The 288,358-nt window shown below is 36.6% G+C and overlaps 5 protein-coding genes across 7 annotated transcripts; 1 reads left to right on the forward strand and 4 right to left on the reverse strand.

The window, feature by feature from the left end:
- Window positions 1-1,262: 1,262 nt before the first annotated feature.
- On the reverse strand, window positions 1,263-9,286 carry cahz (carbonic anhydrase). The gene is made up of 7 exons (XM_041247171.1): window positions 9,057-9,286; window positions 8,450-8,647; window positions 5,205-5,323; window positions 4,748-4,843; window positions 4,442-4,504; window positions 4,029-4,184; window positions 1,263-2,020 (listed from the first exon to the last, which is right to left on the reverse strand). Exons 1-7 carry the CDS (start codon window positions 9,088-9,090, stop codon window positions 1,901-1,903), a joined length of 786 nt encoding a protein of 261 aa, XP_041103105.1. The 5' UTR covers window positions 9,091-9,286; the 3' UTR covers window positions 1,263-1,900.
- Window positions 9,287-16,415: 7,129 nt separating this feature from the next.
- Window positions 16,416-20,247, forward strand: rbis (ribosomal biogenesis factor). The gene is made up of 3 exons (XM_041247173.1): window positions 16,416-16,532; window positions 18,459-18,575; window positions 20,052-20,247. The coding sequence occupies exons 1-3, from the start codon at window positions 16,422-16,424 to the stop codon at window positions 20,118-20,120; spliced, it is 297 nt and encodes a 98-aa protein (XP_041103107.1). The 5' UTR covers window positions 16,416-16,421; the 3' UTR covers window positions 20,121-20,247.
- On the reverse strand, window positions 20,156-27,392 carry LOC121314169 (transcription factor E2F5-like). Its single transcript, XM_041247170.1, has 9 exons — window positions 27,077-27,392; window positions 25,258-25,367; window positions 24,923-25,084; window positions 24,514-24,557; window positions 24,134-24,198; window positions 23,516-23,777; window positions 22,351-22,551; window positions 22,129-22,173; window positions 20,156-20,971 (listed from the first exon to the last, which is right to left on the reverse strand). The coding sequence occupies exons 1-9, from the start codon at window positions 27,215-27,217 to the stop codon at window positions 20,862-20,864; spliced, it is 1,140 nt and encodes a 379-aa protein (XP_041103104.1). The 5' UTR covers window positions 27,218-27,392; the 3' UTR covers window positions 20,156-20,861.
- Window positions 27,393-29,510: 2,118 nt separating this feature from the next.
- Window positions 29,511-54,427, reverse strand: lrrcc1 (leucine rich repeat and coiled-coil centrosomal protein 1). The gene is made up of 20 exons (XM_041247169.1): window positions 54,230-54,427; window positions 53,468-53,552; window positions 53,137-53,342; window positions 51,844-51,909; window positions 51,294-51,461; window positions 50,975-51,144; window positions 50,310-50,513; window positions 48,650-48,852; window positions 46,898-47,090; window positions 45,412-45,560; window positions 42,114-42,318; window positions 41,316-41,455; window positions 39,985-40,186; window positions 39,616-39,801; window positions 35,649-35,823; window positions 32,778-32,941; window positions 31,941-32,149; window positions 31,713-31,850; window positions 31,304-31,439; window positions 29,511-30,522 (listed from the first exon to the last, which is right to left on the reverse strand). The coding sequence occupies exons 2-20, from the start codon at window positions 53,524-53,526 to the stop codon at window positions 30,409-30,411; spliced, it is 3,087 nt and encodes a 1,028-aa protein (XP_041103103.1). The 5' UTR covers window positions 53,527-53,552; window positions 54,230-54,427; the 3' UTR covers window positions 29,511-30,408.
- Window positions 54,428-61,608: 7,181 nt separating this feature from the next.
- Window positions 61,609-222,412, reverse strand: LOC121314172 (RNA-binding Raly-like protein). 3 transcript variants are annotated; one of them, XM_041247174.1, is made up of 10 exons: window positions 222,129-222,412; window positions 154,006-154,279; window positions 141,769-141,834; window positions 83,781-83,856; window positions 81,269-81,316; window positions 77,880-78,040; window positions 67,526-67,639; window positions 66,262-66,431; window positions 65,805-65,857; window positions 61,609-64,498 (listed from the first exon to the last, which is right to left on the reverse strand). In XM_041247174.1, the coding sequence occupies exons 2-9, from the start codon at window positions 154,259-154,261 to the stop codon at window positions 65,816-65,818; spliced, it is 933 nt and encodes a 310-aa protein (XP_041103108.1). In that variant the 5' UTR covers window positions 154,262-154,279; window positions 222,129-222,412; the 3' UTR covers window positions 61,609-64,498; window positions 65,805-65,815. The 3 variants fall into 3 exon arrangements, with proteins under 3 accessions (XP_041103108.1, XP_041103109.1, XP_041103110.1); XM_041247175.1 differs by having other exon boundaries at window positions 221,441-222,412; XM_041247176.1 differs by lacking the exons at window positions 141,769-141,834; window positions 154,006-154,279; window positions 222,129-222,412 and adding an exon at window positions 97,052-97,167 and having other exon boundaries at window positions 61,610-64,498.
- Between the last annotated feature and the right edge of the window lie 65,946 nt (window positions 222,413-288,358).

Below are 288,358 nucleotides of genomic sequence, written 5' to 3' on the forward strand. Positions count from 1 at the left end.
CAGAAATTTGAGATCTGTTAAAATGAACTATTTGCTGTCACTCTTCCTATTTTTTGACGGTATACTGTATATAAAGAAACAGATGTATTCACATTTTCAATTTTATTTTTTATATATATATATATATATATATATATATATATATATATATATATATATATATATATATAAAGAGAGGCCCTGTAATAGGCTAAGGCCCCTATTAAAAATAGATGAAAAAAAGGAAATTACTAAATGTTTTTAGTTTTAGTGAAATATTTATAATTTTTGGTGAAATTGTGATGACCACAATATCATCACAGATCTTTTTTAATCAATGTGAACTGCTGTGCTGACTGTAAACAATTCATCTAGTTTAATTACATTTTATGTGCAGGTAAGCAGGCTGTATTATTTAACCACAAGGACAACTGCAGTGTAATTAAATTGCAACTAACACCACGTGATATACTGTTACCAGATATTGATATTGTTATGCCACTCATTGCTTTATACTGAAGTTTTTTAGTTAAAAATCATATCCAATGGAAAAGAACAAGAACCATGTCATAAAACTCTAAGCTCACTATGATAATTATTTTAATGTTATACATTTTTTCAATTTACACTAAAAAGAAAAACACCAGTGGATGTAATCTTTGAATAGCATGTGCTTCTTTTGAGGCCCCTCATCAATGAGAAAACACTGGCAGTGCTACAGTATAGGTATTCATGCCAGTTTATAAAAAAATTAACCAAATTAAATGAGTTTACATATATAAACTGGGGCTGCTGATTAACTGCTATTACTAGGTACAGTGTTGATCTAATGTGCACAGGCTTCACTTGACATATCCTATAGTGCTTGTATGAGATGGATTTCATTCTTTCCTGTGACACATTTTCTTTGGCAAAATTCTCACTGGAAGTATTAGCCTTTCATTGTATTTAAGTATATATTAGATCTTGGACCCAATATTAACATAGATTACTTTTCTGTATTCTATGATATTACTTGAATATAATTTGGCTAAGAAAAAAACAAAACTCATAACAAAAACAACAAAAATCACTCATAAAAAACAAAAAAATAACTTGCTTTAAATATCTAATTTAGTAGGCCTGGTCTAGCATGGAAGCAATGAAGACACTGAAAGTTCTCCTTCTTCCACCTTCTATTGGAATCAGCAAGTGTCACAAAAACTGTACATTAGTAACTAAATAATTTATCATTCTATAGCTGAAGCACACATGTGTGCACAAAATAAAACTCAAAGCAGAAATATAATATATCATTTTTTATTGATAATAATTAAGCATTATTTTGTATTCTTTCTAACATTATTGCTCAACAAGATTTCATTTTAACAACCAAGACACAATCTTATAAAACAATTCATAATCCACTTAATGGCTGAACTTCATTAACACTTTGCAATATTGAAACATTCTTCTTTAATTTATGTGCTCAACATTGAAAAAGAAAACATGTTGTGCTGGTCTGTATTAGCTTGTTTCCCCAATAGTATGACATTATTTATATTCTGGAATGAAGTAAGAGAGCTTACCATGAGCTTGTTACCTAAGAATGTTGTACCCATTTTCTTCTAGCCAGCAATAAAAAAAACCCTCAATATTGTATTAAAACGACAGAATGCCTATAAATACAAATGAATCAATCACTTGCATACGTGCAAATATATAGATATCCAAAGTGATGATGAAATTCAGTGCATAAAAGGCTCAGCTGTAGCTTCATATGTGGGTAAGACTGAGCCTGAAGTACTTTCAAAGAAAGGGAAAAAGGGATTATGGATTGCCTGGATAAACTATTCTCTTCTACACAGATGTTCCAGTTTCATTTGTGCTGGCTACAATACTTTCTTCAAACAGCCAGCCTGGAATACTAGCGGCGAGCTGTTCATTTGAAAGAGGCTCGGACCTTCCTCTGCTTCAGAGGCTGTGGTGGGCGGAAGTTGTTCATCATGTGGCAGGGTGCTTCACCATCCCCTGTAAACAGCAGGCTACGGAACCTGGCCATCTGCAAAGACAAAGACGTTCAATAACAGTGATCAGCTTCCTGGGCACCTGGGTACACTATAGACTGCTCAGGATCTTTCAGCCAATCGGAGCGCACGTTTCACCTTCTGCATTCCACGACACATCCCGGAGAAACCCTATTCATGACAACAACCGTGCCACATTCAGTTTTTACTGTGCTGTTTTCTCCATATCAGCACAGTTGACATCACCTGTTTTAAAGAAATCATTCCAAATCATATAGCAGACTGTCTGGGCCAACGGTTAAAGAAAAGGGCTTGTAACTGGAAGGCCCGCGGTTCAAATTCTGGCTCATTCACGGACTCACTGCGTTACCCTGAGCAAGTCACTTAACCTACTTGTGCTCCGTCTTTCAGGTGAGACGTTGTTGTAAGTGACTCTGCAGCTGATGCATAGTTCACACACCCTAGTCTCTGTAAGTTACCTTAGATAAAGGCATATGCTAAATAAACAAATAATAATAATAATAATACCAACACCTGAGGCACCTCTTGGAATTCCACTCAACTGCAAAGTATTCTCTTCATTAACCATTTCTCTCTCTTTTCAATTGACTAAATAATAGTTGGCATAATTAGAGAATAAATATAGCTGGGTTTTGAACTGTGAAAAAGTGCTGTGAAAAAGTATTTGCCCCCTGTCTGGCAAATGCTTTTTCACGGCACTGTATGTTAATAATGAAGCAGTATATAATAGATTTATAGGACTGCAGGTTCCTGTGTGGGTTATATTAGCACACACAACCCATAAACAGAGCTTAGCTCCAGCCTCAGTGTGTTCACTTCTACTCGTGTTGATATTAGCCACATACACAGACATTCACCTTCCTCTAACCCTGTATTCGATTCCTCTTTTAAACTCAGGTGGTAAAGGCTGGATTTCACTTCCTTAAGTGTTTCATTTAAAAATTAAAAACTTCAAATTAAAAATAGACTTTAAAGCAACCAAACAAGGTAAATGCAATGATTTAAAGCAGCTAAAATTAACTACATATTTTATGAAGACATAAAACTTTTAATATTGATTAGTTATACATGCATTATTTGAATTCTCCTACAGTTTAACATATAAAAGAATAAAAATCTGAGAAGTACCATTTCTTTTTTTATGTATTAATTTGTTTCTTTGACTTAAGTGCATCCCAGAATTGCCTATTTATCTGGTAGCACGAAACTACATTTAAAGGCCACTTCATTGCACACACTTATCAGAAGTGACCTCTTGTGTCTCATATCCTTCAAATACTGTCAACAAGTACACTTGTCCTTGAAATTCTACTTTGAGCTGCAGCAGCCAAGTAGGCCTAATAAACTATTATTCCCTTTACTGAGTCGCTTCTGTAGCAACTAGGAAATACAGGATTAGCATAGCAATTACTGTAGCTACTAATAAAAGCAAGTGTATTGTAAATGATCAGCTGATTTATTTACATTATAAAGTTGGCATCGTTTGACGATGTGGCCCCTCAAAACTGATACATTGTGCAGTCCTTTGTGCTGCTGCTGGTTGACCTTGCCTCACAGATACCTGCTGTAACACACAGAGTTCTGAAATGATTAATTTAAACAGCTACGTATTATTATGGGCTTATAACTCAAGCTCCACCTTATGACGAAAGGCAATCCTGAGAACTGCAATTACAGTAAAACTGAAGTATGGGAGGGTACATGTAATTAAATGTTAAACATGATCCCAGCATTATAGTGCAACTGTATCATTACGTGACCAAAAATGTCTAGGTTTACATGCTGACTCCGGTGAAGTAACCAATAAAAAAAGCATAACTACTATTCTGTTGTTGTTACTATGGAAATATTCTCTGCCATACCAATTGTGTTTTGATGATATTTACCTGCAAGCCTCTTTTTCTGTCCCAGTGTTTGGTAAAAATGGGGGAGGACTGCAAATTATAAAGCTCAAGCAAGAAAACAAAGTGCCACAGGTGACATTCTGGTAGCAGTGCAATATATCAGATTCCACCCACTAACCTGCTGAGCACTGACAGAAATAGTCTCCTTGAGGACAATCCAGGTCACACTCTCAAGCAGAGGGGGTGTGGTCAGTGAGCCATCATAGGTCCAGAAATCCAAGGAGCCCGGGAGCAGAGTTGCTGGATTGAAGTCAGAGAAAGAAGTCTGCTTCCCCTAAAAGAACACATCAGTGCCACAGTTAACATCACAAGAATATGTGTTTACATAATAATAATTATAATATTAATATGTTTGTAATACAGTTCTTGAAACACACTTTCTGTTTTATGGTTTTGCTACTGTAAAGTAATGCCGTAATCAAGTAGTGACCCTCCACCTGTAGAGTCTTTGTAAAATATAACTGGGATAGATTTGGTCATAACTTGCAAAGAATTATGTACATTATTGCATGATAACTAGTTGTTTCTTACCTTTTCTTTAATTGCATCAAAAGCATCAATGATTTTCTGCAAATGTGGATTGGCATTACCGATCTGCAAAAGAAAAAGTGAATTAATAGTTAACCTAGAGGTAAACACTCCACTATACATATAATTATGTGATGAGTCACATAAAGACTGACCCATTGTGGTACAATTCCAACCCTGTAAAATGATGAATTGCTATGTAGTTCTTGGTAAAACCGAGAATGCCTTTGTATCTAGGCAATGACCAAGGACTGGGTAATTTAAAGTAGCTTATTTTCTTTTTTCAATTAACTTGACATTACAACCGACCTTCAGAAATACACCAACAACTGCCAAACCATCAGGCTGTGCTGCAGATTCACCAAAACTTGGATACTTTCCAGAATTCCAGTGAACCAAGTGTAGCTGAAGGGAATATAAATAAGGGTCTTTTATGATCCATTGTTAAACAGAGGACACACATCAAAAATTTAAATCCGCACCACAGAACAAAGCAAACATGACAATATGGTAATGTGACACCCATAATATCATTGTTATCAGTGAATTTAAAAGTATAAGCAAAATCAAAATCATCATAAGGACTTTTTATAAATATCTAAATGTTAAATGATTAACTATAATTAATTATATATATATATATATATATATATATATATATATATATATATATATATATATATATATATATATATATATATATATAAAATATACATATACATACACACACACACACACAAGCACTCTTACACCCATGAGAGCTCACCTCTGCAGGGTACTTCTTCCCTTCTACAGTGTGCTCTGAGCCATGTTCATCTGAGGATCCCCAGTGAAAGTGAAACTGACGCAGTCGGTAGGTTCCAGAGACTGGTCCTCCTTTAAGCACTGAAAGTGAAGAAAGAAAAAAAAGGAAAAAGGAAAAAAAAAGGAATCAAGTTAAAAGAAACACCTTTTTTTACGCATTAGAGCATTTTTTATTGGACATCTGGAAAAGCCATAAAAGGTCAAGTAAAAGAAGCCTACACTCGGACTTTGAGAACTACTCTGGGTTTTAGTTCTAGTTCTTAGATACTGCATATTAGGTAGCAAACATCTTCAGTGACATGACCTCCTATTCTAAGTGCATATGCCTTTAGGTCAGGACATCTGCTAAGCATAGCAGTACCCTACCTTTGAATCATCATAGCTTTGTGTGTCTGTCAGCTGGTGGTGTCTACACCTAATGCTTATCCACAGCTGAAATTTGTTTGAGAAAATGAAGACAACAAGAAGCTCTTGCACCAAAGTTCTGCCCTGCATAGGTTTATTTTATATAGCTAATGTCTGTTTCTGTTTTTTTTTTCTTGTATTGCTAAATGATCCTCGTAATATTGTTATACTGAACAGAAATACTTACAGCAGGAGCAGCCCCACAAATATTGCATATGGTACACAACTGAACCAAATGAATATCCCATCTCATGCAGATAACGACTCTATCACCATGCATTCAGAACAGGACAGACACACGACAAAATGTCTAAGGTACTGCACGCAGGCAATAACAATGTGCATTATAAACATCTTATGGAAGATACTGAAATTGAAGAAGGTATCTATGAAAAAGATCTAGGAGTTTATGTTGACTCAGAAATGTCTACACCTAGAAAATGTTGGGAAGCTATAAAAAAGGCCAGCAAAATGCTGGGATATATAATGAGAAGTGTTGAATTTAAATCAAGGGAAGTAGTGTTAAAACTTTACAATGCATTAGTAAGACCTCATCTAGAATATTGTGTTCAGTTCTGGTCACCTCCCTACAAAAAGGATATTGCTGCTCTAGAAAGAGTGCAAAGATGATCTAACAGAATTATTCTAGGTTTAAAAGGCATGTCATATGCAGATTGGCTTAAAGAACTTAATCTTTTCAGTCTTGAACAAAGAAAACTATGTGGCGATCTGATTCAAGCATTCAAAATTCTAAAAGGTACTGACAATATTGACTGAAGGCACTTTTTTCAACTTGAAAAGAGAAACAAGGACCAGGGGTCACAAATGGAGATTAGATAAAGGGGTGTTCAGAACAGAAAATAGGAGGCACTTTTTTTACACAGAGAGAATCTGGAATCAACTTCCCAGTAATTTGTTGAAGCTGACACCCTGGGATCTTTCAAGAAGCTGCTTGATGACATTCTGGGATCAATAAGCTACTAACAACCAAACGAGCAAGATGGGCCGAACGGCCTCCTCTCGTTTGTAAATTTTCTTATGTTCTTCTGCTGTAAAGTGTTTGAACCAATCAAAGGGCTACATTTTTGTTTCACAGCACCTACACTGTAAGTTTAGAAAACTGCAATCAAACTAAATCACTGTTTCCTTTCTAAAAATGAATAAACACAGTGTCCATCGAGACAGAACAGCAACTACAGTGACAACAATAAAAGCTATAACTAAACTTACTTGAAATGCAGACTTAAACTAGGAGAGGAAAAAACCTCTCAAATCTTTTACGCTGGTTCCATTTCTAATCATTTTACTCACAATCACTACAACTAATCATTACTCATCCACTAAGCAGGGCGTATAAACAAACTTTTGTCACATGTAAAAAAAAAAAAAAAAACAGGCAGTTAAAATAAAACAATAATAATAATAATAATAATAGGTATGCCAGTGTGTACGTTGTAGTTAAGTCAGATAAGATACACACACTACCTGTACAAAATAAATCTTATAATCTTACAGTTTCACTACAAAATAAGACTAAACTCCAGGAGTTCTAATATAATCTACAATGCATAAATAGCTTCTACTGATAACAACAACAACAACAATAATAATAATAATACTGGACAATTATGATCAGGAAAATTAATTCTTAAATGTAATATACAACACTGACAAAATTAAAATACAAATGAAACTTTAAAATGTGCACTTTCCGTGCTCAAGCCTGGAAGAGCAGCAGAATTCAGATCATGCAATAGTACTGTACTAAAATTCAATGCCGCCAACGTATTTGCCAGAAACAGACAATTTGGTGCATTTACTGATTTTTTTTTCCCTCTGACATTCTGGATCATCAGAAGGGAGATTTTTGCTCTTTTAGAAAACTGCTTCTGTTTGCTCATTGCTACCACTAAAAAAACAGTACACTTCTATAAGCTTAAAAATGTCTGTTTCGCATCAACTGATTACAAAATTACATGCGAGTCTGCACTTGTGAAGACAACATTTTTCAAACCAAAGGTACGCACAGTGCGTAACGTGCGTACAGTTGCGGGTGTCAATGCATACAATTCCATCAAGGTGAAAATAATGCATCTGAATGAAAAATATATATAACAGCGCTGTGTATATATGTTAGCAAGTGACACATTAACATGAGTTTATTATTAACTTCAGGACCTGATTCTTCATGGAATAAATTACCTTTACAAACAATTTTTTACAACGTCAGAAGTAGTTATGTCTGTATGCCAAAAACCCATCTCTTTGTGAGCTGTCATGCTACTGAACATTAACTAATGTATGCATCATCAAAAAGTATTGCAATATATTTATTTTACAGATGTGTGTCATCTCTTCCTTGCTTCCATGCAAGTTCATGAATCACTAATCTTTAAATAGACACCCTGTGGAAAATATTGTAGTTCTCTATAAATTGCATGGTTATTGTGTTATTGAATAATAGAAGAAGAATTATATATAAAACAGTTAAACGCCATGAAACTACAAACATAGACAGTATACTTCTTAAAATTCCCTAAAAGGATCATTGCTAAATTCAACAGCCACTTGATGATGAGATCCATCAGTATATTCAAACAAATGTTGTTTCAATTGTTGTTTGTCATAGTAATAATGAACTGTATAACACCCACACCTGATACTTGCATGTTGTTTGAGGATGATATGGATATTTTTCATTAACTTAACAATGTTACATATTTTTTTGTTTGTTGTTATTTGTTTGTCTAGCAACCCAGAACCTGTATTGGTGCATTTATACACATTATAAAACCTGCTAACCTGAGCGATCATCACTGTCAACGAAGTCAACCTGGAAGGAATGTCCATTGTTCAGAATGCTTTTAGCAGTGGCAGCATCGTACTGAATGCTGAGGGGTTTAAGAGATGCATCATAATGTGCTTGTGACGGGATTACATTGATGGGAGACTGCCTGGGTCCATTGGCAATTGGAAAATGATCACCCCATTTATGAGGCCCTGAAAAAAAAAAAAAAAAAAAAAAAAAAAAAAAAAATCACAATATTGTTAGATATCGTTTTACTAATTTAAAAAAAAGAGGACTAAATTGGGATACTTTTGCAATTAGCTAAATAAGAATAGCCTATTGTATTTAAAAAGAATGATACATTTTTGTAAAGGTCAGTTTGTCATTTTATTAAGTAGCTAAGGAAAATAAAGAACATTCCAATTTTAATCATAAGACTGTTTTATTAACACAACAATATGTAGCCTACAAAGCAGTGCTACAGACAGTGGGGAATGAATATGTCAATTGTATTCACTTGCAACACATTCCTCATTCATTCATTCATCACATGTGCGCTTTTTGGCTTTAAAAATGAACAGACATTCTTACAAATACATATATATATATATAGGTCCTCACCGTTATTGGCATCATATCCCCACGAATGTGCCATTTCTGTCAAAGCTGACGTGTGCGTCTGTGGAGTGAAATTTCTTTAATTGTTCAAACCTGGATGGAACAGCCAGTTTCTGAAATCCCAGCTGAGACGCAACAAGGCTTTTATAGATGTAATACTCGTACGCGGTATGTCTCTGAAGCAAGTGGGTTCGCCTATATGATCTCAGCACGTTCATAGGAGGAGTTTAGCAGCCAAATGCATTATATAACTGTAGGTCCTGCTGTGCTTTCAATAGGCAGAGCGCTCCCTTTTTTTTTTTTTTTTTTTTTTTTTGCCCACCCTCTTCTTTGGTTAAATATTAATTTAATAATTAATCATTTCAAAGCGCAGGATACTGAATTTAACACACATAAACGACAACGCTTCTGTTCCAAGCAATGACTTTCCCTGTAGCATACATGTACGAATCCGTATGACTTGAGACCTCGAGGGGTTTGATTGCTTCACTATTCCAATCTGAAAACAGCCAGACTTTAATCTGTTTTCAAACAATATCAGGCAACACTTTCACATCGGGTATGGTCAGGAGTTCCACGGGCTTTCAGAAATCTATTCCGTCGTAAAAATGTGGAATGTATCAAGTTACATGCAGCCTACCTCCAGTGACTTACTCACTGCACCGGAAAAACTAAAAACTAAAAACTGGGCGTTTGCGAAAAAAATGTATATTGAAAAGAGACCGACCATCTCAGCAAGGGTAGATCTTACTGTGTTTTGGCTCATTCAGCTGGTTAAAGGGACGGTAGCGGTTCAAATTGCAGACGAATCTAAAAGTGTAGTTTTTCTTTTTGTTGATAACAAATGTAAGTAGCATAAATGTTTCATTTAACCTTGTCTGTTAAGATATATATTTTTTGTATTTTATATTGTGTTGTGTCAGGGTAAGATAAATACATAAATAAATAAATATTTTAAGGAAAAAAAAAAAAAACGATTGTACTAACTGTGTTTTAGTATTAGAAGTTATGTTCATTCTAACCATGGGCTAGGGCAAATATATCGCAGTACTTCAGTTGTATACATTGTTTCATAGAATGCAGCCACTTAAAAAACAAACCAACAACGAAACACAAAATGGTATCGACTACAAACCCAGGGAATGCAGTGTTTATATATATATATATATATATATATATATATATATATCTATAGTATATATATATATATATATATATATAATATATATATGTGTGTGTGAAGCTTCGATTTTCTTCAAAATGTATAAATCAAAATGTAATAAAATTTAGATGATACTACTGTTGACAAAGGTTAGATCATAGACTATTATATCAGACGGATTTCTTTTTATTATGGGTGTGCCTGGTTGTTTGATTATGCAATGAATAAAGCTAGTTCCCAGTTTCTCTTGAGTTTTCATAGCGACTGTTTTGAAGACAAACTAATCTTGTTAAAAAGTTGCTGAGCAGCAGTCAGTGTGACATAGTATGAAGAGACTATGGTTTCTGTTCCTTATACAAAACTGTTATAGACATGTGAAAAGTAACTGACATTTTGTTTGAACAATTTGACCCCTCAAAAAGCAACTCAACATATTTCCTGTGGGAAATGTCAGTAGGCCAACATATTAGTGGCATTTTGACCGCATTAATGCATGGAATTTAATGTGTTATTTATTTATTTATTTTTAAACCTTTTATATAGATATTGTTTAGATTGTGACAATATCGTTCACGGAGGTGGGTGTAAACATGTTGTTTTGGCTGTACTGTTCACCACTCTCAGACATTAAGATAATATCAGGTACCTTAAGTTTTGTTGATGCAGGCAACCCTTCTCCACAATAAATGATGTTTACTTTCATAACTAAGGTTAACAGGGGTTCTTTTGAACAATGTATTATTTAATGGAATCAATACATTTGATGCTGATACTCATTGGGGCTTTATTACAAAAGACACAGATATATAGCACAGTATAATGCAATGTATTTTAGATTTTTAAAAAATGAACGTGTGTGTGCAGCAAAATAATTGCATCAATTTCATTTTACTGTGCCTGGAAATGTGATGAAAAATAAAGTGGGAAAGAGTGAGAACTAATAGTTATTATATATGTGCAAGTCATACACTCTTTATAATGAATTCTGTAATTTATGCAATTGTTTCTTTTTAGAGCTACAACCAGTAATGAAAAAGCAAAGCGTTGTGTGTGTGTGTGTGTGTGTGTGAGAGAGAGAGAGAGAGAGAGAGAGAGAGAGAGAGAGAGAGAGAGAGAGAGAGAGAGAGAGAGAGATGACAACATCTGCTGAAAAATAGCTATGAAATAAACAGAAACAGCACCCTCTTGGCTTGTCTAAATGCACTGCAGTCCAGGTCAATACATAATTACCACATGATCATTTGTTTCATTACCCCCCAGAACAATATAAAAAACCCTGGCAAGTTGTTGAAACAGTACTGACACCATACTGAGTGGGTTATTGCAGATGTTTGCATAGGATTATACTATTTTTGCTCCATGACATAGGAACTCTGGATTATTAAGGATTATAGTGTTTAAAATCTGGTAGTTTTAAACTGAAATTACTGCAGTTGTGTTAATATGTTATGACAGACATTTTACAATCAAACATTTTAGTACTATATTTAACATACACCAAAAACACAACCATTGTGTTTTAAGTGAAAACACAACAGGGAGTAAATCACATAATAGTGTTAGTTTTGTCACAGTGTGGTATTTGCTGTCACCGTGTGGGCAAGAATTGTAATAACAGTCAAAATGTTAATTAGAATGCCTGTAAATCAGCTTCGAAGACTGTATTTTAACAATTCAGAAAATATTCAGTACTGGAAAAAAAACAAACAAACAAAAAAAACAAAACAACAACTGTACTTTCTACTGGTTATTTTGGAATATTAAGCATTTCCATAAATGCAGATAATATAAGTAAAGCGATAGCCGTAGAATTATTTGTTTATTATACAATTGATAGAATAGATGTGAGCCAAGATCTTGAAAGGAGCCATCCTCCTTATGATGTGGGAGTGCAGTTCATCCAAGACCAGGTCATTGAAGAAAGGACAGCTAAAAAAGAGGGGAGGAATTCAGTTTTCAATATACCCCGGAGGTCTTAAAAAAAAAAAAAATTGAAATGTTGCTCAACCCACACCAGTATCAACTTTGCTGATTCCTTTTGTGTAGCTGTTGGCAAGAGCTACCATATTCCATATTTTCAAATAGCAAGATAAAAACAACAGTTGTCTCATGGATATTAATCTAGCAGTCATTCCAGCAATGTGATGTTAAAATGCAAGAAAGCAGAGCTTTATTCATTTATTCATGCAACAGATGTGCATTTAAACCGTGCTTATATTTCTTGTGCAATGCTTAATACAATACATTACAGCTACAGTCTACTTTAGGACAGCTAACATTGAACATTAAAAACACATTTCATTCACAGAATATACTTCCGGGGTTACAGTTGGTGCACGTGATAATGTCACCAAAATTTAATCGTGACAAAAAAAAAAAAAACCTAAAATGTCATTTTAGAAACATGTTAAACTCGTGGTGGTGATACTAACATGTGACTACAACCTTACTGTATCAAGGATCAAGGAAGAGTATTCCAGTCGCACATTGAAGACGTCAGCTCATGCGGTGTAGTTTCTTCTCTTCTCGGTCCACCAGAAAGTGAGTATGCTTCTCAGCCTGTGTTCATTTTTCTGTTTAAAGAAGTTATTTAAAAAAAAAAAATAAACATGATTTTTTAACTACTGGTAAAACATGGGGACTTAGTGTTAGTTTGGGCCTGTGCTAGCATTCCATTGTTTAAAAAAAAAAATAAATACGCAGTGTCGTACTATACTGTAATCATAATATGTGTAATACATACGACGATTTTGTTTACGAAATAGTGTAAGAGGGCAAGTGTTGATTTGTTGTAACAAAGTTACACACGACCCACTGTTGTTCTATAAAGGGGTGGTATTTGTCTAGATGTAAACACCAGCTAACCTGGTTTAGATTAGACTGCAGTGTTGTACAGTACTGTATTGTAGTAGCGCTTCGCCCTTAGTAAGGGTGGCCAAACTTCCTGACCCTACGAGCTGAATACAAACATTTCCACATGTGCGAGAGCCGCGACACGTACTGTAAAACATGCGATGTTTGCGACGAAGACATTTTAAATACTAGCATTGTTGTGCAGTACAGTAGGTTTTATGTTTTCTCCTAATGGAAGCAAAATACACAAGAAGGGATAGAACGCTGCCAACAGTTTGTGTGTAATTTGTATGGTAGTGTAGATCTGCAGTGCATTCATCTTTAAATGTAACACATGGTGTTTTTCCATTATTTCAGTTTATACTGTATGTATTGCGCACTTAAAATCTATTCAGTTATTATGAAGCAAAATGCAATAATTGACCTGATTCACCACAAACACTATACTGAAGTACACATTCTTTGTAAGGATTCTTTTTGGCAAGCTCTTCACTTGAAGATCTGAATGCTGGGTTAAAAAAAACACACACACACAAAACGTGTTTTTTTTTTTTTTTTTTTTTTTTTTTTTTAATGACTGCAGCGTTTATTAAATACTGTTGCGAGCTTTGTGGATGACAAATGCACTGTATTTATTTTGAAAGGGATTACAGTACCAGCTCATGACGAGACGTAACACGTGTAAATATACTCTATATTCATTTTAGACCTGCAATATAACATGTAACCATGCATTCTCTAGTCTAACACTCCTATTGTACAAAAAGATTACTTCATCTGAATCAGTCCACACCACATCATATGAAACTTAGACCTAACCCCTAAACCTTACCCCTGCCCCTAAACCTAACCCAATCTGTCACTGTCAAACTCTGTTACTATTATTTCAACACTAACTCTGTTACTCTTATTTCAACACCATTTCTTTTGCAGCCTCTGATTTGTTGCAGGTGACAGGTTTACCACTGTTTTCAGTGAAAGCAAACTCTTTCTCCCAGTCAGGTTTAAAGCCGCATACTCATAAGGGTTTGCACCATTGTCTCCATGAAATGAACCAGCACTTAATTCAAAATTATGAAATTTATTTTCAACGGCACATCTGGCTTTCATTCGATGATCGCCAGCGAGCTGTGGTGAAAGTCAACAAGTGACGAAATATCCTAGCAGTGAACATGCAGGCTCAAAGAAACAGATAAGAAAGAATACATAACACAAATGAATAGAGAACACAAATAATAAAGTTGTTGTGCTTATTTTTACTTTTTCTCTTTTCGTCTTTGTTATAATTTCTTCAGTTCAATCATGCCACAAAGTGTGCGGCACCCAGCTTTTCACCGGGAGCCGCATGTGGGTTTGGCCTCCTCTGCCCTCTAGCATGGAGTTGCTTGCTGCACCACAGTCCCGTGTCTGCTATCACAGATGTTTGTAATTTAATTAATTTTCTTTTGTGTATGAAGTAAATACTTGTAAAGATAATAAGAAGTAATACTGCACCCCGTTTTGCTATGTTGCATACATCAGTCTATCATACTGTAACGTTTGTCAGGTTGAGTGAAGACTTGGGAGATAAAGTGGGATTACGAATACTACCGGTTTGTTATTCTGGTTGAAACCGATCAAAACAATAAAGCCGGGATTCACGCCAAAGTAAAAGTAAAAGGAATCTAATCTAGCTATCTCACTCTCTTAAATCCTTTCCATACCCTATCATTCAACTCTCATACTCTCCAGACTCGCCTCAGGATCCTCCCAACTTGCTTCACAACACAGGCCCATTTCTTTCAGCCTGTCACTCTGTCTCTCACAGTCTCATCATCCCCTCAAGTGCAATTATTTGCACTGTGTCTCCTTGCAGAGGCATGCCCCCCCTATATAGCCTTGGTTGGGGTCCCGCCTACCACCCAGATCAAACAGTGAGATCCATTTCCCGTGACTCTCCGGGTCTCGCCAATTCTGGAGTGAGGCAAAGAATGACTGGCTAATGCATCCCTCATCAGCAGACGAGACCCCACAACACAATTGCCAAGATTGGGCTTTTTTTTGAGAGTTGCAGTTGGAGTCGCGGGTTGGAATTTGCATAAACACCCATACTCTTAATGTGGATTGGACTTGTTTTGAAAGGCAGTTACGCTTTTTTTTCCCTTGTGAGACTTGGCAACACTGCCCCACAGACAGGATAAGACAAATAAACGAGACAGAATCCAGCAACTATGCCCTTGCCCGGGTCGTTATAATACTGTATATTTGATCAGAACAAGACAAACCATTAACTTATTTTTTTAAACATTTTTAATACTTCCTCTAGTTATGTAGTCTGATCACTTGAAATAAATTATTCGTTTTTATAAAAAAAATAAATACAGCAAATTCATTAAGTTAAATAAGAACAACGCATAATAAATGATACACAACGTTCTGGCTGAGATTCAGATGATATCATCATACATTTGGTAATACACAGCTCTTACTTTGTTTTTTGTTTTTTTTGTTTTTTTTTTTATTGATAGTACCAGGAGATTAGTATGTCCTGTTTACTAATGTTAGGTACTATACCAAAATGTTAAAATTAAGTGTCAATAAGCAGACATGTTTTGTACGAATGTTTAAAAGACAGTGTTTGGTACAAAGTCTTCAAGATATCCTAATATGCTCGAAGTTACAGGACCAAGTAAAAAAATTAAAACAATACAATTTAATTTGTGTTTTTGTGGTAAAAAAAAAGAATAAGGAGCGTACCATCAATAATATAGACATCATTTTTAAACACTCCTTGAGAAAAGAAAAACAAGTAAAAACTTTTCAGCAATTTTCTTTTTGGAGATCCATAATTTCACAAGTGAACAACCATCACCCTAACCAAAGATTACAACCTATTTTATACTGTGACTAACTGATAATGTCATTCTTTTCTTGGGTAATATCCACATTGTACAGTAAAAACCAAAATCCTCAGACAAAGAAAGCAATAACACACAAAAGGGTGTTGAAATATAGTCCAATGTCTGCACGCCTAGGGGTGTAGTTTTACACGAGAAGAAGCCAAATACTAAACAGCCATGGTCTTTAGATTCTGGACCACATTTAAACACTCTGGTGTTTGTTATTGCTCTTATATGATTGTGTGTATACATTTATCAAGACTTTGTGTACCATAGTTTACACTTTAACATAGCAATATAGAGCAATATTAATTTTCACGAAATATATTTATAATAGTTTATGTAATTGTATATGTGTGACTGTACTTTATGCAATAAGCCAATATAAACAACAGTAATGGCAGTGCAATAAATAGCCTACTGTTTGGAAGTGACCATTTTGACTTTTCAATAACTTTCCTCAATCAGGTAAAGATGGCTAAAAACAAATCAAAAGGACAGAAGCAGAAAAATGTCTTTCAAGTAGCCAATAAAAACGCCAAACCAAAAAATAAAACAAAGCCTGTTGCAACAAGCCTTAAAAGGGTGAGTACTGATTGATTTTAATGTAGAGAATCCTTTTCTTACCTGTCATTAACATACCAACTTTCTCACACATCTCTTATTGCTTTGTTGTTGACTTTAATCAAATACTATACTTGGTTTCATCTATATAAGTAACTTGACACCACATAGTTTCCATTGTGCAATATCGAAAGCGATTGTATGGCTCAGCTATGGTCCTGTTACCTTCAACAAATGAAGTCAACTGCGACAGGAAAAATCAGATTGAGTTTTTCAACAATTAAAAAGGTTATTGCAAACTTGTTAAAAATGCATTTAGACATGTCACTATTTTGTGGTAATATTTAAATAAAGCATCTCTTTCACCAAAAAAGTATTTAATAATATATCAAAGTAGATTACTGGTGTATGTTAATGCTTAAAATGTCATGCATACAATCACTGTTGACAGTGTTTCTCCAGTATTGCAAAAATGCAACAGGCTCTACTTGTTTGATTCTTTTTTTAAATTTTGCAACAGGAAAGAGCCCAGTTGTTTTAAACAAATCTATTTTGGCTATTTCCCCAAATCTTGCAACTACATTAATTCATTTAAACATCTTTTTCAATGATATCAGCAAAATGTGGTTTAAGATGTCTGGGAATTTAAAGCATGATATTGTTTTGTCTTTAACCAAATGATCGTTTTTATTTTCGAGTGAATTCATTTGTTGCAGTTTGGTTTTTTTTTTGCCAGCAAGTCTTTGGAACTCCTAATGCCATTAACAAAACACACTTTTAGTTTAGTTTTACTCTTCACTGGATCACAATTACAGCTCTAATGTATTTGCCAAATTTGAACAAAAAACAACTGTTTTGGGCTAGTGGACCATTCTGAATTCACACGGAGTTCGGCTTTGTCTATTTTCCAAAGCTACAATTTAGGAAGAACTGAATTATTGTACTTTAAGCCAAGCACATACTAAATACACTTTTGGGACTGAAAATAGTGCAGAATAGATTTATTTAATTCTAATTCAAAGTTTTATTCAGTCATGAAAGTCTTCTAAAATGTATTTAAGGAACTTAAATTGTGCTGTGCATCTGTACACCATAAAGTATACGGTTGTGTCTGTTGTAGTGGATTGCATTGTTTGTATGCTCCACTTCTGACTAATGCTACATCCTTAATGTGTCACTCATTAATCATTTTATAATAACTGTTTCAAGGTCCTGTGCGGATGTGGGAACTCTTAAGGACTGAATGGATGGTTGTCTGAATGAATCTACTGGTGTGTGCCAAAAATCTTTGTGACCAACCTAGATCGCTGAGCTCTTTGTAGTCATATGAAGCTTGGTTTAATTAGTAAATTTTCATGAAATGAGCATCTGAGATTTTTGGCACATACTAAGCCAGTCAAATATGCTCTTTAAAAATAGGAACTTCAGACCCCATTACATAAAGCTTTTTAGATTGAAGGAAAACATATTTAATGAAAAACAGAGAACGTATGAATCAATCAATTGGATTGAGTTAGCACGCACACAAATAGGTAACATTTCTTCCTGTGTACTTTTATAATTTAATTCAGTGTCTTAAACATTCACCATGTACTGCAGGCTAATAATTAGTGTGCTGCTGGTTTGAATACTCTAAATAGACCTACTGTATAAGGGATTTAAGTAAATGTATCAAGTATGTACAAGGTCCCATGTTAGACCGCACAAAAAATATACTTGCCATACAGCATGTACATTTTTTTTTATTGTTTAAACATGAAAAGCTCGACACGGAAAATAAACAGAAATAGCAAATTAGGATTACAGCAGTGCTACTTTCTTATAAAAAGGCTGTTTTGTTTTCTTTAATTTTGCATTGTAAGCTTTCTATAGTGTATTTTGTTGCTTTTTAAAATGAATGTACACCTAATGTAGGCTGGTAACAATGAGTGTTTGTTCTTTATTAAGATAAAAGTTGGCAATAGTGACAAGGTCGACAACATGAATAAAGTATTTACAGAAGTACAAAGGGAAGTCAAGAGCATATCGAAATGCACAGCCCAGGAACCAAGACAGCAGCTTCAGGTAAACCCCTACCTCCTTTCAGAAAATAATCCAAAATGTCAAAATAATCCACAACAGAGACATTACCTTTTTTGGTTAAAACCCAGAAAACCACTAACTTTTAAAAAATGTTTTATTGAATATAATTTTAAAAAGCAGACTAAATTGAAGCAAAACAAAACAAAAAAAGTTTTACTGCTTCAATATTTGTTTATTTTTCATTTAAGAAGTCTTCTAATTTGTCCTGTAGTCTTTTTGAACCCAGAGCCTAAGATTGGATACTTAACTAAATCAAGAGACACATTATTTTAGAGCTCAACGTGCCACATGTTTGGACAGCTCTGACCTAGGAGATTATTCTCTAGTGGGCAGTAGGACAGAGAGGCTGGACCGATACCAAATTACATGGATTTGTTGGTTCAGCCACTGTTGATCCTATCTCATTATTTAAGGAGGCCATCTCAAAAACTGAGAAAAACTAGTTGTATCTCAATGAACATAACCCACATATGCAAGTCTTAAAGCAGAAAAACTATTTGTTTGATTCCACATTATACTGAGATTATTCTCTCAGGATCCTGTTTTTGTATCAGGTTATGATTTGCTTAAAGCGCTATTAATAAATAAATTACACCGTGTAACAAATTATTATAATTTTTTTTATTCCTGGGTAGTAAGTGTTATTTCCTAATTGCTTATGCCTTAAAAGTATAGAAAATGGCTATTATTCCCCACAAAATTTAAAATCTAAAAAGTAAATTTACAGTATAATCGTAAATATCGAAAAACTACACACTTCTAAATCTTTTGTAGTCATTTTTGTATTACTTTAGTATAAATACATGTTAATTTGGATTCATATGTTGTTTTTTATGTGAATGAAAAGACACACATTTGCCCATTTTCCCATTGGAAATAGTGATATTTTGAAATATCACTGTCCTGGTCACAAAAGCAAAGTTTGTGGGGAATAATAGCCATTTTCTATACTTTTGAGGCATAAGCAATTAGGAAATAACACTTACTACCCAGGAACAAAAATTGTGTTACATAGCGTTATCAATCACTGAACTCCAGTTTATAGAATAGTTTGGTAAAAGCACAGATGAAAATGAGAACTGGATCACTGCAACTCACAAAGATGGCACTGTTGAAATGTTATTGTACTAATTGGAGAATATGTCTTTTTGAAAAATATTTTTTAGCCAAAATAAAGTCATGTTGTGACAGACAGTCAAATTACTGGACTATACCCAATGAATCATAGAATGCCACCAAGTACCACATTTGAAGTAAATTCTTTATGATGGTAATCTTCCTCAAGCCAAAAATACTTCCAGCCAAAGCACAAACATAACATTATACCAACATGTACTGTATCCTATAGGGGCACCAATACATAAACTAGCAGTAACCCCATGGAGAACTTCCTTCCATGGTAAGCCACTTTGTTAGTTTCTTTAATTTTTGACATTTCGTTCTTTCTCTCCCTTCAAGGTCACAAAACCAGCACCTGTCGAAATCCTCAACATGGATGCAACTGCACAACTGTTTTCTCATTTATAGAAATCTTAGAATAATACATTGACGAGTGTTGATTCTCAGAGACATAGGATTTATTTTATGCACATTTGTTCCAAACTTTGGTCCAATTAAAAAAAAAATTAAAACAAATGTGCAAAAAAGAGTCAGTTTTCAGTCTGTACAAAAAAAGCAACCTGTAACTACAAATAAAGTCTTTGTAAGCTTTTCTGCCAATCCAGGAAAGTTTTTTTAAAAACCAAAGTTCTGTGACAAAAGTCACTACACTAAAATGTTATTATATATACACAAAGAAAAAAAACACTTTAGGGAATGGCAGTAACAAAAACTACATTCAACAAGAACCTGAAACACTAAAATGTTGTTCCTTGGCAGTAACTTTCGTTTTTTTTTTGTTCCAATAAAGAACGTGCATGTAACTTCATATACAAAATAATTTGAACAAAATATCCATTCATGTTATTCTGGTATAATGCCTATTTAAAAAATAACCATTTCTGTACTTTGGAGTGAGCACCACCAACTATGAACATAATGCATCACTGAAAAGTATTTAACTGAAATAATTTCAATATAAATCTGTTAACTAAATGAGATTACTCTTAAGTTTCATGTCTGGCAAAAACAAAACACGCCATAAACATAGCAATTACAACTGAAAAACATAAATATCATCCTTACATTACAGATTAGTTTAGTATAGTTAAGACTCAAGGTATGATTGCAGGAGGTAGTCATGATCATTCAAACATGTTGCAACATCAACTAATAATTTAGAATTTGTACATCGAAGAGATCACAGACTCCTTCATTGTCATCCAGATTAAAGTTGTAATCAACACCAGGTGTTGGGGACAGTCGAAGCAAGGGGAAAACTGTAAAAGGAGGTACATGGTTTACATTTCATAGACAGAAAATGCATTAATATATATATATATTTATTATATATATATATATATATATATATATATATATATATATATATATATATATATATATATATATATATATAGACACACACACACACACACACACACTTCACTTATATTTGAGCATCAGAAGAAACTTATCACTTATATTTGGATAAACTTCACTAGATCAATAAATGATGAACTCTGTTTTAGAGCAGGTACAGTGACTTTTTATTGTGCTAATTAACAATTGACATCACGAAGATGCTGCAAAATGATCTGTCGATCTTGGGCAGGTGTTGTGACTCTTGGACTCTCAGTTCGTGGCTTGTCATTGACAGAGTGTGTCTGGTTATACCGTCTCACTAGGTTTGAAATTGCTGGCTTGAGCACCCAAGACGGCGAGCCACAGTATGCTGTCCTAGTCCAGGCTCCAACGTGCCGATTGCATGAAAGCACTGCTCTTGCCAGACGTGGCATTTTTTTTTTTTTTTTTTTTTAAACTGTGATTGTCTTTATTGCTTTTATTCAAGCTCATTCCATATCCAGTGTCCAAAAAACTGTCTCACTAATTAGGTGATTAAGTGCATATGCTTCATTCATTGTCACTCAAGCTTGTCATGAGCAAGGATGAATGAGCGATTAAAAAGAAACCAAAAACATTTTGTCAATGTCCATCATTTATATACCTTATTTGTGTTATAATAGTGAAATTCTCTTGATGCTCAATTATTGATATAACTTTGACACACACGTTTTCAAAAACACTAGAATTAAATTTTATGGTCATGAAGAATTCTTAAGATTCTGGCATGACGTGACTAATCGGTGTTACCAATATCCATGCCAACATACAAAAGCTTTAACTTTAGTTTTGCTCAGTGTTGCAGTTTTCGTGATGACAATTCAAATTGCAGTATTTACAGTAACATCATGATCGTGGCAAGATTGAAGTAACTAACCCATAAAATGTTTTAGTTAAGTAGATACAAATGTTACAGTAATTTTAGGATAAAAGAAATACTCTACATGAAGATACAGTACGATGAAACAAGACAATGTATATCTTGGATGTTCACAATGTCTTTAAATGTTAGATCCCCCCTTCCTCCCAAACTTACCATCAGAAGACATCAATTCATCCATCAAATCTGCAACAATAGGTCCTAAAATAAGACGACAAAAAAAATCTATGTCAGTGATTTACTGGTCATGCTATGCAACTTTTACAAGCTGAATACACAATACATTTTAAATGAGGAGTTTGAGAATGTTCTATGTTCACACCCAGTCTATTAAAAAAACAGACCAACGCAGATAAATTCACCACATTTTATCCTTACCTTCAGATTCTTCCTTTATCTGATCAGCAGTGTTCAGTTTAAGAATGCTGTTAACATCCAGGGGAAGCAGAGACTGAAAACCATTGGCATTGTTGATTGAGTGATTATTATTTTCCATTTCAATGCCTGTGCCAGACAAGAGGTCAGGGTCTTCTGAATATTGGGTAGTTTGAAGAGTACTGGACTGTAATAAGCCACAGTCTAAAAAAAATAAATAATAATAATAATAATAATTGGATAAATATTTAATAAAAAAAATAAAAACATAATAGCTAATGTCACACACTCGAACTTTAGAAATGTATTATACCTGCTTATCTACAAATGAACCTCTTAACATTATAAACCAGAATGCTAGTGACATTCAAAAATAAATAACCACTGCCTACATCCACAGAATGCATATATAACAACAGTGCAAGTGTGACACACACAGACAGACACAAACGGACTGCGTTATAAGCCTTAGGATATGTATTAGTTCACCCATTTTGTACATAAACCTTAGCTGCTGAGTGTAGGGTGATTGAAGAAATGCAGAGTAAACCAGAGAAGGAGTTGCTGCTTCATTTAGCACTGGTATTACAATCAAATGGCTAAATATTATATTTAGTAAATTAGAACAAATAACAATATTCTAAAAAAAAAAAAAAAAAAAAAAACTGTTAAATAAAAGCACTGCAAGTATCATGTAGGCGAAGAACAGTAGCAATGAACGTGCGTTTAATCCTCTTCATGCTCATCAGTTGCACTTAACCCCAAGTCCACAGCATTTCCTTCCTTCTGAAACTTTCTACAAGTCAGATCACAGTTCCACAACACTGGTGTCCCAAGAGAAAGATAAAACATGCCTAGGAATGCTGTAGCAAGTCTTCACTGCTGCTCTGTTATTCTTAAAAGAGAACCACGGATATGCCTTTAAAAACCTAACAAACATAAGCTGTTGCCTTAGCCTTGAGTACAGTGGTGTGCAAATTTATTAGGATGCCCCTTGCTTCTGTCAATTGTCAATTAAACTGCAATACTGGGCCTCAATTTAACAGTTTACAATATTCATTATTTAAAAAAAATGGTAAGGCATCAGTGTGGGTGTACATAAGTTTAATTATGAACTAATGTAAAAGGTATAAATGTGCAAAATGGATTTGCCTTTAGTAGTACATACCAGACTGCATCTCTGCTGTGGATGTATGTGGTATGTGTGATTCCAACAAGGAGGCCTGTTCTGGCAGATGCCGAGCTGGAGGTGACTTCTGGGGAGTTGCAGGGGTGGCTGGTGGAGTAGGCATTACCGACAGGTCATCAGGTGGCGGAACTGAGAATACCACCGGCTTCGATAAACTGGACTCTCTGTTCATTAAAATCACTTGGATAGGTCCAGAGTGGCTTCTTAAATTCACCTGATATTTCTTATGTCCATTTTGCCCCTTTCAGCAGGAAAAAAATCCAGTGAGACGTATGATACCATAAAAATGACAACGTAAGACAAATGTTATTACAGTAAACTACCTGTATACACAACTTTATCCTTTCGCTTAACTTTTAAGCCAAAAGATGCTTATACAACACAAGGCCATTTTTGTCCATAGCCAAGTCATGCAGAATAGAAAGTAACTGCAGGTATAAATCTTGAAATATAGTGTTAGGCTACGTACAGGTAAATCCATGCAAATGTCTTCATGGATCCTACAGTGTTACTTCTGAGAATTATTTGTCAGGTCTAAGTTTTGGTGCAAATGCATTCATTAAAAAAAAAAAACACAGAAACACAGTCTTTACATACCAATTCAGGTACTGGTACCTCCAACTGTGTACCTGAAGGAGCCAGAATTGCCAGGAGTGTATCACCTATGGGAAAACCAATTCAGAAAAGTTCAAACAAAATGCATAAACATTCAAGACCACCTATATCTATAACTATCTATAACTACTTAAACAGCATCAGTGTCTTAGTGGCCATAATTATACAAGGGCAAACCCATGACCAGGCCTGGTTAATTGGTCAGTTTAATAGAGTATTGATGCCTAATACACCTCTTTACACATCAGCAGTGTTGAAAAAGTTAATACGATTTTACTGCAATCAGTTTATTTTCTCTTGCAAAATATTTTGAAACGTTCTAACAATTCAAGTGCTTAAAAAGGAAGAAAAAATATACATACCACTGAAACAATTGCAAATATCATCATGTGTAACATATGCAAACGTAATAAAAAGTTGAGGAAATATTGTAAAATAAAAAGCAGACATTTTAAAAATTATTCCATTTCATGGCATGACAGTGAAACTCAATATTAGGGTTGACCTACTAGAAATTGTTTACTTTGAAAGTAGTAATATCAAAATATCTATTGTAACTTATGTTGGAGTTGATCAACAAAATAAATAAAATACATACAGGATTGAACAGTTTTAGCTAATTCATCCTGCAGTAAAGAGTCATGAGGGAACAGCTGAATTATGTGGATTTGGCATCTGGTCCGAGGGGCAACATTTTTTTTTTTTGTGTAGTTTAATCCTCCCATACTGTATATTGCAACAAGACACCTCTTATTTATTTATAAAGGATATCTGCTGTTTGTTGGGTCATCAGACACGTTCTTTATACTTTGCTGAAGCCAGATTTTCTGCTGATCCAGATCTTTCTCCTTCACCTCCAATTCTTCAATCTGTGCCTTTAAATGTTGGAGTTGGTCTAAAACTTCTTTGGTATTGCAGCCTACACTCACACCACTGAAAAATAAATAAATAAATAAATAAATATATATATATATATCAGAAACTCACACCTGTTGACATCTTGAAGCAAACACAATATAACAATAAGCCTGCAAACTTTAAAATGAATAAAGGGAGGCAATGACATACAAGTACCGCTAAACAATCCCTTCAATGCCACCACTTACTTCCATTGAATGCTGTTCTTCGTTTTCTTCTCAATTAAGCCGATTCCCTCAAGCACATTGGTAATGTCATATATTCTTCTTTTCTGTCTGACAGCAAGACTGTCAGCTGCCTGTTAAAAGGATAAGAACTCTCATCACCAGTCTGAATTTAGCAGAGAGAAAAAAAAAAAAGTGTTACTCTGAATTGTCCTTGAAAATCTGTCTCAGTTTGCTGTTTGAACATTAAAAAATGTTTACAGTATGTGTGGTCTTGAACAACAAATTAGAGCCAACACAAGTGGAAAGCTGAAGCCATTTACAGTTCAGTAGTGAATTACACAGACAACTGTGTACTGTGCAGTGATAATGATGTGTACTTTGTATTAAGAACTCCCACGATAAAAAGAAGCACCTGTTCAAACATGAATGCACACATGTGGTTAACTGGGCTGTAAAACATACCCTACTGTACTGTAATTATTAACCGAATCAAAACTAAATCTGTTAAGTATATTAATACCATTTACAGACCACATATCAGTAAAATCTGCTAACTGAAGACGTTGACCAGTAGCCTTTACTTTGTGGGTGTAAGGTGAAGCCATGAAAAGAAGATAAACAGCAATGCTACAAGCTTGCCAGTAATTGAATAGAACAAATAGCAACACTACTGTGCCAGGAAGCTTTGGCGGGAAAGAAAGGAGGGAGATGGGTCTATGAATAATTATCTTGTGACAAATATTGTTAATAAAAGGTGTTTAGTCTTAGTTTCAGTAAAAAGAAACACCATTGTTCTTTTTTGTATGTTATTGGATGGACGTTTCTTTTGGGAAAAGTTAAAAGGTAAAACAACAACACATTCATGGAGTAGTACATTTTATTACACGTGATGATGGCCTAATGCCAAAAACACAGATTGAAATCTGGCCATACTGTACTGTACGTTAAAAGTTTACTATGTATGCAGTACAAAAAAAATTAAAAAATCAACACGTTCAGCAAACACCTATGGGCATTTGTTATGCATCAACTTAAATTCAATTAAAAAAATAAATTTTAATAATGCAACAATAATGCTAGATAATGTTTTTACACCTTACTAAGTTGTTAGTTACGTGTTTACGTAAAAGGCAAATGTCAACATACAAAAAAAAAAAAAAAAAAAAACGCAGAAATGTGTGTACATATATTAGTACATTGAACTATTCATTCTACACACTGGTCGAAGTTAAAATGACAATATCTACGCTGTAGTTGGCTTGTCAAGGAGGTGTGTCCAACATTGCTACAATTGTAATAAGATTAAATTAAAAAAAAAAAAAAACAAACAAACAAAAAAAAAAACAGTATGTTATTAGTACAGTGTATGTAGGAGAACGATACTTAATTATCACATGTAATCACTGACATTTTTAATAATGCAAAAATAAAACTTGAGATGTGTTGTCATAACCATACACCTGCCGAGAGAGGCTTTGGTCTGCCGTATTGACACGAAGATGAAGAAATACAGCAGGCCATGGTCTACTACGACTGTCCTGGCAGTAGTGTGGGAATGGACTCAGGTGTACCAAAACAATACACACTACAGTTTACTAAGCATGTCCATAAAAAGGACACATAATGATGGTCGGGGAAAAAAAAAAGTTTAAAACTGTATCTACAATCATGTTAAACTACAAATTGTACGGAAAAAAATACTTCTGATAAGTAATTAACTGGACTTTTGAAGTTAAATGTGTGCGATGAAAATCACGTTTTCTTTTGTTTAGCTTTGCAATGCAAGACCATACTGACTTAGCATGGTCTGTTAACTACTGTAAAATACATCAAAACTGACCAGTTTAAGATCGAGCACTCCATCCTTTGCCTCTTGCAATAATGTTACAAACTTGGTCGTGAGGAGCCCCAAACTTTTCTCGTGGCGACTCGGGGTACTCGGGGTACAGTTCTGCTGGCTCGAGCTCACCGACTCAGCCATGACCTCCAGGCAGTGTTGTGTCCAAGATCACACTACACGCGTAAAAGCCAAATAAAAACCTGTATCGCAGCGAGACTGTAATCCAAGACGTTCCAGTTTGTTTTGTTAGTTGTTTATAACATGCAGATAACATCTCGCACGCTTCACCGTTAAGGAACAGGGTCAGTTTTAAACTGGAGGAACTGACGTCAGCTCACTGTTCCCTCGGCAACTGGAACAAAAAAATTACCCGACCCCTCCTTTTCAGTAAGGAAGTGGACAAAATTAAAGACAGACAATAGTTTTGCAGCAGGAGTCAGATTTTTCAAGAACGTTGTTTTTGTCACACTTCCAGTTTCTAACTTTAATTACATTTTATTTGGACAATGCTTTTATAAGTTTACTCATGAATTTTGTATTTTTCGGAGGAAAATGTTGGACTGAATAGACAACCCTCGACGTCATAAATATACCAGCTTTGCAGTTACCCCCCCCCCCCAACTCATGCTCACTACTGTAACTAACTACCCAAGTACAAGGATTTTACAGTGACTGCGCGTGGTGGGGGTGAACATTGAGATTGTTTTTCTATTTAATACAACCTGCAATGACTCCATATCTGCTAAGACAGTGACGGTTCTGGGAGTCCTGGACTGGTGGTCATTTTTTTCTGACACCTTGCCAGGGAGAGCTTATTGAAGAACTTTTTATAAATTCGGCCTGAACTGGAATGATCTGGGAACCAGTTACAATGAGTGTAGGCTGTGGAGAATGAGATCTGCTCCAGCCCTACCCCTTGAAAGGCGGATCTAGCCTTGTAGCTCGACTGGTTCACTGCATTCTTGTGATCCCTCCCCACCTCAACACATCTGTAACATACTTTGACGAAATGTTTGGAGCACATTTGCAAGCAAACTTAAGTAACATACCAAGAGTATAACTATAATAAGCAATACTTGGAGAAATTGTGAAAATAGTTTTAGGAAATGCAAAAGCTTCGGCCTGTTTTTTTCTCTATAAACTTAATCAACTGCTGATGTACAGGTGTTTTAGTTTGTAGCATCACAGATACCAAATAATTGCCAAATATTACAAGAATAAATAATAAATTCAATTTTTTTCTTGATATTCTTTCAGTTTTGTAAATGCTGAACACCAGATTTTTAAAAAACTTGCATATAGCCTGTCAAGTTTATCTTTTGTAATATTGTAACTTGGTAGAAATTAACAGAATATAATCATACATAGCTAGTGTTGGGAGAAATATACAAATATTGGAACAAATATTTTTTGGATACAAAAATCAGATATTCATATTCACTAGAAATGACAAAAATACCTTACACTTATTTTATTTATCACCTCACCACAAGTTGCGCAACAGTTTCAAAAATGCCAAATGACAAAGAGCTCTGTGTGATATGTGAGATTTCATATATATATATATATATATATCATATATATATAGATATATATATATATAATATATGATGAGGGGGGGGGAATTCACTCGTCTATTACATTCCACATAAAAGAAAGTCTGTTTAAGCGAGGCACTTCAGAATGATGCGCTTGCCTGTTTTTCTGTGTCCCATGAGATTCTGACTTGTTCTAAAGCAGCACGTGTTTTGAACCCAGATGGCCTTCCATAGAGATCACTATACGTGCACACAGAGTGCACGTCTTGATTTCTGAGCAATATAATGGCTTTTATTTCTTTTTGAAAATGAACTAATATTTAAATTATGAGCGGTTATCCGAACATGAAAATCCTGTATTCGTCCCAGCACTGTACAGAGCTGTACAGTACATACTGGGTGATGTACAGTACTTCAACCTTTCCTGTAAAACCTATTTTCAACATGTAATTTGCTTCAATTGAAGACGCTCTTTCTACCACGAACTGCTTTTGTTGTTATGGACATACGCCTAAGGTAACCCAGCCTCCCGATACCTCTTCATTGGGAATTATATGGTGGTTGTTGAAATAAACCATTAAATCAAATGGAGTCTTGACTTTTTCTGTTGTCCAGTTGTGAAAGTTACCATTTTACATCCATTTTAATCGTGTGACCTGTTTATTAACATTTCCGATTTATAAAGAGCTGTGATGATTAAAATGTCAGGTACCAAAGCAGGATCTGCTGCTTAGAAATTACTGTGGAGCTTGCTTGAACCTCCACAAAGTCAGTGCACGGGAGCTTCATGAATATACATACCAATACAAATATGTTCACTAGCTTGCTCCTTTAAAAAAAGTTTATTAAAAAAAAAAAAATCAACACACATTTACAAGAGCTGTACATTTTTTTAAATAAACGTATAGTATATTTATATTTTATTAAAATCTGCAATCTACAACATCTACATTATTAATGTAATAAAGGCAACACTGTTCTGTTATAAATATAGTACATAAGGATACATAATGGAGCTCAGCAATGCACCTGATTTTCCATCAAGTGAGAGAATGCTCAATACCTAGAACACCTATTACTGGGTCATTAAAGGGTGTGAGGCAGGCATGTATGCACATTTGGGGATATAAATTATTTTTTCTCTTTTAAAAAAAAGTAACTTGACAAGTTGAGCCTATATAAATTAAGGGCAGAGCTGTGTAAAAATGCTTTACAATGTCAATTGAAATGTGAATTATAAAATAATATAACAGTCAATTAAAGAACAACTAGGCTAAATGTTGCCACATCACTGGCTGTATGAGGTCACATGACTTCACACACTGCTAGCAATATCACTGTCTAGCTGAATTCTCAGCACAGCATTCAATTTGTTAAAAGCATGCAAAAATATATTTAACATAATTGCACTCTGCCCTAAACACAATCAATCATGCATTAGTGTATAAACAGAACACTGAATGGTTTGATGACAGTTATCAGGTTCTACTTTTGGACCACTTAGGCCCATTATGTATCCTCAGTACATCTTCTCACAGCACAGGCGCATAAATAATAAGATATTCAGGCAGATAGTATACAAACAAAATATCTTAAAGTACACTCTTAAAACACAATTTATAAGGGGTGATTAACATGACCTGGTTGTGTGTACATACAGTCTGTAAACACTGCAGTAATATGGTTCTGCCGCAGTGTGGCAAAGTTACAAGTTTGATCCCATGCCTTTACTTAATCTATTTTAAGAGAAGATACATGTAGCCTTCTCATTTTCACCCAGTACATTTTTTTCAGCTACTGAAATTCTTTCAGGACACTAGTGAGTCTTCTAATCTTTTCTTCCATCATCTTTTTACTGCTTGCTGTTTCTTGCAGAAGTTGCCTCATTTCTTCTTCAACCTGATACACCTGAAACAAGATTTCAGGACAAAATCTTTGATTTAACTTATGCAAATGTATGTTTTCAGAATGCACTTAAACTGAGAAATGCTTTCTAATTCTAATCATTTTTCCAAATGAAGTTTTAAATACACAAGCAAACAGCTGATATGTGACCCACCCGTACAAAATCAGTTACAAATTAGCATAATAGACATCACTGGAGATAACTATTTATCTGTGTTAAAACAATAAAAGATCAAAACTGTAACTGGTTATAAAGAAAAAAACAAAACAAAACCTATGTTGTGAATATCTGCATTAAAACAATAAAAGATCAAAACTAATTGGTTATAAAGAAAAAACAAAACAAAAACAATGTTGTGAAAATAATAATATAAACTGTAACCAGCAGTGTTTCACATATCACTCACTGTCATACAGTAAAATAATGATCTGTCCAACATCTGATCAGAAAACATCAATGATAGATCAGCTGTTCCCAGGGCTAACAGTTTCATCTTAGGACTCTGGATGAGTGACAGGCAACATCATTATTTTTTTTAAAACTCTCTCTCTCTCCCTCTCTCTCTCTCCTCTCTCTCTCTCTCTCTCTCTCTCTCTCTCTCTCTCTCTCTCTCTCTCTCTCTCTCTCTCTCTCTCTCTCTCTCTCTCTCTCTCTCTCTCTCTCTCTCTCTCTCTCTCTCTCTCTCTCTCTCTCTCTCTCTCTCCACACACACACAATGCATTAAAAATGAGTCAAGGACATCTGACTAAGAAGTATGAAAGAAATGTTTAACACCATGCTTACCTTTTCATTCGCTGCTTCTATTTGCTTTTGCTTTTCTGTTGCAAGTTGAAGTAGATCAGCTTGATGGGCTGCTTGCACTGAATCAAGCTGCCTCCTAAATGCATCATCAAGCGAGTGAAGCTTCTCCACTGCAGCTCTGAAATTGTTTAAAAAATAAAAAAAGGACTTGTATTTATTTACTTCTACATCATAACATCAACTACAGCGCTCCTTCAAATTCTGCTATTTGACTTACACCTCAAAAGATATTAGTGAAACAGTGAATACCAAGAAAAAGAGTATTTACCAAGATTTTGTTTAAATTCCAACTGGAAACTGAAAGCTTTATGATTATTTCAATCTAGTATTTCACCCCAGGACCAGAATTAGACAATACATTACGGATCAGCTGATATTCAGTTATTCTTACTTTTGGCTTTGAAGGGACTTCTCTTTCTCTTCCACAAGTTTCTTTTCCTTAGCATCAAAAATGTCTTTCATATGTTTGACCTGGGCTTCCAGTTGTGTCAGGAGTTCTGCTTTGTCTTGCCATTTGTTATTCATAGCACTGGATTTGATTAAAAAATAAAGAAATAAAAGTAAAACAAATTGATGGATTTATTCATTTATTCAATGTATAAGTTAAAATGTTATGCACCTGTAGGCTTTCTTTACACCCTCCAGCTCAGTCTCTTTCTCCTCCAGCTGCTGTTTTAATTCTTCTTTTCTCTCAGCGAGTCTTTCAACCTTCTCTCTTAGCTCATGCAATGGTGCAGTTTCATATTCAAGCTTCTCTTGAAAGGATTTTTGAATCTGAAGGTTTTCCTCTCGCAGTTTTCTTATCTGTTCATCCCTTTCTTGTAGGCCCTTTAAAAAAAAAAAAAAAAAAATCAAAGGATGGGGGTAATTAGGGCCATTGCAAACATGTTATATTATATAGCAGCTATTAAATTGAGTATTCAAGTTATGTATGAATAACAAAAACTAGTAATGGTTATTTTTAAGTGAAACAATTAAAAAGAGAGACATGGTTCATTGTTTAGAAAGAGGGGAACAAATTGGTAAAGACTTTTCTCAAACACTGCTTCTGTAATACTTAGATGGGACAATTGCGAATTGCAATGATATTTTTTTTTTTGTATTTCAGCAACAATATCCCAATAGAGACTAAAGATGAAAAGCAGCCAATTTCAACAACCTGAGCTCACCCTTCTTTCTGACCTTAACATAACATGCTTCTCCACAAATAAAAGGCCTCTCGGACATGCATAACAACAAGTGACAATGACTCATTAAGGATTTGTAAAATATTAAAAACTATTTGGCTATTAAATATAAAAGCAAGCTAAAAACTTTAGTGCTGTGCCATTTATTTGGTATGCATAACCCTTTTGTGTTTACTCAGCTGAATGCTAAGTGCTCAGGGTGAAGTTATCCCTAGTAGCAGAGGATACAGTTTTCCCCATAACCCACTATTAAGGATGTGTTAGCTTACCTCCTTAAGCTTCCTTATCGTTTCTGTTTGGTCATCTACAATTTTAGCTTTAATCTTCAGAGCATCAACGTCCCGTTCATTCTGCTTCTTTATCGTTTCAATTTCAGTTGTAAGTACATCAATCCTGGCCTCCAATCTTCCTCTATCCTGTGCCAAGGAAGCTCCTATATGAAGGAAGTTGCCACTGTTACCATATATAGATCATCCTGTTTATACTGTATATAGTATCTGATAGTCTGCAATGAATCAATTCGAGTATACTCTTAGAAAATAAATAACTGAACAACAGCTCTTTACTGTGAAGATGAGTCCGACAGTTTGTTCTCCATCTTCCCAATAATTCCACACATGTTTGCACTTCGATTAGCCACATACATGTATAGAGAATTTTGAATTTAGAAATCTGAGTAGACGGACAACGACTATGCTGATCATACTAGCGCCAAGTCTCAGCTCAAGCCTCTTATTTAGACTGAATTTGTTCTTCAGCACGGCCACGGCGGGGTCTGCGGGTGCGAGTGTCACGTCGGCATGGTAATGTGCTGCTAGGCAGTCTATTTCAGAACTGAACCACTCCACATCAGACGCTCAGTTTCCACACTTGGAAGAATACAGCCAGATTTGTCAAAGGTAAAAATTACATCACATTTTAGTACAGATGAGTTGTAGTGCTGGGGATTCAAAAAATGGCCAAATACTAGCCTGTCGTAGAAAAAAATGTTTTTTGGAAAATGGAATGTAAGCTGGCAAATCACAAGTGGTAATAAGAGGAATACACTCAACCAACAGTACACATTGTGTACCTATTTTCTGGTTATACCAAGTGAAATTCACATCACATGCCAACTCTACAGATTCAGGAGGTATAGTAGGCTACCGATTTTCAGTAATGAAGCTCTACGACCATTCACTTCACACACTGCCACATCCCCACAATATGTATTTTGAAAAGAATATTCAAATGTTTACACATCATGCTGGCAAAGCAATTGGCATTCCTAGGTTGTTGCCCTCCTGTAGTATTTGTGCACTTGGGTAAGAGATAAAAGTAGTCAGGACAGTGCAACCAAGCACAGGGTTAAGGAAACAAGGCATGCTCTTCAGCATAATAGCAACTGGGAGTGAGATTTTGTGTGACTTGGTGAAAAATAGCCAGTTGTTTTGTGGTATCTAAATGTAAAAATGTGCTTTCTAGGTTGTATCTATTTTCACCTATCAAATGTTGGAGCGCATGCATCTTGTACTACTTTAGGTTAAAGAAAACCATCCGTTTCTATGTCTTACTCTGGTTATCTGTTTGCACTTGTACTCCATGGGTCATTTCACCTCAGCAGTGTTTTCTGGGTCAAGGCGTGTTACTGGTTGAAAGCCTGTCAATTAATAGGTGAAGTAGCTGATTGGTTATTAATAGGAAAGAAGCCAGTGAAGGGGTGGGTACAATTTCACTCTCCAGGTGAATGACCCAGGAAGTACAAGAGTCAAGGAGCATGGCTTCCAAACTGTTTCTTGAACCTAGTGTAGTAGCAGAGATCATGTTTTGAAGTTAAAATTAATAAAAATACATGTTTACTATAATGTGTTTTTATTTATTTATTTTTAATACCACACATTTGAGACCTATAAAATGTGCAAGGTGGATACATGTTATGCAACTTTTTTGTTAGCTACAATTACTTTAAGCAAAACAGGACTTGTATCTAAATTGTAATTGTTAGTTAAAAATAAAGCTAATTGTAATAAAGCTATAGGTAGTACAATATGCTATAACCCAGAATGCCACAAGGTGATGCTCAAGTTAAATTTGCATGACAACATAACCCACACTATCTTGGCTTAGTACAAGCGGCTACAAGAAGTTAAGGATGGAGTTATAAAAAACAAAACAGTTCAGTTAAAATGTCTTTCTATTCTATTTTGAGATCAAATTAAAATAATGATTAGTGGGTTTTTCAAAGCCAAAAAATTAAACAAAATTGCATGTTTAATGCAATGAAAAAATGGGTTACCATGACCTACATCAACCAAATTACATTTCATAACACCCACAGTTTCACCAATGTAGTCAAATTGTAGAGGGTGTATTAAATAACTGCTCAAGGTGATGATTTTCAGCAAGCACCTGTTAGAAATTGACGGCTCTTCTTGCTAATGCATTAGTCACCTTGATTGACGACTGGGTTGCTGTTTGCTGGATGGCAAGCATCTCTCACAGGGTCTGGGATGACCCACTTGCAAAGAAATATAATTAACTGCACATGTTTGTTTCACCTGAGAGTGGATGATTCTGATTGTACCTGGAATGTAGATCACCAGTAATGCAATTTCACTTTATGAAAATGGACAACCCTCTAGACGAGGAAACTGTAGTTTAAATCCGCATAGTACAAATGAAAGGTTCAGGTGTTCTATCCCTCAACATGCACAACACTAACATTTTAAAGAAACTACATTCCACTGTTTACTCTATTACAGAATTTGTGTAAACTTGACAACTGAAGGTTTCTCATGCACAATGGTTAAAATTACTCTGAATAGTTTGGTGTCAGTGTTCAAACATTTAGTTTTACTGGTGACCTGGAAGGGTTCTTTGGACTATTTTGGGAAGCCTAACTCATTTTTAATATTAATGAGAAAGCGCAAGACAAGTTATCTTTCTGTAGTTACTGTTTCCCAGAAATGCAGCCACTGCATTTTTATTTGCGTCTAAGTAGCACTTAGAAGCCCCGTTTGTTAACATAACAAAATTGTTACGTGTTTGTTCAGGCCATTGTCCAAAACAAGAACATTTCCACCGCACCCCCTGGCTCCTTCAATTGTACAGCTTTCATAGTTATTATAATCACTGCAATCCAATCAAATAGCAGTTTCTACCTTGGTGTGCTAGCTCTTGTCCCCATATCCTCCTTTCTGTTCTGAGACCATCAATTACAGACTCCTGGGCAGTTAGCTGTGAAATAAGCTTTGATTTATCCTGCTTCAGCAACTCAATCTGAACATGTCTTCTTTTGTCCTCTTCCACCACTGCTTCCAGTGACCTGATTCGACTCTGAAAACAAACAAACACATAAAATTAATAAGGATAAGCCCTGTATTTAATTTGATGACAGTAACTTTGCATTGTGTGGTGCAAAATCATTGAGCTATTAGGAATAGGATGAGCACAGACGGACCAATGGTCCTCCTCTTGTTCGCAGCTTTTCTTATGTTCTTAAAAACAAACAGTAAATAGGGTTCTGGCAGGACAATCTTAATAGACATCAAAAGTAGAGAACATAACTTAACTTAAATATTGCTTTCTGGGTAATACTGCTGGGTGTTTAATATGTTGTATGAATCTGTAATTTACAAAAGCATTTTTAAAAGAAATATTTATTTTGTGGATTTCTTTTGAATTTCTTCTGATTATTAGGGTGGCTGAAGCACTTGGAGAGGACTGCTCATGAACTTTGCAGTGGTATAATTGAATACTTAATTACGGTTTGGTACTTTGTCCTAAACCAGCAGTTTGTCAGTCTCAAACAGTGCCTTCAATTTTATATTAAATAAACAGTGTGAGAGAGAGCGGTGTACCTCACTGAAAAAAATAAATGCTGTACAACTGCACTGTAATAATGAAACCAACTTACCTATTGTCTGTAAGGAGCATCCATTTAACCGGATATAAGCGGTAAACAAAAGTTAATGCTGCTACATAATATGTTGGTCAAAGAAAGGTCAAATTTCTTGGGTGATGCGCAGATGACAATGGCTTAGCAGCGATTGTAACAAACACACACAAAATACAGAACCGAAACTAACAGTGGTGATTATAATAACTATAAAAGAAAATGCAAATGTTATCATAAGTGCTCGAGCTTCAGATAAAGTAATACTTACCTGAGCCAGAGCGGCTGTGCTGGATTGTTTGTTCAAGGGAAGCAATTTTGGGCCCAAGCCCTTAATATCTACTTTTGGATCAGTCATGCCTGGCAGTCTACCTAAATAGCGATTTCGTAGAAATCGAGAAATTGTCGAGTCACCGCGAAAATCACCTGTTTTAAGAGCAAATGCATACCAGACTAGTATGGAGAGGAAAAAAAAAAAAAAAAAAAAAACTTGTGTAAATGAACTATTGCACAATGAAAGCGACACAAACTATGTATCTTCCTTCTGTAGATAGTTATTGTTATTCATTCGCTGTCCTGTGTGCAGTGCACTTAGGCAAAAAAAAAAAATCCTTGGACAAATAAGACAAATACTCCAAAGCGGTTAACTTTCTTTTTTACTGTTCAAATGACAACAGTGTTTTAAATCAGCCCATCAGTGTGTATGTACTGGCTTTTCTGTGACCAGTAACGTACAGACAGTTGGAGGTGGGACAAAGTCAGTGCTGCATTGTTTTGATTTAGGTTGCTAAAATCTGGTTTTCAGCACTGGAGGTAAAATACCAAAAATGGACGACAAAGCAAAAAAAAAAAAAAAAAAAAAAAAAAAGCAAAGTATATTTCGGCAGAGGATCATGTCAAGACATTTCCCAAAGAAACTGTACATGCAGATGGAGGTAATTGTTTTGCACATCTTGTAGTGTGGCTTTCAGGAAAATATGATCTATCGCTATTTAGCATCAGATTCACACATTAAACGGAAGACTACTACAGAGGCTGCTAAACACAATGTAAAACAAACAATAGCTTTCAGAAAACAAACCTGAAAGGCGGTGCAGACAATAAGTATTCCTGTCGGTAGCCAAGTTAAATCAGTACTACAGGTACGATCCAGCACAGCCACCTCGGTTCAAACAACCTGCTGCTTACTTTTTAAAACGCAGTTAGAATTTTAGACCTGAATAGGCACGTTTTCTTTGTTTTGACTCGGTACTAACAAAATAAATTATTGGATTGGACAAATAACATGACAACAAACGTGCTGCATATATTGCCTTTCATAAAGTATGTCAGATGGCCTTGGGTAACTGAGTTTTGGGACTGTTTTTAATCAATTTCCACATTTGTATAACTTGGCAAAGCTTTGCCTTACACTTCCAACCAATTCAGTGGATGCAGACGTGCAGTCTCAATGTATGGGCAAGTCCACACCAGAAAGAGAATGTCAGCAGCAACTGCTTGGGGATGTTGCATGCTTGTCCTTCAAATGACAGCACTCCGTTTTAGTAAGGAAGCAAGTACCACTATTTTTAAGCTTTTACAGTGCTCCGAAATATTATCTACTTAGGTTTATTTAATATTTAAACAGGTCCACAAAATCCAAATTTTATTCCATAACCTACCAGCGAAAAATATGTAAATTTACTGTGATTTAAGTAAACACCTAGTCATGCTTATTGGAATGTACCATATATTGTAGGCTGAGTAACAGGGGGATTTTTTGACTGATGGTATTGCTTGCTGTAAGGTAAACTAAAAATGTAAAGAATGTTTATACATATATAAAAGACTTGGTAATACGAGGAATGTAAATCTATTTATTGAATTATAAGCACAGTGTAAAAATGCTTGGATTTTAAATTCCTCAGTTAGTCAGGAGGTGGAGTTACGTGTTGGGTATAAATAAGGCACTTTCCGTCCGAGTCAGGGATGTTACTGACTTGAATGTGGTGAGAGTAGGCTGAGGGATAGCATTTATGGCCTGTGTAAGCCTGCTAAAAATAAACTAACAAGCATAGACCTGTATTTAGGATTTCTGTTTATTTTGTTTTGTTTGTTTGATTGATTTATTTTGATGTCCTGTACAAAGTTAAACCTGTTCCAGTATGTGCAGTTCTTGTTCGCTTGGTTCTGAAAAACACATTCTTGTGGTTGTGAACCTCAAACCTCCTGCCTTTGCCTGTTTTCCTGTCAGAACAACATTGCAGACCACTTGACCACTCTCACATGTGGGAAAAAAAGAATTTGTCAGGTCAGGTTATGTTGCCTTTTATTGCAACAATGGTACCACTTAGTAGAGTGGAAATCGTAAAGCGGTACTTGAGGTGAAACCTCCAGGCAGAAGGGGTACAGTTTAAAAAAAAAAAAAAAAAAAAAGGTTGAAAACCACTGTTCTAGCCTAATTAACATTTTATATCTGCTTTAATGTCTAAATTCCACAAATATTTGAGCAATGACGGAAATATTGAATACATCTGATGATCAATTCATGCAGTACTTGTTTCACTCCAATATATTTAATCTAAAAATGACATGGCGTGACTCAGTTTGCCATGCATGATGAAATAACAGGATTTTTCCTGAGGGAGATGAAAATTAGTTTTCCTTACAGCCTCAGTATAATTTATCTACTTTTGCAGAGATGTCTGAAAGCTATGAAGACATTAGGGACTTGCAAGTGAAGCCAACTACATCCTCTTCAACTGCAGAGTTTTTAGGGCATGGGATAACAAATAAGGTCCTCTTAATTTCTAAAGCCAAATGATAATCAAGCCTTTGGTTACAAACCAGTGATAGTGCTGTAGGATATTTAACTGGAAAAAGCAAACTGAATATTACCAATAGGCCAGATGCATTTTAGGTGAGACCTCATTAGAAATTCCATATTTTCCTATCGACTTTTTTTCACCATCTATAGAGAATCTGTATATAAAATTAAGGTCTTCCAAAAAAAAGTAGTAAGTGGAAGAGATACCAAAGTATTTTGTGTTAAAATTAGATACGTTTTGTTTTTGCTGATTGTTTTTACTCATCTGTCTGGTAACACAGTGACTTACTGGCAGGTTTTTTCTCACTGATGCCAGGAGGTACAGGTGTAACAACCAACAGATCACTTTTACAGTAAGAGATCTGGTATTTTACTGGGATCAGGACATGATTTGGTGTATATAATTTCAGTAGCAGTAAACCCATACCTTCAGTTCTGAGGTTGACCCTTGTTTTGACTTTATTAATTCAGCTATTCTTGCCTTCTGCTCTTTCACCATGGCTGTAAGCTCCTGAATCAAGCTTGCAGACTGGTTCTCCTTTTGCTGAGATTTAGCCAGAGCTTTCTTATGTTCCATTAACTCTGATGTAATCTGTTCAAACCCATCTTTCACCTTGAAAAAAAGAAAGCTTATATTCAAATACAATGAAAATGATTTTACTCAAAAGATTTTGAACAAAAAATTAGTATTAATTAGTATTAAAAAGTATTAATAAAATAAACACCCACCCACACACATACAAAAGATTAGAGACTGAGAAAAATACAGTTCTGATTTCTACTATTTTTAAATTACCTCTTTAAATCGTGTTGCTTCAATGGTCAGAGCCATACGAAATTCATCCTCCAACTCCATATACTGCTGCTTCATAATATTAATTTTCTCCTGAGATTCCTTTGCTTGTTGTAAATGTCTCTGCTCTGTTGCAGCCATCTCTTTAGCAAAAGCATTTTGAAATTCTGGTCCTGTCAGTTTTACTCTGGATTCCAATTCTGTCCTTAAACCAAAACACCCACACTAATTTCACATGTGCCCAGATTTAAAATCACAAATAGAACATATATTTAGAAGTTCATTTTTTAAAAATATTATATTAAAGTGAAAGTTTACTATCAGCCTATAAATACTATACACTTTGAAATAATTGCAAGTCAAGGTCTCTACTAGAAAGATCAAAACATCTAGCCTAGTTAGAAGTTTCTTTTTAGATTATAGTATTTCAACAAATGGAATGGAAAACAAAAGACACAATGAACACATGAGCATGAATAAAATGATGAGAACTATAACTGCATGTGTATGTCATTAAATATTAGTGGTAATGAAGCCAAGACCCCGCTGTTCAATGCAGTGTGTCATTATTTATTTGAATTTCTCCGCAATCTTAGATTTTTGTTAACATTTCAGTTATTGCCACAAACATATTAGAAACAGACACTTTATTAAAATGCTATGAACCAACACACTTGCCTACGATTGCGGATGGGATATATATATCTATCTTGCTCATACCAATGATTAATTTGAACAGCACTGATTGTAACACAGTATCCAATTACCTACTTCTTGCTACATTTCACGCTACATTTTATGGATAATATGTATTAGCATTACTCAAAGAATAAATTGCATTATCCAATATGCAAGTATCTTGAACAACAAACCTATTAAGGAATATTGTAAACCCTCTGTCCTCCATAAAGCATTTTAAACACCATCAAGTACCACCATGCTTTTTATTTTAGGTTTTACTTTTTTAGTTTGTTCGTCCTTTGCAATTTCACATTCCTTTATAGACTCCATGCCATCAGAATTAATTCTCCACCTGCCAGATTAAGTGCCTGGAGACTGGCCCTATAAACTATCACCTGGATCAGCAGTCTTTCCTAAAGCACTGGAAATGTCAGTAGTTACCAAGGGTAATACACTGAATATTTAACACCGCTTGCTCTATTCAGTAACCCAATGTTAAAGGAAAATGTAAAACGTTTTTTGTTTTGATAAATGACCTTTTCAAAAGAAGTAGGTCAGATACTGTTTTTAAAACACGGAGCACAATCTTTTCAAGATTTACTGCACTATTTGTTTTACAAAATAGAAAAATAACAACATGTTGCTGCTGTTACCTGTGTACTTGCTCCCTGGAAGCTAGAAGCTCATGCAGCTGTTGCACTTTCTCCTTCTGCTGTCGGAGAGACACTCTCAGTATTTCCACTTCCCTTTGGGATGCTGCAACCCTTAGCTCCATTTCTTGTATTCTTTTCATCTGTAAATAATAATGATAATAATAATAATAATAATAAATAATAATAATAATAATAATAATAATAATACACATGTTTTTTTCAGGAATTGGAAAGTAACCAACAGATATTTACCAATTCTTTATAACAATAAAAGCAAGGTAGTGGCCCCTACATATTGACACTGTCACCCCTACTGAAATGATGGCATATGTCCATATGATCTATGTTTGAAAAAGCTCAAGTTTTAAGGATGGAGATAACGGTTTATTACAAAAATAATTGTTTATTGAAGTCACACATTACTGCCATGGGTATTCTTTAGCGCAAATTATCAATCTTTCATAATTCAATTCATGGCAACATATTTTTGCGTAGATTTTGGATTTCGACTGAATAAATGAAGGTAGACTTTTGTTACAATTCCAACTCCAATTCCTTTGAAAGTGCGTGCTCCTGACACCCGATTGACAGTTATTGATGGTTAGATTGCTGGTAGCCTCCCAGGGATTTTGGCTAAACTATGCACAACAACCTTTGTTATAACATCCTAATTTACATGCTGTGTCTATCACAATGAGCTACTTTTTACACAGCACTGACACCTGTTGTGTGTTCTTTAAGGCATTCATCATGTTTACTAAACACTTCATTACAAGTCCTACAAATCCAACACTGTACCTCTGCAGCCTGCTGATGTAATCTTTGGGTTTCTATCTGTGACATGTTTTCTTCCAAGCACTTTAATGCCCTCCGCTGATGTTCCTCAGCACTCCTTGCATGTCTCAACTCATTAGAAAGAGACTCTGTGTTTTCTTTTAACTCATGAACACTGGCCTGGAGCTTACTTTTCTCAGCTTTCTGTTTTAAAAGCAATTCCTTTAACCTGAAGAAATAAATAACATGGATTTATGGGGTAATGTTTCTGGCAACGTGAATGAAACATTACAACATGTAAACAGCCCACTGCATAAGCATTTTCAGAAACACTGCCCCAGTGGAATCCTTCCATTTTTGGCCCTGCAGATCCTTTTTTGGATACACTTCTTGAAACAGGAGAATCTAAGAAGGATTCATAAAACTCTCGCTCTGTTTTTGTTAATTCTCCATGATCGCTTTGATGGAATCATACAAAGCAATACACTCCCTGACTTTTTCTCTCTATATAACACCTAGCATTAAAGTCATTGTAGCTAACAAAACAACAGCATACATATTAACCACTTTGCACATCCATTAGCTACACGTGTCTTAAATGTGCAGTTTTACATTTTTTAAACATGATATAGGGTAGGGAAATTCTCAATTTCTACTGAGTAAAAGCATGTCAGTCAATTGGGGCGGTAGCTGATTGGTTGTTGGCAGGAATGAAGCGAATGAAGGAGAGGGGACAATTTCACTCTCCAGGTGAAATGACCCAGTAAGTACAAGACCGTCTAAAATCATGACATTTCTTGTGTCCTAGTGTAGTACCATATATCATGTTTTGCTAGACCTTCTTTCAAAACTGCACATTTGAGACCTATAAAATGAATATGTAAAGTAAATGTATAGAAATATAGAAATATATATATATATATATATATATATATATATATATATATATATATATATATATATATATATATATATATATATATTATTATTTGAATATAACACTCTAAAAATCTTTGATAGATTTCATTACTAAACTCACTAGTTTAGTTATTCATTATCCGTTCCTAATGTATTTACAGATTGTAATGTGTCGCAGAAATTGTTACGTCGTATTAACATTTCTTTTATATTGACCCGTAAATGACTGGGTGAGGTGACTGAGTCTGAATGTGGAGTACTACTCATGTGTCACAAAAGAGTGGCACAAAGACGGCCGAAGTGGGCGGCATCAGAACCAGGAAAAGGAATATACACAGACAGGACAGATGATGTGAAATGATGATGGCACTTGCTTGCGCCAGTTTATTGTAAAATAAAAGGGTTTAAACAAACAGAAAACAGGACACGGCACTCTGCGCCAAAATAAAAGAGACAAACAAAAACGGACTATACTTAACAAAACGGTGCACGGACAGACACACTGACAAACACGTGAGTTTACATAAACAAGTATCGTGCTGGTCCCACCAGCACGCAATAGCAATTGTTGTAAATAATTTCTTCTCTCTCTCCCGTTCTCCACTCACCGAACACCCAACCCCAAGTGGGTGAAAACATGCTGTTTTTATGCAGCTGTACCAAAACTCTATTGTTAATCAATCATTCAACTGGAGTCTCGGTACAACTGCACGTGAATTAATAAAAGTGCAATTCCCCGTGCTCACATATTACTTTTTACTTGCACGTGAAGTGCTGTGCAATCCTCGTGCCTAAATACAAATATACATTTTAAACACTTGTGTTACACAAACCCGTTTATATCCCATGTACCAATGACTATACACCAACATTTAACACACCACATGCAACATATAACTGATAATATACACAGGGGCGGGCACTTTGTCACAGTATGTCACACTTTACATCTAACTGTGATTAAACTTGGTATTGACACTTGCTATTAAAATCTTTCACATTTCAACAATACATATTTACAGTGCATATAGTAAGTATTCCCACCCCTTGGGCGTTTTCAGTTTGTTGTGTTACAACCTGAAATTTTGATGCATTTAAATTTGATTTTTTTCCCTTTGATTTACAGAACCTATCCAACAGTTTGAAGAGGCAAAATTATTGTTATTGTGAAACAACAGTTAATGAAAGAAAAAACAAAAAACAAAACTGAAATGTCTTGGTTCGATAAGTATTCACCCCTGGGTCAATACTTGGTAGAACCACCTTTGACAGCAATTACAGCTGTGAGTCTTTTGGGGTAAGTCTCTACCAGGTTTGCACATCTGGAATGTGCAATATTCCCCCATTCTTCTTGCAAAATTGTTCAAGCTCTGTCAAGCTGGATGGCGATCGTTGGTGGACATCAATCTTCAAGTTTTGCCACAATCGGATTCAAGTCCAGGCTTTGACTGGGCCACTCTAGGACTTCACTTTCTTGTTTTTAAGCCACTGCAGTGTGCTTGGGGTCATTGTCCTGCTGGAAGGTGAATCTCCGCCCCAGTTTTAGGTCTTTTGCAGACTGAAGCAGGTTTTACTCAAAGATTTGCCTGTATTTAGCTCCATCCATTTTGCTCTCTACCCAGACAAGCTTTCCAGTCCCTGCCAATGAAAAGCATCCTCATAGCATGATGCTGCCATCACCATGCTTCGCAGTAGGGATGGTGTTACCTGGGTGATGTGCTGTGTTGGGTTTGCGCCAGACATAACACTTTGCATTTAGGCCAAATAGTTTCTTTGGACCACAGAATTTTTTGCCACATCTTTTCAGAGTCTCCCACATGCCTTTTTGCAAATTCCAAGCAGGGTTTTACATGTTTTTTTTTCCCAGAAATGGCTTCCTTCTTGCCACTCTTCCATACAGGCCAGATTTGTGGAGTACCTGAGCTATTGTTGACACATGGACAGTTTCTCCCACCTCAGCCATGGAACGCTGTAGGTCTTTCACAGTTGTCAGCCTCTTGGTGGCTTCTCTGACCAATGCCCTTCTTACCGGGCTGCTCAGTTTGGGAGGACGGCCCTCTCTAAGCAGATTCTGTACACCTTCCACTTATTAAACGATCGAATTGACTGTGCTCCAAGGGTAAATTCAATGCCTTTGAAATCTTTTTATACCCCTCCCCTGATCTGTGCCTTTCCACAACTTTATCCCAGAGTTGTTTTGAAAGCACCTTGGTCTTCATGGTAGTATCTCTGCTTTGAATGCACTATGGTCAATAATTAGTGCCAAAAGCAATACTGCATTTCCATTAACTGTGCTATATAAAATAAGAATACATTTTTTTTGTTGAAGCAACATGAAGATTCCTATATATGTGTAGGTTTCGACAGGTTCTGGTATTTACTTTTCTAAATTAAGTATTATTACCTGTCTGTTGTATGAATGGCCATGGTTTGGATATCCTTCTCCTCAATGGCCCGGGTTTGCAAGCCTTTCATTTGTTCAGTTAATATTTTCACAGCCTGTTCAGCTTTCCATCTTCTCTCCCTTTCCTGGTCGAGTTCCTCAATTATTGCCTGCGTACATTTTTTTTATTTTACAAAAGATACAGGTTATATTTGTCATGTTACATTCTATAAATAATTTATTTTATATGTTTAGAATGCTGTTTTTCTATTACAGCATTATGGTACATTCCCATTGGTGACTGAAGAAAAACATATTTTATTGACTTGTTTTAATATATAAAAATGTTTTACCAAGCAAGTGTTTTTGTAAAAAACACCTAATTTATAACCCTATTTGGTGCAAGAAGTTCATAAAAATGTAAAATACCCTGACATTTTTAAGATTTTTCTAATAAAAAATAAATAAAAATAGGTGTGTGTTTAGGTGGAGACTTTTTATCCAGGTGCTTCCTCTCCCTGACAATATTTTCATGACTTATTTAGCGGAATAGTCTACAAAAAGCTATGAATAATTCAGCAAGGGTTCAAATCCCAGTATCACGTTAATTAAGGCATGTTTACACTGAAGCAATTTGCCGTGTCTGTGGCGACACTGATGCGGTATCAGTAAGTGTAAATGGGAAATGCTGGTAAAATGCAGCCACACTTTATTCCGCCACTGACCCATCTCTCGAGGTGGTTCAGGGCGGCACAGTGCAGGTACTGAAGCGCATTACTTTCAGTGTAAACTACAATGCCGTCACAGCCACCACATTTGGCATTCAAGGTGGATTTATTTTTCCCAGTAAACATAATTTCCAGTTCCACCACATGTTGATTGAAGAAATAAATCCAACAAATTGGCAAGTGACCCAGACAGTAAATGGTCTGAAAAAGAAGTAAGGGAGCTTTTGACCATCACAGTAAAAGAGATCAATGCATAACGTGATGGAACTGTGCGAGATGCTAATGTGTATTCCACAATAGTAGAAAAGTTAATGATATGCGTTGTTGTGCATAATAAATAGCAAGTGAGGGCTAAATTCTCTTTGTATGTCTTCCAATCTTTTCATTAGTCTATTGTGATATTCAGAAAGTAGTGAAAAATATCACGAATACCATGACAGGTACCAAAGGTATCATTGTTTTTATCATGGTGCTGAACACTAGCTAATTATGCTAATGCGAGAATATCCGCCTTCTGTGCAAATGGGGGCAAGTCGCCAAATTGGCTATATTGTTGTGTGTAAAAGGTGTATTTATAAAACAACATGCAGAATCAGTGCAGGTACTGATCCTGCATTTTCTGTGGGAATACGGCTTTAGACTAACTTACCCTTCCTCACTTTTTTTTTGTTTCACATCGATAACTAGTTTCTGTTCTATATCACATATTGCAGGGCAGATCCCTTTATGCTATTTTGGCTGTATGTTTGGTCAGATGTTATTAAAGTAACCTGCATTACTCTGTATGTAGATTCTTCATTTGTGTTTGTTTGCTTGGTTCCGGTGGAATCCTTCTTCGTTCTTGGTCCTGCAGATGCTTTTTTGGACAGACTTCTTGGAACATCCAACTCAGTAGACCATGTATTACTGGTGGACTCCTCTCCTTGACATGGAGAAATCAAATGCTTTTTTGCAGTAGGCATCGCTTGGTCACTAGAAAAATAGAAATGTATATTAGGTAACTGACACAGATTAAATAAGAAAATGAAAAACATTTTAAAAATTAATTTCTGAAAACTGAAAATATATATTTTTTATAAATGAAACAAGCAATAGGTCATGTTTGAGAATACTTTGTTTTATTTTTGTATTCTATCATGACATAACTTATTCCATGTTGACATCACTGTATTAAAAGGGAAAACCGAACAATCTGGATGGCAGCATATATGAAGAACTATAAAAAATAACAAAAAAAGTACTCTTAGCAGTAAGGCCTTCCCTCACAGGAGAACTCAACTAACAGAGGCCTGCATCATTAGCTTAAGCTGATGTGGAAAAAATCTGGTCCCTGAAATCCTGTGGAAATGTCATTTTAAAAGTACACCTAGCCAAATTCTTCAGTCCAACTATCTGATTGGGATTATTGATTAGGTCCTCTGTGACTGTAATAAATGGCTCTTGCAGGTGGAAAACAAAAAACTATTTCAAAGTGCCTGTGGCTAATCTTGAGATCAGAAATGAAATATGGGCTGATGACAAGAGGGATTATTATCCACCAAATGCAGACTTACCTTCTAGACAAGTTCATGGGAATCAATAACCAATTGTGCAAAAATTCTAAAAGAACCCAGAATTATTATTATTTGTTTTATTGTCAAAAGGAAAATTTTGGCTCAGGGTTTGTGGAAGGGTAGAAAGACACATAAAACATTCTGGACTGCAATAAACCATCACTTATTTTAGAGAAATCATACATTCCATTATCAAAACATGTCTTCACTGCAGGCTACTACTGTATTTCGTCCACCAGTATGCTCATCTAAGTATGGTCACTTTTCAAGACAAATTATACCTTTTGAATAGACGCTAAAATAACAATTTATTATCCAAATATTTCTCATAAACAAAGGGACTATAACTAAAACTACCATGAATTTTACAATGTATGTAACAGTTTTTACATTTGTAAGCCCTCTTACTGTACCGATAAACAGGAAGTTTTTCACCATACAAGGGTAAACAATAGTAATTGTTATCTGGGCCCCTGTAGTCTGAAATTACCTATAATTTGAACCATGCTACAATCATAATGTAATGCATGCTAAAAGCAGTATTGGAAAATGAATTTCCACACATTAAGCTAATTATAAAGAACAGGTTATTATGAGAAATACAAATTCCCCCACAAACAACACACAAGACATTTTAAAATGAGTGACACAGTGGAATAGTTTCAAGGATAGCCTTTATTAGTCCAACTAATCACAAGCCAGAATGCAGTAAATCACCAAGACCTACAGTCTCGTACTTTCTGTAACTTCTGCAAATGACCGTCCACATCGGTTCATCACAGATGACACACTGTACAAGTGCGTCCTCTGTATCACTGTTAGATATGTATGCCTGTGGGTGATGTTTAGTTAAAATAAGTTAAAAAAAAAAAAAAAAAACTAAAAATGTTTGTACTGTTCATTGTTTGTGAACAACACATGAAAGATGAGCTCTTTTATAATCCAAGTTTTGTAAGGGGGCTTTCACCAAACTCATACCTGTCAGACATTTTTCCTTTAGCTTCCTTGATGGTACGCTGTCTGGTGACTGCAGAGGTTCGTCTATAACTGGGAATTTTGGATCTTCTTGAACCCTTTTTGCGATTCTCTTTGCCACTTTCACAGTCACTTTCAGATGTATGATCTATGTCTCTTTTTGCTTTCTGCATGATTGATGGAGCTGAACTTGAACACGCAGGAGTCTAAATTAATAACAAACAAGCATGTGAGGAATAGACATCCACGGCCATGGCTGTCAGTTCTTATGCCAAAATACGTGTGTGACATACAGATAACCAAATTTAGACAGCAGAAGCTAATACTCACAATAACATAGGCTTAGTAATGTTAATATCAAGTTTAATTAAAACCGGTTTAATTAATACACAGTTTTCCATATATTGTAAACAAGTGTGTCATATATATATATATATATATATATATATATATATATATATATATAATATATATATATATATATATATATCCCGGTCACCTTAGATTTTATCCCAAAGTCTGAAGCATGGAGAAAAGAATGGATGGGATGCTTCAAGGATTAATCGAATTCTGTATGATCTTTAAGAGTGAATGAATAAGTATAATGACAACCTGCTGGTTGGAGAATGTTATCTGTTTAATAGCGTATGCATGTTCTCTAGCATTCTCTATAAAAACTTACCATGCTTGCTAAGTACTCCAGGAAAAAGTTAGTAGGCACAGCAAATAATTAACAAAGCAAAAGGCACTATAAAGAATATAATAGTGAGCACACACATACGATACTAAACAGGTGAGAAGTGATATTAACTGCTTTTACAGCAAAGCAGTTATAGTATAGTAAACATCCTAATTGTTTTTCACACAATGATGATGAGCCATTTACTTAATTACCAACAGTTTTTTATGCAGCGATTACACCGTGTAACAATTTTTTATTTTTTTTTGGTTCCTGGGTAGTAAGTGTTATTTCCTAATTGCTTATGCCTCAAAAGTATAGAAAATGGCTATTATTCCCCACAAAATTTAAAATCTAAAAAGTAAATTTACAGTATAATTGTAAATATCGAAAAACTACACACTTCTAAATCTTTTGTAGTCATTTTTGTATTACTTTAGTATAAATACATGTTCATTTGGATTCATATGTTGTTTTTTTTTCTGACTATGTGAACGAAAACACTTTTCTCATTGGAAATAGGTAAATTTCAAAACATCACTGTCCTGGTCACAAAAGCAAAGTTTGTGGGGAATAATAGCCATTTTCTATACTTTTGAGGCATAAGCAATTAGGAAATAACACTTACTACCCAGGAACAAAAATTTGTGTTACATAGTGTTATTCCTCAACGCTACAAAAGTATGTAATATCCAATTTTGTTTTAAATGTCATAAAGTTTTCTTTTGTACTGAAAACAAAGTAAAGCATCTCTATAAAGCATGTTTAACTAAAAATCTTTCCTAAACAAGCCCATTTCATATTTGTTAAAACTCTTTAGTGTATAGTTGCAGTTACTGACTATGTCTTACTATTCTGCAGCCTCCAATTATCAGGTTGTAACAGCAGACTTCACACAATATAAAAGCCATCTATTTGAAAACAAAAAAATGATAAGGATTGAATGAAATTCTTCAGAATAAAGTTGTTACAAACAAAACTTACCTGTTCAAACAGCTGAGTAATTTGACGCTCAAGTTTTTTTATTCTAAGTTCGTTATTCAGATTTTTACTGGTCAAGCTATTTTTCTCCACTTCTGAAGAAGAGCTATCCTGTGTGCCCAAGGCTCCCCTGATTTCTGTACGTTGACGAAACTTAGTGAGCACTTCATCAATTCTAGGAGTAACTAATGGCAGCCCAGCATTACCCTAGAAAGCAAAATGTCAGCCACATCTACCATATGTACAAAAACAAACCATTTAAACCTGCTTGAACATAGCATTTATATTTGTCAAAGGGTTAATAGCAATATGGTCTTAAACAGGATTATATATAATATTGATCAAAGAAAATCTCAAACATTTTACAAAAGATAACCAGGATGGAGCTGACCCCAGAACAGACTAGAAGTGTTCCACTCAAGAAACACAGTGTTCCAGGTTCAGCAGATAGATTAACATTTCATTTTATACCATCATGATCATGTAATATATTGGTGACGTAATATCCCTAATATGGTGTTTTGGACCAATCTGCAAGAGATTTCATTTCCCAAGTTGCCCTTATTGTACCTTGTAAGTCATAAATTCAAATGTTCAATACATTTCCTCCAATGCCAAGTGGAAATATACTTTACAAAATGCAAAAGAGAAATGATTTACAAACACACCTTTTCTACATTCACGCTAGTGTCCGAAGAAACCAAGTATTCCATAAATTCTTCCAAACCAGGTAAATCTACTGGACTCTCTTCAACTGAGTTGATACGTTCACCATAACGATTCATACCATCCAAAGCAATTAACTGAGGTATAGACTGCATGATTATTTCTCTATATCCTTTAAAAGAATTAGAATGAAAGAATATCAATATCTGGTTAAGCCATGATTTACGCAATACTGAGAATCATGGCAATTAATTTATTTTTTAACCGCTATATATATATATATAGTAAATCCGTTGCTTAAAATCATTACATTTTAAATACCTGGCACCATACAGACTGGGTTGCCTTTGCCATCTTTATCCAAAGTTAGATCAGTCAAGCACTGCAATCCCAATAGGCACTGCAATACATGGTTTACACTGCCAACACAGTTACTATGGAGATAAATGCATCTCAATTTGTGGCTGGTTCCATGAAGTTGCAAAAATCCTGCAGATTTCAAAACAGAGTATTGGTTAAAAAAAAGAATAAACATATTTTACAAATACATTTGTGTCAATCATGACTTTTAAATACCATCAGTGTTGTTACTATATATCTGTAATTTTTTTTTTTACTAAATAAATACCTAGCGGTGAATAACGTTTGATGGCGAAAAGTATTTCTACATTGTTCGGAGCACTGACTATAAACTGAATGTTATTAATTTCACTGTAATACCACTTAAGATATACCATAAAATAAATTCAAATGACATAGATCTTCAATCTCATTCAAGAAATACTAAGGGTATACTGAAGAAAAGTCAGTATAGTGTGTATTTCAAGAGGTTTGACTTACTTTGTATAAATTCCCTAAAAAATACACTTACCAGATAGATCACTTATTTGGTTATAAGACAAATTCAGTCTTATAAGGTTCCCAAGTCCATGAAGTCCTAAAAGCAAAATCAAACTTGTTTTACACTGTAAATATATTATGTAAAGACGTTTCTGTACAGTAAAACCATGTAGTGCATTTGTTAAGGTTAAAAATAACTTACTACAAATTGAGTGGCTTCCAATGGTTTTTCCATATAGCAAGGCCACAATAATAAACCTGGCACTAACATTACCTGGCATTAACAATATGAATGCCAGTGGCAGCAACGCTTCAGGACCACACACAGGTGGATCCACATGAATGTTAAGGGATCTGTATGTACCATTAGATGCACTGTTCTTCCTAGCTACAAAGAAGAAATATATGATAATTTGGCTGGAACTACTTATACTGACTCTGATACTAGCAAGAATTCATAATGCACAGCAGTTGAATACATAGCAATATTAAGCAATAATATAGTAGTCGGATTCATTGCCATAGTTAAACAGTTGGCTGGTCTGATTTTAGTCCTATATAATTTTAAACATTGAACTCACAAGTTAGCCTATATGTTGAAACAGTGATAACAAATTGTGACTATCGTAGCAAAAACAGCTAGTACCTGAGTCTAAATGGTACCCTTCAAAATTTTTGGTAGTGATTAAAAACTGTTATTCTAGCAGTAGTAACAGAGTAGATTTTTTTTTTTTGTCTCAAAGCTAGTTATACCTCCAGCTATTAAAATGCTTAGTCTAGCCTTTTTTTAAACACATAAGGCAATTAACCTACAGACTAAATTAGCTGGTTTATAGAACAAGGGTAACGTTTATTGCTGATGAAAATTAAGGGGCAAAAAAACAAGCTAATCGGACCTGATGCAAAGGGAGGGATGCAGGGATATAAGACTCCTATTGCACATCAGTATGTTACCTATACACTGTAAATAATCAAGCTTGTAGTAAAACCTGAAATGGGTGAAACTGCTATGCAATAAGAGTCTTATTTCCATCCTTGCGATGCCTGCTTCCTCACAAGGCTGTGCAATATATCTCACTCCTAACCTACAGTCCTTGCCACAATCCACGACCTTTCTCAAACACATATTGAAATGTGTATTAAATGTGTATTTAATGTGTGGTGGTTTTGTGATACAGGCAACTGGCTAGTCCACCAAGAGAACTTCAGATCACCCAACTTATGAATAAAGCCAGATTCAAAACCAGGGACTCCATTCCACCAGCGTCTTCTATTACATAAGAATTGTTACCAAAACACAGAAATATGTAAACAAAATACCAACCTTCTACTTTAGTTATCAAGTTACAAGATAAATTAAGTGTCAGTAGAGAAGCCAGTGACCCCACTCCCTCAATGCAAGTGATGCGATTAGATGAGAGGTCCAAGTGTCGCAAATGCCATGCTCGGCCAAGGCCTTCAATCTTGGAGATTCTGTTGCAGTGGAGATTCAGGGACTTAAGCTTTTCGTTTAAAGGTATTTCTGAAAAACTGGATAAAGGCAGAAAATTATGAATGAACCCTTTTTTACAACCCAATAAAACGGGTCTATAAAGTGATGCTATAATGAAAGTATAAATAATTTTAAGATTGTTCAATATACTGATGTTACTTACCTTGTAATGTGTTTATCAATCAGACAGAGCTCCCCATGTAATTGTTTATTTTCTGCCATTGTTTAAACTGTATTATATGTAGGATCTTCACGGTGAAAAAAACAAAAATTAAAATGCAATACAATAATAATAATAATAATAATAATAAATAATAATAATAATACCAAAAAGTATGGGGAGGATGAGTGTCACATGTTATTTTCTGTTTCGACAGAACTTCTGTTCACACAAATCATATCAATAAATATACGTGGCGTTTGTAAGAAGTGCATAGCTACTACAGACCTACATAAGTAGTGGTAACGAGCCTGGCCTTTTTAATGCAAATTGACTGGAGATTTCAGTATGATCGTTATAGCCTCTCTTCCACAATGTAATTAATAATTGGGAGGAAACAGCAGGCTACTGACATCTCTTATCAGTGATACCAAACCAATTAAGAATCTAAGTGAAAAGGAAGATATACCGATCTCTCCTGAAAGCATGATCTTCTGTAACTTGAAATAAGGTTGTTTTGCTAATGAGAGGTAAAAGACGTTTTGTTATTACCACGGGTACCACATTTACAATAATAATCATGAGCCTGTATTATATAAACATAGATTACATACAGATACACATTTAGTCACCCCACCGTACACCGCTCGTGTGAACTACATTTTAATTGATGCAAACATAAATAAATCATTGTAGAATTATAACTCGTATTGCCGAACATAAGAAATACAAATGTAACGTTGAATGGTTAAGACATTAACTTACCCCATGTTTTACAGTTGGAAAAAAATACACTTGACATTTCCACACAATTACAAGGTTAACTGTGTTGTTGCTAAGAAACAGCTTGTCTTACTAAAGTCTGACTCACGAATGGGGGAAAAAAGTAAGAGGCACTACAAAAAGTATGACCATCACTCTGATTGTTTTAAAATAGTAAATTCTGAAACTTAAAAAAAAAAAAAACACATATATATTATATGTATGTCCAGCTTTTTGCTTTTCTTTTCCCTGCTTGTTTTGTGTCTGTGATTAACCGTTGAAACCCTTAAACTCGCCGCTCTGAAGGTATACTTCCTGTTTACGTCATATTTGATCTGACTGCTTCCTTTAACCAAGTTAGGGAGGGATTTGCGGCGTGCTGCTGCTTTCCGATTGTGAAATGGATCATGGTAGTGGAGAATTGATAACTCTTTCTTCATGTTTAAAGTTAAAAATAAGTTAGTGATGTAAATGGTGTGCAGGCATTTACACACCGGCGGAGGGCAGGAAAAAAGGAGATTGATTTAGAAAAGAAGCACAAATATTATTTGGGAAAAGGCAAAGAGTAGCCCAGTTAAATATAAATATAAAATATAAATAAGTATGGTCAGTTTATATGTTCTTTTCTTGTGTATTGTATATATTCACGATACAGGCGTCGTTCTTCAGAATATTTTTATTTAATAAAGTTGTCACTTCCTGAGCTGTTGTGAGGCTCAATTGTCTCAAATATCAGTGGTGCAATTGTGGTATAAAACCTCAACTCTTTTACAAATACACACGGCTTCTATGCTGCTGATGATGGATGTTGTTTTAGTTGCTATTTTGTATCTGTTGTATCAGCAACCAACCTGCCAACATAAATCTTACACAGACAACATCTAAATTGATAGCAATGTCATAATCACGGGGACACTCATCTGTCTCCTAATGGGGAACGTTTTTTCTAACTTACATTGAGGTGTTAAAAGCAGGTCGGACAGTATTAGTAAAATACAAATGAGATTATTGGTGTTTCGGGTAATACAATGATTAGAATGTGTGTACAACAAACATACTGATCCAATACAGAGATTGAAATGTGTGCAAAATTACATCAGAATGCTATCGGTACTTTAAAAAAAAAAAAACTGGGGTTGGACATTGTTATGGTAGTTTAGGGGTTAATAACATTTTAACCAGCTGGCTCCTATGGTGTGCTGAACTACTCCATTTATTATCATATAGTGGACAGATAGTGCTGATTACTACCTGAGAACTATGCAGCAGTAGTGTTTCGATCTGCCACTGTTAAGATGCATGGTGTATACAATGTAATAGATAAGTGCACAATGGTGTTTTTTTTTTTTTTTGCATTGGTAACACTAGGAACAAGGAAAGACATAAAAACAGCGACAGTCCCAAGTTGTTTTATGTCTTTACTCAGAAATTGATTTTTTGAGTTGCTCATGAAGAACTTTAATGTTTTCTTTTTATACCACACATAATTTAATATTTACTTACTATGATGGATTTAACTAAGTCATTTATATTTGTTATAATGATTAACACTGCTTTGAGAGGCTCTGAATTCAAAGCTTGGTCAAGCCGCTATTATGATGTCAGTGCTCACCAATGAAATACGGAAAATACTCTTTGAAACGCCAACACGTGTAGTAGAAATTACCCTCACTCTCCAACATAGGATCTGTTGAGTTGCCCTGTCAAGAATCTGTGAAACAGGAATTTAAAAGAAAAATGAATGACCTCCATTATCTTGGACACACTTTTATGTTAATGGCTGTCCCACACAACTATCAGACAGAAAACCTTTTTAAAAAGTTGTGTTTGACACTGTACAGCAGTGTTATAATTACTGTATTGACTGCTGGTGCTTTGGATATATGGTGTTCTTTTACTTGAAACAAGAAGTTGTTTGATTGCATTTTCCACTCTGAATAAAGGGATAGATTCCCAAAGCTATTTACTCTGAATTGTTATAAACCAAACCTACCAGTTACAATCCTATAACATAAGGAATAAGGAACAAATTAAGAGTACTTCCAAGTTCCTAAATTAAAAGTCAGATTTGTTTATTTGTGCTTTGTAAAGAGCTTTGGAAATGAAACCTAAAGTTATTTTGTTTTCTTTTTTAAAACAAGGTTCCACAGGAAAACATGGAGTGCTTTCGGTATATAACTACAAAATCCACCTCAGCACTGCAGCACTTATTTGATAGGTTTTGAACTAGATGTTTATATATGTGGACACCATTAAATAAGATTCCTAAAGCACTGATGTGGTTGTTTTGTATTCACATTTATTTGGATTGATGGATACCTGTCGAAAGAGGTGCATTTCAAGACTAGATCAGAATACTTTGAGCTTCTGCCTACATCCTTGGTTCAGAGTCAGTTTAACATTTCCACCCTTGCTATCGAGAAAGAGCCGTTTTGATTACCCTTAGGTATCCTGTAAAATCCATTTGTCTCAGACTAAGGTTCACATGGAAGCAGCGAGTTTCTGCTAGACTAGTTGTTGCGTTAACATGTCTTTTTTTAACTGGTGTTATACAGAACACATTTTCACTCAGTCTTTCAGGAGCCTTCTGTCTACTATATATCTCCATTGATATGGGTTTGAAAGGTACCAGTGACCCAATAGCAAAGGCTTTATATGCCACTGTTATTGCGCTGATGCACATGGCCTGGAGAGTAACATAATTCAGTACCTGTGCTCATCATGATATCAGAAGGACACGTAGAGGATTAAGAACATTTTTTAAACCTACTGTATTTGAAGGGCGTTCATACCATCTACATTTTCTGAATATTGAATTTTGTACCTGATGAATATACTATATTGAGTAAGTTGCTATTTTACCAGGATTACTACTGTATATAATGCCCCTTTTCAACTATGAAGGCTATGATGCTGATGTGAGGTTGTTTTAGAAGTGACCACAAGGGGCACTAGGGATATGCAACTGTAATTACAACCTCTTGTAGCATTGAGTATAGAAATGGCAGCTCTCGATACAAAAACAGTTGGAGGACAGAAATTACCATCATTATTTGTCATACCACCTCCAATAGGAAATTCAGCATGTCTTTTTAAAGCAGCAGTAGATTTATAAGTCCCCATTGGAAGAAATTCACATTATCAACATAAAAACAAGTGACAAAAATTCATTGTAATGATATTGTATTTAACCAGTGATGTTATCTGTTCACAAGTTGATCATCTTTCATTGTGTACATTGTAATTGTAAATACAGGACTTTTCATAGATGATTTGGTATACAAAAATGTATGGATTTATGTTGTTAAGTATCAATTTCTAATACTACTACTACTGGCAAATAGTCATGTGCAAAGTATTAGTTAAATTTTTTACACCAATCTGCATTCTATCTGACAGATGTTGCCCAATGTATGCAACTAGGAACATATTACATTCTGATTGCCATGGCTCTGCTCAACAAACAATAGTGTGAAAATTTTCGATGCTTGATATGCAGGAGGCTTAATTGTATTTTTTTTTTTTTTTTCTCCCTTTTGCCTCTGGAGGCCTGGGATCAAATCAAATTAGTATTCTAACAGAGCTACCCCTGGTTTGTTTTCAATATTGTTTTTCTTTCTGAATGACATACATGCTGAGAGAGAGAGAGAAATGGAAAATGTTCATATATTTTAAAAATGATATATCTGTTAATGTAAGATGGATGTTATTGCAGAGCGAAGTGGCACGTAATATAACTTTGGTGGATACTAGGACAAAAGTACTCATGGCATCCTTGAATCAAATCTCTTATGACATGACTTGTCAAGGAATCATTTTCACTGAACTACCCTTTTATAATGAAAGATCATTGTCTTTCTCTTACACCCTACTTCGAAATGTGAAGATTGCTTCACAAAGTCTAAGTTTTTTACAGACTGTATATACAATTTAAAAGTTTAAAATGGTGTTGATCACATGTATAAGGCATGTATTCATTGTGAGAAGTGAGGTGCGAGGTGTTAATTAATGCATTATAGATGTGATCAACGCCATTGTGTTGCCGGTCAACAAACGTTTTCTTGTACCTTCACACAATCATAAGGATATATATATATATATATATATATATATATATATATATATATATATATATATATATATATATAATATATAACCAGATATTTAAAAGTCAAATTGATGACAATCAGCATTAGCGAGAGTTTGCGTTAATAAATGACATAAAAATTTCAGAGTAAACATAAACGAGAACGATGACTAAAATATACATAAAACATAACACCTATAAATATAACACTATGAACATTGTTGACATTCAGTTCCTAGACGATTTTTCAATTATTAGTTATTATTATGTATTATATTATTTTATTGATTATCAATAATAATAATAATAATAATAAAATAAAATCCACATGAATTAATAGGGCTTATGATATTCAGGTGTTATTCCTGTGGAATTCAGCTGGAAAATCCATTTGAATTTGCAAACATTATTTTAAAATGTTACGTTTTTTAGCTTTTTGTGTGTTCATTTTTATTTCAATAATAATAATCAGAAATCCTTTTGTTTTACTGTAAGAAATTAAGTAAACAAACAATCCATCCTTGTCTTCAATGAAAGTGCTACTTACAGGAGTGGTGGAGAACTGGAGACTAGGAAGAGAATGGTGGGGAGAGGGGGTATTAGGAAGATTTTAGGTAAATGTAATGTTGTTGTTGAAGCTCTACATCATTATACAGAAGGCTGGGGGTCAACAAGAGCTACTTCCTTGTAGTGATCCCTGGGTAACATCTCTGATGGCAAAAAACTCTTCAAATCGAACTTACCATGCAATGCTTAAGCAAAGCAATGTTGGCCTTGGTTAGTACTTGGATGGGAGACCACCTGGGAATACTGAGTGCTGTAGGCTGCATGTTAAGCTCATACAAATATATACAGAAGGCTGGAATTACATTCTTGCATTGTTAAAATTAACTTTTAGTTGTCTGATCTCAATAGGAATGTTTGCCTTATTTATTTATTTATTTATCTATCTATTTATTTATTTATTTTATTTACCCCTCCTGTTTTTCTCCTCTGTTTAGAATTTCAGTAACTACAGCAGCTCAGGAGAACAAAGCCTGGTCCTCTGATCCAACTCCAACCCAATCAGCTCTTTAACAAACAACCTAACAGATGAATATTGAGGGGCTGCCATGTAGGTGTCTGTTCATGGTCACAGGTACCGGAGCTGCTGTTTCAATGTGAGGCAAAGCAATGAATTATCCCTCCACTACCGGAGAGATGCACTCCCTTATCTCCTGTAACCCCGATAGAAGTATTTTGTTAATAAATGCTTATCGCACAACTTCAGAACAAAGAATGCAAGAGCCAGTGAAACTCCAACGAAAGAGCACAGAGCTGCATCAGTGTAATTCTTCAATTACAGTATTGTTGTGAATTTCTATGAATAATCCCAAAGCAGGTTAAACTATTGCTACTGTACATTTTTTATACATATAAATCATGATTATAAATGCAATAAGTAGATTCTTACAGTAGCCGTGCCTTTGTTCTTATTGAAAACTTAAGTGATTTAAGTAATTTAAGTGATTAACTTGTAATTTTAAGTAATGATCTCATGAATGCAATCTTCAAGTTGTTTTCCACCATCCTAATGATTTCTCACCTTTTAGTTTTGGAACACAGCAACGCTTAAGAACATTGCATTTTAATCTGTATTATAAATACAATAGAAATACAATAAAACTAGTAAGTCACAGCCTAAGAGTCCTGCATCCCATTTCAACAGTTAATTATGAGTGTTAACACAAGTGATACAATGCTGATTAAATAAGATCAAACCTCAAACACACAGCATGTAACCATGTTCATTAACTTTGTGATATGCACAGCGCATATATATTTTGCATCATTGTGTTCCCCATGGCTTTGTGTATTTTACCAGTACCAACATCTAACGCTCAGCATGTATGGATATACACCTACTCCAATACAAACAACTTTATTCCAGCCTTGTATTACCAGCAGGGGCTAGAGTACTGAAGAAATCTGGTCTTGGCTTTCGTTAAATAGACCGATTACAAAAAAAAAAAAAAAAAAAGTATTACACAGAGAAGGCTGTGTATGACCGTATCCGTTTTGAAAATGAAACACAAACTAATACTGATTAGATATTTCTGCAGCTTTAAGGAAATACATTGGTATAAATCAGGAATTTTACAATTGTTTTGTTTAAAAAAAATCCTGCCCAGAATTGATGAATGGAAATGGCATTGAACAACACATGGATTGAAACCTCTGAACAGTGAAACAAACGGGAGCTTTAATATTTACAAAAATAACCCTTTACTTGGCACTAAGCACTACACCAGAGGTGGCCAAAGTTGGCCCTTCCACTCCTGGTCTTTGTTCCAACCTTTGGAAATTGTTTAATTGTGGTAATTAAACCTCCATCCACAATCTGAAGTAGTTCATTATTTCATTTTACTTGTTAAACCTGCAGTGGGCCGCGGTTGACCACCCTTGCACTACAGTTATTTGAATTAATTTATATATTTATTGGATCGATTTTTCCACACGTCATATACAGTATTATTACCTTACATAAGGGAATATTAGGTAATCCAAGATTGTTGCTACTGAAACTATCCATTAACATTTGCCAAACATTATCCTTACATCAGGAATGTACTTCAGATTTAATTTAAACAGACAGATACTAAACACAAAACAATATAAAGACATTAGGTCATCAGATAAAACATTTATTTACATACATGTAAAAATTATGTTACATCATTAAAAATAAATTTTACGACAGACTTGCAAGAACATCAAAACAGATAAGGATGGGAATTAGCTGTTCATTACCGAATTCTGTCTGACTCACAGGTTAATGATAAAGTAAGCCACTTTAGCGTGTTAAAGTAGCTAACGTATTGATCATGTGAAGACTCAACTTGTAAGATACATACATCCATTATCATTAACCGCTTAATCCTTTACAGGGTCGCGGTGAGCCGGAGCCTAACCATGCAGACACAGGGCGCAAGGCAGGACTACACCCTGGATGGGGCACCAGTCCATCACAGGGTACCACACACACAGAGGGCAATTTAGAATGACCAATCAACCTGAACAGCATGTCTTTAGATTGTGAGAATTAACTGGAGTACCTAGAGGAAACTCACACAGACACATGGAGAACATGTAAACTCCACACAGACAGACCCCTAGGCAGGAATCAAACCCAGGACCCTGGCGCTGTGAGGCAGCAGCGCTAACCACCACGCCACCGTGCCACCCTTGCAAGATACAATAAAAACAAATAAGTGAAATCCCATAGGTGGCCATCGGGGGCGCCAAAGTTCGTGTCAGGATAGAATGGTCCCCATTCTGACGATGGAAGACTGGAATGTAAAGAATGCCACATAATTTTGGCAACATCCCATTGATGATTCCTGTTGACTCTACTGCAGCATGCTATGAATTTCTGCTACCTCTTGCACTAGTGGACCGAAACTTCCACATTAGAAATTCTTCCCATCCTGGTCATGGGATGTTCTGCTGTGTAGGTGGCACCAGCTATGGGGTTTCACTTCCTGAAAGTCCTACGATCACATGATTCAATATTGGCAGTGACATGTGAAAGTATCCTGCAGCTAACAAAATAGTCCCATGTTTATCTCTTCATTATATACTGAGATGTGCAGCTATGAAAGAAATCGGCAGACACCTTTTAATGGCACATTTTAAAATACGAACTCATGTTTGTAATATTGCATGTTTCTATTGAAACTGCACACCGGAGACCCATACAGTGAATAGAAGTGCAGCTCCAACCACTTTAATAAATCAGCCAGGACATTCGGAGGAGTCGTGTGTGTTTCACACAAAACACAACAAATATTTTCCTTTTTTTTTTGTTTAGTTTATTTTAAATATACACAGAACAAGAGGCTAACAAATAAAATATTTAGGAACCAGAGTAAGCAGTCACCTCCTAATACCCCCGATATTAAAGTATGATAGTTCATGCAATGAAGGGCAACAGATATTGAAAGCTCAGGTTATATCCGGTGACACTGTATTGATTTACATATGCTCTGTTACTGAGGTAGATCTGAACACTGTATATTTCTTACCTGCTGTTTGTATTCTTCTAACAACAGTCTCTTTTACCGCCATTAAAATCAAACATTTTATTTCCCAACCCTGTACACAGGCTTAACGTTGTTTTAATCAGTCATCCCTTCTAACTGAGCAGTAAAATGTTGTGTAATTGAATAAACAAACAAGACATTTGGGGTATCTTTTTTATTTTTTTAGAATCCTTTTGAGTATTCACTAGTGCTGGTGAGATAGAACTGGGGTGCCAAGCCTTCCTGCTGCTGACACACAACGAACAAACAGGGCTGCTTTTATGTGGTGACAAAGTGAGTTATCTAACCTCACTTGATTTGAAACTAAATGTGTTATTAAAGGTTTTGACATAAGGATTAACAGTTTATTAGAATAGCTTTTTATGGAACAAAGTAATTAAAATGTTTCTTTTAATTCCTTATGTACATGTCATTATAGCACTGTATTGCTATAACCTGTTAGTAATAACTGCCTAATTTTATAAAACAACCCTTGCATTATTATTATTTAAACGTGTTACCAGTCATATTTCAGTATGTGAACTTATGCTATTGGATTGTTACTATACTGTAAAGATATGTCTGGATAATAACCGTTGCTAAAATATATATTTATACACAAATTATGAAGCATAATGAAAACTATTTTGTTAACCTTCACATATTTGCTCCATACACTATTTTAAAACCCTCAATAATACAATCTGAGTAAAAGTATAACTTCTTAGTGGGGTGACATTTGAAACAATCCACATTACCCAGGTCTCCAAAGGAAAAATGGTCTGAATCATTCTTTTTGTTAAATGAAATGCTATGAAAACCAACTGATTAGTTAAAACAAGAGGCATTTTCTAGACATCTCATGGAAAACTAATTAATTCAGGTTCTCTATACTGTTTTTTTTTTTTTTTTGGGGGGGGGGGGGGGTGGCAAATCAATAAAGCAAATCACAAACAACAAGGAAAAACCAAACTATTGTGCAATTTAATATGTAATGTATAATGTCTGTGAGTATTATACCAAATCTATCTCTCAACATAACAGTGAAAGACCACTTTTCGCACATGAAGTATATGGTGTTTTACAAAAGAGAAGTTTCTTGAACCTTCTGGGGGTCCCCTGGTCAACCTTTTGAGAACCCCAGTGACCTGAATGAACTTTTTTGACAACAAGACCTAAGTGGAAGTTTCACTTTTTGATTCAATATACATTACACCACTTTCTATTAAAAATATTGTATACATTCATTTTTATGCCAGGGAATCAGCTGGTACTTTTTGTTGTCAGTGTTCCATGGTTTATATTGGATAGTACTCTTGATAACATGTAACACACTGCACCCAATACACTAGTAACACGAATTCTACTGAATGCAGTATTAAACTGCTTTGTGAATCTGTTCTGTGTTACTCAACAAAAGCAGAAGCCACACAATCATCAATCTGAAATAAAGATCAATGACAAAACATGCCAGTCATAAAAATAGCTTTACAATTATTTTACATTTCTATAAAATACTGTCAGGATTTCAATATAAATCACCATATCCTTTCATTGGACTTTTACCGGCCCAGGTGTTTTACAAACGTACTATTACATAACAACCTCTTAAAACATCACAGGATAGGCAACAGAAGAAAAAAACCAAGGATTGATAAATGTGGTATTATCTTCCAACTGCATTTTTAATTCTCCGTGCTAATTGTCATATTTCTTACCTTTCTTGTGTACAGTATTATACAGAAATAACTAACAAAACCAATTATAGCTTTCTACTGACTACTATACGGAAAATGAAGACAAACATTTTGGTGTCCAGTAATCCAGGACAAAGAAACAGTAGTGACAATATCAGATGTAGATCACGTCCAAGCGACTGTATTAGTGGTAATTCCAAATTCTGAATTTGATTATTCACATTTAATCTGCTATTTGAAGAAGCTCTTTTTAGGTGGATATTATTTGGGTGAACGAATTACCACATCTTTCAGAATACTGGTATTAGATCTGCAGCAGTCGTCCTCATTTCTCGCGTAGGAAGTTGGGTCCCTTTTCATCGTGCACATTCTCATTGTTTTCTCTGCAGATGATTCTGGGCTGTTTGGCATCTTCTGCTTGTTTTACCTGAACACGAACAAGGAAAAGTTAACTCCACACAATCTACAATCCATCTCCTGTTTTTTTCGGCTAATATAGTTTTGAAACTTTAGTATTTCGACATTTTGAATATAAATAGGGTCCAAAAATGAAAGTGTTTTTATTCTTTACATTTCTTCAATAAGAAAATATAATGCTTAAAAACTGTACTTTAAGTTCTTTAACCTTGTAAAAAGGCATGGAATAGTTTAAACGTACAGGACTGCATTGACTGCACATAACAACATATGAAACAGGTTTAGTTCCTCACTGATAGTCTACCATGCTTTCACTATGCTTTATTACACTCTACTATACTTTTACTATGATAAACCTTTCTTTAAATATAAATATAAATAGCACAAATCTCAAGTTGTGCTTAGAGTGCCTCTCTATTTAGCACCTTGAAAAGAAATCAGCATTTGGTAAAGTTCACCCGCCATTAAATTCTCTGTTGCCATAAGGAAAGTATCGCATACTGAATATTTAAAAACACACTGCTACTTTTTGAGATTTGTTTTAGCTGACACATGAAAGGTAAGGTACAATAACCAAGCTTACAAAGAATACACACATTAAGTGTACTGAGTATCAAGTCACATGACCCTAATACAGTCAAGGAGCGAGTGTTAAACATTTCAACGGTGTAGAATATTTTTATTTACAATATTTACAAACAGTTAGCAGGTGTTTTGTCACTAACAATTTCCAAAAAAACCCCACAAATAAACACATATTTATAAGGGTCATAGACTCACTTATTAAACACAGTTAATAAACTGAATTCCCCTATTTAACAGGTATAGGCTACTCCTGTTTACCCCGACAAGGCAAAAGTCCTTGCTTTCATTAGTGGTGCTTGTTTGTTTGTTTGTTTGTTTTTTTTGTTTAGTTTTTTACGTTCATGTTTCTGTGACACACACACACACAAAACCCTCTAACTTTAGAAGACTGAAGTCATTTTACATGCCTTGTAGAACCAGGTGCCGCTGATTAATATTCAAAATCAAGGCGAGAAAGGCTAATTAATTCAAGTTAAATCACCTGTTGCCTTACCCTCACTTGGAATAGCACCCTATGGCTACACTTGCCCTTACCAAAGATGGAGTGCCTGTTCACTCTTCCCTAGGTCCTGGTGCCTCCAAATAGAAAACATGCACTCCGTCACAATATATATTACAGAAATTGCAGATGGCAACAACAGATGACAGATATTACAGATGGATACATTGTTTTTACTGGAAATGTTTTAGTAATTGTACAGCAGACAGTTAATAAAGGAAAAACAACTTACCGTACTTTGTATCAATTGCTGGTGTCATCTATGACTGATAAATGGTTCTCTATCTAAATAAACAAAACATGTTTAGTAGATTCTAAAACTACTAGTTTAAAAATACTCTTACTGTTTTACTGTTTATTAAAATACAGTTTAAAAGGAGCGAGCATTATACAAGGAGTGAGTGTTATACAGGGAGTGAGTGTTATCACTACTATTTAACACAGGTGGAGGCCACTTGGTGTGTGATTTTGAAGACGATTGGTTACACCTGAGCTAATTTAGGATTGCTATTACAAGGGGGTGGACACTTATCCAACCAAGCTATTTCATTTTTTATTTTTTATTAATTTTCTACAAATTTCTATAATATTTCACTTGGAAGTTATGGGGTATCATTTCATTTCCTTTGTAATTTGTGCATTTAGTAATGTTAATAATTCATATTACAATGTACAGTCTAGCAACCTACCAGATCATTACTGCCTTCTTCATCATAATCCTCCTCTATCCCATCAGTCATTTCATCCCCGTCAGCATCAAGACCTCCTTCATCTGGCTCCTCTGTAGAGTTGTCTGCATTCTCAGATATGGATTCTTCATGAAGAGACCCTGTGGTAACTTCATATTTTCTTTGAACATCTTTGAGAATAAGATGAAATATTAAACATAAATGGATTAAGCAGTCCAACAATTAGCATTATAAAAGAGCAAAATGCTTTTGACCAGTCTTGACAAAAGTAAATCATGGAGTGGATATCAGCTTTGTATTGTACAGCAACCCTATATAACATTCTCTCTCTCTTTCTTTTACTATGCACAGTGGTGTTCAATATTTTGGAAACAATAATTGATTTACAGCAGACTCCCCATTTACAACACACTACCCACCCTCAGCTATACTGCTTTCCTAGAAAAAACATTTCAGGGTACCATTCTACTTTTTAGAGGCTCATTCAAATATTTAGCATACTTCTTAAAGAGGAGAGGATTATCTATTGAGAGATACGAGTGCATTTAGAAAATAATGGGTCTGAGTGAAAATGGGCACAATCGCCACCCGTCATCTTTGTGTATATTGTGTGTTCTTTCCCAGCTTTTGAACATTCGACATATATATTATATTTATAATATAGTATATATATATATATATATATATATATATAGAGAGAGAGAGAGAGAGAGAGAGAGAGAGAGAGGAGAGAGAGAGAGAGAGAGAGATAATTTCATATAGGGTTATGTATGACATGCTTGATATCCTCTCAGCTGAATCATACACAGCACTGTACTATATTTTTTATAATATATAGTAAAAATAAACAATTAAACCGTAATTTTAATGTAACTTCATTTCTATATGATTGAAGGCATTTTATGACAAAACAATATGTTTAATACTTTGTCATAATGGAGCACGAAAGCTGCACTGCATAGATATCTATAAGTAACATCCGAGGTCACAGAAGTGATTATAATGCCTAAAATCAATATAGTAAAAGAGAGACGGCTGGAAACGCAGTTTTTCTGCTAAACACTATGTATTGAAGTACAATTACTTTTTTTATGAGTAATGTCTACTGATGTCTCTTTATACCCTCCACATTAGTCTGGATTACCATTAACATACATTAACGATCAAGTATTCCTGTTGCCTATCTTGTCAAAATGACAGATAACTGCATTGTTTTAATTTACTTCCTAATGGGTTGTCTCCGATTAAATATAATTTTACCCACCAGTTTCTGCTCTCTGCTGCTTCTCAATCTTATCCAGTCTGCCCAGCAGGGAATCAATTTTTGTTTTAATTTGCGTCAGTTCCTTTTTGATTGTCTGCAGCTCATCTGATTTTACTGTTGAGACAAAGGAAAAGGGTTCAAAGGGTTCTTCTTAACAAAAGCACCCAGCCCCCCCCCACCCCCCGCGACAACATAATTAATGCTGTTTTTTTTAAAAACATAAATCCAGTTTATGCTCTGCTGATCGTTTATCCTGAAGTTCCTTGTTTACTGTAAGAGGGTTTTTCTATCATAAGTAGGGCTGCATTTGTTTCCCGATTAAAAGAAAATTGATTATGTCGCGACACTTCACGACATAACGATTCTTAGCAGAAATATTTCTGATCTTTAATGCAGCTGGTGTCTTTTTTGTTGAAGACATTTTAAAGCAATCATGCAGCTCATTGCTATGTGTTCAATAATTTACAGGAAGCAAACTAAACTGGCTGCCAGGTTCCTAAATGCAGTGTAACAGATCAATAAGGCAAAAGTTTGCTGTATTTATTTTTAAGTGATTAAAAAATATTTACAATGGGAATGACATATTACATATGTATCCCATTTGGTAAAAGACAGGTCATATTCTTGAGAATGTTTTGAACCAGTTAACAAGACAAAACATTACACTGACGTGAAATTTCACTTTCATTCAGTTTTGTGATGCCTTTTCTGTGTGTTTTTAATTTCCATATCTTGTACTTTCCATCTCTCTTTCAACTTCACATTGCATTTAATCAGAGGTTTTGTTTTTAGGATGGCTTCTGAAACTATGTTTCTATGGTTACTGGGAGACACCCCACTGTTCTGATCCAAGTACCTTCATTCTTATTTTATTCTGGTTGTTAGGAAAAAAAAAAAAAAAAACAAAAAACATTAAATTGCCAGGGACTAAAACAAGGGAATGCTTGATGCGACTGCCATGAAAATTACAGCAAGTGTGCTGTAATCGGTTGCATTTTTACATATTTAGAAATACATTTTGAAAAGCTTTTCTTTGTAGAGAGTCTATGTCAAAACATGTACTTTTTATAACAATCATATTTTTCTTTTCTTTTTTCATTAATAAGAAGCAGTTTAAATCTAACATCATTTCCATTCAAAGTATTTTTAAAAATAACCTTTACTATCCTTTAAAAGCTCTGACTCATACAGATAATACCATCTGCATGGAAATGGAAATGAGTTGCAAATGTAAATCAAGATCATTTATCTAAAAAACAATATCTACATGTTTACTGTACAGTACATGTGTTTTAAAGGACACCAGCACAGCTGAAGAGTAGCTTATTAGAGCTGTTTTCTGGAATGATAGGAGATTTTAAAGGTATTTAGAAAATAACTCAATCAACCAAAAAATCAAAAATGAGTTGAGGCCAGTTAGTGACATTTACATTATGTAAAAATGCAATCATCTTTTTCTATCAATATTCCTAACATGAGTTCAGTTTCTTCCAGTAATATGCATGCAACTGTGAAATTTATAGAGACTATCTTTGGCACCTGAAGTGGTACATGATACACATATATATATATATATATATATATATATATATATATATATATATATATATATATATATATATATATATATATATATATATATATATATATATATAGAAAGTCTACACCCCCTTTCAAATTTTTCACCTTTTGTTGCCTTATGTAGAAAATTAATGAAAAATAAAAACTGAAATAGCTTGATTGGATAAGTATCCAACCCCCTTGTAATAGCAATCCTAAATTAGCTCAGGTGTAACCAACAGTCTTCAAAATCACACATCAAGTTAAGTGGCCTCCATATGTGTTAAATTGAATTGATTCACATGATTTCAGGATAAATTCAGTATTTCCTGTAGGTTCCCTCTGCTGGGTAGTGCATTTCAAAACAAAGACTCAACCATGAGCACCAAGGTGCTTTCAAAAGAACTCTGGGACAAAGTTGTTGAAAGGCACAGATCAGGGGATGGGTATAAAAAGACAAATATCAAAGGCCTTGAATATCCCTTGAAGCATGATCAAGATGATTATTAAGAAGTGGAAGGTGTATAGCACCACCAAGACCCTGCCTAGATCAGGCCGTCCTTCCAAACTGGATGACCAAGCAAGAAGTAGACTGATCAGAGAGGCTACCAAGAGGCCCATGGCAACTTTACAAGAGCTACAGGCTTTTATGGCTAAGATTGGTCAAAGTGTGCATGTGACAACAATATCCCAAGCACTCCACAAATCTGGCTTGTATGGTAGGGTGCATGGAGCAAAGTACAGAGAAGTCCTTGAGGAAAACCTGCTGCCCTCTGCAAGAAAGCTGAAAGTGGGACGGAAGTTCACCTTTCAGCATGACAACGACCCAAAGCACACAGCCAAAGCTACACTGGAGTGGCTAAGGAACAAAAAGGTAAATGTCCTCCCAGTTCGTACCGATGAAAGAAATTGCCCTAACAAGGACACAGTTTCCTTACCATTGGCCTTCAACTGTGAACCATTAAAGTTGATGTCACATTTTCTGGATAAAAACCCCACTGTTGAAGGATAATTGGTAAGGCTGTGAATCTGAAGGAAAATGAAGACCAAAGAGCATTCTATAGAAGTTAGAGATAAAGTAATACAAATGCATAGATTAGGGAAAGGGTACAAAATAATATCCAAGTGTTTGGATATCCCAGTGAGCACAGTTGGATCAATAATCAGGAAGTGGAATCTGCATCACAACACCCAGGCACTGCCAAGAAAAGGCCGTCCCTCAAAACTCAGCCACAGAGAGGCCAACAATCACTTTGAAGGAGCTACAGAGTTCAATGGCTGGGAATGGAGTAATGGTGCACCAGTCAACCATATCAAGAGCTTTGCATAACACTGGCCTGTATGGGAGGGTGGCAAGAAAGAGGCCGTTACTCAAAAACTACCATCTGAAAGCACGTCTGGAGTTTGCCAGAAAGCATGGGAGTGACCCAGCAGCGATGAGGGAAAAGGTTTTGTGGTCAGAAAACCTTTTGTGGTGCAAACCTAACACTGCCCATGCTTCAAGACACACCATCCTTACAGTGAAGTATGGTGGTGGCAGCATCATGCTGTGGGGATGTTTCTCATCAGCAGCAGGGACTGGGCATCTTGTTACAATTGAAGGAAGAATGGATGGAGCAAAATACAGTAAAATACTGCAAGAGAATCTGCTTCAGTCCGCTTAAAACTGAAGCTTGGGAGGAAATTTACCTTTCAGCAGGACAATCATCCCAAGCACAAGGCCAAAGCAACATCAGAGTGGCTCAAGAATAAAAAGGTGAATGTCCTACAGTTGCCCAGTCAAAGTCCTGATCTCAATCCCATTGAGAATCTGTGGCATTATTTGAAAATTGAGGTCGACAAGCATCGTCCAACCAACCTGAACAACCTGGAGCAAATCTGCCAAGAAGAATGGGCCAAAATCACTCCGACATTGTGTGCAAAGCTGGTACATACTTACCCCAAAAAACTTAAAGCTGTTATTGCTGTGTGTGGCAGAGCAAAGCTCTGCCCTTTTAAATTGGCAGGGATGGGGTTAACTTCCCCTGCCTGCCTGGGTTTATTATGTTCAGGTGGCTGGGGTTGATTAGTTGATTAGGTTGATTAACGATCAATCAGCGCCCAGCCACCTGATATAAAAGGAGGCCTCAGCTTCTCATTTGGGAGAAGGGAGCTGAGGAAGCAGGTTGGTGTTTGTTTTGTGGGTTTTTGAATTTTCTTAATCCAGTGAAGGCATTGCCCAGCCTGGAAACTTTATTTTTGTGAGTTTTATTTTTGCTTTATTTGTGTTTGAGTATCTGTTATTTTGCCCTTGTGCACTTTATTTTTGTTTATTTATAATAAAACAGTTATTTTTTTGAACTGCAGTCTGTCTCTGGGCCTCTATCCACTCGCCAGCCTGCCACATTTGGTGTCAGAAGTGGGATAGCGCCACCTAGAGGCTCAGAGCAGTATTTTTGTTTTGTTTGGTGGAATTTTTGGGATAATTATTATTTTTTTTTTTTTTTTTTTTTTTTTTTTTTGAAAAAAAAAAAAAAAAAAAAAAAAAAAAAAAAAAAAAAATGGGAAAGAAGAGCAGACAGCGGCAAAGGCAGGAAAAGCAGCAGCTGAAGAAATGTAAGCTGCTGCAGCCACCGCTGGAGGACCCGGCCAGCCTCTTCCCCTGGTGTTCCTGGTGCGGGAAGGAGGACCATCGTTGGCGGTCCTGCCCAGACGTGCCACCGGCAAACTGGTGTGGCCGGTGTGAGGAGGACGGCCACAACTGGGCAGGATGCCCCTACAACCAGGCCCAGGAAGAGGTGCCTTGTTCACCCCGGGCATCAGGGGCCACCCCACTACCTCCAGCACCACCACCTTCACCACCGTCCCAGGAGATCTGGGACTGGTTGATGCACCCTGAGGCAGACCTCGTCCACGATCTCCCCATAGTTATCAACACGCTGTGGCGTCGAGATGGGGAGAGGTGGGAACAGTGGGAGGAACAACACCACCCAATGAGGTTGCCCTCATGGTGGTTAATTACCTGGCGGTAGACATGGGAGATCCACCAGTCACTCCAATAAAGAGAGGGTGAGCCGCCTTCCCGAGAGCCAGAGAGGGGTGAGCCGCCTTCCCGGGAGCCAGAGAGGGGCGAGGAGCTGCCGTCGCTCCCAGAGCCAGAGAGGGGTGAGGAGCCTCCGTCGCTCCCAGAGCCAGAGAGGGGTGAGGAGCTGCCGTCGCTCCCAGAGCCAGAGAGGGGTGAGGAGCTTCACTTTCAGAGCCAGAGAGGGGTGAGGAGCTGCCGTCGCTCCCAGAGCCAGAGAGGGGTGAGGAGCTGCCGTCGCTCCCAGAGCCAGAGAGGGGTGAGGAGCTGCCGTCGCTCCCAGAGCCAGAGAGGGAGGAGGATCTGCCGTCGCTCCCAGAGCCAGAGAGGGAGGAGGATCTGCCGTCGCTCCCAGAGCCAGAGAGGGAGGAGGATCTGCCGTCGCTCCCAGAGCGAGAGAGGGAGGAGGATCTGCCGTCGCTCCCAGAGCCAGAGAGGGATGAGGATCTGCCGTCGCTCCCAGAGCCAGAGAGGGAGGAGGATCTGCCGTCGCTCCCAGAGCCAGAGAGGGGAGGAGGAGCTGCCGTCGCTCCCAGAGCCAGAGAGGGGTGAGGAGCTGCCGTCGCTCCCAGAGCCAGAGAGGGGTGAGGAGCTGCCGTCGCTCCCAGAGCCAGAGAGGGGTGAGGAGCTGCCGTCGCTCCCAGAGCCAGAGAGGGGTGAGGAGCTGCCGTCGCTCCCAGAGCCAGAGAGGGGTGAGGAGCTGCCGTCGCTCCCAGAGCCAGAGAGGGGTGAGGAGCAGCAAATAGGGAGGAGGATCTGCTGTCGCTCCCAGAGCCAGAGAGGGAGGAGGATCTGCTGTCGCTCCCAGAGCCAGAGAGGGAGGAGGATCTGCTGTCGCTCCCAGAGCCAGAGAGGGAGGATCTGCCGTCGCTCCCAGAGCCAGAGAGGGAGGAGGATCTGCCGTCGCTCCCAGAGCCAGAGAGGGGAGGAGGATCCGCCGTCGCTCCCAGAGCCAGAGAGGGAGGAGGATCTGCTGTCGCTCCCAGAGCCAGAGAGGGAGGAGGATCCGCCGTCGCTCCCAGAGCCAGAGAGGGAGGAGGATCTGCCGTCGCTCCCAGAGCCAGAGAGGGAGGAGGATCTGCCGTCGCTCCCAGAGCCAGAGAGGGAGGAGGAGCCTCCGTCACTCCCAGAGCCAGAGAGGAGTGAGGAGCCGCCGTCGCTCCCAGAGCCAAAGAGGGGTGAGGAGCTGCCGTCGCTCCCAGAGCCAGAGAGGGAGGAGGATCTGCCGTCGTCCCAGAGCCCGAGAGGGAGGAGGAGCCGCCGCCGCTCTCAGAGCCAGAGGGAGCCGGGCCGCCGCCGCCGCCTCCGCCACCAGAGGGAGCCGGGCCGCCGCCGCCGCCTCCGCCACCAGAGGGAGCCGGGCCGCCGCCGCCGCCTCCGCCACCAGAGGGAGCCGGGCCGCCGTCGCCGCCTCCGCCACCAGAGGGAGCCGGGCCGCCGTCGCCGCCTCCGCCACCAGAGGGAGCCGGGCCGCCGTCGCCGCCTCCGCCACCAGAGGGAGCCGGGCCGCCGTCGCCGCCTCCGCCACCAGAGGGAGCCGGGCCGCCGTCGCCATGCTACCTTGGAGATTCGGGGCCCCCTCAACCAAAGAAGGCTTGGGGGCTCCGACATCAACCCCGCCCACCACCACCCACCATAACAGCCCACCCAAGGGACATAATTGGACTCTTGGGGGGAGGAGGGTGGGGGGGGGGGGGGGGGGGAAGGGGGGGAGTTGGACGATTGGCGGCCGGTGTACGTTGTACATGGGGGGAGGTGTGTGGCAGAGCAAAGCTCTGCCCTTTTTAAATTGGCAGGGATGGGGTTAACTTCCCCTGCCTGCCTGGGTTTATTATGTTCAGGTGGCTGGGGTTGATTAGTTGATTAGGTTAATTAACGATCAATCAGCGCCCAGCCACCTGACATAAAAGGAGGCCTCAGCTTCTCATTTGGGAGGAGGGAGCTGAGGAAGCAGGTTGGTGTTTGTTTTGTGGTTTTTTGAATTTTCTATCCAGTGAAGGCATTGCCCAGCCTCACTTTATTTTTGTTTATTTATAATAAAACAGTTATTTTTTTGAACTGCAGTCTGTCTCTGGGCCTCTATCCACTCGCCAGCCTGCCACACTGTGTCTGAACTCGGCACCGGCGCCAAGACCCTGTATACTACACACAAAAAAGTGGCTCTACCATCTTAAGGTGGGGGTTTGAAATTTCAATGTACCATTTGTAATTCAGTAATATGATAGAATTGGTCTTTTGAAAGGCACTGTATATATTAGCTCAAAGAGCTAGCTGCTATATCAGTGGGATACAGCTAGTAGCCATGTCATCGAAGACAAAAAAAGTACTGACTGCAAAGGCCTTACAAGAATTAAACACGTCTATCACTTTAAACAAGTCCATACTGACAACAAAATGTATACTTAAAATGAATTTTATAGTAAAAAATTAAAAATAAAAATATATAATATATTAAGTACAATCCACGAACATTCATGGAGTACTGTATCCACTTCTGAGGATGTAAATGTAACTAGTTTTGTTCTAGTGCTGAATAAATTTTTATATAGTGCTTCTGTTTATTTGAGTCATTTGTGGTATAACTACAATAACTACAATACATGATCACCCTCAGTACATGAAGTACCCATCATATATATATATATACGTTATATATGTTATCGTATATATATATTGATATATAATAATATAATATATATCCTATCGATATAATATATATCTATACATAGATGTGGCAGGGCTAAATAGGGCTAAGTTTGGAAGGGATGGGGTTGAATCTGCTCCTCTCAACTATCACCAGTGTGGCCCTTTCCCAATTAGGTAATTGAGTGCTAACTGAGGAATGGCCATCTATATAAAAGGGGAGAACGCCTTTGTTTGTGTGGGTGTGGGTGTGAGCGTGAGTGAGTGTGAGTGTGAGTCTCAGTGTGAGCGTGACCTGTGTTTTGACAAACCTCTATTGAAGGGGAATGCCCAGCCTCAAAGGTTCAATCATTTCTTTGAATCTTTATTTTGGCTCTCATGCCCTGTTTATTTGCTGTTTATGTTTACTAAATGTGCACTTTAAACTGCAGCTTCTGTCTCTGAGTCTCGCCTTCCTGCCGCTGACAGCTTGGGCAGTGATGCTATCCAGCCGGTAACAGTATATTACATTCCTGTCACATATATTAAATACAATTGCTTGATTTCTGTTTGTGGCTACCGTAATGAGGACTATATATTCCAACACACCAGCTTTCATCCTTTTCTATAGATATGATATGAAAATATAATTTATGTAGGAGGATCATGGCCTCCTAAATAAACTGAAAATAGGCTTTTCCCACTTGTATTGAAGCAACATCATCCTGCCTTCAGAATATGGGTTGCTAAGGCACATACCAGTATAGCAACTCCAGTACCACTAATAGCTTTTTGGCCTGGAAAAATATTGTTGAAAAACAGGCTACAGCAAAATACAGAGAGAAGAACTATATTAGAAGTATTATGTATTAGGTTATTAAAAGCAAGATACATTAAAATAAAGGTTATGTAGCAAATCAGTTATGCTTTTATGTTGTGCCAAGCATCAATTCATTGGAGGCAATGCAACTCAAAATGGTACCATAGTTCTTTTTGAAGGCTAGCAATCAATTACAATTGAACAGAACAACTAACACATAAAGACGCTTTTCAGTTCATCTCAGTATACAATGGATTATCAAAATAGACTCATTATTATTTCTTTGTTATATGTTCTTTTGCTAATTAACATGCTGCCACTCTTAATTTATAGGAGATATTTAAATGCTGGTTTGCATGTGATGTCTCTGTCTGCTCAGATACATCTAAAATCTAGATAATGACATTCCAACATTTGGAATAGTTCTGGAAATACTTTCCCAAAAGTTTGGTCCAACCCACACTTCCTGTGTCACATGAAAAGCTGAAAAGTGCAAGTGTAACAGACTACCTGGAAGAAAGAAATCATTTTTTAAATGAAAATACGTGTTTGCTACAACTTGGAATGGAAGAGAACGACGGGTAAGATTTATAATATCATTTCACAAACATTTTTTTTTCAGAAACTCTTCAGTTTTGTATAGGAGCAACTTTACAAATGTGTTTTTATTCCCCCTGTATTTAAAATGGGTTGAATAAACTCTGGCTGTGACACTCCTCTCTTTTGACAATGGTGTCAGTCCTCAGGAGGAGCCTCATATATCTGTTCTTCACACACTTCTTTTAGCTTTAATCTCATTTCATTTCAACCACGGTCAACAGCAGCTCATATCAGCTGCCTTATGATGGGGTTCCACACCAATCCCTCTGCCGAGACCAAAACAAGAAAAGTAATTGCAGGGGGATGTCAAGCATGAAAATGCTTCACCTCAGTGCTTTCACACCTTTATTTTCTCCTTATATCCAGTATATAAATAGAGGATTTACTGTTACAACTCAATTCTGGCCCAAGAAAAGATACATATGCTTTATAATATTAATAATAAAAAAAGTTTGATATGCCTGTTCAATAATGATTTTGATTTTATATGAGTACAGAAGCCAGCATCTATGTTACAACACTTTACACATGATGTGTCTCTGAACCTAAAATACAACCTGAATATTTGAGTTAAAATATATCAGTTCCAGTCACTGTTACAGAACGTTTTTGGTGGTCAAATGAAAAACGCAGCCATTCTTCTGCATTGGTAGTAAATGAAAAGCATTGCTGTGCCACTGCATTTAAGAAATGTCTTGTTTATTAAAATGTTTTACCTACTTTCGAAGCAGGGAGATCATCTATTCAGGTATACCAAGACCATTATATACATTGTTCAGTTTTACTAGGAGACTGATCAAGACCCATACATGTTAGTTAGTACATTTGAATAGACATCCCTACAGTTCTGCAAATAAAGCTGTAACATAAATGTAAAGCCAGATTCTGCCATGCAATTTGTCAACCTTAATATACTGTATTGCTGTTTGTGATGAACTTTAGCAAACATAGAATAAAAAACACATATTAATCAACTGGCTTGTTTTAGCACTTTCGCTGTCTAATTTTCCACTACTTGAGATGTTAATCTTTGTAAACTGACAAGAAAATTATACGCAGTGTGGTTTTGAGATAGGAGTAATTTTGTAAAGACTGTTTAATCTTTTTCAATTGGACTTTCTAAATACATTAGAGAACAATGATGTGACTATTGAGAACTGTAAGTGTCTCATTTAAACAGGTCTGCTATTATTCTTAATCAATAATTTATCACATTTGAAACATAAAGAATAAAACAGGTCTGCTCTGTATTGATTAGCTGAAAAACTGTGTTGGCATTGGTTTCTCATCTCAATAGTGATTACAAAATAACCATAAAGCTGACAATGTCATTCATTTAAGTTGATTCATTGATTCCAATGTCAGTCAGCCCTTAATGCCAATATTCCAGTATACAGGAACTGTTAATCAGTCATATCACACAAGAAACATGGAGAACGCCTTGGTTTTCCATGACATGAAAAGCTCACTTTATGTTTGAGTAATGATGAATACCGATATATAAAAGCCCCTTTGCAATGCAACTCAAATTAATCAAATCTACACTAAAGTAAGTCAATTAGATGCCACAGATATATTGCTCTCGTGGAATTATTTGGAAACAGGTTTGTAAATATTTAATTTCCCCTCCTTTTTTAAAGGTATTATGTGAATGAAGATATTACATTGGCATTCCTGGTTGTAAAACCTACATTTGGGTCCTGACGACGAGGAGCCTGTCATTGATCTTGATGCCCCTTTTATGGGGAAGGTGCTTTTGCCTCTGCGTGTGGAGGGCACTGTCATCCGAGCCCGCTTCAATGGGATCACCGCTCGGGGAGGAGCCGGTACACGGCCGTGGTAATCAAATAGCCTGAAGGAAAAAAAATGGAAAGAATTTTTTTAAATTTTTTTTTTATTCTTTTAAACCCTTGCTGTGTTCCAAAAACTTAGTGGCATTAATTACAGTATAATTAGAAACAAAAACTGTAACCACATTTAGCAGGTCATGGTCAAGTACGAACCAGCAACCTCCAAGCAAGAGATTTTAGCTAACAAAATGATTTAACAATGATTTAACAAACACAGGTTTTCACTTTAAGACATGACCTCTACTAGTATTAAACTATGTTAGGAAATATGTGTCTACAAGGCAGCTCGTGTTCATTTCCTTGGTCATCTCACTTGGAGAAATAATTTCTTCCCAACCTTTCAATGCCTTTCCTGTCATTAACCAACCAGATGATTGCCCTATTAACTGACATGCTTTGCAGCCAGTAGCAAGCTTTCACCCAGAAGCCACTACCGAGGTGAAATGACTCAGAATTCTTCTTAGTGAGGCAGGGAAACTGAAAATAGTCTTCAACCAAATTTACTATCATATATCACATTTTAAAATAAAAATACAGTACTTCTGCAACTGAACATTTGAGACCAAGGTAGCAAAATGAATGGCAGTTAAAGTTTATGGAATTGTTTTGTTAGCCTCAATCACTTTAACCTATACATAATAACCCATACTCAAAAAGACAAGGCCATGAGACAATAGATAAGTACAACAATTAAACACCTGTGTGGGAGCTTTTGGGACAGAAATACATAGCTCAAAATTGGTAGAACAGTAATAAAAAAATAAATAAGAAAATCCATGTATTAGAAGTCTTGCTGCTTTAAATCCAAACAATATTTAGCATGATCAATTATATGTATGTTTATACATCTTATGTATCTCGTTCATTTATACAAAAAGATTAATACTGTGACAAATGATTGCATTGCAAGAGAAGACATAGGCATTGTGTAATATTCCCCACTGTTATTGAATATTCAGATATATAAAATTGGCTGAACTCAGCAATGTTGTCAGCAATATTTTCCAAATGTCATATGAGATAGATGTAGACTGTGTATTTTAGTGTCACATATTACAAAATCATCCGTTTTTCATTTACTCAGAATCATACGCAACAAAAAGCAAAGCAGGCAATATCATACATTTTGATAAATGTAATTTCAAAAGCAATAAGCTAAAGGCAGATGCATTCTACATGACAGCTACAGCTCATCATGTTTGCAAATCATTCTAGAAGTTAGACAGCTATTATACAGAAATGTTCACAGCTATAATATGCTCTCAATTTGCTTCCAGGCGATCGGTGACATCTGTTGACAGGAGCTGAATGGAATTAAATGTTTGGCAATTTATTAAAAAAAAATAGTCCAGGCAATTGTGGAAGAGTGACCTCTACAGTCATCATTATATCGAATTGAGAGTCTCAACCATCCAGCCTGCCAGGATCACTGACACAAACAACTTCAGGTGGATCTGGCCCTTGAAAAGAAGGCCACTGAATCTGTAGATGTGAGTCCAGGGATACATGGGTCACATTTTCAGTCACAGTGTGTTCTGGGAGCTGAATTTATAACCTGTTCTAAAGCGCCAGGATTCAGAGCGATAGACTAGACACACCAATTTTCACTGATATTACTCATGATTGACCACCTTGAATTACACAGCCAATATTGAGGGATGCAGAATCTAAAAAAGATTTTCATTTTCCATGCTACAGAGTGGAATACATTTTTCAATTGCACTCTTTCTAACTCAATGACAAACTGTCCTTGTGAATTGAATAGTTCCAAATTACACTGTGTCGCGAAGCTCCATCTAAGGAAAGTATGCAAGCTTTTACTATACATTTACACATAACATTGCCCTGGACTGAAGCAAGTTCTGGACAAGTAAGTACCACAGGAATAGTTGACATGATTATGTGTTGCTTGAAAAATATGCATGAATCTTCAATTGTACCTACAAACATAAGGAACTTTTAATTAATTAGCAATTACTTTATTATTTCTACATATATAACATTTAGGTGTTTTAGATTAAGCTTTTACAGAGAGCACCTATTCCTTTGTTTTTTATTAAATGTGTATATTTTATCTCCAATAACCATAGAACTGCTGATAATAGCACTATTCTATTACTACTGGTTCTTTTAACAGGCAACCTTCTCCTTGCTGTTCCCAGGGACTCATTATAATATCCAGAAAGTAGGCTCAAAGGAATGGTAAAGCCTTACAGTACAAAATCCTTATGTAACAGAGGCCCTTCACAAAAAATATGATTTGGCGTTTTTTAAAACAGTAAGTACCTCTTGTCATTTAGTTTGATATGTGCTTGTTATAACCTTAATATCACAGCCATGATGCATCCCCAGTCTCAGTGGAAAACTAGGTTATAAAGGGCAAGTTTTAGAAATATAGATTTGTCATCACTTTCCCTTCCTGCAACCAAGACACAGTGTGAAACTAAACAAAGCAAATGAAATATTTAATAAGAAACTAGTTTAAAGCCTGCACTATGAGGATTGAACCCCCAAAAAGTGCCTAACAAACACACACTCTCAAAAAAAACATTGTACGTTATGCTGTTTCTGCAATACTAGAACTTCTCGTCACTCAAATTAGCTTTCCAGCACTGGATGTGAAATGATGAAAAGTATTTTTTTTAAAGCAGGTGAAACTGATTTAAGGCAGTTTTCATTGCCATTTCTTTGTCTCCTGTCTGCTCGTGTTGTTTACAGTAAAGTCAGCTCTATTAATATTGGCTGTAACCTTCTAAAAGTTTATCATGGGAGGTGTCTGACTGCTATCAAATCAGTAGGTGACTTGTAAAACAATACAAAAATTAACCAGAGCAATTATTTCACAATTAACCGCTGCTCAATATTAGTTTATTGTTGATCAATTTTAGGACTATATTACCAATATTACCTTTACACATTATACATGCGAATTGACATGAAAACCCAGTGAAAACAATAAAAATAAACCATACCATAAATATTTTGATACAATCAGTTCAATACATGTAGCAATTTTAACATACAGTAATTCAGTTTGAGTGATCGTTCTTCCAAAAAAACAAAAAACAATTGTGTCGATGTACAGTTATATATTTAGTTTCCAAATATAGGTATATAATACACACACACACACACACACACACACACACACACACACACACACACACACACACACACACACACAAAAGCAGTATGTTAAGATAAAAATGTAGATAAAAGATAATACTTACCGATTGTAGAAATCATCTCTGTAGTAGTCATAATCAAATTCATAACCACTGTAGAAATAAGAGGAAAAAAAAGACTCAATTAGTTATTTTTATAACTATGACTGAATTATATACCAAATCAACTTTGCTTTACTTTCTCTTTAAACCCTTTAGAGGAGATTCCTGGAATACCAACCAGAGCTCATATCACTTTATGTGTCTTTTGGTGATTAATAGGTGAGAAAATAGGCACAGCACTGCTGTCATAGAAACGGGCACTTATTCTAGACATCACAGAAGGGATAGTGTGTCATTACATGCAAGTCGTGTATTCACATAGCACAGTCAACATTTTAAGAACTACATAAAAATTACACAGCTGGGTAATTTTCTTCCAAAATGCACTATGCCTATGCTACCCTGCAGGCTAACTGATGCCTTACCCATAATACACATTGAATAATAATGTGGCAACACAATTTCAGAGCCGTTTAGAAAGTTAAAGCCCCAATTCCAGTGGACTCATTATAATATTGTGCAGAAAGAGTAACAGTAGTCTCAAAAAGGATGGCAACAACTCCAGCTGGCTCTTTGAGCTAATATCTATCTATCTATCTATCTATCTATCTATATATATATATATAAAAGATATCAGATACAGTACATCCTAATTATTCTCTTTTTGCTAAAATAATGCTATTTAGTAATTTTATATTTTATCTTTCTTTTTGAAAGACTTATATATTCCTCTTCTGTCCCTGAACACTATATAACACTGCTGACGTCTTGAGATGTTTATTTCTGTTATGTAAAATAATCTGATTTTAAAATAACAGTTCCTAAAGAAGACAATACTTTTCCCTTATAACATTCCTATCACGTTTTTGGAAAACATACTTTAATTTTGGTGGACTGAAATAATCATAAAAAACATAGTTGCAATAAGCGTTTTAAAAATGTTAAGTGGAAAGCCCAATCTTAGCAAGCAGAGTCTTTAACATTCACTGGTGATGGATGATCCTTTTAACAGCTAATACAACCGGTGGAAATAATCTGCAGATTAAGTGGATATGTCACAAATTCTGATCACTGTGCTGCAATGCACTTTGCAGTAAAAAGCTTGCTGTAAGCGTATTCATGCAGCTACTGATGTTCATTTTGAGAAAAGTTGCATTAAAATTTCTAACTGGAATGCATGCATTTTTCAAACAAATTATAGTACAACAATTGCCTAAAGTCCTTTGTATATATTGTTGCTGATGAAAATTCTAGGTAGGTTGGTATAACCTCATTTATCATAGACTGTCAAGATAAAATATACATTACAGAACTACCTTTTCCCATAGACAGAAACATAGAATTCAAAGTGAAACATACAGAAGGCCTCCAATTCAGAATCACATCATTAACACATGCCTGTTGTTTCCCATACCAGTACCTCCGATTTCAGATCGTAGTTTTAGTTTGCATTTTATTATAAGAAAGCCATTTTGAATTGATGTCTGTAACCAATCACTCATGCACACACAGTAAGTGTACTCTTCTGTCCTGTTTAATTACTGTACATGCAGATGACTCATAGATCTGGAACTGGAAGATAAATTCAGCAAATTTATGGTGTTATATAAGAGTGGTTTTGAGATGATCTGCATTACTATTGCATTGCATATTTAATAAAGTACATTTCTCTGAAGCCATTTATAACATGGCAAAACCATTCATTAGTAGACAGATAATCAGTACGGGAGTAAAAAACAAACAGGTGGGTGTATTTATATTCTGCTGTCTTGCACACACCCTGGCATATTGAAATGTGTCAATATTTACAGGATAATTTGCCTGTAGTAATGGTTCACCTCAACAGTGAACAAAGAAGAGAAGTACTGAATGCACACTAACATTCAATTTCAATTTGATTTGAAATTTCAATTTAAATGTCGCCTCGTTGCTGCATGCCACTTACAGAAGCAGAGGACTGGAGATCAATGTGCGATCAATGTGTTCAGCCAATGATTTCATTTCATCCACCGAAGAAAAGCATCCAATGTTACCAAACTACAAGGACCCAGCCTGGGAGATTTCCATTTGAAATGATTGGGCACTTGACCAGTAGTAAACCAGCTCCCTCCAAGCCTGTGCAAGCAGATTACCCAATGCATTGACCCCTGCGCCCTGCCAAGACCGCCAGCTTGGTGCTAGCAGCCAGTCCTTTACGAGGCCATCCACTAGAGGCGCCTGTGCTTGTTAACACTTTCAGATTTGAAGCTATTCTTTAGATTAACTGTGATAAGATCTTAAACATTCCTCAATCTGACTGGCAGAACAAAAAAAATCATTCAACAGAAACCATCTCATTTGATGTGGTGCATGAAATTAGATTATCCTCAGTAGACAGTGACAGATTAAAGTATTTGCAGCAATCGCGCATTTTGGCATTTTCGCATGTGGCGCATTTGTGGCTGCATTTGTCTAAGTTCAGCCGGATGCTTGGACACATTTGAAACAAGTTTGGTTATGTGTAACTACATCTCACCTATAAAGGGCAGAGAGAGGTCTCTTGGATCCAGCTTTTGGTCTGTAGGGTTTTGGTTCACCAGCCATATTGATATCTGTGGGAGAAAGATACAAATACAATGTAATGATTTACATTACTACGTAATAATATTTCTGTTTTCAAGAGATAACTATTATGTTAAAATATTATTATTATTATTATTATTATATTTCTGTTTTGTGTAGTGGGAAACTCGTGAGTAGGGTAGCCTGATTTACTATACTTAACATTTTGAATGGATATTTTATACAATTAACCTGCTGATATTTTAGCTCTGTTCGTAGACTGTAAGGATCAGAATTGCTGATTTTATATATGTACATGTGTTATCCTTCGGATGTGTAATCAATCAATAATTATTTTATAATTTCATAGTGGACCATAGTCACAAAGCGCTTTACAAGATGCAATTCAATCCTTATTTTATATAGTCACTTTGAATACAGTGCGGCTAAAGATGCAATTCACCCTATTTTCATGCCTATTAATATATAATAATAATAATAATAATAATAAATAAATAATAATAATAATAATAATAATAATAATAATAAATATGAATGTATTTATACAAAATGTATTTTTGTTTTTTTTGTGCTTTTAATTTGAAAAACTATGGTGGGGAGGTCCAAATAAAACAAGGAGAGTACACAGAGCTTTCTTACGGAATTTAGCTTTTTGTGCAATGCTTTTATTTCTTTTTTTTTGTGCTTTTTTATTTGAAAAACCATGGTGGGGAGGTCCCAAGTGACGCATCCAGTAAAGGCACTCCACATGCATGAGTGCAGGATGAGCCCTATAGACCTGGATGTTCCCAAGTAAAGGCACTCCACATGCAGTAAAGGCCCTAACCTGGAAGTGACTGGTTCGAGTCCAGGCTATTTCACTGCTGACTGTGGATGGGAGTTCCCAGGAGGCAGCGCCCAATTGGCTGAGTGTGCTTTAACACATCTTAAAAAGCTTGTGGAAACTCAGTTTAAGAAAGCTGCATGAGATCAGTTGTCACACAAGGCCACTTTTAAAGAAACATTTAAATATACCCTTCTTTATTTTAATATTAATTAGGTTATTTGCATTGGAAGGAGAACTTCTCTAGCTAAAAGAAAACTACATGGAAACCTACACTACCCAAAAGTACTACCAAAATAGAGTGAGAAAAAGGTGAGACTTATTTTACTTTTTCCATGGAAATAGTTTGGTAATATGCAATCCTGTAGAGGCTTGTTCAGGGATTATAAACTCCTGAAGTAAAACAGCAGCTGCCTTTGTTAAGAGTGATTTGCTGCACTCCTGAGTGAGTAGGGTAGCCTGATTTACTACCAAGATTGAATGTATCTGCTCCTGCTTTCCTTTTTACATCCTCTGTGCTAATCTTTGAACAGTTTGCAAGGTCACTCTTTTGTCCTCTGTTACTATAGCCAGCATACAGGCAGATATTTACTGTATCTACAGTTCAATAATTCTGTTCCATATCTATGTGGTCGCAGGACTGCATTTACGTGCACATTAAGTAGCAAGCCTAACATACACCATCAATCTACATTTACAGTCCCATTTACTAACTGTGAACGCATTAATTTACATGCACTGATTGGCTAATTTACAAACCATCACCGTGATAAAAAAAAGCCCAAACAGTCCATGCGCATGTTTTGTTCAGTGGCTTATTGTGAAAAGTGGAGGTGGCTTACATTGACTGAAAATGAGCGATCAACAGACGCAGCCCTCCTCAGGGGACAGGCAGAGTCAATGCAAACTAAAACTACATGCAGAGGAGTTACACATTCTAGTGGAGGGTGGTTGTTTTCAATTATAAGAACAATAGGTAAGGACTCACCTGTGAGGGAAGGATAAAGAGTGACCTGCTGTTTGTTTTTTATTTTGACTGTGTGGAGAGAGAGCCTGAGTGTCTGATGTTCAGGGGTGAGTAACTCTCTCTATAAACTGTTACTATTAAAATAAACAATATAAAATTACTAGAAGTTTAACATTGTGAAAGTTGGTCATTGTTGTCCTGTATTATTTATTTGTTTAGGAGTTGGCGTGGACACAGGAGGGAGTACTACTGTTGTATTTAAACAGACACAAGTGGGACGATAATTTCTTTTCTAATAGGATGCTATGTTTCAGATAGGTATGGGCATTGTTTTAAACATGTGAAATAAAGATTTGGTTTTAAAATGGTGGATGGAATATCATTACTTTTCTGCACTTTATGAAGCAAGGCCTAATTCATTAAAAATAGACACTGAGGCTACTCTCAAAGTGTTTTCATTTCAGTAAACTGAGATGTAAAGTAATACACAGTATCCTCCATGATGGTGTTCCACTAAGAAAGGTGCTATATAAAATAAAGATTGATTGATTGATTGATTGATAGCTATAGTTCAACTATTTTAAATATGAGACTATCTGACATTTCATGTCTGAAGCTGGAAGAGACAAATTGAGTCTGACTGGCTTGTCCAGCTTTGTTTGGTACATGGTTACACTGACTTTTATCTGTCTTAAAATCCAGCAGTACCAGCTGCGAATACCATCAATTCAAAAACTCTTGTTAACTTAGCCAATGCATATTACATTTTATGTTCAGGTTTCTGACAGAACCTAGGATAATGTATGTTATGTTATATTTTTCAGATGTTTAATTTTATTAATTAAACTATCTTGGATACAGTATTTCCTCACTTTGGATCACAAATAATACAGATACATTCAAAATCTTAACAAATGTCCAGATTTTTAACTAAGTCACAAATGCAGTATACAGTCAAGACCACACATCTTCATACTGGACTTTGAGGACTCCCTAGTCTCTGTCCGGACCGGGATACTGTCGGTTCCCGCCCTTCGGAACAGCCAACCCCTACCTCTCTCTGCTCCACCACCACCATCAGTCCCGGGACCCAGACCACCACCCCAATGGGCCCCCTTGCCTCCTCTCTGTGGAGACTAAGGTTGGCCCCCAGCTGGGTGGAGCTGCTGCCCCTGCCCTGTTGCCATACCAGCAACGGGACAGATACCTAATCATTGTTCCATCTGTCCCCTCAATTTGTTTTAGGTGTAACAAATTGGGACATCTGGCCAGGTCATGCCCAGCTGCCATGGAGTGTGACGTGGCCGCATGTAATTGGGCATCTGAGATAGGTAAGCACTGTGAAAATGGTCGGGAGGGGCCTTGTATGATTGATGTGGCTTTAGGTAATGTGAAAACCCATGCATTAGTGGACACGGGATGTGAGCAAGCCTTAATTAAAACAACTCTCTTAGGCGATGTGTTATGGCAGCCATGAAGTCAGGTGGCCATCTCCTGTATCCATGGAGACACAGTGGCATACCACACCCTAAAAGTATATTTATTGATAAAACGTCACTTGGTAGCAGGGGTGGCGGAAAGGTTGCCACACCCAGTTATTCTGGGCCGAGACTGACCAAAATTCAAAGAATTAATGCAAATAATGGCAGTCTCAGCCGCACACGCAGAAAAAAAGAAAAGGGAACAAATTGCCGATGTGTTTCCTTTTCAAGTTCAAATGATTTCTCCTGTTTTCCATCCTAGAAAAATGAATAAAGAGAGAAAGACCACAAAATGGGAGGGAGCATCACTGAGACAAGGCTAGGGTCTGATGGTAGAATGCTTGAATGGTAACAAATGCCAGTCAAAGGGAGTTGGAACGCAGTGTAACCGAGAGGGTGAGGTTACTGGGCCATCCAGAGAAGATGCTACTATGACAAAACAAGCGAATGGATATTGGCTTGATTCTATTGGGTAGGTCTTCATACTGATGTGTTGAGATATGTAGCCACATGCCTAGACTGACAGCGAGTAGCACCCGGTTGAGTGCGCCCCACCTCTTTGGTTCACTGCCGATTATTTCCACTCATTTTGAACGCATTGCAATGGACGTGATACCCGGAGGCAGTTCCATTGAGATCCACTAGTGCTGCTGCAATAGCCACCGAGTTAGTGCAGATTATGGAAAGAGTAGGGATCCCCAGGAGATCTTGACGAGATCATGGAAGCAACACGTTACAGCAGGTATATAAAATATAAAAAATACGTCCCATCAGGAGTCTGTTTATCATCCACAGACAGACGTTTTTCCTTTTTAGTGAGAGAGGTGCTAGATAGTTCAACAAGATTCTCCCCATTTGAGCTCATGTACTGCCGACAGCCTCGTGGCATCCTCGATCTATTAAAAGAGGGGTAGGAGGAGCACAAAGGCTTATCAAAAAATGTAGTGAAGCATCTGCTCCTACTAAGGGATCGTCTAGATTTGGTTGGTCATTTGGTCCAGGACAACCTCAAATCGTCTCAGCATTGACAACATCAGCATTACAATAAAAATGCACTAATTCAAACCTTTCAACCAGGAGAGAAGGTAATGCTGCTACTTCAGAATCGAAATTATTTGCTAAATGGCAGGGGCCATATAAAGTGATTAGGGAAAGTGAATTATGAAATTAGACAGCCCGATTGGTAATGAGCGTGAAATTTACCACGTAAATTTATTAAAGCCCTGACAGGCAAGATAGGTCTTATTTATAGCCCCAAGCAATACAAAGGATGATTTAAGCCCCTGTCCAGAGACTCCTAGCACAAAAATAATTTCGATGGAGGAACAGTTGGTTCCAGATTGGCAACGGGAACTGCGTAAGTTTATTTAGGAGTTCAGCGATGTTTTTTCTGATGTGCCCGGCAGAACTAACTTAGTTGCATATGACATTATCTCTCCCTCAGGTGTCACAGTAGGAGATAGACCTTACTGGATCCCAGAAAATAGACAAAGTGGCGTTCGCAAAGAGGTATGGGACATGCTTGAACTTGGGGTGATTGAGCCATCCAGGAGCAAGTGGTGCAGTACAATTGTCATAGTGGCCAAGAAAGACGGCACCAATCGCTTCTGTGTAGACTTCTGGAAGGTAAACGCTATTGCCAAGTTCGATGCGCACCCTATGCCTTGGTTCAATAGACAGACTGGGAAAAGCAAAGTTTATCTCGACTCTGGACCTGACAAAGGGATACTGGCATATCCCTTTAACCAGCAGTTCTAGAGAGAAAACTACATCTTCAACACCAGAGGGGATGTTTCATTTCAAAACCATGCCGTTTGAGCTACATGGTGTGCCTGCTGCCTTTCAGAGACTGATGGACCAGGTTTTACGCCAACATTATGAATATGCAGCAGCGTATATTGATGATGCAGTGATTTACAGCTCCATCTGGTGAGAGCATTTAGCTAGGATTACAGCCGTCCTTCAGTCTCTAAGGGCAGCCCAGCTAACAACCAACTTGAGAAAATGTGTGTTTGCCTAAACAAAGACTCAATATTTGGGATTTTTAATGGGAAATGGAAGGGTGAGACTTTGGTTGACCTTTGCGATCCCCAAGACCGAGACTCAGATGAGATCACTACTTGGATTAGCTGGTGAATCCCGCTGCTTTATCCCCAAGTATGCCACAGTGGTTAACCCTTTAGTCGAACTCACCAAAAAGAGTGTTCCAAATTTGATTAAATGGTCAGCTGAATGTCAGCGGGCATTTGATACTATTAAGTGTAAACTGTGCCAAGCCCCCACTCTTATCACACCTGATTTCGCCAAGAGATTCATCCTCCACACCGATGCATCCGACGTGGGTTTGGGTGCAGTCTTGTCCCAAAAGGTGGGTGGAGTAGAGTACCCGATACTGTATCTCAGTAAAAAGATGCTACTTCGGGAGCGCAACTACTCCGTACTTGAAAAGGAGTGTTTGGCCATTAAATGGGCTAATCACTCTTTGTGATACTACCTGCTGGGGCATTCATTTGATCTTGTCACAGACCACGCCCCACTCAAGTGGTTAAGCTTAATGAAGGATAGCAATGCCTGGATAACTCGGTGGTGTCTGGCATTGCAACCCTTTATGTACCACATGGTAAACTGTGCGGGGAAAGTCTATCAAAAAGCGGATTATTTTTCCTGGGAGGGGGGAGTAATGGGAACGATATATTCATCCGAGTGTTCCTTCGGCTCCACTCTGAGTGGTGGGATACGTGACAGAAATATAATGAACCTTGGTTGTAAATCTTCCTCCCAACCTGTGAGGGAGCTAAGCAGTGAAAGTAGAGCACTTTGGACGAGCTGGCCTGACAGTTCTTTCCCAGGGTCGGGAAGTCGCTCAGTGGGGAAGGCGGCGAGACTCTGTTACAAGAACGTATTGACCTGGAAGGGAAACGATGTAGCAGCTGCAGATTGTAGAGACAGCTGCACTCGTTTACCAAGGGGTCATGCGTGTTGGCATGAAAGGGGCTGGAGAATCATAATCTACTGCTTTGCTTGGTTCGCACTTGAACTTGAAGGACCGTGAGAGACACAGTAACCACTGTTTAAAGAGAGAATATTTGTGAGTGTTTTGTTTGTTTGTGCTTGTTAGTAATTGTCTTTGTTTGTAAACCACCAGACGGCTAAAATGTATCGGGAGCTGTCGCCTTGGGCCAGCACAAAGCCGGAAGAGCACTACACCACAGTCACAACCTGTTATCAACCTCCACGTGCACTACTGCACACACCCAGGACTGGTGATCATATTTTAGTATTATTGTAGATCAGATAAAGTGTTTATTGTTTGGGCTGCAACCTGTTGTTATTAATAGCTCTGTGCATTACACATTGGTGTGTATTTCCCGGGCTTATTCTTTTGGTCACCAGACCCGGATTAAAAATATAAATATCGCCCTTTTCCCAAAACAGATTACCATTGTCTGTCTGTGATTATTCCTGCACTGCATCACCTCTGCACCTGTTCATAATCAGCAGCCACTTTGCCACAATGATACGCTTGAGACATATATTTTAAAACAAAATGTAATTATTTTGAAAATAACTTTGCTAAATACATGTTGCTAATACATACAGATTTTGTTTTGAAGGGCAGCCAGAAAATCTATTGGCTGCTTGTTCAAAACTAAAATGGATAATGTTTTATTTTGTTTAAATAATTAACAATTCACAATCAATACATGTAAACAACTACTAATTCTAAGTTCATACTTGATTTATTTCAAATGAACTAAGCATCCATTAACATTACGCTCAACACTATCATCATATAAAAATGTAATGGTAATGTTTCCACTCTTGCTAAATTGATGTCAGGTAATAACAGAACAAACATTAATTGCACAAGAAAGCAACTATTTCTATTGTGAGAGATAGTAATACTTTGCATATGCGTAAGCTTGCAAGTTAAAATATGAATATTGCAGGGTGGTCTGGGATGTCTGTTTTCCACAGAATTCTCATTTCATGAATTTTTCCTATGGGTCGACCATCTCCCATCAGTATTCACCCTGCAGGCTCTCAAGCATCTTCTTATAAAGGGTGAACATTGACCTAAGTTCTCTTCATAATAAAACAATCTGCACTGGAAAATCCAATCAATCCTCCAAATGTCAGAAGCAGCTGAACACAATGGGCTAAGAGCCATTCGGGTCCCACGACTTTCACATCAAGAAAAACATCTCTGTGGATCCCTGCAGGATTGGGGGGCATTTGTCTTGAGCTCCCCTAGGTATTACTTGGAGCTTGTCACAGTTTTCTATTCCTATGCATGGCATCACATTGAGTATAACCTCTAATTCTCTGGAAGGAGGTGGAGCATCACATCAGAATAGAAAAAAAAGAAAAAAAGAGGTTTTATAATTACACAAATTCCTCCAGCTGTAAATCTAGATTTGACTTTTTGCTCTGCCCAGGCTCTAGCTCCAGCTTCACTGCACAAGGCAGTTAATTCCTGTTCACTACATGCACTTCTAAAAATGAGAAGAAAATAAATCTTATCTTGTATGTGCTAGCTTGATAAAAACCTATTACATGAATGAACTAGCTGTGTGAACGGTAAGCTCCAAAGCATCATTCAGATGAGCTGACACAAGAAACTTGTGCTATCTGACTACAGAGCCGGTTTCAAAAAGCAACCCGTAATTTCAAAATAAGGTCAGTTCCTAACATTACCTCCATACAAAAGTGCATATTTTTTTTTTTCAGACCAGAAAGTGTAAGCATTGTTCCAGTGTTAGAATGCATATTTTTTGGTATTAGTTTGAATAATTAAATGTGTATACACATGATCTGAGTAAATGTATCTTTATTAACACTGTCATGGTCTTCCTAACTGATTCAGTGGTGCAGTATGGACGTAAATGTGTGGCAATGCTATATTTCTGATAGTTTTGATATATTTTTTATTCAAACACGATAGGTAAATACTTTTTTTCCACTTTCACTTCGGATTGTTTGCCTGGAGAAAGAAATAATTTTTTTCTAGACATCGCAGTGCATCCAGTTCATGCGGCCTCCTGGAACAATGCTGGTGCTCAAATTGAAATGACTGGAGTAGAAACCCAGAAAATCAGAAAACCAGCACTACTGCAGGAGGGAGCATGATCGAGATACACTGTGATCCTTAGAAGCATTTTATTCCCTGGTGAACTCTAACTCGAGTAAATGCTTGAAAAATATACTCCCTGGTTGATTTAAAACCCTTGGTGTGCGATTAAAAATGTAAAAAGAGTTGTCAATAAGTTCCAAAATACAATGTTGCAAAGATGATGTGATGCACTTCTTGTAAACTTCAGAAGGTGTTCTGTAACACTTTTATAATCGATTTGTGATGCTCTTCACTGTTGTCTGCAGGGTGAATCAACAGTGTCTGTACTCAGTTGAGGTAAGGGTTTCGCTACAGCATGTATCATAATATAACCTAGAGGCTGAACTTGACCCCCTCCCTACCACATTTATCTGACTGATAGCATGAGGATGAATTTCTTGTAAAAAAAAAAAAAAAAAAAAAAAACCTAATTCTGGACAAATCAAATCAAGCATAAATTATAGACAGGTTAGTACAGTAAATGGCATAAGGCTTGCCATTGTTGTAGGGGTTAGGCTACAGCCTCTTAAGCTTATAGTATTGTTAGTTTGAAACCATTTTTTAGATACGGCGCTTGCCTTTCTTAAAATGTCTTGACATATTTTTCTTCTTCATCACCCTGCAACTTTATCTACCATTGGATCACTGAATCTTGTTTGATCTTTGACCACTGTCAGTCTCACGCATTCAAGGGAAGATCCCACTGGAAGAAGAGGAACCTTACCTGCAGTGTTTGTCTCAAAATACTAGAATACTAGGTAAAACCTACATACATTTATATATAATATATATCTATATATATATATATATATATATATATATATATATATATATATATATATATATATATATATATATATATATATATAGAATATTGTATATTATCTAAATATATATACATACATACACTGAGTGTTTAAAACATTAGTAACACCTGCTCTTTCCATGAAATAGACTGACGAGGTGAATCCAGGTGAAAGCTATAATCCTTTATTGACGTAACCTGTTAAATCCACTTCAATCAGTGTAGAGGAAGGGGAGACAAATTAAAGAAGGATTTTTAAGCCTTGACACAATTGAGACATGGATTGTGTATGTGTACCTTGACACGAATGGGGTATGGCAGCCGAAGACCTAACAGAGTTCCAGAGTTCCACTTAGCCTCGTTCCTTAGCCCACTTGCAACAGACGGAACTGCAAATTGTGGTAAAATGTACAAAAATGCCGAAACCCCTCAAAACCCTGGAACAATATTCCTGCGACCATAAGGATGTTGTTGTGAAAGACAGCAAAGGAAAGAAGGTACAATTGAAGTACTGTTGAGTTACTATACAGTTTTAATGGGATGAAGAGGGGGAAAACTGCCCAAGAATTTTTCAAAGTAACCGAAAACAATAATTTCATACAGTATATAAAAAGCGAAAGCACCAAAAAAAATTGATTTACATAAAACTCAAAAATACCTAAAATAAGCAACAAAAAATGAAATTAATAAAAACTTAAAAACAGAAGCCCTAATTATATTTAAGTTGAAATACAGAAGCTAAGTAAGTTTATGCCTTGAAAATGTTAAAACTCAGTAACGTAATTTTGACAACTACTGCCTAAATGTTCATTTTATTTATGCATTGTTTTCCTATTCACATAAAACAGCCCTTAAAACCAACCTCTGAGACTTTAAATGGTGTGTAGCTGCTATGATTATGATGATGATGATAAATTGATTGCAACAGAACTTGGATTGTGAAGGATATTTTGGAAAGGCAATACCTGGGTTATTCATTGTGTTTACAATACAATATAATATAGTATAATATAATATAGTACAATATAATACAACATAAAGAAGTCTTTTCAAAGTCTAAACCTAGGAAATATCCGCCAGGACAATGGAACTAAGCACAGCCATTTTGTTCCTCCCCAACCTGCGAACGCCTCATCGTAACAAGGATTGGAACCAGCAATTTCCTGATCGTGTGACTCACCCTGCACTCATGCAGTAGTGCATGTACTCGTTGGGCCACTGAAGACCTGAATGTTTTCTGATAGCATTTCAACACTTATTGTAATATGTACAACATGAATGTTGTTCAATATCCCTAGATATCATTACTGAATCTGTCTGGCCACTGAAAAAGGCGTCAGTGAAGCCTAGAACCTGGGTTGAGAGAAGCTTGTGCTGGACAAACAAACAGAAAACGTTTGGTTATTAGAGCAAGATTAACTTATTCAAGGAAAGAAATTGTAATTTAAAAACATCAATATGTATTATAAACCTATAATATACATGGAACAGGGTGAACCGCCCTGTAGAGTATTTATTTTTAGAACGAGGTCTCCCCCTCTGCCCCTGTGTTATTTTGTATTTGTTTATTTGTTTTTCGTATTGTGTATTATATTTGTTTATATATAGATGACGGCAAACCGTCATATTTTGTTTAAATATTTTATTTATTTTTGTGTTAAAAATAAAAGGGCGCAAGCGCCATTGCACCGTACCTTTGTTTTTGTGTGTGCTTCCTTCTGGTCTGACGTCACTGCAACGCCATTTCCTGCCTCAATACACCAGTGTAGTTTCATACAAACACATTTGCTTCTGCTTACTTAATACAGTAAATGTGAATTTTATCAAATTCAGACAAGCTGCTTTGAAGATATTGTCTTCATTATGTAAGCTAATCAGAGGCTAAACAACACATCTCCATGACCTAGATTCTGATACTCAAGAAAAGCTAAAAAATGTTTGTAGCAAGTTCCATCGCGGGTAGATAAGCAGCACTTGCATGCAAAAATGTGTGACATACTGTACATAAGTACACATGCCAAAGCCATTGCAGGGGATATGCATTTCTCATGGGGAATAACAGGAATCAGGAGACTTATGCATTAGTGCTGTTCATCTGTTGAATTCCCTGAAATAAATGGATGCTGTTGGAGTCATTTGGCACAGTTGCACAGTCATGTAATCGTAGCCTACAGCCTCTAAATCCTCTTAATGAAAGTTTTATTATTTTATTCAGATGAATAGAATAATAGAAGCTCCATTTTTAACTCACAATTTCCTCAGTCTTTACAGTAATGTCACATCTGCTGCTACTCCCAGACCACCCTTACCACAGCCCTGAAGCAAACTTCTCCTCACTTCTCAAATAAAACATAACCCTGACAAAGCCCATTTTTGATGTAAAGGTATTTACAATATAGATATTGTGTGCTAACATGGCAGATTTATTACTATTTCAAGCAGTCCTTGGCATCTTTTTCCATTATTTGATGGGAGAAAAAAAGAAATCCTAAAAGCAAATGTGTATTTTTTATTATTCTTCCACTGATGGAAAGCTGTAGCATTCACCTTGAAGAGCATCTCTGTTTTTCACGTTTTATTTATTTATTTATTTAGTAGAACCATGTGCAATATTTGTAGTTATTAAATTCAAATAAATCAAATAAACCAAAACGCTAAAAGTATTTTTAGGCAGAGTATACAAGCTTGTATACAGTTGGTCATGTCTGTCCTGTTTCCTCCCTAGGGCTATGCTGTAGGGTCCCTTGATTTTCAACAAGAGGGCTGGGTGGGGTCATATTTGAAAATAACCTGGGATGTTACAAAAGGGAGAGTGGAAAAATTGTTCCCCAAGTTCATACATTTTATTTTTAATAATTAAACAGCTGTCCCAGTAAAAGCACACATTGTGTCTGTGTGTGCAAAGTAACACACGTTTTCCCATCAATATGAGAAGCCCAAGAGTTAACAGCACAACTCAAGTATCCATTTGAAAATAATAATCAGTGTAAAAAAAATTAATTAAAAAAAACGTATGTAGACAATACACTCTCGCTTTTTCTAGCATTAATTCTAAACAAAGCTGATGTGTATTAAATAAGTCCAAAACATACACGCACAGAATACCTTGTTCTCATTGGAAAAAAAAAAAAAATGTAATTGACATTGGTGTCCCTAGCTGAGGAGATCCAACAAAAGACAAGGTCAATTATCTTGCGGGAATAGCCTTGCAGAGTATTCTAATTCTAAAGCTCTGTAAGATCATGACTACTATACTGAAATCATAATTGGCTGGTCTGGGAGGTTTATAATACATTTGAAATGTATCACACTGAATACTGAAGACTAAAAACACACACGCATAAAGTTATAACCACAGAGACAATACGTACATACATCATTTACAATTCACTGTTTTGTTTGTGCCATCTAAACTATTTCAATATGTAACCTTTGCATGCTAAAAGCAACAGTATATGCCAGCCAGACTAGCTCTTGCCAGAAAAATGTTTTTCGCTGACAGCTGTTTCTAAACTCTACAGTACATACTTATTTAAAAAAAAAAAAAAAAAAAAAAACTTTTGATAGAGGCTTGATAAATGATGCATATTAAATAAAGAGCCCATGCATTTCATCACAGTAGGGTTTTTTTTTTTTTTTTTTTTTTTTGGCAAGCACTATAATAATTGAGTGCCCCTAATAGCATGTCCCTTTTACAGTAGGCTGATACTACAAATTCTAGGATTATATTATTGTCACTAAAGACTTTAGCCATAACAGTGTGTGCATATTTTTCAGCACATAAATGAACATATTAACACGTACAGATAAAACAGCTTACATTAGAATCAATTAGTTTGCTTTCATTTTTCCAAATAATGCTACAATGCTTAAAATAAAAGACTTCTTTATTTGTATACCTAAATCTTTAAGGTCTAATAAAAACTAAAAATAAGTTTATCAAGAGTACTTTTATCAACAAAACTGCTTATCATGTCTCAGTAATAGGATAAACTAGATTTCAATTGGCTTTTTGCACCTTATAAATCTACTTACACCTTTGGTTTCGGCGTTTTCCCTTGTACATGGTCATTGTAGATGTTCCCTGTGAAAATAGATGTCTTCACACATCAACAAAAAAAGCAAATGATGTGGCCTCTTGCTTTGCAGAGAGGCAGATTCTCAGCGACAAAAGGTAAGCAGCAGACTCCCTTTGGTAGCTGGGGTTATACCATTCACAACAGAAGGGGGGTTACTATTTGCTGTGACACCAGCACAGTATTATTATGTACAGCAATTCTTATTCTACAGTTATCTAGTGTAGACTTAGCTAAACCAGCAGCCTGTGCTTGAACCGCAACAGAGAGGTCTGTTGTTCAGTAGATTCAACTCAAACATGATACTAATAGTACTGTGATTGGGGGTTAGAGTTAGGGTTAGTGTTAGGGTTAAGAAGATAATGAACTTTATGGACATTTAAATGTAACTGCTTGACTGTAAATGAGGGGCGTCCATGTTCTAACTGCTTTATAAGCGCACAAAGGTTTTTATGGAAGGAGGAGAAGGCTTAGGTGTAGAAGTGTTAGAATTTTCACCTGTCAGCAAAGCAATACAATAGTAACACTTTACAGTATATTGCTGTGGCGTTTTAAAAACAGTTTATTAACTGAAAGTATTCAACAAAACATAATATACGGTAATACAAAAAAACATTATTAATACAAGAGCATGTAACCAATTACATAATCTATTAAAATATATAGTTTATACAGCAAATTATTTAGATACAGTATACTGCATGCTCACCTAACAGCATGCACACTACGGTCCTATCTCTACTCCCCACCCACCCCCCCACTGTTTTCAATTAGGTTTTACTTTCTTGCACCACAGCTACTGCAGTACAGGGCAGGTGAGAAGAAAAATGCCCAGCAGGCACTGGAAAATGGCAGCAGTCTACAGAATACAAATGAAGCATAACCCTACAGTATACTGTCAAACATGGGCTTCAGGGTCCATGCTATTACAGTATGTTACTGTGCCCAGTATGCTGGTTTCTGAATCTAATGGTCAGATGTAACTGCAGAGTAATCTGTGTTTATGTTTATATTTGTAAAAATTACAAATTGTAATTTGCATTCAGATATCAGTGTCACTCATTTTACCAGAACTTAAACTTGTCGCTGTGTTGCTACAGGAAACGAGTCTCTGACCTGATACTTTCCAGTTGATGCCTCATTTACTGTTCAGTCATTATTTTATTTCAGTTTTACAGTATTAACCTTGCAGGCGTCCACATCTCGGCAGGATCCAGCAATGACGTTTGTGCTGGACACTGTCATTTTGTGAGCTAGTACAGTATTTCAATCTTGTCTCCCACTTGTCTCCCTTTTTCAGAGAAGCAGGATGTCGTAACAAATGTGAAGTTCAAACTGAAAAGGAATTCTGTCTGTCCAGTAACAGATGCTTGTAGGTGCGATGGAAGAATGGGTGTTTTTTAGTGGTGCTATCGGCAACCGAATTTCTTATTCGATTATCGTATAGGCATTTATCAACATTTTATTTTTCAAAATAAAGAACAAACATGAGTTTTTTTTTTTTTTTTTTTAACAGAAGATCCAATAACTAAAAACTGTTGAGCGTGATAGTTAAACAAAAAAGGCACAACTTGCATTCAAATTAGAACGATTAGAAAAAAGAAAAATTCAAAGGACTTTTTAACAACGAAAAGAATATGCGTGCGTCCGCGTCTCTTTAACATTGTAATAATAATAAAAAATGCTATTTTTAACAAAAGTAATTTCTATCTAAACTATGATTGTTCATTACTGTTAATATTTTATGTGCAAAGCAAACAGAATTAAAACATTATAATTAATCTGACAAATTGTACTAAATTCAGCTTACACACACACACACACACACACACACACACACACACACACACACACACACACACACACACACACACACACAACACAGCTTGGTGAAATAACCTCTGATTGGTTAAACAGCATCACATGACCATATATATATATATATATATATATATATATATATATATATATATATATATATATATATATATATATATAGCTTATACGGTGAGCCGCTTCACACTGAATACCAATCGGCGAAGTGTGACTGCACCAGTGAACATTGGTAAATTCCATGACAAAGGTACTGTCAGTATCTAAATTTGCCTAAAAAAAGGAAATTATATTAAACCCCTACTTTGTACTATTGCACCATGCTTGTGGTTGAACACCCCACTTTGTCGTAGGGTGCACTGCCCAGTACAATTTTATATGTTTATCGCGTGGTCATTTAAAATAAGACTGAAAAAACACTAAAAAAAACAACAGCATTGTCTGTAAATGTACTTAAAGACTGGGTTAAAGAAAGAAATATGGGCATTCATTTTAAGGAATTAAGTCCAAAAATGTCAACAACACTAAAGGGGATTTTATGCCAATGCAAGAAGTTCAACTCAGGACCAGTATTCAGTCTCCAGTTTTCTAACGCTGAGCTGGACTAAATAGATGTTTTAACAGTAGAAGTGTTAACATCTCTGCTGACAGCGAGCTTAACACCAGCAATAATGTACTCCTGTCCATCATGAAAACTAACAAAAACATCTTTTGAGATCCGAAAGGATGAAAACAGAATTCAATATGTGTGCATCGCTTAGAACAAGCTTACAAACTCACCTCAAGATCAAGCTTCAGCATCCATCGCAGCTGCTCTCCTGCCTTCCTCAGTGTTATTTGAAACTTTGCTCAGACCATCAACATTATTAGCTTGTGCTTAGTCCTGTAGTTTCAAGATGCCACTTAAGATGCATAAATTCACAATAAACAGAGACATGCATTTTATTTTTAATAAGTTAACTATAAATTAAATTAAATTAAATTAAATGTGGGACTATATTACACTGCGGATGTATACACAATATAAGTTTTTGGTTTGGTCTGAATTCAAAATGTGTCTTAATTATTTTAATTATTTTAATTCCCCAAAATGACAGGTAGCTGTATTTTAAAGGCTATAACCTATTATGAGCCTTCGTGGTTCCGATGAGATATACCACTTCTGGGGTGGTATATATCATGGGAAGCGCACAACCCGCAATGGTTTATACCTTACTGTGACAGAGATCGAATGATTCTTGGTGTTAGATCTCACCCCCGATGTGCGAGGGCGATGTGTAAAGAGAACAGAGTTCCTTGGACTAGATGGCCAACTCGGTGGAAGTCGGCCATCTTGAAAGGGGGCAAGGCTTCGGTATACTAAACCATTGGCCTAGAAGATTAACAGCGTGGAATCCGTGGATTGGAGGAGCGGATGTGCTAGTGAATCAAGGGGTCAAGGTCGACAGTATAAAGAGAGGACGAAGCTATGCAATCTGTGCCTTATTTTTGTTACGCTGAAACCTAGAGGACTGTGTTATATAAAAAGAAACTTGAGAGTTTTGTTTGTTTTGTCTGTCTGTCTAATCGTTGTTCATTGTTATTTGTTCACTTAGACTAGACGGCTAATACGATCCGGGAGCTGTCGCCCACGGCCAGCTCTAAAAGACAACATTTCACCACTTGTTCACCAGTAAGTAGCATTTATTGTATTGTACTTCACCTGTTTTCATTACCATTGCAATACGCATAGCTGTGTATTGCAAACTCCTTGTTATTTTCTCCTTGGTCAACAGACCTTTGGATTACAAAATAAAAACAAACCATTTCACCCGTACTTTGTTGTCTGTTTGTTATTGTATTCCTACACTTTCACTTCACCTGCTCAACTCATTACCACTTTGCCACACACACACACAATATTGGCATTCTCTTGAGGAGACTTCAAACTAGGTTCTAATTTGATGCATCAATTCACCAATATGTAATCGAAGCTCAGGAAATTTGAGAGATGATCAATAATTGATGCATCGATTAATTGTTACACCACTAGTGTTTTTGTTTTCTTTTCATTGTGGTAATGCACTACATCGGTAGTATGGTATGAAAGGTTAAACTGTGTAATGATAAGGGGGAGCGAACAGGTTTTTAAATCTAATAATACTTCTTTAATATGAAGCGTTTCTGAAAAATCTAGACAGACAGTAAAACAGATTGTAAGCTACATCCCTTGGTTCCCAATTTTAAAGTTACAATATGGAACATGGTAGACGACATGCCAACGTCTTTATATTGCACCATAATCAAAGGCACAGCTAGAGCCTGCATACAGAATTGATATTTTCAAAGACAGTAATCTATTTTATTTAAAGACAATGATCCAGGTCTAAATGCTGTAGGATAGGGTGACACGTTTTGGCGTCCTGACATTTTTGCCCAAACCTTAAATAAGATTCCTGTTTGCAACAGAGGTGGATAACACTCCTTGCTTTAATTATGTAAACAATCAGCAATCATTGTAATGGTTACAGAATAATATTTGTGTCCTTTAATTTACTATACTAAATTAAAGATATGCAAAATGATAGAAATGTAGGGTTAAAATCATACTAACTATGGTTAGGACTATACTGAGATAAGAAACATTCTTTAAAAATGTATTGTTTGAAAACTATTTTTAATTTCTGTGTCCCAATTGTGAGCTTTGGACAGCTGGTCACCCTACTCTCCACCAACATGACTGCTTTGTCTACTGAATATTTAGCACAGCCACACAGTATCCTATATAGAGCACTATTCCAAAAAGGTAGCATGCTATTAACAACTCAAATGTATAACGACCCTGGGTCTTGAATCATTTTTATTCTTTACTGCTTCTGTGAGGGCCTTTAATTAGCTTCATGTGGCGTCAAGAAAATTATACTGACAACATAAATGTTGTGACCAAGTCATGCATTACGCAAAAGCAAGGCAATTGCATTTGTATGCATGGGCTCAAGACCAGAGATACAAAGTGTTCACTTTAATTTCCAGCTGGGCTGTTAGCTAATTAACTTGGGTTTATTTATGTGCAGAACAGTTTAGCAGCATTCTTCTCCTCACTATTATCAAAGGGACTGAGTAGAAAACCTACATAATCTTTCATCTTTTTATATGTTCCACAGCTTTCACGCCTCCTGCACACCTAAAAAAGATGACTTTTCTATTTAAATAAACTTGACGGAACAGTCGCTCACTAGTAATGTAACTAGAGGTTGAGAAAATATTGTGAGAAATGCTACAAAGTTTGCTCAAACTGTTTGTAAAGTTTGAAGATGGAAATATAGGTTTGCATCACCTGATGCGTGTAGGTCACAAGAAAGAATCCTACTGAATAAATAAAGGAGGGACAGCACACTTCTAATTCTTATAATCTTAATAAATATACATACTGTAGCCAAATAGTAACAAGTATGATAATTATGGCATTTGTCAACTTGTGGGGCAAAACTGGGAACTGCATATACAATTGTAATTACATTAATCAGTAGTGCAATTGTTTACTTTAAAGATGTCTTTACAAGGATGTGCTTTAAGCAACAGCAGGGGGCTGGCAACATTTTCCTATATATTACATTCACTATTGCACTCAAATGATGTACTAGCTTGGTGGGAATAATTACATTTTGCTCTTCTTTCTTTGACCTTTGACCTTGTGCTGTCAATACATGTACCTCCTTTTGAATTGCACATAGGTATAATCAGATAAGGTATTGACTTCTACAGATTAAAGCAGGGTTATGTGTTCACTGATTTTATTTATTTATTTATTTATTTTTGTAAATGACAGTGAATTGTTATGCTAATCATTTATGGCTAAAAAAATACCCTGCAGCTTCACTCTTGGTTACACCTTGTACATAATTATTTCATTGTGATCATTTATAAATTATCCTAAATCTTAAAACACAAGGGATCAAAACCTTTTTGAAGAAAGAACCAACCAAGATGCCTAATTTCCTTTGCCGCTCACGTATGAATGCAATTATCACATTAATGAGCTGATACAACATGCTGACACAAACTTCTAACTGTAATTTAGCTTCAAACATCTATGGGAAATAGCAAGTCTCTCCCTAAATCACTTTTGATAACTGTGTGAAATAACTTACAATTTCATATACAAGATCATTTTATACTGGACTATCCATATCTAATAATAAATTGTGTTATGACAGAAGTTAAAAGATAGATTTTAGACATCCATTATTTTTCTTCGTTAAAATTATTTCAGAAGACACAGCTCTAAAATGAACTGCAAAGCTATAGTGGCACAAACAAGGTCCACCAGTAACGATTACCCTGGAGTTGAGAAACACTCTGGGTGACTTCTACAGCAAATATGGTAAATGGTTACACTCTAGTGTATCTTAGAGACTTTAGACATGCTTCTGAGAGTTCAACTGAGGGCAGAGGGGTGCTTTAAACTTCCTTGCTTTTAATTAACTGAGATTCCATACCCATTCCAAACTGCTCTACAAGGTAACCCTAATTATTATTATTATTTTTTTGTTATAATACTGACAACTATTTAGCACTTTGCAGTAAAGTTATTTATTAAAGTTATACAAATGATAAAACATTGAAACCAACTAATACATGTCATTATTATTATGATTATTATTATGATTATTATTATTTTAAATAACTTGCATTCAGTCAACTATCCTAAAGCAATATTCTTGGGAACACTTTCAGGTATTGTAAGCCTTGTGAAGCTGGCTTGGATCTGGACAAACCTATAGAGGCGTGATATATAGCTTTCTGTGTACTATATTTCCCCCTTGCAGTGTATAGATATGGACTATTCAAGCAGCTGCGCCTGCTAACAGAGGGACTATTTATGTGTGGCCAGCATTAGTAAACACAAGGGGAGGCTAAGGGAAATCATTTCCGACATTCCCAGGTGATGCCACTCGATTAGTGTCCTTACGCAAAATGTTCAGTATTCAAAGTTTACAGTTCCTTCTATCTGAGCACCTTACATGGGTTTGGATGGATTTCTGTGCTCTCATTGAGCAGAGGATTAACCCACAACATCTAAATGCACAGTTTTACATATAAAACAGGATGTTGCTCAGGTTGCTTTGTAAATCTGTGAGCGCCCAATTAGCAGCAATGGTTACAAGTCTTTAGGAAATGTGATTCAGTTATCACAAAGTTAAACAGAAAAATGCTTAATTTGAACAAACAACATACAATGTAATGATGTAAAAATTATAACAGCACATATGAGAGCCATAGTGTTTGAATGAGAAGCTGTTGTATGGCAAATATAAAAAGCAAAATAAGAAAAATAAGCAAATCAAGGATTTCATTAAAAGAAGTAACAGAGAGTTATTGATGCATTGACAAACTGAGCAGGATTGTGGGACATACTGTAGAATATATATATTATTGCACAATCCTGCAGAAAATAGAGGTATATCACGTAAAATAAGGTTAATGAGTCACTCAAATGCACAGGAGTGAGAGATGTGAATACTGCATTAAAATACAATGTCATTTTCATTATTTTAGGATGAGACCACTTAAAGAGAGACCAAATATTAAACCTGACATGTGTAATGATGATTCTTTACTAATTGGATTACAGTGCCTTGATATGTTTTTAGCGCCACATACTGGATTGCGGAAGATTGTTCAATTGCAAGTAGGGCAGAGAGCTGTATAGGTATGCCTTGGATATATCTGGAGTAAAGTGGGTTAACTAGTTGGCTATATGATGGTGGCACCTAACTCTGAGACATGTATTTTAGAATGTAACAATGGAACTAGGCTATGTTTGATCTGAAGCCCTTTGCTACTAAAATAAATGTGCTCTTGCTTGTACCTGCAATCTGTCTCTGAACTCTCGACAATGCTTTCTGTCCTGGATTAACACAAATATAAATCACAGATTACCAGTGAACAAAGTAGTCATCTCAATAACCTACATCCACTACAAGTACAATATGCTATCATAACACATGCACTGTATGCATCAGTCTAACCCAAAAGCAGACCCAAAATACACCATTCCATACAAATGCTAATTGAGGGTTATTGAGATGAGGCCTGTTTTCAATTTTCACCTGTCAGGAAATTAAAAGTAGTTTATTAACCCGAAGTAAGAAAGTATTTAACAAAGAAGCAGTTATCAAGAACTAAAGTGTAAGTGGCTTATATAACTAAGGCTGTATTTTTTTCCGTTATCATAGATTTCAATGAAATGTACCAGTTGCCGTGTAAAATGTAGTTCCCCTTGGAAATTTCCAATTCTGAAAGAATAGTGTAAATATACCTATTTGTATTACTTAAAAATAAATCCAGCAAATGTTTTCACTGATGGTGAAAATAGAATTTAGTCTTTTAACAGTGGACATAAAAAAGGAAATCTACAATTTACTGTTTTTCAGGTAAGCATTTAAATATTGAGGAGGTTAGTAGAGTGTATTAAACTGAAAAACATTTTATTAAAATGTAGCATAAGAGTTTGTATGTGTAGGTATTTATTTTATTTTATAGCTCTTCAAACATCTTTAATATAAATACGGGTTGCATAGAAAGGAAACGAGGTTGCTTTGGAGACTGCTCATACACTGGCTAAATTGTTGTTTGTGTGTTATAGCATGTGTGTGGGATAAATATTTAGAAGGACAACGTTGTGGGAGTATCTTTGAAAACTGCCTGGGGTACTATCATTTGAGATTTTACTCATCTGGCTAAATTTCCATGAGTTACTTGTATGTTATGACATGAAAAGATAGTGGAATGAAGAATGAAGAATACACTTCTGTACACCCAGCTCACTTGTCTGAAGGAACAATCCTTGTACTGACTCTGTACAGCCTTATAAAAAGATACCATACAGTCCCTTCAAATGAGTTAGTGTAAGGGGTTAAAATGTTTATTTATATTGGTAGTGGGAAAGGTATTGGTTCAGGATTCACCCCTAGAGCCTGTACCTTTAAGAACTGAAGGGGGATCAATTAAGATTGGGTCTATAAAAAGGGAAGCAGACCTCAGTGAAGGGGAGGAGCCTGAACCAACCAACCAACCAACCAACCAACCAACCAACCAACCAACCAACCAACCAACCAACCAACCAGCCAGCCAACCAGCCAGCCAACCAGCCAACCAGCCATCCAGCCATCCAGCCAACCAGCCATCCAGCCAGCCAGCCAGCCAGCCAGCCAGCCAGCCAGCCAACAGTGAATCGAGACGAAGGAACAAGACTCAAACAGCCAGCAGCACTTGTAAGAGAGTCAGTAGGAGACCAGAGAAGCGTGGAAGCCAACAGCAGTGAGGACAGAGAGGTGTACGCGGTGCCAGAGCGGCGAGGTGGAAGAACGGTTGCCGTCGGTTGTACTACAGAGAAAGATGAAAGGAAAGACTAATTTCTGTTTGAAAACCAACATTAGTTGCACGCAGTGCCAAAGAGGACGCATTTGTGTGTGTGTGTGTGTGTGTGTTAACGATTGAAGTAAAGTGCATATTGAATATTAGACGCTGCTGAAGGCAGTGTGTGCAGACAGTAAAGTAATCCTGTGCACTGGACTGTGTGTTTATGTTTTGCAGCTCCTCCATGTGTGTGCCGCTGAGGACCAGGGGGGAGAAGATGGTCCAAAGGAGAGCTGCAAGGGACGCAGGAGCAGTGTGTTACACTTCAAGGCTGGGCTATGAGCCCCATAAGTTAAGTGCTCATGTTTGCTGCAGTAAGAGCCATGCTTTTCCTCTCTGTTCCAGCATAGGCATCGCCACCAGGGGAAGCTGGACAAGCCAGGGACGGCTGTGACAACAGGAAGTAGAGACATTTTTAAGTGGATAAGAGGACCTGTGGAGTAACAGCAAGCCCTACAGCCATACAAGCCGACATTTGGAAACTGTTCAGCTTGACGCTCGTCCTCTTGGGGGGGGGGGGGGGGGGATATATAAACATGGGACGGGTCATACGTAAAAAACGCTCTATCAATACAGACATATCCCCTCAACACCACATGAGCAGCATGACAGGAAACACAAACACAATGAAGCATTCTTACCTTTACCGGTAAGTTAGTGATCAGAAGATGTGTCAGCCGCATGAAGAGCACAGTGTGTGGTTTTCACTAACTCTACTGTGCAGAATACTTTTTTTTTCTATGGGTAAATACTGGGACGTTCTTCCTATGCATCGAGACGCGGGACTTTTGCTAGGAAATCGGGACTGTCCCGACCATATAGGGACTGTTGGCATGTATGCAAGAGACAGGGCTTTGAAAAGCACTCAGGGCGTGTGGAGCTTACAGCTGTAGTGGAGGGCCCCCTAAAGAACCAGGATTCAATCCCAAAGCTGACTGGGACTGAGTAGTGCTGCTAAGGCTATTTTGGATTACTGTGCTTCCTGGCGCTGGCTGAAACAACATCGAAATAGGTAAGTGAATTACGGTTAAATTGATAGTTTGAATTGTTGATTACTAAGGTAATCAGACTGCACTTAAAAATTGTAATTTAGATTTCCTTTGTGTGTGATGTTGCATTCCATCCGAAAGAAGTGGGTTCTGATGTTTCTTAAGAAAATGCATAAAGTCCTTTTCTTCAATTAATAGTAGGTTTATTATAATACATGCAGGGAATCATGTCCCAAGTACAGAACAGACAGATTTCTCTTTCTTACAACTTTACAAGATGTTAAATATCGCTTAAAACAGGACAGTTCCCTTTCCCTGTCTCTGGCATTTAGCCAATGGTAAAGCAACCTGTTAATGAGTGTGTGCCCCCACCCAGCTAAAGCCCAAATTTCAACGGGTGTTTTAAAATACAAAGTAACCAGATCTCATCCTGTTTCCCCAGACAGATGGGGTGTTGAATATGTGTGAGACTACAGGGGGAAGAGATAGTTAAGGATGTATTTATTCTTACTATAACAAGAGAATTGTAAAGTGGTTAAGAATGTCCGTCCATGTTGTCGCATGATCTGAGTGAGATACTTAAACATGAAGGAACAGAAAAGTTCAGGTTTTTAAATGCACACATACAGAAAAATTAAAGTAGTGTGTTTGTACCCCGATTGAGATGTGTTCAAAAGATGTGATGATATGTGTTTGAGGTAGCCTTGAAAATGGCTCGTCAGCAAGATGTTACCATTTATGTTAACCAGCTTTTATTGTGTTTATTTTCTTGGGGTGTGTGATGAGTCAAAGGGATTTCGGTCTGTGATTCAGCCTCCCGACAGTAGATGGCATCAAACCAACTCGGGACTTCCCTTACCAAGATCTTGTGACCATGGCAAAAGCCATCTTTTGAGGGGCGGCACCTTGGTGAGGGGCGGAAGTACGAGTATGTAAATTCCAGCCACTGGAGTCAAGTGAAGTATAAGGACACTTGTCAGTTGGGGATTGGTGTTCCACTGACTACAGAGGCGGGACATTACATACTAAAGGGAACGTACTACTGTGTTCGGGGTTGGTCAGAAAGTAAAATAGGAGGAGTAATGGGTGGAGGGAGAGACTGGTTTGCTGCAGCGGGATTTAAAACAAAAAACATTAACATTTCTTTTGTCTTTTTTTGTTTATGTATGGTTCGCCACGAAGACGATTAAAGACGAGTCATCACGGTTTGTTTTGGATTTTACCCCTGCACTCCTTCCCTCACACCATTTTGTTTTCTTTGGTTATTTAATTATTTTGTCGTGTATAGATGAAAAAAATAAATTATTTTATTTCTGTACACATAAATTACTGTCTGGACATTCCATTTAATACACTCTCGCCTCATAGGGTGTGTCAGTTTTTTGTTGTCAGCTGCCATCAGTTGTTCGTTGGAGAAGGTGTCATTGATTAATTTAACTATCTCCTCAAGAATATGCAACTTCAGATGACGTTACCACTTGCTCCCACTTCCTCTGCTAATCCTTATGAACTAACAGCACATAGGAGATTTGTGAATTTAGTCACCCAAGTGCACAGAATGTGTTCTGCAAACAGATAGATCATTTAAACCAAGCAGAATAATATCTGCTGCTGTTTCTCTTTTTGATGTTACAACAGTGTGCTGGGCTGTGTTGAATTGGGAGGCTGACTAGAAACGTGTGTAAAGTATATGGCTTCAGGCCTACAAGATAGTACCAATTGGAAAACGGTGGCTTAGAATGCCAGCCGTCTAAAGGCCACATGTCCAAGGGCATTTTGAGCTGTGGCAGTCAGAGCGAGGACAGGTAGAGCGAGGACCTTTCCCAAATCTCTCCTAATGGCTACCAGAGGTCTCATTCCTGCCTTGACACCTATGTCTGGACCCCCTGGAGAAAGAATGCTCGCTCTTTCTCCTAGACTCTCCTAGAATGACCACTGGTAAGTACTTGCTTCAGATACTGCTACTAATTCCCTCTCCCCCTGTACTGCCTGCTACAAACTATAAATTCTCTTTCCTCTATTGCCGTTCTCTGACTAACAAGTCTTTGCTTCTCAATGAACTTATAACTGATACTAATCTTGAAAATAGTGAAGAAACATCACAACTGGCCATGGTATACCCTCAAACTCCGACTGCTTAAGTCTGCCTGCCACAAGTCTGAGCACAATTGGAGGTTGTCTGGACTAACAGTTCACAGAGAGATTTGGACCGATCATCTCAGTAGCAACAGACGTGCGCTCGCTGCTGCCAGGGTGAAATACTTTTCAGAACTCATATCTCTGGGACACGGTAAACCAAATATTCTCTTCAAGACCGTTGATCAAATCTGTATCCAGCCATCGATAAATCTACTTCCCATTCATCCTCCTCTCTTGCCTGCCATGATTTCTCCTCTTTCAGAACAAAATCGACACCATTTATTCTACGCTGTCCTGCCACAAACCCAGTATAATAGTTGACCACCTTGACTCTCCTCTGATTGCTCCTCCTGCTCTCTCTTCCTTCTCTCATCTTTCCATTACTGATGTCTCCAGCCTACTGCTGAAATCAACTACTACTGCCACATGCCCCTTGGACCCTTGTCTTGTCTGTCTCAGTGCTTTTGACCTTGCTTCTTTCATTATGCACACTCTCAACCTATCCATGTTCTCAGGCCTGGTTCCTGCTGCCCTCAAGACTGTCCGAGTAACGCCAGTGCTCAAAAAACTCTCCCTTGACCCGATTGTCTTATCCAACTTACATCCCATATCCAATCTTCCTTTTCTCTCCAAAACTATTGAAACAGCTGTAGCCAGCCAGCTGACGAAACATCTCACTGATAATAATCGCTTGAATTTTTGCAGTCTGGTTACCGGCCACATCGCAGTACTGAAACTGATCTGCTCCGGATTGTAAATGATCTGCTGCTTCTTCTGTCCTTGTCCTCCTTGACTTAACTGCTGCTTTTGATACCATATATCATACCATTCTTCTTTACAGCCTTTAGAAGTATGTTGGGATTTCTGGAACCTGGCTGTCCTCTTACATATCTGGATGCATGCAGTCTGTTTTCTTTGATGGAAGCAGTGCTGATACAAACCCGGTAATGTGCGTTGTACCACAAGTATCTGTTCTTGGGCCTCTTCTCTTCAACATCTATATGCTTCCCTTGGGTCACCTCATCCATCAATATAGCCTCATGTTTCACTCCTATGCAGATGACACCCAACGCTACCTAAAACTAAACCCTAGATGTCCCTTTGCCATGATCCGACTCTCAGCTTGCATTCAAGATGATGAGGCCTGGATGTCTGCCAATTTTCTTCAGCTCAACTCCATCAAATCTGAACTTCTTCTAGTAGGATCGAAAACTCAACTCAAGAATCTCAATATTGCTGCTTTGAACTTCGGAAACTGCCTGATGCTGCCTTGCCTTGGTGTACTTCTGGTTAGTAACCTCCCCTTTGATACCCAAATCTCCTTTGTAGTCAAATCCTCCTTCTACCACCTCCGAAACATCTCAAAGGTCTGTCCCTACCTTTCCCTCCCAGATGCAGAGATACATTGTCATGGATTCATCTCCTCTCAAATCGACTACTGCAACTCTCTCTATGGTGGTCTTCTGTCACGTGCCATAAACAGACTGTAGCTGGTTCAAAATTCCGCTGCTAGGATCCTTACTAGATGTAAAAAACATGATCACATTACCCCCTGTCTTGCCCAGATGTACTGGCTACCTGTTAAGTTTAGGATTACTTTCAAAATTCTCCTTCTTGCCTACAAGGCCCTTCATCACACAGGTCCAGAGTGTCTCCAACCTGCTGACCCGCTGTGTCCCAGCACACAAACTGGGTGGTACACTCGGAGAGCGCTCTTTTAACTTCATGGTCCCAACTCTCTTCTGCTGATTTGAACTCGACTCTCGCCAAGATAAGCACCAACTAAGACGTAGCTTTGCAGTAAACTAATGTGATCCATCTGCATCTCCATCCATTTGCTTTGTTTTCCATTTGATGATGTAGATATCCTTCTGTCTGGTGTTGATTGCTGAAGTGTAATGGTGGCTCCAGGGATCAGCTCATTTTGCCTTCCCAGCGCATCAGCACACACAACGGCTGCGATGCTGGCTCTGGGGATCAACCACAGTGAGGTCTCCCCAGCGCATCAGCATGACAACCATCTGGATTGAGCTAAGTAGGGTACATCTCTGGGGTCTTCAAGTGGTCACCTTCCATCCTCGGTGTTTCGTTGACTAGCCCATGACACCTCAAGAGGGCTCAACAGTGATTCTGGCGTCCCAACGTCACCCCCCCTCCATCCCCCACTCAGCTCAGCCCAGCTTACTTACCTGTACATCAGCATTGCTTTCTTTCTATTGTGCTTGAGATCCCATGCCACTGTCATCAATTTCCACAGGATCTGTACAACCCCAGAAGCACTCTTGTACACTCTGTATGGAACTCCATTAGACTCTGGAGATGATGATGCACAGTCCTCCCTTTGGAATTCAGGTGGCTTGATAGGTGGGATGTCTGAAGGAATTGACATAGGCTCCTGCCTTTTTGAATCTGTATGTGTTTCCTCCAAATATCTCTCCAGCTCAAACTTAGATGATTTTAGTGTGCCATTTTTCTCACTGGTGAAGATCTACAAATTTGAATGGATCTTTATAAAAGTTAGTTCTTGCATGCTCCTTCTTTTTGTAGCGTTTCCGTAGGAGCTCAGCTCTGCGCAATGTTGCAAGCTTATCTTTTATGACCCTTTGTAACAGATGGAGTCTCTCCTGACTTTGTTCTGCTTTTCTCAACTGCCGCCTTTCTCTAACTAAGCGTTCAATCTCTTGCTGCCGTCTAGACTTTCCAGGAATAGTTTTTACTTTTTCCTTTTTTTTTTCAATTCCAAACCTCTCGCTTCCATGTGCGTATATGATGTCCCCAATTTTATCCAGCTTCTTTTCAACTGTTGTTCCATTTAACCTTTCCAGAGTAAAACAGAGGTCCGTGTTTACTGTCCCCCCCGCAGTTTTCTTACAAGCTCTTGGCCATTTAACTCCAGGCTTGTGCCCGTTGAGGTTCTTTTCTCTCTTACACTGGTTCGTCTGACCGGGTTCACAAGGATCATTATGTTCATCACTAGTTGTATCCACGCAAGTCCTCCTCACGTCTATGACAGGGATGCTGATATCCTGCAAACTGTGGTTTGCTTCCTGTCTCTGGATTTCATTCGACTGATAGTCGAATGAGTACTGATCAATGTGAGGCCCTTGTCCCTTCTCCCTCAAGCATTTCATTCTCCCTTGATGAATCTTCAAACCCCTGACCGCTGTCGCCTTGCTCCAGCTGCAGACACAAACCTGGAGTTCCATGTCTTTGCTAACTGAATCTGCTTGACACATGCATCCATAATGTTTAGAGTTCATACAGCCTTTTATTTAATGTATTTGCATTGTTTTTTAATGTTGTATTTAATGTACTATGCCCTGTATTTCACTGTATTTAATGCATTGTTCCTCACTATCTTGTAAAGCACTTTGTGATGGTGGTCCACTATGAAAGGCGCTATATAAAATACATATTGATATTGATTGATTAACGTCATTGCCAGTAAACGGTAGAAGGAAAACTCTTACCCTAAGGGTAGATTGTTATTGCCATGTCCTCCCATTTCACAAATTATCTGTCATGGGTTTTCAATATCAATTTGAAGAAGTATTAAGCTGAATTGTGTTTACTGTATTGCAAAAGAAAAAAAATAAAAACACTTATCAATAATCAAGGATTCAAACACAGGCACAAAAATGTGTAGGTTTTACAATGACAAACTGTTTAAAACACAATCATTAAGCAGTCAAGCAAATAATGAAACCAGAAAAAAAGTTAGTTGAAATTGCAGACCAAAAATACAGAGCAAGCGGTTTTTGGCACAACCAATGATTTAGTTTGGAGCATATTTGTTCTCTCTTCTTTAAATATATTTGTGTGTCTGTAAAGATATTTGTATGTCTAATCCTTATGTGGGTGATTTATAAAAAGTTAATACATTGTGTGAAGGGTGTCTCTTATTGTATAAGAGACATCATCTCGTGCAGTTTGTGCAGCCAGAACTCTCGCCCAAGCTGCGCAAGATGACATCTCTTATACAATAAGAGACACCGTTCGCACGATGTATTAACTTATAATTAAAATAGCACATGTATCGGCTTTGTTCCAGTAGTGTATCCAGAGAGTGTGCTGAAAGTACACTAATGTTTTGATGACTTATTTGTATTTTATTTGTGCCTGCTTGCTGAATAACATTTGTGAAGAGCAGTTTTAATCTCATCTGCTCTTGTGGACAAAACATTTCTCTCAAACGTACACATACCTCTACTGTTACTCAATCAGTATACTGGAGCTACTGGAATTGCAGTTAAATATAGTGTTGAACACTTCCATCAATTTTAAGCAAAATAATATTCAAATGCTACAAATAAAATTGCCTAAACACAGGCCTGTTAAAGGCTTGTGGTGGCTGAGCTGTTCTGCCACAATCAGTTCTCTTAAACTTTTAAGTCAAAGACACCCACTTAAAACATAAGTATAACAGGATGTCTAAATCTCCTGATTCAGATACATTTTGAATAACACATCAGATAACTGTTTCAGGCTTATCATTTAGCCTTAAAAAACAAGGTCACCACAGTACAAGTTTTATCTTTATTTTTATAAAACCTTATTGTTATATTCATGAAAAAAGGAAATAGCACTTGGTAGTAACACAGTGAAGCAGGTTATACTCAGACATCTGCAAACAAACAAAACCCATCACCTGATGGTGGTAATATATATATATATATATATATATATATATTTGATGATTTGAAATCAATTGAACATTTGATTGTGATTTGTAATGTTTTTTTTTTTTGTATGTTTTCTTCTGATTTGGTAAACTCTTTTTTTCAGGTAACGTTATAGAGATCCTTAACTTGTATCCCTGAATATTTGTACAAAACTCCTTTCACACAGCTTAAAAAGGGTTTTATTTGCATTCATGCCCAGTGTGCATAATGGTATAATCTGCTTTATCCATAAAATATAGCTATATTTTTGTTGGCTGACTCATTTTCGTACAATATATGTTACTGTACTTTGTTACCAGGTTGCAAAACACGCTGTTTATCGTGACCTAAAAAAAAATAGAACCTACAAATTAATGTTTCCTCAATAAATTCTTTGTCTGAGAGAATACTGAGATTACATCATGCTTAGATCAAATGCAGCTCTTAAACCTTAGGACTCCTGTGACAGAGACATCATGATTCTTGAAGACAAATTTCTCTCCCCGACCAGTGAGAGCTCTGTGTAAAGGGAACAGAGTGCCCTGGACTGGATCCAGACAATTAATTCCCAGGGTTAGAAGGAAGTGAGTCATCTAGAAAGGGGGCGGAGTTACAATACACTAAATCATCGACCCAGAAGGGAAATGATGAGGCAGCCGTGGATTGGAGGAGTGGTTGCACTAGTTAACCAAGAGGTCATTATTGATAGTACAAAAGGGGGCATGGTGAAGTGATCTGTTCCATGTTATGGTTAAACAGTAAACTGGAAGGAGACCATTGTAATCGTGAGTGTTTTGTTTGTTTGTCGTGTTTAAAAACTTTTTGTTAGTTGTTATTAGACTACTAACGCAATCCAGAGCTGCCGCTAAAGGCCAGCACTAAACCCAGGCAACACTGCACCTTGTTCATGAATAAACTGTATTTACACCAGGAGCACTATCACACTCACTGTGGACTTGTGTCTGTGTTTTGTGTTACTTGTGCTGTTATTATTTTGGGACCAACCTGTGGATTAAACAGAGCAATACCTGTCGCTGTATTGCCTGTTCTCATTGTTACTGTTTGCTGTGTATGTGTCATCAGACCATTGGATTTAGTCATCACTCTGTCTCGCCGGTCATTATTTATGTGACGTAGCATGATAGGAAGTGCGAGTCTAAAACATTGTACGTAAATCATCTTCTCACGCTAAAAAGCTGTACAATTGACCAAAAAACTAGATGTTTTTTTTTTTTTGCATTGGAACATGCCCGGAAATAATACTGTAGCGATCCATGCATCTATGTAATTGTGTTTTGTGTACTGAACTGTAATTCCAGTTGTATTGTGTTCCTTTCCCCTTCTGTATTCCCCTCAGTTGCTGGTTGACAATGTCTATGTAAATGTAACCTCTGTGAGCCAGGGACCTCTCGCACTAAAGCATAGCACTGATTATTCATAACCTTGCTTATAAAATAACTAAAACACAGTTTATGAGTCAAATGGCAATAATCTAAAACACTGAATAATTGGTGTACCAAAAAAAAAGGTCTTTAAACGCCACAAGCTGTATGCTTTTTTCTCATATTTGGTCAAAGAAGCATGTCAATAAAGGACTGCTTAGCACGGCCTTCAGTTATAGTGGAAAGTTATGCAAGGTTATGTGACAAACCGGATTTGCACTCATAAAGTCTCTTAAGCAAAATGTACTGTAACGTTTCACAGGCACTAGAAAGGAAGAAGACAACATGCATGACTCAAGTTCAATTGCTTTAATTACTCAGAAACCACTGCTCTGTCTGCTTCACTGCAATCCTGGAAGAGTAACCAGGTTTCAGATCACACATAATTGGCGGAGCAGCGCCCTCTTATAACGTAGTTCCGCCCCTTTAATCTGATTGGGCCCCAGAGCTTACACATATCTCATTGGTCCTCAGCCGCACACCAAGACCAATGGGAACAGAAAAACAACAACCAATTACAGGGGAACAGAGAAAGCACCACACGTGCCCGCCCTCCGTCTCTGAATCGCTCTGTGGGATGCGCCTTCCTGCGTTAACCAAGAGTGCTACAATAATAATAATAAGTTCAATTATCAATGTGATTTAGGACAATGCATTTTGGTCGCACTTTACACAACACTGAGTGTCATTGTTCTAGTGTCAGTAGTAAGCGCACCTGACCAAACATTACATTCTGTGCTGGAAGAAATTCAAGGATGAAAATCAGTGTACATTATCAGCTAAAATAACAAAAACTACCGATAGACGATTGCGTTTTTTTCCCTTATACCGTTGCCATGACGATAGGCTACTGATTATCGGTGCACCCCACTGGAGACTGACAATCAATTTCTAAAAAACAATTCACGTCGAACAGGACAAAATGAGTCCACCGCAAGCTGCACCAGTAAAAGAATGTATAAGACCAAATGTATTGATATTCCCCATTAATATGCACTCTTAGACCTTTGTGAAGGGATTTCTTACAATTTATGTTATCACTTCACATTTTTCTTCATAAAAAGTTTCTGTTTCAAACCGTACAGTGCCTACATTTTAGAAAAAAGATAATTAACAATTTCATGCTTGACGCAGAAACATTCAACTGACATTTTACAACGATTGATGAATTTAAATCAAACTAAACTGTAATTGACATTTGAACTAGTCAATGGATTCATGATTTTACTTTCATTATAGACACATCTATATTCCTGACTGCTGAAATCCATTCTCCTTCAGTAGTGAGGAAGCAAATAGACTTTGCAAACAGAGCAGGCCAGGTGTCTTGGAACTGTGTTTGTCAACATTATGGAGAACACAAGCAAACAGGTGTTTGAACACCTGGGCAATTACAGTTGTTAGTAATGATATAATGGAAGCATGACTTACACATTTTAATCATAATTCTGCATATAACTAAGCGTTAGTATATGGCAATCTATTTGGAAGAAAATGAAAACAACTGAACTTGCAATTTAAAAAAAAAAAAAAATTGATGCTTATGTTGTTTTAACAGTAACACCACGAGTAGAGGGGGAGCAATCATTGCTGAAATCAGCTCATGCACTCCATCTAGTGGCCAGAACATAAGGGTGCACCAAGCACACTAAATAACAACAATGCATTCTATGCTTTTTAAATTCTTTCTGCTCTTAGTATATTAATTTACCTTTTTCTTTTTGTTTACAATGATTTATACACACTCTGGCCTAAACAAATGTATTCCATAGTTTATATATTTGTAACTAGTTTTCTATTTTAATTCTTTGAATTGTAATAGATTTATTTTAATGACACTTTTATTGTACATATAAAAAAGTTAATGGGTTAGACCCGAGGTTAATTAAACATAGTGCTGTGACAAAAGATATTAGTAATTTATACTGCTTCATTTTCAAATAAAAATGCATTCAATTTATTTATTATAAAAACAATTAATATAAAAATAATCTAAATGTCTACAGTGCAATTGTTTTTAGCCCAGGTCCTGGGGACCCACAGTGTCTGCTGGTTTTCATTCCAACTGAGCTCTCAATTACTTAACCAGACCCTTAATTGAAATGATAATTTGATTTATTAATTACCTTTTTAATTGTTTTCAGCTTAGTTACTTATAAAATGGTATAGCTAACTTAAAATCTGCAACTGTTTAAGAGCTGACAACAATTAAAAAGGTCTAATTGAGCAAATTATCATTTCACTGATTTAAATTACTTAAATAGAGCTCTCTGGATTGTAATTGAAGAAATGGAAATTAACAAGAATTAAGTAATAGACTGGGCTATCAGAGTGGGAAAGGAGAGTTCTATAGGAAAAGCCAGCTCTCCAGCAACTAGGATGCTTTTCATGGAACAAGCCTGAACAACGGACCACTGCCTCATCCTGCTACTGCATCAACTGTGCAAAATAAAGGCGTATTCCCAATTAAACTAATGCATAGATAGATAGCTCTGTCACGTGACGTGGAATAACTGGCTTTTCATAAATAGGCGTGTTGCTGTGACCACAGAGGGATGACAAAACCTTTGCTTCTGCCTAATAAGCTGTTTTGAGCCTATGTACAAACAATAATCAATCCAATTAAAACTGGTTCTAAAACCATTTACTTTTATTCAATTAATGATTACTTTAGGTACGTGTCACTGAACGTATAATAACACACTATACATACAATTGGAACACGTAAGCTTTTTCTGATAAACACGCACCTTGTGTGGGGCAGTGTGCACATTGTTCCAGTTAAATGGCACAAGCTCTTATTGTTTCATCTGCCTTTGTTCCTTTCCAGCCTTGTTGTTAGATCTTGTGATTCATGGGTAGAGCGCTAAGCCACCTGTGAGAAGTGAGCAAAACTCATAGCATTGTTCTCAAATGTAACTTCTTGTTATCTGGGTTTCTGCTGACATTGGTGAAGTGAAGAAGAAACACAGAACTATTTGTCTCACATCATGCATCATGCTAGGGAAATAAGACCACATTTGGTCAAGGAAATGACATAAGCTAGCTGTATATCTGTGCTGTACAAAGTAATTGCTAAGCTGGGCTCAGCAGTAAATAAGATCTACACTGATGCCAGATCAGAACACCATCAACTTGTGGGTGGGGTCACTGATGCATCGCATTTGATTTGCTTTGTTCCTGTTGGCATTTTGATTCCTGAATAAGCTATTTTTGATTGACTTTATCTGAAGAAGATTCATTATTTTTGAGAAGAAATCGATCCTTTTACATTTTGCAAGCAGAGCCAGGAGCCTGAAGTCTGAGCAAAGGTCCCTGGAGGGCTCCACATGGGATCCTGAAGTGACTTGTACGAGCTTCTTAAAACCTTGTGAGTATACTGGTTAATTACTAATGACACTATAGACTGGTTGATAGGGCACATGTAAGGAGTTCCTGTTTGTTGTGTTAGTTCCCTTGCGAAGAGCAAACATTATGGTTCAGAAATCTTTATTGTTGTCAATCGCTCAGGTTATGTACTTGTTTGTGACAATTGACACATGAACTAATACACTTTAGACTTTCCACAGAGCCAGGTTGTGTATAGACGTATGACATATGGAATATATCTGCTGAATCTGGGTACGTTGCTCAGCTTGTGTATTTGTGCAGCATTTGACATATGAAATATTATTCTGCAGAATCTCTATAATAGGATTAGGTACTACTGAAACTATAAATTGTATTTGTCCCACTGGGCACCTCGGCGCCACACATTAGACTACAAATTAATAATTATGGCAAGATTACAGAACAAAACTACATTCCTTCCCAACAACAACACTGTAATCCACACATAGGCAATGGGAATATAATTAAACATTCATATCAACTTGACTGTATGAGGAGTGACTGAGTGATAAACTCCACTTATGGCCCTTTAGTGTGTGTACAAATGTTTCAATTAATGTGCGAAAAAGATACAACCACGAAAAGTGTATGCTTTCTGTTGTCTTCAAACCCATCTTGGAAAGATATACAGGGAAAAAGAAAGTCAAGCCAACTAAAAGGAATTAGTTGCTTTTGTATAAAGTATACAAATTGTTGTCTTGGTTTCAGTGAGTTAGATTTATTAGCAAAACAAGCTGCAAAACATTTTGAATACATTTATTCCAAATGTATTCACCCAGTGCTTGCGAAAAAATATTTCATATTATGTCCTCAACCAAGGGGGGTGATATGGTTCTTGGGGGGAAAAAAAACCCCCCAAAACTTTTTTTTTCAAGTATGGATGATGTGCTCAGAGATGGCTGTTTGCGGTTAAGAAAAAAGGAGAGCTCACCCTTCCTCAACAGTGATCTTGCGAATGAATAGCCTCATATGGGTTACACAGATCACTGAGTCAAGCAGTGAGCTTCTTTTACTGCTACACACCACAACCTGAGAGCATGCAGTCCCAGGTGAGAAAAGAGAGTCAAGGAGAGAAGGACATATTCTGATCTGCATAATAGAACTAGTAATTAATTAACATGGGCATGTTAAAAGGACATGGGTTGGAAAGGTTTTAGTAAACCCTCCACAAGAACAATAATTTGGAGGAGTGTTATTAGTGAGGATGGATGTGTGAGAAGGGTGGGAATAAACTTGTGGTATAAATGTGGAGGGGGGTATACTAACATACAACCTATGGGATGTAATAAGTTTTGCATTTACCTAGTGAAAAAAAAAGATTAAATGTTTAGGGATGATAAGGAAATAGAACATAGTTACTTATAAAATGGTATACCTATTTTCAAATATGCAACTGTTAAGAGCTGAAAATAAGCAAATTATCAATTCAATTAAGGGTCTTGTTAAGCAATTGAGATCTCAGTTGGAATGAAAACCAGCAGACACTGGGGGTCCCCAGGACCAGGGTTGGGAACCACTGGTCTAGAACAAAGAAGAATTAGGGGGAGGGGCATGATTGAAGTCTTTCAAATCTTAAAGGGGTTGACATAGTTAACCCTGACAAATACTTTAAGCGCTGCATAGAAATTAGGTCCAGGACACTGAATTTAGAAATACTAAAAGAAACACACACAAAAAAACCTAGCTGGCTCCACAAACTTTTTCAAAAAGAGAATTACACAGTTATAAACTGCAAGTCTTATTGAAGACATTGAAAAATACTTTTAGTCAAAACATTTGTCATTGAATTTTTGTTTATTTTATTATTTCTAAATATTACAGTAATCTATACAATTATTTTTGCAATTGTACAGAAGTTTGCTTATAAAATAACTAAACTGTAAAGCATTATCATTTTAGGAGTCATCTGCAAATAGCAAGACTTTGAAAAGTTTAAATGGGGTCACATAAAAACTATACTGAAGAGGTCTCTAACCCCCTCTGTACTGAATGCTTATTCTGTTTTCTATATCGTCACTGAAGTTTGCCAGAGCTATTTTCAGCACATCTCAGTTGTTAATAAACAATTTCTTTGAATGTCATTTATTTATAGTAGAAAGTTGCACAAGGTTTATTCACAAACTGCATTTTCACGGCTCAAGTCTTGTGAACATATGGTACAGCTTTTGAAACTTTGTCCAGCTGGGACTTCCTTTATTGTGACACAATCCCTTTTTTCTAATAATCTAGATTTGCACTGAATAAATAGAAACTATATGAATAATAAAGCAAGAAGGCATACTGTCGAAAGACTTTCAAAATACACTGTCTACTTTCTAAAAAAGACCTACTGAAATGCACTATAGCCATTGTGTACAGTAGGTCTGCTTGTAGTCACTGGGACTTTAAAACCTTTCTGCAGCTTCCCCTATGGGGTCCAGACCCCCAGTTTGAGAACTACTGATTTAGTCTAAACCAGTGGTTCTCAAACCGGTCCTGAGGACCAATGTGTCTGCTGGTTTTCAGTCCAACCAAGCTCTCAGTTACTAAACGAGACCCTTAGTTGAAATTATAGTTTGCTTATAGACCTTTTTAATTGTTTTCAACTCTAACATATTTCAAGTTAACTATACCATTTTACAAGTAACTTGAACGATGCTTGAACTTGAACTGTTTAACAGCTGATAACAATTAAAAATGTCTAATTAACCCTTTGCAGTCCTATGTCGAACCAGGTCCGACATTACAATTTTCCTTTTCCAGTCCGATGTCAGACACTGTCCGACATCATCAAAAAGAGCACAGGTCTCTAGTCGTTTTTTCTCCGGAAAAAGCAGAGAATACCTTTCAATGGCCGAGTGAGACCGATAGGCACTGAATATAGCCCCATGCACAACATAGATAGTACGGACATAAACAAAGGAGATAGCTGCTTATGCATCCAGCACTCAAAGAATATCACAGACATTTGCAGAGCTTTTTGAGATGTTACAGTAATAAAATAATGACTTGAAATAATGAGAGGATTTATCAGTATGCATGTCTATAAAGAGGTATGTGAAAAATACACTGAACAAGGGATGGGATTGGCTGGAGATAGAGTACTGAGTGTGCTTTTGCGATTCAGTGCCTTTTAAACCTGTTTTACTCTGAAAAAAAAATAAAAAATTAAACAGCTTGTGTAAAATAAACAGCGCATGTGAAAATAAATTGGACCTGACGTGCCTGACAAGCTCTGAATAAATTTACTGCAAAGGGTTAAGCAAATTATCATTTCAATTAAGAATCTAGTTAAGTAACTGAGAGCTCAGTTGGAATGAAAATCAGCAGACACAGGGGGTCCCCAGGACCAGGGTTGAGAACAAGTGGTCTAGACTGTAAGCACCTAATGTGCAATATATTTTAAAGACAGTAGGAGGACTCTAACAATAGCAGTAATTCACTGCTGAGTGTAGAACCTGTGTTCTGGTGTTCACCTGATAAGTCTGTGTCTATTAATAAACCCATAATACATTGCCAACTTTACCTGACTAAGAAGGGAGTAGCATTTATATACAAAGGTGAAGAGGTTCAAGAGATTTATTTAATATTCATTCACAGCTACTGATTGACTGTGATTGAAGTTTACAGTAAAGGGACTTTAAATGGACTGTTTTTGTTCTTGGACTAGCTTAACCAGCTTGTCATCAAGCACTTCATCTCTTTGAGTGTGATTTAACTGTTTTGTCTTAGGACTGATTTGCTTCTGGACAGTTTATATTGTTGGTATTCTGAAAGTGAGGATTCAGACAACATACCAGGCCACAAATATGTGCTTACTCAATTCTACTGCAGCTCTACACTAATGATGGTGTTGTCTTTCTTCAGTGTTTAGAAAGGGAAACATTAATGTGTTGCCCTGCTACATCATCTGACTCTTTCATCAATCATACTAGCCCTTCATCTATTCTCAAGAGACAACCACAGACTCATTAAACAGGATGCTAGCAATTTTTCTTGTTGTTTCAAAGCTTTCATATACCAGTATTGCTTGTGTGTCTTTTTGCCATAAAGAATATATTAACAGCTAAATTTTTGCAACTAATGAATTGCATCAGATGTCATTCTTCCATGTCTACTAATTATATAACACTTCATCTGAAAACACAGATTACAGGAACATTCACAATACAGAGGACTGTGAGATTTGATTAAATTTGATTTATTTATTTATTTATTTTTCAATACCATCTGGCAAGGCCATTTCCTTTCAAATGTATTATGCTTAGATAGGGCATTGGAATTAGATTTCTGGCTAGTTAGGCCATAAGCATGATAATATGTTTCTAAAGAAAATCTTACTGATTTTACTGTATGTAATTCCATGTGCTGAAAAACGGTTTTTGAAAACCACTTCTAACACATTTGACTAAGCCTTGATTTTTAATTACTACTGTTGCTTCTAATACTCTTTGTTATGAATTTGTGATATCAGATACATAATTAAATAAAACAGGTTTTTGTTTTCGAGTAACCAGCTTTACGGCAATTATTATTATTATTGCATACTAAATGCAATTTAACTGCAATTCCAATGTACTCCACAGTGTGGTGGTAAAAGATTACAAATTCATGTATTGCTCTAGTTAATGTACAGTAGAATAAAATACACACTTTTATATTCTTTTTAGTTCTGACATCACAATTCAGCTATTCAAACATGTTGTAATGCTAGTAATATCAAAATATCGCATTCTCTTAGGAGCAAAACCTACATACATTGCCACAACAGATTGTAATTATAACTGTATTGCTCTCCGTTCTGAAGGCAGCTGCAGTACATCCATGTGAAATTAAAGTTGTTCATTCATCACAGTGTCTGTGTATATACCTGTCAATCTATACCTTTCTGTGCACTTAAAAAAAAAAAAAAAATTCAGTGACGTATGTAGGTCTATGGGGTATCTTAGTTGTGGCTAATGTAAGCCATTTGTTATTATATAAATACAAAAACTGCTTTAAAAAAAATCTGAATGGTTATTCTGTCTTGTAGAAAAACTGGAGATCCTAGCATTGAATTCAAATGATTGTGGTAGTAATGGAATCTTTTAACATTACAGGTGAAAAATTCTAATATGTTATAAATTACATACGACAATGTTGTGAAATCCCATTAGGTGTACTGTACGGTAACTGGACAACATGTATCTACAATTTTAAAGTTACTAAGTACAATAAATATTCTCAAAGATGATGATGATGACAGGAAATTTGTCAAAACTGGATGATGCAATGTTTCCAATGAGGGAAAAAAAACAAAAAAAACAAACATAGCCTGGGTGCCAAGGCTAAATGTTTTGCAGGCTGCAGATTCAGAGCATGGTTCTGATCATTTAGATTTGTTGTTGTTTCAGACAATAATTGTGCTCTGAGTCATCAGTTAAAGATCACTACTTTGTCACCTTTCTGTCGCCCTGATCCCTTCCTACTCTGACCCCCGCTGTCACCTTCCTTCGAAACCACTGTTCCCTCTCCCCCTCTGTTTTCTCCTCTGCTGCTCTCGCACCTCCCCTCTATCAACTCCTTCTCCCAACTCTCTGCAGACATGGCTACCTTCACCCTTTTTTCCTCTCACCTCCTGCCTCAACTCCCTTTGCCCCTTCACCCCACGACCTGTCCGCCCCTCCCCACCGCAAACCTAGCTCTCCCCCGTGCTCCGCTGAACTGTGCTCTGCTGAAAAGAAATGGAAGTTTGAGTTTGCCTCCTCCTTCGAAAATCATAGACAACTAGCTCTCTGCTTTCCTGTCAACACATTCTCTGCTCGACCCTCTCCAATCTGGTTTTCGCCCAGCACACTCCACTGAATCTACACTTCTCTCCTCTTTAAGATTTAAATGTAGATTTTGTGCATGCCCTCAGAAATTAAGGATTTATATAAATATATCAGGGAAAAAAGTGATTGCAATGTCTTGTGATACTGAACAGTATCAAGGCAGAGTTGCCATGGTGTTATAATTAGGATTGGAAGATAAGCCTTTATAACCATCCACAAGTTGTAGATAACAACCAATCTAATAGCAGAGCTGGGGCCCATGTAACTTTACTTCTTTAGCTGTGTCTGGCATTAAACAAGCATGCCAGTGACATTCATCCCCCGCCATGACTGTAAATATAACATGACCTACATCCAGTCTTAAGCACATAGAGAAATACTCGTGACAGGCAGACAGGCAGACAGAAATACAACTACCGAGCAGGAGTCAGTTATCCAAAGTAAAATTTGGGAAGAATCCATCCACTAGATGGTAGGGGTGTGCAGGATTCCAAAAAAAAAAAAAAAAATGTGACTCATAGCTACTGTATAGCTGTAGCACATGCCTTTTCACAACTTCCCGTTGTGATCCTGTCCACTTAAGGATTGGGGCCGGCCGTTTCAAATATAACCCATACATATCGTTTTCTATTTTACTTTTATTTTAAGACAGGTCAGTGTTATTTTTCATTGAGCCTATAAATAAAGAAATTTTAGAACTACACACAGTAGCTAGTAAGTCTTAACAGGAGTTATTAACTAAGGTCAGGAATATCATTTAAATTGTTGGCTAGCTTTCTGGAGTTCATTTGCTAAGTAAATTACTACTCAGTGTTTTTGCCCTCTAGACATACAGGCTCATATAGAATTGATATATACCAAGCCAGCAGTTAAATGAAACTTAATACAGAAGTCAGTCTAGTTTAATTTGATTGATGCATTGGTAAGAAGGGACTTAATTTAGTTTTAAAGGGCAAACCTACTTGCATACATTAAGTACTGCAGTAATATATATTATTGTAATCAAGATAATTATCTATCCAGCTGATATAATCTGTTACTTCTGAATATGCTTCTGCATTTTATTAACATAATTCCAGCACTTTGGCTTACGCGTTAGGTTACACTACCATTACTAAAAGGCTTTAGCAGTAATTCATCGACATTTTTGCACACAGACTTCAAATAAAATATTTCAAATCAATGGTAATCCAGTCACACAAACAAAAAGTGTTTTATTTGCAATGGCGGAGGGGAGGATGCAGGGGAGAAAAGGGCACAGATAGGGAGGAGTCTTTGAACTAGGGTTTTAATAGCAGGCTGATTGAAGAAACTGTAGGATTGGGAGAGTCCTGTGCTCCTTCCCCTTGAACCATGCTTATAGTTACAATAAAAAACATTCATGCAACTGTAGACTTAGTCGACACATTCTCTTTTTTTTGTCTTAAACTAAAGTAAAGCACTGATTATTGCAGGGCTCCAGGAAAGAGACCACTGTTGTTCTGCCTGCACAAAGGTGTAGCCTTCAAGCATCGCCAATGTGTGTCACTGTATCTAGAATACATCGGGGGTTCAGGGTGCAGTCGACTGCTCTGTTTAAAATATAGTATTTTAAATTATTCCACCAGCATTAGCTAAAAGTAATTTATAATACAAGAGATTGAGAACCATGTCGTAAAACACTGACTAGCTCTCTGTCAGATATCTGTTAACATTATTTATTTTCCAGTTAAAAGAAAAATAGCAATGCATGTAAACTTTGATTTGAATGACTTTCCACTTGCTCCTTTTTCTTTTGAGGCTCCTGTGCAATTTGTAGTCACATGTATTTCTTTAATGATGCAGTCCGTTGATAAAGGTTAAGGTTCATATGCCTTTAGGTTATGTTGTTCACAAGTTGATTAGTAAAAAAGTATTATAATCAGTACGTTTACTTGGCACATGAAACTGTGTTGAAATCTGATTACTACACTGATTACTATGAGATGCAGAAATCAGGTGATGCAAATGGTGATATCGAGTTATGAGATTTCTTGTAATAAAATCTGTAGACCTTAGTAGCCTGTTTAGTGTCCCTTTTCCAGTTGTGTCAACTTAACAATCTAATTGCTTATTAAATTATCAAATTCATTGTAACTGCAATCCTCATTGTCCCTTTCTTTACACCAGGCCTGCAGTACAACGAGTACGACGATGGCATTCATTTTAAGGTTAGATTTAACATTCAAGAATTCACCAGTTTCACCTTGACCATCAAGGCAGGAGCAGAGGTTCCCTTGTAACAATTACCTGCCTCCCAACTGAAATCGGACGAATTGAAATTCTTTATCATAGGCCTCTGGAAGTTAAATAGTGTGTTGAATTAAGTTATAAATAGTGTTGTAATACATTGTAATAATTTTATTCTGGGTTATTAAGTTACGTAATTGTTATTAAAATCGTAGATCTTCTAGAAACTAATAGGTCTATAAGCTTTAACTTTATTTGGGCACTTTGATGTATTTTGTAGCATGTGTCAAAACCTGGAAATCCACTTGAAAGGTATATAAAGACAACAGTGTGTCTGAGTATGGTATCAAAACTATGAATTCATATTAATATATAATATTTGTTGATATTAATGAGTAAGTAGCGTGGTTCCTGAAAAATATAAAATTACACGTCCCCACGTGCTGCTACAGCTGTTTAAATAACATAACTGTAATTTTTCTTTTTATTGTTAACATCCTGACAACGTTTTACACTTATAACTTTAAAATCTGCTTCAAATCTTTATTCAAAATGGCCGCTTTAATGCACTGGGGTTTGAGATCTGTCCTCTAAATCAGTGCAGGAAGAGCGACTGGCAGTGTTCTGGCTTTTCTTTTGCGTACCACATCATGGATCGTTATTGCTGTGTTACCTGTTTGAGAGTGTGGGCAATAATCCTGACACTATCAGTGCACTAGAACGGACATTTTGGAAAGAGCTTTGAAACAGTCTTTAAAGTTCTAAGTGTAAAAGGTTGTCAAATGTTAACAATGAAAAGAGAAATGACAGGTATGTTATTTAAATGACAGGTATGTTATTTAAATGACAGGTATGTTATTTAAACACGTGGGGATGTGTAACGCTATTTTTTTCTTAACCAGCTACTTACTCTTTAATAAGGGGTAGTCAACGTGAGGACAGGAGCACACCAGTGGGGTTCATTTGAAGCCAGGTAAAAACTAGATGTGATCCAGAGCAAGATGCTTTAAAAGACTAAAAATAAACAGCAAACTGGTGACATAAACTACAAGTCTTGCCAGAGGTGTAAACATTATATGCAAGCTGAGGCATGAACAGATAAAAAACACTAGTATAAAGACACCATTAAAAATGATATATCAATTTGCTATTTTAAAAATAAATGCTAAAAATTTCAATTTCAAATATTTTAAGAACTGTGCCAAACTGGGGCAGCCAGTTTATTTAAAAAACAAAACACAAACAATATAACAGAAAACATATCATTTGAGTACTTCCAAAATCTCATAAATGTAAATATTTACAAACGGCAACTATTTACGGTTTAATAATTTGTGTACATAATAATAAAATGATACTGTAATTACAATCCTCTGCTTCTCACGCTACTGTATCAATGCATTGCCATGAAATAAAGTCATTCTAATATAGTATCAAATGGACACACATGGTACTGCAGCAGATAACCGGTGTGCATACGTATATCATTGATATGTCAAAGTATGAACAAAGAAATCATGATCTGTGAGTGTGAATCCTTTGAAAACTGCCCTGTTTAACTGCTGAAAACTAATGTATCTGTAAAAAAAAAAGATATAGTACAGAAAATGAGATATGAGATACTGTGGATTCATTGACACCTTTGAGGTAGAGTGCAAAATGTATGTTAAAAGTGTTATTATTCAATCTGTGACCTTTGTTAATTAAGATACAGTGTAAACACCACTGCTTCATTGACTTGAGTGAATACATAGACACCTAGAAATAATATATTCATACACATACTTTGCAATAATCAATGTCATTTCATTATATAAAAAGAACTGTCTGATTTAACACTAAGAAATGTGGCACCATTAAACATTTTTGAACGCCTCCATTATAATTTGATCAGTGGAGATTCAGATAACGCACTGTACCTGAAAAATCTCGTCATGCCTTTAGAGGTCAGACCCACAAGGACAAGGTCAGAAACCTTGATAACCAGGTTTATCCTGTTTGTGCAATGCAGTCATTCTTGTATAGGCACTAAACATGTCTCTAAAATCCAATAAAAAGCTGTCAAGGGGTTCATGAATGGGAAAGGGTTTGCTGTAGTATTTTGATGCCTATGTGGTGTTGTTATTTGAAGTCCTACTACAGTCAGATTTGACAAGATGGATCATGTGCTATTTGTTCCTATAATGAGAAATTAACGAGAACATTTGCAAAAAAGGCACAGGCACATTTTTATAATTGTCTACAAGTGAAAGGACTGTGTACAATAATACCAACCAGCTGTCGAACAGAAAGTTGCATATGTGCATTTTATTTTATTTACGTGGTTATAGAACAACAAAAAAGTCCATTCACTAGTTTAGTCACTGAAGGCACAATGATGGCTGATCATGGTGTCATTGCTGGTGTAATCAGCTAAAACGGTCTTTTAAATGCATAGCTTTTTTTTCTGAATATTGTTAATTGCTGTTTCTTGGGTCTAGTTATTACTGACCCATATGCTGTTTTATGACTTATGTTTTGCTGAGAGAATAGAATAACCCCAATGAGATCTTTTTATTTTAATTTTAAGGGGATTTGTCAGTGGGACTTTGTTAAAAACAATCAGATATCAAGGTGGATTGAATTATTACTTTTGGGAATACATCTAAAATGTTATTGCAGTTGGCATACACTGTATAGCCTCAACGATAGTCCCACCCAGTTTTGAAATGCGCCCAATCAATGTGCTGCTTATTGTAAGATAAAGCCAAGGGCAGGTATTGGCAACAGAAAAGATAACTGCCAGAGAGATCTAAAAAAAGCAAAATTGAAGCACTAACTAAGAAATGCTCCTTTCTAGTTCACCACTTTTACTCTATGGTGTTCTCGGTGTCACTCTGTGTACATTGAAATGCATGTCTAATGAAAAATCATAAGCAAACATAATCACAAAAACATTATTAGTGTTTTCTATGTAGAATATACCTATTTATTTTAAAGTAAAAACAAACTGTGGGATACAGTAATTAAACATTGCTGACAATATAATGTTAATTTGTCTGTGAAGATTTTTTTTTCTTTCAAAAGGAAAAGAAACCAAACAATTTATGGTCAATAAATATGTGCATGTTGTCATTTCTTTTGCAAACTCCATGTAGTAGCCAATTAATAATGCCACGACGACACATAAATACAAAGCACAATTCCATGACCCAACTTCTTGATTAATGCTCACTATATTCCTGAAAAAAGATTTTGAAATATTTAATCAATTTTGTCATAAACACATCCCTCACTGGTGGTCTTTTCTTCCTAATGCATCACAGTCCTGACCCTACTGCTGAGCCCCCCCCCCTTGCAATCCTACACACCTACAGAGCACTGTAGATGATCAGACAGCAAACATAAAGTTGCAGAAAGACTGGCACATAAAGAAATGCTACTTGTATATTTTAAACTGGCATTTCATTTTCAAGTAGGAAAGTAGCAATTAAATAAATCCAGTATCTTCTTAGTATAATATAACAGGAAATGTTTATATACAAGATAACAGGCTATATTCAATATAAAAAAATAAAAATAAAAATAAACAGGTAGACACCTTCATATACTTTTCTGCTAAGGATTATGGTTCTTCAATATACAGACATGCCCATCAGAAAATATGCAACAGAAGGTCAACGAAAAGCATAGAAAAGGATTAGATTTGGTAGACATATTTATCAGCACATTTAATCCTTATATTTGATATTGAGAAAAATATGCAAACCGGGAATGGCATTAATCTTAGTAACAAATGCTTCACGTGACTCCAGAGGTTATTAGTCAAGTGACCACTACTTGGATGTCACAAAAGGGAGCAACATTATTCAGGAAAGGACAGGTAAGGATAACACTTATTTAGGGGTGGTAATGAGTATTAATGGCCACAATAGAATTGCATTACTGCAACATGCAACGTAACATGCAGGACTTAGTTCATGTGAAAGTAGGGTTTGTGCCTCTCCAACCTGGAGAGGCAAATCAATTTGTCTCTCTCTCCGGATGCTGCTCCATAACATGCCGCAGTGTTACAAGCGCAGCACGCACACTTACTTCATCAGTGTCTGTTTCAGGAAGAGCATCCTGGTTGCCAAGATGACACAGCTGAGAATTCTTCCTCTGGCATCCTCGGTAGTGTTGTCAGAGTTTCAGTTTCGGTTGTATTTTCTTCACCATTCTCCTCCTCAACTACAGAAACCCAGCTTTTTTGAAGCATCATTGCATTGTTTGCTGACTGACAGAGTTCCAGTGCTGCTTTAGCAAGTGCACAGTATCTAACAGATACGTTTTATTTACACTGTATTTTTGTGCTGATGTGAATTGCTTTTCTCTTTCCAGTCATGCTTGCTGTAAACCCAACAGGTGTAGAGGGATTAAATAGCCAATATACAGTACAGGGGTAATCGCTTAGTAACGAGGTGCAAACAGCTAATCGATCTGTTAAGCTTTGACTACAGTAAAGTGCTGCCTTTTGTATTGAAATCTATGTGACTAGCAAGGTAACGAGGTGAAAACAGCTGATTGGTGGATTAGTAAGAGTAATTACTACAGAAATAAGCAGTGTGTTTGTTTTCTAAATTTATGTCACATAACGAGATCCAAACAGCTGAGTTTGCACTGAAATGTACGACATGCTTAACACAGTGTAAACAATGCGTGTGTTATTGAAATCAGTGGGAACGGCAAATGGCAATTACTATTTGTAAACTTGGTATGCATGCATCTGTTCATGTATTTCCAACCAGCCTCGCGCAGGTAGCCGTCGGGCACCCGCGGACGAGACCTCCGGCCAAATATATATTTCACGCGGGCCCAGAGCGCCCTTCACAGTCATAAATCATCTGCAATTGCAATCACTATCATCATCATTCATTCACTGCCATTCATTTAAGCGGATTCTCCGTGCTGGATTGTCCGATATAAATGGCTGCACGAAATAACCCTGTATGGTGCAAGTGGTAGATACTGCATACGCACTTATTTTACAGACCATTCTTACTGGCTTACTGTGTCAGGACACATGAGTAAGACAAATCATGAAACTTGAGTAATTATTTCCAAAGAATCCTATTCATGTATCATGACTGTTGTAAAATGTTCAAAGTCATGCCACCAATGTTGTACATTCAGTCTTTTCATCCAGACGCTGTATGTATAGATTCTCATAGATCTTCACATGTCAGATATAGTGTCAGTGAACTTCAGTTACACTAATATACATTCAAGGTTGAACAGACAAGGAGCCCCCCCACCCCCCACCCCCTCCCCTCAAGATACTTGGCAGAGCAATAGTGCTTATTAGCATTCTGAATTCAGAGCTCCAGGGGGCTACCCTGCTGGTGGCAATCTCTTAACCAACAGAGAGATAAAGAAACAGTAATATAAGTGAAAAGTTTTCTTAAGAAATTGACACATTTTATCCTCTTGGAATTCACAAAATAATATTAAGCAACTCAGGCCTTCTATATTAATATAAGTGTTTCCATTGGGATCTACATAAATAGCATACTACCAGGAGGACTCTACATTCAATAGTGATTAGAGATGCTATTTTCTCAGGGTAAAGCATGTTTTTATTTTAATGGTTTAAGTTTTTTTTTTTTCTTCTTTTTTTTTTAACCTTGAAAGTGAGGCAAATGTTGGCAGAAATGTAACAATCTGAGCTGGTTTTTAGGGTCATCTATCAAAACATGTGCTAACCATGTCAGTCCATTCATCCATCAGCCATACTCTATATGGAACTCAAACACAATAACAGCCTTGATTGTTCCATCAGACTTTTATCATACACACCTATCTTCCTAAATACCGCACTGGGCAATGATATGAAAATGAGACCCGCCTTAGCAGCACTATTCTCCAACAAGGACCTACATCTTTAACCTGGAGCTCAAGAGGTTCAAACAAGCAGATCCACGCTACTTCTTCTCCACGAGCACTTCAAACACACCAATGCGATGTTAAACAAATGCAAACACATGTGTATTTACATTGAAAAATCACCTCCGGAATCTCTGCTATTGGACATACAATGGAAAGACATTGGAAAATGAACTAGGCTAACAGCATGGTGTAATTTAAGAAGTTTACATGTTTTTACACCTCCCTAATATCATTTAAATACCTTAAACAGTGGTCAGTAAAAATATGGTAACTACATTTAAGCTAAAGGTAGTGGTGAATACTGTAGGTAGGCCTCCAAACATCCCACTGAGTGCTTTGACTAGTGAGAGTGAAGGGAACCTGGGAATTGAAGTTCTTCAAGCATGCAAAACATAAACTTCACACTGCTTCTTTCACTACTTTAGAACTAGCATGCTTTACATGTACTGTAGCTGTATATAAGCATGAGCTGTAACTGCACACAATCTCATGCACAGTAACATCAGGAAAGTCGTAGGTTTGATGTGAAAGTTCCCAGTGAAAAACATCTACTTAACAGTAGAAACCTGTTTGTCTGAAAGCTGTATATTTTCTGTGAGCATGCAAAACATGGTGTCATGTGTCACCATAATTTCTACAATTATATTAGCAATAGCTGTTATTATTATGCCATGTCACTCTACATGGCAAACACGATAACTGTCTTGATAAATGATATATTCAAACAATGTAGCTCTTTTTTAACCTTTCGGGTACTGTCCGATTATAAGGACTTCCTGAATGTGCCTGCACTAGTTAGGAATGGCGGGCCATACTCTCCACAATGTGCACTGCAATCCACTTCCTTGTGTCCACTGTAAACTATTTTGTGAAGTACTGGTACAGTGAATGAAATGTATTAATGCAGCTTTTATGAATCCCTAAATAGAATAATAAATGAATGCTTTTTACATAGTGCTCAACTACCATGGCAACCACTTTAATCCAGCTTTTATGAAATCTCCAAATGAAGGCACAAACATCAAGGGAAGCCATTTGTACAATTTCTAAACTCCACTGGATTCTTGCTGTGATACCTGCACTCTACCCTAGGCATTTCAATATTTTGTTTTATTATCAAATTTTTCTTCTGGACACAGTTGGCTTTACTCAGTGAGTCCTCTTCTGATTGTGTTCTATCGCTGTCACAGCAGAATCCAATGCAGCTTTATTTATTTAAAGCAGTACTCTCTAACACGTAGACACTGCTGTGTTCTGACACTGCTTTACATGCATTTCTTATCTTTCCAAGAAAGGCATGTTCAATGTTGCAATGTATAATATGGTATTGTGTTTCAGACACTGAAATCCTACAAAGAGTTACTGTACAATGCCACTCTTAGTCACAACAGCATGTATCATTACAATGAAAAATAGAATGACACAGACAAGATTGGAATATCTTGCTTTTACACTATCCGGAGGCACTAGATTTAATGTGTGAAGAAAACAAAAGCATTGCGTGACATTTTCAATTGATGGAATTGCATTTCTATGTGTTTCTGTACCGGCTTAATCTATACATCTAAAATCCCTGACAAATCATTAATAAAAAAAAGTTAAACACACATATTAAACTATAATATGCATTATTTCTGGAAAAAGTCAGAGGTTATATATTTTTTACACATTAGTACCAGTAATACCCCCAACCCCCTCTGTAGGGTCCTGTTTCCTCACAGTATGTCACCGGTCTTTACTGGTGATTCCTGAGGGAGCATCGCATTGTATTTGCCACTCATTAAGGTTAAACAGAACCGACAGATTTTTTCTCTTCATCACTCTACAGCGGATCTTACTGCCCAGGCGTCTAGTGAGCTCAAATGTACACCTGCAGGGCTGGCCTTTGTCCTGCAGAGGCTGGAAGCATGGACGTGGGAGTGCCTACAGACCTTCAGTTCTCCTCAGATGTTGTGAGGAATTGCTGCGGTGAGGGAACATAATTTGACATTCTAAACTGGGGAGAAAATCAGAGGTAAAATAATTGACCACTCTAAATTTCCCAAAAAATAAAGAAACAAATTAACAAATGTATTTTTGGAAAGCGTTGTTCATGCAAAGGCATCCCTGGGACTTTCACAGTTAAAATGAAAAATATTTTGGGGGGGATTTGATCAACTGTTAACTTCTGTATAAGCCGGGTCTTCAAGATGATGGTTTTAGGCTTTGCGATAAAAATGATATAAAATCAATGTGTGATCTATGGGAGAATAATGGCTTGAAGTCTTTTTCCCAACTCAGGGAGCAATTTAGTATCTCACAAAAACATTTTTTTTTTATATTTACAAACCAGACATTTTATATCTTCCAATCTTATGAGGGAGGCTCAAAATTACACTCTTATGTATCTAGAAAATATGTTAGCCACAAACAAGGATGCAAGGTCATTTATATCAAAGTTTTGTGGTGCTCTTTATTCAGTGACCACCTTTGATTGCAGGGTGAGTAGGTTAAAAAATGCAATCCTACACGTTGTGCATTTGTAAATATGTACACAAATATACAATAAACAAAAACAAAAAAACTAATTGTGCACTCAAAAAGCAGCTGCCAGTATCGGAGTTATTTCTTGAAAGAAAGACAAAAATATATATTTTCTTAAACGCTTTGATACACCTCAGTGTCAGAATATGCTTGATATTTTTAAGATGATCTGTGCACTTAAACTGGTATCTAATACAAGGACATGTTGGTTCATTATTACACACCACCTTCACTCAACTAATACAATTTGAATAACATAATAATTAATACAATTAATAATTGTATGTCTAAATAACTACATACATTTGTAACATTTTAAAATAACGGTTGCAAATTCATATAATGTAGACTTCAATAGAGTTTCTTCGGATTGCAAAGGAGTAACATCTGAATAAAAATCTTTGTTTTGTGTTATTTTGTTTCTATAAAAATATCCACGAATGAATAATGAATTCAAGGTGAAAAGCACTGGTACAATACAGCAGTGCATGCATTGAAATTCATCGTAATCTGTGCCCATTTTTTGTTTTTGTTTTACTGTAACTCATAGCATTATCAACATGTTAAGAGAATTATAAATACATTTTATGATGTTTGCAGTAATTCTGGGTGTTTCTAAATTATTTTAAAGACTAAATAAACAAAAATAGGGGCTTCGAAGGGTTTGTAAATGTTAGGGCAACTTTATTAGATCTTCCCTGATTCGTGTCTCTAGCATATCCACACAATGCTCGTTATAAATTCAATTATTATTATCAGCTTGTATAGTTCTTATAGAGGCTATTGGCTGCTAGATGCTGTAATTGTTATTTCCTAATACCTCAGTGTCACAAGCTGCAGTGTCTATTGAGAATAGGGTACATTTTGTTAGAATTTTATATCAATAATAACGATATACACATTGTTTTTAAATTAGTAGCTAAGTAGCCTAAGGAGGCAGTGCAGTCCAGTGGTTAAAGTCCAGGGCTCTGTAACCAGAAGGTTACCTGTTCAAATCCCACCACTGACTAACTCATTCTGATCCTGAGCAAGGCACAATCTCCTTGTTCACAGCCAACCTTTGTAAAGCACTTTGTGATGGTGGTCCACTGTGAAAAGCACCATATACAAATAAAGATGCTATTATTATTATTATTATTATTATTATTATTATTATTATTATATAGTGATACAGATAGGAAACAGCAGTTTCTGTAACGTGAATCTGTTTTCCATTTTATTGAAACAGTAAGTCTTGAAAATGCTACACTGGAATTCTTGTAGTCTGGAAGTTAGTAGTTAGCAGGCATATCAGTTCTAATAATGACTGGGTCAGGGTTAGTTACGGATATTCTATACCAATTCTACATGTCACAATTAGACATGTTCACCAGCATTTGATTTGAACATTGTGTGACTCCTCACCCCAATAGCATCATTACATAAAGGTTTCTGCTTATTTCTAATGTTAATTATTAATAGAGCAACTTTTCATTATCAGAATCAGTTTAATATGAAGCTCAGTTTACTGCAAAATGTCTCTCTGCTGAGAGTGCACTCTGCATTAGCTAGCTCTCGTGCTGTTAGGATGATTCAGACCATCTTCTCTGGTGCTACTTTTTATTATTTTATTCATGACTCGATTAAAAAAAATTACATTGCTTGCATGATCCATATCATCATGATCTGTTTCTCATCAAAAATGATACCCTTATATTTTCTTTAAGTAATTGAGGGAATTAGTTGGATCAAAGGCCACTCATTAAAACAGCAATTATGTAAAATAATTGGCAAATGATTAGTTCAGAGATGATGGATTATGTTGCGCCAACATGACTAACAAAGACACAGTAGAGGAATGCCTGCATTAAGAGAGATTCAAATGCCATTAACTGTACATGGCTTTTAACTAGAACTGTGCGAGCCTTTTCTCAAAAAAGTTCTCCAATTTCACATTGGCCCAGCGAGATCAATTGCAAAAAATACTTTTATAAGAATAATAATAAATTGGGGCTTATCAGTTACAAATGACTTTCACAACTCAAACACAAAATAGGTTATCAAATGGCACTGTTCAAATACATTTGAACAGCATTCTGTGACTCAACTCTTAACCCCTCGTCTTAACTTTTTCATTTTGAATGCTTCTAAATTATTGTGCTCTCATATTAAGATGTTGTTTATAATTGTTTTATATTGCTTATCTTTTTGAAGGTTGATATAGTATGCTATCCTGGTTATGGGAATGCATGTGTTTATTGTGACCTTTTAACTACTTTGAATCCACCTGCTTCAGGTAAAGAACAGAAATTGGTTTGTAAACTAAAAATACAAGTCAGTAGCAAGTTGAAAACTTTAACTTACTTTTTTTTTTAAAAAAGCACAATTTGCAAAAGCAAGCTATTGAATAATATTAAAATGTTAGAAGGTGTGTACTATAACAGTGCGTCAACAATTTTACAAGCAAAATAAGGTATTTCCAAAACATTTACATTTCTGACTTCTTTACATTCTACCTTCTAAAAAATACATCAGTAAGGAGGCATATTCTGTAGCACTGAAAGCCTTTTCTTGAGATAGGGTTACATTATACTCATCATCAATGTGGACATGCCTGAAGCTAATCGGGTTATGAAGCAATTTTCATTTGAAATAAATGTGAAGATGCATCTGCAGTCTCTGATGAAGAAATGATTATCCCTCTGTGCCTTTTTTATACTCAGCAGGAAATCTGTCTACATTTGGCAATGATAATAACTATGGTATGTCTTTTTCCATGTTATTCTATGAATACAGTCTTTCAACCCAGTCTATAATGAATGCATTTCACTTTGCTACTCTAGATAAGTTTCACTCTGTTTGGTTTTCTGTTAAAGCTTTGAATATTGTATATTCATACAGAACAGATAAAAGAAAAGGTACAAAATAGCTAACACAAGTACATAACATAAAACATTGCCAAAAAATGAAAGAACATAAATAACATCAGGAAATCCTTCATTTCCAAAACTATGTTGTCACGTGACAGGTCATGTGATCCAGGGCCTACGTAAGCTGAGTGAGAGTCATCTATTCAACAAAAATCAAGTAGAAGAATCAGGGCATGATAGTGGGTCCCATGCAGCCGGCTCAACCCTCAACAGAACTATTTTCACTCAAACAATGCTCCGGGAGTCTGAGAACTACACAGTCCTGCTGTTAAGGACATTTTCTCTGTGTAGTAACAAACATCAACAGATGGCATCAATAGTGAAAAGCCACTGCTTATCATGAAAGATGAGCCACTTCTAGTTCTGTAACGCATAAACACTATGGTTCATACTGCACAATTCATTTTCACAACACCAACAAAAACCAAGTGTATAAAATCAACAAATCAGAAAGTCACTGTATAAAATCAACAAATCAGAAACTGGACCATCTTCTTTTAGCACAGTACATGTGAATAGATAAAGATAATCAGTTTAGCCATCTTGGAAGATGTGATAAAAGTAATTATAAAAATCTCTTCCCCTTCTACTTGGCAACTTGCCAGAATGTCTGAAAAAAATCAAGTGCATTTTGTGGGAAATGAAAATTTGAGATCATTTATTATTATTATTATTATTATTATTATTATTATTATTATTATTATTATTATTATTATTATTAAAGCAAACCTACCTGATTGAGACAATGGACAGGAAATGACAAGGACTTGGTTGTGATTTTGATTTGCTATTAATGCAATGACACTTTGCTGTTGATGTGTGATGGTAGTCCTAGAATCTTTCTGTCCATCATTTGGCTCCTGCCAAGTTTCTTTGCTCCTGCAGTCATTGTATATTGGCAACTGACTTTATAATCACCCTGTGTGTCTGTGCAGATAAGTTCCTTGTTGTAAACGGTTTTGATCAGTTTTCTAATAACTTTGCCTTGAATCTCTCATGCAGAAATGAATATGATTAAATACTATGAAGAAATTGTCTGCTTCCGTTTCATTAATTTAGTAACTTAAATGGAAGGATTATGGTTAATGATAAGTCATACTTAATTTACCAGTTAATTTTGGATAACAAAAGCCTAACCCAAGTGAAGAATAAAATCATTCTATCATTTTTGCTATCACTGATGAAATCAGAACTAAAGTGAAGTGCATTTATGGAAGTATATTGTATGAAATCTTCCATGTGGAAATCCCTGGTCTTAACTGCAAGCAAAAGAAACAAGACAGCCTCAGAGGAACAAGTAAAGTAAATGATCATCTTCCATTATTATGTGTTAAGATAAATAATCATTTGAAAAATAAAGGGGATAATTTGAACCGCAGCCTGCTTGGGCTCTGTAAAAACATTGTCATTGAATTATCATGCACTGCAGCTCACTCAACTGCAAACACCTCTTCCATTAGATTTGGATTAGAGTGTAGTAATAGAACAGTTCTGAATGTGTGTTTACTGTGTGTGAGCTTTAACAGTGATCCAATTTCAAGTCTACTTGCTCTCCTCTCAAAACTTGTTTTTAGAGCAGTCTTATTGGGACATAACAGGAGTTTGATCGATGGCTTTTCCCTTGACAAAAACCAATGAACTCTATTTTTAAACCAAGAGCCTTGCCTTTTAGCTAGGACAACCTAAACATAGACACAGGCCCTGCCTTATGGATAACTGGCTTACATGTTTGGAAAACTACAACTTGTAATTCTATCGCGATCGACTCTCAGATCCTGAAACTGCTGCAGATTTACTGTGAGCAGGATGTGTCTGGGGAGTTGTCAGGTTTCAGTCTTGAGCCGCCTCAAGAATCTGTGCAGCAGAGCTTGACATCTAAATGAATTCTCTATAACCACCACCTTACCTGATGCCTTATGTTAGCCTGATCTCCTTTGGTGCTCAAAGACTGCATCTAATTTAGACCTGCATGCAGTGAAGTTGTACAAACCACTAATGTAAGAACTGCCCACAAATATAATATCTCCCACAAATGTAATAACCACCTGTTCACATATATAATATCTCCCACTAATGTACTAATCTCATGTTCACATATATAATATCTCCACTAATGTTGCATCCATGATAATGCCTGAGAATTGCTTAGTACTGTATGTATTTATTTGTGTAGTTAAATAACAATCTAACTTATAATTAATAATATTCATTAGTGGAGGTTTGGATATAAAGGTTTTTTAAAAAGCCATTCGCATACCCCCAATAGTGACTGCCCAATGGTTAAAGTATATACTCTTATAGTTCATTTTTGGGAGAGATTATTACATTTGTGGGAGATATTACATTGTGGGCAGGTGGTTATTACATTTTTGGGAGAGATTATTACATTTGTGGTTTGTACCAAGTGTGAATGCTTATAAATTAGGGAAAGCACAGGGAACAGTAAAGTTACTTTGGAGACTCATTTCTGGGGTTAGTTAGAAGTGGTGCAAGGATCAATACATTTCATAAGGATTGTTTATTAATAAGGTTAGAAGAACATATTTTATATATTGCAACAATTCTCTTAGTTTACTGCAGTTTATATTGATAAAAACATAAAAGCACAGCAAAGCATAGTAAGGCATCGGCCAGCATAGTAAATAACAAAGTACAGTATAGAATGGTAAAAAAAACAAAACACGGTAAAAACGTTAAACTATAGTAAAATTACAGTATAGACATTACTAATCATGAATATTTGATTTTTTACTTTATTTTTAAAAATCCCTCTCAAGTGCTAATAAACCCTGTATTTCATGCAACAGTGTTGTCAAATACCTGTGATTCAATACTAGGTCAGCTTAGTTGAAAGTTGCATACATAGTGTGCATAAAATGTGTATTCTAATTGAATTACTGACATTTCAAATACCAGGTTCTGAATAAAATGATAACATTGTTTCTAGTTTTTAATTTGTACCAAAACTATTTGCATATGTCCTGTTGTAAGTGACTCTGCATATAATGCACAGTTCACAGCCTACCTCTGTAAAGCACTTTGTGATGGTGGCCCACTATGAAAGGCACTATATAAAAATAAAGATATTATTATTATTATTATTATTATTATTATTATTATTATTATTATTATTATTATATATTATTATAAGTACCCAAATGGATAACTATTGTATGGTTTACTATTGATACATGTACAAAGCTGAACAGTTTATCACTGTAAACTTTTTTAATGTATATCAGGAATTAATATTATCAGAACTTTTTATTTATATATACTATATATATATATATATATATATATATATATATATATATATATATATATATATATATATATAACAATTCAGGGTTTTGTTTTTTTGCCTCTAAAGGACATCTTAACACTGTAACAATATATATTTGGCTTGATGGCTACTCTTCCAGTTAAATCATATGACAAAGAGTTTTACTTACAGTCTATTATTGTTAATAGGTTAGACTTACCTTTAAAAAAGCATGCATTCCTAGGGGTATCAGAGACTCTCAAAGCAGGGACAGGTAAGGATGTGTCTGAAACAAGCGCACATTAATAAGCAAATTACTAATAATGCGCTACCTTTGTACTTCTGAAAGCACTACAGTAGGGGAGACAAATTAGTGCTGACATTTTCTTACAATATTTACAGTTTTAATATACTGTGTAGAAGATGCATCAAATGCGCACAGGTATAGGCTGCTATAAATAAATAAATAAAAAAGAAGCAGGTTAAAGTAAAAAACAAAACAAAACTTAAAAAAAAAAAAAACTAAATATTACAGACTGATTAAATAAATCTGAATTAATCCTTAATGGGGAAATAAAAATGCACAATAACATCAATATTGTTTGTTGCTAGTTTGTAAAGAATCAATTATTTAGCAAGAAATGCATAATGAACACATCTAAAACCTTTCCCCCCATGTAGAATGTTCCCATTCATTTGCTGTAAAAAAAAAAAAAAAGCAATGCTACATTTTGTTTAGTCTATGGAAAATGTAGATTTGGGGCCCTATTTGAAGCAATTGCAAAGCCTAAGGCAAATTGTCAGTGAAGAATGAAATAATTATAGTGGTACAAGAGGAAACAAGGAATTACAGCAAATAATAACTGCCTTTGCTAGTTTTATAATAGTCGTTCTGTTCCTCTCAGAAAATGTATCATTGCATTGCCTTAAAATTGGGCCCACTGGTGTGTTAAATCATTTTTTACTTTTAGTAACACTGTATTTGGAAAGTGATGAATACAGCAAAGAACAATGAAATCAACAAATCACTATTTAATAACTTGTATTATTTAGGTGTCACATTTCTGTAACCTGACCAAATTATTTTCAAAATGCAAAACAAACAATACACATGACAGGTTTACTATGTACAGTGCCTATAGAAAGTTTACATCCCCTTTTAAAACTTTTGTTACCTTATAGCCTGGATTTAAAATGCATTAAAATAGTTTTTTTTTTTATTTATCTACACATCCTACCCCACAACTTCTAAGTGAAAAAAATATTCTAGAAATTTGTAGAAAATTAATTAAAAATAAAAACTGAAATAGCTTTGTCCACCCCCCCTGGTGATAGCAATCTAATTACACACCAAGTTAAGTGGCCTCCACCTGTGTTAAATTGTAGTGATTCACATGATTTCAGGATAAATTCAATAGTTGCTGTAGGCTCCATCTGCTGGGTAGTGCATTTCAAAGCAAAGACTCAACCACGAGTACCAAGGCGCTTTCAAAAGAACTCCGGGACAAAGTTGTTGAAAGGCACAGATCAGGGGATGGGTATAGAAAAATATCGAAGGCCTTAAATATCCCTTGGAGCACGGTCAAGCCGATTATTAAGAAGTGGAAGGTGTATGGCCGTCCCTCCAAACTGGATGACCAAGCAAGAAGGAGACTGATCAGAGAGGCTATCAAGAGGCCAATGGCAACTTTACAAGAGCTACAGGCTTTTATGGCCAAGACTTGTCTAAGTGTGCATGTGACAACAATATCCCAATCACTCCAAATATCTGGTCTGTATGGTAGGGTGGCAAGAAGGAAGCCATTGTTAAAGAAAGCCCACCCTGAATCCTGTTTGAAATATGCAAAAAAACACAGATTCTGTAGCAACGTGGCAGAAGGTTTTCTGGTCTGATGAAACAAAAGTGTAACTTTTTGGCCTAAATACAAAGTGTTATGTTTGGCGCAAACCCAACACAGCGCATCACCCAAAGAACACCATCCCTACTGTGAATCACGATGTTGGCAGCATCATGTAATGAGGATGCTTCTCATCGGCAGGGAATGGGGCACTTGTCAGGATAGAAGGGAAAATGAATAGAGCAAAGTACAGAGAACTCCTCATGGAAAACCTGCTGCCCTTTGCAAGAAAGCTGAAACTGAGACGGAAGTTCACCTTTCAGCATGACAGCGACCCAAAGCACACAGCCAAAGCTACACTGGAGTGGCTAAGGAACAGAAAGGTCCTTGAGTGGCCCAGTCAGAGCCCTGACCTAAATCCAATTAAATATTTGTGGTATATCTTGAAGATTGCTGTCCATCAACGTTCCACAAGGAACTTAACAGAACTTGAACAGTTTTGTAAAGAAGAATTGTCAAATATTGTGAAATCCAGGTGTGCAAAGTTTGTAGAGACCTATCCCAACAGACTCACAGCTGTAAGTGCTGCCAAATGTGCTTTCACCAAGTATTAACTCAGAGAGGTGGAGACTTATCCAATTACGATCTTTATATTACGAACTTATACAATTACGAAATTTTGTATTTTAATGTGTGTGTGTGTGTGTGTGTGTGTATGTGTTGTGTGTGTGTGTGTGTGTGTGGTTGTATATATATATATATATATATATATATATATATATATATATATATTTCTCAATAAAAACTTTTTTCCCCTTAACAGTGTGGAGTATGGTGTGTAGATAAGTGGAAAAAATCCTCATTTAAATGCATGAAACTCTGAGGCACTGACACAACAAAATGTGAAAAAAGTACAAGGGGGTGTAGACTTTCTATAGGCATTGTGTGTATATATATATATATATATATATATATATATATATATATATATATATATATATATATATATATATATATATATGTCTATATGTATATATAGACATGAAAACCCCCTGTCTGATTTTCTGCATTTTTTGCACATTTTTCACTTTGAATTTGGTCAGACCTTTTTGTGGGTTGTAGTAGTATATAGAAGGAGTCAGAGAGAAAAAAAATACACCAAACTTTGGTGCTTCTTTCATTTGTTTGGTGTGTAAGGTAATCAAACATGCAATCTTCAGGTGTGAACAAGTTTTTGCCCCCCTAGTTAACTCAACCCAATTAAAGGGATAATTAGGGTCCGCTGTTTGAATACTTTGGTTAACAATCAGGCCTGATTTGGGCCAGCTCTGCCCAATATAAATCTGACTAACTTTGGCCCTTACCATCGGAGTGAAGTTGTCAGCACACAGGTTTTAGAGACACATCATGACATGATTAAAAGAAATTCCTGAAGACCTCCGGAAAAAAAAAGTTGTTGATGCCTATCAGTCTGGAAAGAGTTACAAAGCCATTTCTAAGGCTCTGGGGCTCCACCAAACCACAGTCAGAGCCATATTGTCCAAATGGAGAAAGTTTGGGACAGTAGTGAATCTTCCCAGGAGTGACCATCCTGCCAAAATCTTTCCCAGAGCAAGGCATAAAATCGTCCAAGAAGTCACAAAGAACCTTAGAACAACATCTAGGGATCTGTAGGTCTCTCTCACTCTAGGCTAATGTTAGTGTTCATGACTCCACCATCAGAAAGACATTGGGCAAAAATCGGATTCATGGCAGTGTAGCAATGTGCCCAGTTATGTCTGGCGAAAACCAAGCACTGCATTCCACAGTAAGAACCTCATACCAACGGTCAAGCATGGTGGTGGTAGTTTCATGATTTGGGGATGCTTTACTGCATCAGGACTTGGGGCATTGGGTGATGCATAAGTTTTTTTAATAAATAAATGAAACAGCTATTAAAAAATTGTTTTATTTGTTCACTCAGGGTTCCTTTTATCTAATATTGGATTTTGGTTGAAGATCTGATAACATTCAGTGTCAGAAATATGCAAAAATGCAGAAAATCAGACAGGAGGCAAATACTTTTTCACGGCACTGTGTGTGTGTGTGTGTGTGTGTGTGTGTGTGTGTGTATATATATATATATATATATATATATATATATATATATATATATATATATATATATCAGAAGTCGTCTCTTTTTTATTTGTGCACTCCAATGATAATTATGGAAATTCCATAGTTTTACCATGATAGCCTTATTGAATCAAAAGCAATCTGTTCTTAAATATCCAATAGGGTTTACAATGAGTAATTAAGATTCAGGGTATGTGAAAAAGTAAATGAACCACTGGTTTTATCAGCTCAATTAAGGGGATAATTAGAATCAGGTGCTTAAATAATTAGTTAGCTCTTCAGGAGTGAGTTTGGGGTGCCCCATCCTATATAAAGATCAGAAATTTTGTGAGTTTAGTCTTCACCATACAGGTGTGTGGAAACATGTCATGCCACGATCAAAAGAACTCTCTTAGGAACTCAGAAAAAACAGTTATTGATGCTCACTAGTCTAGAAAGAGTTATAAAACCATTTCTAAGGATTTGGGGCTCTACCAATCCATTGTCAGAAAGTCATACAAATGGAGAAAGTTCAAGACCACAGTCACTCTACCCAGGAGCGGTTGTCCTACCAAAATTTCTCCAAGAACAAACGAGAAAAATCATCAAGGAAGTCACAAAGAACCCCAGAGTAACATCCAAGGATTTGCAGGCCACCCTTGCCTGGCTAATGTGAGTTTTCATGACTTGACTATCAGAAAAAGTCTGAACAAGAATGGTGTTCATGGAAGAATAGCCAGCGGGAAATCACTGCTGTCTAAAAATAACATTACTGCCTGTATGAAGTTCACCAAAGAGCACATAGATGATCCACAAGACTTCTTGAACAATGTTCTCTGGACAGACGAGTCAAAGGTAGAACTTTTTGGCCTAACCCTTAGATGGTGTTGACTGGGTGATGTGCAGTGTTGGTCTTGCAACAGACGTACCGTTTGGAATTTAGACCGAAAGTTAAATTTTTGTCTTGTCTGACAACAAAACCTTTCTCCTCATGTCTACAGTATCATCTACATGTTTTTTTCACAAACTACATACTGTATGTGCTTTAAGGGGAGGCTTTTTCAGTAATGGCTTCTTTCTTGCCAGCCATCCATACAGGTCAGCTTTGTGTAGGGACCCGCTTATTGTTGATGTGTGAACACTGACTCCCATCTCAGACTCAGAACTTTGAAGATCTCTCAAGGTCATTGTTGGCTTCAGAGTGACATCCCAAATTAGTTTCCATCTTGCATGGCTGCTCAGTTTCAGACCAGATTTGGGTAGTGTCTGGGTGGTATGATGCATCTTCCACTTCTTAATCATGGAATTCACTGTGCTAAGAGGGATAATCAGCATATTTTAAATTTTCTTGTACCCTTCTCCTACTCTGCCTCTCTACCACTTTATCCCTGGCTTGTTTTGAAAGCTCCTTGGTGTTCATGGTGCTTTGTTTGATCACTATATGAGTTGCAGCTTGAAAGACTTTATATACCTCAGTGAAATTATCTCCAAGTTAAATCACTTTGAGTACACCCAGGCTGAAACCATTTCACTAATTTTGTGACCTTTCAAACAAATCATTTGCACCTGAGCTGATTTAGGGCTGCAGTAGCAAAGGGGTTGAATGCTTATGCAACTGAAATTAATCTGTTTTTCTCTGTAAATCTTACTTATTTATATTTTATATGCATTTATATGAGTAGTTTGTGTAGATTCTACATGTAAAGTCTAATTAGAAAGTGTCGTGAAGTACGCTCAGGTGCCAACAAAATTTAAAAACTTTTCAGGGGGTGAATACTTCTACAAACCACTGTGTGTGTGTGTGTGTGTGTGTGTGTGTGTGTGTGTGTGTGTGTGTGTGTGTGTGTGTGTGTGAACATTGCTAAACTAGTGTTGTATTCTCAAGATACTATGGGGTAGATGTACTAAGATGGGCCAGTCGCAGTGCAAACATACTGCAATTTGCAGTTTTGTTGCGACAATTCAAAAGTATACATTTTGTTGTATGTATTAAGAAAAAATATGTTAATGAAATGAGCCACAATATACTAATTTAAATATTTGTTGTGTATTCTTAGTGAGATCTCTACCATTATATACTGCGAGAGGTGTGTGATATTGTTCAAATAAATAGTGGGAGTTGAGCAGGTTTGCTGCAGCAGAGGCTGCCTGAAGGGTAATGTCTATACGGGCAAGGGTGCAAGAAATAGTGTTTTGTTAAATATAAACGTCATCTGTACAATGCATTCTGTTCCTTCTTCACTTTACATATATATATATATATATAAATGAAAGACCGTTTCATTGTCACTGTTTATCAGCTATCCTTATACTACTAATACTGGAAGTGGCAGCCCATTATTTTTAACCATCTCAACTAAATCACTGACACAGGCATTCTGTTAAGAACAGAAATCACTGGCAGCTTAATTACATCTCAAAACAATATTTGATTATTATACGATATATCATAAACAAGTTTGATGCCCTCCCACATTTATATTTTACGATTGGAGGAATTCATATGGTATTGGAAAGGTACATATGTACCTCGCTGATCGCAGCTACCGGGTGTCCTGGCCTGGCTCACCCTCTGTCTCTTGCTCCGTTTTGACAGGTTTCCCCCAAGGTTATGTCCTGGGACATCCCTCCTGTTTTCTCTCTACACTTGCTCCCTGGGTCCCCTCATCGACTCCCATGGCTTCTCATATAATTTCTGTGCTGATGATGCCCAGATTTTACTCTCCTTTGCCCCCTCTGACTCCGACCTGACTCTCGGCCATCTCCTCCTGGATGCACTTGCATCAACTTAAAGTCAGCTCTCCTTTCCCCCAATTGTTAAAGTTTCATAACAACTGGATACATTTCTTTTTCCAGATATATGGAAAAAGTACACCCTAAATGTCAAGTGTGCCACACATAGTGTACAGTAACTGTGCTGAATACACTAAAGACAGGTTCCACCCTGAGCGTAAAGTAGCAAACACCTGTGAATGCCATGTCTTCATAAATCATATTCTGCACTATTAGCTTCATTGAGCAAAAGTTGTGACAAGTTAATTCTGAAGATACTGTACAGCTTTTAACTATTTGGTTTTCTTTCTAGTTAAGTATTACTATTCATCAGTACAGCTGGTATGTATTATGCATGCATTTCCTCTGACAGAAGTCAAAGGTTTAAATGAACAGCCTTCACTGTTGTAGATAATACCGAGAGCCCTAAAACTAAAAAAATTTATTTGGCTAAAACATTCATTTAAAAAAGACACCTTGCTGTAACCTATCATGCATGTAATATTGACTGGTAGAAGGTGTAATGTTTTGGACATTTTCTTTTGTTTGAGGTTTTTTACTGCCATGGGCACAGAATAGCAGTGTGTGTGTGTGGGCTGGGGTAAGGTATTTAAATTGTGTCAGATTATGTTATTATTTTACATGCTGGTGCATCTGGTAACAAACAAAGACAATGTTTTGTTTTTACTACATAAGGGAGTCAAGTTTGGCTCAGAAGAGATGCTCCAGAAGAATGATTTTGGACATTAGCAGTGTGGTATTATGCAAATGTTTGGACGCATACGGATTATTAGACAATGACCAAATACATTCAGAACAGCAAGGTGGGATAGCTAATGTTTTATTTTTCATGTAGTGCTGATGTACCATTTAACAACTTATAAAAAGTCTTTAACCACTTGCTGGTCAAGCACACACCATCATCACATTGTTCCAAAGTTAAAGAATGTCCTTGACAAGTTTCATCACAATTGGATAAGTGGTAAAAGGAGCATTCATGTACCTCCACTATATCCCTGTCACTAGAGGTGCCCCGCCCATATCATTCCACACAACAAGTTTTAAATCTTTCCTCTATGTACTGCATTTTTTCAATTGGAAGTTTAAGTTACACTGGTAAAAAAAAAAAAAACCTCTAAATAAATCACCAAAATTAATAATAATTGCTGGAAGACCACCAAATGAAAATGAAGATTGATGTTCAGCTAGTCTTAAAAAGACATTTTAAACACAGCCAGAATAAAGAGTTTTATCTGCATTTCACATCAGTGAGGCACAATTCCTTCAGAAACCTACTTCTGCACTGAACTGTGTCGCTATTAACACAGACAAGCATCACCCGACACTGCATCTTTTATAATTTACATTGGCTTGCACACAGCAAATGAATGTAAAACTGCTCAGGAGGCACAGTAAATTATATAGTAGAGCAATACCATTAGCATAGTATACAGAATGCACATTTCACAAAAATATACAATATATTTCACCCACTAGCTCTGACTATAAGAAAAGACCTACATTAAGCATATATCAGTGTCCGAAGAATAATGTTACTCTACATTCTGCAGGAACCTATTTATTTGTGAAAATACAATAAGAATTTGCACCATGAATATTGACTAAGATGCATGAACAGTTTAAGAAATTTGAACATTCAGTCTTAGCATTTCCTAAGGAAATAATAGCATTTTATTGTATTGTAATGTATTGTATTGCACTGTTAGTTACATATGTCCAATCAATCATAAATGTGTAATTGCATGTACTGATCAGCATCCGAAGGTATATTTAAATCAAATGGGAAATCAAGCTGAAGTGGTTTAAAATCAGAATGCTGCCTCTCAAAGGATCGCTGGAGCACAGCAGCAGGCACCCTATCACATATAGAGTGATTGGGCTCATCTTCTGTGGTAGCATGTCTGATAAGGGAGGTGAGCTCCTCTGACATGTCCAGATTAATTACTGGGTGTCCATGTTCACAGATGCAGCAAGGGACAAGGTGTCCTCCTGTGGGTCAGGCAATGGTGGACTGCTGCTGGTTCATAGCTTCAAAAAGCTTTCCCATTTGCCCCACAACCCAATCAGTATTGCCAGAATACCTGCTACGTCGGCTTCTGGCCCTTTTTCTTTAGCTCTCCAAGCCAGAGGACGAAGACAAGGATTTAGAAGAGCGCAGGCTCTTAGTCCTGCTCCTACCCCTGGAGGGTCGATTCCTAGCTCCCAGTGTACAGGGAGTGGGAACTCTGTTGACAGCACTGCAGGGGATGAAAAGGGCGAGTCTGGATGCTGCGCCAGCGTCATGATGCAGAGCGGTCACCGGAACAATGGGCCGGCCTGCTTTCTAGTGTCCTCTTTGAAAAATGAGCAGTATTGGTTGATAGTGCTGTTTAAAAAATAATAATAATAATCGTCCTTTGTTATCCAGGGTAGTGAAAGGAGATATCATTACCAGATTTAAGCTATCGCTTTGCAGTGGCGAGAAAGACTGTACAAATGAAACGATGTAAATAAGTATCAATATTTTTTTTTAATAAATGGGTTTATATTGCCTACATAACACAGTGCAAATTCACACCAAAGCTATGCATTTATAGTCAGGCATACTATAATCGAAATGACATGAATAAATAAACATTTGAACAGAATGGGCTTCATTTACAATCGTTTACAAAGTCAAATGTGTGTATATGCAGGTATATCAAGTACATACAAAACTGTACAACTGAAACGATGTAAATAAGTATCGAAAAAGTTTAAAATAAATGGGTTTATATTGTCTACATAACAAAGCACATATAAGCAACTGAAGCTGTGTGTTTATACACAGACAAACTATAATCAAAATTACATGAGTAAATAAACATTTGAACAGAATGTGCTTCACTTACAATCATTTACAATGTCTAAGTGCTGGCACAAATCACACAGAAGCTGCACTTTTCAAAATATGCAGTGCACTTACCGCAGACTGTCTTTGTGCCTCTATCAACCGTAACCATATACCAGTGCAATGAAAGTTTCTAATTCCTCCAAGGGCACTGACGAGGGATCATCTTGTAGTTGTCGGTGGGCTTCTGCTTTAGTGCAACGTTATATGTGGTGAAGCGTATGCATGTCAATCATAGGCGAAAAGCACCCAATGTGCTCTCATCAATGTTGTATTTTGCATATTCCGTGGGCCCTGGAACTTCCCTCAAAATATTATGTTCACTCCTTCTACCTGCAGCTTCAACATCAGGATTTACAGGCCTGTCATTACCAGCTTCTTAAGTGTAAGCTGGTACTGACGCTGCCACTGGAGAAGTGGATGCCTCAGGTAAAGTAGCGGCTGGATCAGGTGCAGGGGCTGATGCAGGTGAAGTGGCTGGCATCCTTGCAGGGGCTGCCACAGGATTGCTTCTTGTTCCACGGGATCTCCTGCGCCCTCTGTGTCACTGCTGCTGGAAGATTCATCTTCACAAAGCCTGTCTGTTTCAGAGCCAGACTCATCATTTTCCATCTCTGCTGCATCAGAATCGCTGTTTGGTAAAAAATTGCAGTAATTCCAAACACTGCATTGCTGTCCTGCTTCTTCTGTAATCCATTTTTGATTTGTATTGGGATAACAATGAATTTCTTTGAAAAACGAGTGACTTGTAATAATAACCAGAGTGCTTACAGACAGCCTGGCACCATGAGCTGTCAAGGCTGATTGATGGGCTATCAGGAGGTTCATTGAAACAATAGAAATGTGAGAAGACTGCTCACTTGAAGAATGCAGACTGATACAATCAAACCTCAATACATGGCAAAAGTGCCGACTGATATAATACAAATAATACTGCAACATTTCATTGTTATAATATGTTTTATATGTATCGGTCAATTTGACCGCTCCTGCTCAGAATACGTATGACAGTATTTTATCTCACTAATTTTTGCAGCTAAGCGATTCTTTCTTTGACAGGGTAATTCATACATATATTTAGGAAAAGTCAGGAATGCACAGCTCAGTATCTTAAATACACGCACTGCAATTTAAATTTAAATTTCGAAAATGGTCAACGACCACCATGGTCGTCCTAGTGTTAAAACAATGCAGGGCACAGCAAAAGAGATGATACCATCGTACCTGAACAAGTTTATGTGGAGAGAAAGGTATGGCAGGAATTGTCGAGATGCATTTATAAATATTCTGTATCACATCACACAGCTGTGCAGGGGGTGGGACTGGTGGCAATAGATTTAAATCTTCACTTAAAATACAATGTTTTCCTTGACTTTTGTAATTAACTGTTTTTTATTGTATAACTTATAATGGATGTTTCACATCTATTTATATAATGTAATGACTTTTGTATTAACTTTTTTTTTTAATTGCTTTTTTTTAATGCTCTTTCTAATGTAGTTTTTTTTTTTTTTAATGTATCTAATGTTATTAACAATTGCTGATGTACTTTATGCTATGTACAGCGCTTTGACATGTTCTACAGGAAAAGCACTATATTAAAATAAAATTGATTGATTGAGATGCAACTGACCAGAGAGAATGGACAGAGACGGGGGCAGCGGCAACAAAACATCCATTTAACCACCACAGTCTCTTTTAAGAGCAACCCAAATCTTCAAAAAACTGAAAGTTTTGTGTGTGTTTATTTTCAGAGTGGGACAGGGAAACAATGTAGTTCAGCGAGAAGCAGCAGAGCAACAGAATTGCGAATTTTGAACTGATTTGAATATTTATCCGAATCAGATTCATTCAATATCTACTTTTCACTTAGGTTTCCCAAAAGTTCAACATTTACATAAATCTTGTCAGTCATGTTTATTGTGATAAATTCCAGTATGTCTATATTTTTTAAAGGCTAGTGGTGTATGGATCTCTAATAGTGATTTGCCCCTTTTTGAAAAGAAGTGCCAACCCATGGTGATATGCTGTAATATCAACTCCATCATGTGATCTGTTTTGACCAATCACGATAGAGTATTTAAAATACCTCAGACCTTCAATAACACCTTTGTTAATTCTGACTGGCAGTGTCTGACTACGTTACCTGGTATTCCTGCAGGACATGATATCAAATTGGATTTTATTTCAGGGTGCATGGACCCACTAGGCTTTGCAAATAAAGCCCTAATAACGTTAAACGTGTTGTAAACTGCATTTAACATTACACACATTCGCTTTACTCTTCTGTACAAGTTTTTGTGAATTTCATTTGACTATTCTACATCCCAAATTTATTATTACATTTTATACTTGTCACTTCATTGTATTCATCAGCACAGCTCTCACAAAAGAGACAATTAACTGCCATGACAGTTCTAAAAAAACAGCCACTGACAAAAACACGTTTAGGCAACATAACTAGTTTTCTCAAATCTTTGTCTAATATTGTTACAATGTTAAGAACAATACATAGCAATACATATGTGACACAATATGGCAAGTTAAACTAATTAGTACACCCGGGAGTGTACTGAAATTAGCTAGCTGCTTAAAAAATAGATAACATTAAGAGTGAGAGAATGGCTATTTAAAAAAACCATTAAATAGCCTACGGAATGTTTAACTGGTTTAATTACACTTTGCATTTATTTAACAATGTGCCCCAGTTTTGAGCTTTGAAAATGCAGTTTATTTAAACTGTCCTTATGTATTCTTGTATGGTACACCCATCTATGTAAGTCTATGTAAGTGCATGACAATGTCTTTCATCATTATTAGTCTAGCAACCCAAAGAGGCACATTAAAAACAGTAGCTTACCGAGTGGCTGTCCTGCAATGATTCTTGCATTCTCCCCTGCAACCGCAGCCCGTGCATTTCTTTCACTCATGTACTGAACAAATGCATATCCTTTGTGTACCGAGCAGCCAACTATTCTCCCATACTTGGCAAATATAGCTTCAATGTCAGCTTTTTTTACTATCGCTGTGTTGAGATTTCCAATGAAAACCCTGGAGTTGATGGATCTGGGGTCATTCTTGTTGGTGACATTGCTGGTCTGGGTCTTGCCAGTCATTGTCCTTCACTTGTTTTCCTACAGAACAAAAGAAAAAAAAAAAAAACATACATTTTTTTTCCCCCTGAAGTTTTATAATATCTTATAGCGAGATACTAATGCATGTAATGGACGTTAGCCTCTTCAGTGCATTCTTTTTAAGGATCTGTTTCAGAATATGTTTGTATCAATGTGGCTAGGAATAACACAACTGATGCAAGCTACAGGTTAATTTAGCAAGATAAATCAATTAAATGACAAAAAAGTGGTTCCAGTTGAGAACTGGAGACCCTTTAAGAGCAACAAGATACAGACCACAGCACATACAGAACAAATCGTTTCCAAAGGACCCTGATATCTACTAGTTCCTTGGGGTTATTTTGAATGTAATACACTACCTTGAAACCAGCTTGATCGTACATGTATAATATTCGTGTTCAATGCCCTCACAAGCAAATCAGTATGTACCATTACACATGAAATTGGGGGTGATTGAAAAGAGAACATTTTACATTTCTACAGATAAATTTGGTGTATATATATATATGTGTGTGTGTGTATTGTGTTCATATCGCAACTAATTCAGCATATATATATATTATATAATAGATGTGTGTGTGTGTGGACACACACATATATATATATATATATATATATATATATATATATATATATATATATATATATATATTATCAGCATATAACATGCTTAAAAGTCAAGGCTATAGATAATGTTGTCTATATTTCTGATCATCTAAACAGTGGAGAATCTCTAAGGTTTTTTCTCCTAGACAGCAGTATTTAGCAGTATCCTCCCCACAGCATGGGGAACATTGCTTTGTCAGATATCAGGGTCCTTTGGAAGCGATTTGTTCCAGGTCCAGCTAGACTATCAGAGTTTGATTGAACTACAATTTAATCTAAAACAATCTAATATTGTATTTTTTTTAAGGATATTTGATTTATTGATGTGGACAAATATCTATTTAATTTACTTGTTAACAAACTGTCAGACCATGGCTACAGTGGAAGTTTTTTTTTTTTTTTTAAATCCCCCCCCCCCCAATGCTCTGATTGCCTATCACATACTTATTGCTTGATTGCCTATACACATAGCCTTTGACATACTTTGAAATACTAATCCTCACAAAGGGATAATTTCCTTTTGAAATATTGCACATCTCAGTTCAGAGAATGCTGAACACCATAAATGTTTTTTTTTTTTTTTTTTTTTTTTAAACTTCACTTCAAGCTGAAGTTGAGGATATTTGCTGACAAAAATACACTGGCATATATTTTTATTAGAAATGCTAAATAGGTCAGCCCAAATCTTAGGAAGGAGGCAAGACAGAAATGTTGATAGTGAATATTTAATCAGCTCAAAAGTCTCTTTGACAAGGTCACTGAATAAATTAATGTGTACCATAAACTAATCATGTATAGTTAATATTGCTACGTTTCCACCTGCAGCTTGAAACCAATCTGTAAATCTTAGAAATATCATAAATCATATTTCCCTTCTAGCAACATCTCCCTCCCCACCTCTCCCGCTCGCTCCATTTCCAGATTTAACACTCTAACACCCATTGCTTAGCCTCACTCACAATGGCACACTTTGTAACTTCCTCCATCAGAATGGGTTAGAGAACAATTCCCCTCAATCCTAACTGGAGCTGATTCGATATAGCTCTGCCAGTGGAATTCATAGTGCTTTAAAATGATATAAACATAACCCTATTAAAAATAAATAAATACAGATAATAAAAGCATATTTGATCTGTCCTAGGGGGGAAATATATATATATATATATATATATATATATATATATATATATATATATATATATATATATATATAATTCCTATCAGAGCTTTGCCTGAATCTGATACTTGGCCAAATGAGCAAGAAAATAGATGTGTTGATCAATAATTCATTGGTATAGATCTATTTAAAGTCATCCCTTATCAGGAAGCAATATGTAAATAATAAGCAAATGTAACTATAATAAATCTTATTATTCTCATGTGAAAACCTTCCTGTAATTAGGACTGCACTTGTGAATGATCTAATTAGTGCAGCAGTAGAGGAAGTTAAAAAAAAAAAAATGATTACGACACTAAAACAAAATATTGATTATGACATTAAAACAAAACAAAACATGCAGTCTTACCTTCCAGGTTCCAAGCACGTGACAGACTAGCAGGCTTTCCATTCGAACACTGAGGGGAAATAAACCTGTAATTTAAACTGGAGTCACATTCACTGTACATAACAAGATCTCTCTTTCTGACAGGCTTGAACCAAGTCATAAATATCTCATTTCCTTGCACAGTGTTCGCTTAGAAAGCCTACCTGTCATGCTGGCACCGGAAAAATACAATTAAATAGCTATTATTACTTATGAATTCGGATTTTAACATTGTGTATAAAGCCCCAAATTTGTTTTAGATTTCAGCACCAGGCTGATTAAAAAAATAAAAATAAAATCCATAGCTTGTTATACCCCATAATCTAAAAGAAAAGGGCACTTGGGCCTATTTCAATGCTAGCAAAATATAACAGTGACTTGAGATTATTGTCATGGTACCTCACCAATGTAAGCATGTTAGTGTTTGTCTTAATCATTGTCTTAAACATCTGATCCGTTTTTGTCTTATCTTACAGTGAACAAAAGTAAGTTTGTTTGAAACTAAAAAAGCTGCAAAAGTTCAGGCATTTAAACTTCACCCAAACAACTTATAAACATGACCTAACTATAAACATGCTAACTGTTCTTTATCTGTGGGTAATGGACTACTAACGGCAAAGGCAACTAAAATGAGCTGGTTCCAGCCACGCTGGTTGAGCACAAGAATATATTACAGTACTGTATCTACCAAATCCCATAATTAATACTAATGCTCATTCTCAAGCTATAAATGTTGTAGGCTATGACAGTCTTAGTGAACCATGCGTTCTTCCATGTATGTAAAATGAATGTCCTTTTTAAAAGCAGCCTTGACAGGCATTTATAACCCCTCTATGTAAGTAAAGTCTCAGTTCTACTGTATATTGTGCCCATTGCATACAACAGATTTGATTCAGTTGTGCTTGTTGGTGAATAATAGAGGCTTGACTCATCTATGACTTCTAGAGCGGTAGTTTAAACAGCCTTACCTTGACCTTAACCTATGTGCCATTTATAATAATGGAGCTGAACAACATTGCACTGTAATCAGCAGCCTGCCAGTAAATACAGGTTTATTATGTATACTGTTATTAGAAGCACTGTAAGAGGAAGATATTGTGACCTTTCAAGAACAAGTCATATCCATTTAGTGTGCAACTACATTGTTTTATTCTGGGGGGAAATAACTTCTTAGGCCCTGACTTATTGCTTGGATTGAATCAATAACTGAAATGAATCAAGTAGTCAGACATATAATGTAATTTGCCCGTCCCTTTTGCTTACGGTGTGTTTTAGAATGTGTTTTATTTAATACTGCTTTTAATGAAGCTTCATTAAATTGATCATTGCTTAACACATATATGATATTAAGTTCTGCCATGTTTTCTATAATATGTTTGTGAGTTTTAGGTTTGTATTGTTGTTGTACTTGTAGCCTGTGTGCTTATGCAGTGCTATATATCTTCTTTTGTGTACAGTGGTAGTAGATTTCATTTTAGTTCCTCTTCACAGTTGTATTCATACCTCAAGGTTTAGCGGTTCATAATTCATCAACAGTAGATCTTACTGTTTCTGATCATTTTTGTATTCTTTTTGAGGCTGTCTTGCCTACTATGAAAACTCACATAATAAATTCTTCAACTGCAACAAGGTTTTCTGAAATAGTGAGACTATCACCACTCACCGCTACCCACTCTCATCTACTGATGAGTTAGTTGACAGATATAGCTGCCTTTTAACATACTTTTGATATTGTGGCCCCAGATAAAACTTGTACAGTCTTTTCTAAGCAAACTGCACTATGGGCTAACAGTACCAGATACAAAATGAAAAGCGAATGCTGCAAATTAGAACATAGATAGAGGGCTACTAAACTGCACATTCACTATATTTGAAAACAATATCTCTTAAAGTGAATAAAGCTCTGAGGACAGCCAATGTTGCTCTTTTGCAAACCTTACTGATGTTAATACAAATAACTCAAGTGTTTTTGTTTTTTTCAACAATTGACAGATTATTAAATCCATCACCTCCTGCACCTTCTTATACTGAAGCCTCTCCCACGAAGTGAAGAATTTCTTAACTATTTTCAAAATACAATTATTACTATTAGGGATCAAATTCCTCAGGCTGTGCCCACTAGACAGATGGGCACTGTTATGGAATCATTTTCTTTGATTAAGGATTTGAATATTTTAATTATGCAGATTAAATCTTCCACCTGTTCCTTAGATCCAATACCAAATCAATCCCTTACTTATATTTTGTTATTTGTGTATTGATGTTCTTTCTATATATGATAGGTCTATGTCAACTGGAAAAGGTCCAGTTGCCTTAAAAACAGCTTTGGTTAAGCCTCTACTCAAAAAAATATAACAGATTGTACTATTTTAAGTAATTTTAAACCCATTTCTAACTTGTCATTCTTAGCTAAGGTTCTTGAAAAGGAAGCAGTCAAACAAATCCACATATTTCTGGATGTCAGCAATGTCCTTGAAAAGTTTCAGTCAGGGTTTTGATTTGCTCATAGTGCAGAGACCGCCATTGTCAGAGTGGTAAATGACTAACTGCCAACTCTAACTCTTCTTTTAGACCTTAGTACTGAATTTGATACTGTGGATCGTACCATTTGAATTGATTGTCTTAAAAGCTGGCTTGGCCTGACTGGAACTGTTCTAAACTGGTTTAACGTTAATCATTTAAAGGGGTACTGTCCCAAGAGAAAGATCTATACCCCCCCCCCCCTTTATTCTGACCCATAAATCAATTAAACATACATCCAAAAGAGAACATCAGTACACTGACCCCCACAATTTATACATATATCCAATACACAATATTTAATACGCCCAATATACATCAGGAGAGACCAACTCCCAGGTAAACTGTGCCATACTAACATTCCCCACTACAGGTCCCTACTGCGACTACTTATATATGGCAGTACTCTTGAGTTTGTTTATGTTATTGATTATTTTAACAGCAAGCTTGCATTATTTAAGACTAAGTGCATTTTAAAATATAGTTTATTCATTATTACAATTAATCAAACATATCTTTGTCTCTTATCTTTTATATTTTCCCATGGGAATCCTTGAATTGTAGATGAAACCCAACACACACACTTTTACTTACAGCATTTAGAGGTCTCTTTAGATAGATCTACAATATTCAGTGACCATTCACCATCGCAATCTTCACACAGCAATACTTTACTGACTGCTATAAACACAAGGTAGGTATATTGTTTAATCCCCCTAGAGAGCATTACACTTGGTATTTAGTTTCCCTTTGTAGTTACACACACACACAAACACAAACACACACACACACACACACACACACACACACACACACACACACACACACACACACACGCATGCACACTTCTAAGGGCACTTTATAAGTGAAGCCACTCACACACTGCTATAAACTTGTAGTAGTGATGTTAAAAAAATGGGTCAATCAAGCATCCATCTGGGACAAACTAGAAGAATAGAATTAAAGGATGCCACTATTTCATGATTATTTCAGATCAATAAAAATGTACTGACTTAATTACATCTAATAACTTTTTTTCCTGCTAGAAATTGAAAACAAATACATAGACGGTTTTCCTTTTAATTTAGGGGTGGGATAATTTCAGTTTGCTTTTTAAAATATTGAGTAATATTTAGTGATTAAAGGTATACTCACCTTTAGAGGATGCATGTTTATATGTTACCTTTCCACTTGTACAAGCTCTTCACAAGGACATCATTACCTAGTAGTTCAGTTCCCAGTCCATCTTGATAAAAATCCTAGATTATCATTGGCCAAATATATACTTGGACACATTTGGTATTGTTTATCAAGGGGTTTACATAAAAAAAAAAAAAAACATGTTCCACCAACTGTCTGTGTTACAAAACTTTGGAGTAATTCTTGCTGAATTGTCTGTAGGAAAAGTAAGAGCAGACTACAGCAATAGTAAGACATTGATAAATGTGGCCCATTGTTTTTAGTAAGTGGGCTCAGTAAGTTAAGCACAGTATGAGTAAGAAAACTTGAAGGTACCGTGCAGTCTTTATGTCAAGTAATATTTCATTTTCTGGTAACAACAAAAGTCAAGTGAATTGGAATATATTTTAATCAAGCATTTTAACTAGCCAAGATGGACATGGTTAACAACAGAACACAAAGCACAAGTACTGTTTTTGGTCCAATTATCTATTTTAGTTTTTATTATTTATTAAGCACGATGATTGGCCAATGTATTAAACTGTATTTGTAGGAATAATATTTGAAAAAGCAAACTGAATTGCTGAATAATAATACAATACAAAAAAAATAGGGAGACACACTTTAAAAAGAACCCCACTGCCATCTACTCCAGGACGGAATGTAATATAGAGGATAATTAGGCAGGTTAGTTAATTGATAATTTATGAATGAAAGAAGACCATTGCTGTGAATCACAAACAGACCTCAGAGAAAAAGACATTGATTGACTGTCTGCTTGTCCCTTCAGAGGAGGCCGAGGTCTCCTTTATCCAATCCAGCATATAAATTGCCAAAAAGCAAACTGGTTGGGGAGTGGGAGATTGGTTGGATCGTGTTGCTTTTTGAAATCTCTGTCACAGTGCATTGCTGATCATGTACAGTTGGTCCATCTTTGTGTTGTTTTTGCATCATTTATACCCTATTCCTGACAGTATCTAAACATAGTATAGCAACAGTGGTGCTGCCTCATGTTAGTATTCAGAGGCTGTACAGTAAGTGTACATTGTTTGGAGGCTGTTTTAAAAGATACAAAAGAATTAGGCCATTAGCAGATCTGTTTTTTTTTTTTTTTTTTTTTTATAATTACAAACAAAAAAATTAATTTAAAGTATCTTTTTCATTAACTTGTTCATCAACCAGAGGGGCGATAGTCTTCCACTTTACCCAAAATATTCAGTACAAACCAATAAGTTTATTAAACCTTGAAAGGCAGCTTTATCTCCATTTGGTTTATGGTCTTGAGGTTTGCATGTCTCCATGGCTTCTACATCTGTGTTTTTGGAGAAGTTTTATTACAACATTTTTAGTTTTCATTTAGAAGTTGTTGAAGCATATCTTCAGAAAGCAAAAATGGGCTTAGTCATTGCTATGAATATGTTTCAATGGTTGCTATGCATATATACCATTGCTACATTGTTGCTATAAATATGTACCCTTTAAAGGGCTTCTGAGGCTATCGAGCAAACTATAATATGTCCTGTGATGGGGTTTTATGAAGGCAGAATTTAAAATCTAGTAGCTGTAATACAGTTTAATAAACTATATTATAATACATATTTTTTGTATTTCAGTAACTCAAAATACTTTTCGTGTGAACTCTTGTTTGATTTTCTTTTTGTAAAGCTGTAATATATATTGTGTTATTATGTGCAATAGTTCCCATCTTTAATGGTTTCATATTGTATTGTTATTCATTTACATTTTAGTGATATTACAATAAGTGTGACCCTACAAAAAATCACAGTCCCATAAACCAAAAAAGAATCATGCCACTTTGGCACATCCCACTATTTGGGATAGTCAGAGTGATCATTTATAGAAAACATCCTTAGTAGTGGAACAATAATACTGGTTGAAGTGTAGCTTATGTGGCCAAAAGCTTAATGTGAACTCAGGCAATCTATAGTATAAATAGGCATGGGAAATAGATCTGACTGGTGTTCAGGTGCAAAGATCTGGCAGACTAGTAAAGAATATTTGAATAGGATGTACAAATGGTCAATGATAGCATGGTGTTTTAAACAAAGACGCTGTGAAAGTGTTTATATGAAAAATATCAGTGTCTCTAATTGTCAGAAGTAATTTAAAAAAGGATGACATTCAAACCAACTTAAGTTAAAAGCTTAGACAGATCAAATGAAAATGTGTTGGGATGCAGGAGATGTGAATGATTTTAGGAACACTGCTTCCCTTGCAGGCTACATACATCTTCATAAGCAAAGAACTGAGTACAGAAAAAAAAAAAAACAGCAAGGTTGTGTCAAAAAGATTATGCTGTGAAAGTCCAAAATGATTTAAACATTTATAGTACTGCATGTGATGGCTACATACAAGTAAAAAAAAAAAAAAACTGCTTGTGTCTTCAGTTTCATTTCTCTCAATAATTTAATAATAGACTGGATTCCTAGAGTGAGTTGAATGTTCTCCATATGTAAATGCATAAAGAAGCAGTCTGTGAATAGTAGATATTAAACCTGAACCACAGCCCCTATTTGTCAACTGTTTGATATTACATTGACATTATTAAGAAAAGATAATGTAGTAACAACTGCATTTTATGATATATCAATGTGCATACATATGGCAACTTATATCAAACTGTACTTTTGTACTTTCACGGATTCTTGATGCCGCTTCACAAAATAATAACCTTTTTTTAGAGTGACAAGCATGAAACCACAGAAATAACTACAATGCCCCCACTTCTAACATACAATTCCCCAATGCGCTAACCTTCCTCTGTCAAGGTTGTTATCAACTAGCTACAGCTCATTTCACTATGAAATGGGCCTTTTATGCAGCATGTGCTTCTATTACTAAATCCTGTGGTTATTGTAGCGCACTGGGCAGTAATCCAATTAGCTAGGAAGTGAATAGAGCCATCCTTCATTCTGCTTAAGTCACTCACAATAAAGCACAGCTCACTGATACCATCCTTGTTGTATCAGAACCTTTAATTGCCTGAAAAAAGGTTAGACGTCTGTAAAGACAGAAACACACATTTACTGTGACAAGATCCAATTGTCTTTCATTCTGCAAGCCTCCATTCCTTTACATTAATCTTCCTGCTTAAGAAGAAAGCTCAAGTCTCTTTTTTGGCTGGTTTGCATAATGTGTCGGCTTCCGTTGGCTACTTTATCAGCATTAAATCCAAACCGACAGCAAACATAATTAACTGCATTGACGTTTATTAAAAGCTCCTCAAAAATGGTATACACAACATGAGACTGGGGTGTGTGCAGAGAACCCACTACTCACACTTGCAATCGTACTCAGAAACCAATACTCATACTCGGATTTCCTCTGAGGATGTCACTGGGAATGGGCGGGAATAGAATCCAGAAGTGCTGTTAACACTAGAATCGCCGAGATTTCGGCCTACATGCAACGGCCACACCCGAAAATGTGCGGCTCTATTTTAAAGCAGCTTCAATCTAAAAATGAAAAACAATCGGATACAACTTAATATTTTTATTTATGAACATCATACATAACATTTTCAGAGCAGAAACACCATATTTACATTGAAACTTTTTCTTATTTATTTAAAAAAACTGCAATAAACTTCTGTGTAAACAGGTGTAGACAGCTGTATGCACATATACAACTATAAAACATAAATAAAATAGCATAAAACTAAAATATAACACAACTTATGCAATGTGAAAGCGTGTTGAGTGAAACAGAGTTCAGAGGCTCTGTCTGACTGTTCAGAGTTCTATCATTGCTTTCTAGGAACAATCTATACAGAAAACATACTTTTCAACTGTACCAGTGCATTTGCCACAGACTGCCTTTTCACAATGGGCACAGACATCAAAAGTTCTGTTTTTATTGTATTTAGCAACCTGGCATTGTCTTTTGTTCTATGTGCCAGTGGGCGCAGCGCTGGTTGAAGGTTGAGGGGCATTTGCCAGCTGGCTTTAGTGTCTCTTATAAAAATGTTTCTGCCGTAGCTCCAGAGCTAGCTTCAAAATGAAGTCCCCCGGGTGATTGTGCTGCCGGTGCACTCCTTGTACAAAACCAAAACGTTGATGGCTATCAGGTCCAAAACATTACAAAAAACAGGCCATCTGCAAACTACACCTTTGACAGAATACAGCTATGCCATTTGACCCAGTATATCCACACCATACTTCGTTGCATTGTAAAATGCAATAGTCTCTGGCTTTGTAAAAGCTGTTGCATTGTAAAATGCAACAGTTACTGATTTGTGCAGAGAGCCTAGAATAAGCAGATTTTTATTTTTTTACACGTGTACACACTCAGGGTGGCACAGTTGTTCTGCCTGAAGAGTGTGGTGGAGGTCAGGGGGGCTTGCACATCTTGAGCTGTTGGTGGTAAGTCTCACCTTGCCTTGTTCACATTTCTTACCAAGGTGTTTTTTTTTTTCTTCAACTCCCTGTCAAAATGAAGAAAAGTAAAAAAATTGTCAGTGGAGACATTTCGTCCTTTGCCCAAGTACGGCTCCATCAGCCTCAGCACAACACTGTCTGCCAGTCTTTCACCAGCAGGGCACGTTTCGTCCTTTCCCAGTTAGGGGAAACCATTTACAAGGTATTTGGAATCCACGTCAGCTGCAAGCCAGAATTTGATGCCAAACTTGCCTGGTTTGTTGGTCATATACTGTGTCCAGGGACAGCTTGCCTTTGTGGGAAACAGCTGCTCATCCATGTTGATGTTTAGTCCAGGCGTATAGCAGGCAATGCCAGTAACTCTCCACATAAATGCTTTTGCCCACATATGCGCCAAGCACATACTGGATTGCAATGAAAGCTTGTAATTCCTCCAGACAGTTCCCAGGGGTCAACATTCAGTACCTGCTGTGCCTCTGCCATGGTACTGAATTTGCTGAATTTAAAGCAGCAGTTCTATAGAGATCAACAACAGAAATGCACTGAGTGGGTATCTATGTTTCATTTTGCATGCAGAGTTGGGCCTGAAGCTTCAGACAAAACATTTTCTGATGTGTGTTTTCCCCATCACTGGGATGTATAATTTTTCAAACTGTCCCGTCTTTGCCTGTCTCCTGTATTACGCTTGGAGAAGCTGATGCAGCAGGTGTACTTGTCCTTGGTGCTGGTGGTGCCACAGGGACAGCAGCTGTTTCTCCAGTACCGGATCTGGATCTGACCTCTGCCCAGAATGCATCACTGAATTGGAGTGCCCACAGCAGAGTCTAATAAACGCTAACACCAGCCAGCCTGTCGCCAGCCCTACACCTAATACAAAAGAATTAGCATACATGATCAAGAGGTGACTGATCACAACACTTGGGTTTGTAACGTTCTCAAGATTGAATTACAAAGGACAGTTACAAACTTGCAGAGCTAATTCAGAGGACAGGCAGACGAGAAAAAGTAGTGTAGCTATATCACACTGTATTGTGAAATATTGTGTATTTTGTGACAACTGCTAATAAAATAAATAAATACATAAATAAATTAAAATAAAAATAAATAAATAAATAAATAAATAATAATAATAATAATAATAATAATAATAATAATAATATGATGATGATGATGTGTAGAATGACTTTCATTAGTGTTTCAGCACCTGACATGAGTACATAATATGTTCTTTCATAATGACTTTGATTTTTTGCAAAGCCCAGACTAAATTGTCAGCTATATTGTACTGACTTCAATATGCTGCATAAACTGAGGGTCTGGCGGTTGCAGAAGAAAGTGCTTATAGCTTATTCATTTTTATGATTCTGCAGCTAAAACGCTGTGTGGGTATAGAATTCAAATATTTAGTAACACTAAAGAACGGACATGCATGAGATATTCACATATGTGGAGATATTTAACACAAGTACCCTTATGTTTGCATAAAATATTACTGTCTCAAGTTTTTTTTGGACAAGAGCATTAGTTTTTGGCTTTAAGCATAACAATTATACAGAATTGATGAGGGAAAATGCATACATGTCTACTAAATTTAAATGTTATTAAACATTTTAATAGTTATAGCCTTTCTCTTTTTGTAGTGATACATTTGGCCATGCAGTTCAATCACATTGTGGAAGAACGTGAACTAGACACCCTGAGAGTTCACTAATTACAAATTCACAGAGCCTGACGATCTCACAGCTGAAGAGAAGCCGGACAAGTACTGGGGAAAGATTGCACACATGACAAGCGGATTTCAGATAAGATTCCCTACTCTGTTTAGACTTATAAAGGCTCTGCTTGTCATTCCACATTCAAATGCCAGCAGTGAGAGAACATTCTCTATGGTTCGGAAAACTGACACAGAATCCAGGGCTGACTTGGGAAAGGACACCATTCAAAGCCTGCTGAACAGTGACAGCTGCAGTCATAATTCCACCATCAGTGACAAAGTCTTAAGGGACTGCAAGACTGCCTCTTGGGAGTACAACTAGAAGCACAGATAGGTTGCCAACTAAACAGCCTTTTCTTTGCCACTTTTACAGTGAGGGTTAAAATAAATGATGCAATGACCATATTGTCATGGTCTCCGGTGTTTTTTGTTGTGTCCCATGAAATATACTTTTACCATCATCTCTAAGGATACACTAAATGATTATTATGTTGTATTTTAGTTTAATTTCTGAACATCTGTATATTTTTTTTTAAAAATCAGACCTCTTCTGTAGGGAGTGAAGTATTTAAAATATAGCAGATGCTCAAAAACTAAACTAAAATACAACATACTGGTTATTTAGTGTTGACTTAAAGATTATGGTGTTAACACCCTCCCGCATCTTCTTTCCACGCCACTTTGATTGCTCACTTAACAATCCTTTAAAAAAATCCATGGCCAAGTGTCATGGGATCTTGACAGGTATGGCAGTACTACTGTTAAATACAATGCACAGATCGAGACTTTTTTATGAGTGGGGTTGGTTATTTCTTATTGAATTATTTCTTAGCATAATCTCCTCTTCTGTAGTTATATTACTATATAGTTTTCTTCCTTTCTATTTTGTAACTCAGCAGTACCAGAAAATAAATACATTTTTTTTTTTGGTATTATAACAGCCTACAGGTAAAACAATGATTGCAGTAATTGTGTACTTTTAGAACTTGAAAAATTGCAGCTATAAAAACATGTGGAAGAGTCTTAATTGACTAATTACTGTTATCAGTCTTAAACTTCAGTGTGTGTCTGTAGGCTCAAGAGTATTAAGCTGATCACAGATCTTGAAAAAAGAATTGGCCTCAGAATGATGTGCTCCTTATTTCACCAGATGTTGCCTCGGTATTAAGATTAATAACATAGTTCTTCTTGGTTGATTTTAGAATGTGACAGGGCACCACAAGGCTTATTGGCTGAGTATTGTTTTTTGTTTGTTTTTTTTTTAAAAGCACGCGGCTGTGCTTTTACTAAATGAGCTACCCAGGGACCCTCTGAGTAGTGTTGTTTTACCAAAGAAGTAGTAACAGTTTTCTGGAGTGAAGGAAGTTAGAATGTGAATTATTCCTAATTAGCATATTACTAACGCCTAATCAGATGTCATTACTTTTGGATAGATAGATAATACAACAAAGCGAAAAGAATGATTACCCTATTTTTTCTATGATATTGTGACAGGGAGGACTCTGTTGCTGGGACACGTAACAGGAGATGCATTGCTAGGCAACCAATTGAGTAGGAAGGCTCGCCCGGCACTGAGCTGATCGGGAGGTTCTGATTGGCTAGGGGGTGTGCTTGGGGATCCTGCAAGCAGCTCCAAAAGTGTCTGCACCACAGCTCAAGGTGATTGCACTGCCATGGCTACACAGATGGGCACTGAGCTAAAACTTGGTTTGTTTACATCGAGGACAGTGTCCGCTCCAGAAGAAAACGACACCCTTGCTGTAGGTTAGTTGCAGGGTTTTGATCCCAAACCGGTATAGTGAGGGTTAGTTCATTTAGTAGGTTACAGGAGCGGGGTGTCTCTTTTAGTGGGTGTGGTGCGCACCATGTGAGGCTAACTTTTATTTTTAGCACTGTTTTGTTTTGTTTCCTTTATTAAATCTGAAACTACAGCTACCATTGCTGGTACCCAAGTAGCAGCACCTGTGTTGTTTAATTAAATCTGTGCCCCTGTGCGTTGTGTCAACATACAGTGCTCTGTGTTTGACTTTATTATTCAGTGACAACCCATGCAGGTCTCTCTTACAGACATAAAAATTCTTAAACACTTTAAAGGTTAGGTATTGATATCATTGTTATTCTAAACAAAAAAATAATAAAACAGAATATTTATTAGAAACTTTTGAAATCAAATATGTACCATAAAAACAAGATTCTCTTAATATGCAGTAACAGCTTTAATTGTGAAATTAACATTTTCGTCATATAAAAATGACAGCTATAAATTGTCCGCAGTGAAACAGTCAGAGAAAGCTGCCGGCCACAAGCAGGGCTGAAGAACAAAATGGGTAAAGCATTTGTTCAAACCAAAGCCAGAAATGTTAAAAGCAGCCATAGACACATTGCCTCAAGGACCTTGACATTTTACCTACATTGTAAACGGATGAAGCCATTGGCTTAATAGCTGTTGAAAACCTTTTGCCTGAGAGTTTAGAAAATAAATGCCTGCCAGGTTTGAACAGAAAAAGTGGCCACAGCACTGTTCCTTTTTAAACACACGACGCTGACGATGCTGAAAGGAACAGAACTGTCAGGGTTGCCCTTTAGAGTATTGATCTCATGCTGATATCCATTTTCTGGTATAGGATGCCAGTCGATTAGCTGCTAGTCTTATAGACATTAAAGCTGCCAAGAATGCGATTAGATTTCCTATTTCCTAATATAAAAAATGGATTCATTAAATTTGACAGTACATGTATTTAGTTAAAACATAAAAGGAGAGGTTTTGATGAAAGCCATGGAAGAAACCATGTAATATTAGGGGTATAATATTGCTGTACTATGCATATAGTGTTGTACCATGCAATATTTACTATAAATATAGTATATTACTATATTACTATAATAAAATTCATTTTATTTTTGCATTTGGGTTTGCATTGAGTCTTCCTGCTTACCCCCTATGACCCTTAGAAGTACCCCCAGTTTAAAACCCCTGGTTTACTGGATACTAACGGCAGTAGATGCATTAGCAGATTTTCAATTTCATATAAGGTCTTCTCACTGGGATGCTTAATACAAACAAATCATTTAGAAATACAAGAAGAGGCATGTCATCGACAGGAATGATAACAAATTGTTTCTGTCCATTTTAATTGTATCCGCAAATGTTATCTTGCTTTCCCCTTCAACACAAATATAACTGCTCTTTAAAAAAGGTTTCCTTATCTGTTATTTGTCTGAACCTCATTGTCTGGGAGTTCTCCTCGTTGTTTGGCTGAATGCCATGTCTGTATTTTGAATACATTTATGTTCTGTACTGTGCTTGTATTGAGAAAGATAAAAATGGTGCTGGTTTGTTTCACTAATGAAGATGTTCATATAGTTGTATTTTACTGGGATTTTTAAAAATATGAACATACAGCAAACAAGAATAAATTTTTTCAGTATAACTAGGGCTTCTAATTTTCGCTTTTAACTGATAAAAAAGAATAAAACAACCCTGATAGAAGAAAAATGAAATTGGTGTATATCCAATAAACACTGGAAAACAAAGGATTGTTCTAGCTGACGAGATTTAAGGCTATATTACAGTTTGAGAGAGAGCATTTACACACGCATGGAATTTATGACCATAAGGATTTATTAACCGAAAACAATAATTTCATAGTATATAAAAAGCGAAAGCCCCGAAAAAAACGATTGACATAAAACTTGAAAATAGCTAAAAATAGGCACTGAAAAATGAAATTAATAAAAATCGAAAAACAAAATCCCAAAATATAACATGTGTGTATAATGTTTATGTATATAATGCAGTTCAAGTTATGCCACTAGAGGTCAATAGCACCCTACATACTACATACAAGACACTGTGATTAAAGTTATACTCTTGCATCTTGGATCTCGGGTTATTACATATGGCGACGAGGAAATTGGACAACTTGTCTTAGGTTGTTGAAAACGGAGACAACGAAAGAAAAGACAAGTGTAGCTGCATAGCTTTGGCCAAACCTGCTAACGTTAGCGGGAGCGGTCACAGACAACGGAACATGGCTGCCACGGTAGGAACAACCGCGCCGTTTGATAGTCAGCTATAGACATGGGAGGAATATTGCGAAGTGCTGTCGCATTTTTTTGAAGCAAATGAGATTGACAACGGCAATAAAAAGAGGGCGATTCTCTTAAGTTCTGTAGGAAGCCAAACATATAGTCTGATGAGAAATTTGTTAAGCCCAGATAAGCCAGGGGACAAATCGTTTGACGATTTAGTTGAACTATTGAAAATGCACTACAACCCAAAGCCCAGCGAAATAGTTCAACGCTTTAAATTTGACTCGAGAAACAAACACGCAAATGAGAGTGTGACTGAATATGTGGCAGTGCTAAGAGAACTGGTTCAACATTGCAACTATGGAGACAGGCTAAAGGAAATGTTACGGGACAGGCTAATCTGTGGTATAGACGATGATCGTATTCAACGCAGGCTGTTAGCAGAAACCGAGTTAACATTTGAAAAAGCACTGAAACTTGCTCAGGCATTGGAGACAGCGAACAAAGACATTCAGGATTTACAATGGCAAAGCAAAGGAAGCAATGGTGCTAACTGGAAACATGCTAGCCAGGCTACAGTGCAAAAGCTAAAAACGTGGAGGGAACCACGAACTGGCGGAACTATGAGGGCATGTTATAGATGCGGTGGTGAGCACATGGCGAATGACTGTCGTTTTCTTAAGGAAATGTGTTACAGATGCGGAAAAAAGGGGCACATCAGGAAAGCGTGCAGGGTGAACTCACCTGTGGAGAAAACCAAACCTAGAGGGGGAGGAAAACAAAAGCAAGGAAAAGTGGAAAAAAAACACGGGGCTCATCACATTAGCGAAAATCCTGAAACAGATGCAAGTGACGGTGAAGACGTGTTCATTATGAATAACGTAACAGAGACAAGCATTCCCAAGGTAGCGCCTATCACATTACAGTTAAAAGTGAACAAGTTGGATGTGCAATTTGAGGTTGACACGGGGTCCAGTGTTACAATTATGAATGAAACAGAGTACTCCAAACTAAGGAATGGGGCAAAAGTACCTGAGCTAAAGACATGTTCCCTGCATCTCAGAACCTATACAGGCGATAGAGTGAAAACATTGGGTACTGCAAACTTAACTGTACAGTACAGAGACTGTTAAACAGCTGCCAGTAGTAGTAGTGTCTGGCAAAGGACCAAACCTACTGGGCCGCGGTTGGATTAAGGAGTTGGAATTAAACTGGGGCACTGTAAACCAGATAGGTAGAGACAAAACAACACTCCAGGATGTGTTGAAGAAACATGAGAATGTATTCAAAGAGGAATTGGGGACATTGCGAGGCCCACCGGCTAAAATATATGTTGACAAAGAGGCAACACCAAGGTTCTTTAAGCCAAGACCTGTGCCTTATGCTATGAAACCGAAGGTGGAGGCTGAGCTGGACCGCCTCTTGAGAGACAAAATAATTGAACCAGTGAAATTCTCTGAGTGGGCAGCTCCCATAGTCCCAGTGCTAAAGCCTGATAACTCTGTGAGGATTTGCGGAGATTACAAACTTACTGTAAATCGGGTGTCCAAACTGGAACAGTATCCCATTCCCAGAATTGAAGATCTTTTTGCAAAGCTCTCAGGAGGGGCAAAATTCAGCAAATTGGACATGAGTCATGCCTATCAACAGGTAATATTGGATGAGGAATCAAAAAAGTATGTAACTATAAACACACACAAAGGGTTATTTACTGTAAACCGTCTTCCATTCGGGGTTTCATCCAGTCCAGCTATCTTTCAGAGAATTATGGAGGGTTTGCTGCAGGGAATTCCCCATGTAGCCATTTACCTGGACGACATCATGGTGACGGGCAAGAATGATCAGGAGCACCTGCAGATGCTAAGCGAGGTACTTCAGAGAGTGGAGGAGGCAGGCCTACGGCTAAAGAGAAGGAAGTGTACCTTTCTGGGAAGTGAGGCTGAGTTTCTGGGTCACAAAGTGGATGCTACAGGACTACACCCACTTAAGAACAAGGTACAAGCTATCCAAAATGCACCTGCACCTACCAACATAACAGAGCTTAAGGCTTACTTAGGACTGTTGAACTATTACAACAGGTTTTTACCTAACCTGTCAACACTGTTGGCTCCACTGCACAAATTGTTGAGAAAAGACACAAAATGGCAATGGAAAAAAGAGCAGGAGGCTGCTTCTGAGAAATCTAAAAAGCTCATGCAATCCACAGATATACTTGTGCATTACGACAGTGAGAAAGAGCTGATTCTGTCCTGTGACGCCTCCCCCTACGGGATAGGCACAGTACTTTCACACCTCATGCCAGATGGGTGGGAGAGACCCATAGGTTTTATGTCAAGAACACTCACATCAGCTGAACGAAACTACTCTCAGCTTGATAAAGAGGGACTGGCTGTGATTTTCGGGGTGCAACGGTTTCACAAGTATCTCTATGGTAGAAAGTTCACCATATGCACAGATCATAAACCGCTTCTTTCACTCTTCAACGAAACGAAGGCTGTTCCACAGATGGTGTCACCGAGGATCCAGAGGTGGGCTGTGACACTGCGGGCGTATGAGTACGTGATAGTCTACAAGGCGGGTAAGGACCACGGCAACGCAGACGCCTTGAGTCGTGTGCCACTGCCGGACACTTCCCAATCCACAGGTCTGGAAGACAGGGTGCTGATGATGGAAGACATAGCGATGGTGACCGCAGAGGAGGTGAGAGTGTGGACAGGGAAAGATTCCATACTGTCTAGAGTGAGAGAGTATGTTTTAAGGGGGTGGCCACAGCAGGGAGAAGGAACAGATTTTACACCTTACTCTGCTAGGAAGACAGAATTGAGTGTGCAAGATGGTTGTGTCTTGTGGGGGGCACGTGTCATCATCCCACAGCGAGGACGACAGGCTGTGTTGGAATAGCTGCATCAGTGCCATCCAGGGGTTTCGCGCATGAAGGCTCTGGCCAGAAGTTATTTCTGGTGGCCCAAACTAGATGAGGAGATAGAGACACAGGTAAAGGCATGTAGCAAGTGTCAGGAAAACCGGAAAGCACCAGCAACAGCCCCGCTACATCCCTGGGAGTGGCCAGACAGACCCTGGAAGCGATTACACATAGATTATGCAGGACCATTTATGGGGCAGATGTTTTTGATACTCATAGATGCTCATTCCAAATGGATGGATGTTTACCCGGTAACTTCAGCAACATCAGCTGTTACAATTGACTGTTTGCGACAAAGTTTTAGCAATCAGGGATTACCAGAAATGGTAGTTTCTGGTAACGGCACCTGTTTTGTCAGCTCAGAGTTCAAGGAATTCATGAACAAAAATGGCATTGTCCATGTTACCTCAACCCCGTTTCATGCGTCTTCCAACGGTCTCGCAGAACGAGCCGTTCAAATATTCAAGACGATGATGAAGAAAGCGGGAGAAGGAAGTATGTCAACTAAAGTGTCAAGGGTACTATTCAGCTATAGGTTAACACCTCAAACTACCACAGGACTCTCCCCAGCAGAGATGTTACTAGGGAGGAAACTTCGGTCTACCCTTGATTTAGTGCATCCCGATTTAAAGAGAAAAGTGGAACTTAAGCAGGATAAACAAAAGGAACACCATGACAAGCACACAAAGGGGAGGAGTTTTGGAGACGGAAACTCTGTGATGACAAGAAACTTCAGTTACGGTCCCAAGTGGATACCAGGAGTCATTGCAACAGTGACTGGACCTGTATCTTTCAAGGTAATGCTGGGAGATGGCAGGATATTACGCAGACACATAGATCAGATCCTGCCTAGACAACAAGACAACAGCATTGGGTCAGAGGATATTGTGCAGGACACACCTGCAGAGGTTCTACAACCACCAGCTAGAGTAACCATGCCAGAGGAACTTGTTCCAAACAATGCAGACACTGTCTCAGAGCAGCTTGCTTTGAAACCAGAGGAACAAACTGGGAGTTCCCCAAAGGTGGGCAGGGACAATCAAAGCATGGCACAAGCTATGCATCGTTCCCAAAGAACTGTCAAAAAGCCTGGTTACCTGAAGGACTTTGACTTGTAAATTTTTTTTAAAAAAAGTTTGAAATTAAATGTTTATGTACAGTTAAGGATGGACTATTTTGTGTAGTTGTTGTTACAGCAATAGTTCGGAGACATCTAGTGTATTAGCGTTACATTTTGTTTATAACTGTGTTTAAACTGTTTCCAAATTTTAGAGAAGCTGAAATCTTAAGGGGGGTATAATGTAGTAATGTGAATGTTTATGTATATAATGCAGTTCAAGTTATGCCACTAGAGGTCAGTAGCACCCTACATACTTACCCTCTACCTAGGATACCGGGGGGTCGAGGAAGTCCTTAGAAAACACTAATGTGTAGGTTTCAACAGAGATTGTTCTAATAAAGACACTGTGATTAAAGTTATACTCTTGCATCTTGGATCTCGGGTTATTACAGTAAAGAATGGCAAGAATATCATAGACTTTTTTTATAGATTGCAGTTTGATTAAATATTAATGAAAAAAGCAAGGAATATGATTTCATTGGTTTGCAAAGCTAAATCCCTGCAAGACACTGAGGTGTTAGGGGGGCACAGTTATTTATCTCATCTCTAATATCATTACATATGCATAATTCCAACTATAAATATAATGTTATTATAAAATATAATTATAATATCATTTATTTTCTGTGCATTTCTATGTTTTAAAAATAACATAGGCTATGAGAAGAAAATCACAAACCAATTGTTTAGATGCCGGTCTGCCACATGTCACTAGTTCATTTTCTTTTTTACATATATTCATAATTTGTTGTCTTATTATTGTTATTATCGTTATTTTTCAAGTTTAGTACACTGCTGAAGTCTGTCGGAAGCACCTTTGTTTGAAAGTGACAGTGGCGGTCTAAAACAATAAGCTAGCAATTTATCTGCAGCATAGTAAGGGATATACAAAGTTATTTCGATTTAAGCTAATGTTACACTGGTTACAGTTGATAATTTTAGGGTAGGCATATACAGAGACAGACAATAATAACTAAAAATAATCTAAACGTGTCTTCTACCGGGCAATCGTTTTAGTTTGTCCGTTTTTGTTAAGTATTAGTATTGATTTGCATTTCTTTAAAAAAAAAAAAAAAAAAAGAAGAAGACGACGATGATGAAAACCTGTATGGACGAGAGAATGTTTGCACTCGTTTCCTTTGAGGAAATCGGCGATGGAAAATTTAAAAAAAAAAGCTAAGGCACAGTCATTCGTTTTCATGGTAAATTTGACGAAATCTTTTACATCTACTGCACAAGGGTTTGAAATTCCATGCTTAAAGCCATGTACAAATGTTTGCACACTCGTTTTTTTTTCTCTCACTGTAACTTGCTTTTTTGTAATTTCTCTGCAAGAGAAACCGAAACTAAATATTCTCATAGTAAGCACATTGTTTTTATTTGTACGGGAATTACAATTGAACTAAAAACAAAACAACAAAACCACCTATAAGAACTTCAGAAGGACTGCTGTTCTGTAGGTAGTTTATCTTGCGTTTTCTTTCAGAACTGTACTACCATAAAATAAAATGTGCTGACTATGTGTGTGTACATTACTTTGTAATTTACTTGCTAGACTGAGGCTCCTGTCGGGGGCATTACATGTACATATTCAGCGTTGCGCGTTTATTTGTTAATTAAAACACCTTAATGTTTCTTCATTGATAGCAGAGTTTATTCGAGGGCGGCCTCTATTGTAAAGCTAATATACGACTGTGGCTTCAATACAAGGGCGTCTTTAATTCGAGGAAGGTGCCAAATTGAAGTAATACGGTATTTAGATTTATACTGACATGAAATCTAGTGCTGTCACTAAGTCTTAGCTTACTTTCTACTCGGTTCAAGGTTAATTAATTTATTTTTACTCTTCTAGTGTAATTTATTGCAGGTTACAGTCGTGAGTGGTGTTCTCCTTGAGAAAGGCGTCCTGGAGAGGTGCAACAATGCCACAAATGAAAGAAAACTTGCATGGAATTAGTTGTCTGCTTTCTTCCCCAACCCTGAAATTCTGGTAGAACATTAATTAATGAATTGATTAATTGTAAAAGATGTGTCCAGTTTATTTTCTTTCTTTTACATGTGACTTGTCTGTTCACTGTTATTGTTGTAAGTGCACATTTTAATTACAGATCTGCTGGACTATTTAGTTACATGGAGATGAAATAATGTTGTTGTTTTTTTTAAGTATTTATTTATTTTACTTTTTGTTATCTTTAATGATTTTCAAATTAAAGTTTTTGTATTGCAACTAATAATAATAAATACAATTTACAGAAGAAAAAAAACCATATTTTTCCCTTATTGAATCACTGGTATTACCGCTATGCAATGTGGGCGATTATTTGTATTTTTATTTTTTAAATCGGATTTATTTGATTTAAATCAGATTATTTTTATTTAACTCGTTTTTTTTTTTTTTTTTTTTTTTTGCAAATTAAGAATGGTTTTAGTCATAGGGGTAGATTATTATCTTTTGGTGTTTCAAATAGTAGTTTGAAACAGTTCCATAACATAAATTAAATAAAGGTGGCATCCTCTAAATATGAACTACAGTACATGTATGTTTTGATTTCTAAAAAGACTTTCTGGAGAAATCACTGCCACTATTACATCATTCACTTCATCACTGCATCACACATTGCCATGTTACTGGGTTTTAATGTGCATAAGAGTGAAAATCTCCTTTCACCCTGATCTGGGTATTGTCTCATGTCTTTTACACTCAGAATGATCCTTTATCAGTCTTTTCAGAAGGTTTGATCTCAAGTATCAACACACATATATACATGTACAGTTGCAGTACTGACACCCTGAACATGAATCAAGGTATCATTAATTTATCTATGGAGTATAGAAACCTATAGAGCTGCTCCATTGAGCTAATTCTCCATAAAAAAGTTATTTTTTCTACAGAATCCTGTGGAGATCTTCCATAGAACCAGCTCTCTTTGAAGATTTTTTTTTCTATAGAATTCTACAGAGATTCTCTATTGAGCTAATTCTCCATAGAAATTCTAAAGAGTTATTCTTTACAGAATCCTATGGAGCTGCTCCATAGAAGCATCTCTCTATGGAGATTTTTTTCTAGAAGTCTATAGAGATTCTCTATAGAGTTGCTCCATACAGCATACAGCTCCAAACATTCTATAGTTTTTTTCTATAGAATGCTATAGAAAATTTTCATAAGCCGTATATAGTGTAATAAACACAGAAATTGGTAACTATAGTATTAACTAAAATAGCAGTAATGAAAATTATTATTTGCAATTATGTTTTTTTTTTTTTTGTAAGGAAAACAGTGGTTTGTGATGCAACCGTATATTACTAGACTAATTATCTAGAAGCAGACGTAGCTGAATCAGTCAGAGAAGGTAATTAGCAATCAGACATAATGATACTGCTACCATTACTTGTCATTCTGTATTTAGCTCTGTGCAGCCTAGAGGAACTCAATCATTTCCTGGCCTCCTCTGGGCTGCTAGATTGAGTGCATCAGCCCATTGTATTACTCCCAGTAGTTACATTTTTCACTGGACTGCTGTTCTACCTGCAAAATATCCAGTCCCTGCATCGATTTAGACTAACAGTATCTACCAGACCGCATGACGGTGCCTTATATTTAGATGATAAGTAGCTGGATTTTTTTTCTTTTCTTGCTGTTTCTACTTGTAGGATCTTTGTATGTGTAAAAGGGCATAGGTTGGGCGCAAACTGTTGACCCTGCACATCACAAATGAATATCTAAAACCCCAATGCCAAAGAGACGGGATTGTTACATCTGTGTTGTTAGAGCTCTTAACCTCATCTCATTTCACAGACAGGGGGCAGGACAGAATCCATAACAGCACTATATAACACTGCCCGTTACATACAGTAGTGCTTTCTCAGAAATTAAGTGTAAGATACATTCATTAAAATAGAACAAATATTTGTGATGTGTTAATCCTTTTGCTGAATATTGCAGTAGCCGTCACAGAAGCGCCACACATTTCATCACTTTCATCAAGTCATGTACAGAGGCTCTCAAAAGTACTCACCCCCTTGGACTTTTCCACATTTTATTGCGTTACAACATGGAATCAAAATGGATTTAATTAGAAGTTTTTGCCACTGATCAACACAAAAAAAAGTCCATAATGTCAAAATGAAAAATAATAACTTTTTTTGTGTTGATCAGTGGCAAAAACTCCTAATTAATTTTGATTGATTCCATGTTGTAACACAATAAAATGTGGAAAAGTGAATACTTTTGAGAGCCACTGTACTGCACTTACAAAGGCAAAGCCTGTTATTTTATCTGAAAAGTAAGAGGGGCTGGATACAATCCAATGCAAAGTGGTTGAAAAAATAAATACCTTAATTAAAACACCTTCCATAAAGGGGCGTGGACTTAATGTGACGTGTCTCATGCAAGCCTTTTCCTTTGTTCAGCCTTGACTCAATCAGCTTGTCCTGGTTACAACGAGCCTTCCTGAATATTGCTAATAAATCCTTAGGAATCTGACATGCATAGTTTCTTTTGCACTTTCTTTCTGAAACATTTGTGCTGTATTGCATATGAAAGCATGTGCCTATCAAGTTTGTCAGATCTGCAATCATGCCCAATGTAACCAATGCTTATGTGCAATAGTGAGACATATATAAACGTAACACATACAATCTATAAATAGTTCATTCAAATATGGATATTTCCCACTGGTTATAATTACCAGTAATCAAACTCACTTGCTTTTTTTTTTTTTTTTTATGCTGGATACCCCTACAGGTAGCGTTAGTAGAATGCTGTTTAATTAAAAATGAAGCTATTTCTTTGCTAATGAGAAAATAAAAAAAAAAGGAAATTGGAAGCCATTCAAAACAACTGCAAGGGTTAATACATTTTTACGGCTGTTCTTACTAAATATTCAACACATGAAGATTTTGCAGATATATACAAACTTATGGAAATTATAATAAGATCAAAAATGGAAAATTACCTACAGTATATGGTAACAGTATCCTGGGAGACAGTCAACATGGTTTTAGGAAAGGAAGATCGTGTCCAACTAACCTGCTTGATTTTTTTGAGAATGCAACATCGATAATGGATAATTGCAAAGCATATGACATGGTTTATTTAGATTTCCAGAAAGCTTTTGACAAAGTCCCACATAAAATATGAATTCTCAAACTGAAAAGCAGTAGGAATTCAAGGAAACACATGTACATGGATTAGGGAGTGGTTAACATGTAGAAAACGTAAAGTACTGATAAGAGGAGAAACCTCAGAATGGAGTGAGGTAACCAGTGGAGTACCACAGGGATCAGTATTAGGTCCTCTGCAATTCCTAATCTACATTAATGATTTAGATACTGGTATAGTAAGCAAGCTTGTTAAATTTGCAGACGACACAAAAATAGAAGGAGTGGCAAACACTGTTGCAGCAGCAAAGGTCATTCAAAATGATCTAGACAAGATTCAGAACTAGGCAGACACATGGCAAATGACATTTAATAGAGAAAAGTGTAAGGTACTGCATGTAGGAAATAAAAATGTACATTATAAATATCATATGGGAGATACTGAAATTAAAGAAGGACTCTATGAAAAAGACCTAGGAGTTTTTGTTGACTCAGAAATGTCTTCATCTAGACAATGTGGGGAAGCTATAAAACAGGCCAACAAGATGCTCAGATACATTGTGAAAAGTGTTGAATTTAAATCAAGGGAAGTAATGTTAATACTGTACAGTGCATTTGTAAGACCTCGTCTTGAATATTGTGTTCAGTTCTGGTCACCTCGCTACAAAAAGGATATTGCTGCTCTAGAAAGAGAGCAAGTGACCAGAATTATTCCGGGTTTAAAAGGCATGTCATATGCAGACAGGCTAAAAGAATTGAATCTATTCAGTCTTGAACAAAGAAGACTATGCGGTGACCTAATTCAAGCAATCAAAATTCTAAAAGGTATTGACAACGTTGACCCAAGGGACTTTTTTCACCTGAATAAAGAAACAAGGACCAGGGGTCACAAATGGAAATTAGACAAAGGGGCATTCAGAAGAGAAAATAGAAGGCACTTTTTTACATAGAGAATCGTGAGGGTCTGGAATCAACCCCTCAGCAATGTTGTTGAAGCCTGGGAACCTTCAAGAAGCTGTTTGATGAGATTCTGGGATCAATAAGTTACTAACAACCAAACAAGCAAGATGGGCTGAATGGGATCCTCTCGTTTGTAAACTTTCTTATGTTCTTAAGATTGCAATGATAAAAAAATATCTAATTCATTATTGTTTTCTGCAATTTCCTTCTTATGCGAAAGCGACTCAAGGTAACAAGATTCTATCCTGGAAAAGCCACTGAAATTACCTTCCATTACTATTACAGATTCTTAAGAAAAAAAAAAATCATTGTGCTATGCCTGAGATATTATGATATTTTCTCCTTACCAGTAATGGTCTGAAACCTGTTCTATATCAATTAGATTGATACACATGATGCATTTGACTGTATTTCACTAATACAGGTAAATATTGAGCTTTAAAGTAAAGAACTTATATGCACATTTATGGACCAACTAATAATCTACATATTACAAATACATTCTCCCTTTAACATTTAATTGTGTTTACATAATAGGTCTTGGTTTATGAAGCTCCAACATTGGCTTTTCATAATTTTGACTACAGGTGTCTCTATATCTAGCATTTAGCTAAATTCTAACATTTAAATATGTCCCCTCAACATGCCAGCTTACAAATTGCACCTTAAAATTACGTGATTACTTAAAAATGTACAACCCAGGTGGTTTTGGTCATCTTGCTTTATCATCTACGCTAACATTGTTAAGGTATCATATCATTTTATAAAGCAATTAGTAGGCCTGTAATATTTCTTAATATAAGCAGGTTTTTATAAATAACATAATGACCATACATAAATGACCTACTGAGATCAGACCCCCTGGGTAGTATACAGCTGTTAAGCCAGATGAGATAGCAATTCTGGGATGGCCCGAGTCAGTTTCTTCCTGTTCTAGTGAGTATAATGCATAAACAAGGTCATTAGATATAGAGCGAGAGAGAGAGAGAGAGAGAGAGAGAGAGAGAGAGAGAGAGAGAGAGAGAGATATTTAACATGTTTTTTAATTTACTGTAATTACATTTTATTTTTTGTTCTTTTTATATCAGTTGGTACCAGTTTTTATAATAAACACTATTTTCAAAGTGATAGCAGAGAAAGTGTTACCCTGTACCTTGTTGAGAAAAAAAATTTGGATTTGCTAAATTTGAGCTAAAGATATCTTTTGATGTGGCGGTAGAGGGGGAGGGTTATGTAACACAGTAATTCTCATACAGTGATTACATTTTGAACAGTCAGATTATTTATTCCATAGTAATATCAAAATATGATATGAGGCAGTTAAAATGGAAATCGTGCACTAAGTAAGTTTCAAATTGGCCCATGTCTTCAATCAAGTAAAGATCCCTGGCAGGAGCAAATCTGCAGCCAAATGATCAAGGCTGTAGATAAAAGCAAGACATGTTAGAGGGAGCACCAGAGGTGTCAGATGTTAAACTATAGTAATTAAAGATGCACTAGGAAGCTTTTAATGAGGATAGACCATAAGAGACTGTGTGAGAAATCACAGATAACGACACAGGTGGATACAATGCTGAAGATATTGAGCTGATTTCTTTTTTCTGTCACGTAGACACTACACATAAATACTTAAATTTTTTATTGTCTGATATCATGGTTTTTGTTATTAATGATAATGTTGTAATGGTAGAATACAAATTGATTACGTGAAAGTTATGAATTGTAACCAAGTATTACAAATCATGCATTTGTCACGTATCAACCAGGGCACTGTATATCCTGTGTGGACAGTTTCACTCACTCTTGACGACGTCTGTACATATAAACCTATAATGTTATTAAGATTGCATTCAGCTGCCATGGAGAAACAAGACATTGCTAAACACATGGCATATTTCTATTTTCCCATTACATTTCCATCTTACTTTGTTGGTGGTCAATGTATCCGATGAGGTGTCTCAGTGAGTGAATGCAAAGCTGTTGAGTCACAGGGTTACTTTTTTGTGTTGCAGACGTAAGGCCTGGTCACACAGGCTACTTTTGTTGATGGCAACAAGGGGATGGCAGATGTTGCCGGCTTGTAGCCTCATGTGACCACCCTGAGCAAAAACCCGCCGACACACCGGCAACACACCGGTGACACACCTTCCACTTAGGACAATGTTCTATTTTTCAGATGACACAAGGGCAACATTTTCAGTACCAGCCAATCATATTTGATAGTAGTGTCACATGATAATAAGGACATAGAATACCATAAAGTCAGACAGATGTCGTATATAATACATTCTGATTCCTGCATTTCATCCAATTAATTATGTGTAGTCTATAGATATGAAATACAGTGTGTATGGGTATTTTTAAAAATATTTTATTTTAAATTAATTTGCTGTTTATGCAGTATGCCATTTCTACATTAACCTCCAATCCTAATATCTTTCATTTTTTTACAGTAAACAAAGTGATTATTTTTTTTTTAAATGTCAGGTCTGCCTTCTTGCTCTTGAAAGGCTAGAATTAAAAGTAAAGTGTTGAAAACATTGTCTAGGATAATGAATACCAATATATTTATTATGTCTGGCCTATTAAATATGTAGACCTACAAACTAAATAAACCTTTTTATTTAATTAAGAAGGAACTACAAGTTGGTTATAATGTAATTAGTACATTTTTATATCATAGTCTTCCTTCACAGCATGTTTATGTGACAAAAACATGCATTATGACTGGGTTGCATTACGTTGTTGCCTCTGTGTTGCCAGCTTGTTGACTGCAGGCTTGTCAAACTGCAAAGCAACACACAGGTAACAAATGTGTTCCTCTTGTTGCCGTCAACAACAGCCACCTGTGTGACCAGGCCTTTAGATAGTCTAAGAGACAAAATAATTTGAGTTAGCTTATTAAAGGACATGGAGCTGATACATTATTGGTATCTCCATTTCCTTACATAATATGTATTTGCCATCATTTTGTTTCACATTTTCCTATGTGAGAATAAATAGAGGGGAATTATATTTTTGAATTACTTTATTTTAAAATAATAGTGAAGAAAATGTATCTCTCCCTGCAGAAGCTTCAATTTTCCTGTGATAGGAACACAGCAATCATAGGAAAAGCAGCCATTGCTGCTCAAAGGAGCAGGTGGGGGAGTTTGACTTCTACTCTTTTCTTGTTTTGGAAATATACAATACAGAAAAAGATATGTGCAGTTTGTATTAGCCTTTCCATTTTGTATTCATGTTATGTGTGTTCTAGATATATTCTATTTTGTTTCTTCATAGATGACTTTCCAGTTTATTAACTATTCCAGCAAAAAATGTCCCTTTTTCACGACTGGGTCTGCTTCCTTCTAAAAGCTGAATTTCTGAACTGAGGTGGTTTGACAGATGAACAACAGAGGAGCAGAGCTGTCCTTTATGTTAAACCCTTGCAATGGAATTATTCATTTAAAAAATGTTTGCAAGAAGAAACATACACATTTAATAATTCTAGTCAGCTTTTAATATGAAAAATATTGTAAAAAATAGGGGTGTGCCGATTCATCAATTTGCACGTTGAACCATGATATTTTTCTTGATAATACAATTATTGATACAGTGAACCCTGTATCAGTACACTGCAATACTTTAAATGTGAAACTGTGTACAATAAAACGTGGTGGTCTACCAACAGTGATGTTCATGAGTAGATTTATTTTTAGTGTCTGTATTGAAAATTTGAGAATCTCATTTGTTAGTAAATTCTCTAGCACCCTGGTCCCAACTTTTTAATCACTTGTACGTAAAGGATGTTTTTTTTAAGCCTGCCGAAAGCAAACCGGAGAGCTAAGCAGAGGTGGTTCCAGTAACCCTAACCCTAACCCTAACCCTAACCCTATGTCAGCAGTAAGGCACAACAGGGTGTGTAATATACTCTAAGATCACCAGGTCACTCAATTGTTCTTTGAAGCTTTTTTTTTTAATATAATATAATCAAAAATGCATAATAATATAATAATAATAATAAAATAATAATAATAATAATAATAAAATAATAATAATACAAAAAATTATTAATGCCTGTGCATTTTTTCTTAATTTGATTCGTTACACTTGTAATTCTTGGTTTGTTCATTCAATTTTAAAGAAAAATATTACTGGCTTTTTGTTCATCATGACACAGCACAAATGAGTGCATTTAAGATCTGTGACAGTGCTGTTTTTTTCATCCTTTGTTATCCAGGTAGTGACAGAAGGTATCCATACCAGATTAACACTACCGCTTCCCGCTTCACAGTGGAGAGAAAGATGTTTCCTTATGGTAAACCCGGTCACTTATCAAACTGACTTTGTGATTTATGGCTCTTCAACGTGAAGAACTACTGAGCCTGTGTTAAGAAACAATTTAAAACAATGCAGGACACAGCAGAAGCGATGATACCATCGTACCTGGACAACACTGAAGTTTTTATCGGATCAGAATCAGAAGCCCTGTTTATAATGTTGATCATTGCAGTTAATTTAATGATGGAAGGAAACACGGCAAAATTCAAGCTGTGTGTCGACATGTTTCAAATCAACAGTGCGGCCTTAATGTAATTATTTTTGGTTTTTTTGTATCAAGGACTTGCTAAGTTCTTGCTCCGAGTCATGTTGCTAAGAGTCTAAATGATGAGGCAAGAATCAAGTACCAGTACTCAGGGAATACAACACATCTCATTCTAAACACCGGTACTCGGGGAAAACAACACATCTTATTCTAAACACCAGTACTCAGGGAAAACAACACATCTTATTCTAAACACCGGTACTCAAGGAATACAACACATCTCATTCTAAACACCGGTACTCAAGGAATACAACACATCTCATTCTAAACACCGGTACTCAGGGAATACAACACATCTCATTCTAAACACCGGTACTCAGGGAATACAACACATCTCATTCTAAACACCGGTACTCAGGGAATACAACACATCTCATTCTAAACACCGGTACTCAGGGAAAACAACACCTCTCTTCTAAACACCGGTACTCAAGGAATACAACACATCTCATTCTAAACACCGGTACTCAGGGAATACAACACATCTCATTCTAAACACCGGTACTCAAGGAATACAACACATCTCATTCTAAACACCGGTACTCAGGGAAAACAACACCTCTTATTCTAAACACCGGTACTCAAGGAATACAACACATCTCATTCTAAACACCGGTACTCAGGGAATACAACACATCTCATTCTAAACACCGGTACTCAGGGAATACAACACATCTCATTCTAAACATCGGTACTCAGGGAATACAACACATCTCATTCTAAACATCGGTACTCAGGGAATACAACACATCTCATTCTAAACACCGGTACTCAGGGAATACAACACATCTCATTCTAAACACCGGTACTCAGGGAATACAACACTTCTCATTCTAAACATCGGTACTCAGGGAATACAACACATCTCATTCTAAACATCGGTAATCAGGGAATACAACACATCTCATTCTAAACATCGGTACTCAGGGAATACAACACATCTCATTCTAAACAACACCATGTACCATGAGAGCAGCAGTGCAGTAGTTTAGTATCATCTTCATCATCACCATCACAGCTGAACACGCCAACGTCAGGTCTGAGCCAATGCAGATATGATAACGTCTACTACTTGTTATGTAACCTTCACTGGAAACATTACATTCTTCAAAACTATCTTAAGCACCTGTGAACTCTAAAAATGTAACCATTCCCTAGTGCATTTAATTTGCATCCCTACAGTGTTTTGGTGCGCACTTTTTACCAGACCTTATATTGGTGAATCTATTCCTGAATGATACTGGCATGAAAAACAAGAGGGTAGCATTCACCTATAGTATTTGGTTTAAAATGAATCTCAAAACTGAAATAAAATCCTTTATTTTCCCCTAAAACATGTTTCCAAAAATTGTGGAATTGTATATATTTTTAATAGCCATGTGGGTCTGAAGTGGCCCTTTAGTATAAAAACACTAAGATTATAACTGCCATGGTCATTCTGCTTGAATTGCTTCTGCAGTGCTGCCCACATTGTTGTTAATATATTCCCATTAAATGATATGAGCTGCCAATCTTAATATGTAATCTGTTTTATATGAAATGACTAGCTACTATCCCTTATAGCTACTATCCCTATATATATATATATATATATATATATATATATATATATAATATATATATATATATATATATATATATATATATGGTAGAAAAGTATGATCCTTATACTTTTCATATATACAAATTGGCCCTTTTTTATATATTTAAAATATATGGGATATATTTACAATATAGTATAGTCTGTAATTCATATAAAATGTTGCCCCGTCCCTGTGTGTATTTCGGTGTTGTATGTTGCGTGTTGTGTGTTAATGTTGGTGTTTATGTTAAAATACATGGGATATAAATATGGGTTATAAGTGTTTAAAATGTATATTTGTATTTAGGCACGAGGATTGCACAGCACTTCACGTGCAGGTAAAATGTAATAATATGCAAGCACAGGGAATTGCACTTTATTAATTCATGTGCAGTTGTACCGAGACTTCAATTGAATGATTGATTAGCAATCGAATCTCGGTACAGCTGCATAAAAGCAACATGTTTTAACTCACTCAGGGTTGTGTTCAATGTGTGGAGAATGGATGAGAGAGAGGAGATTAATTCGGATTACAATTGCTATTGCGGGCTGGAAGTGCCAGCACGGTACTTGTGTTCTGTTCTTCCACTGTCTCTTTAGTGTTAGTACGTTTTGTTTGCATATTTATTTTAGCTAAAGTGCCATGTCCTGTTTTGGTGTCAGTGTTTTTGTTACAAATCTTTTTATTTTCTGTCTGTTTAATTATTAAACAGCGCGTCAGCGCCTTCACCATTTCTGTGTTCTGTTTGGGTTCCTGTTTCTGGTCTGACGTCACCCACTGCAGCCATCTTTGTGACAATCCTATATTTAAAATATTTTAAAAAGGAGCCAATTTCTACATATGAAAAGTATAAGGATCATACTTTTTCTTCCATATATTAAAAATATATGTTTGTTCCATAAGGGATTATCTCATTCATGAATCATTACATTCAATTTAAATCCTCTAAATTAGGCTTTTAGCCTAGTAAATGGCAGTGAGGTCTTAAAGCATACAAGCCAAAATAAAACCTGTTGCTTTTCAAGGGAAAATAGCATGCTTGGTTTTCAGATGAACAGGGTTTTTTTAGTTTGGTTTATTGCAGGCCTCTGCCGAGTAATGGGTACAAAATCACATCAGTAATGATTATAGCAATTTTTCTGAGTACGAGCAATATTGCAGTTACTCATATCCGCAAAGGGAAAAAAAAATCTATGTTAAAAGAAATATCGGTGCAGCAGTCTTTGATCTATCTGTCAAAACATCATTCCTCCATTGCTGTTTCAGAGGACGGCAGTCACAGCAGTCATCACATTGTTGCACACATCCACTTTGAAAAAAAAAAAGGTTTTCCCGAGGATATACTTTCTAAAAACAATGTACAGTATTTAAAAATATTTTTTTTTGTTCCTATTAGGTTTGTTTGGTGCCTTTCTTTCAAGAGTATTCATACATTTTGAGTGTGTTGTTAAATAAAATCCTCTGCCGTTGTATCTTTAAATGCAGTCTGCCCTTCCTGGTTTCAGTTAAACCATAATAACGTTTAGCATTATAAAAATAAGACCTGTTTTTCAGTTTTTTTTCTTTCATTGTCCTTAGGGTTTATTTTGAGATCAGATGTATGATGTTGTACTAGTCGCACTGGTATATACACAGTCAACAATAAGCTACATGACTGTAAAATAATAACTCAGCTTTTAATGTACTTTGTACACGTAAGCTTTTGTTTGTTTTCTCAAAAGGCATTGGACTTTAAGAAGCCTGTTTCCCATGTGGGTTTTTTTCCAACAAGTTGTGTGCACTGCTCAGCCAAGTGCATTTTTGAAGTTGCAAATTCAATAAGCAGCCATTAATCTAATATTGAAAACAACAACAACAAAGAAATTGTACACAAACATTTCCAATACAAAAAATCCCCAAATAATACTCAAACATGACATGGTCTATCTTGCAGATTTGTTGTCTTCTCTTATTACTCTCACCACAATTAAGTTATCTCATCCTACTTTACTTCGTAACGGACACAAGCACACCCCCAATCACTATAATCTGAGAAATACTGTATTGTCAAGTGAAAATCACAGTGTCAGTCCCAGTGACATCACCTGAGAACTGGTTTATGAGTAAAGGATTCTTGTGGTGTCTTTAATTGTTCTAGTGAGGTGTACTGTCAGATGTGGTGTCAGATGTATTTTTGAGCTTGTGATGTTACACATTATTTATTTATTTATTTATTTTTTTGTATTTGTGCCGCCACTTGTTTTCCTTTTCAAGGAGGTGTTTTTAGCCGGGGTCATGTTTCTTTTTTCCTTGTTATTTTGCTTTTATGATTTAGTGTTGTTCCAGTCATATTGATTTACACACATAGAACCCTTCATAAGCCCTGAACCTGTAAAATAATGAAGAAGTCTGCTTTTAACTTACTTTGCACCCACTCGCTATAATCTGTTCTGTTGAAAAGCATTACCATAGCTTTCAGGACATTTTTCTAAGGCAAAGATATGTTCCACAAGTTGAGTGTTTTTTTGGGTTTTTTGTAAATTGTTTAAAGGGGTTCTCTGCACAGCCCCGATGTTTTTTTTTTTTTATGGTTCTGCTGCCCAGCCCCTATCCAGGTCATGGCCCTATAATGAAAACCATGCCAGGCTTTTCTTATACAGTTCCAGGCCAGCCCAGCTGTACCTCGGCATGGCTCAGATGTGGAAACGAGTTATAAATTGCCATGTGCAGACTGGTCAGATCTCAGCTGTATACTGTACGAGTAGCTTAGAGTCACAGAGGGGCACAGGTGTAGTTGAGCCGGATGCTGCTCTGGAACTTTTTCTATAGGCAGGACCTTGACTTAAGAATTAACTTAAGAATTTCAATGGGAGGTTAATGAAAGGCAGCAGTGGCATATCATTTTTTTTTTAAACGTCCCACCAAAAAAGTAGCCATTGTGATTTTTAAACCAGCCAAAAACCGCATTTACATTTAAGATTGAATATATATTGCTACACATTTATTTACAATAAAAAAAACACAGAGTAATGTTTGAAGCATGCTGTTTTTTTCTCACAATGTACAGTATCAGAAACATTGTTTTTGGTTTTTGTTTTAGTTTTTTTTTAGCTGATGCAATCAAACGTGGTTGGTCCATAAAATGTGTTATTCAGAATGTAGTGTAAAATTAAATTGTCCAGAATTGTTAGAGGATAATGTCTTTAAAAATGAATTTAAAAACAATTCTAATTGTACTGATACAGTTCTTAAATTGGTGATGAACAAAAAATAACTGAACAAGTATGCTGTATGCTGAAGGCTTTTATCCTTTCACAATCTACTTTTAGTACTAAACTGGTTGGATTGTTACACAGAAAATGTGCTGAAGATATAAGATCATAAAAATTACAAATCCATAAAACACAAGACAGGCAAGGGAACGTACTTTGTATTAATGCATAGCAGCTGCTCCAGTGAATACTGCTCCCTACATGCTATAGTCGCTGCCTGTTTCAGAATGCTAAGATACCAGGAGCAGTAATCTTAATAGCAGCCCTGCAGCAATAACAAGATCTCCTATCTGAGTAGTCAAGCCGCAGCACTTCTCTTTGCTTAAAATTCAAAGCATTTAATACGACTAGTTGCATCTAAATCCAGATACAAAACCTGTCAAATCAAACTATTTACCTCAAGTGAAATCTCTCTTGAATAATTCAATAGAAGCAAGAAAGCTGAAAGTGGAAACAAGGAGTAGGATTGGAATGAGCTTTATAGTTTCATACCGATTTTACTAAACAGTGAGTATATCCAGTGCAGTATAAACATTTCTTTAATAAAGAAAAAAAATATTTGAAAATTTGAAAATACAGCTTTGAATATTCATCTATCATCGGGATCGGAGGTGTCTACCATATACAGCACACACTAGTAACTTGTGACAATTCATTTGTTATGCAAATTATCTCTCTAACATGTATTCTTCAATGTATTAATACTCCATTTGTCTGTTACTCTCAGCTGGGAAGACTTTTTTGGAGAGGTCTGACCAACACTCTGACCAAGACCGCATAAACAATACAGTCAGTATTCATAAGGGATGAGGCTGGAGCCATTTATCTTGTTTTTTATTACCATGATCTAAGGTGTAAAACAGCATCAAGTCTAAAAACATTATTTGACAATGACTCCTGAGACACAATGCGATATGCGTTGTTAAATTGAAAAGAAGTGCAATTAAGCAGAAGAGCTTAACTATTTGATAAATGTGTACTTTAAAAAAAAAAAAAAAAAAAAAAAAACAACAAAAAACACTGACTAACAGTCCAGCATTTGTTTATTCTAGCTTATTTGGCCACATTATGCTGTATATGCCATACCATGGGTCAAGCTGCAGTAAGAAGAGTTTGGTTCTTTACTTTTAGAGATACATATATCATTACAACGTGTAGCCATAGCCACTCAGAGAATGGAAGAGGGGGAGGGGGGTCCACTTGCACTATGAATTAAAACACACATGCACACTAATTTCATAATTTGTTTAGACACTTTATTAGCGAAGGGTACCTAAGTGAATCGTTACCTTTTAAAAACAAAGTGCCATGAAATAAGTGATGTATTCTTTAGCTCTGACTGCTCTCTATCGCAATGTGTTTTAGTGATTGCATGTTTTTAAAATACTGTGATTTTAAATGGTGAGCCTACCTTTGCTAACACAGTGTGTTGCTGCCTCAAGAACTACATTGTGTTTCATCTACCAGCACGTGTATGTTATGGGTCACTGAGTCGAATCAAGCTTTTTGTGCCAGTTATCCACTGTCTAAGTACAACCATCACCCCTAATGGATATTCTCTTCAGAGAGGTCAGTGGTTGGATGGAACAGAGACTGAACCCCCTCACCCAGAGAGAGGGCTTTCTATCCAGCTGAAGCGCTCGGGTTAAAGAGTTGACATTTCTCAAGGTGTAAGCTCACTCCATCAACACAGAACATTGTCCCATTCCCATGGTTACCCATTCCTAAGAAATTAAAATAGGCTCAGCATATATGGGCTCGGTTATGGGATAGATTTAAAATATCTATATAATATGTACTGCATAGGTATTTTAAAACTCTTTTATATGGTTAACTTGAGAACTGCCATTTTGCAAGCTCTAGCATATTGTGATATTTTTCTTAATGCTGCATTGCATTATAAAATATTTTGCCCCTCATTTTCATGTTTGAGAAGATGAATGCTAACTGCCATATTGCAATCTGTGGCAATCTGATGGTATGGTTGGTTGTTATGGCAACATCCTGTGTTCCTGCTGCTTGGATATAGACAGCTAAACCATGTATTCAAGAAACAAGCACATCTCAAGACAGATTTTTTGCTTCATGTCTCTAGAGTGCAAAATTATTGCAGTATGATTTTCTTCACAATGAAATAAGAAAGATAAATTCCTTAGCTAATACAACCCACCATGAGATGAGAGCCAGTCCGTTCAGCTCATCTAGTCTAACCACCTGCAAATTCTTCTTGTCAGTGACAGGCCCACATTTTGGGCAGATATAGTATACAGGGCTCTTGGACCGGTGCCCAACTGCTTAGGTTTGTCTAATCTTACCATCACAAAATGATGGGTATAGTGGTGAGCTCCAGATCTGGATCTTCCACATTGTGTAGAGGGTGGAGGGACGGGGGCCGACCCCAATTCAATATAAGAGGAAATGCATTTCAAAGGGCTTAACCTGATCCCAACTAGTTGATGAAAAGTGATATTTCATTTTTGTAAATGTTATCCAGGGAATATGGATTATAGAATATTATAACATTTTAAACTCACAAAGCTGATAAAGTGAGTACAGTCAAAACTTGCCTCACCGCTTTCTGTCTTTGGATCTTGCTTTTTTTTTGTAGCTTTATTATTATTATATCAAGATTAAAATCCCCTGTGTAGATAATCCTTTAAAACTCACAAATGTACTTTGGTGTGTTGACTATGCTGTCAACTTTTGGAATGTGTAATCTGTTTAATGACAACTACAAATCTCTTTCAAAAAAATCATACAAACCAGCCAATCCTTTTAGCAGAACCTCATTAGTTCCAATGGGATCAGCTTTTTGAAGACCATCACACAGACTAATGCTGTTCATCAATCAGATGGCTAGGATCAGAGCCATTCACTCCTTTCTTGTTTTCTCCTCTGATTTTTCTTCAATTTAGTGAATAAATTATGACAAAATACCATCCGGAGCCAGTATAATTTTAATACTGTATTTCAGTTTTTCTTTTAGATTTTGAAGAATTCTGAAGTTCCATATAGTCTCCAGAAAAAGTCAATAGAACAGATCATACATATATTGTATAGTAAACTTAGGACATCTGATATATTACTTTTTTTGTATCTATCAGGCAACATATGCTAAAAGCAATACAAAGGGAGAGAAAGCCAAAGCCACACCAGAAATTTCAAATTTCACAATGCAAATGAAAGTCAGTGATAATGACAATTAATTATTTTGCTTTTGGTATATACTGTAGATTGTCTATGATCGAAATAATTTCAAATAAAACAGTATTCGTAAAACAGCACATACTAAACTGTATATACAAATTGCTACAATTGTGCCTATATTTGGCATATCTTTTACACTGAGTACGTTAAAATTAAAAGGTATAGATGGATACAGGTGTCTGGAACTTGTACTGCCCCAGTTCAGAAATGCAGAGATGCCTGGTGATGAAACGTTGAAGGTTGTTATATATAATCCACAGGGGCCAGTGGCTGCCAGTATATTCTGGACAGTATGGGCTACTGACTTCTGGATCAGCTTTGATAAGATGTTCTTTGTGGTTTCTGCCAGTAAAGTATTACAGTAATCCTGTTTTTATATAACAATTGCCAGGTTTCCATGCAGCTTAGAAAGTCGATACTGTCTATTCAGCACCAGGATTTATGTGACATAGCATGTACATTCAACACGCAATTCAACTGTGAGCCTTATACGGCTTTAAAGGGTGGGTAAATTGCCTTCTCACGCTAAAAACTTTTTTTTTGCATGGAAAAATGTCCGGAAACCGTACCTTATGCTTATGAGACTTGCGAGCAGTGAAAATCCCATTTGTGATGTAACCTCATGGAACTTTTTAGTGAAAGCCATACCAAGCAATCCTTTATTACCTGAGATCTGCTGGAAGTAGTCATGGCAAGGTTCTTTGGCCAAATTGGAAAAAAATAAGCATACTGTATGAAGAGTTCAGAGACCTTCATTCAGTATATATATTTGGAATGACATAGGGTACTCATGTATCTTGGTTACCCGATTCTCGATATTACACTAATCCATTTTCAAAACTCAATTCCTCTTCTAATCCCTTTTTGCTAAAATTGAATGTCTCAGTTTTCCAAGCGACCTATTTAGCGGAACCACTCAACTTGACCGGCTAGACCAGTGGTTTTCAACCTGTGGTAGCATACCTTTACTGGTATGCAACATGCTTGCCAATGCTCTGTCAATCGCACCATCATGTATACGTGGTCAGCTTTTTGAGCAACCATAGTCGAGAGCGGGGGTTACAGAGAGCAAGGGAGAGAGAGATTGAGAAATTCAAGATGGCAGATTAAACAGTGTGACTGTTGTGCTATGTTACAGTAGGTTTGCTAAAGTAATTAAAGCCATTGTTTTGGAAACCAGACAAGCCTCCAGTTCATATACGTAAGTGCATTATTTTACCATCATGCACTGTAATGTATTCCACAATACTCCATAGTTAAGGCTGCCCAGTATATGTATTATGTATTAAAATCCTTGTGCACGGAAGGCCTCAGTTGCAAGGATGTGCGGTTATTTGATGGACCCAGATTCAGTTGAAATGCATTTGCCCACTTCGATGGAAATGAGAATATAGAGATGGGAGCCCAGCTAACAAGATTTAAGTTTTTTGCAGGTATCAAGTAAAGACCCTAGTTGCCCACACCTCTGACGTAAAACGCTGGATGCACAGGCCTGTGGTGGTGTTCGCAAAACCAGTCCGAGCTGGGTCTGCCGCAGAGATCGAATCCTGTTGGGAACGTGCTGAGTTATTAGACATGAATTGGATGATTTAAACTAACCTGTATTGATTGAAATAATATGATATACTCTTTATCAATAATTATACTAATACTGTAGATGCTCCTTTCAAATAGATCTGTATACCCAGTAGAAAACATTGGATAGATGGTGTGCGCAGTCTGTGAAAGCACCTGCTGGAAGGAGTCAACTTTGGCAGGCTCTTGTCAGAAGAAGACCTTGTTAGCACATTCCAGTTTTATGAGAAAAGACAGCCAATTTCTTTTGTTACTTTACTTCCATTACTTTCAGATAACAGAAGGTAGGAGTTTATATATATATTTTTTTTCGAAAATGCTTAAGGTAGTGTCTCATATTAATTAACACCAAAAGGCTAGGATGTCTTAACACCTCCTTCAACTGGATTTTATATGAAAAGAAAAAGAAGGGTCAGACTTAATTCAGTCAAAATTACATTATTGCATTAATGGTAGCCTTTAGATGTAAACAACTGGACCTTCCACTAAAAGCTTAAAAAGACTAATGGAGTACAATAATATTACCATTTCTAGGAGTAACTTTTATACTGAAGTAACTGAGTTAGAAAAACATATCAAAATGCCATTTAAAGTTAAACTGTTGAAAGAACATATTGAGGGTTCATTATAACAGATGCTTCACATTGACAAGGTTATAAACAAACTGTTAAATCACATGTGAGATAATGTTCATATAATTTAGTCAATTTAAGAATTAGTTCAGTCTCTGTGTCTAATCAAACAAAAAATATTTTAGAAATTACAATATCCATATTTCGATTATATAAAGGTTTAACTACAATAACAAACCGGAACTGTTAGGGTGGAATATTAGACAATAAAGTGTACACTGTATTCAATAATTTTAGTACTCAATAAAACTACAGAAAAATAGCCTTACCCTTATCTGCTTGCAAGCAGAGCGGTGCTAGATGAGGAAGGCTCTTTTTGGCAATCAAAACGAATTTACTTGTCGTCCACAGTTTTGAATCCAAGACCTTTCTATAATAAGATATCATAGAATTAATGAAAACTGGGCAGCTGAAGTTTAGGGGCGTTGTCTCCAGTATCAGTTCTTATCAAATAAGTAACGACTTTCTTTGGGAGAATTTTAAGAGCCAAAACTGACTTCATGCAGTGAATTTGAAAAAGTGCTTACAATGGAGTTTTATATTAATAAAAACACTGGCCTTGGAAAGAAAACATGATGTCTAAAACCTGCTTCTGCAGGCAACTTTTAGAAACAGAGGTAAGTCCAAGCATGGTACAACTTAATGTAAGGCTTTTATATTTAACATGTTTATTATACCTTAAATTAAATGGAAATAACTGAACTGACCACTGTATACTTATTTAAAGGGTTGTGATAAACTCCTACAGTCTTAGTCCCATACTTTGTTAACATACTTGTATATGAGCGTGAACTAATCTAAAAAGTTGACGAGATATGTTGCTCAGAGGGAATACATTGTAGACCCAGGTTAATATAATCACACAGAAAGATGTTATGTGTAAAACAACATCTCTTTTACTACACATATGTATTGTATTGTAGCAAGAATTCTGTGAACTTTGGTTCAACTGACTTTTTAGAAAAAGGACGAGTTGGAAAAAGAGAGCTATGAAATCACGTTCAAATATTTTTTGGCAAGAAGTTATATCCAAACAGTTTTAAAAAAGGAGTTGCCAGGATCCTTCTAGAATGTATCTGTGATGAGTCAAAGGGATTTCGGTCTGTGATTCAGCCTCCCAACAGTAGATGGCATCAAACCAACTCGGGACTTCCCTTACCAAGATCTCATGACCATGGCAAAAGTCATCTTTTGAGGGGCGGCACCTTGGTGAGGGGCGGAAGTATGAGTATGTAAATTCCAGCCACTGGAGTCAAGTGAAGTATAAGGACACTTGTCAGTTGGGGATTGGTGTTCCACTGACTACAGAGGCGGGACATTACATACTAAAGGGAACGTACTACTGTGTTCGGGGTGGTCCGAAAGTAAAATAGGAGGAGTAACGGGTGGAGGGAGAGACTAGTTTGGTGCAGCGGGATTTTTAAAAAAAACACTAACATTTCTTTTGTCTTTTTTTGTTTATGTATGGTTTGCCACAAAGACGATTAAAGACGAGTTATCACGGTCTGTTTTGGATTTCACCCCTGCACTCCTTCCCTCATACCATTTTGTTTTATTTTGTTATTTAATTATTTTGTTGTGTATAGATAATAAAAATAAATTATTTTATTTCTGTACACATAAATTACTGTCTGGACATTCCATTTAATACACTCTCGCCTCACAGTATCATTAACTCTAAGATAAGAACTGTCAAGGTCATATTTAATCAGGACTCCTGATGTATTGAAGGGAGCGAAAATCCTACATAAGCCCAGAGCAAGACTCCATTCAATACCATTGGTCTTGCAAGCTGATGAGGTCCATGCAGTGAGGGTCTCTGAAAAAACTGATTTGCTGTTCAGACGTCTCTGCCTTTTGAAGACAGTTCTTATTTTTCATATATCCTACACTACACTTCCATATACTGGAAGGTAAGCATATATTTGAATTTAATATCTTTTTTTTATAATGCATGCATTGTTACTTTTTAAAGAGTGATATGTTGGATGCTCTAGAATTTAGTGGTGGGCGTTTTTAGCTTTTTGCATGACTAGCCTAAGGGCTAACCATAACTATATTTGTATTATTATATTGAAGTATCAATGCTGTTCTACCTGTAAAGGCACTGGAGATTCCCAAATTGCCTGTCAGCTGGGATTTATAGTGGTCTGTTAAACTAGTGAGTCCATTGTTAAGCATTTAATAAATCAAAAGAGTAATAATACTACTATGATTCATTAAAACTTCAAATTAAATGAGTCTGTGTGATTTTCTTGATCACAAACGATCTACTGATAGGAATCAGAAACAACTTTCTGTCCTCTTAAATGTCTCCCCTGAGTTTAAGAGTGTGCTTAGAGGATATATATATATATATATATATATATATATATATATATATATATATATATATATATATATATATATATATATATATATATATATATAAAGATTCTGACAGCATGCTCAATTAATTTTATTTTAATATTCAGACACTTCACTATGCTTTTATCCTCCCTCACCCTTAACTCACTCACATGTACAGATTAACAGATTTCACAAATCTTTGCAATGTGTTTGGAGTATGACAAGAATCTGCAAAAGAAGTGTAAAACCAACAATTATGCTTTCTTTCTAAGCTGTGACTTAATAATCTGATTTACTGAGAGTAGACTTGCTTTTAAAAACGTAAACACATTATTAAAAAATGAAGTAAACATGTTGCATATACACAGAACCTTTTTTTTTTATGGTTTCACAAAGTTACAAATACATCACAATATAAAGATAGCGTGTGTGTGTCTTTATGATTGACTGTAATTGTACAATACTGGATGAAGATAATTTGGGTAACACAAAGTTTTATTATAAGAGAAACAGTTGTAGGTGTCCACAGTTGAATATTATTCTGCACATCTATTCGCAGAAGTTTATGAATTCAGAATCATTGCTGTTCAATGCAAAGCGCATGTAAGGCGAACTTATGAAAAAAAGGAAATCGCAAGCTATGGCATCTCTGCTAGAAGACACAAGACACGGTCCTGGCCTCTATAAAGTACACTAAGATGGTAAGTGCATTATTATCACAGCTTCTAACAATGTACCATATTACACATGTTGCCATTTTTCTAACCTGGACACAGCTGTGGCAAATACAGCTGAAGACAATGGGACCCTTTAACCTGATGACAAAGATAGAATTGTTTTACAAACAGCAGCAGTGTGTATTTTATTATATGTTAGGTGCATAGTAAATATGTATAATTAGTTTTTGCTTTACTATGGTTTGCTATAATGTGACCATGTGAACATATATAAACGTATATGTTTGTGAAATCTATAGGCGTAGACCAGGTGTCCTTACTTAATTAAAGATTTTCTTTTAATTATCTTCTGTTGTTTCATCAAAAATAAGAAAAGGCACTGTGTCAGAAACATTAATGCCAGCACGTCAACAGTTTTCTGGGCAAGTTTCTCAACCTCTAGGAACATTCAAGCTTCCAGAATCACCTACACATAAACCTATTATAAACCTTAATTGACACTTTTACACAAAACCCTGAACCCTAAGTCACTATCAGAATTCTGCATTGATATTCAGTCCCCCAGCAGGATGACATGAATGTTACACCTGCAGCACTTATAACCAGATGAACTGACAACCTGTAACAATTGCACTTATGTAATCTTACAATAATAACACAGTGTCACGAGAAAAATAAAATAGATGTCACTTTAACAAAATGCAAATCAATCAGAACTCATTAGTACTGCAAAGAAAGGCAATGTTCTGCATTGAGGCAGACAGCTAAAATATTCACAATCACCAGCTGTTTAGAATTCATCTTACTTACTTGAGACCAAAGCATGTCACACTTAATTTATTAAATGCTAAGACACACAGTTTATTTGCTTAGTGCATTGAACAAATAATATCATAGATAAAGAAGTTGAAGTATTCTTTCAGGGACAATAATGACAGTTGTATAGTGCCTATAGGAAGTATTCACCCGCCTTGGATGTTTTCAGTTTGTTGTGTTACAACCTGAAATCTTGATGCATTTAAATGTTGTTTTTTTTTTTTTTTTTTTTTTTTTGATTTACACAACCCACTCAACACTTTGAAGAGGCAAGAGAATTTTTATTGTGAAACTGAAAAAAAAAAAAAAAAAAAATGAAATGTCTTGGTTTGGTAAGTATTCACCCACCTGAATCAATACTTGGTAGAACCACCTTTGTCAGCAATTACAGCTGTGAGTCTTTTGGAATAAGTCTCTACCAGATTTGCACATATGGATCGTGCAAATTTTGCCCATTCTTCTTGGCAAAATTGTTCAAGCTCTGTCAAGTTGGATGGGGATTGTTGGTGGACAGCAATTTTCAAGTCTTGCCGCAGATTCTCAATTGGATTCAAGTCTGGGCTTTGACTGAGCCACTCTAGGACATTCACTTTCTTGTTTTTAAGCCACTCCAGTGTTGCTTTGGCTGTGTGCTTGGGGGCATTGTCCTGCTGAAAGGTGAATGTATGTCCCAGTCCTAGGTCTTTTGCAGAGTGAAGCAGGTTTTTCTCAAGGATTTGCCAGTATTTAACTCCATCCATTTTGCCCTCTACCCTGACAAGCTTCCCAGTCCCTGCCAATGAAAAGCATCCCCATAGCATGATGCTTCCACCACCATGCTTCACAGTACGGATGGTGTTACCTGGGTGATGTGCTGTGTTGGGTTTGCACCAGACATAATGCTTTGCATTTAGGCCAAATAGTTCAATGTTTGTTTCATCGGACCATAGAATCTTTTGCCACAACTTTTCAGAGTCTCCCACATGCCTTTTTGCAAATTCCAAGCGGGATTTTACTTGGGATTTTTTTCAGAAATGGCTTCCTTCTTGCCGCTGTTCCATACAGGCCAGATTTGTGGAGTACCTCAGCTTTTGTAGCCATGGAATGCTGTATGTCTTTTATTGTTGTCATTGACCTCTTGGTGGTTTCTCTGACCAATGACCTTCTTACCCGGCTGCTCAGTTTGGGAGGATGGCCTGCTCTAAGCAGATTCTAGGCGGTGCTGTATACCTTCCACTTCTTAATGATCGACTGGACTGCTCCAAAAGGGATATTCAATGCCTTTGAAATCATTTTATATCCCTCCTCTGATCTGTGCCTTTCCACAACTTTATCCCAGTGTTGTTTTGAAAGCTGCTTGGTTTTCACAGTAGTATCTTTGCTTTGAATGCACTACCCAACTGTGGGACCTTACAGAGACAGGTATATTTAAGTGTTGAGTAGGTTGTGTAAATCAAAGGGAAAAATCCCAATAAATGCATCAATATTTCACAACAACTGAAAATGTTCAAGGGGGGTGAATACTTTCTATAGGCACTGTATATTCAAATAACCACCTTGTCTTCATAGTAAATAAACTGGGTTTCTGCTGTAGTAAAATGCCCAGGCTTTTAAATGCATGGAAACATATATACAAAACCAGAAAGTAAACTGTACACACATTTGAGAATCTAACATTTCAAAGCAGGTTAGTTGATAGGAATTTAATGTGGTTGCTTTGTTATAGCATGTAAGGGCCGGCAACATCATTTTACTAGATGAATTCACATAGTTTGAAGTCCTTAGCATTAATTGAACTTGAGTAAGAGATACTAGAACAGGTGTACTGAGCTGAGGTGTGCCAGTACAGTGCTGAGGGAGAGAGCTTTCCTCTTATTTAATAACTGGTCCATCTTCATGAAGTACTGCCTACCTGGAAGTATGGTCTCCTGCACCAAAGAACATTAAGACCACCCCATTTGCAGACAAGGCGATGTCGATGTATTGTAAATCATCTTCAACAGCTATGTAATACATTCCATTCACAAAACTACTTTCAAGGTTATGAATTCAATAAAAGTTTCTATAAAGTATATTAGAAAAAACAGGATTGGGGTTTTAAAGTCGCCATGCAGAATATGACGACTGAAACAGATAAGGCTATACAAAGTGAATCTATAACCAGAAGGATACATTTGAGTAGATAATTCTGATATTTCAAGCCTGTACCAAGTTGCCCTTTAAGTTGTCTTACACATGTTTTAAATGGCAGAAAAGTGGAATGAGAAGAAGGATGAATTACACCTCAACCCCTTTGCCCTTGGCCAGACTGAGATGTGCTATAAGATAGGATTTATGGTTTGGTTCAGCTATGGCTTGGCAATAAGAGCCTGTGGTGATTTATTGGGCCCTCTGAGTCCTTGAAGTTCAGATATGTCAGTGGTGAATGTATACAGGCTGATTTTCTAAGAGAAAAATATGCCAATTAATATACACTAGAAATTAAGCATCTTTCATTTCTTACATGTCAAATGTCACCTTATTCATAGCATGCTTTTTCAGCAGTGATCATTAGTGCTGGTTTAGAAAAATACTTCTTCTAGTGCTGAAGTGAAACAGGCCAGAACAAAAAAAAAAAAAAGAGCTTCTGTAAAAATCTTACAAATATTTTACGTAGCTGTCAAAAATTAACAACTAAATCATGTCTTTACAATTCCTAGGAGCTTTTTGTGTTTTACTCAATGGCACAGCTAAACTTCCATTTTGATAGTGCACAACAGTGCATCATATGGTTTAAAGAGGTATCTTTGTAACATACTTCCCTGCCACTGCTTTAAATATAAAACTACACCCAGGAGTTTAATTATAATTTATTCAATGCCATTTTATTCATGAACGTTTATTAAATACCATTTTATTCATAATACGCATTTCTGACTAATGTAGTTGTTTGGCAGTCAGCTTGATTCACTATCAGAATGTGATTAATATTTTTTTTTCACCAAGTGGGGTTGTAAAAAAACTAACATGCACATACTGTACTTGGGTCACGTTACAGTAACTCTTCATGCTGTCGTATTAATCAGCCTGAAGAACTTTAAATGAAAACACCTTGCAGTAATCACTTGGTCTGTAACATCTAGTAGCTTCTGAGGGTTGCTCCTTATCTTCCAATTTTACTTCTGTCTGCAAGTTCCAATGTAACTATCTTCCATTCTATATGAAGAAACGGTTTGTTCTCATATGGTTAGCCATGCTGCTGACATTTGTTTGTCTGCTTATCTGGAAATGGATAATGTTATTAAAACAGGATCTGCTGCTATGTGTCCCATCTGTAGCGACAGCTGTTTAGTCTTGTTAAAAAAACATTAAAAAGAGTCCTAGGAATTCACTAGAATATACAGTAAAGCATGAATTTTAATGATCTAAAAAACTCCACCTTTCACCCAATTCCAGGATTACGGTAGAGAGTAAAGAATCAGCGATTATTTCTGTGATAATATGACGGGCACTACTTTTAAAATGCAAATAGCAGATGAATTGACCAGCTGAGACATCTGGCAAAATATATTAAGAATGCTTGCAGTATAGCTTTCATTCCACGTAGTTGAAAAGCCAAATTATTACCAGAAACCCAAAGGACATGGTTTTATATGCATCTTGATGTTGTTCCAAAATCAATAGGTGCAGTATATAACTGAGGATTAACAATGCAGAGTATTTAAACCATTAAAAACCGACTGCAGCAAAGATGCATAATGGCTGTTTATCTAATTAAAAGCCCAGAAGTAATAACTGATTTAAATTGTTAAACCTCATATAGCTAACTTGCAACAAAATACTGCTAAATAGCGGCATCTCAACAGGATTAGCTATCTCTGGAACCTAATTATAGGATCAATAAACAGAGCTGTCCTCTGTCAGCTGAATAACAGCCTTCGTAAGCAGTAAACTTGAAGTTGAGAAACTAGATTCTGCAGTTGTCATTTTTTTAAAATACCTAAATCATACAACTTCTAAAAGCCTGTATAAAGTTCCCATTTAAGAACCCCTACTTTTTAACAAATGCTTGTTATCCAAGACAATACAGCATTTTATCAATTACATCATTGTAAAATTACAAATGTTCAGATCAGATATACCAGTTTATGGCAAGGTAAAATGCCGTCTTTCTCTCCCTGTGGAACTCAATTCCAAGACATATCAGGGATAGAAATTTATTTCCGTCCTTTTAAATCAACCCCTTTGCCGATTCCATCGGCTATGTTTCATCTACCTAGAGGTCATTGCCTATGATCCCTTTTACGCTGTGTAACCATGGCAACCCATCATCAAAAAAACACCAGATTTACCATGGAGACAGTCAAGCCCTTTGAGGAGCAGATAGACTTGTCTACGTCTACATACATGACTTGATTGACAGGCAGTCCCCTTTGAAAATGACGATTTGATCAGTCTCTTCAACGCCGACTGGCTCCGTCAGTCTGAGTCAGAAGACGACATAAGAGAGCGAGCGAGGAGTGTCTAGTTATCGCAGAGATTTTTTCGGCCAAGCAAACAGCATCTATTTTTCTATTTTGGATTTCAACTAGAAATCAAAAAACATCTGCTGTATTAAATGTAAATAATTACTTTTATGATATTATGAAGTTTAGAAATGTGTTTATTTGAAAATAAATACATGTATACTGTTATATATTATTTTCTATAACCATTGAGAATAATAGTAACTGTTTTTGTTTTATACCCGTTTTACCCGGGTTACCATGCTTTTTTATTATTATTATTATTATTATTTTATATTATTATTATTATTATTATTATTATTATTATTATTATTATTATCTGATAATATTTTAATTATAAGTGATAAAGATATATATATATATATATATATATATATATATATATATATATATATATATATATATATATATATATAGTATTTGCATGCATTCATTTTTTACTTCTATATCTCCATCATACCCATGATAAGCATTTTCTAAGGGATGAAGAAGTGCTGGACGAGTTGTTCAGCTCAGATTCTGGGGAATCTCAAGCCCCCAGCAGTGACCCAGATTGTATTCAGGAAGGAATGGAAGGTTTCACTTCTTCTGGTCCCAGTGCTGAAGGGAGCTCTCCAAGTACTAGTAGTGAAGAGGACACAACCAGAGCAGCAAGAGGCAGGGGGAGGGGCAGAGGCAGAGGCAGGATAGCTTCAACACAGAGAGCGCCTTGGACCGAAGAATCCATTGGTGACGCACAACAGCAAGTCCCCATGTTTTCACAGGCAGTCATGGCATGACCTTTGTCAGGTAGCAAGCAAAAACTCAACACTTTTTTTTTGCCTGTTCTTTACAGGGCATTGCACTTAATGTACAGTGGTGATTGTAATTATGAAGACCTAGTGATCTCCATGACCCAATAAACTAATAAACTTCATCCCAGTGGACCTAGACTGTATTGACGACCAGTGATCAGGGAGGTACAGATTATGTAATTGTCACACCTGAATTTCATGGCAAGGACTGAAGAGGCTAGGCACTGTCAACATGGCACAGTCTGTACCAAACATCAATAAACAGTGACCAGTGCCTGTTTTGAAATGCTCCACCTTGCTTTGCCTGTCCAGTTATGTCATCTCCAGATGACCCTTTCTTCAAATCAAAGGTATACGTATTAGTTTATAACAAATATATAAATACATATAGCTCTTAGCATGGTAGTGCACTATCCTAAGTGTTAATAAAAAGTTAAGCATTTGCCTACTGAACAAGATGTTTCTTTAGTGAAATGGAGTATATTGCTAAAACTAAAGCTTCTGTCAGTATGTGATCAGTACTCTAGTATTTAAAGAAACACTGATTTCTTCTAGTTACGTGGGCCCGATTTTGATGTCATTTGAGTCTCTTCAAGCATAATTATCTTTTTTTTTTTTTTTTAATCTGACTGTGCCATTTTTTTTTTACCTTTTTTTTGTGTTATCTGTAAAAGTTACATGTTGCCTTCACAGCTGTTCTTTGTACTGAACTATCTCAGGTACTTATCTGTTAAATTCACCTGTATTACAGTGAATACATACTTGTATATAGCATCACAATAAGGTCAGTACATATATTATAACAGCCTTATTGTACTGCATGACTAAATAAACAAATTTTCATTTGATCTGATTTGTTAACACATAAATTCTACTTAAAAAACAACAAAGCAAACAAGACAGACAATTTGAAAATGATCTACTATGGTGTGATTAATCTGGATCAATCTGTTTTCAAAATGCCTCATTCTACCAGGAAAAATAACTCAGTAACTAAAAACAACAAACTTCAAAACTCCAACTAGTTTACCAGTCTTGAATGTGACATTTACAGCCAATTCCATACAAGACTCTGAAACTTTGCTCTTAGTTTATAAATAATAAATATCTTTATATAGCACCTTTCATAGTGGACCACCATCACAAAGTGCTTTACAGAGGTAGGCTGTGAACTGTGCATTATATGGACATTGTTTTTTTTTTTTTTTTTTAACTATATATGATGTGTTTTATATACATATTATATAATCTGGATAATATAAGCCAACTGTTGAGGCATTTAATGTATTTCTACTGAATGTCATTTTCAGCCAAAGAGAAGAAAATGTTATGAAAACAAAAATAAAACAATTTTCTAGCAAGTCATGATGTTAGCAATAGTGATCAAAGACCTTTCCCCAGAGATATCACCACATAAGACCCACTAGTTTAACTGACAATGCAGAAAATCATTTCACGGTGACCTTTTGATTATGTTGCCTGCAAAGTCATTATAAATATGTTGATGAATATGAACAAGAAATGCTACATTGTTGCATAAAAAACCACATAGGCCTACATAGTACAATATCAAACTAATATTGTATATAAACTAGTATAAAATATGCAAAACTTTTTTTTACCGTTGTATCAGAGTCTACATTTTGTTTTCTTTTACAGCCTGGGATTGTACAGTACTACAATATCTAGACCATAAAGCCAAAGTTAAACTCGTCACAAATGGGCTACTCATACACAGGTGGGAAAAAGAGATGGGGGAAATAAAAACATAGTAAAATATAAAATTACACAGGTCTCAACCTGTAGGGCATTATATAAGCACTGATGCTAGCCTAATGTGCCAGTTCACCAAACAGCCTCATCATAAAGGGCCAGTAGTCTAAACTGTGATAGTACAAATGAGGACAGGCCAAAAATGGCTGTCCGCAAAATCTAAGCATCAAACTGAAGCTCCAACTCCAGACTAGGTTTGCATACATTTCTTTCTTTCCTTTTTATTAATTAATGCTCTCGCTCCTCCTGTACCTGTCTGTTTTCACCTCCCCTCAGCACCACCCTCTCCCGCAGCCATTTCTACTTCCTTTCCTCTACTGCGCCTTACCATGACTAACATTAATATCCCCATAATCCACTCTGCTCGTTCCTGCCCTCTGGCTTCTCCTGCCATTACAAATCTAAATCCTCTAACCTCATCTCCTTCTCCCTTTCCTCTGCTCACCCCTCACAGGATAACCACTTTATTTATTTATTTTTTAAATTCTTCTTATCATTAACTTTTAATTTCAATATTTAATAATAAACTCTGCATAATATTTTGGATCATTATTTTACCAAATAACACAGCTCTATAATATATAGGTTCACACAGTAAGAGGGTGCCAGGAGGCTCACGTATTACACATCTCCTGGGACAGATTTTCTCCCAGTATTTTGTTCAAAACTGTGACATTAAACCCCCTTATGTCAGCAATCTTTAATATCTGCAAAAGTCATGGCTGGTATGTGTTTACTGCAATCCCTCTCTGTAATAGCTGTATTTAGGACCCAGAGGAACCCTGTGTCAGGTATGCATTCAGTGCACGAGCAAGTTCACATACTTAGCCACGTACCTGCATACACACACACACACACACACACACACACACACACACACACACACACACACACACACACACACACACACACACACACACAGCCCTTGCCTGCTGCTCTATAGGGGAAACAGTAAAAATAAATAAATAAATAAATAAAAATTGCACCACCTCCTCCTGATTTTGTATTTTCAAAAGTTGACAGGTAATGTCTAGTCTACTATACATATCATATCAAAATTAAGATTTTGTTTTTTTTTTTTCCTGATGGTGAATTTAGACTGCATTTGATTTAAATGTACAATTACCCATACATACACAAGCACAGTACATTTTTTCTTATACCTTAACTCTCAATTCAACCAACGTTTCAGCAAGCTTATGTAGTGTAATACGTTAACATTTTTACTAAAAACATGGAAGCTTTTTTTTTTTTTTTTTTAAACTTATTCTTAAAACAATTAAAAACCAATTTGTGTTAATAGTTTCCAAGATGTGGCTATGTTTCTATTCAACCATTACTAATCAGGCTAAGCAATTAATTAAAACTTAATGGTCTGCTTTCATATTTCATTAGCAACATGTGTTTTTTTTTTTTTTTTTTTTTTTAATTACAAAGGAATTTAAATTAACTAGCCAATATTAATTCCTAAGGCAGGGAGTAGAGGGAAATCAAAGCCATAGCAGAATATGGACCAACAGAAAAAAACAGACGGTTTTCCATTAAAAATATTAAACCTACTTCACCACTAGAGAAATCAATTTAACTATCCCAATATCTAAATTACTAAGTTCAGTTAAGTAAATAAGTACTGAAAAAAAAAAAAGATTCAAGACTGTTTAGCAAAACAAAATGTGCTCTAATTAAAAAAAAAAAAACATCCTCCAAATAAAAAACATTAAGGTGGTGCATCTGTTAATTCCTGCCTGGTTTCCTAGTTTAAAATATTCGATAAGGCTTGATTGAATTAAATCAGCATGAATCAGGCAGCAAAGCTCTCATGGTTATTACCAGGATGATCAGTTAACTGTCTGTTCTTATGCATAGCCCCCTGCTGTATAGCAAAGTATATTGTCTCCAGAATGCAGAAACCTACAAAATCACATAGGGTCAGAGGTATTTATAACACCATGCAAATATTTAGTCACTCCCTAAAAATGTAATAAGATAAAAAAATAAATCTGGCAATAAGTTTAACATCATAACAAACATGTAATTGACAAAATTATTCTATATGCTGGGGGTGGGGGTCATATGACCTCAAAGGTTATACATAGAGGCTCATGGGATATTTGAAAAATAGGAGAAAAACAACTAAATTAAAGAGAGCACACAGATAATGCTGGAGAACAGCATAAAAAAGAGAACCAGTTGTTTAGCCATCAGGGGGCAGTATATTCAATGAGGTTGTGAACGATTGTTGAAAGGGATTTAGAACTGGTTTGTTGAGCCTACTGAAATATGTGATCTAATGTGACTTTGTGACAGGGTGGGGGGACTGAAGGAAATGGAAAAATAACCAACTAGTACAATTATTTATTGTTATTTTATAATTTGTTACTATGGCATACCAACATGTAAATAAAATAAATTGAGAAAATAAGGAAACACCACAGTCACAGGAAAACTGAACCGCAATAAGAGAAGTAAGCAGAAAATTAGTGTGTTTACTGCACAAAACCTATGATAACAAAGGTAGAGGGTAAAATTCTGCTGACTTTGATTTAAGTCTTGCCAGAATAGACGATCGATCGCCATAAACCTACTTGAGTTAACAAATGTGAAATAAACTGTTTTTTATCTTACATATTTAACAGAAAACAACATGCATATAGGAACGTAAGTTTTCTCCTGTAGCAGTAGACACATATTTTACAAGCCTTTTCTTTATCCTGATTATTTACATTTCATCAGTCTGCCACATCAGCGTTATTCACCTTGGCATTGACGACACTATCATTTATACAAGCGCCAAGCATGCTACCTATCTTTAGACTGTTCATCAAGCAGACTTAGATAGGCTTCAGAAATGGTTTGACATGAATTCCCTTATAATAGAGTCTAAGAAGGGTTCTGTTTTCTATTGAGGTTAAGAAAGTTCTAAGCCTGGTATCTTTCTTTTGCAGATAAGATGCTGAAATGCTGTCATAATCCATGCAGAGTATATGCACCATTTAGAGGGAATCGTTCTGAAAATTGCAGACTGCATTTGGTGAGAATGAAATAAATACAACTGCAATACTTGTCTTGCCTGAAATACAAGATATAAAAATGAAACTATACATAGAAAAAAATGAATAAAAGGAAAGTAGACATGAATATCTGCCAAGAAATAATAATAATAATAATAATAATAATAATAATAATAATAATAATAATAATAATAATAATAATAATAAAATACCAGGGAGAGAGAAAATACTGTTATTATCAATAATACAATAGTACCCTAGCGACAAAATGCACCGTAATGTTTCATCTAGTTGGGAAGTACAGTTCCACCTGTATCCATTCAAAATTGCAGAAATTCAGGTATTTCAATTCTGAATAGCTCTGTGTAATTTCAAATACAGAAGTAATCATTCTGCCATGTCTACAGTAGCAACACTGCAGGAAGGCTAGCAGTCGATGGACCGATCGCTCTGTAAGTAAATAATATTTCATTTGTAAAGCGAATGACTGCCAGTTGAGTATGTAATGTGAGCAAGTTGTGTTGGTGTAACAATCTAGCAACTCTCACAGGGCACAGCTGACTGGATTTAGAATCATTTGCAACCAGTTGTCTACAGCACCCAGCTCTCAACCTGCAGGGCATTATACAAGCACTGACGCCAACCCAGTGCGCCAGCTTACAGAAGTTCCTCATCACCAAAGGGCTGGTAGTCTACACTGTGGTCGTCCACATGAGGACAGGCCAACGTGGACCGGCTGCAAGAACTTCTATCTAAGCATCAAACTGAAGGCTCCAACTTCAGACCAGGTTTGCATGCATTTCTTTCTTTTTCCTTTCTCTTTTATTTAATGCTCTCGCTCCTCCTGTGCCTGTCTGTCTTTGTCTACCTCTCGGGACCACCCTATCTGTACCCATTTCTACTTCCTTTCTTCTACTGCTCCCTACCATGACTATCTTTAATATCCCTGTAATCCTATCATGCCTGTCCTCTGTCTCCTCCCTGCCACTGCAAATCTAACTCCTCTAACCTCATCTCCCTGCCTCTCCCTCTTTCCTCTGCTCTGGCGCGCCCTGGAATTGTTGCTCAGCTTCCAACAAAGCTGACTTCATCTGTGCTTTCGCATCTCACCTCTCTTGACTTCCTAGCTCTCACTGAAACCTGGATCTCTCCTGATAACACTTACCACTCCAGTCGCCCTTTCCTCTCTCTATGTCCTCCCACTCTCCTCGTCCCTCTGGATGGGGTGGGGGAATAGAACTTCTGCTCTCTCCCTCTTTTGGGGACCCTCCTGCTCTCTCTCTCTGTCAGCACCTATGAGTTTCATGCTGTTGAAATCACCTTCCCTTGTCACCCCCTCCTCTTCATTGTTCTCTACCTTCCTCCTGGACCCCTTACTCACTTTCTTGATGGGCTCAACTACCTCTTCTCCTCCTTCCCCTTTCCCTCCACACATGTTGTTCTATTAAGTGACTTCAACATCCACCTCTACAACCCTAACCACTCTACTGGATTTGTTAGCTCCTTCTCGCTTCCATCCCTTCATGAAATATTTTCTATTGTCACTTTCTGACTGAGGATCTGCTAAGCATTAACTCACTATGTTTTTCCAAGCTTTAAGCAAGTCAGTTCAAGATAAAATTGATTCCAGTAATAGTAATAATAATAATAATTTTTAGTATATTTCACGGGCGGAAAAAAAAAATAAGAATTGACAAAAATGTCACGGAAAGGTCAACAAATACTGTAGGTTTAGCTACATCAACATACACAAGAGCTTTTAAATAGAACAACAACAACAAAAAAAAAAACAATAATATAAAAACTATTGCTTTTTACTGCTGGCAAGTTTAAATGTTACGTTAGAGTACAAAACTTAGTTAAAGGTCCTTTCATACCAATGTAACTTTTATTTAAGAATACTGTACGATGCAGCCTATCACACACTTACACCCTTGTTGCTATTTTTCTGTGCTCGTCCTGCGTAAATGTGTGTGTGTGTGTGTGTGTGTGTGTGTGTGTGTGTCAGCATGTGAAAGAGTTTTTATTTAAAGTAAAATTTAAGAGTTTTATAAGAGAATTTAGAGTTTAAATTTTAAAGTTTCTGAGTAGCCTACAGAGCACTGCCCCATTAAACATAAAAACGACAAAAAAAAAAAAAAAAAAAACAGAGTTGAAAGGTCAAATTACACAGACAGCACTATGTCCAAGAAACAGGGCATCACAAAGACCAGAAACTTATAAATTAGTGTTTTTCCACAGTTTTTCCAGTGTTTTCTGGTGTTTATTGCCTATCCACTGATTTCATTTTTTTTTGCATGGGGGTGTTTTATAGGGTTTTATCAGTTAAAACCAAAAATCAGAGTTTTTCAGAGTTTGAGTTTGTAGCATATATATATATATATATATATATATATATATATATATATATATTATATAATAATAATAATAACAACAACGTGTTGGACTTAATGTACAATATGTTTAAAACAGCAGCGCTGCATTAAAATTAAAACTTCACCGTTTACATTTTCAGTGAGGTTAAAATACTCGCCAGTTGATTGCATTTGTTCTTTATAATCAGCTCTTCATCTAGACAATGTGGGGAAGCTATAAAAAAGGCCAACAAGACGCTCAGATATATTTATAGAGAAAAGTGTTGAATTTAAATCAAGGGAGGTAATTTTACAACTGTACAATGCATTAGTAAGACCTCATCTAGAATATTGTGTTCATTCTGGTAACCTCGCTACAAAAAAAGATATTGCTGCTCTAGAAAGAGTACAAGGAAAAGCAACCAAAATTATTCCTGGTTTAAAAGGCAGGTCATATGCAGGCAGGTGAAAATAATTTAATCTATTTAGTCTTGAACAAAATGACTACACGGCTATCAGATTTAAGCATTTAAAATTCTAAAAGTTATTGACAGTCATGGGGTTTCCATGGAAGTTTTTGGTTTTTTTTTTTAACTCGGGACATTTACACGAGAACTGTCTCGCGTAAAATGCTTTTTTGAGTTTCCGTTCTCAGTTTATTTTACTCGAGTATACCGGGCTTTTCACCCGACGTCATGCAAAAGAATGGGCAAGATGGAGGTTGATATGTAAATTAGCTATGCGTAAAGTACTTGTGCTATTTTTGAAGAGTGAAATTTTGTGCAATTGTGTTTTCCATGCACAGAAAACTTGTACATGAGTGAATCTAAGCTGGTGTAATAAAGCAAAACACCTTGTGGCTGGCTGGTTAAATAATGTGTTTTACTGCTCTTGTCCAAATTGTTTTTCAAATGTTATTAGTAGTGAACACTGTTTCAACTAATGTATCTTATGATTCATTAATTAAAAATAAACTCAGAGGTATGAAATGAAACTGACCAACAAGTATTGCAGATCACCATGGCGACCATATATATATATATATATATATATATATATATATATATATATATATATATATATATATATATATGAAAGTTCAAGGGGGTGTAGACTTTCTATAGGCACTGTGTGTGTTGTGGCACTTGTCTATCCAGACAAGTACCACAGTTCTTGTCGATGAGAAGCATCCCCATATCATGATGCTATCACCACCATGCCTCACAGTAGGGATGGTGCTCTTTGGGTGATGCGCTGTGTTGGATTTGCACCAAACAAAACGCTTTGCATTTAGGCCAAAAATGTTCCTGTGTGTTTTGTCATTTACACGAGTAAATGAGATTTACCCTATCCCTCTGTTTGGCCGTTTTTTTCAGCCACAAACCTGATTTACCCAAGTAATTCTCCCAAATGTGCATGCGCATCGCCATTTCACATGTAAACTGACCCGCATGGAAACACCATGAATGTTGACCAAGAGGACTTTTTCGATCTGAAAAAAGAAACAAGACCAGAGGTCGCAAATGGAGATTAGATAAAGGGGCATTCAAAACAGAAAATAGGAAGCATTTTTATACACAGAGAATTGTGGGATTCTGAAACCAACTCCCCAGTAAATGTTGTTGCAAAAACTTCTATCCAAGCATCAGACTGAAGGCTCCAACTCCAGATCAGGTTTGCATACATTTCTTTCTTTTTCCTTTCTCTTTTATTTAATGCTCTCACTCCTCCTGTGCCTGTCTGTTTTCGTCTACCTCTCAGGACCACCCTTTCTGTACCCGTTTCTACTTCCTTTCCTCTTCTGCGCTCTACCATGACTATCTTTAATATCCCTGTAATCCTATCATCCCTGTCCTCTGTCTCCTCCCTGACTCTCAGGTTTCCTATTATTATTATTATTATTATTATTATTATTATTATTATTATGCTTTGGCGTGTGACTGCCATTATTCTTTAACCATGAGGTTGGTTCACTGCACAGTTAGGCATGTTTAAGAAAAAAAGTAAACTTGTGTTCCTCTCAAGATATAGTTGCAGACAAAAGTATTTCAGCAGTTTAAAAAAATGAGAAAAACCACAAAGAAAGTGATTTCTATAATTTCTAATTGTTCTATTGAAAGATATACATTAAAGTAGATATTCAGCTTTATAATAAAACAACAAATTATTACATAACATGAAAACTAACATGCAAAAAATACATTAGGGTGTGCCCACCCTTAGCTTCCTTTTACAACTTACAGTATTTGCAGTATTTTTTAATTTATTTTGAAACCAGTTCCTGGCATCTTTCTGGAGATATTTTTGCCCATTCTTCAATACATTCAGTTTGCATCAGCTCAGCCTTACATCTGTGGCTGCCAACAGTTTGGTAAATTTGTCTATTCTAAACACTTTATTTTGCTGTGATGGACGTAACAAATATGTAATGTTCGTCACATTGGGAACAGAAGACTAAAGCATTACACGTTACGAGGTAATGCTGCCGCCTTGTGATAAACTTTAAAAAGAGCCATGTGACTTTAATCAGGAAGGAATATGGTACATGCACGGTTTATGGAACCAGTCGTTTTAAGTAAAGTGACCAGCTCTTTAAATCCATAACCCACTGCAGTCCATTTATTCAGCGCTTGTCAGGTGTGTCAGGTCCAATTTATTTTCACACGCACTGTTTCTTTTCAACGCACTGTTTAAAATATTTTTTTCATTGTAAAACAGGTTTAAAAGGCCCTGAATCGCAAAAGGACACTCACTACTCCAGCCAAGCCCCACCCCTTGTTTGCTGTATTTTTCACATACCTCTTTATAGACGTGATAACTGATAAATCCTCTCCTGATCACTCGTTTTATCACCAAACTCCTCATGCGATCCAAGTCATTATTTTATTACTGTAAGCACTGCCTGCAGAAGCAGCTACCTCCTTTGTTTATGTCGTGTTATCTCTGTAGTGCATGGGGCTATGAGATACGCCTGTCTATTTTTTTTCGGCTTCATTCGGCTCCTATCAGTCTCACTTGGCCAATGAAAGGTTTTCTCTGCTTTTTCCAGAGAAAAAACGACTAGAGACCTGTGCTTTATGTCTTTTTGATGATGTCAGACAGGGTCTGACATCAGACTGGAAAGGGCAAATTGTAATGTCGGACCTGGTCCGACATAGGACTGCAAAGGGTTAAACTGAGACAGTATGGAAGTATTATGAAGCAAGCTACGGGGAAGCTCTGGGGTTTTTATTTTCACTTTGGCGATGTTTGATCTAATATCATATTGAAAGTGAATGCAGAGGCTCGTGGTGATATTCAGAGTGGATCTTTCTTTCATCAACTTTTAAATGATCTTATTGTCTTTGTAATTTAATTTCTAGATAGTTATTACATTACATTAGATGTTATCAATTCAATAACATCAAATTCCAAGATTCTCAATTTAAAAAAAAAAGTATTGCTGATTACTGCTGCAAAGCTGGTCCCTTTTCTGCCTAAGAAACTGCATCTTCTCTCTTTGATTTCCACTTTCCATCCTGCTCTATCTGTTCTATCCTCCAGTGTCCAAGCTGCAAACCACGCCCATCCTGTATGAAAACCGACATATCTCAATATTTCTATTTATTAAATGGTTACTTAATAGAATCTTTTTTTTTTTCTTACCATTTGATATGGCATGGTATTTGTTCTGTAATTTGTTTTTCTATTGCAGTTTCTGCTTGGATCGTTAGTGTGCCATGATTATTAGATACTAGGATTTTTTTTTTCAGCCACCTTTTACTATTTAAACTATTACTATTAGGTGATGAAATGTATTAAATGTCCTGTCTTTTGACTGTGTACAGTAAATGAAGCCCATTGCATCACCCATAAGCTTCCCTACCTTTTCACAGATAATCAGCTTTTCTGAGTTTTGTTTAGACGCTGCTACTGATTGCAGAAACAGAAATTTCCTTCTGAAGGAGTTATTAAGTATGGTGAACAGTAATCCACGTAGGCAAACCCTGTAAATTTCTCCGAATAGCTGTATTTCCAACCCCCCCCCCCCCCCCCCCCCCCCCCCCCCCCCCAAACATGCTGTAAGCTGACAGGTATCATTAAAATGGAAAGAAACCTGTTAAAAACATGTTAATTGCATGATGAGATATCCCGCCCATTCCATTATGTTTAATCTAAGCAATTTTTCAGTACCAATCAATGACAATGAGAAAGCATCTCATGACAATCTGAATGACATAACTATGCATTTCATGAAGGCTAATTTCTTTGCTGATCTTGGCTGGAGTTTTGGGTCAACAGTATAGGCTGAGACATGGACCAAGCTGTAATAAGACTAAATCAAATTCCTTTTCTTATCAAATGAAATGCTGTCACTTCTATACTTACAAAAAGGAATACTATTTAATCTTTCTTAATATAAGCATAAGCATTAGCCTATGTAAAATGCACAGATAACTTTTCAGATTGTCAGGAGATGCTTGCTCATTATCGTGAGTACTCAAAAACTGTGGCAAAGTGGTTTGCAGTACGCAGGTGTAGAGGTGAGGCAGTGTTCAGTAATAACAGACACAAGACTGTTCACAGTTAAATTTCCTGTCAGATTCATTCATTCACTCATAATAATACTGACAGTTATACCTGTTGTAAAAGGGTGCAGTCGGGGTTGCCACCTGTCCAGATCCAGGTTTGACCCAGACAGTCTGGGAATTAGCATCTCTGTCCGGGTGGCAGGAATTAACAAGCCCGGATGCCCTGATATCCAGTTTTTAAGTGAAACGCATGAGAAACACCAACCTTCCTCCAGTTCAGATTCAAGAATACCCTGTTATACGACAATCCATGAATTTTTCTGTTGCAATGACCAACATTCAGGCAAATCAGAGTCTTTGGCAGTCTGGCACACTGATCGTTGTTGGCAACAGCACCATTGTATTTGTGGTGACTCGGTTGCCAAGCACTTCAGGACAGGAAAACAGGTTTTGTTGCCCAGATTACCGAGGCTGACACATGAAATAATTTTGAAATGCAATTCTTAACTTAGTATATATATATATAGATATATATATATATATATATATATATATATATCTATTATATATATATATTATCTATATATATTTACAGGAACTTCAAATCTCCGATGTATAGACGTGACAAATTAGGAACATTTAGCTTTGGGAGTTACCAACTTTACGTTATGATATATATTCACATGGTTTTTCCCAGTGAGTAGAAACTAGTTGTAATTCAGCCCTTTTTAAAAACTACCCAGTATGTTCAAATGAGTAAGCCATTAAACTTGATCATTTAAGTGATAAGTAAAATGCTCTGATATAGTATAACTGACATCTAAGATACTTTAACCTCCTAGTCCTCAAATGTAGGTTTAATTGTCCAGATGATCATTATTTAATTACAGATCCTGCATTTATCAAATTAACAGCTCAGCAAGGGAACCATAAGCACTTAGTGCCTATTAAAACTGAACGATCAATGCCAAAGGTAAGAAGTTTATACACTCAAAAGAACAATAGTGGATTCTGAGGCTAACTTCTGAAATAGGAAAGATTTTCAATTAAAACCCTGCAATTTGAAAGACATGAAAAGTGAAAAAAAAAATAGCCTGCGCCTTCACATTTCTAATACAGTAATTTAGAAAAGAATAAAGATACAATACAATGTTGATTCTTATTTATGTGACTGGGCTTGACTGCGAAATGTATACTGACTTAGAACATTGATTGGGTGGTTGCAGATCTACATGTCACATGTCACTAAGTGACAGCGAAAGGTTTTGAAATTTGCCAATATTTACAAAAAATTGTCTTGTGAAAGCATTTGGAGATCACAGTAAATGTAAACATGATTACAATCCTACTTGAGCCAAGTTACCGATCTTGCCTGGATTTTCATTTAAACATCTGACAAATTATACAGTACTTATTATATATTTAATGAAAATTCTACAGATCATATTACCAGAAAATATGAATAATCACATTAGTTAATTTCACTGAGACCCTGTTACATATTGGATGGACAGCCTAGAAAAATATCACAACATATCTAAAGCCAACTGATCTATTTTCAGTCTTAGTCATCGGTTCTGTACATTACACTCATTCGAGCATCTCTGGCAGACCTGTCCTTAACCACATGGTTTATCTGTGCTCCAATAATCTCTATCGTCCGCACAGCACGCTCTCGACTGATTGTTGTGAGCAAGCAAGCAATCATGATACTGCCATGATAATCCGGTTTGGTTATTTTTTCTGTTTTAATTCTAAAATTGCGACTACAAGCTTGAACACTGCAACAAGTAGTAAAGGGGAACAGTAAACAAAACCCAGGTACGTTGTACCTCCTGGTGAAAAGTGATGAGCATACCCCAGGCTACATTGCATAGCAGTGCTGTACCTTTCTCAAACCAGACATCCTGCTAAATCAAACAACAAACTCAGACTGTATTCTCCGCAGGCAAAAATTACCAGATTGACCCATTTACACCACCAAGTATGTGGTCTCATTATGAAAACTGCATCGGAAATTCTGCTACGAATAGCGAAAGCCAGCAAAACAGCAAAAATATCCATCGTCTGATGTTTAAAATTAGATTTTATGAGAATGATATTGCTCCTGCAATTGACTTCTGAATCCAATAAACATTTTCTAGATTTCTTCCTTTACACATTTCCTTGTAAATGGCAAGCAACTCTTCAATGATTTAGTTTTAGAATTCACAATAAGGTCCAATGGTACTTTACACAAACATGTTTTGTCTTAAAAACAATTTCTATCACTTATTTATATTGAGGAACTATGAACTACATTTGAACCGTACAACTATAATCTAACCAAAAACATTTTACTCAGCGTAACACTGGATAAAAACAGTGTTTAACCATGTGTACCAGTAGAACCCAGGGTAGAGCGTTGGGTGCAGACCTAAAGCTAAAGTTAATACCCTTTTACTACACATGTACTCATGGTATATTTTGGACAATTGCTGAATTAATAATAATAATAATAATAATAATAATAATAATAATAATAATAATAATAATAATAATACACTAGGCTGGAGCAATGGCTGTGGGAGGTGTCCAGAGTGTAGTAGGGTTTGGTTGTGGGGCCTGCTGTCCCAATGACAGCACCCATGAGGAGTTTAGACCAGAACAGCCAGACCTCAAAGGCATGTGGTAAGCTTTGCCTGCTCCCAGTTGGCAACACCATTGCAGAGATGGCATAGACAAACACGGTCAAAACTGGGTATAAATAGGAGTTCCCATTCATTTAATACACAGGGCACATCACTTTGTCAACTGGACCACGTCAAGGCTACAATAATAATATAAATAATTACTGAACTGATTCAGACAACACTGCCACTGTTAGGGAAATGTTGAATTTTTAACATTCCCGTCTGCATCGCATTCATCAATGTATTAAAATGTGATACTGTAAGCATTTGTTACTGCTAAACAGTACTGCAATGTAATATAAAACCACCAACATACTCATTAACAGTTGAAAAATAATTCAGTATTGCAGACTACAATCTCCAGCACAACTAACAGAAAAGTTATAATCGTAGGTTGAAGGTACACTAAATATAATGGATTCCATGTAACCGAAAGCAAATGTTCTTTTTTATATTCATAAAATGTCATGTCATTTCTAAAGTAATGACCTATGATGCCCGAACATTGCTGTGCAATCATACTTTGTATTACTTTTAAGTATACATTATCACTCTTGAGTTAGAGAAGTGTGGAAGATTGGCTCTAAGCAATCCACCAACTGTACATATATCTAGTTTGCAATACTCCAAGACGGCATTTCTAGCTAAAATCAGAGTTACCTAGTACGTATAATAAAATAATGTGACATTCATCCTTTACAAAGTTCTTCTGAAGAGTGTATGGGATCTCTGTGGTCTGTTGGACAGCACTGCTGTCAGCTTAGCTCTTCGTACTTCTCAGAGAATTAATGTTGATGTTACTGTTAACCTTTAGAGTCAATGAGCAGCCAAATGCTGTTTTATAGATTTACAACTTTCTATTACATGGAATTTAATTAAAAAAAAAAAAAAAAAGAATTTACATTTTATATGGGCTAATAGGACAGGCATAATACATTTCTTTTTTTCAATGTCAGCAGTATCTCCCTTCTTAATGCTTCACATAGATATGTGCAAAATGGTTCAAAGTATTACTCTTTGTACTAAATTAACTGGAAAAATAAGTACTATACTGTGACAAAGGTATCTCCATATAGATGAGTGAGGCTGTAGGACTATAATTTCAGCTGACATGCCCATACAATGTTCTATATCTATAACTATTGCCATTTACAAAGCTGTACAGTATGCTGTGCAGTATAATTTGCCCTGTTGAAATAGTAAAACAAAACAAAAAAGTAGGCTAGGTTGTTTCTTTAAAAAAAAAGTATATTTGTTGCTTCATTTTTAATTTCTAATTTCTGCAGTGGCAGTTAATGTTGCTTTTTGTGAAGGCATTTACTATCTTTGCATGCAATGCCACACAACAGTAATTGTGCTCAGTGTGTGTTTATGTTTGTCTTAAACTATACCCTAGAATGTAAAGAAAAAAAAACTGCATACATGACGTAAATTATGAATCGTCATCAACTGAACATTTTACATGTATGTATCTAGGTATACACTTTACATGTAAAAAACAAACATGTTGCGTCAAATTCATTTATTATTTTTATTGCACTATATCAGATGGGGTAGCTGCAGTCAGTACCTGTTGGCAATTATAAAAACGAACCTCTTTTATAAAACACAAATAATACGACCATATACCGAAGGTACGAGAGATAATACCGTAACTGTAAATGTAATCTTTAATGCTACAGTGTGACGTGCAAACACAGTAATAAATCATGATTCGGTTGTAAATAATACTGAATAAAAATACAAAATCAATAAATGCGTATGCATACAGGGGCAGTCCGTTATTTATTTGTGGTATAAAAATAAAACTCGTCCCACAGCAGCACTTCCAAACTGGACACCCATAACTGTAACAGTATGAAACTACAGCAATGACACAATGCACTAGTCGTTATTACTAGACAAATAACGAGTAAACCATATACCACAGAAAATAAATAACCATTCTCAGGTCGATGTTTAGTTTTACGTAAATTATCTACAACTGTAACATAAATATTGCAAAGCACAGTATGTGATCAGCAACACAGCCAACACTTTTGCCGTAGTCTAAATTATAATTAAATGTGCATAAATGTGATAGATGTGGTGTATCAAACAAAATAAAATTTTCTCCTGGCTCTCTTGTGCCGAGCCGCCATGTACTGTACCAGCTGTGCGAGACAACACACCACCGAATCCTCGTAGGATAGTCTGCCAATTGTCTGCTCTGCTATCAGGCTTTCACATTGCAGAATATTTGACAACTCGTACTATGATTTGGTATTTTGGATTTTAAAATGTTTAGGTTTAAGAGCTCGTGTATGCTAGGTACACGAAAAAAAGAAAGAATATATATATATATATATATATATATATATATTATATATATATATATATATATATATAGCTGACTGTTTTGCTTTCGTTGGTTACGAAAAGTTATTCACCTTTCTATTTAGCCAGTAGTTGCACAATTTTCAAAGTATCGGCAAATTATAGTGTTTGCTGGTAGTCGACATACAAAACTATTACAGTAAGCCAAAAACCAGATCTTACATGCAATTAATTCTGAAGTTCCCAGTATACCTGCCCACCTGCATAAGCGATATTACATATGACTACAGTACACGCACTTGCATTGTCTGAGCTGATTAATGAAGTACAAACCCTATTTACTAGGCTAGTTCCAGAAAATGTTTCTGATTATGAAACAATAAACCACAAAATGTCATGTAGGGTTTTCTCGCTTTTATTGCAAAAATTAAATTAAGTATATATTTCAAATGCACACAATTCAGATGAAATACCTGCGACGGGGCTCAGCTGTTCATATCGTCTTCGTTGACAAGGAAACCAAAAAAACGCACTTCTTCCCACCCCCACCCACAAGAAACCTTCCACAGCCACTGTATAACTAATGCAAAAATGTGCATCTTCAAAAACATTCTCAAATATGCAAAAGTACTAAGAATTCAAAAATGAAAAGGAAAAAAAAAAACCTGTGATCAATAAGCTGCAAGAAAAGTTTCAACGTTAAAATATCAGCAGGTTAAAAATAATTCTCAATGGAAAGCAGGAATGAAATAAAAGCAGATGCTTGCTCCAATGACTCGCACTGAGCTCGCAAAATCCCAAAACTCTGTGAAACAAACACAGCAAATACAGCAAATCACAGCTACAGCAAAAGTCAGAACACGAAAAAGAAAAATCTTTAAAAAACAAAAGTAGACATGCTTTAAAAAATAAAACTGCCACCCGCTTGTTTAAAAACCAGTTGCATATTTTTAAGGACTGCAAGTATTTTTCAGTGACTGTCGCCACTGAGTCACACAGACACTGTGAAAACCATGATCCGGAATCACTGCCTGCTGAAAACTTGGATTCTGTAAGAAAAATGCTCACAACCATACTTCAATTCTCATTTTTAACACCAGCAAAATAAGAAAAAATAAAAAGACAAAAATGTTTTAAAAATGTCATTGAAAATGTACTCACCGAGCGGGAGTAAAATGTTGGAATAAAAATGAGATTTAGTATAAAATACAGTATGGCGGTGGAAGAAGGAATGAAGCGCTTTTCTCTCAATCTCTGCCTCGGGCAACTGTCACGTGACTCGGATTCAGCCTGACTCGCAGGCAGAGAACAGACAGGGCAACCCCACGAAGTACTACATCTGATCAAGCGGCTCTCCAAAAGTAAGACTGCTAGTCCTTCTCTTTTCGCAATTTTGTCTGAGCGGGTTGTGTGTTTTTCTTGAGAATTTTAAAGATGCCGCGCCCCTTTTTATTTATCAGAAATATTAGTCAAAGGTTACATATTTATTTAGTTTGTGTTGCAATGGTTAAGTGATAGAGCATACAGGCATAATAAACAATCGACCCGTTTTATTTTTACAGACTCTGTAAGTATTCTATGCAAACGCAGTACATATAGCCAATACTATATAGGCGACAATACAGTAGGTATCACTGAGGCGATGCAGGGTGGCACAAACGTGTCTATGTTTACAACAAAAAGAGGCAGTATGCTATCAACAGTTGCAGCGCTATTCCTAAGGAAGGGGGCTATGTTAACGTATTGTAGTGACCCGGGCATCGTTGTGTGTCTGCTGGACTTGTATGTGGTTCTGTTTGTTTGTCTGGTCTGTCTTGTCTGGTGTATTGTAAGGGTGCAACACGCCACCTAGAGTGGGAGAGGAGCAGGGATAGACCTGGCTGGTCAGTCTGGGTGAAGGGGGAGGGAGCAGTGAAAGGGGTATAAGTACCGCCTGCACGGGAATGTGATGGAGAGAGTCACAGGTTTGAGTGGTAAACTGATGAATGCACGAAGCTGGGTTAATTACAGAGAGAAAGCGTGCCTGCAGGAGAGTGTGTGCGGCCGAAGCAGGGGAGTAGCTTAGAGTGGGAGCCTGTGTGAGAGACAGAGAACCAGAGAAAGGGAAAGTGTAGGGTAGTGATAGAAAGAGATCATTTATTTCATTGTTTTAGTGGTGAGGTCTTGACCCAAACAGGGACCATGTTCATTTCCACCAATAAATTGTACCTGGCAACGTCTCTGTCTTGTGCTTCATCTTCAAGGGCATGGGTCATTACAGTATTATAAGAACAGTGCAATTAATTAAAATTGCATTGCATTAAAACAATCCCAGGTGGAATGTGGCAATTCCCTAATTAGGTAATTGAGTGCTAATTGGAGAATGGCATATAAAGGGAGAGAAAACTCCTTTGTTTGGGTGGTGTTTGAAGGTGAATGCCCTGTCTGACCGGTGTGAGTGGTTATATTGTATCATTTCTTGGTTGTGTTTTTTGTTTAAACTCTTTATTTTGGCTCATACCCTGTTTGTTTGTTTTGTTTTGTTAATAAATGTGCGCTCTGCAGATTAACACTCTGAATCTTCCTTCCTTACGGTAAACATCTTGGGTCACGACCCTGTCCTGCTACATTTAGTGTTAAAAGTATGATAGCGCCCCCTGGATACAGAGCAGGGCTGCAGAAAAAAAAAAGCTAAGTAGACAACATGGCAGAGGAGTGGGAGCAAGTGCAGAGGTGTAAAACTGTAAAACTGCTCCAGTTTCTAAATATTATTCTAGCTAAAAAGAACAAAAAAACAGTATCACATCTGTATAAAGTTATAGCATATCCTAACTGGCCACTTTATTTAGCATGTTTGAGATGAACCTGAATGAAGCATGCATTAACATCCCTCAAGACACATTCGTGCACATTATGGAACCCCATTGTGTCAGGCTGAGATGAGGGCAAGCGGTGACCCAACCCGATATTAAATACAGGTCCCAAAAAAGTGGTCAACTGATCTGCACTACTAGACTGCTACCAATCATCCAAAAAAAAAAAAAACAGTACTATTTTCCAGACATTTCAGTGCCTTGACATTTTAAACATTTCTGATCCTAGTACTTATTTCTTTCCTGTTTCAAATATGAACGCGGGTGTTATAACATACAAAGTGACACAAAACAGTGTTTTTGTGGCATAATACACTTTCATTCTCAGGGTCTTTATAAGCAATAATGGAAACTACTCTCTATTTATTTTCTCAAAATAAATATTTATAAATAAAATAAGTTACTCATTTCATTATCAGTAAAAAGGAAAAAAAAAAAATAATGTACCTGATACATTCAGTTCATGAAATTGTATATGCTTATATCCACTAATTTATAAATCTTATATATGTAAAAACACACATATATAAACACATGAGACAGAATAAATGTTCTAATATAATTATAAGTCAAATATATCAGATTTACAATGTTTCCCCTTTTTTCATTCACTCTCCGCCCTTTAGACACCAAATGCCCCTTTCAGTGACGTCACACGAAAAAAAAAACTATCAGGCAGTGAACGTCAGTCCCTCCCCTATCCATTGATGTGTGTTTCAAGCCTCTGCCTTAAGGTATGGTGGCCCTGTAAGTCTCAAAAGCAAAGTGCTTTTTTTGTCATGTTTTTGACGATCGCGATCCTAGAAACCCACTTGAAGCAGGTGTCTGTCATGGACTGAGGTGTTGGGACCATGCACCTTGATGTAATCTAAGTACAAGGACACTCCTGGGATGCCGGTGCAGATAGATGACATCATTTTTTTAAAACAGCTGGGTGCAGAGCTCAATCCGAACGGCATGCAGGTGTAGCGAAAAACTCCAGCATGAGTAACAAATGCCGTGAGGTCCCTGCTGGCAGGGTCGAGGGGAATTTGGAGGTATCCTTGGCATAAGACCAGCTTACTGAAGAGCCAAAGAAGGGGGTTTGTGAGCTCTTCAGCTGCCAGGAGCGGATATTTGTCATGAATGATGGCCTTGTTTACAGTCCACACAAATTCAGAGTCACCAGACCTTTTCTTTGGTATAACCAGGTTGATCCAGAGGATCTCTGTCACTCCAGCAGCAGCAGCCCGTTACTTATCCCCACATCCAGGCAACACCCCCGGTGCGCCAGCCATCAATCCCAAGCAGACACGGCTTCCTACTCTCGATCCCATGATGGTTGCAACATCTCGTTCCTTAGTTTGTGCCAGCAATGTTGCAACTGGGTACCACTCATGCAACAAGCCGAGCCCCTGATTGGTGGCGATTCTTCCATCTCTGATGTCCCTGAACACCAGCTGAACACCAGCTGCCATTGAACTGTTGACCCCAGGTCACAGAACCTTCCCGAACGCGGTTACAGCACTTACCACTTTGCCTCCCTTGCCTCCACTGTCACTCATGTAGTGCAATGTACAGTTTTCAAAACTATTTGTTGTCCTGCGTTGTGCTTTTGTCGGTGGACAAATGTGCATATGCACTTCTGTATAAAATGGATTAAAAACCTTCATGACTGTGTTTTACAGATTTTGAAAGTAGAAGTGAGGCAAAGTGGTAAGTGGTACGTGCAGTAATCCAACAGTGAAAAGACAGACAACAAAGTACGGGTGAAATTAATTCTGTTTATTTTATTCCAGGAGTCTGATGACCAAATAGAAAACAAATATGAAGATTGGCAGTACACAGTGATGTGTATTGCACAGGGAATGATGAAGGGTTGCAGTCCTGTAAAAAATAACAGAGTCCAAACGAACACCCAACACAAACACGGTCACCTCTCCCAGTGAGTGCTGGAGGGCTGGTGGTGAAAGTACAATTTCTATTTGTGAACAGTTGGTGCTGTGTTGTCCGGGTTTAGTGCTGGCCGTGGGCGACAGCTCCGGATCGTGTTAGCCGTCTAGTCTAACAAACAAGACAAACAGTATGTTTTTAGACAGACAGACAAAACAAACAAAACACTCACGGTTAGTATCTCAATACTGGTCCTTTCAGCATGTCATAATCATCTCAAGGAACAGATCACATCACTACCATGACCCCTTGGTTAACAGGTACAAATGCCACATCGTTAAACTTCCAGGTCAATGAATTAGTGCACAGTAGCCCCTTTCTAGATGGCCTCTAAAGTCTTCTTCATTTTTTTGATAATTCACTGATGGTGGAAATAGAACGTCTTTAAAAGTTGGGCATAAAAAAATGAAATCTTCTGCAATTTAAATATTTAGAAACATGTATTGTATAATAACTAAAGAAAATGATACATTTTGAAAGTGACAACGCAATTTATTTTGCTTTAACTCATAATATGTTTAACCGTATAATATATTGAAATGCATATTTTTAGACTGTGAAATAAACCACTTTTGTACAGTTTAAAAAATACAGCCCTAACTGATATAAAATGGAAGTATAATACTATATAACAAGTTCTAAAGTAAAACTAAAACTTTATTGTTATGAACAATACTTAAATGTGTGATAAGCAAGGTTTTAAAATACAAATCTACTAGCTCTATTATCAAGAGCTGAATTTCATTATTTCACTGACTAGTCTGACTAGTTAAAATTTAAGAAACATGTGAGACTGTAAGAATTGTTTTGGACCCAGGTTAATGCAAATCATCAGACCTTTGACATCTTTGACAGAAGTGTGATTACAACTTTAAAGACCTATATGTTGACAATTTTTAGCTAAAAAATGTCTGTTTGTGGTCCAGTGACTACTCCCTTGTTTCCAGTACTGTCCCAATGGTGCCTGATATTGCAAGCTAGCCTTGTAAGGAAGAGCGCGATATTTAAAAGGAACTATACAATAATCTATGACTACACTGCCCTTCACTGTCCACACTTATAGTTCTGAGGGAGTAAACTTAAATCTCTCTAAAGATTAATATGAATGCACTCCCCTGTCTGTGCCTGACACGGGCCAATGCAATTCAATATTTTGTGCAACCGTAATTAATATAAAACACTTAGTAGTGGTAAATTTAGAAATACTAAATGTTCCATCACATTAACATATTTTAAGTCAGATTGGACAAACAGCATTCAAATTTAGGTCTAACCATTGGATTATTATTATTATTATTATTATTATTATTATTATTATTATTATTATTATTATTATTATTATTATTTATTTATTTATTATATTTATTTATTTATTTATTATTTATTTCTTTCTTTCTTTCTTTCTTTCTTTCTTTCTTTCTTTCTTTCTTTATTTATTTTATATATTAGCAGATATCGTTATCCAGGGTGACTTACAATTGTTACAAAATATCACAGTACAAAGCATCACATTACAAAATATCACATTAACAAATATCACATTACATATAAGAGCAGTTATAAAGTACAATAAAATCAGTAGCAAACAATATCAAATTCAAATAAGCAGCGGTGTTGCGTGGGAGAAATGAGGAAGAGAAAAGACTAGGCAAGAAGCAGAGTCCAGGAGGGAGTTGGTGTAGTCAAGGTGGGACAGTACCAGGGCCTGAACTAAGAGCTGCACGGAGTAATTGGTGATGAAGGCATGAAGCCATGGGAGGATGAGGGGACCCAAGGAGTGGGTGTAGAGAGAAAACAGGGCTCCCAGTACTGAGCCTTGGGGGACACCTGACGCAAGAGGGCAAGAGGAAGAGGGTGAGCCGTGCAAGGACACTCTGTACATGCGATCAGCGAGGTAGTAGAACAACCAAGCAAGAGCAGTGCCAGTGTCCCAGGGCAGTGAGGGAGGAAAGGAGAATACCGTGGTCGACTGTGTCAAAGGCTGCAGAGAGGTCGAAGAGAATTAGGATAGGGGAGAGGGAGGTAGCATGGGAAGAGATTAGAGATTAATGTGTTTTATTACATTTAACGAATACCTTGCAACTTCAGATTTCTTAAAAGTAATTACACAGAAGATCAGAAGAATGACACACCCCTATCTGTTACAATGTAATTGAAAGCTACTTACTCTTTAATTTGCATCTAATTATTGAACGATCAAGCGGAGAGATTACCAGTTGTGTCAGGGTGCCACAGTCAAACAGAACCCCTTCCTTGATATTTCTTTTTTTACTTACTCATGCATGAGGTTACAAATGAATAGCCCCTTTTTAATCCTTCACCTCAACACTTTTAAGGCTAGGTTTACCTAGAACAAGTTACCATACTTCTAGAAGAGGAATTGAATTGTATAAACTTGAGTATTTTAGGTCTCCAGCTTATCCCATGCTACTTAAAAATGAAATCATTTCCCAAGGGAAGCTATTCTGTTCCTTTTTCATCCTGCAGATTAACTGCTATAATTCTAATTAAAATGCAGTAGGGACCCTACTTTTATTAGTCTTTAAAACTGGCATAGCTTCATTCTGCTGTTATAGAAAATGAGACTGAATATTGAATATAATTTCTAACATTTCACTTCTATATGTTTTGTATCTGTTGGGAACTAGTAAGTAAAAACACAAATGACTAAACTATCAAGCATAATCTCACCCTATATTACACTAACATGGATATAAGAAAACCAAAAGACACAATCATAATGGTAACAAAAAAAAAAAAAAAGGCTGTCAGGTGCACTGTACAGATTTTAGTTTTAGTCACACTGGGTGAAATAGTATAACATTGATGCACAAAAGAAATGCAACACTCAGGTCTAATGTATTTAATCAAAAATTTTAAACATGAAATATCAAACAAAATCACAGAAAATGTGAACAAAAATACATATCAAAGCATTATAAGTTTTCACTATGAAATGTGACACACTGTCCAAATGAAAACATTACAAAATTAGTATTGGGTATGACTTCCCTGAGCATTAACACAATCCTGGCAGCATTGATGCATAGATCTGATCAGCCTCTGGATAGCTTGCTGTGGGATGTTCCACCACTCTTCCTGTGCAGCTGCAGCCAGCTAGCGAAGGTTGGCTGGTCATGGTTGTCTGCTGTGGATGGCACCCACAGATGTTCTATAGACTCAGGTCAAGAGAAAAAGCTGACCACAGCAAGATCTCGACATGGTTTTCTTGAAGTCATGTACTGTGTGGTCTTGTATTATCCTGCTGGAAAATCGACACTTCCGGATTGGTTTGCAGGAACAGAAAAAGTCCTCGAGGACTTTGTCAATGTATCGCTGAGCAGTAAGGATGCCCTCAATCTGCACCAAAGACGTTCTTGTGTTAAAGGAGATTTCTCCCCACGTCATCACACTTCCACCACCCCACTGGTTGGCTTGAACAATGAAACAGTCAGCATAACGGTTCTGGGCCGGTGTGGTGAACCTCTGCCTTCCAGAACGTGGCCTGTCCCTCACAGAGTCGGTTTCCTGATTTCTCTGGACTAGTTTGCTGATTGTTGAAGCAGAACATCTCATTCTCCAGACAATGTCTCTCACAGACAGGCTGCCTTCAATCATGCCAATAGCAACAAGGCGATCTTCATTACTCAAGCAGGGCATGGCCGTATCTTTCCCTGTTCTTGCGTTAATTAAAATCATGTCTTTTCGAATGGCTATTTATACAGATTCTTATTCAACTCATTTTGGGAATTTTAACTCAACTCAAACACTAAATACTTAACATCTGGCATTTTTTATGAAATCACATGACTTGAGCTCAGTATTTTCTTAAAGAACAATAGTACTCAAACAAACAACAAACCTATCTGCTCACTATTTAAAATGTAAATAACATTATGTATGTGCCCAGTGAGCTATTGATGTAAAACTTAGACAGTTGTTTTTTCATTGTGTATCATGACAATGCTTAATATTGAAGAGGTGCTGACCAGTATAATGTAATTGTATGTAGTAAGTCTCTATGGTAATGCAAAAGTTAAAAATCTTTGAGCCAAATATTCAGTTTTAATGTTTTAATGGCTTCAATACTTCAGTACTTAATACATTAACGTGAACCAGATGAAGACACGTTAGTGTAAAACGCCTTGTTACGACCACATTTTTAAACAAATAGAATTTTTTTTGATGAATACAAATGAGCAGGAGTCAAGTATTGAATCCTTCTGAAGAAGAAACAATGATGAGAGTGCGACTATGAATGTCCCTACGGAAACTTTTTTGGTAAACCATTAAAACTGAATGTTTGGCTCAAAGACTTTTAAACTTTTGTATTACCGTAGAGACTCTACCTTCACTATATATGTGTGTGTGTGTGTGTGTGTGTGTGTGTGTGTGTGTGTGTGTGTGTGAACGTGTGTGTGTATAGTATTTTTCTTTTTTTCACGAAGGCATCACCCATCGGTTAAACATTGCCATTTAGTTTACTGCAGGCAGTTTACATGTTTACAAAAAAAAATAAAATAAATGTACATGTGGTAGCCTTAATCAAAAGCATTAGCAGCGTCTAACAATAATGCAGTATGTGGCATTGGTTGATTAATGCAAACAGCAGTTTGTCATAAATATATTTTTCCATAAAAGTAAGAAAAAAAAAAGCAGCAATGTGCCTGCAGGTGAAGTCAGTAAGGTATGCGTGGTAGCAACGCAATTTGCTCTGGATAAAATTAAGAGACCACTGCAAAATTATCAGTTTCTCTGGTTTTACTATTTATAGGTATGTGTTTGGGTAAAATGAACATTTTTGTTTTATTCTATAAACTACTGACAACATTTCTCTCAAAATCCAAATAAAAATATTGTCATTTAGAGCATTTATTTGCAGAAAATGACAACTGGTCAAAATAACAAAAAAGATGCAGTGTTGTCAGACCTCGAATAATGCAAAGAAAATAAGTTCAGATTCATTTTTAAACAACACAATACTAATGTTTTAACTTAGGAAGAGTTCAGAAATCAATATTTGGTGGAATAACCCTGATTTTCAAGCACAGCTTTCATGTATCTTGACATGCTCTCCACCAATCTTTCACACTGATGTTGGGTGACTTTATGCCACTCTTGGCACAAAAATTCAAGCAACTCGGCTTTGTTTGATGGCTTGTGACCATCCATCTTCCTCTTGATCACATTCCAGAGGTTTTCAATGGGGTTCAGGTCTGGAGATTGGGCTGGCCATGACAGGGTCTTGATCTGGTGGTCCTCCATCCACACCTTGATTGACCTGGCTGTGTGGCATGGAGCATTGTCCTGCTGGAAAAACCAATCCTCAGAGTTGGGGAACATTGTCAGAGCAGAAGGAAGCAAGTTTTCTTCCAGGACAACCTTGTACTCAGTAGTTTATAGAATAAAACAAAAATGTTAATTTTACCCAAACACATACCTATAAATAGTAAAACCAGAGAAACTGATAATTTTTCAGTGGTCTCCTAATTTTTTCCAGAGCTGTGTGTGTGTGTATATATATATATATATATATATATATATATATATATATATATATATATATATATAATATATATATATATATATATATATATATATATATATGGTATATATAATATTGCATTGATGTATCTGTACTGAGGTGATATTTACAATCGTGATGAGCTGCTTGAAGTTCTGTACTATCTTATATCAGGTCCAGAATATTAAATAGTGATGAGCTGCGGCTCATCTTGAGCTCTGTACTATCTTAGTATCAATTGAATAAAAAAATACAGGGAACAAAGTTAAGAGTCAGCATATCCCAAAAGCTGGAAGCGCAGGTTTGACCATAGCCAACCAAATAACATGCATGTAACTCATCATTACATGGTCGTGAATGAGGAACTACAGTGGAATACATGCTGGAAAATATTATTCATTAAACCTGTTGTAGACTTACTTATTACATTAAAAAAAAAAAAAAAAAAAACATATGATGAAAAAAGCCCATTGTGCTTCTGTCTACATGTTAATTATCTATGTTAGACATACTTTGAATTCATTGAACATTTAAGTGGGAATCAAAGCATTTTAAAGGTGAAATAAGTACATCTCTGGAATTTGTATACAGGGACATTGTTAAAAAAAATGATTTCATAAAGCGGAAACATTTTTTTAATACCTAACGTGGAGGTTCTTGCTCATATTACAGTAAGCAGTAAATGAAGCTGGTTTGCACCATAAATCATGACTTGCCATCTTAACCACCAGAAACTGCTTTAGAACGTGCAATGAAATGGAAAGCTCTGAAATACCCATAGGGTGGCTCAAGTGAATTTGGCATGCAAGGGTAGACTGTACGCTTAATTACTGTTTATACGCAATGGTATTCAGACATATCCGTGTAGTATATGGAACAATGTCAGTATGCAGATGGCCTGGGGTTTATTACACCTAGGGAGTGCATTTCCACAGTTTTCCATTTTACTGGTGTTTTAGGTTCACAATTTCTCATTAACATGGATGAATGAAGATAAATAAAACACCAAATATATATTTTGAACAAATATCTCTATTCTTCCCAAATATGTATGTGATAGCCACATGTTTTGCTCTTTTAAATTTCAATTACTGTTATTCAAAACAGTGTACAAAAGACCTCTTTGTTCATCTCTCACATCAATCACTTCTTACACAATTTTACCATAAATGTGGAGCTCCTACATGTAAATGTGATGCAATATGTTACACTATGATAATACAAATCAGTAATGCCACCCACTACAATATTGACAATTCTCAGAGGCTAGAGTCTATATTCCATGGACGAATGCCTAGACTGAACATTAAGGCTTTTAGTTTAAATTAAAAATGGCAAAGGATGAGTCTCTACTAAGTTTCTTAAGTCATGTACATCTTATATGTGTTGACATTGAAGTCAGGGGCATACAGAAAGTTTTTCCTACTGTGTGACCTGGTTAAGGGTTTTTTTTATTTTTAATTTTTTAACTTACTAGCTTGACAGAAGTAACACAAGTAAGTTTTTTGAAGGGCAGACAATCGGGCAATTATAGAGCCCCAAAGGAAAAATTATACCAAAGGCTTCCATAATAGCTCAATTGAACTTTACTGTTCTACTTCATACTTCTGTCATTAAAGCCCTTGGGGTTAACCTTAAACGCTTGAACTGCAAGTCAGAATTCAACATTGAAATACAGGTGCAGGTCAGACTTAATTTATCTCTAGTCTTCAGGAAATAACCTGTTTATATAACTGCCTTTGTCTCTGTGGATGCAAATTGCTGAGATGTATTTATCTCAGAGTATTCAAGCATATTAAATATCTGCCTGCTGCACTCACTAATATACGACAACCATGTAACCTTGGCCGCAAACTCCAAGACTGTACTAGAGACCCAATTTATAAGACAGATTCTCAAAGCTCTTTACTTCAACTTGTCATTAGCTGTTTAGTTTTTTTTTTTTTTTTTTAGATAGGTTTTAGATATTTTTTTTAGATAAAAAAAAAAAAAAAACCTAATAAACTTACCAAAAGATAAATAAACAACTCAACCATTTAAAATTAGGGGCTTGTTAACCATCCCATGTTGTTTTTATTTAATTTGTTTTGTAATTAGGGTTTTTAACATTCAGAATTTCTTTTAGTTAATTACTATTTGGAGTAAATAGCTTTGAGAATTGAGCTCGGTGAAACAGTGAATGAGCAACAACTTAATATTCGCTTTTCGGACACAAACCTAGATAAACCGGGCCCTACCGTGTATGTTCAAGGTTTTAGAAGATGAAGGATCTCTGTTACCCAAGGGGATTTTCCACATTCGTGATGATCCCAAGCTTTTAAAAGTGCACTGAAAAGAAATGTAAGCTTTAAAAAGGTATGGAATAAGATGATATTGTGTTAATCAGTTCCTGATATTTTTTTTAACAACAGTAGATTACTAATGTTTGCTGCATGGCTGTAAATGTAAATAAGTATTATTTATTCCATTAAGGTCTCTTGTGTTACATGCTTATGCATATTGTGACATAAAAGTGTAAACACAATCAATAAAGTGTATAACTTTCATTGGTTTCAAACTTTTTCAAAGCATTGACTTTGAATGCAGGTACACTATTTTTAAAGCAAAATTGTTTTGCTAACAATGGTCATTTTGTGAAGCTTGCTAAGCAGATATCATAATATAATATACACTTATTAAAAAGGCTGCTGTTTGCAGGTGTACTTTGCTCAAACTGATGACTTTTGACTTCTATTGACAAACCCATAAACTACCAGCATAAACCACAGATTGCAACGGTTGCATTCAATGTGCTCTTTTGTTTTTTTGTAAAGCTTAGTTTGTGTAGACATGTTCTGGTGTAATGGATTGGCATTTCAGCCCAGGGAGGACTGGGCACAAACCATAACTTAATGGTTCAAAGATGCACATCTTAACATTCAGCCAAAGAGCAAGCTCTGTATTCAAGAGATAAGTATGCCTTTTGCGGATGTCAGTAGTACTATCTCATGAGCAGCTAGAAGGAGATCCATTACACTGGCAAGTGCTGAAATCAGGAAGATCAGGAAATAAAAGGTAATCACATTATCTCCAAAAGGCTTTGCTTCCCATGAAATAATCCCCTTAAATTCCTGGCTTTAAATTGAAACATCCCATCCTCACCTGCACAGTTTTAGAACCTAAAGCATGAGTGTGACTTGGTGGGTATCCAAAAAAACTGGCTAATGTTAACAAGTAACAAAGGGGCGTTACCATTTCATTTGACTAGATAAATGGTCAAATTAGTTGTGACGTTGAAATAGCAAATGATATGCCTTCTATGAATCTGTTACTCACATAACCTAATAAATTACATTGCGTGTTGATAATAAAAAAAAAAAAAAAAAAAATATAAAGCAATTATTTAATTAACACATTGGTAATCTGGAACTCCAGCAAATGTTTCTACATCCTTTAGCACTGCATAAACTAAATAAAAGATCCACAGGTTCATGTTTTATTAAATGGTCAGTTCTATTAAAACTGATTGGTCAAGAAATGTAAGCAGCCCATTAGCTTTGAAAACTTTTCCATCCATCATCACTTCTGTGTAACAGGCTATAAATCAATGTGTAGAAGGATAATTAAGAGAAATACTATTTGACAATTGTGAAGTAGAGTACTAACACTATTAGACTGATGTTTTAAGCATGTCTGGTCTTCTTGTTTTAACATTGATAAAGCTACATTTATTATGTCACTGCCGGGTTAGTGGATGAGATAAGAATAAGGCAATTTTACTTCAAAATTGCTAGTGCAATTAATCATAGCTAATGCAGGCTGTAAATGGTGTCAAGAGCTCTTGGCCAAAGTTTAATGAAACTTTATCAACATATTCAATCATTCATTTGAAAAAAGGGTAGTACTTTTTAGTGTTTGAGATTGCCTACAAAGGAGATTGGGTCATATTATTTAAGATTTGATTTGATTATAGGCAGGGCTCAATGGCACCCCCACTATAAAAAATGTCCAGCACCACTGGATGTACAACTGAAGTTTCAAATTGGATACAGAAGAACACATTATTTTTAATGGCAGCTATTCATTTCTATTCTACATGTAGGGGTGTTTGAACATCAGCTGTATATATATATAAAAACAATAAAAACAGATGGAATCACTATAACTGCCCGACATTCAAATATATCTCCTAGATAGAACAATGATATATATTATATATATATATATATATATATATATATATATATATATATATATATATATATCTCAGTATAGTAACAAAGATAGATCCTCTATATTAGTGATATCTAGGCTAGAGGAGTTCACTATAAGGATCTCCGACATTCAAATATATATATCCTAGATAGATATATAATATATAATATATATATATATATATATATATATATATATATATATATATATTATGATATATTTGAATGTCGGGCAGTTATAGTGATTCCATCTGTTTTTATTGTTTTGCATTATAGGGTATTCTAATTCAGCACCATTAGCTCGTGAGTATTTAATATAATGTAAAACAGTGGTTTAATTCACTAATGTATGTTACTGGTGTTTTAGGTTCTGTGGTGTTTTTGCAGAGGAAAAGTAATACAATATTTACAAAACTGACACATTACAGAGTGCTGTAACACCAGTGAAATGTCTTATAGCACAGGCTAGAGGGAATGGATTTCAAGTATTTATTTTACATGCCAGCCTTGTTCTACGTCTCAAATGGAGTAAAAACAAACACACATACTCTATCATTTACTTCTATTCCAGCTAAAATAATTGGTTTTAGTCTTTACAAATATACAATTGAAGTCTGAGAAACAATGTATTTGTTATTACATGACAAGTGGAATCTGCCATATCAAAAAAAAAACAAAAAAACATGAATGACTGCAAATCACACACATTCCCATTGTCTTTAAGGTAACTACACAGGTAATTTAAAAAAAAAAAATAATAATAATTGTGGGGTCGGACCTTTTCAATCGGATTCAAAAATAGAAAATTTAGAGTTTGAGTTGCTTTAATTACTCAGTAATGTTCCGTTTATTAATTAATGAACAATATCAATGCTCCTGTATAATGGGGGAGAACGTAATATTGTGACAGCAATAGTAAGTCAATTCAGATTGAAATATAAAATACCAAAATACTGAACTTGTCACTGTATTGCAGTTCAGGTTGATTTTATCTTCTTTGTGTTGTTTGAATGCACTGTGTGATTGTACTGTAAGTCAAGAGTAATCCCTGGTCAGCTATGAATAAGAGACTCTAAGAAAGAAAACCAAGTCCTGTGAAAAGAATGAGCTTGCCTACTGTGCTTACAATGGGGTCAACTCAATCCAGATTGGGAAGAAAAACAAAAACTAGTCACTTCACCTCTATGTACACGTTTCTCCCAATCAGCAGTCAGTTGTCAGTAACTCTGAGTAAATACAACCTGTACACATTGAACCTTGTATTTCTACAGGGTAGAGACAATAGATGCAGCTCCAGTTTATCACACACTGCCCTCTCCTAAATGCAAAACTGATTGGGACCACACTCTTCTTGACAAGAGAGAAATTCAGTCTCCTTTGTTATTCACTGATGGTTTCTCCTGATCAGTACTGCCATTGCATTCAATTATGCCGTATCATGTGTAGGGATTTGTGAAATGTACAAAAGTCTGCTACTACCAGTGCTGTAAGAAATTTGCATCATGTGAGGCCTGTGGCAGATACCTTAAGGTAAAAAAAAAATCTTTTGAAGACCAACAATAGTCTGTATTGCTTTATCTCATATGTTATCAAGCTTAATGAACATATTGGTGTTATTATACAATGCATATCTTTTTTGTTTTATTACATTTAAATTTATTTATGTTTGTAATAAAAATGCAGTGTCAAATTATTTTTCCTAATTTGGAATGTCCAATCACTTTTCTCCTCAGCAGTGTTTGCTGTAGCGTGATGAGGAGAAAGTCCCTTAGGAGTCCCTAGCAAAGACTGGCCTACTTTCCAAAGCCAGGGCGCAAACCTCTGCTGTATGACTCACTCTGCACACAATGCTGTGCTTCTACCAGGTGAGCGACTCGGGGACCCCACATATATATATATATATATATATATATATATATATATATATATATATATATATATATATATTATCAGCATAGTTTTTCAAGAGTTCTTGTGTGACACAGGGATTTAAAATCAGTCATTCGAGCTCTTACACTATAAGTTATATTAATTAATACCGACAACCTCATGTGGAGTAGAATACTTTATGGACAATATTCTAAACACAGAAGATTCTATTTAGATTAAATTAAATAAAGTACAATGTAAAAAAAAAAAAAAAAAAACCTCTTTCCTTCATCTCTTAATTTCTTTGCAGGTTTCCGTGGAAACTCAGTTAAAGTTAAGGTGAAGGGAAAATTAAATAATTTGATTTTGGCGATTTGTAGAAATTTCATTTTTGTAAATTACTTGACATTATCACTAAGAAACTGACAGTTTAAAATTTGAATTCCATATAAGTTGACACCTCAGGGGTGCTGTAATTGAATTTGCGTTATGGCTGTTGACAATTCACTTTCGCAGTCATCTTTTCTATTAATTTTCTAAAAGGAGGGAAAATTGTTAGTGTACAATGTATTTATTGAGATACACTGTTTGAGTGGCATTTTAGCCAAGACAATATTGTATTAAATAACCACCTTTATTATAATAGAAAATCTTACAGATTTCCAAAAACATTCAACCCAAACAATGGCTGAAGAAAAAATAAAAAGTAGAATAAAATAGTTGAAGCACAGCCTCATCCTTCGGAGCATTATGGTGCCGCCAGGAATTAAAAAAAAAAAAAAAAATACATAAAGACTACAATAAAAAATCTATGCAACGTGTTTGCAACATGGGGTTATATACCTTATTGGTTGATGGAAACTCGCCGATAATTGGCTTGTAGATGTGACCAATTAGTGAATGCGATGTTCTAGGAGTTTTTATTAATGGTACTATAGATTTCCTGCCTGAAAACCTTGGAAGCTTTATAGTCGTTCTGTTCAACTAATGGAGCCTGGCTCTTTTAGAGCACTGAATCTGATGGACCAGGATCCCATCCTATCCCTGACATGGGGGAATTCATTACAATAGCTACATCTATAGCACAGAATAAATGCTTTACCATGTGTACATATTTATCAGATCTCAAGTCTCTCTGAGGATTGATCTGGGTACAAAGGTGCTGAAAACAGCAGGCTTGGGAAGGAGGGTGGAAATTGTAGAGAGGAGGAGTTCACTAGAAAACATCCTTGTTATATAGAGCAGGAACATTCCCAAATGTGCAGGCAGTTTTTCCTAACGGTAATCTGTATGGGTAAAAGTGATACACAGAATGAAAAAAAAAATGTTTTTAGGATTTGTTTGTGTGTGTTTATTTTTAAAAAATGGGGTGAAAAGAAATGCTAGAAACAATGGCCATAAAGACAATGAATGCTCTGCTTTAATTAATTGTTTATGGACAGCAGTTGAAGCTAATAGAAAAACAAAACAAACTGTTATTCAAAAGGTTAGGAAAGAGCGATGCAGTGATTAGATTGGATGTCAGTCTGCTGTGCAACTGTCCAAATAAAACGATTGGGTAATGTGGCTATATGAAGCCTTTCATCGTCTAATACATTAGTCTCCGCATATAGGAACACCTCCTAAGGGAACACTTCGTCTAAGGGAACGCTCTTGTAGTGAAACTGATTTTTTCATTTGTAAATGCTCCAGCTAAACAAACAGGAACTTCACTTAAAGAACATCTTCTTGACACCGACAGCGATTCGTTCACAACGGATACAGACCTGTTTTTTTAAAAAGCGACTTGTCATCATGAGAGCATCTTGAGGGACACTGATTTGTTTATTAAATCTTCCAGAACCACTGTCATATCATTGAATTGTTTTGTATTCTAATTTCCATGAGTTCACTGTGCATTGTGATAGCCCAAAACACACCTGGCAGCTAATTTCATAGTGCATAGCGATTTAAGCTTTTTGACCATGTTGTATTAACATTAGTTTGTCGGTTTCTTCATTATTATAGTTTATTAACATACACTTGTCTATTGTTTTGCTTTTACTTATTCAGTTAATTTCATATGTTGATGCAAGCGTGTCATGACAAGTAATACAAATGTATTTATTTATTTATTGATTCCTGTTGTGCTTGGTGGCTAGCTCCATTTTAGAGAACACTTTGGTTATAAGAACATTTTGCTTGCTTCCTGGTTTGTGTTCTCTGAGCTGGAGAGCATTGTATCCTTGTTATCCGGTCAGGTCCAAGCTGAGACAAACAGTGATAGACAGAGTGATGGCATGACGACTGCCTTCCCATTACCTTTTTGTAATAGGAAAGTTAATTTAAAATCTGATCATTTTGTTAAACATTAATTTAAGAAGACTGCTGTAAGAAGTAAAACCAGAAGTAAAATGCTTTGAAGTAAAAAAGAAGTAAAATGCTTTGCCAGTATCAATTGATATGCCTATTACTGGAGAGAAAGTCGGTGCTTCAGTGCCCTTGGTGCCCTCAGTGCATGCACTCTCGGTGCTTTGGTGCCTATGGTGCCTCAAAGCTTTGGTGCTTCTGCATCCTCAGTGCTTAGACGCTCCATGCCTTGGTGCCCTCGGTGCTTCAGTGCCCCTGGTGCCCTCAGTGCACGCGCCCTTGGTGCTCACCACCCTCAGTGCTTTGGTTCCTTCGGTGCATCACAGCCTCGGTGCCTCAGTGTTTTAGCACCCTCAGTGCTTAGACGCTCGGTGCTGCGGTGCCCCTCGTGCCCTCGGTGCACAGGCCTTCGATGCTTCGGTGCACTCAATGCATCACAGCCTTGCTGCCTCTGTGTTTCAGCGCCTTCAGTGCATAGACGTTCCGTGCCATGGTGCCCTCGATGCTTCAGCACCCCCTTGTGCCTCTGGTGCACGCATCCTCAGTGCTTACTGCCCTCGGAGTCTCTGAGCCTCTGTGCCTCGGTGCTTAGATGCTCCGTGCCCTAGCACGTCGATATCATCCTCTTTACGCCTCTGGTGTTCTCAACACAAATAAAGACATCAAGCATTGCTAAATTCCATGCTTGCACATCCTGCAAGGCAAAGCTCCCTTCAGAGGACAAGCATCTCCTCCATGTCCAGTGCCTGGGCATGCAGCATGCCTCCTACACCCTTGGAGATGAGATGTTCTGCTCTATTTGTGCAGTGTTCCAGCCACGGGTGCTACGCAGGAGGCTCCATAAGTTTATGGGCGCAATGTCCCCTGTTAGCACAGCTGAGCTGTCCATGCCACTGTGAGCCCCTCCCTCTCCCCTCCCTACCTCCTCCCTACCCCACCTCAATCTGTCCCAGAGACCCTGTCTCGGTCTCGCACCCACTCTCAGTCTCCTACATGGAGTGCTAAGTGGGCCAAGCACTCGAGACAGGCCTGTCACAGCCACTCAAGCCTGTGTTTCCACCCTGGCGTATGCTACACGCCACCCCAGGTTGTGTTGACTACACGCGGTTAAGGCTAGGCACCTGTCCCAAGTACTCTCTGTGCCTCAGAGCCTCGGTGCTTCAGCTCCCTTGGTGCTTAGACGCTCCATGCCTCTGTGCTTTGGCGCCAGCATACCGTTAACACCTGCACTCAGTGCCCCGATTTGTCGGTGCACCAGTACTGCACTCTACCTCACTCAGTGTCACACTGTGTTTCTACACCCTCGGTGCCGGTGTCCTTCAATACACAGGTATACACCCTCTGGGGTTTAAACATTGCCCTCGGGGCCATAGAGCCATCAAGCATGGCTAAAGTCCACATTTTCATGTCCTGCACAACGTTCCCTGTTAGCATAGCTGAGCTTTGTGAGGCACTGGGAGCACCTCCCTCCCCCTTCTTACTCTGTCACTGAGTCCTTCATAGAGCATCCCTTAACATTCAGCCTCCCTGCCCCCTGCCCTTTCCAGTGTTCCCAGACTTCTTTGAAGAAGTACGGTCCACTTGCAACCACCCGGCCTCGGCGCTGAGCATGCTTAAACAAGCAGCCCCACTTGCTTCCTTAGAAGGCACAGGGACAATGGGCTTGGTGGAATTTCCACCAGTATACAACCATCATGGCCCTGGTGCGAGCCCCTCCAGTAGGGGGTATACCTAAAGACCCTGCATGCCCTAATGGTCAATGCAGGGTAATGGAGACCCACTTAAAGAAGGTATATATGGCAGAAGCGCAAGTCACATGCCTGATCAATATGGCAGGCCTCTTGACAGTACCTAGATGGAGTACTGGAATCAGAACATGAACCGGGGGCTTCATAGCTGCGCCTGGTTTAGAGTACACTGCTCCAGATCTTGGACTTCCAAGGACAAGCCCTGGGTCTGGTCCCTGATGTCAGCATTGCATATCAATGCACTGGAGCTGCAAGTGGTTCACCTTACATTTTATAGCATTTTCTTCTGGTGTTCCAAAGGAGACAGGTCCTTGTCTGAACGGACAAAGTGTTGGTCGTGGCATATGTCAAACGCCAGGGAGGACTTCAGTCCCAGGGGTTGCATCACATAGCCTTCAAATTGTTAACCTGGGCACAATGGAACCTGTTATCCGTCCGGACTGTTCATCTTCCTAGAGTGGTGAATTGGGCAGTGGACCTTCTCTCAAGGGAGGGTCCCCACTTGTCAGAATGGTGACTCCACTGTGCCTTAAAAAGAATGGCTTTCCATATTGATTCACTAGTTCTTCTCCTATCATGAGAACATTGAAAACAGGAACATGTCTATTTCAATGTCTTTTATGTTATAATCTACAAATACTGTATGTTTGCCTATTATGCTGAAACACAAATATGTTATATGCAGTATTTGTGGTGGTCAATGTTTTTAGATACAAGATTTGGAGCTTCCCTAACAGTATACATTAATTGCGTCTTTCCATTTGCTGTTGGTGTATGTAATACAATATATACTTTCTCAAATGTCTTTTTGTGGTTCACTGCTCTTCAAAATACATACTGTATGTTTCCTTTTAATAACTATACTATCAGTATCACCAAAATCAATAGCAGTAATAGATTGTATGTGGATGGGACTGAACCACATATTTTGTCATCCCCAGGAGATGGTATGAGACATCATTCCTATAATGACTGGTTAGATTAAATAAAGTCATGGAGTTCTAATTATCTCAAATTAGATTCATCACAAAGTAAAGCTATTACTTGTGGATTGTCAAAGTCCTAATGAAAGTTAAACATATACAGTATTTCATGATTGTTGATAACATTTTCATTCATCCAAAACTAACAGTTAAGGACCGTTCAGTGTGAATTTTAAAAGTGGATTTAAAAAAAAAAAATTCTACATCCAGTGTTTTCTAGTCTGTTGATATTAACAGGACTCAATACCATTTTATAATACTGCATCACTGCATACTACAATCACATACAGACTTCTTAGGTTTAAGTCTACATTGACCCACTTTTCCACTGTGTGTAAATTAGACTGCTGCGTTAAGTGTAGGCTCATTATTATTTTTAGAGTGACACAATGTTCCCCATAGCACCTGGTTTTAGGTATAGTCTGGGATAAAGATGATCCAACTATTGGGCACCCACTATCATGCCCCACTTCTAATCTCTGATACAAACTCATATAATTCACAATTGATTAATATTTCATGCATCTAATTTTATTACGTTTTAATATAAAAGCAATTCACAGTATCTCTCATTATGTGTAAATTGCATTTGTTATGTTGCATTGAACTAATTTTGTGATTAAAAACTATTTTTAAGTGACTCTGTTCTAGTTTTTTATTTTACATCCATAATGACATCAAACAGTAAAATGCATAACCCAATTTCCAGTGGCTTGCATACATCTCCTACAGTTTAATTAACTTTCCAAATAGGATTATGTTTATATGAAAAATCTATTAAGGTCAGATATAATTAGAATCAGTTATGATAAATTCTTTAAGAAAATACTGGGCTAAAGCCAAAGCGTGATATTCAGAAACACAAGTAATTGGATGATGACATATTGCCAACATTAGCTTCTTCTGGGGGAGAAGGGAATGGGACTTGACTTTATTAATGTTAACTATAGCTTATTGATATTTTGGAATCTTTTCTTTGATAAACACACTTGTGGAAGCTCAGGCAGACAATTATTTGTACACTGAAGCCCAGCTGTCTGCTTATGTGCATGGACTGGATTTATGTGGACATTTTAGTTTTTGGCTGGCTTAGTGTCAATATGGTCAACATTAGGGCCTGGTGAGATTCATAGAGTGAGAGCTGGTGTAGATGGAAAGAAACCATTGCCTCGCCCTGTGTGATGCGCCTGCCTGCGTTAACTGAGAATGCTACAATAAATACATAAAAACAATGTATAAGTTGCTCCCCCCTTTTAGGACCCCCTTAAAAATACCTAGAAAATTGATTTATATAAAGGTTTTTATAGTGTGTGTGTGTGTGTGTAGATATATATATATATATATATATATATATATATATATATATATATATATATATATATATATAAATCACAAGGTATATATATATATATATATATATATATATATATATTCAAAATGACTCACAAGGGTCATAATGAAATTTACAGCCTAATAAATAACATTCTAATTGGATTTGTTTTCTATATTGCTGGCTTTGTTATCTCTTAGAATTCCACACACTGCGTTTTCTTTCAAATAAACTGTTATTACTCAGTTATTTAAAGTTAAAATGCTTGTATAGTTTCTCAATTAATTCAGTTTCATGGTGTGCAATTCGAGGGGATTATTGAACAATGCAGGGTTTCGTCTCTTTTTAACAACTCTATAAATACAGTAATTTCCTGTGTGGTAATAAAATATGCATACAGATTATTATAGAGTAAGACAGGGACCCCATGTGCCACTCCAGCTCATTGAACAGAAAACATTGATGCCACTTTTTGACCGGGTAGCATCGGCAATGAGACTCAGAGACCAGAAAGCCGCAGTTAAAGCACTCATGCACATTTTATTCACGCTGCAAATACACAAAACAAGAAACACACATCACAGCACAGCACAGCACATCACAGCACAGCACAGCACAGCACCGCACAGCACTGTGTATTCACCATCGTTCATTCTACACTAACACCCGTAATCATCAGTTTTATACACCTGTGGCTGGAGCCTAATTAATCGTTTATTCAATTTACGGCTCCAGCCACATTCTCACAGGTCACCCCCCCCCCCCCCACTCACACACACACACACACACACACACACATTACACGGGCAGGACTTCTATTCCTGATTTAAATTATGTAATATGATGAATTATAAAATAACCTTCAGTCACAAGTATTGTTGGGATTGAGACTAACATATATACAGTGCCTATAGTAAGTATTCACCCCCCCCCCCCCCTTGGATGTTTGTTGTGTTACAACCTAAAATCTTGATGCATTTAAATAGGATTTTTTTTTCCTTTGATTTACACAATCTACTCAACACGAGAAGCGTCCCCAAAAAAATATAAAAAAAGGAAAATTTCATTTTTTATTTAAAATGTATACATGACATGACGTTCTGTAGATGGCGCAGTTTGATTCTATGGTAGTATAACACCCCCCTCACAAAATGTGCAAAATGTATAAGATTTTTTCACAGCAGTGTATATATGTATACAGTATATACTGTATATACCTCTGATTGGTTAAACATCACCTCTTGACCATGCTGGAAAAATAGTGTATACACACAGCTTGCATACTAAAGGCACTGTATAGACCAATCCCCACAGACACATAAATCCCATCACAAAATTCCATCACAAACTGCCATTTTATTTATTTGTTATAAAACCACTGCAGAAAATGAGTGAAATTCCACCCATGTTCTTTAATATATTTGAGATGAAACTCCAGCCCCAACTTTCCCAGTGATGTCAACAGTCCTCCTGAAAAAAGAAAAAAAAAAGTGAAGTGCTATAGCAACTGTCACAAAAGAGTAAGTGAGGCACGTCTAAATAAAACAGAAGAAAACAAAGATGAAAAAACTAAATCAACTGAGAACCCCCCCTCCAATTTACATTACATGGTTTTATCCTGGTGTCTGGTTATGGCATCTGATTCATGATGAATGCATCATTTTTTACAGTATTAATATATTAATTACAATTACAGTTTTTATTATTACTTGTTTTTGGATCAGGCTTTTAATTTGTATTTATCTAAATTTAAAAGGAGGCTGAGTAGGGCAATTAAAATCTTAGTTGCACCAAAGTGAATATTAGGAATAATAATAGCACTAGCCACATTCAAGCATTTCTCAGGATTGTCCAACTATGAAGTATTTCATCTGCACTGCAAATCAAGCATATCATTAAGAGGGGATTGAAATCTAACTTGCAGATTTCCGTGCTTAACTGTTTGATTTTTCTATACACAATTAATTAACATTCATAGCTTAAGGATAACGAATAAATGCCAAGAATTTCACATGACTAATCCTGCATTTTGTCTGCTTTTGAGCAAACAGTAGTTAACAAAATATGAACTAGTATGAAAAATTAAGAAAAAGACCAAACACGTTTGTTGTACTATGTCTTTAACTATCCAGGAACAGCGCTGTATATCCTTTCATGTTGAATACACATTGCACAGTAGTCTGTGATGAATTGAAACATTATTACAAATTAGATAATTCTCTATCTTTGAATCCAGTCAGTTAGTTCCCAATTATGTTTTTATTTTAATTTTTTTTTAAATCTCACAAATTCAGAATGTCGAATTCTAATGTTTTATGTTCCCTCACTACAGCAACACCTCACAATAGCTCAAGGGAACCGAATGTCAGTTCACACCGGCAAGTCACTCGCCTCTATGCATGCAAGAGCTCAACAGAGGATATTGACTGCTAACCAGTAGGGGCCACTGTTGTGCGGTGAGGTGACTCAGTCCCTGCTGATTTTGCTTTCTCTACACTTAGTGACAGAGCCAATGCAATGCTCCCTATGGAATTCCCTGCACTCTCCTGACTGTGTGACCCTGTAAACTAGGTGTAAGTGGTGAAACATTAAATACTTGTGCATTGGAACAGTTAGATTCAGATCTCAATGTGTAGAAATTGGCTTAGATATTTATTAAGATAATGTGGTAGATACAGTGGCTTGCGAAAGTATTGACCCCCCTTGGCATTTTTCCTATTTTGTTGCCTTACAACCTGGAATTAAAATTGATTTTTTGGGGGTTTGTATCATTTGATTTACACAACATGCCTACCACTTTGAAGATGCAAAATATTTTTTATTGTGAAACAAACAAGAAATAAGACAAAAAAACAGAAAACTTGAGCGTACGTAAGTATTCACCCCCCCAAAGTCAATACTTTGTAGAGTCACCTTTTGCAGCAATTACAGCTGCAAGTCTCTTGGGGTATGTATCTATAAGCTTGACATATCTAGCCACTGGGACTTTTGTTCATTCTTCAAGGCAAAACTGCTCCAGCTCCTTCAAGTTGGATGGGTTCTGCTGGTGTACAGCAATCTTTAAGTCATACCACAGATTCTCAATTGGATTGAGGTCTGGGCTTTGACTAGGCCATTCCAAGACATTTAAATGTTTCCCCTTAAACCACTCGAGTGTTGCTTTAGAAGTATGCTTAGGGTCATTGTCCTGCTGGAAGGTGAACCTCCATCCCAGTCTCAAATCTCTGGAAGACTGAAACAGGTTTCCCTCAAGAATTTCCCTGTATTTAGCGCCATCCATCATTCCTTCAATTCTGACCAGTTTCCCAGTCCCTGCCGATGAAAAACATCCCCACAGCATGATGCTGCCACTACCATGCTTCACTGTGGGGATGGTGATCTCGGGGTGATGAGAGGTGTTGGGTTTGCGCCAGACATTGCGTTTTCCTTGATGGCCAAAAAGCTCGATTTTAATCTCATCTGACTAGAGTACCTTCTTCCATATGTTTGGGGAGTCTCCCACATGCCTTTTGGCGAACACCAAACATGTTTGCTTCATTTTTATTCTTTAAGCAATGGCTTTTTTCTGGCCACTCTTCCGTAAAGCCCAGCTCTGTGGAGTGTACGGCTTAAAGTGGTCCTATGGACAGATACTCCAATCTCCGCTGTGGAGCTTTGCAGCTCCTTCAGGGTTATCATTGGTCTCTTTGTTGCCTCTCTGATTAATGCCCTCCTTCCCTGGTCCGTGAGTTTTGGTGGGCGGCCCTCTCTTGCCAGATTTGTTGTGGTGCCATATTCTTTCCATTTTTTTTAATAATGGCTTTAATGGTGCTCCGTGAGATGTTCAAAGTTTTGGATATTTTTTTATAACCCAACCCTGATCTGTACTTCTCCACAACTTTGTCCCTGACCTGTTTGGAGAGCTCCTTGGTCTTCATGGTGCCGCTTGCTTGGTGGTGCCCCTTGCTTAGTAGTGTTGCAGACTCTGGGGCCTTTCAGAACAGGTGTATATATACTGAGATCACATGACAGATCATGTGATACTTAGATTGCACACAGGTGGACTTTATTTAACTAATTATGTGACTTCTGAAGGTAATTGGTTGCACCAGATCTTATTTAGATGCTTAATAGCAAAGTGCATGAATACATATGCATGCCTCACTTTTCCGTTATTTATTTTTAAGAATTTCTTTAAACAAGTTATTTTTTTCATTTCACTTCACCAATTTGGACTATTTTGTGTATGTCCATTACATGAAATCCAAATAAAAATCCATTTTAATTCCAGGTTGTAAGGCAGCAAAATAGGAAAAATGCCAAGGGGGGTCAATGCTTTCGCAAGCCATTGTAACCTCATAGATAATTGACTGTGCTTATTTTGGAGAGATTACAAACTTAACTTTGTGTGAACATACAGAGACCTTTTTGCTGAGAATTGGTTTGATAATGAAACAGCGACAGGCATATTGTGTATGCATCAGGTGTTGGAGGGAATAATAACCTCCCAAGTGAAGTGAACTCCAAAGACAAGGGAGGCAGTTATATCTGAGTTACCTGAAACACCCTAAGAGTGTAGCTCGTATACAGTAAGTGTTCTAGTTTACTTTTCATTGTAATCTCTACTTACTACAACCAACTTACAACAAGATGCAATACACCCATTTGTTAATATGTGAATAAGTTGAAATTGGAGATCAAATAAAGTGATGTGATATTGGAAATCAATAACGTTATATGAGATTAAATTAATATAAAAGCTTCTTTGAAAATCAAACCATTTGTTTTTTAATAACACATTTTCTTTCACTTCTGTCTGCAGTCTTTTCCTGATGCTAAGTCTGGGTAGCTAGGAGGGAATCTTAATAGAAACATTTAACAAATCATTACTTTTAACCACCCTTGCAGATTAAAAAAAAACAACAAAACAGAGATGACCAGTAGAATGCTCTAGTTACATCTGCAGTAAACCCGGATGGCCATGAATAGGCAAGATTGGAAATCTGATATACATTTTTAATGCAATGCGCATTTAATTATTGGTATGTTCTTATGATGCGTGCTACCTGAAATGTTAGCATAGCCCCTCCTTAAAGGTCAGGGTGAAGAGTTTTCTTTTCAGGAATAAGAGTGAGGCAAACACAGCATGCTACTCAATGTTCATTGTAAAAGTAGCCAATCATACTATAAATATCATTAACTATTGCCAGTGCTCCCACTGTTTTCTTAAAATGTATCACTGGGGAAAACACTGTGGTCTTCTTCGGCCAAACAGCGATGGCAGTGTAGTTGGTCACATGTAGCTAAACTATAGTTTAGAATTTGTTTGACATACTACTGCACATTCAGCATCTATTCAACTGACTATACAGTTTGCTAGGAAACAAGTAAGTCTTAATTTAGGATCAAATCAGAGGTTGTAATGAGACAAACATTTGGATATGTTGTCCTGCTACTTAACTTTATACAGAGAGCAGGAGTTCTTGTCTTTGCTTATCTGATTTATCGTCCTGTATTGTTACAACCTCTATGGATGTAACTGAGTTTTTCTGACAGGAAATAGGTCCAGATATTAGAAGGTCTAATATTCAAAACACTCCTCTTTCTTCACAACCTGGATCATGATATATTAAGCTCTATTTAACATGCTTGAAGAAGGTTAGAAATTAGCAATAGCTGAGGTGGGGACAGATGCAGCACATCTGCTTAAGCACTTTTAATGGCATGCCTTTGGGTGAATGTACTGGGAAAGCCTGTGGATCAGCTGCTGAGTCACCAACAATCACCAGCATGCACCATACCATATCAGTTTCCAGAAAACACAGGAAGACAGGACGGGGTATTATTTTGGAGAACAGTCAATAACAAATGGAATGAAAACAGAAAGATATTTAAACTGAGCATGAAGTCAGCCTTGCACAAAGCCTACTAATTAGCTTGGGGCTTTCTAGGTTATTTTGTTGACATCAGAAAGAGAAATAAAACCCGCCTCAGGGGATTTATGTCACTGTGTGCTGATAACTATATGTTGTTGTCATCAGGTTGGCACGTAGACAACAGAGTGGTGAGTGAATGAATAAATGAAAAATAAAAAGGTTGAACAAAACAAAAACACTGACAGAAACAAAAAGATGCTATGGCCAAAATGAACAGACTAACAAACAGATGGACACGGAACAAACAAATGTCGTGCTGGTGTTTAGTCAGCATGTGTAGCAATTGTTTTCTTTTGATTTATTTGACCTTCTCTCTCTACTCCCATTCTCCACTCTGAGCACCCAACCCAGAGTCAGTGAAACACTGCATCTTTTATGCAGCTGTATCGAAACTAGATTGCTAATCAATCATTCAATTGGAATCTCGGTACATCTGCATGTGAACTAATTGAGCTCCTATGCGTCCATAATAATATCCAGTTTAATCTGCACATGGAGTGATTGTGCAATCCCTGTGCCTAAATATAACTATATATTTTAAATCACTTGTGATTACCCACACATTATGCACCAATACATACATACATGCATATACTGTAAAAGCCAACATAAAACACAAAACACAAAATACACATAGGGACAGGACACCCCACTACAGTTGTGCATCTATTTTGGACAGTTTAAATAGAACCTTTTCAGACAGAACCTATGCAGACAGAAGCTTTTGGAATGTCATCTCCAATACATTCATTCATGACACAAATTATTTTTGTATGACACATGGGGAGAAGAAACAGAAATTGTGAAACTGTGTTGCTGGCGTTCAGGAGGCTGTGGGCACCAAGAAGTCTGGATAAGCATGGGCAGGCTGGAAAGGCATGGGTCACTGAACACTGTGAGGACATTGATTTCTCGATATCCTTTTTTCCCCCACCTAAAGAAATTCCTTACATGATGGCCAATCAGCTGCAAATTTACTGACAATACTTACATTCAAATCCATTTTTAGGCTTAAATGTGTTGTATCTGTAATGTGGATTCTGTCCCCAGCAGCGAGGTGAGATGAGGTTCAAATCTCTAAAAACACAAATGCCTGTGAGCTTGGCTCTTTTGCATTGTGGTTAAGCTGCTCGTTTACAGTTTGTGGGGTCTCCAGATCACATTCCAGCCTCCATCCTGTTACAAACTGAATCTATATTGTTGAGATATATGTATGTTGGGTTATCCATAACTATTAAACAATCAATAGTGCTACATTTTGAAAAACTAAAAGAAAATCAATAAATTCTAAAACAAATGTTTAAGACTACAAGTCTTTTCCAATATCTTTAATCCACATCGCTGGCAGAGGAGAAGAGCATTTTAAGTATAAAATTAAGAAAAAGGAAGAAACATATACGTTTTTAAATTACAGTGTTACATTATTAATATAGTTACAATGTAAATATTTCAGACACCTATATGGCTGTTGACTGTATTTATTAAGATGTATATGGTTGTTTTCTTGCTCCAACAAATACCTAAGAAAAATATTGGAATTTTATGTCACCCTAACCTTTTTTTTATGCCACGCAAAATAAAGAGGGACCTGATTATTGTATATATTTTCCTTATCTTGGAAATTGCTGTAACATTGTTATCTGTAATCTGTACTGCAAAGCATAAGGGGATTCGCCGTGAAAAAAAAAATCTGTTCCACAAAACAAAAGTCAACTCCAGAATACATTTTTGATTGGTCTCACAGAGAGCACTGACTTTGTAAAAGGCTTAATATTTTATGGTTTAAAGGCCATTACATATTACAGGAGCTAATTAAATCTAACAATGTCTGAAAATTAGATTTCTAAGGGGAGATAACATGTGTGGATGTTTTATTTGCTTTTATTATGGGAGCTAATTAAATTTAACAGTTTCTCAATATTTGTGTTCTAAGGGGAGATAAAATGTGTGGCTGTTATATTTTTTTAAATGACACACCCCATAAAATGCATAGTGTTGGGGGAGCAGTGTGTTTCTGCTTTAGTACCATACCAAGAAAACAAGAGATGATCCTAAGCAAAAACACATCTCGACAACTATCACAGTTTGTTAAAGAACGTGTAAAAGACCTACCTGGAAAATGCCATCACAGCTTTTCTGACTATACGTTTTTTCCATATTTATTATTTTCTGGAGTAGTTGTACTTTTATATTATAAATATGATCAGTTCTCTAGTGGTCTTGTTAAATTGAGGATATATTATAGCATGCAGACTTACTAATAAGAATGTAATATTGTTCTTATGTGTTTGTTATGCTTAACATGAGAACAGTTCCAGTATACTGAAACCAGAAACCATGCAGAAGCCAATCCTTTAACCTAATCTGTCCAACTGTTTCTCATGGGATCTTCTAACTTATTTCAAACTGACATGTCTCTGCTCACTGTACTCTGATCTCAACATAACCTTTTAGCCAGGTTGAATTGAATGCCTTTGGCTGTGGCAGAGGTTTGTGTGCCAGCCTTCTATTATGTACAACAGGTTTTTTTCTTGCAGGTTGGGAATATGCTGTAAAAAGTTTAATTGGCTTTTTAATTTGAATTCCCTTACGAGCAAAAAGGGAAATAATTATTATTATTATTATTATTATTATTATTATTATTATTATTATTATTATTATTATAACATTTCATAGGATTGGTTAAAGGGACTGTTAAAAAGGGAGATATCCCATGGGCATTCTGAAGAGAACATTGTTGTGTTTTTAGACCTGATCAGTTTACGTGTAAAAGTGCTATAGATGCTCCTGAAGGTGATGTTATGCCTGGACCATTTATCATCAAAAGTTTCAATATCCTTCATGTTTCCCCATGTTAACAACCTGATTATGACATGGTGGCGTCACAGCCCAGGCTGGCTACCGGCAGAAATTAAAGACAGAAGCTGCAATGAAGCACTGTATAGAGACTCATAGACAGAAGCTGCAGTGAAGCAATGTATAGAGACCCAGAGACAGAAGCTGCAGTGAAGCGATGTATAGAGACTCAGAGACAGAAGCTGCAGTGAAGCACTGTATAGACTCAGAGACAGAAGCTGCAGTGAAGCACTGTTGCACACAGAGACAGAAGCTGCAAAGCGATGTATAGAGACTCAGAGACAGAAGCTGCAGTGAAGCACTGTATAGACTCAGAGACAGAAGCTGCAGTGAAGCACTGTTGCACACATTTATTAACAAACAAACATTTATTAACAAACACACAAGGCACAAGGGCGGAAATAAAAGGGTTTAACCCTTTGCAGTGCTATGTCGGACCAGGTCCAACATTACAATTTTCCCTTTCCTATCCGACATCATCAAAAAGACATAAAGCACTGGTCTAGTTGTTTTTTCTCTGAAGAAAGCAGAGAAAACCTTTCAATGGCTGAGTGAGACCGATAGGAGCTGAATGAAACCGAAAAAAAATGAAAATAAAAATAAGGGCGTATCTCATAGCCCCATGCACTACAGAGATAACACAGACATAACAAAGGAGGTAGCTGCTTCTGCATCCAGCGCTCAAAGACTATCATGGACATTTGCAGAGCTTTTTGGAGATGTTATAGTAATACAATAATGACTTGGGTTGCATTATTGAGGAGTTTGGTGATAAAACGAGTGATCAGGAGAGGATTTATCAGTGTGCACGTATATAAAGAGGTATGTGAAAAATACAGTGAACAAGGGGTGGGGCTTGGCTGTAGATACAGTACTGAGTGTCCTTTTGCAATTCAGTGCCTTTTAAACCTGTTTTACTCTGAAAAAAAAAAAAATTAAACAGCGTGTGTAAAATAAACAGAGTGTGTGAAAGTAAATTTGAACTGATGCGCCTGACAAGCGCTGAATAAATGGAGTACAAAGGGTTAAGAAAAACATCAGAACAAACACCAAACAAATATTAACCCTCAGGCAGGGCAGTAGCCTTCACTACAGGTTCAAAGATTAAAGTACGCACGCACGCACGCACGCACACACACCTAACTCTCTCCATCAGACAACACATTTCTCCCTCCTTATATATACTTGTGGCCACTCCCCAGTTACCACTCATTAACTAATCGGGGAACGGCCACAACTATGCTTGCTGGCAGGGATAGATTTAACCCCATCCCTGCCAACCTTACATTCTCACAGACGCTATTTATATTAAGAGCTTTCACCCTGCTAAACTGATAATATTTACATGTGTTTAAAATATATAATGTAAGAACATTTGTTATTATTCCACCAATTCAACCAAGAATATCCCACATCACTCACCTACAGTACCATATTAAAAGTTCACACTATCTTCTGTAATTAAAACTCAATGCTGACATTTATAAACTCCATAATCTTAAAAGCTGGCCATTTCAAAAAGGTAGAATAAGCCACATATTATGCAATGTATCAATTACTAGAATTACTATTAGAAATAATTATAGGTAATTATTGTCTGGTCCAATTACGATATGTCTTTTTTGAGAAAAGATTGCAACTACTGTATACTTGAATCTCATAAATATAACTGGATTCTCATTGTATTTTCAAAAGAAAGTAATCTGAGCGAGCTTGGTTAATATGGATTCCCTCATTATTGTCAAGAGTATGTGACACAGCACATGCATTCTTCACACTCTGAGTGGTGTGCAGGATAAGTCACATAGTCAGTGGTATACAGGTTAATATCCTGGCTGTAGTCGTTGTTCACTGGGTATTCTTGAAGATCGCATTGACTCTGGTGCTCCAGCAGGTTAGGGAGGCAAAATTGTCAGAGACTTTTTCTTCTCCTCAAACAGGCATCTGAACGGTTGGCCTTTGCTGTCCAGAGGCAGGTAGCTCACTGACATTCCTGCTCTTGAGTTCCTGGGTGAAAAGAGGCTTTGTCGTGGGATCAGAGGATGCCCATTTACCTTGAGCTGTAGTGAGTGAAAGTAATTGGACATTATTAATTGGGGAGAAAATCTGGGTAAAATAAGTGCATCGTCAAATTATGGATTAATTATATTTTAAAATGGTAGGCAAATTGAAATGGGTTTTTTTTTTTGCACGATACCATTTTAGCAACTTTATCTTTTTTGAGCAAAGAAATAAAAAACAATGAATGACTTCAGCTGCTAAAAAAGACAAATTAGCACAAACATGTGCCCTTTGCAAAAAAAAAAGTAATTATGTTTCGCATTGATTTGGTAATGTGAGAACTACCTGCTTAAGCTTTACAAACACAAAAAAAATGTCCAAGGAGATTTTTTTACTCTTGACCCACTTGGCACCAAACAGAGTAATCCCATGTATTGCCTGAGTATCAGACGTTGCTTCATTGAGATCCTCTCACTGCTGGAACACACAAGGTGGTTCCCAGGCTAAAACATGTGCAGCTTACATAACTTGGTTAGTTTTGAAAAAACAAATCTAAAAAAAAAAAATCCATGAGAAAGAAAAAAGAAATCTTCATAGGACTTACAGGTACACAAAGGACAATAGGTTGGATAAAGCATCCATTGACAAAACTGATGACGCAAATGTTGCTGAATGTGTTCCTTTGAGCATGCAATGCTCATCATTCACAATGTGCTTATATTGACATGAATCTCCAGTTGGGATTACAGTATGGGTTGTTGTGAACAACAGGGATTGCTATTGAAATAAAACAATAGCTGGACTTTGACATCATCACTGACCTTGTTGTTGAAGGTCCAATCAACCAAAAATTGATTGACATTAAAAAAGAAAAAAAAAAAAAAAAAATATATATATATATATATATATATATATATATATATATAGATAGATATATAGATATATAGATAGATATATTTTTAAACTAAAAACTAGCCAGATAGTAGCCTGGCATGATATTTATTGGAAAGTGACATTTTAGCTCTTCTTGCTTAGAAACCGGAATGAAATTCTTATTTCTTAACAGCCCAGAGTCCCCCAAAAGAGTGTTCCCTAGTTTAGACTAAATCATGACGATTCCCTGCATCCACTATTATACAGTATACAGCATTTGAATAAGAACTTCACATTTGTCTGTAAAGAAAAATAAAAATAAAACAACTCAAATTGTCGCAGCATTGCAGTACCTTAGATTTCCTACAAATATTGCCCTTGAGTAGTTCCTAGAAATAGTTTGCTCTAACATGGCTCTAGGGGCACTGCCATGACTTGTTATAAATCTGTGCTACAGCAAATCCAGTTAAACATTGAAGAAAGCAGGAAATGCATTTATTTTACTGCATTTAGGTTCATTGAATGACTCAATGCAAAATGCCTGTAAGATGAACACATTGTGTTGAAAATTTGTTTATATAGTTGGAAATAAAAGCTTCTACAATTTTTGTGCTGCCACCTAAACCTGTTGTAAAAGTGAGCTGCATAATACAGGCCATTTCATAGAAATCTCAGAAATAAAGCACCCATGGAACATTAAGCCCTTTTTTGATATGACAGGCTGATGAAGGGATCTAGATGGTTGGATCATTGTGAGCTCTCGTGAGGCTGTCAAGTATAACCTAGACTATATGGAAAAAGCAGTGTTTCTTAAACAAATAAGGGCTAGATGTTTTTGAAAACAATGCTATGAATTTGAATGAAAAACAATTCCTTAGAATTGAATGCTGTACTGTTTTCAAATGCTTCCTAAAGGAAAAGTTATTCTGTGAGATTGTTAGATGAAATGAGATACATTCAAATGCAACCTCCGTCTGTGGAGTATTATTATTTTTTTATTACTAAGGCATCTCAGAACGGCAAGTTTGTTCTTTACTTTCTGATCCTAGTGTAGTTCTGAGTGTTGTGGCTGCTGCTGGTCATTGTTACAGTTTTTAGGTTTTTCACTGAAGACATTTCTAAAGAAAAAAAATGGAGTGATTTTTAAAACTTTTTTTTACATTTAAACTAGGTAATTATAGGGTATAACACTGTATATTTGAGATCGATATCTGCACTGATACAGGCTATAAATTCAAAGAAATTTTCAGTCGGCAAAGGGGTATTTCCTGGAGAGCCCCAGGAAAACGATTGGCTCAGTTCAACATTGCTTATGGTGTGAGGAGGCATTGGAGGTAAATATATATTTCTGTGCTTCCAATAGCAGATTTGCGGTTCTACAGTACATGCAGTAGAACTGCAGTAAGTGTATTTGCTGGAGCAATTGGCCTTGCTCTTGTTCTGATGTAAGCTTTTGCCTTTTGTGGTGTGTATATATTTCTATATACAGTATTTGATTTGTTGTACTGTATATATTCTATATAATCTACTTTTTAAATGCTGTTTAATTGTCAATATTTAGGTAATTTTAGGCTTGTCCTTCAATTGAATAAATGTTTAAATGATTAATTAGAGCTCCAGCCCCAGGTGTATAAATAGGGTTATCAAGGGGTTAGTTAGAAAGAAGTATAGTTAATGCTGGTGATAGTGGTGAAGGTGAGTGAGTGTTTGTGTGCTGTGCTGTGCTGTGCTGTGCTGTGCTGTGCTGTGCTGTTTAAATATATGAGGAATTATCGTGGATGCTCAGGGGAGTTTGTATTTGTGAAGCCGTGTTTCCTTGAAAGAGGCGACTCGGTCTGAAACCACGGTAGTTAAAAGTGTTTAGCATTGCTTTGTTTATTTTGACCACCATGTCGGTTTATTTTGTTCCTGTGTTTTGTTTCATTGTTTTGTAAATAAACGTCTGCATTCACACTTTACTGCAGCTCTTCTGTGTCTCCCTTCCTTGTTGAAACAGCTTGCCAGTAACACTGTCCTGTCACAACTCCTTTCCTTCTTTTATGTAAACTAAAATAAGAATGATGCATTAGAGAGATATTTATACCTTCGTGTTTGAGATCAGGTGTCAGATTTAATAGTACTGTACTAGTAGTACTTGCTGTACACAGACACCATTACCGAATAATGTTTGTTGAAAAGCAGTAGCCTTTAGGAAGGCAGACTTTGTTATATTATTTTTGCAACACTTGGCAGTGGAAGAAGTGGTCCAACACAACACGACCCTTCTGCTGGGAGGAATACTTGGCAGAAAAGGATATTGTCATATTGCTATATTGCAGGTTTGGCTTTCACCAACCAGCATGCAGTCTGAGAGAGTGTTCAGCATAGCAGGTAATGTTCTCAGTCCATACAGCTCTTCACTGGATTCACTGGAAAACTATCAAAATTCTTGTTAACATCAAACCATTGTCTTGTCACTTTGTGAATGAAAAACAGGACAAGAGATGTATTTAAAATCACTTCCAGTTTAGTCCCACCCACTTCCAGTGATATCAGCAGAGTATTCAAATGAGTATTAATTTCTGAGTATGATTACAAGTATAAGTAATGGGTTCTCGTACAGCATTTGTAGCATTATATATAGTTGGGGTTCTTTGTTTAGCAGAGGTGTTGAAATCAGTTAAAACAGCCTTGAGAGATACATTTAAGATGGAAGTAGACAAGCTGGTTGTTGATCAATCAGGTACAAACAGGTTCATGTAATTGCGCAAGCTGTACAGTAAGTGGGGAATCATGGGGTCTAGCAATTTATTTTAGATCGAAGGCTGTAACAGTCTACAGATAAGCTCTCAATCAGATGGGGATTAAAACAGCTAAAAATCAAGCTGGACCTAAAATTGTGTAGTATTGATCAAGTTGAATATAATTTAAAAAAGAAAGACACAAAGGCAAAATGAAATTCTACAGGGAGCAGACAAGGAGGTTAAAGAGAACAAATGGCAAGAAGAGGAGGAGGTTTGGAACCATTTGAAAAGCTGAAGCATAATGCAGGCTTTAGAGAGGCAAAGGGAAAAATTGATGAACAAAAAAACAAGGGAAAACTTAAATTATCTGATAACTGAATGGGTTTTTGCAAAGATCCTCTATTTTCAAAAAATATTTATTTTTATTTTTTTAACCATTGGTGAGATTCAGTGGACGAAGCACCGTTCTTCCTATTTAAACTCAGAGATATGCCGCATCCCTTGTCTGTGTTACTTTTGTTACTTTACGTTGCTCACTACTAACAAAGAAACAAAAAACACACCTTTGCTGAAATAGATATCAACCCCCCAGTCATCAAATCATCATTAACAATAAGAGAAAATTACTGTTTTGCACCTCGCTCCTCACCTAGATACATAGGGCTTCCCCCCTTCATTACTGCAGCTGGTCCTTCACACTGGCCACAGGACTATACTGTCTCACACTGGAGCCCTGTCTGCTCTCCAAAATGGGATCAATTCCTATTCACAGCAGTACAGAATCTGTCTATCAACTTTACTAAGGTTAGTCAGAGTATGGCCTGTTATTCTCCACTCAGCACACTAGTGACGCTGTCCAAGGTGCTGAAATTGCCTCCGGATTAGATTCTATTGATGCTCCTGATAACAGACTGGAAAGCAGCCTTTCATTCTTTCTTGCTTTATTGATCTACAAGGATGTTGCATGCAAAACTAACCGCTTCTCAGAATTGGATTCCTGCCTATTTGTACCTAACGATCCATGGGTTACTTCACATCTTTTAGCCTAAAGGTAGCCTCAATGTCAGCCATGTCTCTTGCTCTTCTACCTGGCTGCCCCAAGATATTGCCTTGATAAAATACCGAAAATTATTTTTCTTGAGGTATCACCCACAGTTTCAGTGCTGGGCTGAATCACCTGCCCAACTTTTAATTTTCAAAGTAAAATCTCTGCATTCCGCTTTAGGGTTTGACATCCATAAACAAATTAATTGAAATTTTAATTCCCTCAGTGCATCAGGCCCATATGCATACCTATCAATATCACAGGGAGACATGTCTAATTATCTGTTTTGCTCATTCCCTGCAGTTCCTGGGCATTACTCAACACACAGCATGCTCCCACTTTAACCTCTCTGCAGAAGCTTACAACAACATAAAGATTCAGTCCACTCTCCTTCAGCACTGGAACAGGCTATATCTGTTTTTTTTATTATTATTATTGATCTACAATTCACTTTTTATGTGTGAGCCCTACATTCCTTCGGCAGTTATGTTTTGTTAATAATTGTATTAATCGTCTTCGTTATCTCCCTAGTACCTTAAGCCACAGTCAATGTAAGGAATTGTATATCTCTCTGTCCTCTTCTAGATTCTAGGAACTTGCCTGTAGAAGTATAATAAGTGTACATAACTGAAAATCAAAGCAGGGATACAATAACTGAAGTCAGCACTGCATCCTGGTTGATGCAGCGATAATACACAGTACATTTTCATTTTATAATGTATCACACAATAATTTGATATTGCCAAGAGTTTTCATGATAAAGAAAGCACAAGAGTGATAAAAAGGGTAACACTGTAATATAATAGAAAATTCACAGACACAATACAAGCAACCACAAGATAACCTAACATAGATTTTTCCTGTTACTGCGGCGATCGTCGATATGTCATGAATTCCTTGTCGAATGTCACCCGTGTCACCTCTCTTCTTGTCAAAGAAGTATCTTTACAGCCATGCACACTCATGGCAGAGCTAGCCTTGCCCTCATTCAGTCACAATCATTCTTACAGTCTTATTTAAACAAGAAGTGCCTGTTTATCTTGGGAATGACAACAGCAATTCAAAGATAATATATTTTGGTTCTCTTGATAAATATGGCAGGAGAGCTGCATGACACTGCAGATGTTGAAGGCTGGGAGGTGTCAATCAGGCGGGCAGTCGCAAATGCCACCGCCCTAACAAACAGTCAGTTGCTTCCTAGAATCGAAACTGGGATTGTCCTCCTTCTCCCGAATGAGATCGTCTGCACCTTCCTGCAGGTAGGATTACTTTCTTTGAATTTGTCCCTTGTTTGCGGGATTGTGCACTCAATCCCTTGGCTAGAGAGAGCATCACCTACTTTCTGGTAGACAAAACTATTCTATTGCTTTCGGCGATCAAGCTGCCTCATCACATCCTCTTCCCATATTATGGATACTAACACCCAAGTCTCGTAATCTCTCCAATGGACATAAGTGGAGGGTGGACACAGGGTTTGCTCAGGCATAATTATTCTATGAATGAATGGCAATGAATGAATGATGATGATGAGATTGCAATTGCAGATGATTGATGAACTGTGAAGGGCGCTCAGGGCCCAATGACTGTGGTGGGCAATCAGGACTGAGTGAAAGACAAATTTGGCCGGAGGACTCGTCCGTGGGTGCTCGATGGCTACCTGCGCGAGGCCTGGCTGGAAAAACATGAACAGTTACTAATGGCTGTGGGCCATCTCCCCCGAAAAGACGAGGCAGCCAAACCATGAATGAATAATAATAAATAATTAACATTCTCCACAGTGGCACCCTGCCACCTAACCCCCAGATATTGAATTTAATGAAAATCAGCAGCTGAGACACTGCGCTGAGGGAAAGAGCCCAGCCTCTCCAACCCGACCACGCACCCTGCAGAACTAAATACGAACCACTCAGCACTCAGCTAAGGAAAAACACCCTACTCACATATATTTAATTTTTTTAGGGGGAAACCTCGGGAATTCCTGCAGGCTCAAAGCAGTCAACTCCCATATCAGCCTCCCAGCACTTGACTGAGTAGCCAAAACAAAAAGAAACGACATGAAAGAATAACATACAGAGCTTTTATGCACTTGCTGATGACCTATTGGTTAGGGGCAGAAAAGCAACCAAGTTTACAAGGAGAAATTGCATGGGAGTATTGTTGTACACATTTAAACATAGTACTTAGTAGTACTTTCCAATAAAAGTTTTTTGGCAGTTTTTTGGGAAGCTATTTGCAAGTGTATTCTGACGTACTGTACAGAGCTGTACCCAACTAAACTCACAAGTCCACGATGCAGTTTAACTAACATTTTTAGAAATAGTTTTAAACATAAACTTAGTAAATTCAATCTACATGATACCTTCCAGGTGCATTTAGATCCATAGCATGATTAGAATTATGCAAAGGTTTAGGGAAGATGGAGAAAAAAGTGGAGTTATCTACAACTTCAATCTATTCCCATCTTTGGACCACGGTAACATACATATTCCCATGTGACCTTTTTAGTGGCTTTAAGTAAGGTGCTTGAATGAGCTAATTAACATTTTCATGAGAAACCTGTGTCTCATGGGAGGCGCTTCTGAGTGTTTTTGTTTTTGTGTGTGTTTCTTTGCTGAAGTGATAACATCAGAAGAAGACTACGCGGCGACCTAATTCAAGCATTCAAAATACTAAAAGGTATTGACAGTGTCGACCCAAGAGACTTTTTCGACATGAAAAAAGAAACAAGGACCAGGGGTCACAAATGGAGATTAGACAGAGGGGCATTCAGAACAGAAAATAGGAGGCACTTTTTTACACAGAGAATTGTGAGGGTCTGGAATCAACTCCCCAGTAATGTTGTTGAAGCTGACACCCTGGAATCCTTCAAGAAGCTGCTTGATGAGATTCTGGGATCAATAAGCTACTAATAACCAAACGAGCAAGATGGGCCAAATGGCCTCCTCTCGTTTGTAACCTTTCTTATGTTCTTATGTTCTTATCAGCTGGCACACAGTATTCACTTAGCAGCTACACAAGCTTCCTAGTTGGCCTGAATCGTGTTTTTAAATTCTCCCACAGTGGGACGATCTATAAACCTAATTTCAGAAACCCACTTAAAAACAGCAAACAGCGTCTTCATTTCTGTCATTAAAACTTACACACGACAACAAAAAGACAAGTCACAACATCATCTGTATCCCAAACCAACTTAAACAAACTTAAGTCATTGGTACTCAGGACGCAGATATCTCCCAACCCATTTTATAAGGTAGTTTAAGAAGCTATTGTGCACCAGCTGAGAAAGACAGGAAGTCCTGGAGTTACATCCTCTCTGGAGTACCATCGTCAACTCGTAAACAAAAGGCAGAAACAAACTCCCCTACTCACCAATCTACTGCACATTCTGTCCAACTGTGTAACCAGCCATTTCATTTAGAAAATTACATTCCCTGGTACAGTCAACTTCATGAGACAAATACTGAAAATATTCTGATAATTTATTTAAACTTATTTAATTTATTATTAAAAACTAATTTGTTTAGCTATTTAATTCATTAGAACTATTACAATTATTGGAACTATTTTTCCCAGATTAGTAATATATATATATATGAAAAAATAAACCTATATTAATTTTTAAAAATAAATGTGTCTATATCTTTATTTCTAAAAACTAGTAACCCATTTTATGAGCACAATAAGACACTCCATGGTGTTGGTTGTGCAAGAATAACCGCACTTCCAGGGACTAAAGACACTCGGCCTATGGCCTCGTGCCTTACTATGCCGCTGGGCATGTGGTTATTCTAGCACAACCAACACCCTGTCATGTCTTACTGCTTACTTAATTTATCCAAGCCATTTTATAAACTGTTACAATAAATCACCCCCCAACCTCAGCTCTTTAGGGCTTCTGTTTCCTTCTGAGCTGATGACTTCAAATTGGAAAGCACTTGTGCCAGGGGTTTTGTGTTTAGCTTATATTGGTTAGAACCTGGGCTCAGGCCAATAACTCTTGTTTCACTCATGACCACCAAATGGTATTGACATTTGTGCACTCATGCTTGCACAGAGGGCCATTCCAAGTCTACTGTAAAAGACGAGTGACCTTAGCAAGGATAAACCTGCTACTAAAAACAGCTCTAATATTATCCTGTGTTTATACAGTATTACTAGGGCCCTGTGTTTTTCATCACTTTTTAACCTGCAATTCAGTCCTAAACCTCCAGGTGTCTGTCTGGCCACTCCAGCGAAACTGATCAAAAGAATAATTAAGTAATCAACCCATAAAATTCTGGCTAATTAGAAAACACCTACTAATTACAAGGGGCAATCATTGCCATTATAGAAACTGATGCATTTGAAGAAAAAGGTTACCTCGAAACTTACTATTTTGGAACAAATAGATGCACCAACAAACTCAAAACGCATTTCTTTGAGAGATTGAATGCAGCATTATCCACCTGGTGACTTGCATACTGATGGGTATAACTTATTTTGATAGCCATAACATTAGAATTCAAATGTATAATAAAGTTGCATATTTAATAAACACATACCAATCACTGCCATAAGAGTGCACAGCACAGGTGCCACAATAAACAAAGATTGTGCTATTAAAACTTTCCGCAACGTTTTTGAAAAATTGACCAGTCAACCAAAATGCAGTAAGGATTTCAGACCCACAACATGTTTGTAGTTTGGATAAAGAAGCCCTCCTGTTAGATTGTATTCCTGGGTTTGATGCTCACTGTAAATCTGAAATGGATGGATATCAATTATATGCAAAAGAAAACGGTAGTGGAATTTCTTTGACTGAATTTGGGAGAAGTGCAGAAGAACTATTTAACAATTTAGCAAGGAAGGCTAAAATATATGTGTTAATTGTTACCAGTTTTGTGACTGTTGAAAGAAGTTTTCTTCATATGGACACATTTTCACAGAGCAACGTCGATCCATGAAAGAAGACCGGGCTAACCAACTGACGATGCTTAAGTTTAATAGCAATACATAATGCACAAGAACCGAGAACCAGTTGCCATCTACAGCGTTCTGTTTATTACTCTGCTAATACGTACTTTGCAGTAACGAGACGGCCAATTGAAATGGTTCAAGTAACACAATGGGATGATTGTTTAATGATTGCTCATTACGTGGCCTACTGTGGAGGCTATTTCACATATTGGGGCTGTAGGACTAAATTACAGGTTAAAAAAGCAATACACAAGCTTCCTCTTGGTGCTTTCTACAATTACATTATATTAATTCTCTTGACAATCTCAGCCAATGATCGATTTTCCCCATGTAACCTCTGGCTAGATGTTAAAAAGATAATAAATCCTTCAGATCCCCCTCAAATGAACGAAGGATAACAGAGAAAGTAGTGCAGTTAAAAACAGAGTTTTTATTATTGCGTGAAATAAGAATTGAATTGGGTATCAGACAGAATCTTCTTTATTATGTTTATGCTCATCAAATGTGCCAAGAATGTAAACTGTAGCTCTATTAGAAACTCCCTCTGAACACAAGCCGATCAGGTAAACTTCAAAATAGAGAAAATAATGCACTGTGACTGTTGACTGTAGGGGTGACGTCTGACCAGAAACAGATACCAAAACCAGTTGCTGGTGGGTGAAACTGAGACACTACCACGCTCAGTGCTTTATTTAACAAAATTAACAGTTTTCAAAACAGAAAACACTGCAAAATAAAGGGTGCATTGGCCAAACAAACAGACAAATAAAACAGACGTGGACGAACCAAGCAAGTATCGTGCGAGTCCTCTCGCACGAGTAGCATTTGTTATATTTATTTATCTTTTCAAACTCTCCTAACTCCACCCGTTCTCCACTCACGAACAAACAACCCAGAAAGAGTAAGAACATGCCCCTTTTATGCAGCTGTACCGAGACTCGATTGCTAATCATTCAATCGTGAACTAATTTGTCCAGACTTCTCCAGACAGTAGATGGGTGTACCAGGGTCCCACTGTTTTCTGCCAATTCTGAGCCGATGGCATTGCTGGACATCTTCCGATTGCGAAGGGAAGTAAGCATGATGTGTCTTTCATCTGCTGCAGTAAGTTTCCTTGGCCGACCACTGTGTCTACGGTCCTCAACGTTGCCCGTTTCATTGTGCTTCTTCAAAAGAGCTTGGACAGCACATCTGGAAACCCCTGTCTGCCTTGAAATTTCTGCCTGGGAGAGACCTTGCTGATGCAGTATAACTGTCTTGTGTCTTGTTGCTGTGCTCAGTCTTGCCATGGTGTATGACTTTTGACAGTAAACTGTCTTCAGCAACCTCACCTTGTTAGCTAAGTTTGGCTGTTCCTCACCCAGTTTTATTCCTTCTACACAGCTATTTCTCATTCATTTATTGATTGTGTTTCAACCTACATATTGAAATGAAGATCATTAGCACCTGTTTGGTATAATTATTTAATCATACACCTGACTATATGCCTACAAAATCCTTGACTTTGTGCAAGTGCACCTAGAAGAATTGATGCTGTTTTGAAGGCAATGGGTGGTCACACCAAATATGGATTTGATTTAGATTTTTCTTCTGTTCACTCACTTTGCATTTAGTTAATTGATAAATATAATCTATTAACATGTCTATTTTTGAAAGCATTCTTACTTTACAGCATTTTTTCACACCTGCCTAAAACTTTTGCACAGTACTGTGTGTGTGTGTGTGTGTGTGTGTGTGTGTGTGTGTATATATATATATATATATATATATATATATATATATATATATATATATATATATATAAAACAGTACCTCCAGATGGTGCAAACAAACAGACACTCCAGTCCTAAACAAATGGAAGGCAAAATTTAAAAAAAATACACATTTAAAACAAACAAACCATTTAGCAATACAATGAATTCACGCTGGGTGAAGTGCCACAGCCAACTTACCAAGCTGCAGATGGAACTGAAAACACAGCAGACCAACTGGAGTGTGCCTCATTCTCTTTTGCCAGGCTTTAACCTCAGCACTAGAATTTCTTTGTTTTACTTAAAAGAAAAACTTACCTCCCCCACCCATGATTGCTGACTTCTCCTGACAATCTCATCATGACAATAACTCCTCACCTCACTCAGCAGATTTTAGACCTGTGCACTTTTAAACCTGTGCACTTCAACAAATCAAAATCTTACACTGACTATTTCTGTTACAGCTAAAAAGAATAAAGCCTTCCAGTGGGGAATGAAATACTGAATAGCTGAGATGGCATACTGGGCTATAACAGTACTAGTATTTTATCAATGTCTACTAAAATCCCACCATTCTATAGAAAAACTGCCAGGCATTCCTATTATTTTAAAAAAGGACCCAAAATAGTCAGTAATTGGTTGTGCTATTATTTGTTCCCTCTTTTAGGTAACAAATTTCTTTGTGGTGGTTTGGTTTGTAGTCATGGTGCATATGAGTGCAACAGAACAGAATGCAATACAAAGAGTATACTGCACGGTCCTATGGAGTGATTCATCAGTAAAAATATTTTAGCTTTTGAATGTTTTACAAATTCCCAGTCCGGAGGAGCTGACAGATACATAAACTTCTCTTTCGCAATACAAAGTGTTGTAACACTTACTGGTAACGCCTGACAAGGGCAACTGCGGACTTGGCAATGAGTTTGTAAATGCTTTGATAATGTCAGTAATTGAGAGTGCAGCAGCTCAGTATTTTACCAGGAAGAGAAGGATCATTCTACAGCATGATTGGTTGAGCTGCTTGCAGCGTGGTATAATTGCATTTATTATACACAGAAAGCCAAACATCTCAGAATTTGAACAATGTGATGAAAGACGGGTTTGTATAAAATGCTAGTGTGTACTTTTTGAAAAGACTGGCACATTTCAAAGCTTTTCCCACAATTACTGCAAGCGTTTATAGAACACAGGATATAATTTCAGAAGGCTGTGTTTGACAAGATTATTATAATGCCAAAGCATTGCTCTATAGCTCCTGACAGATGTAAAAATTAAACTTTTATATTCTTGACAATTTCATGTTTAAAAAAGACTCTTTCTATGTAAAACTGCTGACTGAGCTCTGTCCTGAAGTCGATGGCCTGCTAGGTTGTTTCCATTTCAAGAAACACTGGGTGATAATTCAAGACTTGCTTTAATTAGGGCTGTCAATTAATCGCAGTTAACTTTTCTGTTTAATTTTTTTGATTATTATTTTTTAACACATGTTTATCGCCCTCTGTCTTGAACCTATCAGCATACCATGATTAATTCCTGGCGGCACTGTGTTAATATGCTCGAGGCAATGCAATAAGTGCAGTAATCGTTTTAATAGAAAGTTAGTCATGGAACTGCATTATGGAGCAGAGCACTAAAAGTGAAGGACTTATGAATGGGAATTTAAAAAAAATAATAATAATAATTTACAGTTAATTGGATAGAAAGACTGTTACTTGTATCGTTCCAGTAAATATCTAGTCTGCTGTTCCACCTCCACGATGTAAATAATGTAAAAACAATCTTATTTAAACAAAAAGAAAATTATTCAATCACCCCCTATACCAACAGTGGTATAGGGGAATCAAAATACGGCAGGTTTCAGTCCCAAAAGAATAAAAACTCTGTTATCACAATCCTCCGTGCACAAAATTGTGCTCCTTAGAATCCCAGGGAAAGTGTTGCTTGTGCTTGAGTGGTTTTGTGTGTGGAAGATAGTGCTCAGGGTCTTGCGCTGGCTCCGTGGTGGCAGCTCCTGCATCCTTAATCCTCTTCTGCAATGATCACAGACAATTACAAAACAAAAACACAATAAAGGTCCGACCGTGTTTTGCTTTCAGTGCAAGGTATTTACGTAGCTGCTTCCCCTTTTTATCATAATAGCCCTCCCTGCAATCAACCCGTCGCTGTGGTTTTTCAAATCGATGTCTGCCTCGTAGCTGATTGCAAGGGAGTCCTTCCATGTATGTGCAGCTACACGCTCCGCCTTATATGGTCACAGTTTCCTCCTACCGTTGTGGCTTCCATCTAGGAAGAGGCCACTAGCCTTACACAGTGCCCCTTTCTGGTCGGGAGGGAGATTTACAGCTTGAATTCCCTTGCACAGGGTTTTTATGATGCATTGTTTTTTGATGATGTTAATATGACTATGACTACTACGACTACTACTACGACTAATAATAATAATAATAATAATAATAATAATAATAATAATAATAATAATAATAATAAAATACATTTGAATGAGATGCATGCAGTAATTGTAACAATTAAATAAGAGATTAAAACCAAGATTAACTGAGATTCATTTATCGCTTGACATCCCTAGTTTTATTACTTTTCATTTAGCAGCTGACAGAGCAGTGAGATGTTAAAGTAAAATTGATACACTGACAGCCTCTTGAGGGCATAAGAACAATATTTAAAAGTTCATGTATTTGGGTTTATAATTGGAGATTTTACATCACAGCCATGCATCTAATAGAGAACAATGTACTGGAAAAGTTATAGGGGACAACTCACCTCTGAAGATCAAAGTGCTTCAAAGTCAACCACATGCAAGTATTAGACAGCAGAAAACAGCCTGTCATAATTAAACTGCAGTCTCTATCAAGTTAATTTTGTATTATTTTGTGTCTGACACTGGAACAGTCAACACGTTCCAAATTCAGTTCTTTTAAGAATTACCATCAAATACTTTGTAATTACAAACACAGCTATTGAAAAATAACTTACAGTAGGTTGTGGCGTGTTATTTTAATTTGTTTTTTAAGTCCACTGGAAGTGTAAGTGATTAGAGCTCAAGGGTTTTATATAGTCTTTTGCATTCCCCTTTCATGTTTTACAATCCTTTGTATTCACCTTTCATGTATTCGAAGTACATAACTAATAAAGAACATACTGATTTCCACTCTTAGGTAAAATAACATATGCAAGTGGTATTGGTTTACACTATGTAACACCATTTTTGTTCCTGGGTAGTAAGTGTTATTTCCTAATTGCTTATGCCTCAAAAGTATAGAAAATGGCTATTATTCCCCACAAAGTTTGCTTTTGTGACCAGGACAGTGATATTTCAAAATATCACTATTTCCAATGGGAAAACAGGCAAATGTGTGTCTTTTCATTCACATAAAGTCAGAAAAAAACAGCATATGAATCCAAATTAACATGTATTTATACTAAAGTAATACAAAAATGACTACAAAAGATTTAGAAGTGAGTAGTTTTTCGAGATTTACGATTATACTGTAAATTTACAGTATAATCGTAATCTTTTGTAGTCATTTTGTATTACTTTGTATTCTCTGAGCAGGAAGCACACACCGTAACTTTTCCACATTTGTATTACTTTTTATTTGAAATGGTGTTTTAAAGATGTTGCCATCTCTTCGAATTTTAAGATAGTGAGTTCACTTGTGTTGTAGGGATTTATTTATATGTTTCTGACTACTAAAAAAAACAGTACACACTTTTTATATATATATATATATATATATATATATATATATATATATATATATATATATATATATATATATATATATATATATATATGACTGTGTCATACCTTTTCCTTTGTGTTCGTTGCTGTAACTTAACATGCAGTCTGAATGAATAATAATAATACTAAAAAAAAAAAAACGGTTATATTTTAAGAGTCCTAAAAATAGATGAGTGCTGTGCGTGAGATTTTATGAAGTGAGCGTATGCGGTGCTGCGTGGCCTGATGTTTTTGCTGCGCGGCACCCACCAGATTGCGTCACGGCCGCGCACGCGTGCAGCTTAGAGGGAACATTGGTTACCACCACCATGACTCTTACCTAATAAACAGGTGGTCATGGTTTTGTGACACCCTTGTTTCAGCTGTGCACTGGTAATTCCATAACTCCTCAGTATGACACTAAGTTGTAGCAGGTGTGTAGGCCATTAAAATGAACTTTTTATTCTATAAATTCACGTGGCCTATGGTAATACATCAAAACATAATTTGAAAATGGCTGATATCTCGCACTTCTGGAAGACCTTGCTAATGCTGCTTTTCAGCAAGAGAGAGTGTTTTGGGATTGATACAACTTTTCTAATGGAATGGTAATTGAATTGTGCGAGATGTTGGGTCCTACGTTGTACAGACCAACCAAACGCACACACCGTGTTGCTGCATGCATTCAAGTTCTGTCTCGTACTACTGGCTTTTTGACCACTGTAGCTTTCAAAGGCAGATCCAAGACATAACTGGAATTTACTCATGTAGCAATTAAAGCAAAAAGAGAGAAGGAATTTAATTTCATGTGCATAAAACAATAACATTTAACTCATGTACCGCTTATATCTGATGCTCGTCTCTGTCTACTAAATGTTGTGGTAAATGGCCAGACGGAAACCATGATTCATTTATTCTTCAAAACAGAAGTGTGGGCACTCACCTAGAAAATTAGTTTTAAATGCAAATTTCTATGTGCAAACATTGAGATTTATTAAGACCTACTACTTAGAAATGTGCAAACAAGGGCTTCAGGATTTAAATATGCGTGCAACAATTCAAAACTTTATGCGTATGAACGAATCAAGTCATTTATGCACACAAATGAGAAATATAGGCCCAGCCCTTTAGAGTGTGGTTCCATCATGACACAAAACAGATTACCTATAGAATGAACTTATTTTGCTTCATTGAGTCAAATGAAACCTACTGAACAATGTTACTTTAACATATTGAATCACACACCGCTTTGTAGTTTTCCATATACTTAAAGAAAGACTGACTAATTGAAAAATGAGTCATTTCAAAATCTAACATGAAGCAATGTATTATTATTATGGCTTCTTTGATTACATGATGTTAAATAAAATATCTATATTCGTACTATCTTAAAAATATAAAAACAAATGTTCAAAACAGCATTTTACCAAATAAGGTTGTTGTTGCCAATATTATATAGACAATGGTGAGTGTCACCATCTCCTTTTTCATGACAAGATCATTTATTTAAAATTTTTACTGCTTTTTTTCCTGTGCCCCCATTCCGTCACAAACCTTTACAAACAAAGCATGTTCCAAGGAAACCATTCATCATGCCCTAAAGCTGCATGACAAAAAACCAAAAATACTGGGCATGCGTTAGACTGGTGTGCTGGTCAGCACAAGCCAGGATACCTGTGAAGTACTTTGCAGTTGTGAAAGGATTCCCAGAAGATTAATAATAGTATGCAACCCTCTTATGGATTGGGTAGCTACCAAGTGGATTCAGAGTTTCTGCATTGTTCAGACTGGATGTAGCAGCTTTTTACACCTTATAATATACCATGTATAATAAATGAACTGTGACGTTTTCAAATTTATTTTTGTACTATTTGCTTGAATGTCAATTTCCAAACCTTGTGATACTTACATTTTTAGAAAATATGTTTATACAGTCATAAAGCATCCTCTTCTTTTTTCATACCATATTTACTCTTTTGTATTACAGGTCATTTTAATAGGGTAGAATAACTAAATTGGCATGTGCTTTATGTTTTCTTTTTCTCACTTACTGTAGAAACAGACTATACTATTCACTATTTTTCATTAATTTAAGGGCTATTCTCAATATGAAAGGATGGGATACATTTCCGGGGTAGCTGTTAATATTGGCATTGCAGTGCAATCCTAATACAGAATTATAATGTCTTAAAATCTGAATGAACCTGATTGTACGTTATGAGTATGTATAATGCATTTTAAATGGCTAGTGTGCTAGACAGTATCATGTATAATATCTCCAATTATACTAATGTATTGATCTGCTAACAAGCTTTTTCTGACAGTTTGAGAATTACACCATATCAAGTTTTATCATTTGTGGGCTGTACAAGTTGCATCCCTTTCACATGGAACAAATGAAGAGCTTCATACCACAATGCTATATATCCATTTGCATTGTTTTTAGTAAATTGGTTTTATTTCAGATACTTAGCAACAAGCATGGTCGCTTTTTTCACTGTTATTGTCATGTAGGTAAGAACAATAAAACAAACATAGACACATTTAAAATTTACCTCAAAAACTAAAAAATAAATAAATAAATGCAGACCTTTATTTTTTATGCAAAATGCTACATATCCATATCTCTACCAACAGCTTAACAAGTCCCCCTACATCTATCATGTCTTTGTTTCCATCACATCAAGCATTCATTAATATGAATTTATTTCCATGCAGAATATACAGCATGTCAATTATTATCCAAACATCATCTTCAGAGCCAGTTATGAAACATCTTCATCTGTGCAACTTCAGAACTTGATATACAAAATACTATGCATCAACAACAAGGAATACAAATCCATCTATCTACCAGCTTGCCTAATAAGTAAGTACAGCAACATATAATACATTCATGGTCATGAGCAATACGCTTCCTTTTCTTGTTACATAATGTGAGCAGATGAAGAAGAGATTCATCCTGAGAAACTTTCTCTGCCTTCTCATAAAATGTATCACAAGATCCGCTGGCAAATGCTTGTCAGCATGACAGAGGTCGGTGTTCTTCTGCAGAATGAGTGTAGATCACTCGTAGGATTTTGCCCTTTCAGAATGATGCTCTCGCTTGTGAGCATCCTTGGATGCCTTACACTTTCTACCGACAGGCAATGTTATCACTGGCTCTGATATTTTATAAAATGTGTTCATTGTGACTGATTTATTCAGCCATGATGATCCAACTTTCACTCTCTGAGATAATGCGCACTGCCAATTGTGACGCAAGCGTGATGCTGATTGGCCAATGGGATATATTGCGGTTTGATGAAAACCAGAAATGTCAGATGTCGCATTTTGAAATTAAAGCTGTTTTTAGATTTTGGTTTACATGACAGTGTGACAGGTGCGAGAGGTGTAGTGCAGAAAAAAATGCAACCCAAACAGCGATTCTTAAAAAAAAATCAGTGTTTTATTAAATAAAACAGAAAGAGCCATCCCCCTACCAGCAATAGTGTCAAGGGGTATACGGCGAGCGTTTCCAGCTCAAACAAAAACAAACAATCTTAAGTCCCCAATGCAGGAGACTGTGCTCTTCAAAAGTCGTGTCTGTGGTGCGTGCTGTTGTGCGGTGAGGGAAGTGCTTGGTGAGGTGTTGGTTGGCTCCGTGGCTGCATCCCCTCGCTTTCACTCCTCCTCTGCAAAAGACAAAACAAATACGTAACAAAAATAACAAAACGCAGCTCCGGCCATAAGTTTACGTTCTCAGCGCAAGGCAGTGTACTGACATAGCTGCTTCCCCTTTGTACCCATACCCTCCTCCCTGCAAACAACCAGTCGCCATGGTTTCTCCAATAGAGGGCCACCCCGCAGCTGCTTGCAATGGAGTCGTTCCAGGTACTTGCAACTACGCGCCCCTCCTGATATGGTCACCTTCCGGTTTCTGCCTACCATCAAGGAGGCTGCATACCACCGTCCTTACACTGCACCCTTTCTCAGTGGGAGGGAGAGTTACAATATCGACACTTTCTCTCTCTATCATAGACAGATCGCATTTTGTCTGAAAATGTGTATGCTAAGTGAAAAGGCTACCCTTCAGGAATAAATTGACAGCTATAGTTTGAAATGTGTGGGATTGGCATTTATCCCGTTTTGGTATGCAACTGTTCAAATCTTCCCTTCACATAAATAATGTAATTACTGATCAGAAACATGTCAATATTCTCATTTATAATTTTCATCAATAGCATTTGAGTATGAATGTTACCATCTTGGTTTTTATAGAATAACTGAACCATGATCCCTATTCATAAATTTATTCATTTTTTTTACACAAGGCTCTGGACTTAAATAAACCACCAGCTGCCTGACACGGTTCAAACCGCACAACTTCACAACAAGCAGATACTATCTGCAAGAAGCATAAACCCTGAGAAATGGCAATAATAAATTATTATGGCTTAGTTTACATGCAAAAAAAAAAAGTCTCACCTTTATATCACATTATTTTAGAAGTACCCTTTGGCCAATTTGGGTTTAGAGGCAGTTTTCTGTTAAGGCGAGAAATTCTCCTTCAAAATTCAAATGACCTAATTAATATAGAAAGTATGGGAGGCTATATTTAAATATTTCTGTCAGCGTTCCAGTTTGGCCTTGCACGACTATTGCTATTGTGCAGCTTTCTTAAACTGGGTTTATAAGAAGTTTGTGATGAAAAATTGTAACTGATCTGCTTAAAACAAATAAAGGGGAGGGAAACAAAACAAAAACCCAAACATAACATCTCACAAATACCAATAAAATATCAACATTCCATAAGAGAGCACTTTATACCATCCAGATAATATTTGTTTTAGCATATATATATATATAACATATATACGTATATATATCTGCATATATATATATATATATATATATATATATATATATATATATATATATATATGGAATATACCATACTATCCCCGCGAGGGATTATTTCAAAACAATAAAGTTTTGTGACTAACACATTGATAATTATTACAGCTGTAATAATGTCGACAGATATAACACTCCTTAAACATGTGTGTGTGTGTGTGTGTGTGTGTGTGTGTGTGTGTGTGTGTGTGTGTGTGTGTGTGAGTTTCTAACCTGCATAGATTAAACCAATATTGTTTTTGTAAATAAGCTATATTAGCTATAATCGATATTTAAATTAAAGTTTAATTAGATATATATATATATATATATAGTATATATATATATATATATATATATATATATATATATATATATATATAAAGAATCGCTATGTTCCTACCAGATATAGTGCAGGAAAGCCAGACATGTTAGTTTCCTTATATTTCCCCACAAGCTGTTCTGAAGCCTTTTAGTTCAGAACAGTTCTGTTCCCATGTCCTTCCAATGTGATGCCTCTCTTTTTGAGACTGTCTGAGAATATGTGCAGTCTTCAGATAATTCCATTGACATCAAAGGAGCAGTGGAGTATAAACTGAAGAACGTGCATGAATGAAGTGCAGCTTTGAACTTACTCATCCCTGTCTCTTACGATTTGAGAATAGCCTTACATCAATCATATCTCTGGAGGTCTTTGTACAAACTAGATATTTGACTTAGGAAAGACCCACAGAGACATTATTAATGATCTGCTTTGCTTTGATATATGCCTATGTAATGTCGGGACTCCAGCTTTGGTATTTTTAGTTGAAAGACAAAATAATTCAAGGTTATTTGAAACTGTGTGAAAATAATTATTTTTGTATGACTTAAACATATATAGATTAGATAATGGCATATTATTATATAAATAGGGCTTGTTTATTATATAAATAGGGCTGTGCCACAGATAAGCAAATCAATAGTCCTCCATTTACATTTGGTTGATTGTGATTCATTTTCGTTACAGGTTTTGAGGATTGGCAGTTGGTCCTTCGAGGAGAAGTGTCACGCTCAAGTAATCTCTATGGCAACCAGTCATTGTGCAGTTTTCCCATTCTCACAGCAATACTAAAAGTGTAAATAAAGCAATGGAGTCTAACAAGTGCAAGAGAGACCAAAACAAATTGTTCTTTCTGTTGATACAAAGCTAGATATAATACAACCTCTTGAAAAGGGAGACCAAGCAGCAAAACTGGCATGTGAATACAATATGAGCATCTGCACGGTCTACGGTCTTGGTTCCTTCATAGTCATAGTACTGGAGCTCCTGTATCCTGGTTGCAAAGGTTTACATTCACAGTAAGTGAACCAAAATGTTATTTTTTCTAACATCAAAAATTATACTGTACTGTATTAAATTGTTTTGCTTTTTTAATGACAAAATTATACTGTGGTAAACTATTGTACAGTAAATGCTGCAATTTTTGTTATAAAGATTATTTGGATGCAAACCACACAAAACATTTTCTGTCAATGAACGTTATACCTTGGTGCATTTTAATATTGTTTTTGTTATGTACAAATATTGTTTATTATACGCAATAAAACTATTGTTGCATGTTTCAAAAGGTACTTTGTAATTTAATAAGAAATGTAATATTGTACTCTACTAGACCCAGCACATAAGGCAAGCAGCTGAATGTAATAAAAAAAATAAATAAATAAATCAAAAGGACTCATTTGATATTGGTGAATCCTGAGTGATGTAATTTGTAGAAAAGCTCACCTGTCTGTCTTTTCTTTACTGTACTTTTTCATCGCAATAAGTGCAAGCGAGGAAAATGGCCTACAAAGTAGAAAATCTGCATTTTTTAAGTCACCCATTGCTCACTGAAAAAATGTGCAACAACTAGCGTACTGCAGTGCATATGGCTTTTGAAAGACAGGAGCCACGCGTAACCCACACACAGCCTAGTAACAGACACATCAAGATTTAAGTCTAATTATGAGCGATGGAGGCTAATCTCAAAATGGGTTATACTCAAATCGTGTTAGCCAATAGAAACACAGTAAAACTTGACAGAGGGTGTGTGACAGGAAGGACCCTGTCGCTGGTTCAGCCAGCAGCTGAACTGATCGTGAGTTCCTGATTGGCTGGGGGGTGTGCCCTGGGAGCCTACACCTGTTTAAGAATGCAGCAGTGCCAGCATTCGTGGTTAATGCATGACCATAGCCATACAGACGAGCGCTGAGAGAAAGCTTGCTATGTTTACATTGAGAAGGAAAGTGTCCACTCCTTCAACTGCAAGATGGTGCCTGTGAACTAAGTATAAAGCGGGGCATCTCATATACTGAGACTAGCGCTCACCTTGTGTGGCAAACTAGCTTTGTTTTCTTTTCTTTATTAAATCTGACACTAGGTTTACCATTGCTGGTACCCTAGTGACAGCACCTATGTTGTTTATTAAATCAATGCCTGTCCAGCATGTCAACACTCAGTGCTCTGTGTCTGACTCATTATTATTCAGTGAAGGCCCACTCAGGTAACGTCACCCTGTTACACTTGATGGGATGTCACGGGTCCTGTTGAGTCAAAGCAGGATAGGCACTGAGCAGCTGGCTGAAAATATTTTTCAACCTTTTGCACCAGTTACTGTGAAAAGACGTCGTCTTCTGCTGTATTACACTTGCCTCTGTCTGATGGCAGCACACATGGGTTTAGTCCATTGAATCTTTTACCTATATTTTGATAATCACATTGCTCATATTGCTGCTGTTTCATTTTAGCCCAGTTCCTTATTGGTTTATGCTGAAAGGGGATATCTTGAACCCTGAATTAACGTATCTGAAAACAAGTCCACTTTATCAAAGGTGTATCTATGCTTGTTGTGGTGGATCCACAAAGGGTTCCTCTTTCTAAAAGGATTTTACTTTCCTCTTTGTCATTAAGAAGAGGCTATAATTCAAAATGAGTTCCTATTAACACTGGCTTCTAAGTAATAAAAATGTAAAGCCACTTGTATTGTGGAAGATAATGGTAAACTAATTAATTCATGACAATCATCAATTTCTGTACCAAGTACATGCAAATATGCTGCACTACTGGAATGATGCAATCAGGATTAATTGGTTATATCTTCATCTACTTCCTCCCAAGGAAATGTTGTGTTGGTTATATTGTTATTAGGTTTAGAAAAGCCAATCCTATTTTTTTTTTTTCCAGGCCTTCCTGTCTCCAGGGAAAGGCTCTTGTACAATAATACTAGTAACAAACTGACATTCAACAGCTTTCATTCGATGTAAGTCCCAAGTGAGCAACGCTGTGTGAAAGGCTATGCATTGAATCTTCTGAAGCTTTTAAAAAGAAAAAAATATACAGAAAAACAACCATGAGATGCTAAATTTTCTCTTGACCCCTGGGGTTCTCATTGCACTGTAGTCATAGGTGGCTGATTTGGCAGCAGCCAATACTTTGTAAACAAGTCCACTGTAGTTGATTTTGCATGATAGCAAAGTGTACTCACTTGGCGATGTTACTTTCAAATCACACAACAAATCTAAAGGCTGAGGTTTGGTACTGCACATTGACCTTGCCATCAAGGGATGGCACCTACTTTATAAAAAAGAAAAAATAAATAAATTCAACAAGTCCACCATAAAAAAATATGAAATAAATACATAAATAAGCCAAAATACACAACAGTATGGTAATGCAACGTTATTCATTACACTGCACATGTGGCGCATGAATAATACCAATGCCATAACATTTCATTGTTAACTATCTTTTATTTTAAGTGAGTACAGTATTGCTGTCTATAAACACATATCAATGTGCTTTTAAAATATTTAAATACACGCTGTTTAAAATATATATTTTTTTCTGAGTAAAACAGGTTTAAAATGCATTGAATCACAAAAGGACAAGTCAAGCCACACCCATTGTTTGTTGTATTTTTCACGTACCTCTTTACAGACATGCATACTGATAAATCCTCTCCTGATCACTCGTTTTATCACCAAACTCCTCAATAATGCGATCCAAGTATTTATTTTATTACTATAACATCTCCAAAAAGCTCTGCAAATGTCTATGATATTCTTTGAGTGCTGGATGCAGAAGCAGCTACCTCCTTTGTTGCCTGTGTTATCTCTGTAGTGGACAGGTCTATGAGATACACCTTTTTTCAGTTTTATTTGGCTTCTATCGGTCTCACTCGGCCATTGAATGGTTTTCTCAGCTTTTTCTGGAGAAAAAAAACGACTAGAAGTGATTTACGTCTTTTTGATGATGTCGGACAGGGTCCGACATTGGACGAGAAAGGGAAAATTGTAATGTCGGACCTGGTCCGTCATAGGACTGCAAAGGGTTAATCCACTGGTTGGTCCCGAAACAATAACAGTTCCATTCCTAAACACCCACACGTAACACAAAACAAACACAATTCCACAGTGAGTGCTGCAGTGCTCGTGGTGTAAATACAGTTATTCATGATCAAGGTGTAGTGTTGTCAGGGTTTACAGCTCCGGATCATGTTAGCCATCTAGTAACAACAAACAGTTTTTAGACATGCAAACAAACAGAACACTCAAGATTACAATACAGGTCTCCTTCTGGTTTAGCATTTAACCATAACAAGGAACAAATCACTTCGCCATGCCCCCTTTTGTACTGTCAACGATGACCCCTTGGTTAACTAGTGCAACTACTCCTCCAGTCCTCGGCTGCCACATCGTTTCCCTTCTGGATCGATGACAGTCTGTCATATCAATATATAATGTAACATGCTTTACTGACACATTGCTAACGGGTGCAGCACAGGATGCCAATATGGGTGTACAGATTGATTTAAACATCGGTAGAGTAGCTTAGGACAAGCACTCAGGCCAATGGAGTTTGCTCAAGATTGCATTGTGGTGCAGTTTATTTTTGTGCATCACATTAGGGCTACAGAAACTGAATGTTTACAAGTTACCTGCCTTATCAGAGTTCTTTCATTATAGTATTAGCACACCTCTGAAATACACAAGGGACATAATGCACAAAGTATAAACAGGATCTCTCTTGTGACTAACCCTGTCAGGAAGTCAAATTGGTTTTCTTTGTATAAACTGGAAAGTAATATAAAGGTAATCAAACAGTGTCTTCAGGTATTGCATTGTACCACAAATGGCAGAATTTCTCTTGCTCGAGGAATAGCGCTTGACTAATGATCACCTAGTACAACTCAGTTTCTCTGGGATTCATTTCCTGTTGTCCAAGATCCTTTCAAATGCGTTTCTTTTTTATTTATTTGTTTTTAATTTAAAACATATCTTAGACCTTCTGTAAAGTGGGAATACAAGATGCAACATCTTCAAAATCCTTGTATCCTTTTAAGAGATACAATTCATCTTAAAATGACTACAGAAATTGTGATTGTACACCACAGGGTATTATGATCCCCTGTTACTATAATTCTGTAATATGAACAGTAGCATTCATAATAAGCTTAGCCAGAGCTGGGAAACAACATGGCAATGGCAGTGTTTTGAAAAATGCATATTCACAAAACTTTAACTGTATATTTGATTTATGACTATGAATAGCTAATACAAATAAAAGATGATGTCCTCAAACTGCAAAAAAATAAACACAAAAGAGCTAAAAATGAGCAATTACTTTTGATTGCTGAATATCTTTGTATTAGGGGTGTGCAGGGTGTCCGTTACGTGGTATTGAAAGGGTACGCAAGTATGACTGTAAAAAACTCAGCACCCCGGGTGAGATGAAAATAATCTTGCAATCAGTTTTTTAAAAAAGGCTATTAAAATGACACAATTTAACAAGTACTCTGTGCACCCCTATTTTTATTTTTTCTTTTTATTAATTTGAAAAAAAGGTATCTTGTAAGTAACCTATTACTTTCCCAGCTTCCAGTTGTGAACATTCTCTGTGAATTTTGTCTATAAAGCAACATTCAAATTTCCAATCTGAATAAATTGGCAGCTGCAGTTTTAATGAGAGGATGAAATACCAATGGTTCAGCTCCCCAAGGGCCTTACAGCACTTGTTGGACTTGCATAAATGAGTCCTGTTGGCCTAACAAAGTATCTAGTGGGCAGGAATCCAAATGACAAAATCGCAAACTCCACACTTTGTACTAATTGGCACGTAATTCAACAGCCTCAGCTCTGAGATGGCATAGGCATACAAAGCATAACAAATGTTTATGAAGTGAAATGCCCATGGAGTTGTCAGATAATTGAACTGAATAGTATAGTGGAAGGTCAAAAGAAATAATAAACCTACAGTTTTTTGCACACACATACTAAGTATTTATTAATGGTGTGTTAATAATGTATCTGTATCTATCCTTATTATTGTTTAATAACATTTGCATGTGTCTTTTCTGGACACTGCTTTTCACTTCTATACTAGCAGACTTTCTGCTCCTGGGTACACCCCTGTGCAAAACATTACTAGGGATCTGTAGTCATCTTGTCAAGTAACCTAAACAGCTTTCCAAGTTCAAATTGCACACCCTAGTTTCTTCCGTCTTTGTATTTCTACACTATGATCAGCCTAACTATGCATCCAGTATAAGTATGCTATGTTTTTAAGAGCTTCTCATTTAAAATATAGTCCTACATTTAAAAAATATATCAAACTTAGTAATAACAATAATCCCTTTCATCATTAGTTTCCAGATCGATTTATTTTTTAAAAATTGATGCATTTTAATATTATTACATTTGTATTTCGTTGTATCTAAATATAGGTGTGTTATGAATAAGGCTACAATTTTGTCACTATATTTTTTTGTAAAAATCATGGAACTGTGTGGCAGAGTGTCCCGTCCCTTTGTTTGTTATAGTTTTGATTTATGTATTAATGCAACGGCGAAAGTCATCCGATATTATTATTATGTGTTATTATTATTATTATGTATTGTTTGGCCAGGCGAACCAGATGCCATCCATCAGGTTATTGTTTTTATTTTTAAAAACCTCGTGAGGATGCCTGACTGATCAGCTACTGATTATTTAACTAGCTGACAGTCACGCATCCTTATTTAATCTTGTGCAGACTATGCCCGGGGGGTAATAAGGTAATTTAATTAATAGCCAGTTAACCCCTCGGCCAGAATATAAAAGCCGTCTGCGTTCAAGGCGGCGTGTAACTAAGAGTGAGGAGAGACGTAAGTCTGTGCGAGGGGGATTTAAAACTAAACTAAAAATGATTGCTATACGTGCTGGATAAAACCCAGCACGATACTTGTTTGTTTTGTTCACTGCGGTTTTGTTTATTATTTATTTATTCGTTTGGCCAACACGCCCTTTATTTTGTGTTTTGTTTTGTTCACACTTTGTTTGTTTATTATTTAATAAAACACTGAACTCAGTTGTACTTCAGTTTTGCCCAGCTACTTCCTGAGTCTGTGTTTCTGGTCTGACGTCACCACTGCAAGCCATGCTGCTCACAAACTGTCACCAACATACACAAGAGCTTTTAAATAGAACACCAAAACCAATAATATAAAGACTGTTGCGTTTAACTACTGACACAGTGTGTTGTAAAGAAAGCCTCTGTAAGTCAGTCATTGTTCTACAATGCATTTGTTCTTCTGTCTTACAGAATACAGCTCACTTGCTGTTTTTCCAACTGCAGATTCAACGGTGTGTAGCTTCTGTTTATATAAAGTGCTTTCAATATGTTTGTCACAGCTTGCTTTTCATTTCTACTCCACAGGAACATTACATGCTGTACAAACATATTCCCGGACATACTGCATTTCTAAAGGAAATAAAGAAAGCGCCTAATCAAATGTGTTTTTAAATCCATTTCCAAGATTTCGGGGATTCCATTAAAATTCACAATTTCAGTAACGATTGTAGCCTTAGTTATGAATCATATTCTGTTAATGTTACAAAATTGGTCACAAACAAAAAAAGCAATTGATTCATTTTTTTACTGGCTTTGTAAAAACTTCAGATTTAATTTTTCTTTAATAACATGTAATGCTGGTCAGGGGGATACAGCGACAGCAGGGGCAAATACGCCAAGACTAAACCACCATTGCTACATAATAGTAATCTGACTAAGCCAACTCTATAAGGAGCAACTAAAATGTAGAGTTTTCCAATTTTGCCATAATTTACCAGCACAGTTTTATTTATTTGGAAAAAGAAACGTGGGAACCGCAAGAAAGGGGAGGACAAGCAAAACTGTAGTTCAGCTTTTTATTCATAAAATAAAATATGCCTTTTGTATTTACAAACAGAGATTACACTACTGGTCAAAAGTTTTAGAACACCTCAATTTTTCCAGTTTTTATAGAAATTTACGCAGTTTAATGTCTCAATGTACATTAAAGCATAGAACAAGTAAACAATTGGAGATAAAAAATAAATCATGGAATCGTTTTAATTAACAAAATGTAATCAATATTTTTGACTCATCAAAGTAGACATCTTTTTCAGATATAACAGCCAAACACACTCGTGGCATTCTTTCTACAATGGAAATCAAATATTGTTTGGAAAGTTCTTCCCAACACTGTTGCAGAAGTTCCCACAAATGTGTTGCACTTGTAGGTTGCTTTGCTTTCACCCTTCTCTCCAGTTCATCCCAAACCAGCTTGATGGGGTTTAAGTCTGGAGACTGTGCTGGCCATTCCATGATTTGAAGCCTACCATCTTGTTCTTTTCTTCTAAGGTAGTTCTGACATAGCCTGGAGGTATGTTTTGGGTCATTATCTTGCTGTAGGATGAACCTCTGACAAACTAGACGTATACCAGAGGGTACTGCATGGCGCTGCAAAATGCTGTGTCAGCCGTTTTGGTTCAGGGTGGCACTCACTCTGTGCAAGTCGTCGACTCTGGATCCAGAAAAAGAGCCCCAGACCATCACGCTTCCTCCTCCATGTTTGACAGTTGTGTTACACATCGAGGAACCATCCTTTCACCTACTCAACGGCATACAAAAACCCTGCATGATGAACCAAAGATTTCAAATTTTGATTCATCAGTCCATAAGACCTTCTTCCAGTCTTCAGTAGTCCACTGGTACTGCTTCATGGCCCAGGCAAGCCTCTTTTTCTTATTTTGCCATCTTAGCAATGGCTTTCTTGTTGCCACTTGACCTGTCATACCTGCAGCTCGAAGTCTTCTCTTCACAGTTGAAACTGAGACTTGTTTACTTCGACCAGTGTTAAGCTGTGCTTGAAGCTGTTGTTCTGTGAGCCGCCTATCACGCAAGCTATTGACTCTCAGAAACTGGTCTTCTGATTCTGTTGTGGCTTTGGGTCTGCCACACATCTTCCTGTCTTTCCTCCAGTTTCCAAGTGCCTTTTGTTGGTGTAGGAAACTGTACTCACTGACACCTTGTCTTTCTCTGCAATTTCTCTAAAGGAAAGACCTACACTTTTAAGGGTTATAAAGTTCTGTCTGTCTTCCTTTGTTAATTGCCTTTTTCTCGCCATTATGACAGCAATATACTACTTCCTGTAGTACAATACTGTCCAAATAATGCATTAGAGGGTGTAGTAACACAGTCTGTTCCAACACTGCTTTTATACAGACAGAGGGTTTGTAAGTAATCAGCAAAAGTTAGGACACCTGTAGGAATTGTTAGCATCAACTTTCAAGGCTTAATTTACTTCCATTGCTGCAGAACAGCTGTAAGTTGTTAACCCATTACTTGCTCCCTGAAAAAGGCCTTTTTGTATAACTCTGAAATGTACATTATTTTTCAGTTTTTGGTAACCTAAAACAGTTTACCGCTTACCTTTGTACCGTTTCAGGTTATTCACTGGACTTGAACTGCTTATATTTCAATCAAAACTGGAAAAATAGGGGTGTTCTAAAACTTTTGACCTGTAGTGTATGTATATCTTTACACATTTAAATTAATAATTTCCCAGGGCTTCTTAAAGACAGAAGCTTATTATTTTACACCAGCTACACAAATTACAGACTGCTTTAAAAAGGCTACACCAATCACAGGTCACAGGGGAACCTAAAGCAGAATAAAACAAAATGATCCTGGTTGATGAATTGGAGACAGTGCTGTGCCAAGGGTGCTCTGGGCCCAGTTCTAAGATTGTAATCCACCACCCTCCAAAAAAAATCAACTATGTGCTTTTAAAAAGGAACCTTCCTAGCCATGTCAGGAAATGAACTTCTTCTGTTGTGGGGTGTTGTATACTTTCTACACTGAGCCCTAGACCTACGCCCAACCCTGGAACCTTAATTAATTCTGTTACACATCAGCAATAAAGATGTCATAGTGTAAGAAGTGAAGTGCAGCTAGACAATGAGCAGCTGTGAAGTATATATTATAGGTCCCTCAATGTTTGCAAAGGTGTCAAATCAGATGGTTTTGTTCAAAATAACTTCACTAATACATACTATTGTCACTGCAGTCATGTTATTTCCATCCATTTCATGATCACATAGGTTAGGCCAGGGGCCCCTAAAGACAAAAGAGTAGAAGCAGGGACAGGAGGAATGTCTACACCTATAAATATATACTTTATACTATCATTAAATACAACCAGACAACTAATTTTAAAGCAAAATGAAGAGACTGAATGGGAACAGTGACATGAGTGGTGAGAATTACCAAAATAATCTATTGCGAAAATACTCAACCATTTGCGATGCTAATGAGCTTCTGTAAAAAACAGGGCAATTTATGCAGTAGCCTACATTTGTTAATACAGTACATAAGAGAGGTAGGGGAATATTAAACACATCATAAGTAGAAATAATCTTGTTAAGGAAAAACAGGATACAGCCCATTAAATTCCTAAAGCTAGTTAATTATAAGCCATAAAGAAATTTGGTGACTAAAGTTGTCAAAAAAATGGCCACCTGATCTCAATCGTTTCAGATATTCACTACATGATTGATATGAATTTATGCAGGTAGGTCAGAAGAAAACACATTTAAACTACATTCTCAAACTTTGTTTGGACATTAAGGTGTCATTAATTACACTATGTTCACACTAATTTATAATGTAAGAGGAAGTAACTGTTTCTAGACACTTTGATGACACTCACTTTGATTCATTGCTGCTATGATGAATAATCCATTTATCCATTTAACCTGTAGCTGGGTTAAATTAATGAAAGACAAAAATGATAGAAAGACTATTTTTATATTTGGATATTAGTATGAGGCAATTTGTTTTAAATTGTTGAAGGAAAATAACAAAAACCTTTTCAGTCTACAACAGACCTTCACTTTCGAGGGTCTCCAGATTATATTTCTTATATTTTTTGTATTAATTGAATCATATCATTAACATATAAGTACTTTCAAATAAAGTCAATTTCAAGGGTCCAGCAAAAGAGAAATCATCTTTTCAGTAATTCTTATTATCAGGCGTCTAAAGTCAAATGCAAACTGTCACTTTTCTATTGCAGTTAGAGTAACACTGAAATCAGTTTTCAATTACAGATGAAAAGTATTGTTTTTCAGTACAGTCTTTGCAGGAATGTTTTACAATCTGCAGCAACATATATATATTTTTTTTCTTGTACAGTGCATTATCCACCACTTTCTACTCATTTACTCTGGTCTGCAAGGATAGTGCAAGTTTTTGCGTGCGCACTATGGCAAATTGAAATGCATGCTGGGATCGGTAGTCCCCAGACAGCACTAAACTACAGTACAGAGGCACACATCTGGATGCTAGTTAATACATTTCCCATTATCCTTTGCACTTGCACATAGTTTTATTCACAAAAACAAGTACTGACAGGAAATTCATGTTGAATGAAATCATATTCTAAGAAGTCATTTACAATAAGCGATTGTTAAATATTGCTGGGTTGTACTCTAAGGAAATTTGACTAATCCAAGTTTATTTTAATCAGAATTGACTTATTTATTTTAAACCATGCCTGTTATGAAGAAAGACAGTCCTTCTTGTATATTTGTGATACAAAGGTATTTGCCTTTCCCTTTGATCAGTGGAACATTGCAATGTGAAAGTAGAACCATTGTGAAGGCATTCAAAAGCTTTAGTTCATACTGCTTCAGATACAGATTGACTTTCAAAGTACAGTATGTGTATGCAAATGTATTAACAAGAGCCCTCACTAATCCACCTTTAATTGATGAGATCTGAGGCTGGTTAAATGTTTGACATTTTTATAATGCAGATACTACAAAACAATGGTTGGTGTATGAAAAAAAAGGGAATGCGTAAATGTGCTTATTATCTAGCTGGTGGTGTATGGATCTAGCATAGAAGATGCCAGAATAACTACAGCACAGTCTGTGAAATCCTCTATTATGCCTTGTTAAAAGGCTTTTTTTTCATTTTGATCACTTACAACATACAGATGTGGTATATCAAATTTAAATCTAAAAGGTCAGAGCAAACAAAATGTATTCAGTAAGATGAACCACTCCTATTCCAAGATTGATCATTTTCATAAACTGCAAAAATAGGTTTATCATATATACTTATAATTAGTGATCATATAGGCCATATTGTATTGCTAAGTACTAAATGAAAGAAAGGGAGCTGGTGTTGCTACACGATCACCATTTTGAATTTCATAAGTAGTCTGTTTCCACACCTGATGCCTCTGTCCAGAGATTTGATCTCCCAGTACATGATGTTAGATGGTGTAAGGGTATGTCGTATCCCAATTTACTTCTACGAAACAGTAATTAGATTCCAGAATATCTGTTTGTCAGGAATTTCAGATGAGGCCTTCAAAGCTATTTGAAGAGGCGTTTGAGTTCCACTTATAGTAATGAATCCATACATGGTATCCATTTTGTCTGACATGTGCAGTTTGTTTTATAGCACAGATATTCTCATTTTAAAGCTCCACTAAGTTAAATACAGTTCTGTGTTTGCTTGTCTTGCCTTCCTGGAATTCTGTTACTGCTTCACTTCTTCTGTCATTTCACCCCTGCCGTGTCTTCTATGTGAAGCATGTTACTGCATGCGAGTCAACAGGGGAAGCAGCTGATTGGACAGGAAGAGTTGAGGCAACACGACTCAGGAGGCACAAGCCTGTCTAAAAGCAAACAGAGATTTCTTAGCTAGTGTAGTTCCAGATGTCATGTTTTAAAATGAATGACACTTCTGAAACCTATATATGGAATGGGTGCGCATGGTGGAGAAAATAAGTGGAACTATTTTGTAAGCTACAGTTTACTTTATTATTTATAGGCAAAGATATGAGACGAAACAGAAGTTAAATTAGGTCATTTTTTTTTCAGTCAGGCCAGGCATAATTATGTCATTAGAACGATACTTTACACATGGTAAATAGTTCATCTATAGTGAAAAACATTTACAGATACTTTTTATATATATATATATATATATATATATATATATATATATATATATATATATAGTGGTATTTATAGTGGTATACAAATCAAGTATATATAATCAATATATTAATACTTATGATATATATTAATAACCTGTCTAATAATAATAATAACCTAAGCTTGTTGGAATGTAAACAAACTGTTCTATTTTCTAATAAAGAGTCACAGAATAATGCATTTCCGTATTTTTAGCGACTGCACCTGACGTGAGGTTATCATAGATGACAGCCTTGTTGCTCTGCTGTATTAAGGCCAAGGGTCAATAAACTTTCCTTTGTTGTCAAGATATTCCTTATCTCCTGTTTGTTATACAGTCTTCAAATCTGACATTGTTTTTAGTGGACCAGCTACAATAATCCGCATGATCTACATCAAGGGACATTTGTTGCTCACTCTCTGTTGGATAGCATAGCATCCCAATTTCTTATTTCTCTTTTTTATGGAAATATTAATGGTGCATATACATTTACAGTTTAATACATTCCATTCCGTTGATCTAAATTAAGATTTAAAATTGTTAAGACTAGGGAAGACTTAATTAT

The sequence above is a fragment of the Polyodon spathula genome, chromosome 4, assembly GCF_017654505.1.
Source record: "Polyodon spathula isolate WHYD16114869_AA chromosome 4, ASM1765450v1, whole genome shotgun sequence".
NCBI classification, from domain to species: Eukaryota; Metazoa; Chordata; class Actinopteri; order Acipenseriformes; family Polyodontidae; genus Polyodon; species Polyodon spathula.

Excerpts from the sequence above, each read along its gene's own strand:
- cahz (XM_041247171.1), bottom strand. The coding sequence starts at position 9,090 with ATGGCACATTCGTGGGGATATGATGCCAATAACG. Across the intron at positions 8,648-9,056 it reads GGGATATGATGCCAATAACG|GGCCTCATAAATGGGGTGAT; the intron begins GTGAGGACCTAT and ends TTTTTTTTTCAG. Across the intron at positions 4,844-5,204 it reads GGAAGAAGTACCCTGCAGAG|CTACACTTGGTTCACTGGAA; the intron begins GTGAGCTCTCAT and ends TATTCCCTTCAG.
- rbis (XM_041247173.1), top strand. The coding sequence starts at position 16,422 with ATGGCTAAAAACAAATCAAAAGGACAGAAGCAGAAAAATGTCTTTCAA. Across the intron at positions 16,533-18,458 it reads TTGCAACAAGCCTTAAAAGG|ATAAAAGTTGGCAATAGTGA; the intron begins GTGAGTACTGAT and ends TTCTTTATTAAG. Across the intron at positions 18,576-20,051 it reads AACCAAGACAGCAGCTTCAG|GTCACAAAACCAGCACCTGT; the intron begins GTAAACCCCTAC and ends TCTCCCTTCAAG.
- LOC121314169 (XM_041247170.1), bottom strand. The coding sequence starts at position 27,217 with ATGGCTGAGTCGGTGAGCTCGAGCCAGCAGAACTGTACCCCGAGTACC. Across the intron at positions 24,558-24,922 it reads GATGACCCAACAAACAGCAG|GTTTGCATATGTTACACATG; the intron begins ATATCCTTTATA and ends ACTTTTTATTAC. Across the intron at positions 24,199-24,513 it reads TATTTGCAATTGTTTCAGTG|GTGATACACTCCTGGCAATT; the intron begins GTATGTATATTT and ends GTTTTCCCATAG.
- lrrcc1 (XM_041247169.1), bottom strand. The coding sequence starts at position 53,526 with ATGGCAGAAAATAAACAATTACATGGGGAGCTCTGTCTGATTGATAAA. Across the intron at positions 51,462-51,843 it reads CCAAATAAGTGATCTATCTG|GATTTTTGCAACTTCATGGA; the intron begins GTAAGTGTATTT and ends TGAAATCTGCAG. Across the intron at positions 51,145-51,293 it reads CCCAGTCTGTATGGTGCCAG|GATATAGAGAAATAATCATG; the intron begins GTATTTAAAATG and ends ATTCTTTTAAAG.
- LOC121314172 (XM_041247174.1), bottom strand. The coding sequence starts at position 154,261 with ATGACTGGCAAGACCCAGACCAGCAATGTCACCAACAAGAATGACCCC. Across the intron at positions 81,317-83,780 it reads CCTCTCTCTGCCCTTTATAG|TGGTTATGAATTTGATTATG; the intron begins GTGAGATGTAGT and ends TTATTTCTACAG. Across the intron at positions 67,640-77,879 it reads CTCGTCGTCAGGACCCAAAT|TAAAATCAGATGAGCTGCAG; the intron begins GTAGGTTTTACA and ends TTGTCTCAACAG.